The sequence below is a fragment of the Cervus elaphus genome, chromosome 20 (genome assembly GCF_910594005.1).
Source record: "Cervus elaphus chromosome 20, mCerEla1.1, whole genome shotgun sequence".
NCBI lineage: Eukaryota > Metazoa > Chordata > Mammalia > Artiodactyla > Cervidae > Cervus > Cervus elaphus.
In genome coordinates, this window is record NC_057834.1 from 27,094,689 (window position 1) to 27,383,046 (window position 288,358).

Below are 288,358 nucleotides of genomic sequence, written 5' to 3' on the forward strand. Positions count from 1 at the left end.
TGAGACACACAGCACATGGTTAGCTCTTAATTTCAGTTGCAGTTTCTATTATTACTGATCCAAATATTTTCTACAGGATTCCTGCTCCGAAAAGAAAGTCCTAGACTCCGTGGTAAAGGACCCTCCCCACTTCCCACACCATTGATCTTCAACCTGAAGGCTCCCCAGAGTAGCCTCTTCCTCTGTGTGTACACTTCATCAGTGAAACACAGTCCCCTACCTTCCACAGAAGATGGCCGTGGCGATGAATGAGATAATGTAACGACACTGCCTTGTACATGGTTAGGGCTGATTAAAAAGATGTCATCTGCACAGCAAGCGTATCTTGGCCTTGACCACTCCTGTTCTTAGCATCACCAATCAAGTGATTTTTGATGATAAATCACCAACAAAGTGATTTTTGATGATAATCATACCTTACTTCCTTGCTCAAAAACTTTCAACGATTCCCTTTTGTCTGTGAGGCAGGAGTTCTCACCAGGGGGCAATTTTGCCACTTCTTCCCCACCCCCACCCCCAGAGGATGGGAGGTTTAAATGTCTGAAGAGACTGTCACAACTGGAAGAGATGTGTTGGGTAGATGCCTGGGATGCTCCTAAGCATCTATAATGCATTGGACTGCGCCTGTGACAAAGAACCGTCAGGGCCAAAATGTCAATAGCGCTGATATTGAGACCCTGCCCTCAAGCATCACTAATGGAATAGAAAACTGAATGGAATTTTCCTACTGTTAAACATTTGGCTAAAGTCCCAATGTGTGGCGAGGAAGTTCCCTCATAGTCTAAAGAACAACTACAAATGCTTTCACACAGGACTTAAGATAGATGAGCTGGTGTACACTGTTGGTGGGAAACTGTATGGAAGTTCCTTAGAAAACTAAAAATAGAGCTACTAAATGATCTAGCAATTCCACTCCTGGGTATATACTCCCCTCAAAAAAAAAAAACCCCACAAATTCGAGATACATTTACCTCAATGTTATACCAGCATTATTTATAATTACTAAGATACAGAAGCAACCAGATCTCTTCAAGAAAATTAGAGATGCCAAGGGAAAATTTCATGCAAAGATGGGCACAATAAAGGACAGAAATTGTATGGACCTAACAGAAGCAGAAGATATTAAGTAGAGGTGGCAAGAATACACCAGAAAAATTATACAAAAAAGATCTTCATGATCCAAATAACCACAATGGTGTGATCACTCATCTAGAGCCAGGTATCCTTCAATGCAAAGTCAAGTGGGCCTTAGGAAACATCACTACAAGCAAAGCTAGTGGAGTGATGGAATTCCAGTTGAGCTATTTCAAATCCTGAAAGATGATGCTGTGAAAGTGCTGCACTCAATATGTCAGCAAATTTGGAAAGTTCAGCAGTGGCCACAGGACTGGAAAAGGTCAGCTTTTGTTCCAATCCCAAAGAAAGGCACTGCCAAAGAATGTTCAAACTACCACACAATTGTACTCATCTCACATGCTAGCGAAGTAATGCTCAAAATTCTCCAAGCCAGGCTTCAGCAATACGTGAACTGAGAACTTCCAGACGTTCAAGCTGGTTTTAGAAAAGCCAGAGGAACCAGAGACCAAATTGCCAATATCCGCTGGGTCATTGAAAAAGCAAGAGAGTTTCAGAAAAACATCTATTTCTGCTTTACTGATTATGCCAAAACCTTTGACCGTGTGGATCACAACAAACTGTGGAAAATTCTGAAAGAGATGGGAATACCAGACCACCTTATCTGCTTCCTGAGAAATCTCTATGCAGGTCAAGAAGCAATAGTTAGAACTGGACATGAAACAACAGACTGGTTCCAAATAGGAAAAGGAGTACGTCAAGGCTGTATATTGTCACCCTGCTTATTTAACTTATATGCAGAGTACATCATGAGAAATGCTGGGCTGGAAGAAGCACAAGCTGGAATCAAGATTGCCAGGAGAAATATCAATAACCTCAGATATGCAGATGACACCACCCTTATGGCAGAAAGTGAAGAGGAACTGAAGAGCCTCTTGATGAAAGTGAAAGAGTAGTGAAAAAGTTGGCTTAAAACTCAACATTCAGAAAACTAAGATCATGGCATCCAGTCCCATCACTTCATGGCAAATAGATGGGGAAACAAAGGAAACAGTGAGAGACTTTATTTTTCTGGGCTCAAAAATCACTGTAGACAGTGACTGCAGCCATGAAATTAAAAGACATTTGCTCCTTGGAAGAAAAGCTATGAGCAACCTAGACAGCATATTAAAAAGCAGAGACATTCCTTTGAAAACAAAGGTTCATCTAGTCAAAGCTATGGTTTTTCCAGTGGTCATGTATGGATGTGACAGTTGGCCTGTGAAGAAAGCTGAGTGCCAAAAAATTGATGCTTTTGAACTGTGATGTTGGAGAAGACTCTTGAGAGTCCCTTGGACTGCAAGGAGATCCAACCAGTCCATCCTAAAGGAGATCAGTCCTGGGTGTTCATTGGAAGGACTGATTTTGAAGCTGAAACTCCAATACTTTGGCCACCTGATGCAAACAACTGACTCACTTGAAAAGACCCTGATGCTGGGAAAATTGAAGGAAGGAGGAGAAGGGGATGACAGAGGATGAAATAGCTGGATGGCATCACCAATTCAATGGATATGAGCTTGAGCAAGCTCTGAGAGTTGGTGACAGGAAAGCCCTGGCACGTTGCAGTCCATGGGGTCATGAAGAGTCAGACACAGCTGAGCAACTGAACAGACTGACTGGAAGCAGCCTAAGTGTCCATAACAGAGGAATGGATAAAGAAGATGCGATGTGTCTGCAGAAGGGAATACTACTCAGCCATAAAAAAGAACAAAAGTTTGCCATTTTCAGCAACATGAATGAATTTGGAGGGCATTATGCTAAGTGAAGTATGCCAAGTCAGACAGAGAAAGAAAAGTACTGTATGATATCACTTATATGTGGAATCTAAAATAAACTGGTGAATATAACAAAAAAAGAAGCAGACATGGATAGAGGACAAATTAGTTGGGTAGAGGGGCAATATAGGGGTAGGGGATAAAGACGCACAAACTATTAGGTGTGAAATAAACTACAAGTATTTATTGTATAGCACAGGGGAAATAGCCAATGCTTTATAATAACAATCAATGGAGTAAAACCTTTAAAAATTGGGAATCACTGTATTTTACACATGTAATATAAACAGCAATTGTACTTTAATGAAAGAAAAAAGATGAGCTGATTCTGTGACTTTTACTTTATACTTCTTGAGCCTAAATTCATAGATTTAAATTTAAGAGGAGATTTCTTGAGAATAAAGGGTACTAGGGGATGGTCCTGAGGCTTTACCCCACCACTTCAGGGGGCCCAGGAGGGGGAAGGGACCCCTACATCCAAACCTAATGAAATAGACAGAAAAGAATGCCCTCACTGAGACTGGACATGGGTACCTACAAGAAGGGGAGCCTGGTGCTGGCTAAGTTGCAGAAACACAGAGCCAGCCTGATAGGAGTGAGGGAGTGCCTGGAAGGCCTGAGGAATTCCTGTAAACATACAGATGATGCCTTCCTGTTGACCCGAGCACTCTGAAGACAGGAGTCCATCTTCCTGTCTTCCTCCACCTTCCTCCCAACTCATGTCCCTGTGCTCCTGTCAGGCTGCAGTAAGGGGCTTGAATTCAATGTGAAATTGAAGTTCAGATTCCACCGGATGTTTCAATGACTGAAATGAGGTATTTCGAGCATTGTCTGGGGCACCATCAATGGGGAAAGAATGAAGATGCCACAGGGCAGTTTGGGGGCTGTCTGGAAGAAAAGAAAATCTTCCCCTGTCTATTTTTAGAGGTTTTAGAATACGATGTGCGTGTGTGCTAAGTCGCTTCAGTCGTGTCCCACTCTTTGTGACCCTAGGACTGTAGCCCGCCAGGCTCCTCTGTCCATGAGATTCTCCAGGCAAGAATACTGGAGTGAGTTGCTGTGCCCCCCCCCCCCCCCCAGGAGATCTTCCCAACCCAGGAATCGAACCCATGTATCTTACATCTCTTGGATTGGCAGGCAGGTTTTTCACCACTAGCGTCACCTTGGAAGCCCTTGAAATACCGCAGCACCAGTCAAAACCAGGACCCAGACATGCAGCACCTTGACTCTGCTTTTTTTTATTGCCTTGGCAACACCATGCCACTTCCCCCTTGGAATCCCCTTGGAATTGACCCAGATGGCCCATCTTGAGCCCTTTGACCAAGTACATTAGCTGTAATGATTTCATTTCGGATTTGAGATGAGCCCACGCCTTTTAGCAGGACAACAAATGTGCCCCAAGGCTAGGCCCCAAAGCAAAACTTGCTAGCTTTCTCTTTCTTACATGTACCCAGCACTCACCTCCTGCCAGCGTAACCTTTCTCTAACAGTCTGCTGGTGATGTCTTTGCTCAGATGGTTTTCTCCGCCTGGCATGACTACTGTATCAGATTCACTTATCAAGTCTATTCATCCTGTAAGGCCAGCTCAAATGCCACATCTCTAGGAAGCTTGTCCTGGTCACTCCATATTTGCAATTTTTCATTATTTTGTGCCTCCTTCTGAGTACATCTAACATGGTAGCTGGCATTATTAGCCATTTGTTTGTGCTATCAACTTTACCTGCAAACTCCTTGAGAGTGGAGATCATGTCTGATTCAACTGTGCATCCATACCATATCTGAGCAGACTGCAGGGTGCTGTTCAATACATGTTTAGTGGAATTGGTACCTTTGACTTCATTCCCAATAGATGGCAGCCCATTGCAAGTTGGAGCCCTGTAGCAAGCCCAGGAGCCCCATCATTGTAGCCGCAAGCCAGAAAACCAGCCTTGGGTAGACTGTTAACAGAAGGTATAAAGTCCCCACTGTCTTCTGAGTTACTCTTCATGGCACATGACCAAAGACGTTGAGGCATGTTCTTTGCCTTCAAGGAACTTGAAATTGAGAAAACAGTACAAGGACCACAGGATATGAAGAAATGAAATGCCTATAGCACTCTGGAGTTCACAAAACACATACGGATCTGTGATTGTAATCTGGCCTCAGAGTAATAGGCAGGGGAGCTCTTGCTAGCTCCCTTTTAAAGATGAAGAAGCAGACTCTGCAGACCCGTGCCTTGCCCCAGGACCCACAGGCAGAATGAGGGCCTCAACCACTCTCAATGATGATGCAAAGCAAGTGCCACTGAACTCCAAGACCTCTGGTCCTTTATCTTCAGCATTACCTTTATATTTGATAGCCAAGGCGTCTACATAGATTAACAGATTGATAAATACAGTGTGCATGCTCAGTGGCTCAGTCATGTCTGACTCTTTGTGACCCCATGGACTGTAGCCTGCCTGGCTCCCATGGAATTTTCCAGGCAAGAATACTGGAATGGTTTACAATTTCCTTCTCCAGAGGATCTTCTTGACCCAGGGATTGAACCCACATCTCTTGCATCTCCTGCATTGGCAGGTAGATTCTTTACCAACTGTGCACTAATAAATATAGTAAGCAAAGAAAATAATAAGGAAGGGTGTTTTTTTTTTTTTTTAATTACCAACTTTCTTTTTTTTTCATTTTATTCTTTTTTTTTTTTTTATTAGTTGGAGGCTAATTACTTCACAACATTTTAGTGGGTTTTGTCATACATTGATATGAGTCAGCCATGGATTTACACGTATTCCCCATCCCGATCCCCCCTCCCACCTCCCTCTCCACCCGATTCCTCTGGGTCTTCCCAGTGAGGAAGGGTGTTTTTAATAAATGTGGAACTTGGGCAAACAAATCACATTGAAATTGTCAAGATTTTTGCTGAAATGATATTTTGTTTGGATTGTTCTCTTTTACATTTGTCTTCAGAGCTGGTTTAGAGGCCACTAAAAAAAGTGGTCTTATGGTTCTATATATATCAAAAACTCATTGCAGCTCTACTTAAAATAGCCAGGACACAGAAGCAACCTAAATGTCCATTGACAGAGGAATGGATAAAGATGTGGTACATACACACAATGGAATATTACTCAGTCATAAAAAGGAATGAAATAATGCCATTTGCAGAGACATGGATGGACCCAGAGAGTGTCATACAGAGCAAAGTAAGTCAGAGACAGAGAGACAAATATCGTATAGTGCTGCTTATATGTGGAATCTAGGAAAATGGTGCACATAAACGTATTTGCAAAGCAGAAACAGAGTTACAGAGGTAGAAAACAAACTGGCTTCCAAGAGGGGAAGAGGAGAAGGGATGAATTGGGAGGTTAGGATTGACATATATATACTACAGGGTTAGTGGCTCAGTCATGTCCGACTCTTTGTGACCCCACGGACTGCAGCCCACCAGGCTCCTCTGTCCATGGAATTCTCCAGGCGAGAATACTGGAGCAAGTTGCCATTCCCTTCTCCAGGGGATCATCTTGATCCAGGGATTGAGCCCAGCTTTCCAACATTGCAAGTAGATTCTTTACCATCTGAGCCCCGGGGAAACTCATTAGTTATCTATTTTATACATGGTAGTGTGTATATGTGTAACACCTACTGGATAGCACAGGGAATTCGACTTCGTGCTTTGCGTGACCTAAGTGGGAAGTAAGAAATGGAGTAAACAAGGATGTAACAGTCATTAGCAATTGCAGCCCTCCAATATGAGCCCTAAGGGCACTCAGGAAGGAGAAGAAATCATAGATGGCTGTGATCTAACAGCCATCACGCTGCAGCCACTCCATATGGTGAGCCCCAACGAAGCCCAAGATGTGAGAAAACACAGGAGACTAGCCCCAGACAGCTGAGATTCATGTGAAAGGAATTATTTCAGTGAGCCCAGACTCTTGTATCATAGAAAAGTGCTAAATTCCTTAACTTGAGATATCTGGTTTCCTTTAATTAATAATAACTTTTTGATGTTCCCACTACCTGCATTTTGTTGTAGAACTTCTATATATCCTGGCTCCCCCCACCCGCGCACCTCCTCAGAGCAGTTTTCTCAGAGTTACTTGAGATACCATCACCCTTGCTTGAACTCCTAAAAATTCCCACAGAATAAAACATAACTGTCAACCTTTTAGGTTGTGACTATTTTTTTAGATCAACAGAAAGTCAAAAGATATGGGATAAATGTATTTGTATTTTGCTCTACAGCAGAAATTGACACCAAAGGGTAAGGCAACTATACTCCAATAAAAATCCTTTTAAAAACTCTCTAATGACAACTGCAATCACTGCCAGTGAATCCGGAGTCACAGGTCACCCTCATCTACCCAGAGCTCCTTACACACCAGGCCCTGTACTTTCATACCTCCAGGTTTATTTCATCCCTTATTAAATAGATTTGGGCCTGAATGACCTCTGAAAGTCTTTGGGCTGCTTCCAAAAAAAACAACAGAAAAAAAGTCAAGTAAACCCTCTGTGAATGTTAATTTGCCACCACTGATATAATTCAAAAGACTGGGACTCAGACCTTGGAGGATCTGTCCCCTAAACGATCTCAGGGCTCCAGGCAATAAACCAATAAATGCCTTCCTCCAGTAGAGAGATTGGGTCCCCAGATATGGCGTTAGCTTAGGGCGTTCCTAGGAGGGGCTGCGGAGCGAACAGAATAGAAAGCCCTTCCCTCCCCCTTTCCCCAAGGCAGACAGGAAAGCCGAATCTGGGAAAGAACCCTTTGCGAACTTGCGAAGAGGTCGAGCTCATTCCCAGCCTGGGAAGAGCAGCTTTCACCCCTCTCCATGGAAAACTCCATGAAAATCTCTCCCGTGACAGTTTCGGAGTGCACAGGCCACCTCCGACCACACTGAGTTGGCCCAGGTCCAGGCCCCCAGGGGAGGGTCTTCGCGGTCAGAGCGGCTGCTGAACGCTTTCAACCCGCCTGGCCCCAGCTGGGCGGTTGGTGCCAAGATTGTTTAGCCCTGGGCGCCCTCTGCTTGCGGCTCAGGGCATCACAGTCACTTTCCCTGGAAACCGGCAGCCAGGAAGGGGCGGGACTTTTAAAAGAGAAAACAGTTTGAAAAATGAACCTCACATGGACTCGGAAGGCCAAATAGACGTTCACTCAATGGAGGCTTAGCTTTGGAGAATTAGGCCCAGAAGAGAAATCTCAAAGGAGAAAGGCCGGAGAATCTCATGGAGATTGCTGAGAAACAGAGGAGTCCATCTAAGCTGGGAAGGAATCATCTTGGTAAAGGGGTCGCAGACCTGTAACTTGCTAAGCCACCAGTATTTCGTGTGAAGTCCACGGACAAGGCCACATCAGGGATGATTCAAAGCTGGTTACTACTCAGTTACTACTCAGAGCAACATCGGATGTTTCCAAGGCAACATTGACAGACTTCTTTCTCAGAGGTAGAACTGGAGATTTTGGAGGGTTTTCAATGTGAGTTTTCAATGGGACTGTGTTATAGGATGTGTTGTTTTTTTCTCTGCCACAAGCCAGTTGCAGTGTAGAGTGTAAAAGTGCTAGATCACTCCTTCCAAAATGTGCCAAGCCAGCTATGGGCATTCTGAGCAAGCTGAAGTCACAGCACACTTCGAGGTGGCAACGCTAATGTCAGGCTACCTTGTGAGAAAAGAAAAGGACAAGAGTTAAGAAGGCTGGGGTCCCCTCCTGGTCACAGGCAGCAGGCTCCTTTTCTGACCTTGGAGAGTCACTGGACCTCTTAGGACTTCAGATCCCTTCTCGGCAAAGTCAAAGATTTTGATGAGATGAACTCTAAGTTTCCTTCTACCTCATTGAATTAGTGTCTTAGAAATTAATTGATTTTCTATTCCATGACTTCATAAGGTAGTAGGAAATCACCCTGATTGCTCAGCACTGATTCTAGAGAAAATTCTGAAAGATCTTATATCTTAGAAAGTCCAGAATCTAAAGTATAAAACAAATAGACTAAAGATTGTTAAATTATTAATTGAGCCCCTGCCCCTGCTGTGGGTTTAGTGTTTGTCCGATGATAGAGCCGTATAGCTGGTTTCTAACCCCAGTGGACAGAATTTTGTTTGTCCTTCTCAGTCGATTGAAAAGCAAACCATTCCCGACACCTCTGTTGTTTCTTTTCCCCCTCATCTGCTATCTCAAGTAGAGGTGAAGTGAAGTCGCTCAGTCGTGTCCGACTCTTTGCGACCCCATGGACTGTAGCCCACCAGCCTCCTCCGTCCATGGGATTTTCCAGGCAAGAGTACTGAAGTGGGTTGCCACTTCCTTCTCCAGAGGATCTTCCTGACCCAGGGATCAAACCCAGGTCTCCCACATTGTAGGCAGACGCTTTACTGTCTGAGCTACCAGGGAACTTCAATCTCAAGTAGAAATCCTCCCAAAGTTACCCTCATCTTATGTATTTCTAGTAGGTCCCTGAAAATCCACTTTCTGTTTTCTTCTGTCTACATATGACATCTATGGAAATTATACAGTATTGTTTGTATGTTTTAAAAATGTACATGAATGACTTTTTTGCTGTCGATCTCCTTTTGATCCATCCTCCTTTGTTTTACTCAGCATTATGCTTTGGGATCCATCAGTGATGTTCTGTGTAACTCTAGCCAATCCCTTCTGACGGCTGCACATTATTCTGGTAGAGTCGTCATTGGCCTAGAATCCTTTCCCATGACAGGCACTCTTGTTCAAGGCTCCTTGTTTACCTGTATGGGAGTTTCTCTGGGGTGTGTACAAGGGGTAGGACTTGCCTAATTGCAGAGTAGTCACATGCTTATTTCACTCATACTTCTACCTCGCTCTCTACAAATTTCACCAATAAATGCTACCACTGGAGCTTGAGGGACCCATTTCTACACATCCTTCCTTTCATTTGGTCAAATTCTTGATTTTGTCAAATATGTTGCACATCAAGTGAGATCTTTCTCTGAATTTCCTTTCTTTTATTACTGGAAAAGCTGAGTTCCATTCAATGTTCTTATTAGCTATTCAGATTTCCTCTACCATGAATATCCTATTTACAGTGTTCTAAGGGATACAACCAAATTCTCGTTAGTGATTCAAAGGCCCCCAACATTCTGAAAATTGATTATTTTTTTCTTTCTCATAGGAAACCAGTGGGCTCAGCAAGTTGTTCCTGTTATCTTTTTACTTAGATAAATTACAGCAGGATTTATATGCAACTTCCTCCAAAAGATAAATTTCACATCTTGGCAACAAACAGAATATATCATGCATGCACAGATCCTATGAGAAAATTTTGGTTCAAAATTGGACCAGGTTGCTGTTCATTGCAGCTGCTGAAGAATAGAAAGGAGGCTGCTTGTTTAATGAGCCTCAGGTGCCCGATGGGATTTTGACTAATTGTTATCACTGCCAGTCATTGCTACCCTAAGAGGGTATAGAAGTAACCATCCTCACCTTCTGAAGGGGACACACAGGTACAGGTAAGGCCCCTAAAACTGTTTGGGGGAAGAGTGCAGGTTTGCTTGGGCACAGGAAGTAAATCACAAGAAAAGGACTGACATACAGATGATAAATCGATGGGCTGAATGACAGTGTGTTGGGTAGAGAATAAGGAGGAGACTGAATTAAAATTTGAAAGTATCCAAACGTTTCTGCTTTCTTCCTATCTTAATTAAAAATTAGGCCTGGCCTGAGTCACTCTTTTTGGGCAAGTGCCTAATACATATGTCCTTCATCCAACTTTCTTTTTTTTTTTTTCCAACTTTCTATTTTGTTTTTCAATGTTGCAAGGGTTCCTTAAATAATTTATATATTACATCTTTGAAAACTATAGATGTTACAAGTGCGTTCTCCCAGTCTAGTATCATTTATTATCTTCAATAGAATCTTTAATTTTGATGCAGTCAAATCTATTTCCCATTATATTGTGTACAAATCTGGAGTCTTGTTGGAGAAATGTCTTTCTTCCCAAAGTTAGTGAAACATGTTCTCATTCTGAAGAATGTAGGAAATTAACCTAACCACAGACTCCAGGAGCCAAGTGAGAGTCCAAGTATCTGCTTTGTAAGTGGTAGATTTGGACTAGGACTAGATTTGGACTGTTTCTTCCTGAATGAAAGATGTCCAGATCCGCAGTGCAGGCTGACCTGATTTACCCCGGCCCCTTCCCAGGTGGAGAAGCTGGCAAAGGGCACCCTGGGTGGTGAGTGTGGCCCTGCTCGAAGGCCCATCCCGTGGATCTGGGGAACACGTGGCTCATACACTTGAACACATGAGGCACCCGGCAGCCAGTCAGGGCTGCACTGGTCCACCTCGCCCAAGAGGTAACGAGGCTGAGCGAGTGTTTACTTGCTCCCTGACCACTGGTCAGACTAGTCACCTTCCCTCCCGTGAGGAGGAACTAGAGACAGGGCAGAGACGGAAGCTAAAAGGTTTTTCCAGTTTACATCTCTGGTCGAGAAGCAGAAGCCTTTCAGCCTCGGGCTGGGATGGAAATGTGAGATTAGGAAGAGAACAATTCCTTTCACTAGATGGACAGAATATCTTCATATTGCAGTTGAAGAGAATGAAACTCGGGGAGGTCAATAACTTGTCCATGGTCACGCAGCAAGTAGTACAAGCTCTTGATTTTGAAACCAGCTCTTAATTTCTCCTCTGTGACCCTAAGCAGAAGGATGGACTCTGATCCCCTCCACGCTGTATCTCCCTCAAATCACTGCCTCTCAAGATACTGGAGCCTCATCTTACTGCTGAGAACTCAGAGAGCAGAAGGACTTGTCTGAAGCTGCCAGCAAATCAGAGGTAGAGGATGAGTGTCTTCCAAACATATAATGAAGTTCCACCCATTGCTGGTTGCTCTTCGTCTTGAGTTTTTGTTCTGAAGAGAACCAGTGTAAACAACAGAGAGCCAACTCAAGCTGATTTAAGCAAAAAAATAAAAAGGGAACATACTGTCTCCACAAGCAGAAAAGTCTAAAGGCAGGTCCAGCTTCAGGCATAGCAGGACCAAGACACCTGGTTGGTGTCTTTTGAATCCCTCATGCCACCTCTTGGGTCTGTCTTTCTCTCTATGGAAACCATTCTTGGTAAGCTTGACCAAAGATGACTTACCAGGAGCTCTCACTGAGCATCCTGGCAGAGCAGCAACCCCGGGAAAAAGAGGTGTTTCTCTCTCCTCCTATTCCGGTATAAATCCTGAAGCAGGCATTCACAGCCTCTAATTGGTTGGACTCGAGTTCCAGATACACTTGTAGGGATGGTGGTAGAAACAGCAAGACTTGAATCACAGGGGCTGAGAGTGTGTAGGGGTAGCTTCTTAAACTGAAATGAAAAATGAGATAGGGTCACCAAAGAGGTTGGGAATGGATACTGAAAGGCTAGAAAGAAAGAAGATGACACCACTGGGAAATTCAAGCCGCCGTCACCTATGTGTGTTTGTCTGTGGTTACCTGGCTGTACTCCCAGGCGCCTACGTTGCACACATATGCTATGCTGGTGTTTTATATATAGGACCTCAGTCTATCCTCCAGGCACTTCTGTGAGGTGGGTACCACCATGAGCCTCATTTTAATGATGAGGCCAGCAAAGCTCAGGAAAGTTATATTACTAACTCAAGGTCACATAGTAAGGAATGGAACTCAAACTCAAGAACGCCTTCACTTAAATTACATACCATTCACCACTACGTAGCCTCCTTTGCAAATAAGACAGCTAATCCCAGGAAAAGAGGACTGCATGCATTCTGCCGATAATATGTCTCCCTGCCCCGTGTTGCCAAATTGTAGAACAGAAAGCACAAATCCGTACTTTCATTGCCTATGATTTCTGTCTTGAAATTCTGGATTTCTGCTCTACTCACAGACACTTCCTCCCTTGGAAAAAGCTGACCACCCATGTGGGAGAGCCGATGTTGTAAGGGGACAGCTGTTTGGGGGCTGTTCACAGCCATAGACACATTTTATTTATTTTAAAGCTGGAGAAAGATATTCTCCTCTCAAGATGCCTGGTTCCAAACTGGCTAAACCACTTTTTGTTCAAACTTTCCAAGCAGTTTCATCCCTGGGGTGGAAACGGAGCATGGAATGATTTGGAGCAAAAGGACAATTTGGGGACAATTATGAGTGAGTGAAAACAGAAGGTTATAATAGATGTTGTCTTTCGACCCTGAACTCCGGCATCTTGTAACCAAGAATTCTGTCCCTCAGGTTTTGGTGGTGGGAACGTAATGCTGAGCAGTTGTCTGGAACTGCTTCTAGATGTTCAGTAATTAGAAACAGGAGCACTGACTCAGGAGCACATCACTTTGGGTTACAGAGCACCAATTCACACATGAAAAAAAGTGCAAATGTGCAAAGATTAACGTTGAGCAAAAATGAATAAATATTTCCTATGGATTTGAAAAGTGACTTGCAGTTCTCCTTTCAAAATTGGATTGTCAACTATTTCATGTATGTTAGTCCTGTACGAGGAATGAGCTGGAAGCAAAGTTGAAAATTTTTCAGTAATGACGAGAAGGCAAAATCTCACGTGTAGGGGTATGTGGTCAATGCAGGGAGGCAGTGCGGTTAGGAGGAAGTCAGGTGACACCCTAGGAAGTTGTCTGCAAAAATGTATGTTGAAATTTGGTCCAGGATGGGATCAGACATATTTCCCATTTCCTTGATGAGATTTAAAAGCTGGAAAACACCCAGCTATTGTCCATGACCTAGACACAAGTCTTCCTGGAGGCAGAGAAATGCTTTTTGGGGAACTTAAGGATTCTTCAGAGCCTGTCCATCATATCGTGGGTGCCACAGCAAGGAGCGTGTGGAGACTCTGTATACATGTCCTCACACACACACAGAGGCACACACAGAGTGTGATCATTAGACAGCCAGGCTCCTGTGGGATGCAGCAGAGGAGCGAACAGAGGCTTAGATGGAAACAGGAAAACCTCCCACAGGGTGGAGCCAGGCTGTCTGGGGTTTCCCCCCCAGGTAGGAGTGCTGCTTTTGTAGCAGCTGCGGACGTCACAGCCACTGTTTTCTCTCTGGGAAACCAGGTAGATGAAACCACGTGGCAAGTAAGATGTTGACTCCTGGATCTTTATCTGTCTCATACACCACTCTGCTCTGTTCTTGGGAATATTTTGCAAGCAAACACGGCCAGAGCCTGGCACACTGCTAGTCTATACATACTCTACAAATGTCTACTGAGGGAATAAATGGTACTTCTCAGACGTGGGCAAGGGTTCTGATCTGGCAGTCTCCTGAGTCTTCAGCTCAGGGAGTGCTGAGGGCTGGAGCCTGGGACAGAAAGGACCGTCCACACGCTGAACGTCGGGCGCCTGTGGGAGACGCTGCCGACCCCCCAGGTGGCTGACTGCTGCCCAGTTCACGTCCCTTCTTGGTACTCAAAGAGCTGCCAGAGCTCAAATCCATTAACAGAGAGGCCCAAAGGACCTGGCCCTGATGTGCAGCATTAGGCGGGCCTTAGGAAAAGTTTAAGAAATTTAATACTCATCAAACACACGTTATGTGTAGAGCAGACATTTACTCTGTGTGAAATTCTATGCCAAGTAACAGGGTGATGCATAAAATGCTATTTTATTATTAAAAAAATAACTGAATCTGACACCACACTTATGGCAGAAAGCAAAGAACTAAAGAGTCTCTTGATGAAAGTGAAAGAGGAGAGCGAAAAAGTTGGCTGAAAACTCAATGTTCAAAAAAAAAAAACCCTCAACGTTCAGAAAACCAAGATCATGGCCATCTGGTCCAATCACTTCAAGGAAAATAGATGAGGAAACAGTGGAAACAGTGACAGATTTTATTTTGGGGGACTCCAAAATCACTGCAGATGGTGACTACAGCCATGAAATCAAAAGACGTTTGCTCCTTGGAAGAAAAGCTATGGCCAACCTAGACAGCATATTAAAAAGCAGAGATGTTACTTTGCCAGCAAAGGTCCATCTAGTCAAAGCTATGGTTTTCCAGTGGTCATGTATGGATGTGAGAGTTGGACTGCAAAGAAAGCTGAGCGCTGAAGAATTGATGCTTTTGAACTGTGCTGTTGGAAAAGACTCTGGAGAGTCCCTTGGACTGCAAGGAGATCCAACCAGTCCATCCTAAAGGAAATCAGTCCTGAATATTCATTGGAAAGACTGATGCTGAAGCTGAAGCTCCAATACTTTGGCCACCTGATGTGAAGAACTGACTCATTTGAAAAGACCCTGATGCTGGGAAAGATTGAAGGCAGGAGGAGAAGGGGATGACAGAGGATGAGAAGGTTGGATGGCATCACCAACTCAATGAACAAGTTTGAGTAAGCTCCGGGAGTTGGTGATGGACAGGGAGGCCTGGCGTGCTGCAGTCCATGGGGTCGCAGAGTCGGACACGACTGAGCGACTGAACTGACTGAACTGTATATGGGTTATATGGTATACATAAATGCATGGGGAAAAGACAGAAGGATGTACATTGTTAACAATTGTTACTACCAGCAGTAGAGTGGAATTAGAGATGGTACTAAGGTGTACCTTTCATCTTCTTTATTTCTTTTCACAATGAGCATGCATTTATATATCACTTCTTAAATTCTTCAAGACATTTGTCACTTTTTGTCATTAAATACTTACAAATGTATATGTATTTATTTTCTGTCTCCCTCATGAAAACAGGAAAATTATATGTGGTGTGTCAAGGACTTGGGAGCACCTAAATTGTTTACCTTTGTGTCCTCAGAACTCCAAACAGTTTCTGGCACAGAGTCTTTAATATATATTTGTTGATTAAATGAGTAAATTATTTATAAAATAAAGAATCAGAAAAGCATGTACTCCAAATGGTGGGCTTGATAATTTAAAGATGGTGGAGGAATAGGACAGGGAGACCACTTTCTCCCCTACAAATTCATCGAAAGAACATTTGAACACTGAGCAAACTCCACAAAACAACTTCTGATCACTAGCAGAGGACATCAGGCGCCCAGAAAAGCAGCCCATTGTCTTCGAAAGGAGAGAGAAGAAATCCGGCTCCACGCACCAGAACACCAACGCAAGCTTCCCTAACCAGGAAGCCTTGACAAGCCAATCATCCAACCAAATGGCAGGCTTAAGTCTCTAGAACAGAGCCTGGTCATGCGAAGTATCTAATGTGTGCATTTAAATTGAATACGTCAGAAAAAATAAATAAATTAAATACTTTGGTATAGAAGGCTTGGTGCCTGCTGTTAGGGATTTTAAAATCCAGACATCCGTATTTCTAACCATGTTACAAACAGATTATGACAAGCCTCATAAACTGGTACGAGCAAAGAGTGAAAGGGCTCAGGAAAGGGAGCTGTAGTTTCCAGTGGAGGTAATCAGGGCAGGCTTCGTGGAGAAGGTGAGGTCTGAGAAGGGCTTTGAAAGATGATATCATAGTGTCCTGGGCTTACCATACGAGTTACAGTGTGGAGGCTTAAAACAATAGAAATTTATTTTCTCACAGTTCTGGGGGCCAGAAGACCCAAATCAAGATGTCAACGGGGCTGTGCTTCCTCCCAAGGCTCCAAAGGAACCCGCTCCTCACTACTCTGGCTGCTCCTGGATGCCGGGCGGTTCTTGACGTTTCCTGGCTTGTGGCTGCATCGCTCTGAGCGCGGCCTCCTGTTCACATTGACTTAGCCTCTGTGTGTGTCTGTCTGACATCTCTCTCCATCTTACAAGGATACACGTAATTGCATTCATAAAGTGCTTCTCTCAAGATTATTACTTATCCCTTCTTTTGCCATATAAGGTAATATTCAGGATTCTGGGGTTTAGGACGAGACTATATCTTGCATTTTTCTACCTAACAGGGCTGGAGAGGACTTCAAGGTGTGGAGGAGAGGTCAGTATATACGGGGTGCTGGGAAGGGGAAATCACCAGTCCAGGACTGGCAGCTGATCTGCTCAGTGGAAACTGGGTGGGTGAAAGGGAAGAGTGGGCAGTTCCTTGTCTTCGGAGTCCACACTCCATATCTGTGGGTTCCTCATCCACAGACTCAACCAACCGTGCATTGAAAACATTGAAAAAAGTTCCAGAAAGTTTTAAAATACAAAACTTGAATTTGTCACATGCCAGCAACTATGCATAACATTTATAATAGATATTGTAAATAATCTAGTGATGATTTAAAGTACATGAGAGGATGTGCATTGGTTTTATGCAAATATGACACCATTTTATATAAGGGACTTGAGCATCTTATATTTGGATATCTACTAGGGGTCCTGAAACCAATCCTCCACAGATTATAAGGGACAACCGTGTATACCACCAAAGGATTTGAAAACAGAGACTCAAACACATATTTGTATGTTAGTGTACATTGCAACATTATTCTCAGTAGCCAAAAGGCAGAAGCAACCCAAGTGTCCATTAACAAATGAATGGATAAATTTAACATATGGTACATCCGTGCAATGGAATATTATCCAGCTATAAGAAGGAAAGCAGCTCTGATACCTGCTACAACATGATGAACCTTGAAAATATTGTGCTAAGTGAAAGAAACCAGGCCCGAAACGAAACATATATGAACTCTCTAAAGTAGGCAAATTCACTGAGACAGAAAGATTAGAGACTGCAGGAGCTGGGGTAATTGGGGAATGGGGAGTATTGCTTAAAGATGATAGAGTTTCTGTTTGGAGTAATGATAAAATTTTGGAAATAGATAGTGGTGATGGTTGCACTATAGTGTGAATATAGTTAATGCCACCGAATTGTACACTTAAAAGTGGTTACAATGCACACACATTTGTTAACACCAAAAGTGGGCCCTAAAGTAACTATGGAATCTGAGACACATAATCAGTATAAAATGCTGTGCTGGTGTAGGTTTTTCAATTGCAGCAAACATACATGTTTGCTGGAGGATGTTGATACTGACGGAGACTATGCATGTGTGGGGGTAGGGGACATATGGGATGTTGTATCTTCTGCTTAATTTTGTTATGAACCTAAAACTGCTCTAAAAAGTACGGTCTATTTTTAAAAAGGTTACAATGGCACATTTTATGTTATACAAGTTTTACTCCAATTAAAAACACAAGGAAAGAATAGATCTTATGGTTGAGAGGGAAGTGGGCATGAGTCAGTCTGAGGGAGAGGAGTGGATAAGAGGGTCCCTGCCTAGAGCCTTCTTTAGGGGTCACAGAGTCATCTCCCCACCTTCCCCCAGCTGCTGGGACTATCAGTCGTGATGTCTCGGAGCCGTGTCCTTTCTGCACTGGGGAGGGCTGCTTTGCCCAAACTGATGCCCCTTTCCTGATGGCAGACTGTGACCAGTAACTGGCTGATATCTGGACCTTTGCCTCAATTCTGGATCACTCTGCAAAGCCATCCCAGACCCAGAACTCCCCAGCAGATCTGCCGGGGCCTCTGTTACCTTTGTGTATGGCCAACTCCCGCCCCTGCCTCCATCCTGCCCTCACTTCCTTCCAGGTCTGTCTCCTCAGAGGACTCCCCAGTGAACCTTCTGCATGCAGCTCTCCTGTTCCAATGTTTCAAGAGGACCTAACCTACAACAGAGACAATTGGGAATTTTGTTTTGGTTTTTAACTTAGGGGTGGCAGCCTGAGAGCTGTGACTTGGGGAGATCATTTAACAGAACTGCATAGGATTAGTCGGAAGAGGAGAGAGCAGGGGCAGGAAAACTATTTGGGATCCCCTCAGAGGACACTAAGATCATAGCATCTGGCTCCATTACTTCATGGCAAATAGAGGGGGAAATGGTGGAAGTAGTGACAGATTTCTTCTTCTTGGGCTCTAAAATCACTGCAGATGGTGACTGCAGTCACGAAATCAGAAGATATTTGCTTCTTGGCAGGAATGCTATGAACAACCTAGACAGTGTGTTGAAAAGCAGAGACATTACTCTGCCGACAAAGGTCTGTATAGTCAAGGCTATGGTCTTCCCAGTGGTCACGTACGGGTGTGAGAGCTGAACCCTAGAGAAGGCGGAGTGCTGAAGAATTGATGCCTTGAACTGTGGTGTTGGAGAAGACTCCTGAGAGTTCCCTGGACAGCAAGGAGATCAAACCAGTCAACCTTAAGGGAAATCAACCCTGAATAGTCATTGGAATGACTGGTGCTGCAGCTGAAACTCCAGTATTTTGGCCACCTGATGTGAACGTCTGACTCATTTGAAAAGTCCCTGATGCTGGGAAAGATTAAGGGCAGAAGGAGAAGGGGGCGTTAGAGGATGAGGTGGCTGGATGGCACACTGATGCAATGAGCATGAACTTGGGCAAACTTCAGGAGATGGTGAGGGACAGGGAGGTCTGGTGTGCTGCAGTCCATGGGGTAGGAAAGAGTCGGACATGACTGGGCAACTAAACAACAGAGCGCCTAAGGACCTAAAGTAGGATGTTGGCAGGAAACGGGAGAGGATGGGAAAAAGAGTTTGAGACAGAATTGGTGGGTGAGGGCAGTTGACTGGATAGAGGATGGAGGTGAGGTTGAGAGGCTAAGCCTGAGGGATTTTGACAGTCACAGGGCATGCGAAGCAGGTCACGGATTGGAGTGAGGGCATGGGGAGTCTGAGATGCTGCTGAAGGTGCGTCCTACAAGGACACGGTGGTGAGAGGTCTCCCCCAGGATGAGAACAGGCTCGGGGAAGAAATTTGGAGAATATGCACCCTTGAGGAGATGTGACTAACCAGTGAAGGAGGAAAAGAAAGAGTGTATACAGCCAGGGAAGTCAAAGGGGAAGTTGAGCAAGAAGTGTCAGGTGCTACAGGGGGAGCCGATGACTGTGGGCTGGTTCTGCACGCACTTGTGTGCTGGCAGTTTTTTTTCCCGAGTAGAACAAAGGTGGCGTGTCCCCGGTTGGAGTGGAACCTGGCTCTTGAGCTCTCTGCCTCAGCCACCCTCAGCTGTTCTATACTTTACCCACTCGCACCTGCCTGCTTCTAAGGTTTGTGCAATTTGAAACCCACATTACAATCCTTGACTTGACCACCCTAGAAGCCATTTCAGGCCCCATAGATGCCATAAATATAGATCCACAATAGCAAATATACAACCCAAGCACTGCAGACTATAATCTTAATATATATTACTTTAGCTTGTTATAGAAATATCGCCGCAAAATGACAATTTATCATTATTCTGTCTTGACAGTGCTGTTTTGGTGAAACTACTTTGGTAGACACCATTTTATTGTTCAGTGATATGAATACAAAGAACTTGAAAATAGTATGTTCTCATCCTTTCAGAGCTAGGAAATGCTTGCCATTCCACACTATCTGATATACTGTCTCTCTTAGAAAACTACGGGCATTGTGATATATCCTTGTTCCTGTTTTTTCTGTTGGCCATTGGGATGCTTAAGGTCAACTTTTGCACCAGATTGTGGGAACTTCCATTTGGTCTTCTGGTACAATCACTCTTCTTATCTGTCTTCTTCACCCCAGTTCAGTTCAGTTCAGTTGCTCACTCATGTCTGACTCTTTGTGACTCCATGGACTGCAGCACGCCAGGCTTCCCTGTTCATCACCAATTCCCAGAGCTTGCTTAAACTCATTTCCATCGAGCTGGTGATGCCATCCAACCATCTCATCCTGTATCTGTCATCCCCTTCTCCTCCTGACTTCAATTTTCCCAGCATGAGGGTCTTTTCTAATGAGTTGGGTCTTCACATCAGGTGGCCAAAGTATTGGAGCTTCAGCTTCAGCATCAGTCTTTCCAGTGAATATTCAGGACTGATTTCCTTTAGGATTGACTGGTTTGATCTTCTTGCTGTCCAAGGGACTCTCAAGAGTCTTCTCCAACACCATAGTTCAAAAGCATCAGTTCTTCAGCACTCAGCTTTCTTTATGGTCCAACTCTCACATCCACACATGACCACTGGAAAAACTATAGCTTTGACTATATGGGCCTTTGTTGGTAAAGTCAAGTCTCTGCTTTTAAATATGCTGTCTAGGTTTGTTATGGGCTTCCCTGGTGGCTCAACTGGTAAAAAATCCACCTGCAATGTGGGAGACCTGGGTTTGACCCCTAGGTTGGGTAGATCCCATGGAGAAGGGAAAGGCTACTCACTCCAGTATTCTGGCCTGGAGAATTCCATGGACTGTATGGTCCATGGGGTCTCAAAGAGTCGGACACAACTGAGTGACTTTCACTTCACTTCACATCACTTCCAGGTTTGTCATAGATTTTCTCCCAAGGAGCAAGCGTCTTTTAACTTCCTCTTCACCCCAGCCTTTTTCAATACCTGTTCTTTGGCCTCCTTTCTTTCTCTTAATAGTTTGATGGGTAACAATTTCATTCATGGTGCATCTCTTCAAATCCTTTTTGAAGGTTGGCAAGATGTAGAAACTAAATGAGTGGGTGAGAAAGATAGGCTTCAGTACTGTGAAGAGCAGATAATTTGAGTTATTTGGTACTACTGGCTGGCTTCATCAACAAGTCCCAAGTCACATCACAGAGACAGTGGCCAAGATATAGGTGTGGCTTGTGTCACCAAGATTGTGTCCAAAACCTGAGCCTCCCTGGCATTGTGTAGTGTGGAGGAGATGGAGGTTGCATGATGTTGATATGCCAGGAGCAGCAAAGGCCGCTGAAGGATGCCCTAAGTACCTTCAGCCAAGAGACTGGCCTTGGAGAGAAAGCCCTGTTGCTGACACTGCCCTGGGTATGCCTGGTGTGGCTCAGAAAGCCACTGTGGGGGCCAGGTGTGGCTTTTCCTCTGTTATATTAAGTAGCTCTACCTGTGTTGATGATGAAGTGGGTGTGAGACTTTGGTTGCCTTAACTGAATGGCTAATTTGCAGTGTGATCCTACTAGACTCCTAGGAACTGGAATATGCTCACACACCGAAGCTCCCACATGGCCTGCCCTCTGCCATGGGGTGTGGCATGAGGGCTGGGCGAGTGCCCAGCAGCCTGGCTGCAGCATGCCAGCTGAGAGGCACCCTGAGCTCTGCCGAGAGGCCGCGGGGAAGCCGGAGGCCCCCTGGGCTTCTCTCTGGTGCTGCTGTGGTTTCTCCTCCAGCCAAGTCCACAGCTAATGCCCCTGGTTTCAGGAGGACAAATGGGATCCAAAGGAGGCTCTGGAGCAGGGCTCTATTGAGAGCCAGATCTGCAGAAGCTTGGAGATTGACTGCTAGTTCTGTGTGGGTCTGGAAAATACAGCCTGGTGGATGGGATTCGAGAAGACTTGTCCAGGGCTGGAACTCAAGGACCGTCTTCAGGATGAAACCTCTCTAGCCTAGAAGTGCACCTTCCATGCATGCCGAGGTGCTGTCCCCAGGAAGTCTTCGGCTTACTCACCTTCCCAGTCCTATCAGCTCTTTGTCCCAGAAAAGGAGGCCTTATTCACAGTGATCTCACTCAGGAAGTGGGTTTGGTGCCCTGAGGAATCCCACTGCCCCTCTGGAATCTCTGACTTTGAGTGGCCCCTAAAGTTCTGAGGAAGGTCTCAGACCCATTTCCCCCCAAGGTCTGAGGTAAACTCTGGAAATGCCTGAAACACTCTTGACCAAAAACAAATACCCACAGTGCTCGTCCAGTGGCCACTAAAATAATAGAAAGGTGTCCTGGAATGATCATGTCTGCCCATGCATCAAGACCTTTTTTTAAAAAAGCCTTTCTTGAAAACTATCTTTGTGAGACTGAGACAGTGTGACTCTTTGTGACCCTATGCGCTGTAGCCCGCCAGGCTCCTCTGTCCACGGAATTCTCCAGTCAAGAATACCAGAGTAGGTGGCCATTCCCTTCTCCAGGGGATCTTCCCAAACCAGGGATCGAACCTGGGTCTCCTGCATTGCAGGTGGATTCTTTACCTAGAAAACTATGGAGGCATGTATGCTGCCTGAGCCCCTGAATCATGATCTCTGAGGGTGGCTGGATATTTGTCTTTTTAAAGCTCCCCAGGTGACGCTTATGTGTAGGCAGCGTCCAGATCCAAGATGCTTCTCCCACGTCTGGGCGGTGAGCCCAGAAAGGTGACTCACCAAGACTGGCGGACCTGGGCCTGGAGCCCGAGTCTTCCAACACTCAGGCCAGTGTTACACGCCCCGTGACTGTCGGGCTGCCCTGGCTGAAGCCCGCACGCCCACCCGCATGGCACCTCCAGCCGCTACCCCCGCCCCTGCAGCCCCACTCAGCACGCAGCGCTGCATTCCGTGGGCTCATGCTGGGCCTGCTCTTTAACCTACTTTTTAGAGGAAAAGTGTTTACCTGTCCCTCTGATTCCCACATTAAAGCATGAAGTCCGTGAGGCCACAGACCACAAGAAATCAAACTCTTAGTCCTGGCTGCAGAGCAAGGGCTGCGGGCCTCACAGGGTCTGGAGAAACGTGAAAGCTGACTCCTCCAGTGCATGTGTGCTCAGGTGCTCAGTCATGTCCAACTCTTTGCGACCCCATGGGCTGTAGCCCACCTCTGTCCATGGAATTTTCCAGGCAAGAATACAGGAGTGAGTTGCCATTTCCTCCTCGAGAGGATATTCCTGGCCCAGGGATCAAACCTCTTGCATTGGCAGATGGATTCTTTACCACTAAGTCACCTGAGAAGCCCCACTTCCAGAGTATGAGATGTCAGTTTTCAAATCAGTTTTTGAATCTGAGCTTTGAATTCTGGCCTTGCAGAGCTTTCATTTCTTCAAGTGTAAAATGAGACTCAGAGGGTCAGAGTGCCATCACAGGAGTGAACATAGGTGGAAGCACCTGGCTTATTAGATACACGATATTGGTCAGGATAGGCTAGGTTTGCTGCTATAACAAACCTCAAAATCTTAATGCATAAGGCAAGGCTTCATTTCTCCCACACACTGCCTGCTCCAGGGAGGGGTGGTAGAACTTGGCACTCTGTTGATCGAAGGCACTCTGGGACCCAAGCTGTCAGGGTCTCCATAACCAGCTCGGCATCAGGCTTCGAAGTTCACAGAACACGAGAATCACAGCTCTCAAATGTTCTGCCCCAGAATTAACATACATCATTCCATTCACATTTCCCTGGCCATGGCCAGCTGCAAGAACACATCTAACTTAGAGGGACACGTGCTCAGAAGGAGACGAGAATCTGAAACCTTGATGAGTACTAGTAATCCCCACCCCTATATGCAAGGACTTATTACTGTCCAGGTGGCAGAAAGAGACCTGACCACACTGGGACCAGAGCCCGGCTTCCTGGACTCTGTTCGGAGACTGACTCTCATTCCTCGAGCCATACAGCGGCCCATGGACAGTTTCCTGTTTCACGAGCTCCTGTCCCTCCTGAGTCATTTGCTTCTCCTCTAGTCAAATGCCAAAGAGAAACATTTCCAGTGGGTTACCAAAATGTCTGAGCAAATAGAAAGAAATTCCACTGTCAAGCTTTCCAGTTCAAGGAGTGTTCCTTCTTGCAGGGTTCATAACTCCTGTCATATTTCTAAATGGCTTATGCTTGTCAGCAATAGTCCTTCCTCTGTAAACAATGGAATTTGCGGTATGACATACAGAAGATTTATCATTCTTCAATACATGCTTTTGACTTGGGGTGTAAGTTTACACTATGGGTCCCTGAGCAGTCCTTTGCAAAGACTTCCTCTTACAACCAGGCTCCTCCAGAAGAACCGTCACCATTCTCACGGGAGGGAGCCCTGGATTTGGGGGGAGTGCCTTCCCAGCCCTGCAGAAGCTGCTCTGACAGCAGGTCCGCTGAAACACTGATGAATTAAAATTAAATTTTAAAAAGCTCAAGGAGAAGAGGCGAGAGATTCAGCAACTGAGACCCTCCCAGGTTACACAAGTCTTTCCTAGGAATCAAAAACATAAGTGGAAATTCTCTTAGAGACTGATTATATATGTGTATTATATTCAGCTCTTGCTGTAAGTCACTTCTGATGTAGATTTCAGGATGTGCCAATGAATGAAACAATTCTCTGCTCTCTTGGAGCTTACATTCTGAGAAAAGAAGAGAAAAACAAACAAGGGAACCCACAGCTGAGAGTCCATGAGGAAGACAACAGTGCAAAGTGAGGGAGAAGAGGGTGACCTGTGTTGGGGGGGGCAGTGCTATTTAGACAGAGTGGCTAAGAAAGACCTCCTGACGGGGAGACAGCTGATGGGAGAGGTGAATGAGGAGAAGGCGCCAGGCATGCTACGATGTGGCAGAGTGTTCCATTCAGAGGATGTGCGTGACTGTATGAGTGTGCATGTAAGTACTGACATCCGAAGGCAGAGCAGACTATAAGCCTTCGTATTGTGTACAGGTTGGCGTGCACTTGGGGTGCTAAGATCCACATGCCATACATGCAGGGCTGGCAGCAAGTGCCAAGGCCCTGAGGCAGGAAGTAGCTTGGCTTTCTTGAAGAGCAACAAGAAAGTAACAGTGACCTAGTGAGTGAGAAGAGGAGAGGGAGGGGATGAAGGGCTGTATGAGGGTGGCCTGCTGTTCATGGTGAGACTTCAATTCTGATGCACCAAATTATGGCCCTTTTCAAAGCCCACGCTGGCCTCCATCATCCAACACCATTCTGCTGTGCAAAGCAGAACGGCTGCCATAAGTTACTGGGGCAATGCTGCTCATGGCAGGCAGGGGTCTAGGCAGGAGAGGCTGGAGCTGGGCGGTGACCCTCAGTGTCCCCTGGACACATTAGCATCGCTCTGTCGCTGGCTTGGGAAGAGGGCGTGTCCTCCTCCCTCCCTTCCTCATTGCTACCCACCCCACTGTTCACACAGCCTCACAGTTCTCAGTGCTTTTGAATCTACTTTCCTTCTGGGACGTTTCCAGGGCTCTCACTGAGCCCTGCTAAGAGATGAGGGTCTGAGGGAAAGACAGGCGCCTCTCTCTCTTTGGGTGGGTTGTGGGACCCTGGACCTCGGTAAGGAGGGAGCCCTGGGAGCTTCCAGCCAAAGGCCCTGCTGGTCAGCCCTGAAGTGGAACAGGAGTTTAGAAAGCCAGCCCAACCTTGTCCAGTGCATCCTCGTCCACCATCTGCTGACCGCCCTCCATCAGCCCAATAATTGTTTATCTTGGCATTCCGGGTAGTAGGTCAGGTTAGATTCTTTTCTTTCAAATAGTCTCTAGACATCAAAGAGGAAGGGATGTAAGGTAAAAAGAAATAAATCGGGGAGGATTCTGCATGCTTCACAACTGCTTTCATGTCTGGGATGTGCAGGAATGCCGGGGTGGGCACAGATTCTGTTATCTCCCCCAGGTCAAGGAAGGGTGGTGGGTGGGAGTGTGGTGTCCAAGAGCAGAAATGATCTGGACAGACAGCAGCAGGGCAGCGGGCTGCATGAAAGCAAGAGTCAAGGGCAAGATTTTTCAAATTGAGATAGTGTGCTGGATAACATGGGGCTCAGGATGAGCAATAAAGCATGTAAGCTGGTGGGAGGTGGCCCCACAGTAGGAGGAATGCAGAGTGACCGAGGATGTCAATAGAGGGGGCTCTATGGCTTACGTGTGACCTTTGGAAGGGCTCAGCCCCTGTGGCAGTCCCAATTTCCTCACCTGTAAAGTGGCATCTTTAAATATGGTGTTTTCGTATTTTCAGCTCTTCCTGAATAGTTTTGACCTGGGGATGATTTATTCTCTTCCAAAACAGCAAATGGTTACCTAAAGAGCTAAAATCGATTTCATTTTCCTAGCTTAGCTTTGAACTTCAGAAGTTGACAGTCTGATGGAGACAGTGAGAGCATGTGGCAGAGACGGCAAAAATCTCAAGCAACACACAGTAAAGAAGTAGCTAAATGTCAAGTAGAAAAGAGCCTTTTAAAAAACTCCTTTCTCTTTAATTGGAGGATAACTACAGTCTTGTGTTGGTCTCTGCCATAATCAACATGATCAGCCACAAGTGTACCATGGCCCGTCTCCCTGAATCTCCCTCCCACCTCCCAGCCCATCCCACCCCTCTAGGTTGTCACAGAGCATCGGATCTGAGCTCCGGGAGTCACATAGCAAATCCCTACTGGTTCTCTATTTTATGTTGGTAATGAATGTGTTTCCAGGCTACCTTCTCCATTCATCCCACCCTCTCCTTCCCCCACTGTGTTCACAAGTCTGTTCTTTGTCTGCATCTTATAGAAGGGTTCCCTGGGGGAAGACGGAGAGGATCCATTTAGGAAACTTTCAGGAGAGGTAGGGGCTGGAGCTGGTGGAAAGAAGGCTGGGGAGCAGCAGATGACCATCTGAAGAGCTGGGAGGGTTCATCCAAGTCCCTGTTCTGGAATGAACCCATGGCAGCACAGGCACGCAGGGCTCAAGGCAACTTCAAGTTTTAAAAGTTTCCCCCTGTCTCCTCCTTCTTTCAAATGAAATTTATACACTTTTTTCAACAGTGCAACTTGGTGGTATGCCTCAAAAAACTTAAAAATGGTCAAACCACTTCCCCTGAAAGTTCTACTTCTAGGAATGTATTCCAAGGAAATAATCAGAGTTAAGAAGTACCTAGGTGCAGACATGCCAAAGCGATGATTTTATTATAATTTATTATTTAAGTACAATAAATGTAAGTATTTAAGTAAGTAATATTATGTACTATAATTTTCTTATAAAAAAGCATTATTTTATTTTGCTTTCACTATAACCCTATATAGAAGATATATGCTTTGTGAGGAAAACAACACCTAGAAAGTTAATGTACCTAAAATTATTAATATATTGAACAAGTGGTTAAAGCCAGGATTTGAATCCCTGTCTGAGCCTATTTCCAAACTCCAAAAGATTCTCCCTCTTTAGGGACAAATATCATCATTTAGGTGTAAGAACTGATTAAACCAATTATGGTTCATACGTTATATATTATAAAGATGTGAAAAACTCACAATGTCCCAATGAAGTGGAACACTTCAATGCCATGGAAACTATGTACAACATGTTCAGTAAAAACTAGGTTGTCAAACATTGCGCATAATGTAAGGCTAATTTTAGGGAAAAAATATAATGGTTAGGTCCTAATAAAATAAAATGCTGATAATTGTTATGTGCTAATATTGGAACTGTGAATGCTTTTTATTTTCTTATTTATGTTTTCTGCAATTGCAAAACTTTCTTAAAAGAAATGACGTGGCCTTTTTGGTCACAAAAAGGTAATTTCTTACCTTTATTTTTTGATAACTGTTATCACAAAGCAGTTGCTTCTTATTATAAAATGAATATGTGACCAGAATTAAAGTTTGGGAATCTACCTAAAGGCAGAGGAAGCAGATAATGACCCTAATCCGGATACTTAACGGAACAGGGACGGCTGTCTGAGTGTACCTCCTTTCACGCCTTCATCGCTGCATGCCTGTTTATGGGCTTATTTTACACAGTTGTGCTCAGGTTTTTAAAAGTGTGCTATGGCCTTCCCGTAGCAATTGGGAGCAAGAACGTTTCATGTCTTCACTGTCTTGCTCACTTGCCTGTACAGTCTGTGAGGGAGGAGGCAGCTCTTTTTTATTTTTTTCTTGTTCTTTATTTGCAGCCCATAGTTCAGCGCCCTCACTTTGAAGACGCTCGATAAATACCGGCCAAATGACTAAGTGGCCGGGCAGGGAAGGGAGTGGCTATGAGGTTTCGCAGAACCGGAGCCGCTCGGCATTGGAAGGATTTGGGTAGGGCGAGCAAGATGGGGGGCTGTGGGGGAGGATCTGAATGCAGGGCTAGAAATTGAGACTTAACATATAAGGCCACAGGGGCTCACTCTGGTCTTCCAAGTGGGGATGTTCCATGATCAAAACCAGGCAGCGGAAACGCGATTCTGGCAGCTGCGCTGGGGACCGCGCGGCCCTGCGAGCAGCAGAGGGGAGGCCGGAGGCAGGGAGGCCGGGAGGCTGTCCTCGCTAGTTCTAGCTGAAGGCTCTCTAGCAGATCGCGGCCTGGGGAGGCTGGGCTGCGGCTGGGGCTGGGAGAGCGGAGGTGGAGATAACTCCGAGCTCTGCCTGCAGGGACCGCAGGGACTGAGCGGAAAGGAAGGAGGGAGGGCGTCAGGGAGGATGCAAGAAGGCGAGGCTGAGCGCAGGGGCGGCTCCGGGGCCAGCAGCAGAGGGAAAGCGCCGTTCAGGCAGCACCCCGAGTCCCCACCTCTTCTGGCTCCTCGGTTGCCTGGGTGTACAGAGGAACAAATTTGTGGTGTGGAAGGATTCCAGGCCAGTCATCCATCATCCGCAATGAATGCTCACTGAGCACTCATCAAACACTCGGCAGCCTCACCCTTTCCAAGAGAGAGTTCTGGAAGTGGTCCAGGGGTCTGCCAAGGTGACTCGCCAGATTCTCCCTTGAACTCTGGGCTCCCTCCCTTGCTCTGTTCCCCAGTTTTCTTTTAATTCAGAAAAAGCAACAAACAGTTCCCAGCCCTTTCCCTCCATCGGCCACGTCCCTCCCTGCGGTTTGGCAGGGAAAGCGCGCGGGCCGTCCCGGAGATTCTCTAACGCCGCGTGCCAGGGCCGAGCGGCCGAGCCGTCGGGGCGGGGGCCGGAGCGCCCCGGGGGGCCCCGAGTCCCGCCCGCGCCCGTCCTCCACCGAGGGCCCCTCTCGGGAGCGCTCCGGGCCTCGCGCGGCGGGAGAGGCCGGACCCCGACCTCCGCGCCCCAGCCGCCCGAGGCAGAGGGCAGGGGCCGGGGCTCAGCGCCAGAGGCCGGTCAGCAGTTCACCCCAGCCTCAGTTTCCGTGTCTGTAAACTGTGAGTGACAAAACCCGACCTACTTACAGGTCTGCTGTCAAACCCAGATGTGGGGCGGCTTCTTGCAGGCGCTGAGTACTGGGATTCGTATTGAACAAGTACTGGTCTTTAATATTATTGATTATTAGTCAGCGTGTGCTCAAGCCCTACCTTGAAAGGTGATATAAGGGATGCGATTGGGGGTTATCTTCTCAGCCACTCTTGGGATGCGGTACCGGCTTGTCCTGACGATGGGCGTGCACACTCCCATGTCAGGACGTTTTACCATTGTGTTTCCCACTGATTATTTATGAAGTATTATGGACCGATCAAATCATGTATTTCATGTTTGGAAAAACAACATTTTTTCAAAGCACAATAAAAACCCATTAAGTTTGAAAGCCTTGCTTAACAGGCTTATCAAATTTAACTCAATAGACATATAGGGCAGTTGAGACATGGAGATATAATACCGAGGGAAGGGGTTTAATGCAAAATGCTAGAAGGCAAAGCCATGTTTCAAGGATTCCATGACCAGTTTCTTTGCGGGCATCATTCCGTTCACTTAGGAATGACTGGAAAGCACCCCTGGCTGGGTCCTACTTGAAGGCCTCATTCCATGCTCCCAGCGCACCTGTGTGGATCTTGAAGCACCCGCTGCTCTGTTCTGAAACCTCTGCTTTCTTGGCTGTCTCCCCCAGCAGGCTGTGGGCTGTGTGGGGGCAGGCAGGGTCCAGCAGCCCATCGGGCAGCACAGGTCAGAGCCACAGAAAGTGCCCCAGGATCATCTGCTTACTGAATGTGTGCACAGGCTGGTGATCACCAGGAGGGTGGGGCACACTGGGAGGTGGGTGGGATGAGAGGATCTTTTACCCAAATGGTCCCCTCTCCTCTGCTTCCTTCTCTTGACCGGCAGGATGGCTGCAACATCCCAGCCTCGCCAGGTAAGTACAGCAAAGGTGAGATTTTTGCTACTGTGATCGACTCAAAAGGAAACAAGCTCTAATTGTTGCCAGGCTCATCTTGTGGTCCATTTGGGTAATTTCATTTTGGAAGGTGATTAACTTGTGAGGGTTCATGAAATATGTTTTCAGCCCCTCTCCTGTCAGCTGATAGAGTCCACCCACAACGACTCTAACGGGAGTTTGGGAAATCTATCAGATGCTCACAGCCCAGGGGGATCTGTCTTAAAAGATGGGAACACAAACCTGCTCCATGTAACTGGGAAATCCAAGGGGATTTCATGCCCAGTAGCTGGGTTTTCTCAACTGAAAAACTGAAATTACTATGACTGGTCTTTGTGCATCTCTCAGGAGGAGGGAAAATATGAACTTACAGAATTTCCCATGGAGAGCTTTACGGACAGAACACGGCAAGTCTGAGGCATGTGTGCTTTGCCCTACCGGTGACTGACAGCCAGCGAGGAAGGGGAGAGGTGGGACCACTCTTCCCTCTCAGGTGGATGGAGGGGAGCAAGTCTGATGACGGACATGCACAAAGCTGAATCATGGATCTTCCACGTAAAGGGTCAGCCTGTGAAATGGAAGTATCAACTCTCAAATAGCACAGACTTGAAATAAACCACTGAAAATCGCTTTAAAACACACAGGGAATCATTTCATAGCTAATTTAAACTCTGTATTTCTTTTGACCAAGGAAGGATGTTTTCTTTCTGAAGACAACATGTACACATGAAAAACTGGTATTCGAAGAAAAGTTACCAGCAGGAGAAAAAAAGCCATTCTAAGTCACACTAACTCAAACTGTAACCATCACTAACCTTGGCAACCTATGTCATATGCGAAAGTACTGATGATGCAACATATCACTAGTGTGATTTCTAAACCAAGCCTGGACACAGGACTTCCTCCAGCACTGCCTTCTGGAGGCCAGGATACTTTGGGGGTCCTAGTTGAGGCAGCAGTACCCTGGGGAGTGAGCCGGATTCTCTGCTCTCTGCTAGGCCTTCTGAAGAGGACCAGTGGGTTTGAGGGCAAAGGCCATCTGACTGGAAGGGATAGGGACACCGCGTGGGCACCACGCGGCAACTGAGACTTCGGATACTCATGACTTGATTTGGCTCCGCTGGGCTGGTGATTGTGGGAGGATCAATCCTGAGTCCTGGCCCATGACTGGAGAGGAGACTCCAGTGCCTGTGGAACTAATGAGGCCCAGCTGAGTCCCCGCAGCCGTGAGAGACTCCGTCCTACTACAGACTCGGTTTGTTCTAACCTGTGTCCTCCAAGAGCAAACAGATACATTCAGGCTCGGGGGCTGCTCTGGTGATGAAGTACTTGTGGCATATGTGGGTGAGAGACTTGGCTTACATAGGGTACTTTGGGGCCACAGTATAAATTAGGGGAACAACTGAGACTAATTTGTGAATTGAAATAATTACTGAGAGTTGCCTCACAAGTTACTCAAAGAAATCTGGAGGGGAAAAAAAGCAGTCCTGGGCAAGAAGTTTCAACATGCTGTGGACCAGATGTCAGGGTTTACAGGGCTTTATTTAGGGCTTGTTCAGGACACTTCCCAGGAATCATAGCCTGTGCATCCCATCAGCTCTGTATGGACAACTTGGAAAGAACACTGGCAACCTAGAAAATTTTACTTGTCCTGTTTATGATTCCAGGCTGAGTGTTGACAGGTTTTATGTAGGAGCGGCAAAAGTCCACTTGTCACACCCTAAACCTCTAAATTACCATCCACCGCTGCCCCTACTTTCTCCCAAGCAATGGGGAAATTCATTTCTGAGAGTGATCCCTGCTTCTAGGAGCTGATGCTGGCTTTTGTCAAATCCTGGACGGCCCTGGTTTGCAGGAGAACCACATACATGCACCCAGGGTCTCCCACACTCAGAACTGGCGATCACGCAGAAATGTTCTCACGTGAAACACACCATGACTCTGAAAGAGGAAAAGGAAGTGCCGGTGAATGGCAAGCATAAAATCATGGAGATTGCTTAAGCTACTTGGGAGCAAGTAACATTCAAGGCATTTTACAGATATTCTTTGCATAAAATTAATGTGCTGTTTACAACAATTCAACAGTTTAAAGCAGTTCCTCAATAACTTAAGTTGTCAACACATCTAGATGAAAAAGCGAGACAAGTAATGTTCTGGATAATTGGTTTATGAAAAGTCAAACAAATTAAGTACCCTTTTGTCTTCAGTCATCACCCTGGAGGTTTTATGGGAGAGGGCTAACTTGAGAGTCATTATTGGCCTGCCTGACAGAACAGTGATGTCCTCACGGTCACTGAAGGGTCCTAACTCTGAATGTCCTGCTCTGAGCTTTCTGAGGTTGATGTATTCAATTTCGCTTCCCTCTTGGTCATCTCTGCTCTCCATTCTCATCTTTTGTGTTGACAATGTATTTCTAACCTAAGTTGTCATTTCAGCCTCTATAATCATTACTATCTAAAATTTGATTCCTTGGCTTTCTGTTTTTTTTTTTTCCCTTTAATTGTTGTATTTTGTGCCTCAGTGTCTTCATCTTAAAATGGGGTTGATAATAAAACCTATCTGATTTGGTTGTTACATGAATGCAAACTATAACGCAGTTGTAGTATGGCCCATCATGTAGTAAGTTCTTAATAAATATTAGTTGTCAATGTTGTTTGATGTTATTATTATATCATTATTAGTATCTGTTTCTTCCTGCTCTTCTTGATTCGAATGCTAGCTGAATTTCACTTTATAGGCTTTGACACTCAATGAGTCTCACTTTCTTTTGGTTAGCAAAACAACTGAATCTCAGCAAATTTCCTGCTCTTGGCTATTTTGGGATATTTTCATTGCTGCTGATGCCTGAAGGACTCTTTGATTACTTCTGGGTTTGTGGGTTTTCTTGGCAGTTGAATTGAATTAAAATGAATTGAGAGATTAAGTGTCCGAGTGCTGAATAAGGAGAGTGTCCCTGAATTTGAAAATAATAATAAAAGTATATTTCACTAACAATTTTAATAGTCTAGACCTTCCAGTCATTCACTTTTGCCTTATTTCCAGGGTAAAAATGGGACAGGCATGAAGGGAAGCGAGTGCAAAGGCCCTGAGGTGAGATTATGTTTAAGAACATATGAAAGGAGCTCAGACACCCACATTTTAAAAAACAAGGGGAGGGATTTGAGAGATCTACAAGGCCATAGCTAAGCAGATTTGGAACTCATATTTGGACTAGTGAACTTTCCAGATGACAATAAATCATGAATTTGTCTACAAATATGTTTTCAAATAGCCCAAGATCAGGAAGAAGTTTTAGTCTCATTTGTCAAACCCAGCTGATTTGAAGTGGCCGTCTGGCACCTCCTGTGGCTGGGCAGCTCAATGCTGTGATCAGTTAGCTGTGTGTCTGAATGTGGCTTTATTGCCATCTGGGACATTCACTCAGTCTGCTAGGCATAGGTTGTGTTTACTCAGGCACACACCTCTTCAGAAGAGGTAACAGCGGTTGACCAGTTAGCTTCTCTGGTCCTAGGCTCCTGGAACCTGAGGTCAGCTGAAGAGTGGTGCTGGAATGATTTACCCACTGTAGTTTTAGTGCCCTAGTCCCTATGGTTGGTTTTCTTCTTACAGCTCTCTAAAACCTCCAATACATAACTATTCCCATCTATGACCCAAGAGCTACTCTCAGGAGTTTGAAGAGCCAAGTCTCGGCTGGGTACTCAGCCTTCAAACAAAAAAGGGACTTGAGGTGAGTCAAGCAAAGCAGTGGCCAAATGGAGAAAAGGCTGGATAAAAATAAGAGGGAGATGAGGATGCTAAAGTCCGCTTAACTCCATAGGAAAGTGGGGAAGGAACATAAAGATTTGGATAAAGGAACTTTCATCTTCAATGCTGCTCTTCAGGCCAGTGGACATGTGAGCTGGGCAGACGGCCCTCATGCTTTGCGGTGATCTGCCACCAGGGGGCGCGCGAGCTCACAGCCGTGTCCTGGTGTTGCTGGAATCCAGGTGGGAGGCATTCTGGGAAAGGAGGGGCAAAGACTTCATTAAAAGGAATCCCAGTAAAATCATTAGGTTGAGTTGGTGCTTCCTAGTGATGACAGCTGAAGAGGTTCTGTTTCTTACATGTCGTTGGAAGCTCTGTTTGTCATTTCAGCGGCTCTTGAAAAGAGGGTTTTGACTACACTGGTGGAATTGGTCTACAAAGAGCCCTGCTGGGTTTCAAGTGGAGACTCGCTGACCATGACCTCCCTTTCCTGCTCAGTCCCGGCCAGCCTCCTCTTTCCACGCTTCTCCCAGCACTTATCCAAATCTGCTGCTGGGTGTTGTTATTTTAAATTTTACTTTTCACTGATAATGATTTTCGATAATTTTTTATTGAGATCCCATCAGCTGTAAAATCTGCTCCAGGCACGAAGCTCCTCTTTCCTCTGCAGTTTTGTCTTTCTTGAGTGGTAACTAGCAGGCAGGTTCAGTCAGGTTTGAGCAGGTAGGGAGTTCTGTGCCCCCTTTTCTCCTGGCCACGGTGGCTTCTTTCTCTTTCCTCAGTTATAGGTACTGCCTGAAAGGAATCACGTCTGAGAATTAAGGCTGTCTGCCAGACCAGTGAAAGTTTACCTCTCACCAGACCAAGTGGGGCACTCACTGGGTACTTTTATTTTTCTGGGCTCCTTTGTGAGGATGGTGGGTTTGGGTGGGTTGGGTGAGAGTGGGCAAGAGGGACAAAGGCCAGCTAACCTGCATTTTTTTATCTCCCCCCATCCCACCTCCACCCCCAGGCACAGTCACAGAGCCTCCCTGCTGGATGAGGGCAGAGAGAGCTAGGGTCCCAGGCAGTGTGGCGGGTCCCAAGAGTATGAGACCTCCAAAAAGCTGGTGGTGCCCGTTTCTCAGCCTCAGGCCCCATGTCTTTCCCATGTAGGTATATATTGAGCATTTGTAGACTTAATTTTTCAGGTGGGCCTAAGGAGGGTCTGTGATCCAATAATCAGAGTTAAATGTCTAGTTAATTTTAGACTCGATAAGAGTTACGTATCAGTCATGGTCCGGTTAGGACACAGAAGCCACCCCAGTTACTTGAACAGTGAGGATTTCATATGTGTGTGCTCAGTCACCCAGTCGTGTATGACTCTTTATGACCCCTGGCACCCCAGGACTGTAGCCTGCCAGGCTCCTCTGTGGAATTTTCCAGGCAAGAATCCTGGAGTGGGTTGCCATTTTCTTCTCCAGGACCCAGGGATCAAACCTGAGTCTCTTGTGTCTCCTTAACTGGCAGGCAGATTCTTTACCACTAGCGCCACCTGGGAAACCAGAATTAACATAAGGAATAGTTAACTAGGCAGCACATTGTTAATTATGTCACTGAAGAGGCAGGAAGGGAACCCTAGGTTATCATAAATGTAGCAATTGTAGGAGGCCTACCACCCATTGGGCTTTGGGGACAAAGGGAAGAAATTTGAATTATAAAAATTAAGACCTTGGAGGAGAGGCTTGGTGGACGCAGGACCCTGACCTTTGAGGATGGGGCACAGCTGGTTGGAGTGTCCCCCTAAGTAGACACGGGGGAGCTGGCTCAGCAGTGTGAAGAAGATGCACACCAGATCCCGCTGCTCTCCGGGGGAGGCATCACTCTTATTACGGAGAGGAAGCCTTGCTGGGGTCCCTCAGAGCCACAGAGAGAAGGAAGGAAGCACAGAGAAGCAAACTTCCAGGACGAGGTGAATCCCTTCTTCTACCACCCTGACTTAGCAGAGCCTAGCATGGAATCATCTGGAAAACAGAAATGTGGTTCACAGAGTTCTGGCCCCAGCAACAAGGCTGAGTTTAGAGCTGGGAGAGAACAGCCTAAAAACTGGTACACTGTGCTTGACTGGTCTAGCAGAGGGGGATCAGGAGTGGGCAAGATGGGAGAAAGACTCAACCAGTATTTTTTTTTTGCCCCTTTCCTTTTTTTTTTTTGCTGACAGTTCAAGACTAACACGTGTGATGATCAACCACTAAAATGTCAGACTGGCTGCCTGGGACCAGCAGGCTTACGTGAGTTCCTGCACCGGAAGATAGCCTCATTCTTGACCATCAATCTAGGGAAGGTCCTGCGGGGGCTGGCAAGGCACTGAGGTCTCCGGGGCTGCTCTCCGAAGCCTGGAAGGACATCCGAGAAACTGCAGACGGGGGAGCGGCCTCCCTCTTGTGGAAAGCTGCGGTACTGCATGAAGGTGACGTGCCCTGCAGCTGGCTGGCCACTTAGCCCTAGGCACCTTGAACTCCAGGAAGCCCCAGCTGGGAAAGATGGGCTTGATCCCCTGAAGCAGATAGGAGGAGTGCTTCAGCACTGACTCGTGATGGCGCTGATCCCTTTCTCCAAAAGGAATAAGTCTCATCACGGAGGTCTGGATCCCCTGCTCAAAGAAACGAATGGGCTATTTATCAAGAAATAGGTACCCAAAGCGGAGACAGGCAAGCGCGTCTCACGTAGACATCTGCTTTGGGTCTTGGAGCGTCTTTTAAAACAGAGGTTAGCAAGTTTTTCTGTAATGGGCCAGACAGTAAATTCTTTAGGCTTGTGACTCTACTGTCTGTTTCAACCATTGAACTCCATCATTGTAGTGTGAGAGCAGCCACGGACAGTCATCAAATGAGACAATTGTGTTCCAATACAGTTTTATTAGGGACACCGAAATTTAAATTTCATTACACATCATGAAATATTATTCTCGTTTTGATCTTATGAAATTTTTAAAAATGTAAAAATCATTCTTAGTTTGCAAGCCTTACAAAAAGTGAGCTGAAGCGGGCCATGGCTAGAGCAGATGGGCCCTTGGCTTGCACTTCTCAGCAGTTCAGCCATTGAGGGGTGCCACTGGGCGCTAAACTCACTGGAGTGGTTTCTGTGCCGCCCTGCAGCAACTGGGTGCCAACAGGATCTGGCCCCTGGGGTCCCATGGGTCATGGGGCCATCTGAGTGCTTGACCCCTTGTTAAACTTTGAGGGGTTATCTGTGGGAGACACTCTAAATTTTACCCTTTTCCTAACTGAGCTGAGAACCTTGTTCTCACTGAAATGTATCTCTGGGTTCTAACAAATCGAGGTGTTAGCATGTCTGAACCTGACACAGTTCAGGAGTGCCATAGTATCCAGTTTCCTCATTGATAACAAGAATCTCACCTGGGTATCTTTAGACAATATCCCTGTTAATGCACCAAAAATATGATGGGTTTAAGGACAATGTGATTTGTATATGGGCTTCCCTGGTGGCTCAGATGGTAAAGAATCTGCCTGCAATGCAGGAGACCTAGGTTCGATCCTTTGATCGGGAAGGTCCCCTGGAGAAGGGAATGGCTACCCACTCCAGTATTCTTGCCTGGAGAATTCCATGGACAGAGGAGCCTGGTGGGCTACAGTCCATGGTGTTGCAAAGAGTGATTTTTATATGATTTTCCAGGAACTCAATCCTTTTTAAAAGCAAGCTGCACTGTACTGTAACTTACATTAAATGTGTGGTCTTATTTGTTTTGTGAGTATTGAAATCTACAAGTTGGACATTTAGAAGGAGATGGTATGAATATGAAAAACTTTGAAGGATTTAAAAGATTTTTTGGTAGAAGAAAAGTTTTGAGTGAGCAGTATTACCGTTGGGGTTACAAAGGGCGGAGTTAAGGATCTGTATTTTCTTTGCTGCACATAAATAAAGTCTGGAAGGATACAGAAGAACCAAATATCTGGTGGGTGTTAGGGAGAACTGTGGGAGGGGGTGCCAGGGGGCGAGTTTCCTGCATCCATGTTTATTCCCTGATGTTTGAACCCCATAAGCATCTGCCTTTCCCAGTCTCCCTCCTTACGGGTCAGCAGGGCCTGACTCGGTCACGCTCTGATACATGGAGCCCCGTAGGACACAGATGTGTGTGTTTTCAGTGAAGGAGGCAGACATCTAAGGAAAAGTTGGTCATGTTGTGTGATAAATGCTAATCAGCCTGTGAATTTACCCAGAGGAAGTGCTAATTACCTGTCTGAGAGCATCAGAGGTAGATACTCAACACACCAGAGAAGGAAGAGGAGGGGGTTTCTCCTGACTGAGGACACAGCCTGCACCCAAGCGCAGGGATGGACTAGGGTGATGTCTGGGTCACGTCTGAGGTGGCAGAGAGAGCTAGTTCATGGAGTTGAGTGGGAGAGGAGAGAAAAGAGCAGGGGAGATGGGGAGACAATGCTAGAGAAGTCAGTGGGGAACCGTCTGTGAGAAGAAAAAAAGTGAGACTTTTCTTGGGATGGAGGATCTATCAGAGGACCCCACGTGTTGGTCTAAACACCAGTGATGATGACAGACCAGAGGTGCCCCCATCGGGGAGGGGAGAGGTGAGCCCACTGAGCCTGGGGTGGGGGGTCCCTTCCTTCCAGGGCTGACTTGTCATGACGAGGTCAGTGTTTCTTCTCTGTGTACGATCACCAACCCTGTCCAGCTGAGGTTCCACCAGGTGCGTGTGGAACCCTCTCGTTAATGCCCTACCATCTCGGGAAAGAAGAAATGCTACCTGCCCTGCTGCTCGGGGGAGAAGACGCAGCCCCGAGGGCAGCCGCTTGCTTGTGCCTGGGAGTGAATCAGTGATGAAACCAGAGTCCTCTACCCAGTGGGAAGACAGATGAGACACTGAAGAAACTCCAAACTCTGATGGCTGTGCTCCGCCCTCCCCACCCTGCCCAGATGTTCTGGGAGACTCTGGCTGAACTCTGGGGCACACCCATCTGCGTTCCTGGCAAGCATGGCAGCCGGGAGTTTGCACTACCTGGCTCTGAGCTGCTCCTGGCCCAGAACCAGGATGGGGTAGCTTAGTCCTTGGGAAGGCTCCGGGTTGCTTGGGATGGGTGCAGTACCTTGGGGTGGGTGCCCTGCTGTTGCCGCAAGAATCCGAGGCAAAGGTTTGGTTCATGCAACTTGGCAGCTCCAAGGAGGGGCAGTGCATTTTTCAGGCTGACGTTTAGGGCGGGTCTCACTCTACTAGCATATGAAATCAATGAGATAATGAATGTGCAAACATCTTGAAAAGTCACCAAACTTCTTATTGCACCCCATCCAGCTGCTTTTTCTGCTGCATTTCCCACTTCTGTTTCAACATTACCCCACACTTCGATTACTTTTCTCCTTCCTTCCTCCTCACCTCACAACTAAACAGACGCTGAGCTTTTTGGACTTGGTTTCTGAGAAGTCTTTTTCACTCATCCCGCTTGATTTCATGTCTGCTGTCCCTGCCCTGGTCCAGACCCTGGACTTCTTATACCAGAGTAGTAAAGTTTATCTAGTCTACCTTCACTCTCTTCTGCTTTTTGTATTTAGCTACGCCACCCCGCACATGGAATGTGGGATATTAGTTCTCCAGCTACGGATCGAACCCACACCCACTGCGCTGGAAGCACCGAGTCTTAATCACTGCCCTGCGGGGGAAGCCCCTGTTTTGCCTTTGAATTATCAGCCACACTGCTACCAGATTTAGTCATCTTAGACCATATGCCTAAATATTTCACTCCTCCAGTCTCAGACTTTCAAAGGCTTTCTATTACCTCCAGAGTAATAAATTCTAATGTGCAGTATTCAGCCCTCCTGGCTTGCCTCACTTCCCTGGTTCACAGAGATCCTCCAACAACTCACCTTGGCTTTTTGCCCTTTGCTTGCTCACTCAGTCTGCCTGGAATGCCTTCACTTTCAGTAACCTCCTGACAAATACCGCCCCCCACCCCCCACCATCCTCCAAGTTTCAAAAAGGATTGCAGATAAATTATTTATGGAATAAGAAAAGTGGAACTGAATATATTTTAGATGCATCAAGGAATCTTTTGAATGATCTCATTAATGTATTCATGCAGCAAATATTCATTTTGTGCAAGAAATGGTGAAGATTAGGGTGGGATGGTTGACTATTTACCTACTTGGGCGCAGAGATCTAGAGCTATGAGGACTGCTTACATAAACAAACCCACCATCACAACTCTAATACTGGTGCAAAAATATCTGTAGAGTGGCTATTTCCCTTTTTGCTCTAGCTACCAGGAAACTCAAAGACAAATTTGACTTGCAATCACAGTATTCATTTGCTCATTCAAACATTCATACATAACAGTTGCCAAGAAAGTATTCAGAACAATGTTAGCTCAAACTAGGTGAGCAAGACAGAGACATAGCTCCTGCCCTCAGGAGGTGACTATTAACTCATATTTAGCATATCTGCATTATTTCTCTATTCCTGATCTTATAGTTCTATTTTATCATTATCCACCTTCAGTTTTATGTTAAATTCTTTTAGGAAGAAGAGAGATACAGTCAATATATAAAAGTAAAAATGTTCCAGCACTATTAGTGAGGTCACAAATTTGATTTCTATTGCCATGAGTTATATAGTTTGGTTCTTTTATCACAGACTTTCTTCTAAAGCCAACTAGACATGTAAATACAAATGATACACAGTTGGATGAGATCAGAGCAGTTTTGTAGGGCTTTACTTTCTGTTTCACCTTGTAAACTCAGAATGACATTTAACATCCTATTGTGATCAAAAGATTCAGTCAGTTCAGTTTAGTTGCTCAGTCGAATCTGACTCTTTGCGACCCCATGGACTGCAGCACGGAGGCTTCCCTGTCCATCACCAACTCCCGGAGTTTGCTCAAACTCATGTCCATTGAGTCGGTGATGCCATCCAACCATCTCATCCTCTGTTGTCCCCTTCTCCTCCTGCCTTCAATCTTTCCCAGCATCAGGGTCTTTTCCAATAAGTCATTTCTTCACATCGGGTGGCCAAAGTATTGGAGTTTCAGCTTCAGCATCAGTCTTTCCAATGAACACCCAGGACTGATCTCCTTTAGGATGGACTGGTTGGATCTCCTTGCAGTCCAAGGGACTCTCAAGAGTCTACTTCAACACCACAATTCAAAAGCATCAAGTCTTTGACACTCAGCTTTCTTTGCGGTCCAACTCTCACATCCATACATGACCACTAGAAAAACCATAACTTTGACTAGATGGGCCTTTGTTGGCAAAGTAATGTCTCTGCTTTTTAATATGCTGTCTATCAGGTCTGTCATAGCTTTTTTTCCCAAGGAGCAAGCGTCTTTTAATTTCATGGCTGCAATCACCACCTGCGGTGATTTTGGAGCCCAGAAAAATAAAGTCAGCCACTGTTTCCATTGTTTCCCCACCTATTTACCATGAAGTGATGGGACCGGATGCCATGATCTTAGTTTTCTGAATGTTGAGCTTTAAACCAACTTTTTCACTCTCCTCTTTCACTTTCATCAAGAGGCTCTTTAGTTCCTCTTTGCTTTCTGCCATAAGGGCAGTGTCATCTGCATATCTGAGGTTATTGATTAACCTCAAGATTAGAAGATTAGCCCTGCATCATTATTTTGGGGATGATTTGCTTTTCTGTTTCCTGTATATAATTGAAATTCCATTTCAATATTGATAGTATTCATATGCGACCTGAAAACTTTTTTGGAAATACATGGGATATGTTATGTAAATAAATTAACAATTGACAATATTAACAGTATTAAACAGGGTATATTTCTCAGAAGAAACGAGAAGGTGTGTAGGTTAAGGAGTAGGGGCCTCCTAAGTATTCTGGCAGCAGCCACTCTGGTTTCATATTCTTGAAGGGTGAAGATGCTGACGGGGGCCCTTCCTTCCTGAAAACCGCTGTAAGTAATGGCGGGCTTGCTCCTGGGCTGGCACAGGTGGTCTCGGCACCTGCTCAGCGCACAGCTGCCGCTGGGTACCACCTGTCCGGGGCGCTGCAGAGAGCTTAGCCAGCCCCCCAAATGTTCCCCTGGGCCCTGCGTTCAGGGCCCTCCTCCTAACCCACACAGGGGAGATGGGCAGAGGAACCCAGCCTGGGATGGTAACAGACTGTCTCTTCAGAGGTCCCTCTCTATTTAGATGCCTGGGGAGTTTGCCCCTTGTGCCCGCCGCTCCCACCCCCAACCCCACACCGCATCGCATCCAGGTTCCTGGTGCCTAGCGTGAAGTGCCATGTGTAGACGTCAAGAGGGGGCTTGTCAGAGCCCAGAAATGAGAGGCTTGCGCGGGAAGTCTGCAGTATGCGGACTTGTTTAGGAGCATGTGGGACTGTTCCAAAAGAAACTCCTTCTCAGATTGTACGTGGAACCTAGAGCCAGCCAGCCCTTGAACTTCACTCAGCGCCAAGACTGTCTTCAATTAGGTATTCTGTCCACTGTAATTCCAGTCACATTCTCTGGATACCACTGCCTGAGGCACTGGGGCCACAGGGGTAATAAAACAGCCCCCGAGGTGCTTATTGTCCGATGGTGATGACGACGATGATGGTGGTGGCCAGGGTGCTGGCAACTGAAATTCATCTTACTATGTGCCTATCACTGTGGTGTTTTGTACGTATTTTTCATTTAACACACAGAGAAACAACTCGATTATTTCACCAATTTATTAAATGCGGAAACTAAGGGTTGGAGAGATAAAGAAACTTGCCCAAGGTTCATCCTAAGTGGCAGAATTAAGCTCAACCTTAAGTCTATGTGACCCCAGGACCCACTCTGTAACTGTCTGGCATCCCCTCAGCCAGAGAGCACAACCTACCCCAAACACGGGAATCTGTCAATTAACCAGTGACAACTACGGTCATTAGACACAGGCACTCTGTCTAAACGCTGGTTCGGCTCGTGTTTGCTCATGTGACCAGGGCAAGGTGAAAGTAATTTTCCTTGAGAAACTATGTCTGCTCATTCATGGGGAGGTTAGATTGAGACAGAAACATCACGTGACCCAGATCCATCATCTCTATTAACTCCTGAGGAATATTTTATTCCTCTCCTTGTAGAGGTAAGGAAACTGGAAAATGGAGAGATTGGGTGATTTAAGATTAAACCATTTACAAATCTGAACTCGGGCCTCTCTGTTCCCAAAGCCCAGGTTTGTTCTTTCCAGTTCACCCAGTTAGGCCATGGAATTTACTAGAACTTTAGGGCATAAGCCTCATGCGGGCACAGGAGAAACACAGATGAATCTGACATGGATCCTCTTCTGAAGGAGCTCACAGTCCAAGACAGAGATAAAGTGGGCATGTAGATGGTTCTATTATAAGATGCAAAGAATGCAATGCTTTAAATGGTGCCTTGCCGGCCTGGATGAGCCTCCTCCGTGTCCAGGGCTGTCCTTGTTATGTTGGTGGAAGAACCTGGCTCGGACATCGCCTGATTTCCCTTCTTCTGGAGCTGCTCCCTCTCACCCCAGAAAGCCCCGAGGCACCTGGCTCCTTCGAGAGATGTTCGTGTCCATGCGGGGCCAGGAGGTTCCCGGGAAAAGAACCCGGAGGTCAGGGGAGCGTGCGTTTCCAATGTGTCCCCGCCGCACTTCTCTCTGGCTGCCCCATCAGCGTCAGCGCGTTGCCTTCCCTGTCTAGGCAGTAATGTGTCTGCTCTTTTTCCTCTCGCTTGAAATGCACTTTGACATTTTTTAACAAATAACACAATTTTCCCTTTGTGTTTCCCTTAATAAAACACAGAAATGAGAGCAAGAAAAGGAAAGTAAAAAAATATGTTCCTGTCACCTCCACTCTGTAGCCGGACTTCCTTCTCCCTCGCTTTCTGCCTCCCTCTCACCAAGCACTGGTCCACCCCCTCTCCCAATCTCAGCCACAAGGATTCAGGAGTATGGTGGTGCCAATCTCTTTTTTTGGCCATAGAAAGGCTGTAGCTCCACAACTGGTCTGAATGTCTCAACCCCACCTTCTGTAGACTACTGCTTGACTGGAGACAGATGATGGGAGAGGACTTGAACGGGATGTGGTCACCTCCCACTGAAAGATTACCCCCAGGTTACAAGGCTCCCGTGCACCCTCTTGGAGCCCCATGGAGACTCCTCATTCATTGGCTTTTGCCTGCCCTGGGTTTCCCTGAAAACTCAGTTGGTAAAGAATCTGCCTACAATGCAGGATACCCTGGTTTGATCCCTGGGTTGGGAAGATCCCCTGGAGAAGGGAAAGGCTCCCCGCTCCAGTATTTTGGCCTGGAGCATTCCGTGGACTGTATAGCCCATGGGGTTGCAAAGAGTCGGACACGAGTGAGTGACTTTCACTTCCACTTTCACCAATGATGGCAGCTGTGGACCGCCTGGCAAGGGCTCCACATTTTCTCCTTAAAGCAGACGACTAGGTTTACGACACAGTCTGGAAGTTGCAAAATTTCTGATGTTTGGGACAACTGCCTATCTCTTACCAGGGATAAGTGTAAGTTTCCACATTTGAGGCCAAACACCAACTGTATAATTGCAATCTGGGGAAGATGTGGCTGATCAGCAGCCCGTATGGAATAGGACTGAGCAGTTGAGTCAACAGTGACCAGCCCCTGAAAAGGCTAACAAAAAATCTGACTGTGCTAATGAGTGTTTTATGGCCAGAGAAAGGAGATGAGGCCCGGAACACAGGACCACTGGAAAGTTGCAACAGGTCTGGCTGTCATAATTTATAAGAGATAGAGAAAAACTGGAGCAGGTTCAGAGAAAAGTGAATTGGATGGAGAAGACTGCTCTGCCCACATATGACAGATTTTGGAACGAGGATTTGACATTGTGAGTGGCCAACTCTGAGCAATCAATGGACCAGAGGTGGCAGTTCTAGGGGAAGAAATTTGACCATATAAATGAAATGGTTGGACCAGATGAGCTTTAAGGTCACTTCCAATTCAAAAAGTCTGTAATCTGGGATGTCTCTTCTAATGCCTGTTTACCCCACTTGGACAAATTCTTGGAAAAAAACATTTCTTCCTGATAAAAGGGAGAACCTGGCTTATTTTTCATGAAGAGCTTCTGAATGGTGGCTCTGTGCTATCTTTCTTCATTAAAAAGGTAAAATAATAGTGTTTGGAAAACATAAGGAAAAAAAATGGAAAACACGAGACAAAAAAGGATGGTTCACAAATAGAAATATGCCTGTTCACTCATTCACGTCACTGAGCAGACTAAGGCCACAGGGAAACGATATGGTGTACGAGTGGGATTCACGATCTCTAAATCATTGGCAGAGGTAAGATAAAACATACAAGAGAAAATTCTGAATAAACAAGGTGTATCTTTATTGGTTTGGGTTTCACAGGTGGCTCAGTGATAAAAAAAAAAAAATCCACCTAACAGAACAGGAGACTTAGGAGATGTGGGTTCGATCCTTGAGTCGGAAAGACCCCCTGGAGAGATGGCAACCCACTCCAGTATGATCGCCTGGAGAATCCCATGGACAGAAGAGCCTGGTGGGCTATGGCCCGTGGGGTTGCAAAGCGTGGGACACAACTTGGCTACTAAGCACTGCTACTGCTATCTATATTGATTTAGACATGTCACTTAGACATATCAGCTAGTCTACCCTTAGACAGATTCTGCAAAGCACATGGTAAGAATACACTGGTTCTACTGCCCATCCTGTTGTCCAAAGGTAGTCTGATTACATGAACTTTAGACTGTGAGGGCTTTACAGACCATATTTAAAAAATACAGCCCTCTCATTTCAGAAGGGAAGCACTGTTGGCCAGAGAAATGAACTGATGCTGCAACCGGCCTAGTGACAGAGCTGGGAATCAAACTGAGGTCCTTTGATTCCTGACCCACTATATTTTCACCTTTACTGAGGTGTTCCCTCTGCCCACCAAAGGTTGAGTGCATCCCTCGTCCATCAGTTAATCACTTGTTGATCACATATATGTGCCTAGCTTTGCATCAAGGACCCTATGACTTACAATGTATTATCAGATACATCTGCATCCTGCAGACGCCCAAGAACCATCTGGGGAGAAACATTCCCACCAAATCCTTGGGTAATCTACACTAATCAGGCCACTTTCCAGATACAAGGCCCATTTGAAAAAGTTGGGCCACAGATCCAACTCTGTGGATCTACCCACTTTCAGGATATCCTCTCAAAGAAATATTCTCATCACTAGTTAACATATTTTACAAATTCAAGACCTTTAGTGAAACCAAAACTCTGCTGGGCATTTAAAAATATTCCTTATGCTTGTATTTGCCTAACTTTTTTTCTTCCCTAACTTCTATTTTATGTATTATCCTAAGAATCCTTGTAATTCATACACATTTTTTTCACCTCTTGCTCTACATGAGGTGACAAAAAGGACAAAGGACCGGTGTCAGGGGACATGCAGCTAGCCATCTGGGCAACATCAGAGAAATCTCCCAGCCCTGCTAAGCCCTGAAGATTCATCTGGAACAACGGAGAAAACTATTTGTTCTGCCTACCTCACAGGTTTGTTGTAAAGATCAAGCAAAATCATGTGTGTAAAAGGGCCTTGAACAGTGTAAAACAACGTTCAAATGTAAAGTATTAAATTCTTTGCCCTTTTCCCTGGTTTTTCTGAAGTGATACTCAGTGTTTGGCATGCCTTATTGGCCTAGTGTACTTAAAATGGGGTCACTGCCCTTAAACACACTGGAGCAAGGGCTGCTAGTACTTTTTCTTTAAAAATAAGAAAGCTGTCCTGTCCTTGGAGCAGGTAACAGGAAACGCTTGCTCAGTGGCATCTCCTCTGCTCAGGTTCGACTTGCCAAAATGCGTGGCAATTCCAATTCACTTCTGTTCGGTTCAGACCTGAGGGGCCCCCAGAGAACCCCACCGAATGGAACCTTCCCCTAGTGCTCAGATGCCCTCTGTGTTCTGTTTTCATCGCCTGTTAACACTGGGATAATGTCTCCGCCTCATAGGGTTGTTGTAAAGATTAAATGAGTCAACTCTGTGACCAAGACTGAAACAAAAGAAATATTCGGTTAAGTATTAGCGGTGTCATGATTTTTCTTTCTTAATTAGCATCCACTTGGGGCGCAGAACTGTGCTAACCTCCTGGAATACACAGGAGACACAGTTTCTGCTCCTGCAGGGGTTAAAGTTCTACCACCGGAGGCTAGGGTTAGGAGGTTTAGTGAGTTAACATTCCCCCCACCCCACCCCCAGATACTTTGCTCCGCTAAGAATGCCCCCTTAGCTGACTTCCTGCGCGCTGGTATTCGGAGCTCGTCGCCTTGGGGTCAGATCCCGTGTAGTCGCTCCCAGGAGCCTGATTCAAGTTCTGGCCTTGGATCCCACGGCATCCGCACACCCCAACCTTGAGCGGCTTTCGAACTGAAACGGTGAACGGCGTTTCCAGCCCAATGGAAGCTGGGAACGTGTGGGGGCCCCGGAGTGGCCAAGAAGGGGCTTGAAGAACTCTGAGCTTCAGGGTCCCGCAGCCACGCGCGGCAAATTGCTTCTTGGCCTTGTTCGCGACTCGTGAGGTTTGCGGTGCTCTCGAAGTGGCTGGAGAGCGGCCGCGGGAGCAGCGTGCGGGCGCCGCGGTCCAGGTGGCGGGGAGATCTCAGCGAAAACGTAGCAGGGGCGCGGAGCCGCGGGCGGCGGCGGCGTCAGCGCGTCCAGAGGTAGCGGTACACGTGGAGAGGAGGAAACTTTGCGTGCCCGGGAGGATCGCGTCGGCCGAGGAGCTCGCCCGGCGGGGGCCGCGAGGCTGAGCTGCGCCGCGGGGCTGGGAAGGGACGACCGCTGGCCCTCCGCGGGACGCGCTCCCAGCCCCCTCCCTGCGCACCCCACCCCCTTCCCTCCGCCGCGCACGCAGCGCCGCGGTCCCTGTCAGAAGCGGCCGGATCCGCCCCAGCCAAGCAGGGCCCGACTCGCACCCAGGACCCTGGGCCTTCGCCTTCGCTCTAGCCTGGGAGAAGCATCGGGCCCTCCTCTCCTCCCGAGGAGGACGCGGGCGGGCAGGACGTCCCAGCAAGGCCGGCCGCCGGCGGCCACGTCCCGGCCCGGCCCGGGCGCGCCGAGGAGCGGAGCCAGGGGCCGGCGCTCGCTCCGGCTCCCTCCCGGGCGCGCCGGAGCCGGGGGCGGCCGCTCCGGCTGCAGCCTCGAGGGCCTGCGCCTCCCCCGGCCGAAGCTTCCCGCAGCGCTCGGCAACTTCATTTGGCTCCTGCCGCGGGGAGCGAGTTCACCCATCAGGTAAGGAAGGCTGCCTGTTCCTAGGCTCCAGCTCGGGCGGGCGTGTTTCTGAAAGTTGATTTGAAATGCATCCAAGAGTGAGCAGGGCCAGCCGCGCTCCTCCCCGAGGCGACTTCTTCGCTTCTGCAGACATTCCCGGCACCGGCCGACCGGCGGGCGGACCTCCCTGCGCGCCCCGCGCCCCCCTGGCAGATCCCAGCGCCCCGAGTCTGGGAGCTGGCGGGACGCTCTCCGGATCGCTCGCTCTGCCCCTTCTCGGCCGGGGCAGGTGAGGGACGCAACGCTGCGGGTCCCGGCGCGGGCTGTAGACCTCATAGTTCCGCGTGCCTGGGCTCGGCCCCGCGAGGGAAAATACCCACTTCTTTTTTTCTCTTACACCAGTAGCTGGGTTCCCGCCGAGGCATCCCTAGGGCCCTGACTGGTATAGGTTGGGGCGGAGTCGAACTCGGGGTGGGGAAACCTGGGGCTGGGGACCTGGCGAGGGGGTGGGGGACAGGGGCAGGAGAAACGCAGTTGGGGGGCGGAGGCCTAAGTACTTAACGCGTTGGCTTCGAATGAAATCAGATCAGTCCGAGCAGTTCGCTGTGACTGCTTTCTCTCCTCCTAGCCCACATTTCTCTAGGCTGAATTCTACCCTCGCAGCTCGTTCTGGTCACCCTGGACACTCCCTCCGTCCTTTCCCAAGAGTGCGGCGGCTTGCGTGTGCCGCGTCCTAAAGGGCTCAGACGCCCAAAGCGTCGTTTCCTCTCCTCTACAGGTCCTCCCCGCGCGGCCCGAACATGCTGGACGGCCTGAAGATGGAGGAGAACTTCCAAAGCGCCATCGAAACGTCGGCCTCCTTCTCCTCGCTGCTGGGTGAGTGTTCAGGCCGTGCGCCTCGGGCGCACCGTCTTTCCGCCAGGCCCCAGCTCTGGCGTCCAGCTCGCTGGGACACAGCAATAGGGGAGCTAGCGCCCCGCTTGGCGCACTCAGTTGAGCTCACTCCCTATCTGTCAGAACCTGTGGGTCCTTCCCACCCTAAACCGACCAGCCGCCCCAGGCCTCTTGGGCCGGGCACCAAACTCCCTAGAGCCGAGAGGGGCGGGCGAGCTTGCTCGCGGGCGTTTGAATGGCAAGTGATTAAAAATACCCAAGGCTGAATTTTTAATCATAGAGCTGATCGACATCTCATAAATGCCGCCCTCTTTTCCGAGACTTAGCGATGAGCACACAAACCCGAGGTCCGGAACCGGAGCACCCAAGTTCGAGACGGCTTCTTGCCTCCAACTCCAGCCCCAGTCTCAGCCTCGAGCACCGCCAAGAGGCTTTTCCGGGCGGGTGGGCAGCGCTTCGCGGGGATTAGCCCGCGCGGCGGGGCCCTAGCCTCGGCTTTAATTAACTCGTGCCGGATCTCTCGTCTCGCGGGTCCCGCTCCCTCCTGGGTCTCCCCAGTCCCTTCGCAGTGACTGCCGAGGAGCGGCGAACCCAGGGCCTCAGCCCAGACGCAGGTCAGACCGAACCGGAGCCAGGGATTCTCACTCCCACCTCGCCGCCCTCGATGCTTTTCAAGTTTGGTGAAAGGGTGTTTTAATTTTTTTTTAGTGGGGGAGCGGGGTTTCGTTTTGTCATTTAAACCTCTTGCCTCTTTTCCTAACTCGGAACAGCTAGAGCGGGGTGTAGGCGGAGGATAAGACAGTTCGGCTGGAGAAACCGGACCGAGGGAGGAAATCCTCCCCCCACCCCGCCCCCCAACTCCCCAGATGAAACGAAATCGCGTGCACCGCGTTCCCCTCTTTGAACAGCCTTTTCGGAAACTTCCCGACTCCATACAGTCTTGGAAGAGCCAGAGGGTCAGAGCTGGCCCGGACCTAGCGCAGGGCGCGCTCGAACGTCTGGCGTTCAGCGGGCATCGCGGCGAGGCCGGTGCGCCCTGCCCGCCTCAGGTCCGCTCTCTGCGCCCGGGGTCGCGGCCCTAGACGCCGAGACAGAGCAGAAAACCCTAGGAAATATTTTAAAGAGTTCGCTACTTCTAGCACTGCCTGCTTGAATCCTAAGGTGACTGGCCCAGCTCCTGAGCTGATAGCCTTGTCTCCTAAGGGGAAAGGGGCCGAGTGTAGCAGGGAAACGGGAAGCGTCAGGCCCTTTGGGACATCTCTCGCAAAAGTATTGTTACCGGGGGACAAAGCCATCTCTAAATAGTTGTGAAACGTGCCGACAGTGACAGAGGTGGCCGAGCACCCCACAACCCTAAAAAAAAAAAAAAAAAAGCCCTCCCAACCCGCACCCGAAAACTAAAGGAACAAAACTGACGCAAGTGCAGAGGTTGGGATTGAAAAGAGTCCTTTTCCCTCTGAGTTGGTTTGGGTTCGGTTTAGCCCTCTTTCGTGGCTGCTGAGCTCGCCTGATTCCAGGAACACCGGCCGGACACTACAGTGTCTTGGAGTCCTGCTTCTTTCCTCCCCAACCCACCCTCCCGCCCCGCCCTTCTCTCCGTTTTGATGTTTCTTAATTATGAAAAAACCCATCTGCAATTTGCAGGCCATCCAGCAGTTTGGGGCTCATTGGTTTGAACAATACCGTTTGCCTAGGGCGGGAATGGTATTTTCTTGCAGGCACGGGACTTTTTAGGAAGCAAAGAAAATGTATAAAGTTTTCCTCCAAATAAATAGAACAACATTGCATTTTAGCAAAGGACAAAACCAAACCACAGAAAAATTATTTTTACACATTCATAGTTTTAATCATAGACAATGGAGACAAGCATAGTGAATTATTTGATGATTAGCTGGTTAACCTGGGAGCACAAATTTATTTGTAGGCTGGTTTTTACATGAGGTGTGCAGGATTGTGCATACCTGGATAGGTTTGATAATTAAAGGCAACGTATTGATTTCTGCCCCCTCCCCTGGTAGAATGTAAAACCTTCCCACATAGTCCCTGTTTATCAGAAACGCTGTTTGGTTTGATTTGTTGTGCTCTCCCAATCTCGGCTTGGATGTCTAGCAGGGGGCTTTCCGGGGTGGGGCCCGCGGGGGTAATCCGTGAGTGTGGAGTGATGGATCAGTGGCGGTGCGGGTTGGGTTTGGGGGGATGCCGGGCCAGCGCGGCTCATCGGTGGACGTCTGTTCCTGCTATAGGCAGAGCGGTGAGCCCGAAGTCTGTCTGCGAGGGCTGCCAACGGGTCATCTCGGACAGGTTTCTGCTGCGGCTCAACGACAGCTTCTGGCATGAGCAGTGCGTGCAGTGCGCCTCCTGCAAAGAGCCCTTGGAGACCACCTGCTTCTACCGGGACAAGAAGCTCTACTGCAAGTTTGACTACGAGAAGTAAGTGCCTGCGCCGCGGATCGCTCCCCACACCGCCTCAGCGGGCGCGGGAGACCCCGTCCTCCTTACCCCTCATCCGCTTCTGGAAGGTGCAGGACGCACCCGCCTGCCCAGATACGCAGGTGCCATCCTGTAAGCGTCCCGGGGCAGCGGAGGCCTGCGCCGACACGCGCAGCAGTGGCCGGGGCCCCACAGCAGCGCCAAGGGACGGCCTTCTCTACGGTCTGCTCGTCCAGTTTTCTGGACCTGGCGATCCCCCCAGGACACTCCACTGTGGACACTCCTATCCCATCCCACCGGCCTTGTTTCTCCCTCCCCCGCTTCACTGGGGTGCCCTGCGGGGGGTGGCGCGGAGCTGCCCTTGGCCCGCCTCTGCTCTCCCGCTCCCTCTCCTCTGTACCCACCTGTCTGTGCCTCCCAGACGCTTCTGCGCAGAACTGAGGCTGTCTGTACCCCACAGCTTGCATCCCCTGTGCGCCTGCCTTCCTTGACTTTGTCCACTGGGGTCCCCGACAGATTGCGCTTCAGGCACAATGCTGTTGCTCCTCTGAACTCCGCCGAGGCAACGCACACCCCGCTGGCTTTTTCGCTCCCTGAGTTCTCCCCACCCCTTACACCGTTTTCTCCAAAACCCTCGGGCCACACGGGCATCTAGACCACGTCGTCCATCCTCCGCCTCCTCCCTGTTTCCTGTCTGGGGGTGCGTTTCTGCCGCGCGGCAGGTTCGACATGAACCCGTCTTGCCCGGTCGACGTGAACGTTCTGGTGTGTAATGAGGAGAGTTAGGAACCAGGTATTTAGGGAAGTGGACTATTTCAGTTCTAGCTCTCCATAATGTCTAAAGCCTGGATGACACTGGGGAATGGGAATTTGAAGGATTTGCTGGCTCCGGCCAGGCCCGCCGGCTAAGCAGAGGGTGAGGTGGGGAGGCACTGCTTTTCCGGGTCAAAAATGACGAAATAATGGGGACACCGATTCACAGAGGCGTGGAGGGTATTGAAGCAAAGAAAAATGGCTGAAACGGAGGCCTCTGTTTTTGTACTCCGGACTGGTATAAGTGACGGAGTGCCCTGGGGGAACGCGCAGGAAAATTCTGCATTTGTCACTGGTGAATAAAAGGGACAGCAGTATATGAGGAAAATCAAGGGAGGTTTAGTGTTCATGAAAAACAGTTCCTGTGATCTTATTAAAAACACACCATGAAATGAGGTGTGTGGGGAAAATCTCAGTATAACACAAAAAGGCTCAGAGAGAGAACAGAAATATCTTCTTTTTTTGCCTGGACTCTAAGGTTTACTGCAAACTGACAAAGTCATCAGATCCAGTGACCACACACAAAAATTCTTTCTGCTACTCACACTCCTTTGATATAGTATTCCTGCATTTTACCCCCATGTGGATAGAGTACTGGACATTTTGCTTTGTTTTGAAAAAGATAACTACATTTTTCAGCACAGAAAAAATAGAGGTTTGATTTTGAATGAGTTGAGCAATACAGAAATAGGAGAGAAGTGCATCACCATTACCCAAAGTGGTAACTGTAGTTGTACATTTTTAAAAAAAGACGATGTGCATGTATCTGTTGTTGATTGTTCATTGCTCTAGTATCTGAGTGAAAAGTGCGATTTTTAGGTAATTAAGCAAATTTGGCACACACAACTTAAAGTACCACCTTTGGATAAAGCTTCTGTTCACTTTTCCACCCCCCTGTTGCCGTCTGAAAGTTAGGGGATTGCGTAGACCCAATCTTTATCTTTGTGCTTATAGATTACTGAAATGTCCACATCCTTCAGGCACAACACTAGCAAATTCAAAAGTATGGGAGCTTAGGAAAGGATTTAGGTGGTGAATTTCTATTCTGTTTGTGAAAAAAAAAATCACGAATCAAAGAAGGCTTACGGGTCAACACAGCTGTCTGGCCAGTCAAATCTTCTTTAAGGAAGTCAGGCTGTGTCAAGAGGAGAAGAAACAGTTGTTGTAAAGTACTTAATACAGCAATGTCCCCCACTGCAGCCTCCCAGGTTTGGCGCAGTTTGGGGCTGATTAGCCCACTAGGGTCAGTTCTCCCCGCACAGAGCTATTTCTGCAGAGGGAAAATTGCAGGGATCAACTTGCCAGCTGTTGGCCAGAACCAGGAAGATTTTACAGAGTAGTGTGAGCGACATTGTTCAGAGAGGTGTTGATGTTGCCATGAGGGTTTTTCATTTTGATTTTTAACACGGATGTCCAAAATGGAGTTGCTTATCTCTTTTGCTCACCACCAGCACTTGTGTGTGCCCAGCGCCCCCATTGTCTTTTAGACTAATTTTATTACAGTTTTTCTCTGCTGTCTCCCATCCACATCCCATTCTTCTTTCAACCAAACCGGGATGTAGTATATTTGGTAGTCTTAATGGCATTAGTCTTCATGGTAGTTGCTGTAAAACGGGAAGGGTGGGGTGTTGTTTGTTTGTTTGTTTTAAAATTAGGCTCAAGACATTTCCCTTTATTCAGCAAGCTCTTTGAGCTTCTACAGGCAAGGAACTAGACTTGGTGATGGGAAAATATTGAGAAAATGTCTCAAAGCCTGCCTTCAGGAGGCTTATAGCCTATATTATCCTAGCTATTGAGTATTTGTTGTAAACCTCTATTTAGACCATAGGACTAAGTATTGAATAGAAGTTGTCTGGAAGAAATTTATCCTCTGGGGAATGCAATTTAATGTTAAATAATAGTCATAAAACAGACAGCACATTTCCTCTTTAACAAATGCATTTATAGAGATAGTTTTTGCCTTTTTCCTTTGGATCTTTTTAAAAGTTTGAGGCCCAGCCAAGGCGAATGGAGAGGAAATTAAGATAGAAGTTAAAGCTATAGGACAACACTGGTGGTGAATTATGGAAGAATTCACAGAAATGAACATTCAGGCAGTGCCCTTGTCTCCAGAATAAATGGAGTTCAAATGCTATTTCTGCACATTAAAAAAAAACAAACCATATAGCTAATGTGCAGTCTTCGGTGGAGTTCATAAACATATTAACACAGTGGCCTTATCATATTTATGTTAGTCATTTGTATGTGCATTTCTGGCTGTTGGGCACTTCTGCATTTGAATTATGAACTGCCTGTTCATGGTGTCAGACAGCCAGTTAAAAAGTGAAAATTCTACTCTATCAACTAGTTGTTACATCTTCTTGATGTCAAACACCATATTTGTCTAATTTTAAAAAATTGAATTGACAGTGGCATTTTAGACGTACAACCATCCACTTGAGGACTTCAGGGCATTTTGTTAAATATTTGTCTCACACTTATGACACTCTGAGGAATAATTTATCTTCTCAGCATCCAAAACAAATAAGCATTTAAAGCTGGAGTGTAGAAAACTGATTTATGAATATCCAGAAATTAAGAACTGGAGGTGACCTTTATTGTTCATGACATGCCATCAATGAAAAATAGCTAGTTCGGTGGGATGATACATGCACAGAATTGCTGAAGGACCATCATGTCACATAAAACTCAGGATGCTATAGGTGTAGATGCTTAAACGTTGGACTCAACTGTCTTTGACGTTCTTGAAAGTTAGTAAATAACCAGTGTTTTTCAGCTTGGGAAAACTTCTACTTGCATAACTATTGTTCCCTATTTAACTGAGTTCTCTAGTATCTGGTTAGTTTGGAGTTTTCCCTGAATGTGTTCCAGACAAATACTGTAGCTGGACTTAAGTTGGAGACAGAAGAGGCTGCTGATTAACAGGAATGTGGTGATACAATAGATAATTAAGCCTTCTGGAAGAGATCCCACATTTAAATCAAGTTTATATTGTTTCTTTCATGTGCCTGGCGGCTGTGTGTGTCAGGCAGGGCCCTCTCCCCTCACATGTGAAGTTTATCATCATCCCTTAGATTGTTCTGGACATCCTAGGAGCAGTGTGGGATAGTATTGCTGTCATCAGGGCTCCTCTTATAACATCATAACTCCCCACATGTCAGCAAATCGCAGGTCTTGGGAAACCTTCTCTCGGAGGGCCAGTCCATGTTTTCCCCCCTTTCTTTTGGAGCAGACCAATTTTTCTGAAGAAAGGGACTCCAATGAAGCAAAGTGCACACCCTTCACCAGAACTTTCTCTGTATCTTTCTTTCAACTTGCTGATTGGCGGCCCCAAGGAGGAAATGGCTGAGGTAATGATCTCTATTAGGATCAGTAATGGACTAATACTGGATTTTATCAAGGTAGTGTAGGAGGTGTGTAGGGAGGAGAGTTAGTTTGGTTTTATTACTGTGACATTACTTGGAGATAAAAATTGGGCATCAGTTCCTCATAAAAGGAGCCCGCAGATGAAATTACAGAGGCAGTTGTTAGATTTTTACTTTATCTCCTGTTGGCCCCACGCCTGGCATGGTAAAATTTAGGAATATAAAAATCAAACACAGCTAGGTATTAAATTGATGTGCGCATTAAATTGCAGGGGGCTTGGGATAAGCGTGGTCCATGGGCTGTGACTGTGTTTGTGCAGGCTGACTTATCTCTTTTTTATTTAAAGGATGATTGGAAACAGTCTTTGTTCAGAGGTGTTTTCTCTTTATATATGAATTGGTCCCTAGGTAGGATTTTTCTGAATCTCAGACTTTAAATGTTGAAATAAAATTAGAGAGTAGGAGTAGATATTAATAGTATTCTGGGGATTAGATATGAACATTTCCTTTCAGAGTAGGCTTGTGGGATTCTTTTTATCCTTAACGTAAACTGAGCACGTTAAAAAAAAGTTATTTATTCAACCCAGTTTTGCATACTATAGAGTTCTGGGATTTTGTCATCCACCCAGCTAAGGAGTTGCTTTTGCTGTTCAGATTTCAGTGACAAGAGCTCTTCTGATAATTCACTGTTTGTGTTGCTTTTTAGTTTCATTTTTCTTATTTATAACTTTTGTATGACCCAAAATACTGTTACTACTTTTAGAGAGCCCTCTTCATTGTTGCTTTTATTTCTGGGAGGATCTTTTGAAGTTAAAGAGTAGCTACTGTTTCTCTAATGAGAACAGTTCCCTTCATTAAATTATCAGCTAATTATTTTTTATGGTCAAAGAAATTATTTGGGTTCTAATATTCAGAAGTGAGAAAATAGACAGGAATTTAAAATACTCATTATATTCCCAGGAATTTATTAAAACATCTTGGGATAAATTTGTATACAAGATGTCATTGTTGTGTTATATCAAGTTCACAATAACCCATATTAAGTTGATTGTTAAGTATATTGTACAATACTGGGAAATGGACTATGGGGGATAAAGTACAATCACAGCCACCGTAGAAAGACTTAAAAATAATTTGAGTTAACTATGAAATCTTAGCTGTACTTAAATGCTTTGAAATTTTTTTTTTAACATCTTTCTAACATGGAAAATTAAATGCCCACCTCTTCAGATGAGAGTTCTTGGTAAGCCACTTGCAGGGTGGGATAAGGAAGATTAGGGACTGTATGGGGTGATGAGTGCCTTCCCCGCCCCCCAAAGAGGCAGAAAGTTTCCCATATGGGATAGTCCTGTCCTATTTCCGGCATAACCTGAGGCTTCCCCCTAGGGAATGAATGCCCTATATATTTTTTCTGAAAGTTTCTTAGCAATTGTAGAACAGTATTGCTCGCAGTCTTTTCAGATTCCATTTGGGAAAGTTGGGAATTTTAGGAGCCAAATGTAGAAAGGTACTGGAGGAAAGAGGCCCTTTTCCCCTTGGTGCTTGTTTCTGAAACTGACAGAGAAGCTTGGTGTGCCTGACGATTTACACTTTTTCCCTTCATCTCCGCGCGTTGTGGGACAGTTTAGTCAATTCATCACAATTAGAATTAGTTGTGTTATCTTTAACCAATGTCAGCTGCAGCTTTGTGTCTCTTTGTCATATATTAAATGAAACCTAGCCAACTGTCTTGCTGAAATGAAGTGAACACCTTCCAAATGTCAAATTGTTATTTTAGTCAAGCACAATTATCTGTCTCTATATTTTTAACCAAGTTGAAATTAATAAAATTGCTGTGGCCCTGGCATTAATTAGCAGGAGGATTAGAGCTATATCAGCTAAAAAGGAGGTGTAAACACTGTAATCTTACTGCATGTTTGTTTTCACACTACTGAAAATAAATAAAATGAGACTTAGGATAGGGATTAAGTTTCTTTTGGCATTAGACAGCAGATGCAATCGGAATGCAGCAGAAACACTGAAGTATTAGTGAAGACGTTATCGGAAGAATAAAACTGTGGCTCAGCGCTGGTTACCTACCTTCTGGGTATACATACATGGTCCCATCGCAAATAGCCCCATCTGGGTAGTTAAAAGAGGATTTTAAAAAACTACTTCCATGCTATACTTTTCAGTGGTGAACAAGGCAACCAGATTATCTGTAGGGCTTGTCACCTGGCTGCCATGCTAGGATTAGCTAGAATTTAATGACGCCCTTGCCAGATTCCCCGTTATTGCACCATAAAGTCATAACAACTAAAAATACAAAGTGGACAGTGCTTTTCCTAGTCCTTAACTGAAGTCACATGGAAGAGTCTGGTCTCTTCCAGCCTTTCAAGATTCCAGTTGGGGGATCCTATTTTTGGATAACAGTAAATATGTCTGGCTTTTCTGACTCTTTCGGCCTCCCGTGGCCTTCTACCCTGTTAGATTTGTGTTTTATCATCATTACCCTATAATGGACAAGCCCTGGTTAGATATCTGGCCACTATGGGTTGGAAACATTTTGTGATGGGCCAGTTAAACTCTTCATATTAAAAAAAAAATACTTTTGATATTTAGCATTAGCACATGGAATAGCACGTGGAATGGACCTCATGCTATATCTGACTTCACATCTAGCTGCATCCCATTCTGCCTCCCCTTCCCTCCCCTATGTCCTGTGGAATTCTACTAACTTGACTCTTGAAGGCACATGATAAGACTTAAATATCATCTCATCATTGCCTCATTTTTCTGCCAGGCCAACCTTATCCTTATGGACTGTTGCATGCGTATGTGCTAAGTCGTTTCAGTCATGCCTGATTCTTTGTGACCCTGTGGACTGTAGCCTGCCAGGCTCCTCTGTCCATGGGATTCTCAAGACCACAGTACTGGAGTGGGTTGCCATGCCCTCCTCCAGGGGATCTTCCCGACCCAGGGATCAAACCCACACCTCCTATATCTCCTGCATTGGCAGGCACATTCTTTACCACTAGTGCCACCTGGGAATCCTCTTTTAATTTTTCTCACTTGGAGGAAACAACTTTGTTTTTTAGATGCATAAAATAACGGTCCATCCAGTTATGGAGCAGAATTCAGCTACAACAGCGGGTGAGGGACGTTATGCCCAGGTCTGCGTGATCTCATGACCGCGCTGTTTGGGTGACCAGTTAGGGGCCCCTGAACGTCCTCCTGAGTGTGCCTGGCACTTTCATGGATGCTGCGTTATGTTTTTCGGTGGGTCAGAGAAGTGCCTGAGCCTGATGTTGTCACCAGTAAACCAGGACAAGGAGTCATTTGGTGAGAAGCCTGGCTAGCATTCTGATAGCGTGTACTCACGCTCAACTTTTTTGGCTGCTTCTCGGGTTGTCACACTTCTCCACCTGGAAAGAATCATCTTGTATCTCCCGAGTACCAGGTTCTGCTGCTGCAGTGAGAAGGGGTCTTTAGAGCAGCCTGCTCTCTGAGTTCCATCATCCCTTTCAGTTATACCGTAGCCACTCCTTGACTCACAATGCTCTTGCCTCCTCCCTCTCCAGCCTCAGGAACCTTTAAAAGGATTTTTCAAAACAAAACAAAACAAAACACCCCCTCCTGAACTCCAGATTAGCCTCTTAAGCTCATTAAAGTTCCTTTAAATACCAAAATGTTGGGCTCCTGGGGACTATCCCCCCAAACCATATTTTCATTCTTAACATTGTTGTCATTCACTGTGCAGCAGATTAAGGCCAGCTCCCTCTGGGCTCAGAAGCGGTTCCCCGTCTCTGCAGGAGGGTCCAAATATGTCTTTGTTTGAGGACTGAACCTGAGTTGGAAGCTGATGCCAGCTTGGCTGGGGGCCCCCAGCTCCAGGGTGGAGAGGAGGTTGATAGGATGGGGCCCAGAAAAGGGAATTGGCAGGTGAGTGGACAAGGTGTGGCTCTTACAGTTTTGGGGAGTTTGGTAGTCATGGGGCCCTCTCCCAGTTGCTGGGGAGAACCAGGACTAGGCGCAATTTAGAGGCTTGTCCTTGCCCGAGAGAGGGCGGCTTTGGGATCTGTTTTGATCGGGACCCAACAGAGACATGAGAGCGCAGTTTCTGTTCACACCCAGGCACTGTGGGCTGCTACTGTCCAGAGGTGGACTTTTATAGCCACACCTGCCTTTTGCCTGCTGCTTGCTCTCTTCTTTATTTCAACCCCCTTTCCAAAGGGCCTCCCTAATAATTCTTCCCCTCTCTGTCATTTCAGGCTTCCTTCCCTAAAGCTGGCTCTTGGGGAGAGCTTTCTGGTTTTGACAGTGGAACAAATCCTTTTTAACATAACCATCGAGAGTTTCCTCCCCTGCTGCTGGCTGCCCTCACCCCTTCTCCTCCTGCCCCTCCTCACATTGTAGCAGGGATTCCTGTTGGGCACGTATTCCTGTGCTTGCCTGGTGACAGCCTGCTGTCTTCACAGGGATAATGTCGTGGTAGTGCCTCCTCGGTGGTCCCATGAAGTAGACTTTGGAAATCTAAAGGGGAAGAACATCCCAGGAGATCCTTCCCTGCATGTGTTTGGTTAGAGTGCACCTACCTTTCCCCTGGGGAATCTGTGTAACTGCAAGCCCCAAATTCAACCACAGCACTGGTTTTTCAACCCCATTTTCAGGATCTCAGCTTTCAGCTCAGCCTTGTATTCTTGCTTATCTTATACTCTGAACCCATCTTATGACCTTTTAATTTTCAAATTGTGCTGTATACAGGTTAGAGCCTACTCTCCACTAGCTGTCAAAATGGAGAGGATATTATGAAATATCACATTGGGATATACATGATAATGTGTACCTTTCAAAGGTACTTTTTAACTGGAAGGGTGTTCGCTCAAAGCAATAACTATCTTATGGTAGAATTTTAGGCCCCAGAATGGGATCATTCTGGGCAGATTGTTTTGGGCAGAATGCAAGTATCACTTTGTCAGATGCTCTCCTGTTTATATGTGAGGCCAGCCATGATTCCGCACCCACTCCTTTTCTTCTGGGTTTTGTTTTCTTTTTGTTCTGTTATTGGTTGGGATCTTCGATTTTAGAAGTCCATGTCCATAGATGGAAGAGGATTGGACAGGTGAATATGAATGGTTTGGGCACTCCACAGCTCTCTCCATTACTGGAAAAATAATTTGAAACACATGTCCTACTGTCAAGTGATATCCAAGCCACAATTTCCTCATCCATACAAAGGAATAGAATAATAACAACTTCATAGAGTTGTTGTGAGAATTAAAAAAGATAATGAACTTCAAAAACCTCTTGTTGAAATGTGGAGAACTATATATGCTTGGGTATTGTTATTGTTGGTTTTTTAATATGAGTAAAAGAATACATATTCTTAGGAACTGTGTATAATAACTCAACACAGTCTAGTGGTTAAGAGCATAAACTCTGGAGCCAGAGTGTCTGGGACCAAATTCTTGCTCTGCTGCTCACTAGCTGTGTTACCTTGGATGGAGGTCATGCTTTCTCTGTGCCTGTTTTCTCTCTTTAAAATGGGTGTAAGTACCAGCCTCACAAATTTACAGTTATAAGATAGATTAGCACTAGAGACATAAAGCATGATATAATAAATATGACAAACACTGCTATATGTTATACATGAACACTGTTAAGAGTAAATCTTAAGAGTTCTTGTCACAAGGAAAACTATTTTTCCTATTTTAAAGAATTTTGTATCCATATGAAATGATGAATATTCACTACATTTATTGTGGTAGTTGTTTTCTGATGCATTTAAGTCAGGTCATTATGTTGTACACCTTAAACTTATGCACTGCATGCCCGTGTGCCTGTTAAGTCACTTCAGTCGTGTCTGACTCTTTGCAGCCTTATGGACTGTGGCCCACCAGGCTTCTCTGTCCATGGGATTTTCCAGGCAAGAATACTGGAGTGGGTTTCCATGCCCTCCTCCAAGGGATCTTCCCCACCCGGGGATTAAATCTTTGTCTCTCATCTCCTGAAAGCAGTTTCTTTATAGCATATTCAGGGCTGTATGTCAATTAGAATTCAATAAAATGGAAATAAAAAATTGTACTGACCTCATAATGTCATTTTGGGTTAATGTTTATAAAGCAGTTTAATGATTGTCTCATAGAAAATGCCATAAAAGGATATGTTGGGAAAAATGTATCTTTTTCAATTTTCAGAGAACCTTCACAGATATTGCCTTTGTCAGACTTTACAGCAATTTAAAAAGGTAGATATGGAGAGGCTCCCTCCACCACCCTGCATTTTGTAGATGAGGAAATAGAGGTTCCGTGAGGTTAAGATCTTGCCAGGGTCATGCTGTTGGTAGAGAAGCTAGGATGCTCTCCACAGCCTCTGACTTCAGGTTCAGTGACCTTTCCACTAAATCACACCATCTGCTCCTTGAATTCTGGTGTTCACACCCCTGTGAGATCACAATTCTTGGTCTGTCCTATTGAACCAGCTCTTGGAAAACAAGTCCCCACCTGCTAGATACTTGAGCTTTCCAGCAGCTTTCCTACGGTCAGCTGTTTATACATTCTGTGGTTCTAAAGGAAGTCTTTTTGGATTTGGGGAATGCCTGTGTGTGTGTGTGTGTGTGTGTGTGTGTGTGTGTATGTGTGAAAGCTGCTAGTATACACTCGTCATTCCTATTTATCAAACTCTTCTGCCAAAGCAAAGCCATCCTGCCCACCCCTCCTCTCCCATCCCATCCCGTCTGCATAGGTCTCCACTGACCGGCTAGCATCACTGTTCTCCCACACGGGAAGAATGACGGAGGGAGACACATCCCTTATCCTGCTCTCTAGTTCACAGTTTGCTAGTGGTGACTTTTGTCCTGAGAGCCTGTCTGCACATTTGGCAGCAGAACTGTTAACCATCAGATCTGGAGCCTTCCAGACATACTTCCATTGGGACCAGCCAGCAGCTGTCCATCCATTCCTCGGATAACCCTTTCCAAGTTTTCTTCTGAACTGTGTTGTGTTTTCAAACAAGCCCCAGCCTCAGCTAGGAAAGAGCCCACTGTGCCCCCGTGTGAGGCTGATTTCCAGAACTGTTCACTCCCTCTTGTTTATCACTTGGCCTGGCTGGATAGAAGAAGGGATCATGGAACCTTGGGTTTTGAGGAAATTAAGTATTCCTGGACTGTATTATTTCTCTCGCCACTGTTGACACTTGGTTCTCTCAAAAATAGTTCTAGTCAATTTTATAGAGATAAAATGTATGTCTGAATTTAATCTCTGTAAACTGGCGGTTAATGAAACTAGAGATTTCGGGTAATATGCCACCAATTGGAATGCACTTTACCTAGTTGTATGTGGATTTCTCAAATTTAGAATTAAATGGAATCTTATAAACAGTTGGTTCATTAATTAAATTACTCATTCATCCCTTTAATCATCAGACAGACTTATTAAATTCTTTCATGTGCCAGATGTGTAAAAATGAATAAAACAAAGCACTGATGTATTAACAATCTAGCAGAGACTGCTCAGAGATATAAATTAACAGAGACTCGCAAGAAGAGTAAACTTGTTTTATGAGAGGCATGGCCAGTGAGACCGGGTACCAGCTTATGTAAATCCCTTGGTTCTATATTACTTTTCATTATCTTTATAGTACCTATCATAATTTGAAATACATATTTATTTGTTGGTTTACTGTTGTTTGTATTACTGAGCCATAAGCTCAGTAATGAGGGCAGGGACCTTCTTTTTTGTTTTGTTAACTCCTGTATCTCCAGCATCTTACATGGTTCTTGACAAACGTATATGTTAGACAAATATACAGAGAAGGCAATGGCACCCCACTCCAGTACTCTTGCCTGGAAAATCCCATGGATGGAGGAGCCTGGTGGGCTGCGGTCCATGGGGTCGCTAAGAGTCAGACACGACTGAGCGACTTCACTTTCACTTTTCACTTTCATGCATCGGAGAAGGAAATGGCAACCCACTCCAGTGTTCTTGCCTGGAGAATCCCAGGGACGGGGGAGCCTGGTGGGCTGCCGTCTATGGGGCTGCACAGAGTCAGACATAAGTGAGGTGACTTAGCAGCAGCAGCAGACAAATATATTTTGGTTAAGTGGATAAATGAATCAATGAATGGCTTGCTTGGGATTGTTGAAGAGGCTTCATGGAAGAGGTGATATGTTAACTCGCTTTTGAAGTGTGAATGGAAATGTGAACCATTTAGGTGGAGATGTCCAGGAGGCAGTTGCGAAAGAAGATCTAGAAATTAGCCTGGACGAACAGCTTTAGGATATGTTATCAAATAAATATGAGAAGTGCCCAAGGGGATACTACACAGAGTGAGAAGGGGCCCAGGGTATAACCTGGGGGGCTTCTGGCATTCTAGGAGCCCTGGAAGAGGCTGTGATGAAATGACATGGACACAGGAGAGAACGCCAGGGTGAGGGCTTTGGAGGACAGAGCGGAGGTGGGGATTTTAAAAGTAGGGCCACGTATTTGCTCTTGGAACTGGCATTAGTCATTGGTAAGCTTATCAAGAGTAGCTCTGTCAGAAGCTTGGCGGGAACAGGACAGCGTTTTAGTGGGTTTTACAATAAAAAGGAAGAAGTAGTAGAAGGAGTGATGGCCAACTCTTTTGGGAAGATGGGGTAATCTTGAGGCTACGTGATGGCTAAGGTGAGTTTCTCCAGGAAAAGGAGGAGCTTGAGGATCCAGGAGAGAGAGGGGCCCCCAGCTGATAGAAGAGAAGCATGGGGCAGGGGCAGGGATACACCCTGAGCACGTGTTGAACCCCTGCTTTGGTCTTTTCCAGCCATTCCTTTCCTCTGTCCTTTTCTGCATCTCTCCCTGGATTGGTCAGAGCTGACCACCACAGGACAGAGGCCAGCAGAAGGTGGCTCTGTTCCCCGTGGTGTCTCAGGATATCTCATCAGGTGGCGCTGCCACCTCCCCATGGCTTATTTTCCAGGTCACCCTGGTTCAGGGGCTGGCAGGTAGCCGCGGGGTGGTGGGGAGCGGGGCTCCAGCTCGAGTCCTGCTGCAGATCCCAGTTGTCCTAGTGTAAATCTCAGTCGTCCACCTTCTTCTTGTTTCTGCTTCTCATCCGTGCAGATCTCTGTTCGGCTACAGGTGTGCAGCGGGTGTCTGATTCCCCAGGAGAGGTGCGTATGTCCCCCTCAGGAAAGGAATTAGTCAGTTGTGCTTGGCGAATAGACCAGTCCACACCGCTGCCCGTGGAAGGGCTTTTGCTCAGGAGAGAGCAGGGAGTCTTGTATGGGGACATTGTCATCCTTATTGACCATGCCATGGGGGCCCGGCCCCCTAACCCACTATCATTCTGTTTTACAGTCTTATCCACACGGTTGATTCATGTTAGCTTTCCCAGATTGGAGGCTAGAGTGACCTAGGAGATAACAGTGGGTTTTTGGAATCCTGGAGCTGTAGTCCCTCCTTTGCCCCTTGTTTGTCTGGGTGGGCCTGGGCAAATCATTTCACCATTTTGAGATTTTCCCATTGACCTCAACACCTTTACCTCTCAAGCTCTCTGAGCTGTGGAGCATGATCACAAATTGCCTGATATGTGGCACAGGTGAGCGGTAATGTTTTTGACAAGAAGTTTTGAGACCAGTGTAGGGTTAAGTGGGAATCCTTCCTTAGGACTGTTTAAACCTATGTGACCCTAGAGGAGAAAAGGTGACAGGGTCATAAGGGGCCAGACCTCTTAACTTAGAAGGGAATTAAAGTAAAATTGGTGCTATCAAGGAGGCTGAGTATTTTCCAAGGGCTTTGCCTCTGTGGCTAGTAAATTCAGTGGAGAATATGATGGCTTATGTGATATCACAGACAGCCAAAAGATTCATGGGATGAATTTTTCTACTTGTCAACTGGTTGTAAGAGCTCAGTTTAAATCAAGCTCAGTAGTGCTAGGAAGGAGAATTGGGTGGAAAACTGTAATACAAATTGCAGTACTTCGTGATGTATTGTTTTTCAGTTTCCCTGTTGATAGTGAAAGGGCAAGTGCCAAATGGAATGTACTCTTTTAAATGGCAACATGGACACAATGGGATTGTTGGAAAGCCATTAGTAGCCAATCCTAGTTAATATCAGCTCAGGTAAACACTTTTCATCACCGGCCTCGTCCCCCCAACTCAATTATTAAAGGATTAAAAGACTTCCCCAACGAACTCCTTTAAAAATTTAATGATGTGCGGTATTGTAGAGGTTGAACTGTTTCAATGAAGTGATTTCAGCTTCACTCTGACATTGCTGGTTAATCAGAGAGGAAAGAAGGTTCTGGAGCTGGTATTACCTATAATGTGGTAAGACCAACCATCACTGAAGTCACATGCCATGGAAGCCAGGGAGCTCATATTCCTGACTTTTTCCCAGATTGAGTTAATTCTGGGGACAAGACGGAGGGAGAAGATGTCCTGCCTGTGACCCTCCAACCATTTGTGGCTTCCATCCAGATAGCACTTACTCTTTCTTAGAATTAAATAGTGATTTTAGGAGAAGCTGATGGAGAAATTTGCATCCAGGGCCTTGGTTTGATGCTGTAATTGTGCTGCAGGTGGTCAGTCGGTCCTCCATGGTCACCTGTGGCCTTCTTGAACATGAAGCATGTGTTTTGAGTAGCTCTTTCTTAGGGTTGTAACACAAACACAGACCGTATTCTGTCCCTTTGTGTAACTGAGGATGTACAAGGTCAGAGGTGTGACTTGTGGCCAGATAACTGAACCATGTCTCTTGATTTCCATGGAGACCTAACCTGTATCCTCAGGCTCACCATCACTGAGTGATAAATGGATGAACTGCTCAGCTTAAAACACAAGGGCATCAGTGCACCGTGATCTGCGCATGCAGGGCTGTAATGGGGAATGCAGCTGGGGGTGAGGTGCTGGCACAGTGGCTGGCACTTCCCAGCTTGGAGGCTTTTCTCTTACCTGCCATGTCTCCATGTACCTCAGCTACAGCCTAACTGATGGACCGACCATGCAGCATTTAGGAGTCCTGTATTCAAAGGTCATTTCTACTTTTAAAAGCCTTTTTGGTATTGGATATCCTGGAGTTTTTTAAAGCCCATTTCTTATTTGGCTTTTTAAAAGTAGGAGCTCAGATTATTATTGTTTTCATGTATAGTCAGTTTTCAGCTTTCCTTTCTAAAAGGTGACTCCAAATTGACTCAGTTTCTCTTCTCTTTGCTTTAAATTTATGGTTTAATTAAGAGTATTGATATTTTCAGGAAGCTTTAGAATTGTGGCCCTAAATCCTCAGTTTTGGCCAGCCCAAAGGTAAATTTAGCTCTTTCATTTGTTTCACTTATTTAGTGCATTGTCATAGACACTTGGGGTAGAGCAGAGAATACTCACAGAATCCCTGACTTTAGGGAGCCTACCATCTAGAGGGGAGGAAAGACAATAAACAAGAAATGAAATATGCATTCCCTAAATCTCCCCAAGTTTGATTCCTCCTTCGCGTGTTTAGTCAAATATCCTGCTATTTAACATTGCAACCCACGTTGACACTTCCCATGCTCCCATAACTTCTACATATTTCCTTTTTCCAGCTGCTGATCACCTTTTAGGATATGCTGTAGTTTACCTTATTATGCCAATATATTGTTCCCACCATTAGAATGTAGGCCCCATGACAACAAAGGTAAAGGTCATGCATCGTTTAATAAAATACTTTGCTTTATTGTGCTTTTTTTTTTTTTTTTTTTTACAAATTGAGGGTTTGTATCAGCGCTGTATCAAGTCTATAGTACCATTTTTCCAGTAGCATTTGCTTACTTTATGTTTCTGTGTAATATTTTGATTATTATCTCAGTATTTCAGACTTTTCCACTATTATTATACTTATTATGTGATCTGTAATCAGTGACCTTTGATGTTACTATTGCAGAAAGATTACAACTTACTGAAGGCTCAGATGGTTAGTTTTTTTTTTTTTAAGTAATAAAGTATCTATAAATTAAAGTATTCCATTTTTAAGACATTATGCTATTGCACACTTAGGCTACAGTATAGTGTATACATTATTTACATATGTACTGGGAAACCAAAAATTCATGCGGCTCACTATATTTGCTTTGTTGTGGTGGTCTGGAACTGAACCTGCAGTATCTCTGAGGTCTGCCTGTATTTATTTTGTTCACTAATGAGAGCCTGGGACATAGTTTTGTTTACTAGTCTGGTGCCTAAGACAAAATGGGTACCCAGTGATTGTTGTGGAAGGCTTGGAGTAATCAATTAATCAATAAAGCTGTCTTAGACCAGTGGTGAACAATAGTGAAGACAAGAGGATGATTCCAAGACATTCTGCCTGAGCTGAGTATTTACTGAGATGGCAAAGATGTAGGAGAGTTGGGGAGAGACAGCAGAGTGGGTGGCAAGACTTTTCTTGGATGTGGACATGTCTCCTTCTCAGCGCCATTATTTTATTCCTTAAAAAGTTACATGCTGCTGCTGCTGCTAAGTCGTGTCCAACTCTGTGTGACCCCATAGATGGCAGTCCACCAGGCTCCCCCATCCCTGGGATTCTCCAGGCAAGAATACTGGAGTGGCTTGCCATTTCCTTCTCCAATGCATGAAAGTGAAAAGTGAAAGTGAAGTCGCTCAGTCGTGTCCAACTCTTCACGACCCCATGGACTGCAGCCCACCAGGCTCCTCCATCCATGGGATTTTCCAGGCAAGAGTACTGGAGTGGGGTGCCATTGCCTTCTCTGAAAAAGTTACATAGACATCATGAAAGAGGGGGAAATGTAAAGGAGGTAAGTGAGTGAAAAACCCAGCAGTGTTGATATTTGGAAACTCTATTTGGGATAGAAGTTTTTAAACCTGGGTTTTGGGTCAGGATGTATACCTTATTCTCCCATAAATGTGTGTGTGTGTTTCTGGGGGAGGGGGTCCACAGATTTTTATCAGATCCTGGAATCTTCTTTGATCCCCAAATGATTATGAATTAGTGATCTGGAAGAAAGGGAAAGCATAAGGTTGGCCAAAAATTTCATTTGGGGTTTTTCATAAGGAAAAGAAATGCAAAAAGTCAAAATGGTTGCTTGAGGAGGCCTTACAAATAGCTGAGAAAGGAAGAGAAGCTAAAGATAAAGGAGAAAAGGAACGATATACCTATCCGAATGCAGAGTTCCAAAGAATAGCAGAGAGAGATAAGAAAGCCTTCCTCAGTGATCAGTGCAAAGAAATAGAGGAAAACAATAGAATGGGAAAGACTAGAGATCTCTTCAAAAAAGTTAGAGATTCCAAGGGAACATTTTACGCAAAGATGAACTCAATAAAGGAAAGAAATGGTATGGACCTAACAGAAGCAGGAGATATTAAGAAGAGGTGGCAAGAACACACAGAAGCTAAGTGAAGTGAAATCGCTCAGTCGTGTCCGACTCTTTGCGACCCCGTGGACTGTAGCCCACCAGGCTCCTCCCTCTATGGGATTCTCCAGGCAAGAATACTGGAGTGGGTTGCCATTTCCTTCTCCAAGAATACACAGAAGAACTGTACAAAAAAGATCTTCATGACCCAGATAACCATGATGGTGTGATTGCTCACCTAGAGCCAGACATCCTGGAATGTGAAGTCCAGTGGGCTTTAAGAAGCATCACTATGAATAAAGTTAGCGGAGATGATGGAATTCCAGTTGGGCTATTTCAGTTCCTAAAAGATGATGCTGTGAAAGTGTTGCACACAATATGCCAGCAAACTTGGAAAAGTCAGCAGTGGCCACAGGACTGGAAAAGGTCAGTTTTCATTCCAATCCCAAAGAAAGGCAATGCCAAAGAATGTTCAAACTACCACAAAATTGCACTCATCTCACACATGAGCAAAGGAATGCTCAAAATTCTCCAAGCCAGGCTTCAACAGTACAGGAATCTTGAACTTCCAGATTTTCAAGCTGGATTTAGAAAAGGCAGAGGAACCAGAGATCAAATTGCCAACATCCACTGGATCATCACAAAAGCAAGAGAGTTCCAGAAAAACATCTACTTCTACTTTATTGACTGTGCCAAAGCCTTTGACTGTGTGGATCACAACAAACTGTGGAAAATTCTTCAAGAGATGGGAATACCAGACCATCTGACCTGCCTCTTGAGAAATCTGTATGCAGGTCAAGAAGCAACAGTTAGAACTGGACATGGAACAATAGACTGGTTCCAAATCGGGAAAGGAGTACGCCAAGACTACATATTGTCACCCTGCTTATTTAACTTATATGCAGAGTACATCATGCGAAATGCTGGCTGGCTGAAGCACAAGCTGGAATCAAGATTGCTGGGAGAAATATCAATAACCTCAGATATGCAGATGACACCACCCTTATGGCAGAAAGCAAAGAAGAACTAGAGAGGTTCTTGATGAAAGTGAAAGAGGAGAGTGAAAAAGTTGGCTTAAAACTCAACATTCAGAAAACTAAGATCATGGCATCTGGTCCCATCGCTTCATGGCAAATAGACGGGGAAACAATGAAAACAGTGAGACATTTTATTTTCTTGGGCTCCAAAATCACTACAGATGATAACTGCAGCCATGAAATTAAAAGACACTTGCTCCTTGGAAGAAAAGCTGTGACCAACCTAGACAGCTTATTAAAAAGCAGAACGTTACTTTGCTGACAAAGATCCATCTAGTCAAAGCTATGCTTTTTCCAGTGGTCATATATGGATGTGAGAGTTGGACTATAAAGAAAACTGAGCACCAAAGAATTGATGCTTTTGAACTGTGGTGTTGGAGAAGACTCTTGAGAGTCCCTGGACTGCAAGGAGATCAAACCAGTCCGTCCTAAAGGAAATCAGTCCTGAATGTTCATTGGAAGGACTGATGCTGAAGCTGAAGCTCGAATACTTTGGCCACTTGATGTGAAGAACTGACTCATTGGATCCTGATGCTGGGAAAGATTAATGGCAGGAGGAGAAGGGGATGACAGAGGATGAGGTGGTCGGATGGCATCACTGACTCAATGGACATGAGTTTGAGCAAGCTGTGGGAGTTGGTGCTGGACAGGGAGGCCTGGTGTGCTGCAGCCCATGGGGCTGCAAAGAGTTGAACGTGACTGAGCAACTGAACTGAACTGATGAGAACTTATGCCCTTGAACGAACTTTTTGGCTATCCCAATTTTAGGCACACTCTCACATGGAAGATTGTAGCATAAGAATGGGTGGCAGGAAGACCCCCTGCTCCCCTCACTCCCTACCCCACATAGACAAGGGTTCAGATCCCAGTTCTGTTACTTGGCAAATTAACCTCTGAGGAATCTTCCTCCTGACTACTAAAAGGCAGAAACTATCTTCTTTACATATGTTATAGAGATTAAAACTTTTGCATGTTTATACAGCATCCAGCAAGGATCCTCACTAGATGGCAGTTAATTATACTAATGATTTACCCACTAATGTTAATCAATGCCATCCAATTGTAAATTATGCCCATATGGACCATTTGTTCTCATAGCAGTGGTTTGTTTCTTACATTACTTTTAAACCTCAACATTACTTTTCTAAGAATTCTCAAGGGATATATGTAATATTTTAAAAGGATATAAAGGCAGACAGATTGCCTTGTGAAGTAAAACACACATCAGATTTCAGAAATAAAGAATAAGGGCAACAAATACTTCATTTGAAAGCACGAGTGCTAAAACAGATAAAATCTACTTACCCTTGTTGGTTTATATGAACTGACTGATACACTTAAGTTGCAGGCATCCAGTATTTATTTGTTACATTAATCCTAAACTGAAAGATAATTAGCAAATTTGTTAAGTAAGCTTATGTTTACTCTCCTTTGCCAACAATTATGATCATTTGTTGGCAACTGAAGGTTGAACTGAGTTCTACTGACTTAATTACAGCTGTCAGGAGGAAATAATGCATTTGAATTTCACAAACCTGTGAATTTACCAGGTTTCGTGTGATATTTAACAGAGGCTCAGTTCAGTTCAGTTCAGTTGCTCAGTTGTGTCTTTGTGACCCATGGTCTGCAGCACACCAGGCCTCCCTGTCTATCACCAACTCCCAGAGTTTATTCAAACTCATGTTCATTGAGTTGGTGATACCATCCAACCATCTCATCCTCTGTTGTCCCCTTCTCCTCCTGCTTTCAATCTTTCCCAGCATCAGGGTCTTTTCAAATGAGTCAGCTCTTCACATCAGGTGGCCAAAATATTGGAGTTTCAGCTTCAGCATCAGTCTTTCCAATGAATATTAAGGATTGATTTCCTTTAGGATGGACTGGTTGGATCTCCTTGCAGTCAAAGATCCTCTCAAGAGTCTTCTCCATCACCACAGTTCAAAAGTATCAATTCTTCGGTGCTCAGCTTTCTTTATAGTCCAACTCTCACATCCATACATGACTACTGGGATAACCATAGTTTTGACTAGATGGACCTTTGTTGGCAAAGTAGTGTCTCTGCTTTTTAATATGCTGTGTAGGTTGGTCATAACTTTTCTTCCAAGGAGTAAGTGTCTTTTATTTTCATGGCTGCATTCACCATCTGCAGTGATTTTGGAGCCCACAAAAATAAAGTCTGTCACTGTTTCCACTGTTTCCCCAACCATTTGCCATGAAGTGATGGGACCAGATGCCATGGTTTTAGTTTTCTGAATGTTGTATTTTAAGCCAACTTTTTCTCTCTCCTCTTTTACTTTCATCAGAGGCTCTTTAGTTCTTCTTTGCTTTATGCAGGTGGTATAATCTACATATCTGAGGTTATTGATATTTCTCCCAGCAGTCTTGATTTCAGCTTGTGCTTCATCCAGTCCAGTGTTTCTCATGATGTACTCCACATATAAGTTAAATAAGCAGGGTGACAGTATACAGCCTTGACGTACTCCTTTTCCTATTTGGAACCAGTTCCATGTACAGTTCTAACTGTTGCTTCCTGACCTGCATACAGGTTTCTCAGGAAGCAGGTCAGATGGTCTGGTATTCCCACCTCTTGAAGAATTTTCCACAGTTTGTTGTGATCCACAAGTCAAAGGCTTTGGCGTAGTCAATAAAGCAGAAATAGATGTTTTTCTGTCACTCTCTTGCTTTTTCGATGATCCAACGAGAGGCTCCGTCTCTCTCAGAAGGTACCGTAATGACAAGATTTATCAAGTTATTGATCATCTTTCTAAAACAAGGCCACAAAATAAAGCCTAATTAATGTTATGCTAATACTAATTTTGTAGTATGCTCCAATTTTTAAATATATCTCTGATACTATTTATACATATATTGTGTGAATGTTTTAGCATTCATGAGAGTTCAGAATCTTTGAATTTGTATTGTGTTTTAAAAATCCCATATGGTTTCTTTCAGCTCTAATAATAATTTGGAATCTACCATGCAAAACTAGTGACCCTGGGCATTGAGAGCCTAAAAGATTAAAGGAAACCTAGAGAGTCTGTGCAGACAGATGCACATGTGATCATCACCACCGTCTTACCTGAGATGAGGCAGGTGAGGCTCAGAGCGGCTAGATGCCGGTCCTAAGCTTACGTGGGCTCTGAGCCGTGGAGGTGGGGTCAGGCCCAGGCTGTCCAGCAGCGGGCCCACGCTCGTTGTCCGAGTCACGGCTGCCTTGTCTGTGTGCAAAGCCCTGGAGACGCTGTCTGTCCACCCACCAGGCTGAGCGGAAAGGTCATGCCAGTTTCTCCCATGAAGGCTTAAATTCAAGCACTTCTGAAACAGCTATGTTGCTGAGCAGATACAGGTTTAAGTCGCTCTCTAGAATAAGTGAAGTGATTTTTCTGGACACACTAATATAAAACCTCTGTCTGGTTACCTGACAGAGTGGGCACTGACTGAGGATAAAATCAGTGCTGGTGGTGGTGCGGTGACTTGGAAAACTGTCTTTTTCTATCATTTCTTCTGGGTTTGGGTACACATGTAAATTTGACCATTATGTATCCTGAGTGTAGAAAAAATATGTATATATTATATATGTGCTTGTGTATATATGCATGTATATATACATGTGGAATCATTGGGTTTTAGAGCTGAAGGTACTTCATAGGTCATGGATAGTATAATAGTTAAAAGCAGGAGATTCCCAACAGATTTTTTTGATTTTTAATCTCTATTTTTAAAGTACCACTGCTGTGGGCAACATATAGCTGAATCTTGCTTTTTTATCCATTCTGATAATCTTTTTCTTTGATTGAAGTGTTTTGTCCATCAGAGTTTGGTGTAATTGATGTATTTGGAATTATAGTGTAATTATTGATGTAGTGCAGTTTACCATCTTTCTATTATTTGCTTTCTATTTACACTCTCTTCTCTGCACTCCATTTCTCCTTTCATACTTTCTTTCAGTTAATTAAATACTTGTTTTTTAGAATTTCATTTTAGTTTACTTATTGGCTTTTTAATTATACCTCCTGTTGCTCCCAGGATTATATTATGCATACATAACTATTCACAATGAACTTAGAGTTAATATTGTACCACTGCACATAACATGTAAGAACCTTGGAACTACTGTATGTATCCATTTACTCTTTCTCTCTGTTCTTTTTTGCTGTCATTGTCAGGCTTTTTTTTTTTCCCCCTCTGTCAGATTGAATGTCTGTTGACCTGTATTTAAGTTCCTTAACACTTTCTTTGTCATCTCTAATCTGCTGGTAGGCCAATCCAGTGAATTTTTGTTTCCAATTGTATACTTCTCAGTTCAAGAACATGTGGCTCAGTTCAGTTCAGTCGCTCAGTCAGGTCTGACTCTTTGTGACCCCATGGACTGCAGCACTCCAGGCCTCCCTGTCCATCACCAACTCCTGGAGTTTACTCACACTCTTGTTCATTGAGTTGGTGATGCCATCCAAGCGTCTCATCCTCTTGTCATCCCCTTCCCGTCCTGCCTTCAATCTTTCCTAGCATCGGGGTCTTTTCCAATAAGTCAGCTCTTTGCATCAGGTGGCTCAAGTATTGGAGTTTTAGCTTCATTTAGCTTCAATGAAAATTCAGGACTGATTTCCTCCAGGATGGACTGGTTGGATCTCCTTGCAATCCAAGGAACTCTCAAGAGTCTTCTCCATCACCACAGTTCAAAAGCATCAGTTCTTCCGCAGTCAGCTTTCTTTATGGTCCAACTCTCACATCCATACATGACTACTGGAAAAACCATAGCTTTAACTAGATGGACCTTTGCTGGCATGTGGTTATTTAAATCTAAATTCATTAAAATTAAATACAGTTTAAAATTTAGTTCTTCAGTTGCAGTAGCCACATTGTAAGCACTCAATGGCCATATGTAGCTACTGACACTGTTTTGGGCAGCACAGATATAAAACTTCTATCATTTCAGAAAGTTGTGTTGGACAATGCCATTATAGAATTTCCATTTGATTCTTTTTTACAGCTTGAATTTCTGTGATGTTAGTTCTTATTTTTCCATTCTCCTTGAGCATATTTTTATGTCCTTGAGCATAGTTATAATAGGTGCTTTAAAATCCCTGTGAGCTAATTTTAACATCTGGATCATTATGAGGGTAATCTCTGTTGATTTTCTTTTTCCTCAAGTATGGCTTCCCTGGTGGCTCAGCTGGTAAAGAATTGTCTGCACCTGGGTTTGATCCCTGAGTTGGGAAGATCCCCTAGAGAAGGGAACAGCTACCCACTCCAGTATTCTGGCCTGGAGAATTCCATGGACTGTGTAGTCCATGGGGTTGCAAGGAGTCAGACATGACTAAGCAACTTTCACTTTCATAGCTTATATTAATAATTTTATATTGTATTCTGTACATGATACATTATAGATAACCTGAATTCTTACGTTCCTTCAAAGAGTCTTTGTATTTTATTTTAAGAAATTTCTAGTAGGCAGTTAACTTGGATGAACTCAAACTGCAAACTCTGTCTTCCCTGTGGTGGGCTAGCCTGGAATCTCAGTTCAGTTCTTTGATCCTTAATTGGCAACTTGAAGTCTACCCACTACACATGGGGTTCTGGCACCAACTAGAGATTTGGGGCTGTCCCTCTCTGGGCAGGGTTCCCTGATGGTTCAGATGGTAAAGAATCTGCCTGCAATGCAGGAGACCTGGGTTTGATCCCTGGGTCAGGAAGGTTCCCTGGAGGAGGGCGTGGTGACCCACTCTAGCATTCTTGCCTGGAGAATTCCATGGACAGGGAAGCCTGGCGGGCTGCAGTCCATGGGGTCGAAAAGAGTCGGACACGACTGAGTGATTAACACACACACGCTCTCTGGGTACTTCCTGGTTTCTTTTCTCACTTTTAGCTGCTGCGGTTGCCGTAAATTCTGTCCTTTGGGGCTTTCAGTCAGTAAGACTGGCTTTTTCATCTGAGTCTCAGTTGTTCTGTGTGACTGAAGCTTTTGAAACAGGAAAATTACCCAGTTCTAGTCCATTCCTCCATGTGGATGCCTGCTTTGGGTCATCGTCTGGTATCTTCACATAGTTGCTTCCTTTATTTTGTCTCGAGTTTCTAGTTATCTGTGGGGAAGCTGGTCTGATGGGAGCTCCTCAGTCACTGCTGAAGAGCAACCTTGCTTTAGATCCTGACTCAGCCACATACCATATGACCTTGTTACTACCTTTTGTATCTCAGTTCTCCTGTTTGTAAAATGGGAATGCCAGTACCAACTTTGTAAGATGAAATACGTGCAATAAGGGCATTTAGAGTTATTTCTGGCATAGACACATTGCTGTGTGTTAGCTGCTTTGATATTACCGGTCCAGCCTTCTTGTTCAGCACTGGTGGGAGTCATAGAGCTAGTTGGTGACAGAGCCAGCCCTGGAACCCTCATCTCTAACTGGGCTGCACATACACTCCATGTATATACACAAGAAATGTAGCAGTCTTAGTGATCCATTTGCCCATCAATAACATTTTTAATTATTCAATGTGCTATAACTCTTTATACATTATTTTGTTTTCATAGGAATGATTTTTTTTTGAGAGGTGGATGAGAGGGCAGTCTGACAGACCCTACTAAAAGGTTTCTTTCCATTTTGTCCTCTTCATTCACCTACATCACTGTAAGGCTTTTGGGGAGGAGTTATTTTGGTATGTGGGCACTTACTGCCTTTGACCATGTTGCTGTCTTTTCTTTTCCAGTTTAATGAGACTGTTCAGTTTCACTCTCTGTAAAGAGAGTGCATGAATTAGCCTTTGCAGACCCATGTCATGCTCATGCTGGCCTTCACTGAATGGCCTTCGTGTTGCTGAATTGTTTTAGGGACAGAGAAACCTAGTCTTGCTTGGAAATCCAGCCAGGTCTTTGCACATCTGCAAAGGTGTGGGTGGAAGGCCTCTCCAGCCCTCAACTTGAGGCATTATTTTACCTTGGTGTGCGGTCGGCCCAGATGCGGGTCAATATAATCATTTTGTGTTTTGAAATTTCTGCCCCAGAGAAACATTGCTTTTCTCCGGACTATTGCATTGTGAGTCCACATTGTCCCCAGAAACCACATTCTTTTCACATGGGTTTGGAATAAAACAAGAGCTCCAAGAGAGTGGGGGGATATGGCAGGCCCTTCCTTTTGTCATTCAGCAGAACTCATTGGAAAGGTGGCATCTACCCTCACTCTCTCTGTGAGTGTGATTGAATTGCAGAAACTCAGGCACTTTGCTGAGGCTCGTTCTCACAGCTGAGCCTCCCGCGGGCTGCCTGCCATCATGGGCACAGATGCGCAAGCTCTGATGGTGTTCCCTCCAGGTGAATCTCTTGAGTGTCTTCACCAAGTTCCTGATCAGGTGCTGGGACAGGCTTGCAGCTGGATGCGGGCACCGCAGAGGTTTCATGAAACTGAAAGTGTTCATCGCTCGGTCGTGTCCGACTCTGTGTGACCCCGTGGACTGTAGCCCTCCAGACTCCTCTGTCCATGGGATTCTCCAGGCAAGGACACTGGCGTGGGTTGCCATTTTCTTCTCCAGGGGATCTTTCCCACCCAGGGACGGAAGCTGGGTTTCCCACATCACAGGCAGATTCTCTACTGTTTGAGCCGCCTGGGGGTATATAACGGGGCGCCTGCTTTCCGGCCTGTGGGACTTGTATGCTGGGCTCCCTGGTACCCACTTGTCCACGCGAGGGAGGCAGCCCCTGCCTGGTGACAGAATGGCAGCCACGCACACACCCGTGTGTCCTGCCTTAGTCTCACGCGAACAGGCTGTTGCTGGAGCTGGGAGTGCTGTTGAGCAGAGTGAACCTGCAGGCCCCACGCTGATCACAGGAGCAGATATTTGGCCCTGTGGGCACTGCGTCCCAGTGCAGATGCTTCCGTGGGAACTCGGGAGAAAGCGCTGAGTGGGGGCATGCCTTGGCATTGTGGTTAGTGGGGTTTCCTTTCTCCCGGTTTCTGTCTCATGCCTTTTCCTCACCTTCCTCTCTTCCTCTCCCCCAGTCTCTATCCCAGAGCCGGAAGGAATGAAACCATGCACTTTCCAGGTCTCCATGTTCAGTGGAAACATTTTTCCATTAAAGTTCCTGGTTAGACTTGCTCAGTAGAGGTGGTGGCTACAGCAGCTTTGGCCTGTCCCCACCTTTGAGAATTGCCCAGTCAAGGCCTCTTGGGGAGAAGGATTTACAATTGAGACAATGCCGCTTTCACAGTTTTTAATTACACTTGACTCCTTCCAAAGCCTCCTGCTGGCAGTAGCTACCTTGTTGAAAAGAGCCTGGGTTTGGACTGAGAGCAGTGTGGGAGGCCCTCCCTGGCTGGGCTGTGTGTCCAGACCATGAGTGGCCCCTACCATCCAGCCGAGCTTCTCTCCCTGGTGGCGGAGGGCTTTGGGGAGATACCCAAGGCTGTCCATGGGGAGGTGAGTCCTAAGTGTGCTTCAGAGCAGCCAAGGAAGGCTGCACTTGTGTCCCATGCCTTTGCTTTGGCTGTGCCACTAAGCCTGTGGGATCTCAGTTCCCTGACCAGGGATTAACCCATGCCCCGTGCAGTGGAAGCACACACTCTGAACCCCTGGACCACCAGGGAAGTCCCCCCGTGTCTTTTTGGAGTTCGGTGCTGGGCCCTGAGATTCAGCAGTACCGTGGTTGCCCTGCAGACCCAGAGGGCTGGTGTGGCAGTCCATGGCTGTCTCTCTGAAATCAGGTTTGTCTCTGTTGAGGTCAGGAAGGCTTCGGTCTTTTTCTGGGTGTCTGTATCTGCTGTCACAGCCTCTTGAACACGGCTGGGGCCTGCAGTTGCTTTGGATCGTGTGCAAAGGCTGAGTTAGCCCAGGGTTTAGGATGCACTGGGGCGCAGCCTCTTGGGGATGCTGCCTTTTTCCGTCCTCTTGGTCCTGTGTGTGGCCCTTTCCCATGCTCTTCTCTCTCACCCACCTTCTCCCAGCCAGGCAGCCACTCTCCTAGTTGCTGTTGGCATCCCTCAGAAAGTGACTTTTGAATCCCAAACCTAAAAGTTCATCTCTACTCTAGTTTCTGGACTCATGTTATCAATGTCCTAACAAGGAGATTGGAACCAAGTTGTTGAACCAGTGGCTTCCTTAGGGCTTCTCCGTCTCAGCCCTGCGGATGTTTTGGGCTGGAGAATTCTTTGCTGTGGGGCACTGCTCTGAGCGCTGTAGGGCACTCAACAGCTTCTCTGACCTCCCCCCTCTAAATGCCAGTCTCATTTGTGACAACCGGGAATCTCTCTAAACATTGCTGTGTCTCCCCTGGGGGGCACAGTCTCCAGGGAGACCCACTGGGGTGCAGGGATAGCAGTCACTGAGACAGGGACCACAGGGAACTGAGCAGATCTGGGGAAACAGATGAGCTTCGGTACCAAGGATGTTGGTGGCAGACAGGATGAGGGGGGCCTAGGAGGAGGTGGGGAAGAAAGATCTAAAGGCTAGGGGTCCAGTCTGGGCGCTCCTCTAGCCAGTCAGCCTAGTCATGTGACTTAGTTGAGTCTTAGTCTCTCTATCCATAAAATGAGGGGTCAGCCTAGACGGATGCTGCAGCTCTGCTGCCCTGTGAGCGCTTCTCCACTTGTTTCATCCCATTGACCAATTTGAAAAGGTCGCCTTCTTCATGGATGGAGGGATTCCTGCAGAGGGAAAGAGAACAGGTGAAGGGGGAACATACTTGCTGAGAGGCTGGAAGGTGCTCTGGTTCATATTGCCCTTATTTGCAGGTAGGTATTCCTAGCTGATCCTCAAAGAACCAACCACACATTGCCTAAAGGATGCAGAGAAATACTGAGCCTTAGAAGCCATCATATGAAAACTGAACTCATGACAGCTCACACATGTCCAAAACCCAAATACATTCCCTCCCATCTCATTTGCTGGCTTCCCCTTCTCCCTCCCTCCAGCTCCTTTAATCATCATTTCCATCCCAGCTCCTTCAGCCTATTGGAAAGATCTGGGAGGCCGGTGATGGATTTGACTGAACAGTGTGTAATATAAAAGGGCAGAGCTGAGCCTGAAGGGACTGGGGGCTGCATGAGCTCCAATATTGCTTCTTCCAACAGGGCAGTGCTGGGGAACCCCTCTGGGATTACTCACACAATATTACTGCCACCGGTGAGGGTGGAGGGGGGAAGGGGAGGCAGGCAGCATGGGGGAGGGGCTTAGGAGAGCTGCCGCTATGGCCTGGAATAACAACAACAATGGTAATCTCAATATTTGAATAATAGTAAGAAATAGTAATCATTGTGTTTTCCAGGTTTATTAACTTTGGGAAGTCTGGTTTATTAATTCTCCTGGCTTATTAACTTGGAGCCGCCTTTGCTGGTTGCCGCAGATGCCCGAGGCTTGTGGGTGTGTTTGAGTTCATCCGTCTCAGGCAATCCGAGAGGAAGAGGGGCACAGGAGAGCGGGGAGGAGGCAGGAGCAGTGATATTTGAAGTAATTAGACTTTATTGAAATCAAATGCAGAGGCAAGAAATGGTAATTAACTGAGGGAAGAGGATGCTCTGTTCTCTTTCATCCAAGGACTGTGGGGCTGTCATAGATAATCCTCATCTTGGGGGCACTGGATAGACAGTGAAAAAGCAGCACTGGAAGGAAGACTTCAAAAAGCAGAGATCTAAAGTGAGCGATGAAGGAAGGAAGCATCCCTTTCCTCCTCTAGTTACCATTGGTACAACATGTCAAGAAGTAAAGTAAAAAAGACAGACTTTATCTTCCTTATTTAAACCTTCCTTAATTGGAAATTCAAGTTCTGTCCCTGATGCTATTCACTAGTATGAATAATCCAAGACTCACTAAATAAGGGAGGAAATTGATTACACAGATCTGGGGAGGTCAGGTAGAAAACTTGATCAGAATTGCAGGGAGAAGCGGGGTCTTGTGGGGGTGGGATTTTAGTATTTGAATTTAGTATTTGAAGCTGAGGTCATGCTACTGGCACTAGGAATCCAGAAGGTTGAGTTTCCTTGGGATCCCTTTGGGTTTGTGCAGGTACCTTTGGAAGGTTTTGGAGGTGAAGGGGGGTGGCCATGGGGGTTAAGGAGTGGGATGAGCTCCTTGGAGAAATGTTCAGTCCAATGTAAGGAAGACTTTCTAACACTGCTTTTGAACTTAGAGTCAGCCCTTTATTATAGTGGTGGCACAGAGGGTATTAAATCTTATGTTGAATATATATTTATTTTCTACCATCTTTCAGTACAAAAAGGAAAACTGGCTTAACTAGATGACTTTGAGATCAAAAGAGCACTGGATTTGGAGACAGAAAAGCAGAGTTTAAGATACCCTTTGAACCTCAGTTTCTTCATGTGTAGAAATGGGCAAATTATATCTCTGGCAGGGTTGGTATAAGAATTGCAAGAGACAATGAAATCTGAGTAACACTTGGTAGACTGTAAAGAGCTGTGTACCTTTAGAAACAATGATTATTATTACTACTAGGTATTATTGTTTTATGAATACTAGCCTCCATGGTTCCAGTTGCAAATACTCTTTTTCTCCCAGCATCTCTGGTGGTTTTGCTTTATGTTAGCCCTTCTGGAGCTGGACGGGGAAGAGCTGCTCTGTCAACATTGACACAAGGATTGCTCTGGGTCTGGATGTATTCAATCAGTAATTTCGCTTGCAGCTTCCTTTGTTAGTGCTTTGAGACTCATGGCCAGAATGCACTGTGGACACACAAAGTCTCTCCTGTATTATTGGGATTGACTTCTAATTAGGAGAGTATCTAAGTTGAGAGCTAGACCCCTCATCAGTGTAGAACCACTCTTGGGTTGGTGGAAGGAGGCTTAAGCTGGAGCTGGGGTTTGAGCTGTGTGGTCCAGGCTCCCATCAGGTGCAGACACTCACTCACAGGTGGGCCTTCGTCTTCCCAGCATGACTAGTCCGTACTCACCCCTCTTATCTTCGCAGGTGGTCTGTCTGAGAAGGAATCATCCCACTTATGTAACACTTATTCCTCCAGATCTGCTGAATGCCTGCTATGTGCCACGCCTGGGTCTTATTTTAGCAAACCGTCCTTCTCACTGATTGGTATCTGAGTTAGGCTGTTGATGTGGCTGCACTGTAGCCTAGGAAATGAGGTGGGTGAGTTTTGCTCCATCTTTGAAAGAGAGATAATAAAAAGATTACTAGTATTTAGTGGGCACTTTTCATCCATTTAAACCTTTACCCACTCAGCAAATGTTTGCTGTACTGTTGTTGGGCCTACGGGAGGGAATAAAAGAAGCAAGATCCTTACATTTTGGTGCTTTATGATCTAGTGAAGGAGTTAAAAGCACAGATGAGAAAGTATTGGGAACAGTGAAATCAACAAGTGCAAAAGTAATGGAGTGTAAACTGAACATGCAAGGACTTATCATAAAGGAGCAAAAGAGTCACCGTGTGTGTGCATGTTCAGTCACTCAATCATTTCTGACTCTCTGCAACCCCATGGACCGTAGCCCACCAGGCTCCTCTGTCCGTGGAATTTTGTTGGCAAGAATACTGGAGTGGGTTGCCACTTCCGACTCCAGGAGATCTTCTTTACCCAGGGGTTGAACCTGCCTCTCCTGAATCTCCTGCATTGACAGGCAGGTTCTTTACCACTGCGCCACCTGGGAAACCCTACAGGAGTCATTAAAATGAGCTTAAAAATATGTCAGGGAGGGTTTTCTGGAGTAGGGAAGTTTTGATTCAGGTCTTTAAGAAGGCAGTTGGCAGAGACCAGTGCTTCCCAGATGTGCTGCTAGTCGTGGTGGTACAAACGGTGAGTTGACCTGGCACATAGGTACACGTTTTGTCTTGCAAATCTTTCCTTTTAACATGTATCTTTACTTTTAACATGTATCTTTTAACATGTATCTTTACTTTTAACATGTATAGACAAATAGCATCAGTCCAATGATGTCATTGTAGTGATATAAAGTTTCTGTCTTAAAATAAATCTGGGGATTCCCCTGGTGCTTCAGTGGTGAAGACTTCACCTTCCAATGCAGGGGGCGTGGGTTTGATCCCTGGCCAGGGAACTAAGAACCCGCATACCTCATGTCCAAAAAGCAAAACATAAATGGAAGCAATATTATAATGAATTCAATGCAGACTTTAAGTAAAATAAGTGAATTGATTACAAATGAAAGGTTATAGTGGTAGTGCAGGTAGTGAGATGCTTGGCCTAAACCGTGTCTGTGACGTGGAAATTCTTAGAGTTTGTGAAGTACTGGTAAAGATGATGTTGTCACCTTAAACACAGGTTTGGTGCTTTATAGCTCACGCTTTCATGTATTTTGGGTAATGTATCATCATAACTACCCCATAGTCCTGTCCTCTGACTGGGCAGGTAATGTTACCCTGGCACAAACTAGAATTTTAATATGTACGTTTATTAATTGAATTTTAACTACACATTTTGCATGTGAGGACATGACGCTTGGAGAAGTTGATTTACCCAAGGTGAGACATCTAGTAAGTAGTGGACTGGGATCAGATCCTGAGTCTTTTGGTTCTGAAACAACGATTCCATGGTAGAGGATTAGGGGAGGTAGTTCCAGGTAATAGGGATGGCATTTGAAGAAATGGTGTTAAAATGAGCAAACTGTGGTCTTATTTAGTGAGTACAGCAAGAAATTGTTGTAATAATTAGGACATGATTACACATGAATTGAAAAATCAGAAAGGATGCCATCCCTCTGGCCTGATCCCTGGACACACCCCTGCCCTCACCCCAGATAAGGAACAAGCTGTCCCCATCTTGGGAGTAAGCAAGCAAGGGAATGTGTGGTTTGTTCTTGCTCCCCACTGCTGCTGCAGGAGCCCCAATAAAGCCTTGCCTGAAAATAAAAAAGATGGGAGTAACTGGAGAAGAGTTTTCAAAGACGGTGTTAAGGAAACATGGTAGGTTATTAATTATCATCATCATCATTATTATTATGGTAAAAGTCACATAATGTGAAGTTTACCATTTTGAAGTATACAATTCAGTAGCTTTTAGTACATTCACAATGTCTAATTCCAGAACGTTTCCATCATCCCTGAAAGAAACCCTGTACCCATGAAGCAGACCCTTGTCTTTCTTTCATTCCCCAGCCCTTGCCAAGTACAGCTCTTCTTTCTGTTTCTGTGGATTTGCCTATCTGTATGTTTAACGTGGGGCTTCCCGGGTGGCTCAGATGGTAAAGCGTCTTCCTCCAATGCAGTAGACCCGGGTTCAATCCCTGGGTCGGGAAGATCTCCTGGAGAAGGAAATGGCAACCCACCACTCCAGTATTCTTGCCTGGAAAATCCCATGGATGGAGGAGCCTGGTAGGCTTCAGTCCACGAGGTTGCAAAGAGTTGGACACGACTGAGTGACTTTACTCACTCATTCATGTTTAACGTGAATTGAATCATACAATATGGCTTCTTTCACTTAACATATTTTTAAAGGTCATCCATGCCATAATATGTGTCAGTACATTATTTCTTTTTATGGATGAATAATATTTCATTGTGTGGCATACCACATTTTGTTTATCATTCATTCGTCAGCTGATGGACATTTGGGTTGTTTCAGTCTTTTGGCTAGTATGAAACATCCTGCTGTGAACATGCATGTACAAGTTTTGTTTCACTACCTCACCTGTTTTCAGTTCTCTTGGGAACATACCAGGGATGAAATTGTTGGGTCATGTGGTATTTCTATATTTAACGTTTCGAGGAATTGTCAAACTGGTTTCTACAGCAGCTACACTATTTTATGTTCCTACCAGCAGTGTATACCAGTTCCAGTTTTTCCACATTCTCACCAACACTTGTTATTTTCCTTCTTTAAAAAAAGTATAGTCATCCTAGTGGGTGTGAAGTTGTATCTTGTGATTTTGATTTGTATTTTCCTGATGGTAATATTTTTATACACAGTTGACCCTTGAACAACATGGGTTTGAACTGCACAGGTCCACTTTATACGTGAACAATTTTCAATAGTAAACGTTGTTTAGTTGCTAAGTCATGTCCGACTCTTTTGTGACTGTAGCTTGCCAGGCTTCTCTCTTCATGGGATTTCCCAGTCAAGACCACTGCAGTGGGTTGCCGTTTCCTTCTCCAGGGGATTTTCCTAGCCCAGGAATTGAACCCACGTCTCCTGTATTGGCAGGTGGACTCTTTACCACTGAGCCAGCAGCGAAATGCTCAATAGTAGATACTATAATGCTAAATGGCCCTCTGTTTCTTAAGTCTGAGGGTGTAGACAATAGATAGCTCAGATAGTAAAGAATCTGCCTGCAGTGCAGGAGACCTGGGTTTGATCCTTAGGTCAGGAAGATCCCCTGGAGGAGGAAATGGCAACCCACTCCATCTTGTCTGGAATTCCATGGACAGAGGACCGTGGTGAGCTACAGTCCATGGGGTCACAAGGAATCAGACATGACTGTGACTAACATACACAAGCAGATAATGGATCTGGAATAGCTGGAGGGAGGGCCAACTATAAGTGGATTTTTAACTGTTTAGCGGTTAGGTCCTCTGAATCCCACATTGTTCAAGGGGCAATGTACTTATTAGCCATTTCTTGTTTTCTTTGAAGAAATGCCTATTCAAGATGTTTTTAAATTATGTTTTTTTCATTGAATTTTTAAGAAGCTTTATATATTGTGGATCCTAGGCCCTTATAAGTGATAAGGCTTGTAAATGTTTTCTTGTATTCTGTGAGTTGCCTTTCCATGTTCTTGAACATGTCTTTTGGTGCACAGAAGTTTTTAACTTGATTAAGTCCAACTCCTTTTTTTTTTCTTTGTTTGCTTGTGCTATTGGTGTCATATTCAAGAATCCATTGCCAAATCCAAGGCTACTAAGATTTACTCATATGTTTTCTTGCAAAACCTTTATAGTTTTAGCTCTTTCGATTAGGTCTTTGGGTCTGTTTTGAGTGAACTTTTGTATATATGATGTGAAGTGAGGCATGTAAGTTCTTGACCACAAAAAGTTACTCAGTGGTAACATAGGGAAGATTATTCTGGCAATTATTTTTCTAGTGAAATGGAAAAACTGGTAGAAAAATGAGGAAGCTGTTGTAGAGGACAGAGGAATCAAAACATATGGTTTATTTTTAACATAGCAGTTTTATTGAGATACAATTTGCCTATCATAAGATACACTTTTTAAAGTATACAATTCAGTGGTTCTTAGTGTATTTATAGTGTTGGGCAATTATCACCCCCATTTTCATTTTGGAATGCTTGTATCATCCCCCAAATGAAACCCTGTACCCATTAGTAGTTCTAACTATCCACAACCCCCCAGACCATGGAAAGCACTAATCTCCTTTCTGTTCCTGTGGGTTTGCCTGTTGCAGACATTTCTGATAAAAGGAATAAAAAAATATGAGGTCTTTTGTGTTTGGCTTCTTTCACTGTTTTCAAGGTTTATCCATATTGTAGCAAGTATCAGTACTTTCTTCCTTTGTATGATGAATAATATTCAATTGTGTGGATAGACCACATTTTGTTTAGTTCAGTTGATGGACATTTGGGTTATTCCCACTGTTTGGCTATTATGAATAATGTTGCTATACCCATTCATGTAAAAGTTCTAGGGTAGATGTGATGTTTAGCTTCTGTGTAATACTCATATTACATACTCAATAGTATTTTTGTTGTCACTCTCTACCTTTATTTTTCCTTATGGTATCTTCGACTGAGCTCATGGAATTATTAATCAGGTACTCCAGTGAGAGTTCCTGTTGCTTCCTGCACTTGCCACCATTTGCTGTTTTCAGTGTTTGGATTCTGGCCATTCTAATAAATATGTAGTGGCATTGTTGTTTTTCATTGACCATTGTTTTATTAACAAATATTTGATGATTGATAGTGCTATATTGCATTTTTAGATTACATATATATTTGAAGAATTTTTCAAATGTTTAATGGCCATTTGTATTTTTCTGCTTTTCTTATTCCTTCTTTTATAACATACTTTTCAGTCTCTTTCATGTGATAAATTAACCCATTATCATATTTAATGGATATGTTTGCCCCAGTTTGTAATTTGCTTTGCAAGTTTTTTAATCATATACACACATTTTATCTTATAATGAAATATTCCTTTTCTTTTGTAATTTCTTTCATGGTATTAATCCCAAGTAGTGAACAAATGTGTATGGAAGCCCTTTTTTATGTCAGGAACTCTGCCAAACACTTGAGAAATTATAGTGCAAGTCAGATGTGGTCTCTGTCTTCATGAAGCTTAGAACTGTTGAGATCATTTATACTGTATTTTTGCCTTTAGGATTTCATATTTTTATATTTAACTCTTCCACCCATCTAGAATTATATATTGCCAAGTGAAGAAGTTACTTTTCTCTAATATCCAGTTTTCCTGACATCTTTTGTAAAGTAGCTTCTCTTTTATTTGTTTATGATGCTTTTGTTATCATCAGCTGAACTCATAGCCATGAGGGGATTTTCCAAGGTGACTTAAATAGATACTTATTTGTCTATCAATTCTAGGCCTGGCAGTGTCATACCATTTTAACTTATGTAGTTTTATAATACATGTTTTAATATCTTAATACAGCAAGACTGCCCTTATCACCATAGTTTAATTTTTTAATAAAGACTTTTTGATTCTCTTTGATTCATTCTTTATGCTGTATGTTTTATTTATTTTGTCAAATTAGAGAAAAAATGATTATGATCTTGACTGGGATTGTCTTAAACTTTGGAAAATTACTGCCTTCATAAACCAGTCTTATCATTAAGGAGCAGGACATGTCTCTATTAAAATCTTTTACATCTTTCAGTGATGTTGTATTTCATCATATTGAACCCACATATTACTTTTTAGGGTTATTCCTATATTTTGTATGTCTTCCTGCTGCTGTGAATAAAATGCCCCCTTCTATTATAAATTTTATTATTAACACTGTAGGAAAAATACTCATTTTTACATACTGTCTTGTGTCTCTATTTTACTAAATTTAATTTCACGAGTTATTCATTGCCCTTTTGGTTTTGCTCATTTTCAAATAGTGACTGTAATGTCTCATTATTTCCAGGTGTTGTATATCTCTTTTATCTACTTTTTATTTTTTTGACTGTGGCTCAGATCATGAATTATCTACTTTTTAGAAAGAACTTTTCCTTTTTTTAAAAGAAAGTTATTTACTTATGTATTTATTTTTGAGTGCATGGAGTCTGCATTGCCTCGCGTAGATTTTCTCCAGTTGCAGCAGGCGGGGGCTCCTCTCTGTTGTGATGTGGGGGCTTCTCATTGCAGTAGCTTCTCTTATTGCAGAGCATGGGCTCTAGGGGCATGGGCGAAGTAGTTGTGCACAGGCTCAGCTGTCCTGCAGCGAGTGACGTCTTCCCTGACCAGGGATCAAACCCATGTCCCCTGCATTGGCAGGCAGATTCTTATCCACTGGACCACCAGGGAAGTCCCTAGACAGAACTTTATATTTAAGTAGCAGTAGTAATAGGGAATATTCTTGTCTTTTCCCATGGATTTTAAGGGGAAATGACTGCTTTTTTATTTTTTAAATAGGATGTTGGCTATAGGTGTAAGGTTGATATTCTTTATCATGTTAAGTAATAGCTCTATTTTCTACGAAAAGGTTGGTGGGTACTGGTGTGTCTGTGTCTGTGAGAAGGAGAGAAAAAGAAAGAGGGGAAGGAAGTGTGGAGAAAGAATAAGAGAGGGAGAGGGAGAGAAAGAGAGAGGGATGGAAATTCAGTTGAATTATATTCTGCTTCAAATAACATTGGCACTAGTGGTAAAGAACCTGCCTGCCAATTCAGAAGACTCAAGAAATGCAAGTTCGATCCCTGGGTCAGGAAGATCCGTTGGAGAAGGGCATGGCAACCCACTCTAGTATTCTTGACTGAAGTATCCCGTGGACCGAGGAGCCTGGCAGGCTACAATCTATAGGGCTGCAAAGAGTTGGACACGACTGAAGTGACTTAGCATCAGGTAACAGAAACGCCATTAACCTGGCTTAAATGGAAATGGAGTTGCTGTTTTTTTTCCCCACTACCAGAAGTCTAGGGGGTAGGTAGTACTGAGACAGTGCCATGGCTCGTCAGCATTCAGGCTTTTCCTGTATTTCTTCTTTCCGTTCTCAGCTTATAGACCTTCATCGTCATGGCCAAGAGAGTCTGCACAGCTCAGCCTCGCAATCACATCCAAGGCAGGAAGAAGAGGAGGGAAAGGGCCAAAGAGACTCACCAGCTGAGTCTTTTCTCCTAGGAGCCACCCAAGGGCTCTTACGTACATCTCATTAAGTCAGATGGGTAACCTTTAACAGTACGAACTGGGAGAAGGGCCCTGAATATGTGGGTTGGGTCAGCCAAGCAACAGCAGTGCCCCAACTCAGAAGCAAATGGTTTGGAGCCCCTAGAGAAGAGGAGAAATATGCCTTAGGCAATGCTCTGAACAGGGAGCCAGTGGATTTTGTTTGATTTTGGACTTCTCATCTGGCCCTGTATGCCAGAATGGATAAGTTACTTAACCTCTCTGTTCATAGGGTGATGTCTGCCTTGGCTGCCTGGGTGCCCGTGAAGTACAGATGAAATCAAATCCTAAGAGTGCCCCTATTTTGATTCCTTTTTTTTGCATTAGGATAATTTTTTATGTTAATGAGTAAACTTCTCTTTCCCCATGATTTTCATGGTATTATTATTAAATTACTTCAGCCTGAACTGAGCTGGAAGGTGAACAGCATGTCAAAAAAGGTAGCATGGAGAGCTGTTAGCAACAGGGATGATGTCTCCAAAATGGAATAGAAATAAAGTGCTAAAAGCCAGAAATTCATTTCACCTTCTGCAGAATCAGGGGAGGGAGGCGGATAGAACACGTAACAAAATAATTCAGTACTTTGCCCCAATCTGCTTTGCCTCCCTTCTCTGACTCGGGGTAAGAGAAGTACTTTGCTTCACAGTTTTATGGGGGAAAGCACCCTCCATCATGTTGCTTTGTGGCAACTATTAATTGCTTCCTGAATTCATACAGCATAAATGAAGTAGTTTGCCAGGGAGTGAATTACCCAGCAGATAAATGGTGGGTCATTAATGCAGTGTTGACCCTGAACCTGGAGGATGACGTGAGATCTACGAAAGCTCTTAGGAAATTTACCAGAACCCACTTCAGCTGGAGGTGATGTGTTTTAAATCCCTCTGTAATGCCGTGAGGGGAATGAAATTAGATAATAGTTTGCAGAAATCTTCTGGGCCTGGAGCCCCACTCAGAAGGATTTTATCCTCTTGTGTTATCACGCTTCACTTTTTAGGGCTATCCCTATGTCTCAGTGATTCCCAGAATGGCTTGATTTTCTCCCACATGTTGAAACTCCAAATGGACACATCTGAAATGCCTTGTTCTGTAGGAGTTCTCTGTGCCCCTATTTTTTTTATGGTTATTTTGTATTAATAAGTAAATTCCAACTTTGCTGGGAAGGGGGAAGGGATTGCTGGGGTGTTAGGAATCCACGTGTACACATTGGTATATTTAAAATGTATAACCCACAAGGACCTACTGTATATCACAGAGAACTCTTCTTAGTGTTATATAACAGCCTCAATGGGAGGGAAGTTTGGGGGAGAATGGATATATGTATATGTACGGCTGAGTCCCCCACTTTTCACCTGAAACTGCCACAACATTGTTAATCGGCTATACCACAATGCAGAATAAAGTTTTTTTTTTTTTAAGCATTACTTTAGCTTGTATTAAAAAATTCCAACTTTGCCTTATTTTGAAGTCTAAGATTTTAACTAACACAAAGAGAAGGGTAAGTGTAATGTGTCAAGCTTACCCACCCTCCTGCCTTCTTTGTAGCTTTCTCCTGTAAGAATATTCAGGGTATTGTTCCCTGGATATCACACAGTCAGAATAGTTGGAGTGAGTGAATTAATTGTATTTGTGGATAGTTGTATTTCTGCAAGTCTTACAAACAAGACTTGTAACTGTTGAGGGGTTTCATCTCTTTCCTCGCTCTGCCTGGGTTCCACAAATTCAGGGCATCCTTGAAGAAGAGAATAATTCCCATTGGTTAAGGTACATTGTTAACATAATTAACATGGGTTAATTCCCATGTACCTGTGCACGCACTGGGTACATGGAGATGAGGTGGGGTCAGAAATGTGGGAGAGTTCAGTTTCTTCTTGGGCATTTGTGAATATCAATTTCGTAAATGATCCTTTCAGGGTAGTTTTTTTCTTGAGTTCATTTCTTCTTCTTCTTCTGCTTCTTCTGGTTTTTCTAAACTTGAACCAGATCCTGATCAAGAATGTAACTGTGTCAAAGGGGAAGGGACACCTCAGTCTGTTGAGGGTAGCAGGAGGGAAGGCGGAAACCTTGCCTGGGTCCTGGGGTACCTTGGGACCCAAACGCTGACTCTTGCCAGCTACTGAACCTTCTTCAGCCTCTTCCTTCTGCACGTCCATTTCCCTTGTGCTGTATGTAAAAGGGCCAACACATCTGCCTCCATCTTCGGCTTCGTATGTGCAACTCAGGTGTCCCTGGGAGCTGCACCTGCATGTGGATGCAGATGGGGACGTAGTAACATTGAGGATTCCTGGGACTTCCCTGGTGGTCTGGTGGCTAAGACTATGTGCTTCCAATAGAGGGGGCTGGGCTTTGATCCCTGGTGGGGGAGCTAGATCCTCCATGCATCAGCTAAGTGTTTGCATGCTGCAACTAAAGATCCCACATGCTATAATGAAGACTGAAAATCCCGTGTGCCACAACCAAGACCCACAGCCAAATAAATGAAAAGTAAAAAAATGAAAGATTCCTTCCTCTGGTTCCCCTGCTCATGTGGGACATTTAGGACCCTGAAGACCGCCCTCACCCCCGTCCAACACACATACTTCCCAGCTTGTTGCTGCCCAGTGTCCAGGCAGAATTCTGCTGACCTTTCGGTGTTGGCCCAGCCACTCCCCGCAGGGCTCTCCTGAAGCAGCTCGAGGAGAATCACGGCCCTGCAGTCAGGAGTGATGGCTGGGGGGAGGCGCTGGTGTGCGTCCTCGGGCCACGCCAGTCCTCGTGGGGACGCGAGGTGTTGGCTGCACATGGAAGTGGGTGTCGTGGTCTGTCCCTGGGCCCTGCGGCAGCAACACCGGTGCTCGCAGCCCTGACCGCTCTGCCCTCAGCCAGCTCCCCGTCAGTTCTCAGCACAGGTTCTCGGGGCTGGGAAGGCAACAGGCGCTGTGTGACTGCTTCTGTCGCCCGGAGTCTGTCTGTCTCTCCATCAGATGTGTGTGGTCTCTCGCTTTCTCTGTCACACACACACTTGTACATAGGTGAGACAAAAAAACCACCATAAGGGACTCGGGTCACACAACTGAAAAAGAAAAATCTTCCTTGTTTTTTGAATTGAGAAGTGAAGCTCTCCATGCCGCCACATCACGAAAACAGCCTGTGGGTGAGGAGCGTCCGGGCATAGCAGCCTCTCTGATCCGGGCCCTGCTTTGAGGACCGGACAGCGGTCCTCGCTTGAACAGCTCTCGTCCGCCTCCGTGACGGTACCTGAGGCTCTGCCGTGGAGAATAGCCCGTGAGACCTTCTGTGTTCCGAACTCTTGGTGTAAACCCACCACTGCTGAGAGGGGCACGCCTTGAATACTTCCTCGGCGATAACTTGGGTGAGGATACCTGACTCAGCTGCTGGACTCAGGCTTTCTAGGAGAGGGGCGGAGGTGTTGGGCGGTGGGGTGAGGGCCACGAGTGTCAAGAGGAGCGTTAGGATGGATGGGACCCTCTAGACCTTCCTGGGCCTACTTGGTGGTTTTGAGGTCCTACCCAGGGCCCTGCCAGTCAGAGGGGTCAGCACGACCCTGCTCTATGCCTCAGACTAACACCCAGTCAGGGTGACAGGGATTTAGTTTTACAGTGTTGGATTAAGGACCAAATACAAGTTGACATGGACAATTTTCTGTTTGCTGGCTTCTTAGCTACAAGTAATTTATTCTAACCTTCTTTCATAATGCCAATTACAGCTGTTAGCACATACTTCAAAGGCAGGGTTCAAAATGCAAAGCTATGGTTAGCATTTCCTGCACTGATATCCCAGGGGGCTTTAAGCCAAGGTTGGATTGGTGGAGATGAAAGGGAGTGGGACTTTTCCTGAGTGTTCTTTGGTCCGTATGGATGTTGGGAGAGCTTAGGGAGGGGGAGGGGAGCCAGTCCAGAGAGGGTGTGGCCAGAGAGAGGACCAATCAGGACTTGTGGATATGACCTGACATCACCTTTGTAAACATAGAGATTGTATTTTACTAGAACCCTGACTTTCCCTGAGTAGTTGGGGGTAGGTTATAGAATGAAAGATGGCGATGAAGAAAAAGAAGGGGGCCATTATGAGACGGGATTAAGTGATAGACGTGTCCTGTTGGACAGCTCATGAGGGGCACACAGTGGATCTCCTGGCTCTCATTTCTAGGGCCAGGCTTCTGATCAGTTGCTTAACCTTGTGGCTGAGGGGTGGACCTCGAAAGGGGCTGTGTGCCCGCCCACCAGGAGCTCTGGGCCGTTGGTCTCCAGGGTTTCTGTCTAGGGGGAGGGGATACCGCCTGTGGTCATTCTGCCCCTAGCTGGTGTGAACGGACACCATGGACTGTTATCTGCTGGCTGTGCCCTTAGTCCTGTGATGGCTCAAAATTATTGGGTGTTTACTGTGGGGAAAGGTAGGCTTGCCCACCGGAGAAAAGAGAAACTGCCAGTCTTGCATAAAGGAAGAAGGTACTGGAGGGCTTGTGGGTCTGGAGGCCATGAACATCAATGCTGTTTGCTCAGTCAGAGAGACTAAAGAAAAGAAAAAAGGGGATGAATCTCAAAATGAGAGGTAAAGCAGAAAAATAAAGATATCAGGAGAAAAAATATTTTTTTCAAGGGAGAGCAGAAACCGGAAATAAAACAAAAAGAGAGAGAAGTTGAGAGGCAAAGAAGGAAAACAAGACATAGGACCAGCTAGAAAGCGGACCAGCCTCTTCCCTGACCTTGAGGTTACTGTACTGTCTCTTGGTGGATCATCAAATTAGGAGAAAGTGACTTAGGAAAATGCTGCCACTGACCTAAAGGTTATTTTTCCTGTTCAGTCACTCAGCAGTGTCCGATTGTTTGCAACCCCATGGACTGAAGCACGCCAAGCTTCCCTGTCCCTCACCATCTCCCAGACTTTGCTCAAACTCATGTCCATTGAGTCTGTGATGCCATTCAACCAGCTCATCCTCTGTCATCCCCTTCTCCTCCTGCCCTCAATCTTTCCCAGCATCAGGATCTTCTACAGCGAGTTGACTGTTCACATCAGGTGGCTGAAGTATTGGAGCTTCAGCTTCAGCATCAGCATCAGTCCTTCCAATGAATATTCAGGGTTGATTTCCTTTAAGATTGACTGGTTTCATCTCCTTGCAGTCCAGGGACTCTCAGGAGTCTTCTCCAGCACCACAGTTTGAAGGCATCAGTTCTTTGGCGCTCAGCCTTTTTTATTGTCCAGCTCTCACATCCGTACATGACTACTGGAAAAACCATAGCTTTGACTATATGGACCTTTCTCAGCTAAGTAATGTCTCTGCTTTTCAATATACTGTCTAGGTCAGTCATAGCTTTTCTTCCAAGGAGAAATGCATCTTTTAATTTTATGGCTGCAGTCACCATCCACAGTGATTTTGGAGCCCAAGAAAATAAAGTCTTTCACTGTTTCCATTGTTTCCCCATCTATTTACCATGAAGTGATGGGACAGATGCCATGATCTTTGTTTTTTGACCCAGAGGTACCCAATGCTTAAGTGCAAGCATAGAAACAAGGTTGCTTGAGCCCATTTTGAAGCAGCCTTGGACGTTTGATTTTTAGAGGCTGAGTTAATGAAGCCCTGTACCCTTTTGGCCATGCTCACTGCTTTGGCCTCCAAGGGCCAAGCTGACAGTATGTTCTGAAGCTCAGAAAAAAGCATGTGGTGACTCCCCACTCCTCCCTACTCTGCCCACCCTGCCCCCACCCCTGACCCCGGCTCCAACATCTCCCATACAAACGGCTGAGACAGCATTTATTTCTCAAGGAGGTGTCAGCTTGTGGAGATGTTTGCTGCCTCTTTTAGGCCTGGCTTCATGGCCTCTCTCTGTTTGCTGTTAACTCTCCCTCTGTGGCTGTGGGCTGAGGGCTGGCCCCAGCCAGGTCCATCTTAACCCCTCGCTGCCCTCATTGCCCCACTGCTCAGTCCAGCCCTGGCTTGTGAGGGCAGCTGAGGAGATGGCAACCAAAAGATACTTCCAGTGACACCGGGCTTGTGTCTTAGATGAAAAAAATAAAAGGGCAAAATGTTGAGGTTTTCTAAAGAAGGCTTTCCCAGCTTCCTAACAAATAAGACTTGGCTCTCACATATGTCCCCATGAGACTGACTTGTGTGCTGTGCCTCTGTGGACTCAGCTGAACTCTGACGTCTCTTGGGTTTGACCAGGAAGAGATGATGCTAGGAGAGCTGGGGGCAGAAGAGGATGAGGCTGGCTATTTATTCCCCTGGCTCCGTTCCTGTGCAGTCCTGACATGCTGTCTTTGTCCTTTGACCAAAGCTTTAGCTGCTGTCAGACGTCCTTTCCACACAGCTTTCTTAGGTGCCTGTAACTGTTCCTCCTCACTCAATCCTTGAGCTTTGAGGTGGACCCTGAAGCTCCCCACCATGGGCTACTGTGCCATCCTTGGTTGCTTTCCTTAAATCCTTCCCACACTTTTGTAAATAGTCCTAAAAACTCTTCTCTATTACCTAGCCCAACAATAACAAAAAGGGGAGGATATGTGTGTTTGCCCAGGTATGAAGTTGGGTTACTCATTTCTAAAATGCTTTCTGACACTAGGCGACTTCTGCTTTTTGTTTTTGTCTGGATTTTTGCCTTTTGTTTTCGTCTGGATTCCAGTTTTGTCTGGATCTTTCTAAATGAAAGTATGAGCATAGGGCCCAGAGGAGGTGGCTTTCTAGAGTTTAGGATACATGTGCCTGTGGTATCAACCAAGAAGGCCACTCAACCGGGATGCAGGGCTGGCTTCATGGATGAGAAACCCCGGCAGTCACACAGGGCCCTGGTCTCAGAAGGGTCCCACATTTAGCTTAATTCTTTGCTGTCCTATTTTGAAATTCTTAATAATTTTCTATAATAACAATTTTCATATGGAGGGTCTTGCATTTTTGATCTATCACTGGATCCCATATGTTATGCAAGTCCTGTTGGTATAAACTTGCTATGGGTTTTATCCTGTCTCCAGCGGGCATAAGTTGAGCATGACTCATCCTCTGCCATTGATGGGGATACAAGGCTGTGACTAGAAGGTTACTTCTTCTGGAGACCTTTTATTTCCTGGTATGTAGCCTCTTTGAGATACAGAGCAGTCACTGAAAGATAATTCCTCTACGTTTTGTTCAGTCCCCTTTTCTCCACTTAGAAGTCTGATTATAAGTTCCCATTACTTATGGCTGCATAGCAGAGCACACCAAAAGTTAGTGGCTTGAAACAGCGGCCTTTTATTTTGCTAATGAACCTGCGATTTAGGAGGGCTCAGCAAGGATGGCTTGTTGCTATTGGAGGCAGTGTTGGCTGGAGTAGCTCAGCTGGAGACAGAGGACCTGTTTTTGAGGTGGCTTACACATGTGGCTGGCAGTTTGGTTCTGGCTTTTGCCTGGGAGCTCAGCTGGGGCTGTTGGCTAGGGGCCCTGGTTCCTCTCCATGTGGGCCTCTCTGCACAGGGTTCCTTGGGCTTCCTTACAGCATAGTGGCTGGTTTCCAAGGGTGAAGGATCCAAGAGACAGGAAGTAGAACCACCAGTCTTAAAATCTGGGCCCAGAAACTGGCACAGCGTGACTTCCATTGTCACTTTCGCTGTTACAGTGCCCATGCAGATCCACGGTGAAAAGATATAGTCCCAGCTCTTGATAGGAAGAGAGTCAAAGAATTTATAATCAGATATCCTTAATCTTCTACAATAAGCATACTTATTTTATATATGGAAAAATTCAAGGCAGCAATGCAATGAAATCTTTCTCTGAGCAGCCACAAATCTGGGACAAAGCTGGACTCAGTGCCCATGAGCTCGTGATTTCCCAGACTGTGCTCTATCTAGCGTATCATACTGCTGTTTTGCATAATCTAATAAATAGCAATAACTCTTCTCTATCCTCATGGCCCAAGTTTTCAACCTCAAAGCACATTAGAATATTAATAAGGGAGATATACCAGTACTTTTGTCTTGAACTACTGAAATAGAGTCAGGCATTTAGAAAACAAAGGAAAACATCAAAACCATAAAAATAGACAGTTCTCATGGTCTTGGTTGATTAGGTGATATGAGGGATGTACTATGCCTCAAGTTATAGTGGCAGAGTGGGTAGCCCAGAACCGCTTGCCTGAATGCCCATGATGGAGGCCTCTTTTGGGTCATTTTGAGGTTATGAGTTCATCCCCGCCCCCCCCCCCCCCCCCCCCCCCGCCCAGGCCTCATGAATGGCATGCCACACACCTTGCCCTCTGGAAATCTCCTGAAGCTTATGGTAACACTTGCCTCCATCTTCTTTGAAAGAGCTCGATTATCTTTGTGCAGATGGAGCCCCAAAATGAAGAACTCCCTTTCCCAGGAGCCTCTGGGTCAAGCATACCTTTATCCTTCTCCAATAGTGCAGGTCTATAGGTAAGAACTCTCCCAGCCCAAGGTAACATCCCTTAACCTTTGATGACAATGCTGGAAAAGAGGTTGATGATCTCTAAACTTTGCAGTGCATGGCCCTTCAGCGTGGCACAGGGATTCATTTTCTCTTGTCAGGCATGTCTGTGCAGTGACTTCAGGGACATGAAGTAGATGAGAGCCAGCCAGTGAACCTTCACATCTGTCAGTTATGGTACCTGGAGTTCAGAGGGATAGGCTACTCCTGTCCTGCTATCTCTTAGGTCGAAGCAGAATGGTCTTGGGAATCCATTGGTTTCAGAATCCAGTTGAGTGGAGATTTCTTGCCATAAAGGGCTTCCCTGATAGCTCAGTTGAATCCGCCTGCAATGCAGGAGACCCCGGTTTAATTCCTGGGTTGGGAAGATCCACTGGAGAAGGGATAGGTTACCCTCTCCAGCATTCTTGGGCTTCCCTTGTGGCTCAGCGGGTAAAGAATCCGCCTGCAGTGCAGGAGACCTGGGTTCGATCTCTGGGTTGGCAAGATTCCCTGAGAAGGGAAAGGCTACCCACTCTAGTATTCTGGCCTGGAGAATTCTATGGATTGTGTCCATGGGGTCGCAAAGAGTTGGGACATGACTGAGTGACTTTCACTCACTTTCTTGCCATACAAAGCCATAGGAAACTGGGAATGCAGTATAAGCATGACTGGACCTGAGACTCTTTTTACACATAGGAGATTCTTTTCATTGGTTTATGAACCTGATAAAGTCCTTATCACTTCAGGCCTATGTGTCTGTCATATTGAAGAACTCAGAACAATAGATGCAGTTTTAGTCTGTCCTCTCCTAGGGAAGAGTGAGGGACCCAGGGGAAGGAAAAACAAAATGTGAATCCTGTTGATTGAAATGCTTAGTTCCTGGGCTTCCACTTCATCCGTGGAGGCGATTTCAGGTAAGTTTTAAGCTCTTTGAATATTAGAGGACATGGGAAAGTCAGGATAGAAAGAGACTTCCAGATTTGGGGGACATTATAGCAAAACTGGGCTTCCCTGGTGGCTTAGATGGTAAAGAATCTACCTGCAATATGGGAGACCTGGATTCGATCCCTGGGTCAGAAAGATCCTCTAGAGAAGAGAATGGCTACCCTCTCCAGTATTTTTCCCTGGAGAATTCCATGGACAGAGGAGCCTGGCGGGCTACAGTCCATAGGGTCACAAAGAGTCAGACACGAGTGAGTGACTAACACTTTCACCTTCACATAGCAAATACTGTCATGATGGCGGATTTTGTATAGAAAGTTCTTTCCCTGTCCTGTGGGTGATCAGATTTACCCAAGATTATTCTAGGAGTCATAATCAAATATAATATCCTTTCGCAAGTCCTTACCCACATAGCATCCCCTCTGTATTGCCGAGTACCTAAGTCTGCACAAATGAAATGCTCTGAGCTCTCCCAACTCTAGGTTCTGCAGTGAGCTGTAATTACTTTCCAGTCGATCTCAGTGACCCGCGCTGACTGCATGACTCCCCAAATCATCTTCTAAGATAAGGAAAGACTGAAAATACAGGGACGAAGAGATGGAAAGGTGGGAGAGGGAAGGTGTGTGGGCCACATCTGCACCTCTCTCTTGTTGGGTGCAGGACCCCTCTGCTAATTGTTGCTTTTGCACAGTCGCTGATCTGCTTTATCTCCAGTTCCCTTAGGGGTGAGATGATGTCCAGGTACCCTCGATAACTCTCTTTGAATTACTGCTCCTTCTTGGGTATCCTGTGGATTTTGATGGTGGCAGTTTTGAGTTTGAAATGCTCCATCTTATGACTTTCTATTGAGTAAGAAGTAAAAGGAACAGGCAATTGAGGTGCTTCTTATCCCCTTGCCCTGCTCGTTTATTTTATACCTTGAAGCCTGCTAACTCTTCCCATCCAGGAAGAAAGCTTGGATGGCGGGGAACAGAAAATGAGGAGTAGCAAGAGATCAAGTCTAGGTAGGAAAGCAAATATCATTGTCACCTATCAGTGATGAAAATTCCAGTTTATACTGCATAAAGCTAGGACAAATTGCTGGGGTGTCAAGGTCCCTGCCATCCAGGAACTGTCAGACCACTGAAAGGGTCAGGAATCCAGAGAGCAACAGCCTTCAGTCACCAGACCTGGGTTCATCTGATAACAGCCACTTACTGGCAGCAGAGCTTTGGGCAGCGTTCTGTATTCCTGAGGCTTTTGCTCATCCGTGAAACAGAGAATATGCAGATGGAGCCCCATGAGATTGCTGTGAACATCTAATGACACCACTTTGAGAGATGACCACTTAGTGTAGGTAGACAAGTGCTTTTCTCACTTCTGTTTCTTTTTTTTTCTTGTTGAGGCAGCAAGATGGGCTATGTCTTCTCTCTGGGCCTTAATATATGGTGGCTTTTGCAGAGGTGAACGCTGTGATGTGGTTTGACAAGATCAGCTCAGCAGCAAGCTTGTAGCTCCAGATACGAAGAAGTGATGGTTTTCATGGGTCACAGGGAAGGTAGATGGTTCATGCGTCTCCTTGAGCCCCTGGTAGTGTCAGATCCCCAGCAGTTTTGATTCCTCCCTGGGGAAGCTTCTTAGAGCCATGCAGGGAGTGCAGATTACTCTGAGAGTTTGTAGCAGATGAACTTCCAGGGAGGACTGGGTGGAACTTGACTAGAGGTGGTGGGTTGGAGGGGAGGACTCCTCCAGGAAGAAGGGAAGAAGCCACCATATAGACCATTGTTGCTGTTGTTAGATCCAAGGCGGAGGGCCTGAGAGGAGGTCACAAGTGCCCTTGCATCTTGGGCTGAGAGGTAACAGATGAGCTGACAGTCTGCCCTCCAGCCCCCTACCAGGACTTCCTTGGTTTTGCCACTGGGAACTCTTGCTAGGCAGTGATGCCTTCCCTGCCAGGTTTTTGTTATTAAAGTTGATCCCATGTATCAGAGAGTGGAAAGCAAGCCTTGGAAATCGGCATCCAAGTGGGATTCGAGGCTCTCTGTAGCGGTGTGTGCCAAGGGCTGGGGGTGGGGACGTGCGGCGAGCTCTGCGCTCAGCATCCAGGAGCAAGCCCTCAGCATCATTCACTCTGTCAGGGTATCTCGGTGGTAATCACTTCCAAATGGCTATGGGGCGGGGAGGGGGCTCCCCTCCAGTCGCCCAAGGAATGCCTTGACTTAGGGCGGAAAGGGAGGTTTTTCCGTAAGCAGCTCCTCTTTCCAAAGGGGACCAAGGGGAGAATATGAGACACCCGTAAACCTCTCTTAGCATCGTCTTTAATAATATCCATGTCAAGAAAACAGAGGGGTAGGCAGCGATAATCCAGGGTAGCGTCAGGACCCATATTCTGACCTGGGAGGTGCTTTCAGGATGAGCAGCTCACCCCTCCAGAAATGACCATTACGGCTCGAGCATCTTCTATGATGGAGATTGTAAGTGTGTGCATAGACACAGACTCTGCTCTAAATGATAGGTGCTATAAAAGTCACCTGTCTCACATAGACAAGAGCTGCAGAACATAGTACAAGAGTCCAATCACAAGTCTGGGAGACTAAACCCACATTGTTCCTTATTAGCTATGTGATTTTAACTGAGTCACTTAACCTTTTTATGCCTCAATTTTTCTTACCTTAATAGAGAGTACACTCCCTACTTAGTGGAATTGTTGCTAGGATTAAGTATAAAACTTTTGAGAAAGGGTGAATTACTAAGTAGGTGCTCAGTACAGTTTTAAAAAATCATGTTAAAGAGACTGAGTGTCTCTCCTGTTGCTTTACCTTAGACACCATGCTGTCTTCAGTTGCTACTGAGCACTTTGCAGAGTCACACGGAAAGATCATATCCAAAATGTGTCTGGAGCTTCCTCGCATTAAAAAGGGTTTCGTCTATTTCATGCCGCAACTCACATCACTTGCCTTTGCAGTGAGGAGCCAGAGACTAGTGGGGCTGGAGTGATTTGGTCCTGTGACTCGGGTACAGGGTGTCCTGGGTGCTCTTGGCTCTCCTAGGGGTGGGTTCTCAGAGGGCTGGCCCAGGGCTCTCTGGAGTCCGCTGAGAATCCACCTGGCCACTGGCCTGGCCGCCTGCACTGCGGATGTGTTAGGTGCGTCTATTTCCCACTTGGACTAATCCTTCCTTTATTCATATGCTCACTGGTTCTCTCCTCAGAACTATTTCCTCCACAGTTGATTCCTTTCTTTCTTTTCCCCTCGCACTGGCCAACAGGTCCCAGAAGGCCTTCTCTGACCGCTTGGCCTCCAGTGATGGTTCTGTGTCTCAACCTCTATTAGGGAGGAAGGGGAAAGCAACATTCCTCACCGTGGTTAGTGGTCTTCACTGTCTTTCTCTGCAAGTTGAAGTTTTAAATGTGCTGTTGCTCAGAGACCATTTTCACATAAGATGTGAGTCCAAATGTTGATGGCAGAAGGAGGTGCCTGCTGTTAGCTCACTGTGTGTCCTCTAGATCTTTCCGTGCGTGGGGCAGGCTCCTCTGGGTGGAAATTCCCTGGAGGTGTGTGCAGAGTGCCAAGACCAGCTGACCTAGCACAGGGTGGCTGCTTAGGTGCAGACTCAGAAGGATCTGTCCTAAGGGTATTGCTGAGGTCTGGAGGTTGCACGTGAAGCACCAAGTAACTCACCAGCATCTTTATTAAGTATATACACACTGTATACATAGACACGAGAGCCTGGCGGGCTACAGTCCATGGATTACAAAGACTCAGACACGACCGATGCATGCACACTGCATTACACGTCACCTAGAATTCCTTCCGGGTGTAGCATGACCCTGGGGATGGAAGTCCTGCTAGTGGTTTTTTTTCTGTCTGTGGGACAAGTGTGTTTGTGGCTAATATCTGTCTTGAGTTGTACTATGGTCTTGGCCTTGTTCACACCAGCCCTTCCCCCACCCCTTTTACATTTCTGTCTGGCACCTGAGCTATCCAAAATTCTTGTGGAATGGCAGGCCGGCTTTCTGAACAGAAGATATCTGCCAGATTTAAGCCTTTTTGGAACTAGATTCGGTGAGGTTTGGATGGACAGAGTTATGAGAACCGATGAATTAATAGAGACTGATGTTCACAGAAGAGTTAGAGTTCCTCTCTCACTTTCTTTGTCTCTTGCTCCCTATTATCTTTCCTCTGGCTTTTCTCTCCACTTCCAGAGCTGTGCCCTGGCATTGCTTCCTGTGTTGGTCAGCAGAATGAATTTCCTGCCATTTGTTTCACTGTCATTTCTGGAACGGGAAGGGAAGCTTGGCCTGCCTTGCCTGCACCGCCTGATTCCCTTGCATGAAGCCACAGGGAGTTGTCATTACTACTGCCCATATGCACAGACACAGCATCTGTCTTCTGCCCGGGAGGACACAGTGAGCGTAGCTGCCAGCAGCTCAGGCCTGAGCCCCAGCTCCTGCTGACCACTTCACTCTATGTGCTGCCCGAGCAGGGGGACGAGAAGGAGGGTGGGCTTCCAATAAGGACTGGGGTGAAAATCCTGTGATGCTGGAGAGTCTGGTTAAAGCAGCCACCACCGGCCGCCGTATCTCTGGGCAGAATCAGGGGTTGTATCCTGGGTGTGCGATGGTGTGAGAGACCCGCAGGCTGGCAGTGAGTTTCAGAGACCATCTGCGCTGACTGCACTCGGGAAGGCGCTGTCACCATGTGATGTAGACAAATGGAGGAAGAACAGGCAGATGATCACATTTAGCTTTTTGAGAGTGTATTGGTTAGCTATTGCCACAGGAACGCAGCATAACAAAGCATCCTGAAGCTAGGGACTTAAAAAGCCAAGCATTTACTTTTCTCACTCATGGGGCTCTGGGTTGACAGGGGCAGTCTGTTTCAGGCTGTGGGCCACTTGGACTTGGCTCCAGGTGTCAGATTGGGCTCAGGTCTTGTCTGCATTCCCTTCGGATCAGCAGTCGTGAGCCATGTTCTCATGGAGGATAATAGCAGCCACACCACGGGTGCACATTTGCTCACATTCCATTGGCCAAACCAGTCCTGTGGTGAAGCCCAAAGTTAATGAGGGAGAGAAAGTTACTCAAGCTCAAGGTGAAGTGGCGGGAGTGGAGTGAATATTTATTGTGCGTAGCTGGGGTATAGGCTTCCCAGGTGGCTCAGCGGGTAAAGAATCCACCTGCAATGTAGGACACACGGGTTCAATCTCTGGGTTGGGAGGGTCCACTGGCAAAGGAAATGGCAACCCACTCCAGTATTCTTGTCTGGAAGATCCCATGGACAGAGGAGCCTGGTGGGCTACAGTCCGTGGCGTCTTGAAGAGTCGCACATGGCTGAAGCAGCTGAGCACGCGTGCCCAGAGCTGGGGTACAGGTCCAGGCAGGAGTTGGGCAGTGAGGACGTTAGAGGCAGTTAGCTTCTTTGAGTGCACATCTGGGCAAAAGGGCTGTCCTGACAATGTCCTGGCTCATCAGCCCTTGTCTTACACACTGTACCTTATCTATCTCACAGAACTTTACAGAGGAGGAAACGGAGGCATGGAAACGTTGAGTAAATTTCCCAGAGGGACCTGGTTAGGAAAGCGTGGAGCCTGGCTTTACCACCTCAGTTCTGACCATCTCCAGACCTGAGCTTCTAACCAGTATGTGACAGAGTGTCTGCCTGTGGCTCCCCCTCCTGGCCCAGAGTCTTTACACTTTGGATGGAGGGTGTGCATTTTAAGAAAACAGTATCTCATCTGGGCTAATCCCACAGAGATACTAGACAGGACATCCTGTGTAGAAGACATGGAAAGTTTTATGCTTTGTAGCTTCTGCCTTGAAAAATCCACCCTGAGCTCCAGAGCTTGAACCAAGGCTATTAGGCTGAGGGGTCTCAGACCTGGCAGGGCATTGAGTGTGAAGGAAGTGGCTTCCTTCTCAATCTTACCTTGCCTCCTTGCGTTGCCATCTGGTAGTTGTCTGCTTCCCATCATGCTTTCCCTCCTTGGGACCCGGAGGACTGGCGGTCAGAGGGAAGAATAAGGCGTGGGCGTAGGTGCTGTCTGGAGAAACGAGTCAGTGGGCTGCCGAAGCCAAGTCCGTGACCAGCAGGGTCCCAGGAGGGCCAGCAGTTTGTGGTTACTTGGCCACTCTTCCAGCTGAGGAATGTGTTTCCCCTTTCTCATCTGTCTTGTGTTTTTGTAAATTTTGACGAGGATCCATGAATAACCCAAAGCTCCAGAGTGGGTACAAGGTCAGCCAACCACAAAGTGTTCCCAGCCCCCAGCACATTTGGAGTAAGTCAGCTGCCACTGGTGAGCCATAAAGGAGATAAGCATGTGTGTAGATAAATGCCCATGTAAAGATGGGTGCACAGGGACCTGTCCTGGATTTACCTTCACATTTGGGAGCATGTTGGAGTTCTCTATCTGTCTGGTATTGTAGTCTTAGCACAAAAGAAATGTTCTCACCAGCTCTGTATTAATGGCTTTAGCCTAAGACGTATGAAAATTACACATTCTCTTTCTCCTCAAAACTTGAGAATTTCAGTATTATTATTTATAAGATACCCTTCCAAAGATGATTTGAGGCAATAATAATAATACTATTAAAATAATAATAGTAATTATTATAATAATAAATATAATAATAATAAAAATAATAACTATTATTAATCTGATAATAATATCAGATGCTATGGACTGAATGAATTTGAGAGGAAGGGACAGTCATATGTTTAACCCTAATCCCCCATGTGATAATATTTGGAGATAGAGACTTTGGGAGGTAATTCGTGTTAGATAAGGTCATGAGGGTGGGGACCCACATGGCGGGATTAGTGCCCTTGTAAGAAAACGAGGAGACCGGGGCTCTCTCTCTACCATGTGAGGACAAAGCAAAAGGCTCCCTCTGTAAATCAGGGAGCAAGCTCTCACCAGAAGTCAGATCTGCCAGCGCCTTGATCTTGGACGTCTCAGCCTCCAGAACTTAGGAAGTGAATGTTTATGCTTTAGGTCACTCAGTCTATGGTATTTGTTATAGAGTCTGAACTCAGATAACAAAGACACAATAAAATGATTGAAATAAGAATGAAAGAGGGAAAACAAGGGTGGTGCGGAGCAAGAGGTGCTCCGAAAGACACAGGCTCAGAGGAGTTCATTCAGGTGAACCCATGGAACTTAGTTCTGAACATCCTGGAAGCCAGGGAGAAAAGCAAGTGTGCTGAGTTACATGGGGCTCAGTTGCTAGCAACTGGCAGCCTCCCTGGGCATCTGGAGAGAGAAACTTCCCCCAGCACTTTTCTCTAAGGAGGAGACATCATAGAGGTGACTATCCTAGGATCGCTGGACCACTCAGAGGGCAGTGATTTTGTAAAAATGCCTTTGCCACAAATTCAGTAAGAATCACTGCCTCATCAATCTTCATGGCACCCAGGTAAGGTAAAAAGCAACTGGGTGCAGATATGTTTGTTGGGCAGCAGAGGACACTGAAGACAGGGATAAGCAGTACCACTGCCGAGGGTCGTCAGGGGGTGAGGAGGAAAGAAATCGGCCTTGTGGACATCTTTGAGCATCCTCTTCGTTCAGTGCTAAGGTGTGGCGGAACAGGAGGCAGGGAGTTGAGGGTTTCCCTTGCCTCCACCGTCAGACTGTCTGTCTGTGTAGCCTTGGAGAAGTCACTTAACTGTGGGCCAGCACCATGCGGGCCTCGCAGTTTCCTCTTCTCTAAAACAAGAAGACAATTCATGTCCTGAAGACCCCTTTGTGCCCCAGCCTTCTATGACTTGGTATTTTTCCCCCTCCCTGAGAGCCATAAACTTAAGTGGAACCCAGTGAAAGAAGTCATCCTACAAAGAAATACTTCACCTTAAAAAAGCAAGTGGCTTTCCAGAGATAAATAACTTGGCAACAGTTGAAAACAAAGGAGAAAGAAAAAGAACTGATTTAATCTGTGTTATTTCTTTTTTGGCCCTCTCTGGCTTCACGGTCCCACTGCTTTTCCTCCTAATTTTGTTTTCTTCTTCAAGTACCCCTTGGAACCTGGCTGTCAGTTTTGACACTAGAGGAGCATATTTAGCAAAGTGGTCTCACCTTTTTTTCTTTTGACGCGGAATTCCATCAGGTTGGAAGCTGCTTGTCTGTGTCAACTGGGAGGAGGGCAGTGCTTGGGTGCTAAGGAAGCAGAGAATGGTTACATGAAGAGATGTGGTGCATTTCCTGGCTCCTTTTAAAGAAAATAAATTTCAGAATTTTATTTTTAAAATTTTATTTATTTATATTAACATTTATTTATTTGGCTGTACCAGGTCGTAGTTGTGACATGCAGAATCTTTAGTTACAGCATGGGAACTCTTCCCCTGGAGAAGGGAATGGCAACCCACTTCAGTATTCTTACCTGGCAAATTCCATGGACAGAGGAGCCTCCTAGGCTACAGCCCGTGGGGTCTCAAAGTGTCAGTCATAACTGAGCGACTAATGCTTTCATTGGGAACTCTTACTTGTGGCGTGTGGGATCTAGTTTCCTGACCAGGGATAGAACCCAAGCCCCCTGTATTGGGCGCATGGAGTTTTAGCCACTGGACCACCAGGAAAGGCCCTGATAGCTCCTTCTCGTCCTCTGTGTGGGCTTGCTTTACATAAAATCCAGGTCTTACGGAAATCCTAGAGGGCTACAGTATTGCATGTGCAGAAGAGTGTATGTTTGCGGGGAGTGTGTCTTGGACTCAGGCTAGTTTGGGGGGGGTGTGTGTGTATGTATATATATGGGAGTCCCCTGGGATTGCTGTGTTCGGCTCCATAGGTGACAGGTGGGATGACAGGCAGGTGGGTGTAACACCCAGTAGAACTGGAGTCACAGAAATGTCACTTGTTAAAGGGAAGGGATATTAAGTGGCCCGTCGGGGGTTTCCACAGATGGCGCAAGGTGGCTGCCCCACGGCTTCTCACCAGGTTTGGGATTGTGTTAAGCTGGTCCTGAGAGTTGGCAGCTTGGAGTCAGCATCAGGCATATTTGCACAATGAGGAGAATTTGCCATGATTTCATGTGTAAGGAAAATACATAATGGGGCGCTTACTTTTCTGAGGGCCCAGAATCTACTGCCATCAAACTCCTGACCCTTAGGTTCCCTCTCCTTTAGATGCCACTCAGAAGTCTCTCTGATTTAGCTCTCTAAGATCAAGTCCCTCTGTAATTTGCCCGCGTCCACAGGCATCCTGGGATTCGTGGATGCAGAAAAGCAGGTGGGGTAGGTGGGGGAAGGGAGTGTTCTGGGCATTTCTACAATATTATATGCAAGTGCTGTGCAAATAAAATGCAAATTAAAACTGAGCGCTCTTGCACTGCGCAAAGGTGATGCAAATTTGCTTTTAATTTCTCTTCTGTGCATTGGCAGGCACCACAGAGGCACCGGGGAGCAGTTATGGGAGGGGAAAGAGGGGATAGCAGGGAGAAGCTGAGGCTGCTCTTGGTCAGTTGTGGGCTTGACTGTGGGCCTTCCTGTTTTAAGCGCGAGTAAAGGATAAAGTGCGGCTGAGCTTATGAGAACTGCTTCCACCCTGGCATTCTTCTCTGTATTTAGAGATGAGGGAGGCTGGGGGGAGAGGAGAAGAGGACTTAATTGGGGTCAGATCAAGTTTCTGATGGGGAAAGAGGTTGTGTTGGGCACTTTCTTGCATGTCTAGAGGAAAACCTGAAAGCAGTCTGAACATCAGTGATGAGAAAAATCCTTTCCAGAAGGTCAGTGAGAGAGTTAAGACAGTCCTGCATCAGGCCTAAGGTTGTGACTAAGTACATTTTAGTTGACAGCAGGTTCTGGTCAGTGTTGAGCTCCGAATGATTTGGTGGGAACTCAGGATGCCAGCTGAGAAAAGTATGGGTTTGGAAGGTTGGATTGATGAGGAGGCTGCCTTGTTCCCACCGGTTAGTATCAGGCTCAGCGGGCCTCTGTGAATCAGAATCGCTATGTGGCTGATTCTTCCCACAGAGCCCCAAGTGAAGAGGCTTTTGATCCAGTGGCCTTTGTCCCACAGAAGGTTCTTGGGCAGCCTATCCTTGATGCCTGAACCAGTGATCTGACAATCATGCTTGGTCAAGGTCAGGCCCCTTAAGCAGGATTTAAAATTGCCCTGCCTAGGAGGAAGTCTAAGGGAGAAAAGAAAGGATTTTGGAGATAAAGTCAGGAGTCAGGAAGAGCTAACTGCAACCTCTTGGAAACTACTAATAGTATAGTTCCAAAAAGAGTACTTTTTTTTTTTTTTTTCCGGTGTGTTTCTTGGTTGCCCTGTTATCAGTCATACGTGCAGGAGCTCCAAGAGAAATATGTTTTAACATCCTGAAACTGAATTATTAAATGGGGATTAACTTGGTGTTGATTTTTCTTCATGGCTGATTTGCAGTATAAACTGGGTTTAAGGCATCTTTTACTAAACCGTCTGGATTTTAGTAGATCGCCTTGGATGAGGCATTCATTAAAGATTTCATGCTGATGTTATTTGTTTAGGCTTTGATGCCCTTTTTCTGTTTTCCCTCCCCTTTTATTCAATAATGATATCTTTCAGGCAGAGAATACCTTCCATCCTGTGGTATTAAGGGCTTTCCATGGTGGAGAGCCGGGCCCCATGGCCAACAGCGAGGCAGGAAGTCAGAGGACTTTGGTGGACTCCTTGCCTCATCCCCAGATAGCCAGGCAGCTAGGACTTCAAGGATGGAGCAGGTACCAGACACCCTGTTTGGCAGATGCCTCCTCCAGCTGCTCTTTGAAGACTGGGATCCATTAACAAGGGAACTCACCTTTACCTTTCACTCTTAAATGCCCAGAGAGAAGTAATGGCTAAAACTCAAATGGATTTGTGAATGTCCATTACTGCATTCTGGTCGGAGAGCAGATCGCTGAAGGGAAGAGGAAGGGCAAGGTGTCTGCAGTTGAGATATACCAGGACACTGGCTTGTTAAAAATCTTGAGTCTGAAACATGCTACCCTCCAGCAGGTTCTTCAGCGTCTTTGAATCTTATTTATTTTTTCATCTAACAAATGCAAAAATTAAAATCTCTTGGAGTTGTCGGGATTAGTTATAATTATTCTTGTAATGAGCTCAGCAGAGAATAGATGCTCATTATCCCCTTCCCATGTGCAGACACAGTTTACATAGCTGAAATCAGAGTGTTGGCATCACTGTACTACATCAGTCTTACAAAACAGGTACCTTCTTCGATTTTGCAGTCCCTCTCTTCTTCGTTGTTAATGGCTGACCACTATTATGTATGGTAATTTGCTAGATTCATTATTGTTGATTAATTTGGTGTTTCCTGAAAGCTACAGTCTCTTCTGTGGAGCTTGGAGCCTGCCATTTCCAGAACAGCTTGACCTCATGGGGATTCGTAGCCCAGAGTGTTGCCAGGCTTTCTTCTGGAGCATGGTGAGGAAAGGTGATCTCAGCTGGCCTGGCAGCATTTCACCCAGACCAGCCGCCTCGCTCTGGCCAGCGGTCAGCCACCAAAGTGCAGAATGGCGCTTGGAATGTTATTCCCAGCCCTTTGGACCCCAGCTCTGCAGCCAAGCCTTCAGACTGTATGTGTTGGAGCCCCTGCCTGCAGCACCACAGATGCCCTGCTGTCTGTTTGGAGCCCTTTGGCCGACTGTGCAGAATTCCTCCCTTTGACCCCACTGACAGCAGCCTCAGCCCCTGGGTCACATGCCTTTCAGCTGAAAGTTGCACTTGAGCCTCCAGAGTCCCTTCAGTCTTCAAGTGATGGAGGTCCTCCCAGGCCATAAATCAGCTCTCATCTCCCCAGCTGGCTCTGTACAAAGCAGCCTTGCCGGGGAGGAGCCTGCATCCACCAAGGTGCATGCACAGTCCCAGGAAAGGAAAGGAGGTGGGCCTAGGGCTTCAGTACCTGAACTCAAGGATGTGCTTCTCTGGGACATTTTCAGTGTCAGCTCTTATCTCAAGTTTAACTCTCCCCAGTTCTGTAAAGTTACTTCTTCAAGGACCACTTCAGATTGTCTATATGTCATGTATTTTTGCTTTCCTGGCTTAAGAAACAGGAATCGGTTTGTACAACAGGATAGACACTTGCCTACCATTGTCACATGTGAAGCCTCCCCACGGCTCAGTGCAGTGGGTTGGGTTTTTATTATCCCTGTTTTACAGGTGGAAGAATTTCATAGATGAGGAATCAGGTTTTGAGAGGTTGAATGATATGCCTGAGTTTGCACAGCTATAAATATTTATGTTGTTAATGGGACTCAGAACCACTGATTCTTGGGGCAGAGCAGGCTGAACCTTCCCTCTGACTTCATGGGCTGCCCTGAGACTGGCTTTAGAAGATCTCAGAAAGGATCATTTGGGGCACAGGTTTGGAGGACAAAATAAGAGCCTGAAGTTGGGGCCTTGAGTCTCCTGGGAATCTATTTCTGTTTTGACCAGCATCTAGCTTCTAGCTCACCCAGACCCCCAGCTGTCTCTGTTCAGAAGGTAGAGGCCATTGCCTACCATTTTGCTTTTCCATGTTGAGTGTTCTGCTCTTTCTTTGCAAACTGAGGAGATCCAGAGACTTTAGACATTTTAGCATCACTTGAGTTGAGACTTTGGAGCTGCTTTCAGCTCTGTGTTTGTCTGCTATGATAAAAGACACAACATTCCGTCTTTGGGAAGCTTTAGATGCCCAGGACTTGTCCAGGCCCATTATACCAGGATCTCTGGGGGTGTGGCTTGAACATCTGAGTTTTCAAAGGTTCTTTGGGGATTCTGAGAGTGTGCAACTGGGATAGAGAAAAGACTTTTTTAAAAGTCTCCGAAGGAAAGAGATTTCTAATACATAGGCAGACCCAAGGGCAGAAGTGGGGAGGGTCTGAGTGAGTAGGGATGGATGTTCCAGACGCTGTACTGGATACTGGGGTGTAGAGATATCTAAGGTGCTCACTCTCTTCATGGTCTGAGGGGAAGATAGACACGCAGAGAAGTAACTGGGCACCTCTTAGGGGTTTGTGAATCTATGTACACCTAAATCACCCATGGAGCTTGTTGTGTGTGCAAAAACCCTTTGGTTAACACACACTAAATGTGGGCTTATCCTCCTACTAAATCACACAAAGTCAAACCCCATAGATTTTCTTGAAACCCACACCATAATGGAAAGGAAAGGCACATTCTTTAGAAACACCGCGCAACAAAATAAAGATGTGAAGATACATTGCCTGTGATACCAGCCAGTTCAGGGAGCCCTCTTCTTTGAGATGTCTGTCATTCATATAAGGAAGAGCATGTATCAGAAGGAAAAATATCCAAGGCCTGGACCCCACTGTACAATATCTGATTTAGTAATTTGTTGTGGGCAGCACGCATCTGCCACTTATCATGCCTTCCTTCAAGGCATGAAGAGAACGCTCTAAAGCACGTGGGGAAGAAGCAGTTAACTCTGAATGGAGGCGGTGAAGGCTTCACTGTCAAGGTGATGTCTGGAGCTGGTTGGCTAAGAACAGGCTTCTTCTCTCGGCCGACCCCCCTCCCCCCCATTATGGCGCTTGACAGGGCACAACATTTGCATTTTGCAGAGTGTGCTGGTGCCTCTCCTTTGAGATGGCAACCTCTAGCGTGCCCTACAGGGCCATCCCAGTTTCCTCTCCCACCTTTCCCTCCTGACTCTTGGTCCTCTGGTGTGCATCTCTGTGCCTTGCACTCTCTTCCCTGTCTGTGATGTCCTTCGCGCTTTTCCTCAACTGCTTGCCTCCTGTTTGTTGCCAGACCCCTTCTGCAGTCAAATACTCTACCACTGAGCTATGCCCCCTCTTCTTTCGCACCAGGATTCTGCTGTAGCTGAGGAGCATCCTATGCAAGTTTGATACTCTCTGTTTCTTGGTTATTTTTGTCCAGAGATGGAAAAAATTTGACAGGAGGAGGTTGGGACATAGCATTCAGCAAAGGGGAAGAGTGTAAGCAATAGAGGGCAGAGTTCTTGCGGACTGGCCAGCCCCCGGGGCATGGGTACAGGGCTTGGTCAGGGTGGTGTATGAGGCTGGGATGGAGGCTTTAACGGGCTAAACCTGAATCTGGGGCTCTGGTGTGGGATTTTCAGCAGTGCTGTGATGTGATCAAAGCTGTTTTAAAAGGGAAAAGATGAACTTTTGATGGCAACGTGGAGTATCTGATTGCTTCCTCAGATCTCAATAGAAAAGATATTTTGGAGCTAATTATAAATAAAGACAACAGGCTGTATTTTTCAAGTGTTTGTCCCATGTGTTTGTGTGTGTTTGTATTCAAGCAATTTGAAAGAACTCACAAGGAAGTTAGATTTTATCAGTTTCTGTTTATGTGTATAGTTTGAGTGGGGTTGCTAAACTGGATTTCAGTCAGTTCTCCCAAGGTTTCAACTATTTTTAATCAGCCTTTTTTGGCTAAAGAAATATATAGATGGTGAGAAAAATAAATGTACAATATTTTCTCCTGTTGTTCAGGATGGTGCCCAGACTTGGTGTACAGATTTCAGGATGGTCTGTTTGACTCGTTCCTGTCAGTAACGTGAACTTTCTGATCCCAGCTCTCCTCCCATCTACCTCTGGGGAGGGAGTCTTCTCCTGGGCTTGTATCTGAGAACTGTCACTAGGAGAGTCCTCGCCTTAAAGATTTTTTTCCCAACACAGCACAAGCTTTATTCAGTGGCCAAAGAATAGAGAAGCAGGAACTAAGTTCTCAGATTGACTTCTGATTTTGGTTCTGACATGGGTGCGCTTGTCCTTAGGAGGGCTGGGAGCTTTTTATCTGGCAATGGGGAAAAAATGAAACATGAAGCTTGTTTAGGTGATATCATTATTCTTTTTAGAAAATCATTATATCTTATTATAAAAGGGCTTTGTATTTATTATAAAGAATTTGGAACACATAAAACACCGTAAAGAAGAAACTAAAATCATCTACCATCTCACTATCTAGAAATTGCTATTAATGTTTGGATTCTAGCTTCCCATCTCCCATGGTTTCTTTTTCCTTCTGCCTATGTATTTTTGTAGGGATCATATTATTACATATTATTTTAGAGTCTGCTTTCACATTTGACAGTTTATTGTGAACACTTTCCCATGTCATTGAAAGTTCTTTCACATCTCCAACACTGTTTAAATGACTGCATATTAAGTTGAATTTATGTACCATAGTATCCAGGTGTGAGACATGATTGATTTCTTTTTTCTCTTCAGGGATTTGGAGCTGAAACTCACAGATAGGTTTCAGATTGACATCCATGCATCCTCTGTAATTGCATGCAAACATTCGTGGGCATTTGATTTTTGAGGAGAGAAGGACCATATCTTTTATTAGATAGTCAAGGGCTTAACTGCTGAAGGGTCGAAAGTGAAGCCATTTCTCAGGTTAGATCCCCAGAAGGGCAGTCGCTGGTCGAAGCGGTTAGTACACTGCCACCAGCAGGAGCTGAGGGTGCTCGTGTCCCTGCATGTGGTCAGCCCCGACTGCTGGGACCACGCCTGCGCATCACGCCTTTTGAGACTCATCAGTACGTCATCACGAATGTACTGGCTTTTTAAAGACCGGGATGTTGTTGCTTTACGATGTTGTGTTAGTCTCTGCTCCACGGCAAAGTGAATACTACGATACATCCCATGTTGTTCGGATGTCCTTCCTGCCGAGGTCACACAGAGCGCTGAGCAGAGTTCCCTGTGTTGCACGGTCAGTTCCCGTGAGTTATCTGTCTTACACACAGTAGTGTGTATCTGTCAACCCCAGTCTCCCAGTTCACCCCCGCCCCGCCTTCCCCCTTGGCGTCCATATGTTTGTTCTCTACGTCCGTGTGTCTATTGCTGCTTTGCAAATAAGCTCATCTGTACCATTTTCCTAGCTTCCACATATATGTGTAAATATACACTATTTTTCTCTTTCTGACTTCGTCACTCTGTATGACGGACTCTAAGTGTGCTGACTCTTGTAATTTACTCTCAAGCCTTATAGAGTTAGTGCTACAGTAGGTGTCATACCCACCCCCAAAACACTGAGAGGGTTGCCAAGTTCAGCTGAAAGAGCCTGGGTTTGTAACTAGAAGATCTAAGTTTATGTTCTGTGTCGTTATGACCACTATAGTGTAGTGTGTAGGAACTTGGTCACTGTGTTCAGACATGATTGTGTTTTCACTTGGGGCCTCTGCTTCTAGCTGTGTTCCCTTGCACTGGATACGTAAGCACTCCGTCAGTTTCCTCACTTATGGAATAGGAGTCTAACATTGGTGCCCATTTCACTTGCAAAACTGTGGTGAAGACCTGCAAGAAAACCCTTGTATGGCACTTAGGTTAGCGTCTAGCCCTAGCACATGCTCAGCCGTCATTAATGATCATTATTAGGTGTGTGCCATTCTTTAGGTCACTTCCTCTGAGTCTTAGTTGTAATGTTGAGAATCATAGCCTTTTAGAACTGGAAAAGGTTTTAGTGATCTTTAGCCCACATCTCTTATTTAACAGACGAGACAACTAGGGGAGAGACAGTGATGTGACTTGTCTAGGTAATCATGCCTCCGAGCAGAGGGTTGTTTTTGAGGACCAAATATTGAGTGTAAAGTTCTTTTAGACTCCTGCACACTAATCCAACATTAATTGTGCACTGTCTGTATGGCCCATGAAAAGTAAAACTCAATAGAAGTTGGCTAACTGGAACTCTGGTTAAACGGACTCTTCTTTAAGCCCTTGTTTCCCCAAGGGCTTCTGGGTCAATGTGTTGCATATAGCTTTAATTCAGTAAGTGCTTTTTGATACTAACAATGAGTGTGAAAAGGGTGTAAATCCCAAGACACCAGGCTGTGTAGAGGGTCATCTATATCCCTGGTTGTATTTACTTTTCTGAGTTCCCTGGGTCTTGTCCATCCCTGAAACCCAACACTTTGCACACATTTTGAGGGAATGAACAAATAAATAATTATATATCTAGAAGAAAGAAAGGGAGATAATTTTCCTCACTGTGTGTTTTAAAGTTCGGATCACTCAGACCTGTTATCTGGTAGGTGTGGATTGAGGCCACAGTCTGGGCGCTTCTGCTGCGCAGGTGACCTTCGAGGTGGGAGGCTGCTGGCTCTGCTCCGAACGGGCCTTAGAACCACCTTGCCTGTCTAACCTGTCTTCTTCTTCCTTCTCTGCTATTTGGTGTATAAAAATAAATCCTACCCCTGGGATGGGCTTCTAGCTTTTAACACAGACCTCTCAGTGTGGTTCTCAGAGCTTTTAAAATGAAAACAGTGTTTCCAGAATGGGCGAGTATGATGGAAAGCTGCTATGAAAGAGGTGTTCCCAGTCGCTGTGCTCATTTTGATTCACTTGTTTTAAAAAAAAAAAGAAACCCTCCAGAATCCTGCAGAAACATGAAGCCAAATCCTCCTTTTATAGTTGGTTTATGTTGGCTGTCTTTCAAAGCCAAAAGTAAGTGTTGACTGCCTTTGTGAGGACCATCTTAGTCTATGTGAGCAGCCAGATAGCAGAGTTGAGTACAGGTTCAACCCTAACCTATGGCTGATTCATGTGGAGGTTTGACCGAAAACAACAAAATTCTGTAAAGCAATTATGCTTCAATTTAAAAAACTTTTTTTGAAAAAGGGAAAGAAAAAGAGTATAGGTTCACATCCCAACTCTAGCTGTGTGATTTTGGGAAAATTATTTCTCCTCTCTAACCAGTTCTTCATGTATAAAAGAGATGATGATAGAACCAACCTCGTGGGGTTGAAATGAGGACCAAAATGTTTAAGACGGCACTTGCTGCAAGTTCCACTCAGGATTAGGCATCGTCATTATTTGTTAAAAATAATCAGGTAGTGAGGGGGGCACTCTTGGCCCCACTACAAGCCGTAGATGGTTAGACATGGTCCAGTTCCCTTGCTTCATTTTCTAGATGAGTGACAGGTCCAGATTCGGTCAGCTGGTAAATCACATATGTGGAAGGAGGCACACCCAGGCCTTGAACCCTCCTTTTCATCTCAGGGTGAAGTCCAGCAACTATGTTTTACCAAGCCTGCTTTAATCCTCTTCATCTCTAAGCTAGGGGCAGAAAGCTGCTGCCGCTTTGCTTGTATGCGAAGTGTACCTTTGATCAGTTTCTCCATTCTGATAGTCACATCCTTAAAGCCACCACGTCTGCATTATATCCCTTTTTGTCCTCTCCAGTGTCTTGGATAGCACTGTTGACCAGAGGTTGGCATTCAGCCTTAGCTGGCTGCTGAATTACTCAAGTTCTGGGCTGTGAGACTGGAGTTATTGCTAAGGTGGGGTGTATTGGCAGTATGTGGAGTGTGTAGGAAACAGTAATAACGATTCTTAGATCTTGTGTTAGTAACTTGAAACCGTTTCTCACTGTTTCAACTGTGAGCAATGAAATGGGCAGGTATGTAAAGTGGTGGTATGTAAGCAGAAGCTGGTTATAAACTTAGCAGAGATATTTGAAAAAGAAGTCTAGAATATAGGAACTCCATAGTCTCTAGCCCAGTGGTTCTCAGGCATTATTGTGCATCAGAATCACCAGATTAAAGCAGGCTTGGTAAAACACAGATTGCTGGATTTCACCCTGAGTTTCTGATTCAGAAGGGAAGAAAGAGCAAGAATGTGGCTTTTTAATAAGTTCCCAGGTGATGCTGGTGGGCTGGGGACCACACTTTGAGAATCACTGCTCTGAGTGTCTTTCAGATCTCAGAGTCTGTAATTCTTAACACTCCTTTAAAAGGCTCTTGTTATCTGCTGTGTTCTCAGTACTTAGCACAACATCTGACTATAGTAGGTGTGGTGGGCTGAAGGTGTCCCCACAAAGATATTAGGTCCTAACCCCTGCAGCTTGTCAGTGTGATCTTATTTGGGGAAAGCTTCATTTTCCCCACGTGACTAAGATAAGGATCTGAAATGAGGAGATTACCCTGGTTAAATGGGCTCTAAATGCCATGACTAGTGTCCTTATAAGAAAGAGACAGATCACTCACACTCACCCCCCGCCCCCCATACACACACAAAGTTGATGTGAAGACAGAGGCAAAGGTTGGAGTAGTGCAGTCATAAACCAAGGAACATCAGCAGAAGCTGGGAGAGTCCTTTTCCCTGCGTCTCTGGAGGGGGTTGGCTCTGTTGACGCCTTCATTTCAGCCTCATGAGCTTCCAGCCTCCAGAACTATGTGAGAATACATTTCTACTGTTTTAAACTGACATGTTTGTGTGACTTTGTTGCAGTGGCCATAGGAAATGAGTATGATAGGTATCCAGTAATCAATGAAACGAATAGGGGGGCTACATGCAGGTGTCAGGGTGCCCATCTAACTGACACATAAACTGAGGGTTTGACGTATCTGATCAGTGTGCTGTACGTATTTACGCAAGGGAGACCCACATCTGTCAACTCCTTCAGTTTCCATTCCACCAGCCTGGTGGCTTTCACCTCCAGTTGCACATTTGTTGTTGTTTGCTGAGTCACGTCTGAATCTTTTGAGACCCCAGGGACTATAACCCACCAGGTTCCCCTTCCATGGGATTTCCCAGGCAAGCATACTGGAGTCGGTTGCCATTTCCTTTTCTAGGGGATCTTCCTGACCCAGGGATCTAACCCATGTCTCCTGTATAGCCCCAGTTGCATATTAGAACAATTAAATTGGAATCTCTGGCCATGGGGCCTATGATTTGTTTCTTTTTTTTTCCCTAAAGAACTCTTCTTCAGGCAGAGCTTGTACTTTTTTTGTTTTTTTTTTTAAGTTTGTCTCTGTGCCAGGTCTTAGTTGTGGAATGTAGGATCTTCAATCTTTGTTGCAGCACGTGGGATCTTTAGTGTGGCATGCAACCTCTTAGAGGCAGCATGTGGGGTCTAGTTCTCTGACCAAGGATCCCTGACTCCCTGCATTGGGAGTGCAGAGCCTTAGCCATTGGATCAACCACCAGGGAAGTTCCTGGTTCAAAAAGCTCCTCGAGTGATTCTAATCTACGGCCAGGGTTGGAATGGCTGAGACCAGGCTCTTCATAGAAGCTGGCTGATCCTTGTGATGACTATTAAGAGAGGCTTTGAATCTGCAAAGTACCCCTATCAAACTGAATCCCTACCATAGCCCCACGAGGCAGGCAGGGTAGGTGCTGTCCTCTTTTTCCAGATGAATTACAGGGCTGAGGAGAACTTAGATGATGCAGAGTGATCGGTCCTCACCCAGGTTCAGTCCTCTGACCCGCACTCAGCACCGCTGGTACATGTGGCATGTCGCCCGCCTAAGCAGCAAGTTACGATTGTGTGTGCCTAATGATATTCGCATGGATTGTCGGCCCTGAAGTTCTGGAAACGGGACACTGGAAACAGGAACACTCTTGTATATTGAACCTCATAAAGTGAGCAATAGGAAAAGAGGTTGGTGAGCTTGGAGGCCAGGGAGACAGTGACAGTTATTCAGAAGGAATTTCAAGTCCATCCCAAGTCAGTTCCTGGGGCACTCTGCATCTGACTCTGCCCGGGGTTGGGTGACCGGTGGCCCCAAACATGGTTAGCGTGCTCACTGGCCTCAGGATCCCACTCCAGGGACAACTTGACGCACGGTGCCATTTTTCTTATGTGAGTATCAGGACTGCTGGCATCACCGATTCAAGGGCCATGAACTTGGGCAAACTCCGGGAGATGGTGAGGGACAGGGGAGCCTGGCATACCACAGTCCATGGGGTCTCGAAGAGTCAGGCGTGACTTGGTGAACAACAATAACTGCTTTATAATGCTGTGTTAGTTTCTGCTATACAACAGTGTGAATCAGCCGTATGTGTGCTTATGTCTCTCCCTCGTGAGCCTCCCTCTCCTGCCGTCCCACCCATCTAGGTCATCACAGAGCCCTGGGCTGAGCCCCCCGTCCTATGTATAGGACTTATGGATGTACATAGGACCTATGTATAGGACTATGTGTAGCAGCTTCCCGCTAGCTCCCTACTTCACACATTGTGGTGTATATGTCAGGGCTGCTCTCTCAGTTCATCTCACCTTCCCCTCCCCTCACCCTGTGTCCACAGGTCCATTCTCTGCCTCTCATCTCTGCTCCCTGCAAATAGCTTCACCAGTGTCATTCTTTCTAGATCCCGCATATATGAGTTAATATATGATATTTGTTTTTCTTTTCCTGAGTTGCTTCACTTGAGTCTATGGTGTTTAAGGTCGTGGTTCAGATGGTAAATAATCTGCCTGCAATGAGGGAAGACCCGGGTTCGATCCCTGGGTCAAGAAGATCCCCTGGAAAAGGGAATGACTACCAGTCCAGTATTCTTGCCTGAAGAATTCCATGGTCAGAGGGGCCTGGCAGGCTATGAGGTCCGTGAGGTCACAAAGAGTCCGACATGACTGAGTGACTAACAGCACACAACAATAGCCCTCCCCTGTCTCACTCCAGATGGATGCATAATCATAACTTCATAAATATTACCACAAAAGATTAGATGCGGGCACAGGCAAGGAGGCTGGAGTCTCTGGCATGGGTGTTCCCAAAGGCACCTCCCGTGGGGGGCCAGAAGTCTGTTTGCTCTGTCCACTCAGCCCAGCTGCCAGCTCCTATGATTTGCTCCGCCAATTGGATATTACCTAGTGATTTTTATGGAGTTTAAGCTAAAGGAAATTTGAGGAGGAGATCACTTCCTCTATTTTAATTAGAGTTCTGAGACTGCACCATTGCACATCTGTAGCAGACTGGCTGCCGGGCCAGTAATAAGGCCCCGTGAATTTTAAGTATCTGGAGAGGTTATTTGAAGAGCTGGGTCATGACTGCTGCTGCTGCCTGAGCGTGTATGAGTGCACACACACATGCACACATGGTGTACCGCGTACAGATGTTTGAACAGTCCCTGGAGAACACACATTTTCTGTTGTAATAAAGGAAAACACAGTCCTCAGCTGTAACCTAGGAGACACGGGGTCCCACCAGAGCTGGAATCTTGAACCGCATCGTGGCTGCTTGCAGGAGCGGCCCAGGAGGGCTTTTCCTCTTGCAGGCGTCCCGTTGCCTTGCAGTTCCCGGCGGCAGCTGTCTGCTGTTAGCTCGCACATAAATCCCTGGGGAGAAATAGGAGCTAAGTGGTTGTTACAGAGGGGCGAAAACGTCGACTCCCACGGCTAGTCACAGACACGTTTCTGGCTCTAACGCAGGACAGGCACTGCTGATCCCAAGACACCTTTCTGCCCTTCACCTCCGCACATATTTGGGAGTCACAGAGCTGGAAGAGCATTCGGGGGCCACCTACCCGTCTCCTCTGCTGCCTGTCAATTCTTCCTCTCTGCTGGTCCAGCCCAGGGGAGCTGTCCATCCAGGCCCCCCTGGGATGGGCATAAATATTGTTATCTCCACTTAATAACATGGTGCTAGAGCAAGGTAGAGCATGTTTGTTCCAGGGGAAATGACAGCGGTTTTAAGCCTAGTGACTTGGAGGTGATTTAAACCCCCTCATCTGGATTTGTTTAACACACTTCAGTTTTATTATTCAGTTTTCATACAGGGAGTTAATGAATAACTCAGTCTGGCTCTATGGCTATACAACCAAACAAGGGACCCTGGCTGGGAGTTCATTCTCGGGACAGGAGGACCTCGACTGACACAAGAATAGCATCCTTTGGAAATTGGCTGTACATCAGATATTTGAAATAAAAGAGTTTTTAAGGAATATAGTGGCCAGTTGGTTTGTTGTTATTGTTTTGTTATTGTTTAGCAAAACCAAGAACATGGATAACTTTTCCCTAATTGACTTTTTATAGGTTTGTTGGGAATAGAGTAATCCTCAACAAGACCCTTATATTCTTAAGACTTGTATTTTAAAAAATACTCTTGTATTTTTAAGGCAGGTGTGGCCCTTGTAGGAAATGTTGCCTGGGAGTTGAATGAAACAATATTGTTAGCCACTAGAAGTTTGGGATGGGTGATCTGGGCGGAAAGACTCAGCTTCACCCTTCTAGGACAAATAACTGGAGCCTCCCAGACCTCTAGAACAGAAAGAAACAAGAGTTCCCAGATGAAGCCCATGCCGAGGGCCCAGTTCCAACCTCATCTTGTCACTGGCCCCTTTTTGGCAAATTACTTTCTGAGTCTGGGCTTCCCTGTTTAAGGAGGGGTGTAGTCCATGCTCTCATTTACCTACTGGGTGTGGAGTGAGAAGGAGTTCAGTGCTTCAAGCCCCAGAGAGAGGTGGATTCTTTTGTTTGTGAAGAGGATTTCTTAAGTCACTGATCATATTCTGCCAGCAGAACCATCTCTAGGGTCTAATAAATCAGGCTGGATCAGATGGATTTTATGGAAGGCAGCCCAACCCACACTACCTGAGGCAGCTGGCTAGGCAGTGGATAGGAGATCATTTAGACAATATTAGTAGTTTGCATTTTTAAAGTTCCGATGCTTCCTATTATCAAGACAAATACAGTGGGACATTCTTGATTTATTTTTCCTATTAACCTAGTCTTACTGTTAATTCCCATTGTATTTATCTCCTGGATTTCAACCGAGGTGGGTAATAGGAGGGGATAGAGGATTTAAGGTAGATACACCTTGGATACTGCACTATTTAAGAATTGTTGGTTCACTTCCAGCATCAAACATTCTTTATAGTGTGATATTATCATTTACTTTCCCCTAATTATTTCTAGACACAATTTTGCAAATACTCAGAACACCTCTTGGAGGTATTTTAAAAATGCTAAAGGACTTGTCTTCAGAGCTGGATAGGTTGAATCTGAATCCTGCTGCCACACCTGATCTATGTGGTCTCAGGCAGTGTACTTTTCCAAAGCTGTTTCCTTATCTGTGAAATGTCTCAGTAATAATAAACTTGCACAGGATTCAAGGAGAGTATGAAAAGTGTTAGGTGTACTGCCTGGTACATGGTGGGTGCTCTCCCCTCTGCTCTGGATAGTCTTGTGCCATCTTTACCGAATCGGGAAACTGAGGCACAGAGAGGCTAAGGGAACTTGATCAAGACAAGCCAGCTGGGGAGCCCTCAGATTCTGGTTTTTGAAGCTGTGTGCTTTCATCGCCCAGGCGCACAGAGTTGGGGTAATTTAGACCTTTGGAGGGTCCATCATGAAATTAGGCAAAGGAACTGTCAGGCTGACCCTCTCTGGCTCTTCCTTGGCTTCTGTCTTCCTGCTGAGACCTCTGAGGTCAGTGGGGTCAGTCCCTGAACAGATCCAGAGCCTGCCAGGAGGAAAAAAGCCTGCCACTTACACATTTGCCGAGTGCCCATATAACAGACGCTCTTACATAAGTTATCTGATACAAGAGCCTTTCAAGGTGGGAATTGCTGATGATAACTTGAAATCAATTATGATAATGACTATTTATCAATGAGGGGATTAACGTTCAGGGGTTTTAGGTAGTTTGTCCACAGTCACAGAGATAGTGCAAATGGTGACGGATGCAGTCAACCTAGCCCTCTGGACTTGAACCTCAGCCCGTTGGACTTGAGACAACAGCCTTGCTGCCAACTTCACCTCCATCTGCACGGTGACTACTCAGGTGTCTTGCCCCTTCTTGGACTCAGCCTTTGAGTCTGGATAAGTCCTGGGTTGTTTTCTTTGTCTGTTTGTTCTTTCTTTCTTTTTTTTTTTACTGTCATTTTTCTAATTATTAACAAGTAGTCCACACCCTGTCCTACTCCAGGGAGGATCACATGGCTTGCAAAGGTGGGCTATCATATCGTAAAGCCCCTGCCCTTCCTCCTGCTTCCATTCCCAGGCAACTGAGCCACCTCAGACAGACAAGGGCGCATCATGCCAGAGAGGGAGTTTGGAAAAGAGGCTTATGATGCTTCTCTTAGTAACTGGTTGCTGTGTTTCACAACCTGTCATGGCTAGGAATGCTTCCCTACTTGTAGCCTAAGCCCAGCCCATCAGGCAGAGCCTGCTTCCTTTCATTTGGTTCTTGGTGGAGATGGCGAGCAGCCGGTTCTCGTGGGCTAATCCTTCACAGGGAAGCCTGTAAGCGTGCATTCACCTTGGAGATGTCAACCTTCTCTTGCCTGCTGGGTAAGAAGACTGTCCTTCCTAGCAGCCCTGAGACTCAGAGCAGCTCTTAACCAGAACAGGCTTGCAGCGTCTCAGAGCTGTCCCTGACTTCTTTTTCAGAATGGTCCCTGGTTTTGTGGATGTCATGGGAGGGGACAAGGAGAATTGTAGGCTTGTGGTGTTTAGACTGGAAGAGATGTAATGCCCCGTCTCCTCCACATCTCATTCTACAGAGGAAGCTCATCCCACAGGCGCGGATTCACCCATCCTGGGCAGTAAGTAGGGAATGGAGTTCCTGCAGAACTTCTCCCAGGGTTTCCTTCCAGGGGTGGGATGGGCTATAACTGTGAAGTGAGATGAGAATCCTTTCACTTTCCTCCCTGGATCCCTGCATCCTGGCCGGAGATCCTGCTGCGCATCCCATATGAACGTGTAAACCTGGGAAACACACTTATTCTTTTTAAGTAGAGTAGTCTGAGTGTGTGGCTAAGTTGTAAAGGACATTCTTATAAACATCAAACACTTCTTACCTTTCAGAGCTTGGCGAAGTCAACATCCATTTTTCCTGTCACCCATTGCACAGATGGAGACACTAAGAGCCTCTGGTTCTCCTCAATGCCACTGGTGTTTACCCCCATTGGTGGCTCCTAGTCCTGGGGGCCATTGCAGGCTGGCCGGAAGTCTGAATACTTCATGCGAGGCTCCCACACGCTCTTCTCTATGGGCAGGAAGATCACCCAGAGGGAGCTTGCTTTTCTTCACACCCAGGGCTCAGGCAGGCTCTGTGCAGCTGAGGCTTTGTGAAGGGAAGGACTTCCGTGTTGGCAGACCTGCTCACCCTCAGCAGAGGTGCCCATAAATCTTGCTGAAAACAAACGCTTTAGAAGAGGAGGAAAGTTTAAGAGGCCCTGTGGGCATATTCTAATCAGTGCTCACTAATATCAGCCAGCTCGGATTTACAATGTGGTGTTCCCAGTGGAGGAGGCCTGGGTAGGCACCATGTAAAACGCCGCCGGCTGTAATTAACTCTGACCTCCACTGCCTGCCGGCTCACTCGCTCTTAATATTAGCTTTGACTCCCAGAATGCGCTTTCGGTGTTTGTTGTCGGGATGCATTCTTTAAAATTCATTGTTAGCAGCCCTTCTTTAGCTCTTTTTCCGACCCAAAATACACATGCACACAAACATACTGAGCCAAGGTGATCAATGCTATCAAATGAAATCAATAATCAGGTAGATCTGCAGTCATTGAAAATTCCGTTTATCTCAATAATGGGCAACAGCCCCTACATTTGTAGCTTACACTTTACAATGTGCAGAGTGATTTTATATACTTCATTGTTCCTTATTACAAGCTGCTATTACGGTCATCCGCTCGACGAGAAACAAAGAAGGCCAGAGTGAGCCTGAGGTGTTTGGCATCCCCTGTGTAGTGAGTGGCTGAGGTTCAGATTCAGACTTAGGTCTTTGAATCTTAAAACTGCTTCTTAACTACTGGTGTTCAAATGGACAATAGAGCTAGTTTGTCATGATGGAGGTTGGGGTGAGGGGGAGTGAATTGCATCTTTTCCTTACTTCTCGCCAATCTAGGCAATGACTCTTCAGCAATTTCTTTCTTCTACCTCATGGCAATAAAAAGATATTAGATATAAAGTAAGCATAGGCTTGTCATGGGTAATATCTTGTGGACAAGGAGAATGATAAGAAAATTCTACCTAAGTACCTGTGACCATGAGGGTGTGTTTGCATGTGTTTTTTGGTTAGAAGAGCCCCACAAGTGAAAATGTTTTGAGAACCTGCAACATGCCAGGCTCTGTTCTAGCCACTCAGATGTGATGTCTCTGTTCACTGAATTACATCAGAGCTAGAGGAGACAAACCGGGAATAAAGATGCAAATAGGAAAACCAGTGCTATGTAGGATGATGTAGAAGCTGAGCAGGTGGGTTTTTCAGGCTGGGTGATTAGGGGGCCTGCTGGAGCTGAGATCCGACTGCCAGAAGTAGCCATCCATGTGTAGGAGGAGCAGGAGAAAAAGGGGGAAGAGGACACAGGGAAGGAGGGAGGGGAGGAGGAGGTAGAAGAAGAGCAGGAGGAGGAGGAACAGGCGGCAGAGGTGGCGGTCGTTCTGGACAGTGGAATGTGGCCAGTGAGAACACCCTGTGTAAGGAATAAGTTGGCCTATTTGAGCCCAGAAAGAAGGCAGTGAGGCTGGAGCTGAGTGAAGTGGGGGAGAGTGGAGGCTGGAGCTGGTGGCAAGGACTGGACTAGAAGTTCCGTCAGTCAGAGCAAGGATTTTGGATTTTATTCTAGATCCCTTGGGAGTCCTTGGAGGGTTTTCCACAGGGGAGTGAGATCTAATCTGCATGTTCAGAAAGTCCCCCGGCTGCTGTGCGGCAGAGTTCAGGAGGGCAAGGAGTGGCGCTAACAGCAGAGACAGGGAGAGAGGAATGAGCTCTCTCGTGACGTGGAGGCCTCACAGGACGGGCTGGCTTAGATCTTACGGTGTGGACGCCTCCTAGGTGGATGGAGATGCCCCCCCCCCCCACCCCTCACCCCACTCACTGCCACATGGACAGTTTCGGGAGTTGATGGGGGAAAAAGTTCTGCCCAGCCCTGTGAAGTTTGAGATGTGTTTTATATCCAGATGGCTGTGTCACATAGCAATTGGACATGAGTTTGGAGTTTGAGAAGTAGCCGGAGGCAGGGATTTGGGATTTATCAGCCTGTGGATACTGCTACCTGTGGGTTCATGAGCCTGAAAGGGAGGTCTTTGACACACAGTCCCTATGCACGCCTGAAGGCACCAATACACACGTGTAGCCATCATCTGTAAAAGGCCTGCTTTCTGCTCCATCTGGACTCAGCCTGAAAGTTTCCTGGTCCTCACCTCTAGCAATCCTGGAGTCTCTTCTGTGTCTTGGGGTTGGAGTTGGACTCTGTTGTTAAGCTCTGTGCTTGACGTATTTCCCGGCTTCCATTTTTGCCGTGATCACCTCTTCAATCTGCAGTCTGAGGCCATGGACGCTTAGGTCACCAGTCCAGGTGGCTTCAGCTCACAAACGTTCAGAGGCTCTGCTTCGTGTTTCCGGGTCGGGTATTGCTTCCCAGCTGCAGCGTTGCAGTGGAGATGGGGGTTCAGGGAAGCCACATGCAAGAATATTCAAGAACTAGAGAGTCTTGAAGATTTTTAAATAAAGTTTAATATCTTGCACTTGTGGATGAAAAAATGTCACCTGCCAAACCAGTAAACAAATGATATTATAGCCATCAAACCATCAGTCACTGCAGCCGTTCCTAACTGTGCACTCTGAGGGGATTCAGGATGGCCCTAGACAGTTAACCTGTGGGCTGCACCTTAAAGACCCTTCTTGCCACAACTGAAGATTAAAAGGTCCCATGTGCTGCAACAAAGAACCAAGATACTGGGTGCTGCAGCTGGGGCCCTGTGCAGCCAAATAAATAAATATTAAAAAGAAAAAAAATAGGAAGAGTGCTAAATTCATTAACTTGAGATATCTACTTTTACTTTAATTAACAGTAATCTTTTGATGTTCCAAATATCTGGTTTCGTTGCAAAAGCTCCTATGTATCCAGGCCCCTCCCTTACCTCTTTGGAGCCGTCCTTCAGGGCTATCTGAGAGACTGCTTTCTGGGCTTAAAGCCTCAGCAAGTCCACTGATAAAAAAACATAATTTTCAACTTCTGTGCATTTTTTTCCCAGGCAACACATCTTTCTCCGACGCACTAAAAGTATTGATATTTTCTGCTCCTTATCCCATTCACCCCTAAGCCTTGGAGTAAGAAGTGCTACTCTTGTCTTATGGAGGAGGCCCCTAACAAAGAATCCTGTCTGACGTCCCAGAGTTAGTTAGCAGGGGGTGCTGGTGGGGCTCTAGCCATCAGGACCAGCTCTTCATCTCTTGGAATGAAGAGGTACCTTTTCCTGCAGGAAAAGCTTTGATCTCATGAAATTTGCAGATAGTCCACATGTAAGAACCCCAGAGTCTAGTCTCTGGATCCTAAATTCTTGTTCTCTACCAAGTAATACTCAAGTCCTGGGGAATTTGGGTACAGGATAAATAGGATAACTGGAGGGGGACGAAGGGAGACGTGAAAGTTATGCTAAGTAACAGTAGAGTTAGATGATGTTCATGTTTGATTCCATATATAAGCCTGCTTCCCTACCTTTTGCCCTCTTTCCGTTGCCCCATACATTCTGCAACAGAAAACAGTTCTTTAGTTGCTAAGTTGTGTCCAACTCTTTTGTGACCCTATGGACTGTAACCCATGAGGCTTCTCTGTCCACAGGATTTCCCGAACAAGAATACTGGAGTGGGTTCCCATTTCTTTCTTGAGGGGATCTTCCCGACCCAGGGATCAAACCCATATCTCCCGTAGCTCCTGCATTGCCAGGCAGATTCTGTATCACTGAGCAATCAGGGGTTTCCCAGCTGGCTCTCTGGTAAAGAATCCACCAGCCAAGCAGGAGACATGGGTTCGATCTCTGGGTAAGGGAGATTCCTGGAGGAGGAAATGGTTACTCACTCCAGTATGCTTGCCTGAAGAATCCCATGGGCAGAGAAGCCTGGCAGGATATAGCCCATGGGCTTGCAGAGTTGGACAGGACTGAGAGACTGAGGATGCACACTCGCATTTAAGAAGCAACAAAAAGCAAGCTGGACTACCAAAAATTGCCTACTAGTTCATTAAGCTAGCTTTCCATGTGGGTACACAAATGCTAGTCATTGTACCTGTGGCTTTAAAAATAACACTGACGGTGGCATCACCAAAAATAAAGTAACCTCGAGTTTGAACTTTCACAATCCTGGTCAGAAACAGTCTGTTGGCAGCATTGAATAAATGTGAGAGATGTCATTCGAGGCGGGATGCTGAGACGTGGAGGTGAATCCAAGAACTCCACGGCCTTCATCTCTAAGTGATCATCCTGCAAACCACTGAGGGCACCGGCCTTGGATGATGGCTCATCGGAGTGGGGGGCTTTGGGATGGGGGCCAGTGGTTCTTCAGGGTTAGTATCAAATTTAAAAGCACCATCATTTACCTTGGTTGCTAAGCCCCCCTGAGCCTGAAGTGAGGAATTCTGATTGGCAGAATCTGTAGGAATTTAGACAAGGGGAACAGCACGGAAAAACGGGAAGCTTAGGATGGGGAGCCTGGCTGCAAAGCAACTCAGTGCTTCAATAAGCCCGAATCTGCTGAGAATACATTTTACGAACATGCAGCTAAGTTGGCCGCCTTTGTTTGGGGGTTTGTTAAGCATTATCTAAAGAATGCCATGGTTCAGCCTGCTCGGTGTGAAGTCTAATTCTTCCCCTTTCTGGAGCCACGGCCTGGTGTGTTCAATTTTTCTCTCTCCGTAGGGCTGCAGGCTCTCTGGTACTCCAGCCAAAAAAACACTCATATTTTAGCAAGCTTAGTCCCAGTCTGGTTGCCAGGCAGTAAAACGAGCACTTGCCCGCCCCGGGGAGAGGGGGACCACTAGACAGAAAGGGGTTATGTAAATGGCTCCTCACCAAGCCCTCCCCGCAAATCCCCATTTGAGAGTCTTTGGGGCAGTTGATATGTTTATTGGTGTGGAGAGATGTTGCTGCATAGGCTCGATCTATGGTCATTTGTCAGAACTAATACTGCGAATTATTTTTATTATTATAGAGATGCTAATTAGAAGATAAGTTTGCCCCGTCCTGCTTCTGGAGGGCTTAAATGCACTCAAGTGACTGATGTTGTCTGGAGAGGCGGTGCGGATCCCATTTAACTAGAGGAGGTCCTGAGGCATGAAGCAGCTGAGCTTCTTGTGTTGCGGGAACAGACGACTCGGCCATCAGCACCCCTTCCCCTCACAGGAGGGCAGCCTTGCGGGTGGAGTCCATGCCCGCGTCTCTCTGAGATCTCTGTAGTTCCCCCGCTGTGCAAGACTCTGCGAGAGAGAGAATAAGCCCTGGGAAGACTTCCTAGGGCTTATATTAAGAAGAGGGTGCAAAAATAAAAAATAAAAAAGAGGGCGATGAGCTGGACCCTCTGGTGCTTCTTCGAGGCTTTGCTGGAACAGCAAGCAGACTCGGGCCAGTGCCTGCTGACCCTGGCGCTAATTTTCAGGGGCGAGGCCTCTGCCCCCTGGATGGAGGCCACACTCGCTTATTTTTTCACAGACCGCAGAGGCCCTGTCAGGGTATCACTGATTTCAGCCATGACTGGACAGGCCTGGGGAGTTTGCAACCCACGGTGGAAAGGATCTGAGTTCTGGCCTGGAACCCAGTGGCATGGGAAAATGCGTTGAATGCTCACAGGATGTAGCTGGTGGTGGGCGTTTAACTTCTAAGCTCCTCAAGCCCAAACTCCAGAAGAAGCCCTCCCAGACAGAGGAGGCTGCGTCCTTTGTTGACTCACGCCTTGTCCGCAGGGCCCTCTGCACTGGTCTGGGTAACGCTGCAACGCCTTCCTCTTGGCCTGGCTGCGGTTGCCTGGCAGGCAGGCTTCCTCTGGGTGATGGCCTTTGTGTGTACTCTCCCTGGAGGGCCTGTGTGCTGAATTTCGTCGAATCCTACAACCTTCTCTGTAACCACCAGGAGGTAGTCCTGGATCGGGTGGTGGGGCTGGCCCCCGGGCTTATGAACCAGTGAGGTCCCGCGAGACTGTTCGGGTGAAGAGGGAGGACCAGAGAGAGGATGAAGCGGGTGGGCAGTGAGAGCACCCGGGGCAGGGCAGCTCCCAGGTGTGATGAAGGGCCGGGCATGGTGGAGGTGCCAGGATGAGGTGCGAGGATGTGAGAAGGAGACCGCTCTGAGAGGCAGGAGGAAGCTGCGGATGGAGAGCCTGCTTGCTCGTCCCTGTCCATCCTCCCCCAGAGTGGCCGCCGCGCGTCTCCTGGATGCTGGGTGAGGTTCTGGATTCTCGGCATGCAGAGCTCAACAGGGCATAGCCACATGCCAGACGTTGATGTGAAATGCCTCTAAGACGGTCAGGCGTGGTGAGGCCATGGGCCTCTCTGACAAGGTGACTTAAAGTGAGACAGTATGTCAAGGTAGTTTTATGAGCTCTGGAACTGGATGTCCTGGTTTGCATCCCGGCTCTACCATCGGCTGGTTCTGTGACTGTGGTACCGTAGCCTCTTGGTTCCTGTGTTTTCCCCATCTTTAAATGGAGGATAAATGCAGTTTGTATCTCCTCTGTAAGGAGATAAATTAGCTGCTATGGTTTAAGCTCTTGGAATAGTAACTAGGGCACAGTAACTGACATTATATCAGCTATGGTAGTTATTCCTAGAAATTCACATTAAGCACCTACACACAAAACCATGCAATTTCTGGGGTTTCATAGACCTCCTCATGCCCAACTGTACACCCTTGGATATTGGAAGAAGCTGGATTCTTGCCCTGAGAGATAACAGATGCCCTTCTTTCTCTGCCATCCTAGCAGAATGCATTTCAGGTGTGTGGGGTGCCATGGGGTGGAGGTGGGGTTCTTTCAGCGGAAAGGTGAGACCTGCCTGTGGCCACAGTGAATGGGGGCGGGGCAGATTCCAGGAATCTGAAGCTCACAAAGGGCTGATGGGGCAAAGGAGGTCTTGGGTTTTTCAGGTACTCACTCAGAGCAGTGACAACCCGAGTTAGATCTGCCTCTGAGCTGAACATACACTTGCCTGTGATGAGAGGAAACCTGATGAGTGATGTTATCCCAGGTCTGGTTACCCTGTTTGTGGGCCCTGAACAGTCTTCCAGATGCTGCCGTGGCCCTGGAATGCCCCTTCCTGGGTGGAAGATTTGGCAGAGATGCCCTCTCGAAGCTGGTACCCCTGGTCATGAGCCCTGGCAGCGAGTGGAGGGGTGGGCAGATGCCAAGACAACTTCATTGAGCGGACATGCCTCCCGCAGAGCCTCTCTGACCCCACCTCCTCCTGCCGGCCGTGTCTCGTCACTCCGCTCTGCCCTGCCTTCGGGATCCCAGCAGCCCTGGCACACTGGCCACACTGCCCGGACTTGCGGCACTCACCAGTGAGCCCTGCAGCTTCCTTCCCGGGCGTCCCCTGTTCCTGCCCTAAACAGTGGAATCTAGGTCCAGAGCTGTTCCCTGCGGCACCCTTCTTTCAGCTTCTGCTTATTCGCACTCTCTGCGTACATCTCCTCCTCCATCTTCAGTCACGAGCATATACTCTTTTGTAACCCCTCTCTTAAGAGCTGAAGAATGTATTTCAACCAGGGAAGCTTGTCACCAGTCACACTTAAAAATATGTGTGTGTGTGTTTCATTGCATATATGTAGAATATCCTTGTCTGAGGTGATTTTAGCAGCCTGAATCCAGAGAGTAACTATCACCTCAGGTTTTTGAGTCCTGTATTCACTCTGGGTTAGAGTTTAAGGTTGTGGGCCCCTGGCTGTTCATCCTCTTAGGTTATCCATCAGGTCACACATGCAGATTCTTTCCGGGACCTGAGACTGCGTACTTGGGTCTGGGCTTTGCCAAAGACTGCGAGGGTGAGGTTGGAGGGGCAGCTGCCTCTTGGGCAGGGCTGTCTGGTTGGAATCTTTTTATGTTTCAAGAGCTCTTCATCAGCAAGGGGCTGATTTTAAAATCCCAGCTGGCTCTTGTTATCAGAAAAAGAGGGGCTTGTCCTAGCATTAAGGACCTCTTGATGGGCAGGAAAAGGCTGAGAGGGTTTTCCAAGATAGGCTGTGACCAGGGAGTTTGAAGACTGGGGAGGAGAGTCAGCAGATGCATTCTCAGGACTGCAGTGTACTGACTTGACCTGAAGGAGTGCCGTTTAGATTTTTGCTCTCTCCTTAGGACACCTCTCATGACCCCACCCCACCCAATCCCCTGCCTCTCCCTCCCTCCTCCCAGCATCTCGGGGTGTCCATCCCATCACTCATGCTCTGGCTCCCCTTTGGAACACCTCTGTGATAGTCCTAACACAGTTGTGGCTGACTCCTGGCCTCACTGCAGTCTGCTCTTATTCTGAGTGGGCTAGTGTTCAAGCTCATGGGGAGGAACACACACACACACACAGAGGCACCGTGAATGTTCTAGAAACCAGTGGGACAGGGGCACAGCTGTCTGCCTTGGATGCTATCCGTTTTTCATTCTCTTTTCCCTCCCCTTCCATCTGCCTTCCTGCCCCCCTCTTAGAGCATCTGACTTCTCTGCCTCCAGAGCACCTCTTCTTTCCCTGGAGAAGGAAGACTGGGTGTTTGACGTCTGGATTTGTTACATTAAAAAAGAGGGGATTTTGCTGGGGAGGTGGACGTGAGTCAGAGGCGTGACGCTGAGTGAAGAGCAGAGGTTCTGGCCGGGGTATACGTGAGGGAAGGTATTGCAGTGTGGCTGGGCGTCTCCCGAGAGTGAGTGGGCCTCTTCACCTTAGTCAGGTTTAGTGTGATGTTCTTTGGAGCCTTTTACTGCTGTATTTCTCACAAATGCTAACAGGCAGTTGCACTGGGCCCTGTAGAGAGCTTAGACTGCTGCTGGCTGGGGGGTATTATTCACACTTGCTAATGAATAACTCCCGTTAGTGTATTTAGCAACCGAGTGGCTGTGGGGGACCCAGAAGCAGATTACATGCCTGGTGGAGGCCCAGCCTGGGACTGAGATTGGGAGGAGTTGAGTCCTGTAGCTCTTTGGTGGCAGTTTCAGATGTCAGTCTGGCTATGTTTGATCAATGAGGAGCTTCACTGATTGGAAACCATAGGGTTCCTTCCACCCTTAACCCCAGAGTCCTACAAACTCTGGTCTAGGGTGTGTAAATTAAAAACGGAAATAAGAGCCCCCCCCCCCCCAAAGCTCACTTTCACAAGATGGGATGACACTAGAACTCCTAAAAACAGGTAAGGGAATGGGAGTTGCTCTCGATGGTTGAGAGCCCACTATGCTGTGGCCATGGTGCTCTGTCTATTGATGAATTAAATCCTCCCGACGACCTTATGAGCTGTGTTATCATCTCCATGTTACAGGCAGGGAAACTGAGGCTCAGAGAGGTTAAGTAACTCACTCTTCCCTGTGAATGAGTTCCCATCAGCGTTGCACCTCTAGGGAAATTTCGTTTTTTTGCCTCCATGGCGTGTTACATCCGTGACCTCCATGGCAACACTGCCATAAAGTTCCAAGGGAGTTAGCAGCCCTGAGGCTGTGGCTGGAGACTGCGTCCCACAGCTCTTTGTGAGGGTGGTGGCCATCCATCAGTCCCGCTGCCGCCTCCGATTTCCGCAGTAAATACTCACCCCTGGAGTCCAGCGCTGGGAAGGTGGGTCAGCTGGGGCAGTGTGGTCATTCTTCAGTTCTGGGAGAGAACTAGCAATAAACCCTGACTTCTGTACCCTGAAGACCCAAACCCCAAATCAGTTACATTCAAGTTCATTTTAATTCAGTCTGACAAACAGTTGTTAAGTACCTACAATACTGTGCATAGCTGGTTCTCTATGTCCTGGGGAATAAAAAAATGAATGTTCTTCTTCTAGGGACAAAATACAATGAGGGGGACAGATATAAGCTGATGGGTGTAAGTTCAGTGACACGAACCAAAGCAGATGTATAAAGTGTTCTCAGATTATGAAGACGGAGTACAAATACATGTGTGTGCAGAGCTGCTGAGAATGGGCATGAGGCATGGCCAGGAGAGGACCAGTTTCAGGTCCACAATTGGACCCGAAAAGCAGAGAAGAGAGATGAAATAATTCCAGGGGCCCAGGCAGCTGTGCACTGCTCAGTACTCAGGGCGGATACATCACACTCAGGCTGAGGTTACACTCCTGTAATCTCTCTGTGGGAGTGTAATCTGTAAGATGGGCATGGTCGCCGTGTCTGACTCGGGGTAGTGACGAGGAATAAAGGGCCTCATCTGGTGCCTTGAAGGGTGTCCTGCGCATGCGAGGCTTCTGCGAGTATGACAGTACTCAGGCTTTTCTCTCTTGTCCTGGTGCCGTCTGCCGGCATTGCTCCGTGGTCCTGCGTGTTCTCCTAAAGCTGCCCGATTTGTGCTCGGCATGCCATTGAACGTTTCCTTGCACCCTTATCTTCTTAAACTCCTGTATTGTCAGCACGCTTTTCCTATGCTTATGTTCTGAACTAATTAGCTGTTAGACTTCCCTGTGCTTTGTAATAATCAGCATTTGTTGTTGTTCAGCCAGTCAGTCGTGTCCGACTCTTTGTGACCCCAAATACTCAGCATGGAGTGACTCAATCCAGTGGGTGCTTAATAAATGCATATGTATTACAAATAAGATAGTACATGTAAGATGCACTGTGTTTGGTGGGGGCAGCGTTCATATCAGAAGAGACTAAACAGGTGGTGCTCATTGTATGAACCCTTCTTCCCAGATGAGAAGGTGACGTTTGCCTCAGTGGACAAGCTCCAGAGGAACCCTAGTGGGTTGACCTGCCTCACTTGACAAATTCCTCCCCTTTGCGTCAATTACACATTTGTACCTGCTGGATGAATGGTCTCTGCATGGACGCAGAGGATCCCAGAGCTTGCTGTTAGCTAGGAGGGGCCGCTGGGTGGTGTTGGGCTGTGCCTCAGACCCCCTTATTAGACCACCCATGCTACTGACCCTTTGAAAGGCCTGGGATGGCTCTCTAGGCGTGACAGGTCCTTCCGTGATGGTGCTGGCTTCACAAATCCCTCCTCCAGGAGCTTGCTCGAAAACCGTTCTCCGTCAGCCAGACACAGCACTTTGGGACGAGCCTGGATGGTGAGTGCATGGAGTGCTCCCCACGCACGGCTGGGGTGCTCTTACCTGAGCCAGAGGGTCCGCGCTCTGTCCCCTCCCACGTCGTGTCTCCAGCTGGGCTGGTGCAAATCCAAACCGCGAGTGCTCCTCCCGGGACAGATGGGAGTGCGGGTGCAGTGCGGAGGCCTCCTGCTTCCTCTGCCTGCTGTCGGGGTGGACTCGTGAACGCCGCTCTGTGGCCCGTGGAAGAGCGTTCGTGGCAGATTTAGGTCCTGCCTTCTTCCCAGCTGTCGTGCCTTTTGGGGACTTCCCCAGGCTGCATGCTCAGCTGAGGGCCGTGTCAGCCCCAGGCTGACCCTCACTAGCCTCTTCCTGAATCACACCATCAATAACTATCTCTCATATCCCCAGGCAGACCCCTAACAAGCCAGCCTGACTGCTCTGGGCCTCCTGGGGGCTTCTGAGTTTCTCTGTGCCTCTCATTTCAACACTCACCAGACAGGGGAATACAGCCAGCTCACTTCTCAGGCCATCATCCTTCCGCCCCTTCCTGCCATCGTCTCTTCCTGCCCTCACGGTGGTTTTCCATCTGTGTTGATGGGGAAGGGGGGTTGCACACCCTTGGACCTGGGGCGTGCACTTGCTGAGCGCAGTGGAGGTGGGAACAGGCTGGGTGGGAGGGGAGAGGGGTGCGTGAGGGCTGTTTTCACACTTTGGTTGCCACCCGCACGTGGGCCCTGCCTCTTCCGATGAGCGAATGAGGCTGGTTGATGCTTCAGCCACTGGTGTAACCAGATCTCTGTGGGCTCTTGAAAAATGGAGTTCTCTTCAGCAGCAAATGTTTGCAATTAACTTTAACATATGGTGGAATTTGTTTTTGTGTCCGTAAAGCATGATAGGCAGTGAGGATCTGGCAGGGAATGCACCCAGCTCGTCACGCCCCGGGCCGAGCTGCTGGGCGGAATGTTTCCACTCGGTTTACAGCACTGAGACGTTCGGTGAGCTGAATGGTCATTGATGGGTCAGCCGGGGCCCTGGCGCATCCTCTTCCTTCCAGGTGTTTCTGCCTGGCCAGCAGCAGGGTAAAGTGTGGTTCTCTTCCTTTTTATGATGGGGTCAGCAGCCACTAGCTTTAGTGACCCTTGCTTCTCAGTTCTGGCCACTGTCCCCCTCCTATAATCTTGGAAGACTGTGCTTGCCACTGTCGGGCTATCCTGCAGGGTCCATGGACTTTGATCTGCATGTGATAGGAAACACAGGTCAGCTCTGGAGTAAATCCCAGGTGACATTAGAACTTAGTAGGTACTGAGCTTCAAATAACATGAAAATGAATGATCAGGGGTTTAAATCAACAGGAAAGTGATTTTTTTTTAATTAACCAGAAATTGGGGCGGGATGCATTTCTGCGTTGGTTGGGCCTTTTTACTGTGTTATCATGGCTCCGGTCTCTCCAGATTCCTACCCTCTGTCCTCTACGTGTTGACTTCATTGTCCTGCTTGCCACCTGGGCCTGCAAGATGGCTTCTTATCCTCATAAGACAGGACTGAGAGTGAGAAGGGAAGGGCTGAGACCAGAGCTTCCATCCTTGTTTGCTTCCTCAGGGCAAAATCTTTCTCTGAAGCCCCCAGCAGGCTTCCCTTTATACCTCTTTGGCTGTAACTGGGCCACAAGCCAATCCCCAGGTTAGTCACTGGCAAAGGGGCAGAGATTGGCCTGCCTGGTGTAGATCAGTTGTGACTCCTCCCTGGAAGGTGGCGCATTGCTGCCCAGCAGTGTCGGGGTGCCCTTTAGTGAGGGAGACGTGGCAGTTGGGAAGGCAATCACGCTGTCAGCTGTGGGGTCTGCCACTGCCAGCAAAGGCAGGACTCATCGGGCTCAAAACTGCTGGAAGTGGAGAAGTCACCCCAGGAAACAGAAGGGTGTGGGGTGTGTGATGGCTGTGGCCCCCACCTCCCCAGGATTCTTTTTCTGTCCTCTACGATGGCCTGTTGGTTTTCCTCCTAGAGTGGCCTCTGCTCAAAAGTGTGTCGACTCTCTCCATTTCCTAAGAAATAGAGGTCAAACTCTGCTTAGCATTCAAGGCCCCCTCCATCTGGCTCAAGACAGCCTCACATCTGGCATGAAACACACCTTTCCTATTTTATCTCTTAATGCTCCTCTGTGCCAAGCAGGGAGCAATCAAGCTACGTTCTTTAATTAATTTTTCAATTTCACGTTGGAGTATAGATCATTAACAATGTTGTGATAGTTTCAGGTGGAGAGCAAGGCGACTCAGCCATACATATAGGTGTATCCATTCTCCTCATTGAGCAGAGTTCCATGTGCTGTACATGAGGTCCCTGGTGGTTATCCATTTAAAATTTAGCATTGTGTACATGTCCTTCCCCAGATCCCTGACTATTCCTGCCCTCCATCCTTCCCCCTGGCAACCATAAGTCCATTCTCTACGTCTGTGAGGCTATTTCTGTTTTGTAAGTTCATTTGTATCATTTCTTTTTAGATCCCACATATAAAGAATGTCACGTGAAATTTCTCCTCTGTCTGACTTGCTTCACTCAGTATGACTCTCCCTAGGTCCATCCATGTTGCTGCAAATGGCATTATTTCATTCTTTTTTATGCCTGAGTAATAGTCCGTTGTATACATGTATCACATCTTCTTTATCCATTCCTCTGTCAATGGATATTTTGGTGGCTTCTGTTTTGGCTGTTGTAAACAGTGCTGCAATGAACATTGGGGTGCATCTATCCTTTTGGATCATGTTTTTCTCCAGATGGATGCCCAACAGTGGAATTGCAGGGTCATACGTTAAGCTAGGGAGAAGGCAATGGCAGCCCACTCCAGTGCTCTTGCCTGGAGAATCCCAGGGACGGGGGAGCCTGGTGGGCTGCCGTCTATGGGGTTGCACAGGGTCGGACACGACTGAAGCGACTTAGCAGCAGCAGCAGCGGCAGCATGGTAAGCTAGTCTGCTTTCTACCTGTTTACCTCACCTGGAGCTTTTCATCTCTGCATCTGCGCTCACTCTAGAGTCCCCACTTGATATGTCTGACTTTGAAACTCAGCATGTTCAGACTCATCATGTAAGGTTCTCTTGAAGTCACCGTGTCTTTGGAAGATGCCTCCTTGCCTGTCCCCAGCTGAGCTTTCCTGTGTCTTCTGTAGGTCTCATTCTCAGTGTGCCCACAGGAGTCACAGAGAGAGCCCAGTGGGCAAGGGTGATTTCATGGGGGCAGGTATGAAGTGAGGCTGGAGCTGACCCGTGACGGCGGGGGGACAGAAGCCATGCTATGCATTCGCAGGACAGAATGAGGCTGTGCATAAGAACACAATAGGGTCTTCACATTTCTGCTTTTGCCCCACCTTCAAGCTCCTTAATGCTCTTTCTTCAGGAGCATGTAAAATTGGCTCCTGACTACCATATTGGACAGACAGATGCAGGCATTTATATCATTGCAGAAAGGTCAGTGTTGATCTGAAGGGTTACCCAGGGAGGTGTCTAGTGGGGCTGAAATCCTAATGTCCTTTTGTACAGGGGCAGCTCCCACATTTCCTCTCTCAGTTTGCTAAGCCCTGACCTGGTGATCTCTAGTGTGGGGTGGAGATGCAGCGCTGTACACACAGGCCGCTGAGAAGCTAGTTCTCACCTGGCTACTCCCAGGCAGCCCTGCTCTCAGCGCTGGCATAGGTAACACCCTCGGGAGTCCATCTCCAAATTGAGAGTCCAGATTCAGCATCTCGCCCTCCTTTTCAGTATCTCAAACCCTTCAAAGGGGCTGAAATGTGCCTAAGGAGGTCATGGGAGTGGATGATGAAACAGGGCATCCGACTCTAGGTAGCTCTTGGTGAGCCTTTGGTGGCTCAGCCAGGGATGCGTTGCTGAGTCTAGATTGTTGAAGAGGTCAGACACCTGAGCTGTTGGGGACTTCTCACCATCCCGTCCTGGGCTTTGACTTTGGCTCCCCTTCTGGGGATTCTTGTTGCTTGTCATAGGGGCTTTATGGTAGCTTTCAAATTAAAAAAAAAAAGAATGAATTTGAGTCAATTCTATTGAGGTGGATGACCTAGAGCCTGTTATACAGAGTGAAGTAAGTCAAGAAAGAGGAAAACAAATATCGTATATTCACACATATATGTGGAATCTAGGAAAACAGTACTGATGAACTTATTTGCAGGGCAGAAATGGAGATGCAGGTGTAGAGAATGGACTTGTGGACACAGTGAGAGAAGTAGAGAGTGGGAAAAACGGAGAAAATATCTTCAACATATGTATACTACCATGTGCAAAACAGGGAGCTGGCGAGAGGCCCCTGCATAACACAGGGAGCCCAGCCTGGCCCTCTGTGCTGCCCTGGATGGGGGGAGGAGGGGAGAGGGGGAGACTTAGAGGAGAGGATATGTGTAGTTGTGGCTCATTCACACTGCTGTGTGACAGAAACCAGTACAACAGTGTAAAAATTAAAAAATAAAAAGTTTCACGAAAAGAAAAAAAAAAAAAAAAAACATCTGTGAAGCACAATTAGACAGCTGAAGCCAGGTTGTGTGGGTAACTACAGAATATTTTACAAACTGCTTTTAGTGATGTCCCCTCATTTGCTGCTGAAAACTGGTGATATGGGTATCATTGACCCCAGTTTTTGATTGAGAGCTTCAGGCTTGGAGAGCTTAATGCGCTTGACTAAAGTCATGCAGATAATGAGTGGTTGGAGTGGGGGGTCTCAAACTCACGCCTTCAGTGCTCTTTCCACTGCAGAATCATTGCCCCTTAAATGATGTTATAAAAAGATATTTTAGCATCCATTCCACCTTACTTCATATTTGTGCATATTGGCAGTAGATGTGGGAATTCTGGTGAGATTCTGCTGGAGATTCTGCTGAGATGGTAACAATATCTCTCAGAGCTATTCCTAAGCCTCGACATTTTGCATGTTGTGGGAGGTGCAGGGCTCATTTTATGCAGTCTCTCTGCCCCCTCCTGAGCCAGCTGCTCCACTATTTATGATTGTGGCTTTAATGTTAGCCCAGAAACATCACAAGAAGGGTAGATCTGAGGCAGAGGACAATTATTTGGCATATATGGTCAAATATTAGTGCTTTGATTTATGTGATGTTCTGACTTAAGCTTGGCTCCCCTTGTGATTAGATCAGACAATCCAGAGTGATCCAGACTTGGGCTTCTTTCAGTATGACTTTCTGAGAATTTTACCTCCAGCACCTGGCAGGCTTACCTTGCTCTAAGGTGAGGCCAGTGCTCACTCCACACGGGCTCTGGGTCCCGAGTCCTTTACTGTGGACGTTGCTCCGGCTCCAGCACTTCTCTGCCACGTCTCACATCCATCCTGAAGATCCCCCTCATGACACATCGTTCTTATTAGCAGACATTTCATAATTACTCTCCTTAAACCCATCCTTGACTCCTCACCCCCTCCAGCTATCATTCCCCTTTCCTGTGCCTTTGCAGAAGTCCTTGAAGGAGCTCTTTGCGCCTGTGGCTCCCTGTCCCCACCCCACGGAGGCCCCCAGCCGTCCCCCTCCCTCCATCTCCACACTGCCGAGCCCAGTGGTCGGCGCTCAGCTCTCATCTTCCTGGGCCCGTTAACGACACGAGATGGGTTTCATCACGCCTGTCTCATTGAAAGGCTCCTTCACGTGGTGGCCATGTCCCTTCCCTGCTTCTCTCCTCTCTCAGATCACATCTTCTCAGTGTCTGCATCGTCTTACCTGCAGTGTTTCAGAGCTTCCTACCGACTTTCCTCCCTTTGACCTCCCCCTCTCCACACAGCTCTCAACAAAGTGCTGGAGGCGATCCCAGTAAAACTTCATCCTTACACCCCAAAGAATGGAAAACAGGGACCCAGTCAAGCTCATGGATGCACGTTTGTTAGCAGCATCATTCCAAGTAGCCAAAAGGTGGAAACAGCCCATTATTCATCAATAATGAATAGATAAGTAAATGTGATGTATCTGTACAATGGAATATGACTCATTCCATATTGAGGAGGGCTTTCAATATTCCATTGTACTCAGCCTTCCTTTTTTTTTCCATTTGTTTTTATTAGTTGGAGGCTAATTACTTTACAATATTGTAGTGATTTTTGCCATACATTGACATGAATCAGCCATGGATTTACATGTGTTCCCCATCCCGATCCCCCCTCCCACCTCCCTCTCCACCCACTCCCTCTGGGTCTTCGCAGTGCACCAGCCCCGAGCACTTGTCTCATGCATCCAACCTGGGCTGGTGATCTGTTTCACCCTAGATAATATACATGTTTCGATGCTGTTCTCTCTAAACATCCCACCCTCGCCTTCTCCCACAGAGTCCAAAAGTCTGTTCTGTACATCTGAGTCTCTTTTTCTGCTTTGCATATAGGGTTATTGTTACCATCTTTCTAAATTACACATATATGCGTTAGTATACTGTATTGGTCTTTATCTTTCTGACTTACTTCACTCTGTATAATGGGCTCCAGCTTCATCCATCTCATTAGAACTGATTCAAATGAATTATTTTTAATGGCTGAGTAATATTCCATGGTGTATATGTACCACAGCTTCCTTATCCATTCGTCTGCTGATGGGCATCTAGGTTGCTTCCATGTCCTGGCTATTGTAAATAGTGCTGCGATGAACATTGGGGTGCACGTGTCTCTTTCAGGTCTGGTTTCCTCGGTGTGTATGCCCAGAAGTGGGATTGCTGGGTCATATTCAGCCTTCCTTTTTATGGAAAAACAGGAAAACAAAGTGGACACCAAGTGAAGGGAGTGTTTCAAGAAAATAGATCAGTTCAGTTCAGTTGCTCAGTCATGTTTGACTCTTTTTCGACCCCATGAATCGCAGCACGCCAGGCCTCCCTGTCCATCACCAACTCCTGGAGTCCACCCAAACCCATGTCCATTGAGTTGGTGATGCCATCCAATCATCTCATCCTCTGTCATCCCCTTCTCCTCCTGCCCCCAATCCCTCCCAGCATCAGGGTCTTTTCCAGTGAGTCAGCTCTTCGCATCAGGTGGCCAAAGTATTGGAGTTTCAGCTTCAGTATCAGTCCTTCCAATGAACACCCAGGACTGATCTCCTTTAGAAAACAGATAGAATGAAAAAATTGCTGGTATATGCTTCAAAGTGGATGAACCTTAGCATAGTAAATATGCAAACTGAAAGAAGCCATACAGAAAAGGATACCTACTATATGGCTCCATATATATGGAATATCAAGAATAGGTATGTTAATAGAGACAAAACAAAATAGGTGGTTATCCACATTTGGAAGCAGGGGAGAACAGAGGAAAAACTGATTAATGTGCAAAAACTTTTATTTGGTAGTCATGGAAATGTTTTGAAAAGAGAGGTGGTCCTTGTACAACACTGTGAAGTTACTGAATGCCCCTCCATTGTTGAAATATGTTAAGTGAATTTCATCTCACTAAATTAAAAAGAAGGAAAAAGAGCTTCACCCAGCACATCACTTCTCTGCAGAACGCCCTCCACTGTCTTCCGAAGGAAGAGTCCCCACTGTCACTTGCAGGGTCTTCTCTGACTGTCCAGCTTTGGCCCCATGACTTCTCCAATCTAGCTTTGTACAAATTTATTTTGGTCTGTTTTTAGTTTTACTGACATATAGTTGATATATGGTGGTGTGTTAATTTCTGCTGCACCGCTAAGTTATTCAGTTTTACATATACTCTCTTTCATGTTCTTGTTTCCATTGTGGTTTATCTTAGGATACTGGATATAGTTCCCTGTGCTATACAACACGACCTTTTTATTTATCCATCCTACATTTAATAGTTTGCATCTGTGAACTCCAAACTCAAAACATTCAATACTTCCCTTCCCCCGTTCTCCTCCTTGGCAACCCCAAGTCTGTCCCTACGTCTGTGAGCCTGTTTCTGTTTTGTTGATATTCTTTGTGTCATAGCTTAGATTCCATGCATGTGTTATCATATGATGTTTGTCCTTCCCTGTTTGACTTGCTTCACTTAGCATGATAATCTCTGGGTCCTTCCACGTTCCTGCAAATGGCATTATTTCATTCTTTTTAATGGCTGAGTCGTATTCCGTTGTAGACATATACCACATCTTGTTTATCTCTTCATGTGTAATGGACATTTAGGTTGCTTCCATGTCCTGGCTATTGTAAACAGCACTGCAATGAATATTAGGGTATGTGTGTCTTTTTGAATTCTAGTTTTCTTGTTGCAGCTCTTGCCGCTCTTCCTCTCAGAAGTGAACACAACACCATAAATGTCATAATGTCATCCAGTGATAAATGTCATCTGCAAGTGTCATCCAGTCACACTGAACTGGATGCTGTCTCCTCAGCATGCTGGTGGTGCTTCTGCCCCAGGACCTGTGCACTGAACTGTCCTCTCTGTCTCGAACGCGCCTCTCACAGAGAGTGTCCAAGCTTGCTGCTTACCAACTCCCTCAGACCCCTGCTTATACATCAGCTACCCAGAGAAAATTTTAACTCCCCACCCTGACATGCCCAATCCTCTTTTATGCCTTCCTTTTAATCTACTGCACTCATCTGACATTCTGTTTGATGTCAATAGAATGATTGGCATCAAATAGACGATTTGTTTTCAATCAAATGTAAACTCTAAGGACTGGGGTTTTACTTTGTTTGTTCACTGTTATATTTCAAACACTTAAAACAGTGCCTTGATATTAGCAGCTAGAATTGTAGACACTCAGCAATTATTTGTTATTTGTATGAATGATCTGTAATTTGGGCTTCCCAGCTTCCTTTTCAATATTTTCTGTTTGTAAAGACCTTGTGTGTCTTTATGAGGAATACCGCAAAATTCATAATTTCCACCCAAGTGTGCCCTTAAACTAGTTGGTCATGGCCTTCATGTTGTTTTCTGCGTGAAGGTGTTTTGTGGTATATGTCTACTCTCTTTTTCTCTGCCCCTCCCGTGGCTGCAGTTTGGGCAAAGTTTTTTTTTTTTTTTTCATGGAGCTACTGACCTGTTCTTGGAGGGATTCAGCCCACAGCAGTAGTCTAGGTAGCAGTATGTTTCAGTGACAATAACAATGACCAAATGTACTTCCTGTGTGTCTCTTCTGGCTGCAGTTGGGATAGAGATTGATGCTGGTCCATGAAGTGCCTTCTTCACAGTGGAGAAATGAGTAGAGCTCAGGAAACACTCATGTTTGGGTGCAAAATAGTTCCTGTCTTTCTTTCAGAAGTCCATTCTTCCTGGACAGTGTCTGCAGGCCTTTGAGAGGTGTCTTCATAAAGCTCCTCTGCCTGCTTCTCTGCCTAAGTGGAAAATAAATCCTGCCTCTGTGCCTAGTGGAAGTAATCTGCCTGGCACCCAGTGATGAAGGCAGGTACTTCTCCTGTAAGTGACAAGAGGACCTGCTAGCCTTAGATTTTTACTCAGAAGAACAAGTCTTCAACTTTTTAATTGTTCTTAAAATTCTAACTGGGATCCTGGAGAACCCCAGGAAGCGGAGAAGTGGTGGACTCTTTCATTATCATCCTCCTTCTTATCCTTCCCTATAGATTCTGAGCTCACTGCCCTGAGTGGAACAGAGACAACCCTAAAAGCTCATGTTCCCTTCAAGACTTCCCCTGGCTTGGGGACATCCTAGCTTGTCATTATTCCCATCATTGGGGGGATTTATGAATTACTTCTTTTAACTTTTGGCTATAGTATGCTTATATGGTAAGCATCCTTACATATGTGTATGTAAGGGAGTGTGTGTGTGTGTGCACTCACATCTGTAAGGGAATGTGTGTGTGCACTCACATCTGTAAGGGTGTGCATGTGCAGTCACATCTGTAATGGAGTGTGTGTGTGTGCACTCACATCTGTAAGGGAGTGTGTGTGTACACTAACATCTATAAGGATGTGCGTGTGCCTGCACTCACATCTGTAAGGGAGTGCGTGTGTGTGTGCACTCACATCTGTAAGGGAGTGTGTGTGTACACTAACATCTATAAGGATGTGCGTGTGCGTGCACTCACATCTGTAAGGGAGTGCGTGTGTGTGTGCACTCACATCTGTAAGGGAGTGCGTGTGTGAACTCACATCTGTAAGGGAGTGTGTGTGTGTGCACTCACATCTGTAAGGATGTGCGTGTGTGTGCCCTCACATCTGTAAGGATGTGCATGTGTGTGCACTGATATCTGTAAGGGAGTGCGTGTGTGTGTGCACTGACATCTGTAAGGGAGTGCGTGTGTGTGTGCACTGACATCTGTAAGGGAGTGTGTGTGTGCACTCACATCTGTAAGGATGTGCATGTGTGTGCACTGACATCTGTAAGGGAGTGCGTGTGTGTGTGCACTCACATCTGTAAGGGAGTGCGTGTGTGTGCACTCACATCTGTAAGGATGTGCGTGTGTGTGCACTGACATCTGTAAGGGAGTGCGTGTGTGTGTGCACTCACATCTGTAAGGGAGTGTGTGTGTGTGCACTCACATCTGTAAGGATGTGCGTGTGTGTGCACTCACATCTGTAAGGATGTGCATGTGTGTGCACTGATATCTGTAAGGGAGTGCGTGTGTGTGTGCACTGACATCTGTAAGGGAGTGCGTGTGTGTGTGCACTCACATCTGTAAGGATGTGCATGTGTGTGCACTGATATCTGTAAGGGAGTGCGTGTGTGTGTGCACTCACATCTGTAAGGGAGTGTGTGTGTGTGCACTCACATCTGTAAGGATGTGCATGTGTGTGCACTGACATCTGTAAGGGAGTGCGTGTATGTGTGCACTCACATCTGTAAGGATGTGTGTGTGTGTGCACTCACATCTGTAAGGGATTGTGTGTGCACTCACATCTGTAAGGATGTGTGTGTGTGTGCACTGATATCTGTAAGGGAGTGTGTGTGTGTGCACTCACATCTGTAAGGGAGTGCGTGTGTGTGTGCACTGACATCTGTAAGGGAGTGTGTGTGTGTGTGCACTCACATCTGTAAGGGATTGTGTGTGCGCCCTCACATCTGTAAGGATGTGCATGTGTGTGCACTGATATCTGTAAGGGAGTGCGTGGTGTGTGCACTGACATCTGTAAGGGAGTGCGTGTGTGTGTGCACTCACATCTGTAAGGATGTGGATGTGTGTGCACTGACATCTGTAAGGGAGTGCGTGTGTGTGTGCACTGACATCTGTAAGGGAGTGCGTGTGTGTGTGCACTCACATCTGTAAGGATGTGCGTGTGTGTGCACTGACATCTGTAAGGGAGTGCGTGTGTGTGTGCACTCACATCTGTAAGGATGTGCGTGTGTGTGCACTGACATCTGTAAGGGAGTGCGTGTGTGTGTGCACTCACATCTGTAAGGATGTGCATGTGTGTGTGCACTCACATCTGTAAGGGAGTGCGTGTGTGTGTGCACTCACATCTGTAAGGGATTGTGTGTGTGCCCTCACATCTGTAAGGATGTGCGTGTGTGTGCACTGACATCTGTAAGGGAGTGCGTGTGTGTGTGCACTCACATCTGTAAGGATGTGCATGTGTGTGCACTGACATCTGTAAGGGAGTGCGTGTGTGTGTGCACTGACATCTGTAAGGGAGTGCGTGTGTGTGTGCACTCACATCTGTAAGGATGTGCGTGTGTGTGCACTGACATCTGTAAGGGAGTGCGTGTGTGTGTGCACTGACATCTGTAAGGGAGTGTGTGTGTGTGTGCACTGATATCTGTAAGGGAGTGCATGTGTGTGTGCACTCACATCTGTAAGGATGTGCATGTGTGTGCACTGATATCTGTAAGGGAGTGCGTGTGTGTGTGCACTCACATCTGTAAGGGAGTGTGTGTGTGCACTTACATCTGTAAGGATGTGCATGTGTGTGCACTGACATCTGTAAGGGAGTGCGTGTGTGTGTGCACTCACATCTGTAAGGATGTGCGTGTGTGTGTGCACTAATATCTGTAAGGGAGTGTGTGTGTGTGCAATCACATCTGTAAGGGAGTGTGTGTGTGTGCACTCACATCTGTAAGGATGTGCGTGTGTGTGCACTGACATCTGTAAGGGAGTGCGTGTGTGTGTGCACTGACATCTGTAAGGGAGTGCGTGTGTGTGTGCACTCACATCTGTAAGGATGTGCATGTGTGTGCACTGACATCTGTAAGGGAGTGCGTGTGTGTGTGCACTGACATCTGTAAGGGAGTGCGTGTGTGTGTGCACTGACATCTGTAAGGGAGTGTGTGTGTGTGTGCACTGATATCTGTAAGGGAGTGCATGTGTGTGTGCACTCACATCTGTAAGGATGTGCATGTGTGTGCACTGATATCTGTAAGGGAGTGCGTGTGTGTGTGCACTCACATCTGTAAGGGAGTGTGTGTGTGCACTTACATCTGTAAGGATGTGCATGTGTGTGCACTGACATCTGTAAGGGAGTGCGTGTGTGTGTGCACTCACATCTGTAAGGATGTGCGTGTGTGTGTGCACTAATATCTGTAAGGGAGTGTGTGTGTGTGCAATCACATCTGTAAGGGAGTGTGTGTGTGTGCACTCACATCTGTAAGGATGTGCGTGTGTGTGCACTGACATCTGTAAGGGAGTCCGTGTGTGTGTGCACTGACATCTGTTAAGGGAGTGCGTGTGTGTGTGCACTCACATCTGTAAGGATGTGCATGTGTGTGTACTGACATCTGTAAGGGAGTGCGTGTGTGTGTGCACTGACATCTGTAAGGGAGTGCGTGTGTGTGTGCACTGACATCTGTAAGGATGTGCGTGTGTGTGCACTCACATCTGTAAGGGAGTGCGTGTGTGTGTGCACTCACATCTGTAAGGATGTGTGTGTGTGTGCACTCACATCTGTAAGGGAGTGTGTGTGTACCCTCACATCTGTAAGGATGTGTGTGTGTGCGTGTGCACTCACATCCGTAAGGATGTGCATGTGTGTGTGCACTCACCTCTATAAGAATGTGCGTGTGCACTCACATCTGTACACATAACTTGTGCACATAACTGGTCACTGTGAGTTTAAGCCAGGAATCTTGTTTCAAGAGATTTTTGTGGTTCTTTAGCTCCTCGTGTTTGTCCCTGTTCTCTAATCCTCTGAATGGAGCTGGCTCTGGGGAGTGAGCCATATGAAAGGCATCCAAGATGAAAATTATATCCCAGACTTGCACATGAATGTTGTGGTTGGGGGTGGGGGTTTGCTGGCTGGTGCTCCACACGCACTACTGCTCCTCCTGGCTTTTCTGTTTTTCTCCCCATTTTCCACTTGATTGTTTCTTATAGAAGTTCCAAGATTGATGCTCTTCTGGGTTAGTTAGACCTGGACCGGGTTGTTGATCTCAGAGCCTGAGCTCCCTCTCCAGGGGTGGTGGGCAACCTCTGGCCTTTCCTTTCTCTGTAAAATATTTCAGTAGAGTTGATTGATATTACAATGTAGATATAGATGAACCTCATTCATCTGGCTTTACCTCATCTGGATCTTTGGTTGATAATGGTGGTTGGTAATAAAGATGCTGGGTGGATATAATTTAGATTTAGGAGAGTGATCTGAGTGGAGATAGAAATGTCAAAGTAATTTGCAGATACATAATACTTAAAGTAGTGAGATTGGAGAAGATCTCCAAGGGCAGTGGTTTACGCGGAGAAGGGGATGAAATACTTACAGGTTAGGGAGATGAGGGGAACTAGCGAGAAGACCAAGGAGGAGTGACCAGTGAGATAGGAAGAAAACCAAAAAAGTCAGTGGTCCTGGAAGCCAAGTGATCCCAGTGTCAGATGCTGCTGATGGGCTCAGTATGATGATGACTGAGAAATATAGAGGCCACTGGTGACCTTTATAGGAAATGAGAAAGAGTGTGTAGAACAAGTGCCTCCTTGTGTTGGCCTTTAGAGAGACAAGAAGGAGAGGAACTGGAGATAGAAAGCAGAAGTAATTTCTTTTTGAATTTTTCTACAGAGATTATCAAATAAATGAGGACATACCTGGTGGATGAAGTAGTATCAAGAAAAGGGTAATTTTTCTTAGCATGGGAGAAATTTAAAAAAAAATTAAAATGTTTACACAGAAAGAAGATATATGACGTAGCTTTTGAGTAAGCCTGAAGTGATGAGGTCCACTGTTTAAGTGGAGTAGTTGGCCTAGATAGACATTGAATGGGATGGGGAAGTCCTTCATGTAACACTTGATTTCATAGAACTGAATCCTGACTACAGTAGGTTAAGTAAAAAGGGATTTTATTTTATTTTGTTGAAAGAGAATCAAGAAGTAGGAAGTCCAGGGATGGTACAACTGTTCACAAAAGTTTTCATAAACCCAGGTGTCACTCCTCTTGTATTGCATGTTTAGCAGGCAGCTTTCATCATTCTGGTACCATGATGGCTCTTTCATCTCCAGATCTTGTGTTTTAGTTCCAGACAAAAATAAGGGAAGGGATGAAGAGCAAAATGTCTGTATCAGCTGAGACTGTCTCATTGTATCAAGAGGACAATAGCTTTTCCAAAACTTCCTCCTTGCACCTCCACCCCAAATAGAACCCCATGTACTGCCTCACATGGCCACTTCTAGCTGCAAGGGAGCCTCAGCAGGGGAGATTTTCAACTAGAAACACAGTCACCTCAATTTTGGTTATAAGAGGTAGAGTATGAATGTGTCTTATAGTTTTTTAATTAATTAATTTTTAAAAATTGTGGTAAAAGACATATGAAATAAAATTTACCATCTCAACCATTTTTAAGTGTACATTTCAGTGGCATTAAGTACATTACATTGTTGTGCAACCATGACCACCATCCAACCACAGGTCTCCTTTCATCTTTGTACCCATTAAAACTGAAACTTTGTACCCATTAAATAATAACTTCCCATTCCCTCTTTCCTCCAGCCCCAGACAACCACTATTTTACTTTCTATCTTTCTGAATTTGATTACTCAGGTTATCTGAATGAAATAATAGAATATTTGTCCTTTTGTGACTGGCTAATTTCATTTGGCATAAAATGCTCATTATGTTGTAGTATGTGTCAGAATTTCCTTCCTTTTAAGACCAAATAATATTTCATAACATTTAAGGCTGACTAATATTCCAGTATATTCCAACTTATATACAATATTTTGCTTATCCATCTGTTGATGGACATGTGGGTTGCTTTCTCTTTGTGGACTTTAAAAATTCTGCTGCTATGAATATGAATGTACAAACATCTGAATCTCTGCTTTTAACTATTTTGGATATATACCTAGAAGTAGAAATGTTAGATCATATGGTAATTGTATTTTTAATTTTTAGGAACTACTATACTCTTTTCTGTAGCAGCTGAACCATTTTATTTCCCACAGTGCTCAAGGGTTCCAATTTATCCTTGCCAAATTTGTTATTTTTCCACTTTTTTCCATTTTTTCATGTGTGAGGAGGGTGATAAAGGATAAAAAGAGTAAAATGTTGAAGGGTAAAATAAAAACTGTTTCTCTTCCTAACACTTGCATTGGGTCAGACTTTGTTGAAACCTTCCTGGAGGTCTGAAGACAGGTGGAGTCTAACTTGAAAGGAAAGCAATGCAGTATTTTGGGAAAGAGGCTGCCTCAGAGGCTCAGAACACCTAGTTTTCTCACCCCGGACTCCAGCACTGCTGAGTTGTGGTATGGTGTATAACGTGCGACCCTCTGCTGTGATGCTAGTTTCTGTGTGGTAAAGGCAATAGAATCAGGTAATAAAACTTGACCTCCTCACATTTACTTCAGAGCTGAGATGTCACACAAGATTGTATGTGCTTTGAGGTCTTTGAACTAAAGGCATTCTGGAAATTCGAATTATCTGGAGATATTTTTCGCCTCTCACATGGGAAGGGAAAGTCCTCCACAATGCCCCCTTTGGCTTTTATGCCACAGTGGGAGATTTTTACTCAAAAGGTGAGGCAGTGTGTGTCTTTCCTTGTCTCTCCACAAAGAGTGGGTCACTCTTGAGGAGAGGCATTACAAATGAGGAGAAGCAGAGTAATAGCAACTGGAAATGTTTGAAACATTGTGGTGTGCTGGTCACTGTTCTAGATGATTTAGGAACATCGTCACTGATCTTCAGGATACATCTAGTTCCTAATACCCTGCAGTTGATTATGAGGTACTTTTGGATTGTTACAATGTAGTTTTTCCTTCTATTTTTTTCTTTTTTTTTTTTGGACATGGAGCACAGTGCTAACAAATGAAGAGCGGTAGTGACTGAAGCAAACAGGATTCATGAAGGGCTCAGTGTTGCCCCCTGCTGGGATCTCAGAATCTTTCCCATCAAAGCATCATCAATAATGTCCTGTCCTCCTTACTATTAACACACACACACACACACACACACACAGCCCAGGAAACATACATTCTTTGTAAGCGTATACATTGTGTTGGCCACGTGCCATCCAGTCAAGCCAAAACTTGTGGAACAATAGGAATCTGTGCCCAGAATATCAGCTAAAAATATCTCATTGCCTCTGCTCTGTTCTTTGCTGGTATGTTTATGAGTGTCCCAGGAGGCTAATGAGGATGAAGGGAAAGGAAAACTGACATTTTTCAAAGGAAACCAGACCTTTAATTCCCTAAACAGGGAACACGCATGTTCTGTGTGTGTGTTTGTGCTCCTTGCCATCTTTGCATGTCTGTGTGACAGTATGGGAAGTCTGTAATGCACGTCGTGCCCCCTTGGCTTGCATTATTGGAATCTGTGCTTCTGCCGCAGGCTTTTGCTCTATGGCCTGACTCGTGGACCACTTCCCAGGTTTAGGCACAGAAGAGGGGGAGGGGAAAGAAAGCCTGACACACATCGTCTGCTCATTCCGCTCACTAGGGTGCCACTTAGGAGCCTGTGCGTGTGCGCTTAGCTGCTCAGCTGTGTCCAACTCCTTGTGGCCCCATGGGCTGCAGCCCACCATGCTCCTCTGTCTGTGGCATTCTCCAGGCAAAAACACTAGAGTGGGTTGGCATTTCCTTCTCCAGGGGGTCTTCTGGACCCAGGGATGGCACCCAGGTCTCCTGCATCGCAGGTAGATCGTTTACCATCTGAGCCACCAGGGAAGCCCCCCCTGAAGAGCCTGGGGGACACATTCCCATCCCTAGCTGGGCCAGGCAATAACCTCCGTTATTTATTTATTTTTAAGCCTTTTATTCCATATTGGAGTGTAGCCACTTAACAATGTTGTGGTAGCTTCAGGTGGGCAGTGACGGGTCTCAGCCATACACATACATGAATCTGTTCTCCCACCAAATCCCTTCCTATCTAGTCTGCCACATAAAATTGAGCAGAGTTCCCTGTGTATTTCTTGATCACTAACTGAGCCTCCAGCTCTGGCTGGTCCTGTGAGTCATCTGAACTTTCTTTGTGGTGAGGGGTAGTTTCCTTCTCTGGCCTGAGTTTCTTTCCATTTATAAAATGAGGGGGCCAACGATCTGACCTCTGGGGGCAGGGTCTGTGAGTTAGGGGCACAAGGCAAGAATCTCGGCATCTCAGTGTAGTTCCATACATACAGTGGTCAGTAGCCTCAGTGAGGAGCAGTCACCCGAGAAGTGAAGTGATAAGGGGAAAGGATCTGTTCTAACTATTTGTCAGATAATGTCAGCATTAACCAAATAGCAACTGTTGGCTCTGGTCAGTCAAACATGGAGCTGCCGACTTCCTGAACATATGCTGGGTGTTGGGCAGTGAACACAGGTGTTGATCAACACTGGTGGGTTAATGTCAATATTGACCTTGTGTTAGGATTGACCATAGCCATAGTAGCCTGAATGAAATGTACCCTGTTTCCTCTTGAGCATTTGTACTTCCATATTTGTCTGTTAGTCTCTTCTCCAGGAACATATGAAAGGCTCATTAAAGTCTGATTTAGTTTATTATATAATGAAGAACAGAGACTTGGGATGCTCATGAAGTTCTATTTTTGGCTCACTTGGCTGTCTTGGAATAATGATCTTATACAAACACTTAACATGGGCAGATATGGTAAACTGATTTCAATAAAGGGAGTTAATAGCTGCCACTTACTGAGAGCAGCTAGTATGTATCAGATCCTTCAAATACATTATCTTATTGAAGCTCCAAAACCATCTTGTAAGAGTTATGATCTCATTTTATGGATAAAGAAACTGAGGCTCCAAAACAGTCTGTAGCTTGCTCAAGTTCTCAAAGATGGAATCCAGACTTGAATCCAGGTTCTATCAGACTTCAGACTCTTCCCACTAACCTTGCTGATTCTGGAACAGATTCACTGTGAGAACAACAACAAAATGTATTGGGTTGGCCAAAAAGTTCATTTGGATTTTTCCGTAAGATAGTATGGAAAAACCCAAACAAAGTTTTTGGCCAACCAACTACTCAGCCCACCGTTTTGAGGTCAGCGCTGCCCACTGCCAGCAGCATGCGTCCTCAGCGATGAGCCGTGCGTGTTACCCTGTTGTCTCAGTGAAGCCAGCACCTCACAGAGCCTCTGGGACTGCAGACACCACACTTAGCGGTTCTCATCCCATTGTATGATCCTGCTTCCAGCTCCCCAGGAGCCCCAGGGACACAGAGACTCTGATTGGCTCTGCCAGCCGCTCATTGTTTCCCATTTTCTCCCCACTGCAGAGTCTTGAGACTGTCTCCTATAGAAGATCTTGCCACTCCCATTGTCCCCGCAGACTTTCCCACCATCCCAGGACCACGGGCTCCGTTGCTTATTGTGGTCTGTTGGCTCAGCCTCAAGGACAGAGACCTTGAGCCAGCTGACAAGGCTGTTGGTGTCATTACTTCTAAGGCCACAAGCCATGCTTTTGGTTCCCGACACTTTTGAATACTCATCTCTCTCACCATCTCTCCTTCTTTTTAGCCACATGGTCTCCCAGACTCCCAGCAGCAGATTTTCCCGGACAGACAGTTTTGGCATGGAGCCAATCCCTGTCTCAGTGCCTGGATGACCTCAGTTACCAAGTCAACATGGCACGTAATGCATGCTGCTGTGCTGCCCCCTGGTGGCGAGGGTGGGGACAGTGCTGTGCTAATCTGCATAGCCTGCCTGTTAAAGAACTGTGCAAAGACCCACGTCTACTTTTCAGACCAGGGACTTCACAGGCTTGATTAAAACTAGTGTTGTCAGTGACTGTGGAAAGGCAGTGTGATCTGCAGTGATCTGCTGTCCGAGGCTAAAAACGGCTCTGATTTCTCATTTTGGCGAGAAAGAACAGCATGCAGTCAGTTGGCCTTAAGGGTTTTTCATGTACTTATTTGTTTTCCATCCTTCTACTTAATTATCTATGGTGTGGATGCTTTGAGAGTCTCCCTTTGAGGTCTGAAGTACTCTGGGTCAAGGTTAATGAAGATCTCCGTCTTTCCAAGCATAGGCTTGGTTCTGGAACCTTCTAACATATCATAATCGGGGCTCCCCTTATAGTCCTCCTCAGCCTTCATGGGTCTCAAAGCCTTTGTCCTGGGATAAATTTGGGTTTGCATGAGGCTGCCATGTGTTTTAATATTCCGGTGTATGGGAAGTTGTATCGTCAACCTGAAGACTAAACGTGGGAATAACACGGCATCTAGTGTCTGATTTCTAGAGGATAATGTGGCAGGAGGTGGGAGAGATTGGAGGGTGCCATGGGCATTCACGGGTGAAAAAGTGTTGATACCGAAAAGAAAACTAAGCCTGAGTTAACCTCTTTGTTTGATATTTTACGTTGATACGCAGAGCAAGAGGACATTTCATCCAGCCATGCCAGCACTGTTACTTGGGTGAATCCAGACAGATGCTGTGTGGATAGGTGGCATGCAAACCCTAGCCGGAGGCCATTAGAGCAGGTGGGAACTCAGACCCTGGTTCCGTGATGTTATCAAGACTGGCCTCCACGTCCACAACCAGTACCACTGAAAACCTGGCTGCTGACGCTCTTGCATTATCCACGGCCGCGTTCCTAAGTTATTTGCTTCAGACCTTCTCTCTGCATACTCCTTTGTCTCATCTTGATTCTCCCAGCCTCTGACATTATGGCTCATCATTTTTCCTGCTAATTTCCCTGTCATATTTCATATTCAGTTCTTTTTCTCCATCCTCTTCCTCCTCATCATAGTTACCATTTTATTGAAGATTTACCATGTGCCAGGCACTGTGCTAAGCGTTCTGATGTGTTAGTTCAATTAAATCTTACTGTGCCTCTCTGACAGAGGTCCCTTGATTATCTCCATTTTATAGGTGAGTACACTAATGCCGCCATGGTCTGATCGAGATCACATAGCTAGCTGATAAGTGGCGGAGCAGGGACTTGGTCTCAGTTTATCTGACTATACCGCACTGCCTGCCTGTCTCACTGCTTCTGTAACTCTAATCAGTGGTGGAGCGGGGACTTGGTCTCAGTTTATCTGATTATACCTCACTGCCTGCCTGTCTCACTGCTTCTGTAGCTCTAATCAGTGGTGGAGCAGGGACTTGGTCTCAGTTTATCTGACTATACCGCACTGCCTGCCTGTCTCACTGCTTCTGTAACTCGGTCTCTCTGCTTGGCCTTTCTTGGGTCTTCCTGGGTCCAGCCTCACTGACCTGCATTGCTGCCTATATCTTAGAAACAGTGACCCACCAAATGCCCCAGTGACTGGAGTTCCTGCGAGAATCATCTTGTTTCCCAGTCATCTTGGAATCAGAGTAGACTCTTGGGCATGGTGGTGTTAGGTCTAAGAACATCTCCTGGATACTCTTTGTTCTTAACACAACTCCGTAGAGGATAGGCCTCTTTCACAGATCCTTTCATGTACTTTGGGGCCCAAGAACCAAGTAACTTGAAAGGATCAGCTTGGTTCCTGACTCCTGCTTTTCACTTGCATGTGGGCAGCAGAGTCTCAGAACCTCCTGCGAAGCCAGGGGCGTGTCCAGGGGACCTGTCGGGAGCTCAGACCACCACGTTAGCTGCTTGATCTGTTTGTTTATCTCTCCTGTGAAAGGAGTGCTAGAGAGGATGTATGAGGAAGAACTGAAGCATCAGCCATCCCAGAGCCTCTCATTCTCATGGAAGAGAGGTTTCATGAGCCAAGTTGAGCTGGTGAGATTCTCTGTGAGTTTATAAAATAGCTCTATTTGCTATTACTACACAGATTTATTTAATGAGGGAATGAATATAAGAAATACTGCAGTTCCTGGCAGCAAGTAAGTATTCAGTGAAGACCAGTTTCCTCTTCTTCTATCTTCTGTAAGCTGCTTTTTCTTTGTAATAAAATAATTCGGGGATGAAAGATATTCTAATGATGAGGACCCCATATTTATCATGTGGAGTGATTGTCTTGAGCTCACATACCCGGCACCAAAGCCCAGGTGTGCACACAGGATCCGGGTGCAGCGTCGTCTCTCTGCCATAACTCCTGCTCGGCAAGGCGTGCTCTTGCTTCCCGGAGGTCTGGCCTCGTCTCCATCGCCTTAGCCGTGTCTCTAGGAGTTTCTCAGGTGGCAAGCCTTCATCTCTGCCTTGGAAACATTCTCCTTACCTGCAGAGTAGGACCTCCAACACTATATAAATGCATGAATCATAACAATGGGGGTGAGTTAAGAAATTATCCAGCCTAATGGGTTTCAAATGTACCCTAGGAGCATTTTGCTATCTTCAAATGAAATCTTTTCTAGAAATAGATATATTTGAAAATTTGTGTAATATATATATGTATATAATTTACATTATATTATATTAACTTACATTATATTAATGTAAATCCTTTCTGGAAGTACTTACATATTTATACTGTGCAGATAGGAAGAAAGAGAGAGACACGTGAGTGGGTTGTTGGTTTTAGCTGGTGTGTGCGTATGTATGTTTTGTGTGTTTGTGTGTTCATTCATACATGTCCTCTTCTTGCCTTACCTGTTATGTGTGTGTATGTGTGTGTATATTTGTGTATACATATACACAGATGTATGTATATTTGTGAATGAACCATAACATTCACAGATATACAAATATATATATTTGCACACTCACACACATATGTGTGTATGTATGTCTCTGAATGATATGTTTCTGGAAAATACCTTGTTTGGAGAATTACCATAGTAAGGCCCTGTCATGCTGGAGACCTGGACTTAGGTGTAGGCAGAGTTGGCTTCTCTGGTTAAAAGGAGACAAGCAGAATAGAGACTGACCCCTTCCACAACCTCTAAGAACTTGATGTAATGAGTAATATGCTACTGCTAAGTCAGTTCAGTCGTGTCCGACTCTGTGCGACCCCATCCCTGGGATTCTCCAGGTAAGAACACTGGAGTGGGTTGCCATTTCCTTCTCCAATGCATAAAAGTGAAAAGTGAAAGTGAAGTCACTCAGTCATTGACTGACTCTTCACAACCCCGTGGACTGCAGCCTACCAGGCTCCTCTGTCCATGGGATTTTCCAGGCAAGAGTACTGGAGTGGGGTGCCATTGCCTTCTCCGAATGACTGATATAGGACAGTACTTTTTCATTAAAGATAAGAAAACAGGCCCCAGGAAAGACAGGGGCTTTTCTGAGGCCTCTTGATAAAAGAAACCTTGAGCCTAGGTCTTCCTACATCAAGTCCTGGGTCCTTTGCCTGTATCAGGTCACCTTTTATTTTCTTCTTTGCTGCCCTCCATGGCACCTAATACTAGATACCTCATCTCCGTCGCATTACCTCGGTGCGTGTGGTGGGAGGACATGCCTTGTCTAAGGTGTGTGCTCTGCATGTCAGCGGTGCCAGCCATGCCTCCCCCGTTCTTCTTTTGGGTCAGTACTGCACGCTTTGAAGAGGAGGTCGTGCTAATGTCAGAGCCGGGAGGACTCCTGCTGTCAAGAAAGAAGCCATCTCTCAGGACACAGCTTGGAAACTCTTGAGCACAGACAGCTGCCTTTGTGGGGGAAAAAAAAGTCAAAGACAGAGGCAAGGCCTGTCATAAGAACTAAGAATTGTGCCCTTCCTTATGGGTCTCCAGGTCCTCAGACCTGCTGCCATTTCATTCCCAGTAATCCAGGAGTGCAGGCATCCTCATAGGAGCAAACCGAGGCTGCCAGAGGTTCCATGATGGGCCCCGACCCACATGGACTGCCTGGAAGTGGCCGAGCCAACAGACTCGACTCCAGCTCCCTCCCAGAACTGCGAGTTATGCATCTTAGCGCAGTGCTCTTCAGGGAGGGAGGTGGGCAAGGCCTGGGATGGAACTTCAGTCAGCCTTGGCTTCCCTGCCTGTGGTGGAGCAGGAAAGGGCCAGAGGGACGAAGAAGAGAGCTAAATGGAGAGGGTGGGAAGGAAGATGTGGTGACCTCTAGCCCGAGCCAGTCGGGTAGGGCTGTTTGGGGCCCTTCTGGCTGGGCCCCTCCTACATGCCCCAGACACAGCCTCCTGTGGTTATTGGTGCCAGCCTGTTGGGGAAGGTGAGCTCCCTGAGGACATGGCAACCTTGTTCAGGGCTGCAGCCCCAGGTCTGCCCCACGGAGGGCAAAGGACGTTCAGTAGAGGAAGGAGAGCTCTTAACAGAGGACTTGGGCCCTGGACGTGTCTCCACCAGCTAGATCCTGTTATTTCCATCTTACAAGTGAGGGAATTAGATGTAACAAAGAGGTAAAGAGTCATTTACGGAGCCTTCAGGAGTGGGTGAATGTCTAGTGGTGGGCAAAGTTGACAGTTGTTATATATGCCCAGCAGAGCTGGACTTTTCTGGAAATCAGGCATAGCTTTCCAGGGCACAGCCAGGCTGCCAGGCTCTGAACCCGGAGAGAAGTCTCATTAGCATTCAGAGGGTGAAGTCACCGTGGGGGCCGCCATCCAGGGCATTGGGAAGAGAGAGGCTGTGTTTTAATTACGCCCTGGACTTTTGAACAAATCCTTTTCTCTGCGTGTCTGAGCCCTAGAGACAACAACCTGCGGAAGTGTGCGGTCAGCAGCTGGGCCCACCGTAGCGCCCCTGCGGACTGTGTGCGCCTCTTTCCCTTGGGGTGCCCTCGGGGTAGTGAGAAGCAGTTAGGTGAGGTCAGCCTGGTCTTCACCCAGAATGGGGGAGCTGGGGAAGAGAACGGAGAGAAACAGGTCTGCCCGCCTCTGCCAGGCCTCTGTACCCCCCCACCCCTGCCCATCGCGACCATTACAGGATCTGAGCCCAGGCAACGCCCGCCGCTTCCTCCAGCCGTTCCTGAGTCAATATGGTGGGATCTCTTCGCTGAGCTCCCCACAACCCTCCCTTTTCCAGCTTGGGGGAAATTTGTGGAGTGGGGGTTGAAATTAAGAAGGGGAGGAGGAAGAGGAGGAGATTAACAGGGTAGAAGTTAGACAAGCACAGATGCCACCACCTGCGACTGGATTCTCAAGAGCTTGTTGACCCCCGGAGCATTTGCCTTGATTCTGTTTGACAGCTCCTTCCCGGGGAAGGGGAGGAGAAGGAGAGCCTGGGGACAAAGCGCGTTTGACCAGCTCCTGTTAAAGCCCTGATTCGTTTGCTTAGGTTGGCAAACAGTGTCTGGGGACTCGGGGCCGGGGATGAACTAGGTGGATTTTCTGTCTGATACACGACATCCAGCATTGGGGTGGGGGTTAAAGGCCATCGTTCCAGGGCCTCGTGTGTGCCCTGAAGTTCAGACTTGGAGAGCAGAACCACCCAGAGCAGGTGGGGGAAGGGAGAGGGCATGGGCAGAGCAGCGGGGACCTGGAGCTCTGTTTAGGGGGCTGTCACATACCTGCTTGGTGGTGAAGGAGCCACAGCAGCCCCCGAACTGTCCCCCCAGCCTCAGCCTCCTTTCTGAAATTGAGAGGCAGAAGGCAGGCATATCAGGATGGGTGTTTCTCATGAGCGTCCAGTGGTCAAGGCGAGGGGCAGGCTGGTGTCAGGGCCCGAGGTCTCGGTTAACAGTGAGGCTGCATATGTGCTTCTCATCCCGAGCGGTGCTGAGTCCCCTGCAGGCTGGCCTCTGTCCAGAGGCTGTTCCCTAGCAGACTCACAGGAGGCGGCTTCAGTCCCTTCTCCAGGCCTCGGCTTCCTTCACCTAGAGACTCTGGCCTTCCTCTCTCTGGTGCCAGTTCCTTTCTTGGTTACCTCGTTACCCACTTCTCCACTCTACCCTCAAAACTCTTCCCTTTGTCCAGGAAGTTGCCAAGATAAACACACTGTGCACGTGTACGGATGTAGCCCTTTACTAGTGTAGCTTCAGGGCTGAGAAGTGATTAACTGTTATAAACAGGCTAGGGCTTTATGCCCCCTATTGTGTGTTCATGAAGCACGGCTTCATATCATTCTTTTTTTTTTTGGGGGGGGTGCATGTATCTTTTTGTTTTTTTTTGTTGTTGTTGTTGTTTTTTATTAGTTGGAGGCTAATTACTTCACAACATTTCAGTGGGTTTTGTCATACACTGACATGAATCAGCCATGGATTTACATGTATTCCCCATCCCGATCCCCCCTCCCACCTCCCTCTCCACCCGATTCCTCTGGGTCTTCCCAGTGCACCAGGCCCGAGCCCTTGTCTCATGCATCCCACCTAGGCTGGTGATCTGTTTCACCATAGATAATATACATGCTGTTCTTTTGAAACATCCCACCCTCACCTTCTCCCACAGAGTTCTAAAGTCTGTTCTGTACTTCTGTGTCTCTTTTTCTGTTTTGCATATAGGGTTATCGTTATCACCTTTCTAAATTCCATATATATGTGTTAGTATGCTGTAATGTTCTTTATCTTTCTGGCTTACTTCACTCTGTATAATGGGCTCCAGTTTCATCCATCTCATTAGAACTGATTCAAATGAATTCTTTTTAACGGCTGAGTAATATTCCATGGTGTATATGTGCAACCTAGATGCCCATCAGCAGATGAATGGATAAGGAAGCTGTGGTACATATCATTCTTATATTCTGTTCCCTGAAGGTAAATCCCTCTGGGTAGACATTATCTGTTTGTTTCTTTGTTTGCTGTTTCTCTCACTGTTATGGGAGCTCTGTAACAGAGGATGGAGACTGAGGATGAGGACTTTGTTTTGTATTATTTGGGCCTGCAACAGACACTCCAGGAGACTCTTAGTAAGTGAATGCTGCTGGGGGTGGGGGGCTTCCTTCCCCAACCCCTCCGTTAAGACACAAAGTGTCTGGTGTAGTTTGTGGTGGATGCTTCTGAATCAATGAAAGAATGAATGGAAAGAAGACTAAATGAGTGAGTGAGTGTGTGAAAGGACTTGTGGGATGGGACTGGCCACACTTAGGCCATCACGGTGGAGAGCCCCTCTATAGAATAATGCTCTTGACCAAGATTTATTGAATGTGTCATAAAATGCAGATTCTCCTGCTGACTCCCTGACAGTCATCCCCTCTTCTGTGTTCTGGGACCCTCTGGTTATTTGGACATGTCTGTCTCTCTTATTAGCCTGAGCTCATTTCTGGAAGGGAATTATTTCACTAACCTTTATATCACTAGTATCTACTGCCTCCTCCTGGCATAGATGGACACCCTCTTCATGGCTGGTTGAAAGTAAGTGAAATGAGATAAAAGTCTTGAAAGCTGGGCTGAATCCACTGAATATCAGGCTCGGAAGCTGGGATGCAGTTTCTCTCTCAAAAACTAGGTGACATCTCAGAATGCCCTGGGGAGCTTGTTAAAAATTCACATTCTGGGGCCCATCCATTTGCCTGTGATTGGAGTGGGCCTAGGCCTTTTTGTTATTGGTATTTTGTTTTGAATAGTCAGCCCTTGGGGATCCTGGGCAGCCTGCCTGGCACCAGTCTGTAGAGCATCCTTTGGGAACACTTTGCCGTGGACCACACCAAATACACTGGGCTTCAACTCACATTTCCTCCAAGGCCTGCTCATCCTTCTTTTTCTTAAGCCTTTGAGAGAGTAACTCAACTGAATTCTTTGGTTCAACCTCCTCAGGGAATAAAATCACCTAGATTTAAAGCCTATTCCATTCCAAGTCTCCTTATCCCAGTTCTTGAAGTTCCTTTTGCGATTGACTTGAGGGAAGACTTGGGCCTCAGCCGTCTTTCTCACAGACCTTGCTTCGCTTTTTCCCTGCTGCTAGGCTGTTTGCTGTCAAATGTGGGGGCTGCTTTGAGGCCATCGCACCCAACGAGTTTGTTATGCGGGCCCAGAAGAGCGTGTACCACCTGAGCTGCTTCTGCTGCTGTGTCTGCGAACGGCAGCTCCAGAAGGGCGATGAGTTTGTCCTGAAGGAGGGGCAGCTGCTCTGCAAAGGGGACTATGAGAAGGAGCGGGAGCTGCTCAGCCTGGTGAGCCCAGCAGCGTCAGACTCAGGTGAGTGAGGTGTGGTGGGCGGGAAGCCGGGGGGTAGGAGAGTGGGTTGTAGTGGCAGTCTGGATTGCTTTCTCCCTTAGAAGGCCACCACCAAGGCACCCTGGTTCCATGACAGGGCAGGGCTGTGCATTCCAGCAAGTTTCTTTGTAAGTTCAGAATAAGTTCTTATCAGTCAGGTATTGCTCTGATGATACTGTGTAACAAAGGACCTCCAAATTCCTTGGCATACAACCAGAAACATTTATTCACACATTTGCGAGTCTCTGGGTAAACAGAAGTGACTCTGCTTCACACTGAAAATCATCAAGTCTCCTAGGATCTGTTGATCTCAGCTGACCTTGGCTCTAGGCTATAGACCAGATTCAAGTCTGCTCTGTGTGACTGGATTCAGGCTTGAGAAGCAGCAGCTATGAGGCATGATCTCCTGGAAGAGGTAAAAGTGCAGGAAGGCATGCTTAACCATTCAGTCATGTTTAAAACCTCTACTCATATAATGGCTGCAAGTACTATGCTGGTCAAATCAAATTAGATGAAACCTGAAGTCTGGGGAGGGGAAATACACTGCATGCACCTCAAGGCCCTGACAGGGTAGAGATACATAAAACTTTTAAGGAGAATGGTGAATTGGAACCAGTAATCCCATCGGCCACAGTCATGCTGAGCTGCGGTAGCCTTTGTTTCCTCACCTGTCAAGTGGGAGAGCTGGACTCTTAACTAAGGCTTGGTGGGTCACATAAAGAAAGGATCTAGAATATATTTGCTTCACTCACCTAAGACACACCCTCCCTGGAGAGGTTCAGAAACTTTTTGGATTGGGTTTCACAAGGCCAGAGAAATTTCAACTGCCCAAGTAAAGCATGGAATGCCTTCCCAGGGTGTCAGTCCCACGGGGCAACATTTGTGTTAACCTGGCCTCCCTTTTTGTGGAAGAATCTTATAATCGAATGAGGTCATGTCCCTGTGAACTTAGTAGTTTTTGCCATTGCCAATTCTAGTCGAGTTCCATACCACTTACCCTGGCTTACAGGGCCTCTGGAATCTCACTGCTCATCTCCTCAGCCTCATGGGGGCCTCTGACCCCTCCCTCTACATTCAGCTCATATCTGTGTCTCCCACTGGCTTCCGCATCTTAAGAGTTTATTCCCTGTCTATCTCTCTTACTCACTCTTTCGTCTTGCCAGCGTATCCTTAAGCTTCTTTCTAAGACTGACTTCACGGAGGAAGACTCTTATTCTCTTGTGCCTGGGGGGTTTACCCTTACCCTCTCCTGCCGTGACATGGATCCCACTTGATTGGGGTTGCTTGTTTGATTGTTGTTCTTGCCAGACTGCTAAGCGCCATCAGGAGCCATGTATATCTTTTTTTTTTTTTTTACCACTGTGTCCGCAGGGCTTAAATGCTGAGGGTGCTTGATAAAATCTGTTTTAAAGGGTAAATAAACACATGGGACAGAAGCCCTGTGGGGTGATGCTTGAGTTCAAGAGCTTTAGAGGTGGTCAGTTGGGGACCTCATCTTGGGTATGCCACTTAGATCTGTGAGACTTTGGGCAAGTTTTGGAACCTCTCCAAGCCCTAATCTTTATAGCTGTAAAGTGGTGATCATGGTGTCATGGTGATCATGGTGTTAATGCTGATCATGGTGCCTTATATTGGGGAATAAAGTATAAATGTATGTTAGCAGTCTGGTGTTTAGTACATGCCAGGCATGCTGGGGCTGGCATCTTCATCACAGTTGTGTTTTGTTTCCTTTGCCTCCTGAGGGTTGGTTCTTCTTGCCTGACTCTGACTGCAGCCTCAGGTAAGCTGATACCAGGACAATCCCAGCTTCTGTTGGATTCATTGGACTTAAGTTTTCCTATACGTTTTAATTTGGGGGAAGTTCCTCCTATTGAACATCTCGCTCTGGGGTAGCTGGGCCCATTCTAAACAGCTGCTTAATAGATCAGCTCGTCCTGTCTTTTCCTTAGGTGCCATCCCGTACCCAACCACTGGGCCTCCTCTGTGCTATATTGCAAAACCTTCAAATTCGCAAGGGGCTTAAGTGCTATGGGGATCAGAATACCAGCATGACCTTAGAAAGACATGCAGACCCAGAAGGACATACCATTCTTTCTCACACGGAAATAAATGCTGCGGTCTAGCCTTTCTTGGTACCCAATTGTGTGACTCTTGATGACTGTTTTCCAATTATAGGTTTTAATTGGGTACAAACAGTGCGTCAGTGTACTGCCTCCTCCCCACACACAAAGACAAAAAGAAGCTGGATCTAAGGACCATTAAAAGTGCAGTGTTCAAGACTAGTGGTTGCCCAGGGGGAGTTTGGAAGGAGGAGGGATGGATTGGAAGTTTGGGGTTAACAAAAGATGCTATTATATATAGAATGGATAAATAACAAGATCCTACTGTATAGCACAGGGAACTGTATTCAATATCCTGTGATAAATCATAATGAAAAAGAATTTTTAAAAGAATGTATATATATATATGTGTGTGTGTATATATATATATATGTTATATATGTGTGTGTATGTGTATATATATATATATATGTTATATATGTGTGTGTGTGTGTGTCTGTGTGTGTGTGCTTCCCTGATAGCTCAGTTGGTAAAGAATCTGCCTGCAATGCAGGAGACCCCGGTTTGATTCCTGAGTCAGGAAGATCCACTGGAGAAGGGATAGGCTATCCTTTCCAGTATTCTTGGCTTCCCTTGTGGCTTAGCTGGTAAAGAATCTGCCTGCAATCCCGGAGACCTGGGTTTGATCCCTGGGTTGGGAAGATCCCCTGGAGAAGGGAAAGGTTACCCACTCCAGTATTCTGGCCTGGAGAAGTCCATGGACTGTCTAGTCCAGAGGGTTGCAAAGAGTCAGACACGATTGAGCAACTTTCACTATATATGCATATATACGTAGGTGTGTATATATAGGGCTTTCCTGGTGGCTCAGTCAGTAAAGAATCTGCCTGCAGTGCAGGAGACCCTGGTTCAATCCCTGGGTCGGGAAGATCCGCTGGAGATGCTCAGGCAACCCACTCCAGCATTCTTGCCTAGAAAATCCTATGGACAGAGAGGTCTGGCGGGCTACAGTCCATGGGGTCACAAGAGTTGGACACAACCTAGCAACTACATCGCCACATATGTGTGCATAATTGAATCATTCTGCTGTAAGTGCAGCATAAATTGATACAACACTGTAAGACAACTATACGTCAATTAAAAAAATAGTCTAATGTTCAGAGTAGGCAAACTGCAATAGGTCCACAAGTCCACTTCTCTGGCCACATTTTTAGCAATATGTTTCCTGGCTCTAGGCATTTGTTTTTGAGGCTGATATTGACAAACTGGGGCTTTCCAGTTCACTTATTCATGCACTTGTTCAGTAGATGTCTCTTGGGTGTTTGCTTTATGCCAGGCATGGTGTCAGACTGTAAATGACAAGAATAGTCCTCAACCCATGTCAAATGAAGGAATAGTAGATATTTAGGCTAGAAAAGTAGAGAGTAAATGGAGACATAATTATTAACTTCAAATGGTTGGACCAGATCTGTTTTTTTTACCTAGCTTCAGAGAAAAAAATTAGAATCCATTCAATTCTTTAACAAAAACCATTGAGTGTTTATACTATACATGAAGAGACAAAGGGAAGCAATTTTGACTTGACATAGGAAATGTTATGATGTCATTCCAATTATTAGGTCTCACACAGTATAGATGGTTGCATGGCATCACCAACTCAAAGGACATGGGTTTGGGTAGATTCCGGCAGTTGGTGATAGATAGGGAGGCCTGGCGTGCTGCAGTTCATGGGGTCGCAGAGAGTGGGACACGACTGAGCGACTGAACTGAACTGAACTGAACACAGTATAACTACTTCCCCGGTGGCTCAGCAATAAAGAATCGCTTCCAAACAGGGGCTGTGGGTTCGATCCTTGGCTCAGGAAGATCCTCTGGAGAAGCAAATGGCAACCTACTCCAGTATTCTTGCCTGCCATGGGGTGGCAAAAGAGTTGGATAGGACTTAGCCACTGATCAACAACAACAACAGTGGAACTGCTCAAGAGACAGACCGCAGTTGTCGAAAGTTATATTGGCTAGGTGGGTGGGGAAGATGATGCCCTGTGGCCCGCTTCGGCTCTAATAATCTATCATTGTTTTTTGCAGCTTTAAATAAAATGACATTAAGGTTTTAATCAGAATCAAATATCTTGTCTACCACTCACTTTGTCAATTGTATAAATGTTGCCTATCTTGCGGCATAAAATGTTTTGTGCACCAAAGCCAGAATTACTAATGAAAGGACCAACTTCTCAAGAATAGGGTTGCAAATTTTAATTCTTTTGTTCCTTTAAGAAGGCTTAGCATGATGCCAAGAAAAAAGTGATCAATAAATACCTAAAGAGTTAAATTAAATCTTCAAGGAAAGAAGTCCACTTCATCTTAGGGGTTTAGAGAAAACAAACAGTTTCAGGATCTGTCCCAGTACAAATACGTTTTCTCCTCTCATTTCTGTCCTGAGCACTTTACATATTGTAGGTGCTTGATAAATATTTATTGAGTGATGATTGAATGACTGTCCTCTTTAACATTTATATCAATAACTTGAAGACTCTGAAGGCAGGTTTATTCAATTAGCAGATGACACAAACCTGACAGGGAACACTGGTGTGGCAGCTGGTATTTGCCATGTTCAAAAGGATTTTGACAAGCTACCAGAACAGCAGAGAGTCAGCAAAATGAGATCTAACCACTGCGTTCCAAAATTCAACAGTATGTATATGCTGCTGCTGCCACAGGGCCTCTTTCCATGGAATTTCACATGGGGTTTTAGTTGATCATAAAGTCAATAGGCACCAAAAAGGCTATAAGCTGCATTACTGGAACTAAATTGCTAGAACTAGAACAGTTACTGGAACTAGAACTATAGTATCCTGGACTTCATCCACTTCAGACGCCCAGCAGGAGCTCTCATTCAACCTCTGTTTGAGCCTGTCCAACCACAGGGAGTTCTTGACCTCACATTCTGAGTGTGGATTGTCAAATTGTTCCATTGAACCCAAGTATCTATTTCCATCTGTAACATTAGCTTTGGCGTTAGTTCCTCTTTCAGGAACTCAAAGGATACAGTAGTCTCCCTGACATGTGACAGCCCTTCGAGTTAGAGACAGAGTCCCTTAGGCTCCGTAAATCTTTTCTTTTTTTCCTTATTCTTTCACTATCCCTTAGAAAAGACTCTTCACTCTATCTATAAAGATATTGTATTCTCTTTAGAATGTACCACCCAGAAGGGGATAAAATCTTCCATATGTAGTCTGAACTAGCACTGTGTTATTATTACTGCTTGTCAGGGACATCATATTCTATTGATGTCATTAGCTTTTTTGACCCAGGGAAGAGGTGGGGACTTGGGGGCTCACTGTATGCAATCATGGTTCCTGGCTTGTCCATGTTGCATTTCCTAATTATCTAGCCCTCTTATCGTCACATTTCTTTCAACATCAGAGTTCATCTAAGAATGTCTTACATAGTGGTTTTTTAAAACTTTCAAAACTTTGAAATTAAATTTTAGATTTATAGAGCAATTGCAAAGTGGGACAGATATTCCCATACATTCTTCACCCAGTGTCACCTAATGTCAACATTTTACATTTAAATGTACATTTTGATAAATGTACCATGTAAACCAAGAAATTAACATTGGTTCAGAACTATTAACTCTAGCTTATTCAGTTTCAAGATATTTCCTACTAATGTCTTTATTCATTCCAGGATCCAATCCAGGATACCACATTGCATTTAGTTTTATGTTATATTTGTGTTAAATTGCCTTTTTCCTTCATTTTTGAGATCACCAGAAATGCCTAGTCAGAATTTCATTTTTGCCCCTCCCTCCAGCTGTATCTGTTATGTTTTATTTCCTTTTAGCATTTCTTACCATGGGACCAAGCTGTATTTTTGCTTAGTTGTTTTGGGGTCTGTTTGCTTACCATTTAAAAATTTTCTGAACTGAAGAAGAGACTGCATTTTAGATTGTGCTGAGGATTTCTTCCTTGTCTAAGGTTTCCTTCCAGGATTCAAACCATTACACCCTCTTGGTTTACCAGCTCTTCTTTGGTCAGACCAAAATCCAAGAATAGCTGGCCCTGCATTCCTTCTTAAAGTTAAAACTGTCAGCAGCCTAAGGCAGGATTCTTTTTGATGCTCTGCTTCTATAGAGGCCTTTTCCCAGAAGCAGCCTGGGTCATGAAGTCCCATCATGAGAAACCTTTCTTCAAAGGAAGCATTATGTTGTAGATGACTACAGCAATTCCCTCAACAGCCTCTGTTGATCCGCTGGTCTGGACCACACTGAAAGGCATCTGCTGCCTCTTTCCTTATGGTCTGCATTCACCTGGTCGAATGCAGTGCCTGGCATGCGGTAGATACCCAATAAATGTTTATCGATCATATGAATAAGTTACCTTTGTCCTGTCCGCGTTAGCCTCTGTGATCCTTATCAGAGAAACACCAGCCTCTGGTATGACTTTCTTCTTACTGGAGCAGGAGTGGATGTTCCTCACCCATACCAGAGTTTGTGAATCCTTCTTCCTTCTTAATTTTTCTTAGGATGTGGGATATTGCTGCTTGGCATGATTCAGATGACTCTTACTGTTCTCATTGTGGAATACATCTCTCCTCTTCTGAGTCAGGTTCATTCCCACCACCATTTAGATGCTGGTTTTCATTTCCTCCTACAACCTTGGAATTGATTTTTTTTTTAATTCATTACAGAAATATTCCAGCCTATCTTGGAAGTCTTCTTGTTCTTCAATAAATTAGAATAGAGAGTCAGTGGTTACCTCATGAATTCTGGAAAATGCCCCACTGTCCTGTGGGATTATCTTGTCAGTTCATGGTCATGAATTTTGAAATGCAAGGAAAAGTCAGCGGGGTGTATGAGTTAGACTCATGCTCCACGTTGTAGTACAAAGTTAGACAGGTCTGAATTTGAGTTGTGCCTATACTCACAAGCATGGTGACCTTGGGAAAAATTATAGGCTTGGCAAAAATTACAGCTTAGAGATTTACAAAATTATAGCAGGTTTGGTTCCAGACCACCTTAATAAACAGACTGTCTCAATAAAGTGCGTCACAAGAATTTTTAGGTTTCTCAGTGCATATCAAAGTTATGTTCACACTGTACTGTAGTCTGTTAAGTGTATAGTGGCATTATATCTAAAAACATGATGTATATGCCTTAATTAAAAAATACATTACTGCTTAAAAAATGCCCAGTTACAATAGCAACATCAAAGATCACTGATCACAAATCACCACAGCAAATAATAATGCAAAATTTTGAAACACTGTGAGAGTTACCAAACAGTGACAGAGACATGAAGTGGGCACATGCTGAGACAAATATGGCACCAACAGACTTGTTCAATGTGGGGCTGCCGCAAGCCTTCCATTTGTTAAAAAAAAAAAGCAATATCTGCAAAGTGCAGTAAAGTGATACACAATAAAATGAGGTTTGCTTGTACTTCTCCTCTATAGGGCTCTATTTCTTAATCAGTAAAAGTGGATTATAATACTTCTGTGAGTTGCTGTAAGAAGTCAGAGAGGTAACGCGTATCAACGGTTTGAAATTTGGTGCGTGCTAAGTCGCTTCAGTCGTGTCTGACTCTTTGCGACTCCATGGATCCTGCCAGGCTCCCCTGTCCATGGGATTCTCCAGGCAATAAGTCAGAGTGGGTTGCTTATACCCAGTAAATAGTATCAGTATTATCTGCTGGTGCAGAGGCTAGCATACTTCTGGATAGCTCACAGCTCATAAGCTTATTTCCCCAAAGATCTATCATTTTACAAACGTCTCATCTCCTGTCTTTGCACTTCTATTTTAGATGCTTCTGGATAGCTGACCTGAGGGCACCTCAGGGTAGGCCTGTCATTTGGGGTGGCTAGGCTGACGGACTGGAGAGGGATTAATTCACTCCTTGGGCCTTCGTGTCTCAGAGGCGCTCTCCAGTCTCTGAATGTTAGATCTAGCATTGCACCCTGGAAAGTCAGTTCAGAAGAGCAGGAGGAAATGGTCTTGCAGTCACTTCTGGGCCTCAGTAGGCATCTCAGGCAAGAATGGGAAGGGCATACTGAGCCTAGCCCCCATGCTTTCCGGTCCACTCATCTATGAGTCCGGGAAGGACACCGAGCCGGACAGTCACCCATTAGAGAATGCATGCATCCCTTCAGGGCCTCCTGGCATTGCTCTGTTACATGCCAGGATCTATTTCTGTCCTTCAGGTAGCCACCTAACCAACTTTAATCCAACAGATATTTCTCATGAACCCCTATGCTGTGTCTGGCTCTGTCCTAAATGTCGTGTTTTAGTTGCAGAAAAAGAAGGGCAGAGGAATTAGGGAATACTGAGCAACAGAATTCAGAAAAACATCTCAAAGCCAGTGCCTTAATACAGGGGGCCAATGAGGCCAACCTTGTTAATATACAAGGGTTGAGAGCTAGGAAAAAGGACATAGCCTAGAGATCAGCCTTGTCACCCTTTTCGTTAAGAAACAAGGGGGTGAGCCACTAAAAATAAAAGCAAAAACAAAAAATCTTGAGTAGATGTTAAAATACTCAGATGAACATTATTCTTGTTAAGAAATACATTTAAATTCTGTTTTATATTTTCTTGTAAAGCAGTGTGTTCAAGATTCCTCTACAAGAGCATTTTCTTGAAAAATTTAACTGTGGCTCAGTAAAAAATAATTTTTAAAAGTCTTGCCCTATCATATACATTCATGTGTGTATGTGAAATAAAAATTCAACCCCTAGATTGACTTACTGCTTAACCTACATGCTGATTTTACCCATTACATTTGTTTTTTAGCTCTAGTCTTAGGCTCCTCTATTAATTTCATAATCTATTTATGGATCATGGCCTGAAATTTGAAAAATACTGCTTCACAGGACAATTACTTTCAAACCTATTCCCAAGTTTTAGAACTATAAATTCTTTGAATCTCAAGCCAATAAATATGTTTTAATCTTCTGCATATACCCACACTGTGTCAGGTGCTAAGACTAAAACCAGAGACACAGAAAATATCGCCTGGCCCCCAAAGACTTGGCTCAGTGCCTTATAGAGTAAACACGTGATAACTGTTATCTGTTTTCATTTTTGTTGGTATTATTAAGGAGACATGAATAGCACACATATTTATATCATGACTAGCACAAAGGTCTTCATGGACATTTTTGATTTATTAATCTGGCATCTGTGGATAGCATGCAAGAGGCAGATATAATTGCCTGAGTCTCTCAGGTTTTTTTTCAAAATCAAGTTTTGTCTCTTCTTGGTATCACAGCCATGAAACTGACTACCAGAATTATTTGTTGCCCTCAGTCTGAGGCCCCATGCTTCTTTTCTCTTCTGAACCTTTGTCTTCTAGTGTATTTGTTTTGTCTTCATGTTATAAATGGAGAAATAAGGACACAGGATACTTGAGTCAGAGGTAAGCCAAAATAAGAACTTAATTCTACCAATTACCGAGTCAGGACACTTGATACTCAGCCTTTGCTGTAATTGTGAGTTGGGCAGAGTTTATCTTTGGTGCTTGAAAAGTTACAGGCAATACATAAATTGAGATGATGATGCATTATCTCTTTTCCACTGAACTGTAATTTAATTTCAGTTTTTGGTTAAAAACCATAATTTAAAATGAGCACAATGGCTGCAGATCATATTTCATCTGTAATAGTGTTCTGTGTGCATTCATTTCCTTTGCACAGTCCCTGTAAGAAAAACAGTTGGTCAAGTGGTCAGTTGATCATTGTGATCTTTGCTTGGTGACGATGTTATCAATTACGGACCCTCACTCTGCACATGGCATTACCTTACGCATTTTACATGAATGAACTGACCTAATTGTTATATCAAGCTGATGAGGAATGTTATGATTATTCCCATTCTATACAGTAGGAAGATAAGCATGGACAAATTATTAATTTTCTTAAGTTCTATAGCTAGTAATGAAAAGAGCCAGCATTCAAACTCAGGCAAACTAGCTCCAGAGCCAGATTCATTCAGCGTTAGGCTGTGTTGCCTGGTTGATAAAAATATGTACACGTATATTAAAATTTTGTTCTCATGTTTCACGGACAGTTCTCCCTGCTGGTTATGGCAGGGCTCCAGGTGTTCGGTCGGACTCACTACCTGAGAGACCCCAACTGCAGAATCTTTTCACACACGATAAAAGCAAGCGATAAAGCAAGGAGATAAAGCAATAAAAACAGGAGATTTTAACTGAGTCTCCCCTCTTTCAAATCTATCACAAGTTTGCCTCTGTCCTAACCTCTGGTTCTTCTTTAATAATTAACCCCTGTCACTGTACAGCACATGCACACCTTTTAGAAGGAAGTAGGAGGCTTGCAAGGATCCAAAGCAAACATGGTGTGTGAATGTGGAAGTACTTTAAAAGTTTGCTTAAGATACTATTTTTTTGTTTGTTTGTTTTTACAACTACTCAATAAATTTCTATTCTGTTCCCTATGGCTTATTTGATGACAGCAGGAAAAACCAGTTGCTCTTTTTGTGCAGATGAGAATTATCAGCCATGCAAACAGAGTCCTTGTGAACAGGCTTCTATAGGCTGACCTGGAATATCCTACCATCTGTTATAACCCCTTTTTCAGAAGAAATGCACTTAGATTTGTTTTTCCAGTAGCAGTGATGAAATTTGTGCTTCTGTCCACCTTTTTATTGGCTCCTTTTTGGGTACAAGGGCAGGGCTTTGCGGTGTGACTGGTGTATGCTAGGGGTGAAATCTCTGGCCATGCAGAGCCAACCCATGACTTTGACCTTTCATGACCTGAGCTAAATAATCAGATTCACTTTACTATCAAGTATCAGTAGTAAAGATGGGGGAGGAAGTGCAGAAAAGACACTGGTTTTCTTGCACTGGCATTCCAGCTAAGCCCATCAACTTTTAGATTTCCAACCAAGAATTTTCATGCTGAGTCTGAAGAAGCTTTACTGAGCAAAAGGAAGAATCACCTCCAGTATTTCCGTGTGCCCTGGGAGTGGTGACCTAGGAAAAACCCAATGTCCAGTTTAGTAAGGATTGATGGCAAACCAGGTGATGGCTTCCTTTGAGTACTTTTATATTTGATGCTGTGAAAGTATATGGAAGGCTGAGGATTTAAGAACCATTTGGACTCTTAGTTGTCTAAATCCAGGTTTGCACGCCAGGATCCAGAGCCATGCTTTTTTCCTCTTGGGGATGTGAGCAGGGTTTTGAGCAGCATGTACATGTGTGCAACTGGGTCGGATCAGTGGACCCAGCTGGTGTTCAAGGCAAGTGTCCAGGTATTCCTTCTTAGGAATCCTTAAGGATGGGAAAGCAGTGACTGAACCCGCCCAGCATCCATTTCATCCACAGAAATGTACTGAGTGCCTGCCTTGGGCAAGGACTGTGTTTGGGGCCTGGGGGAACATATAGAAGTGTGTAAGGTTTGACTAATGAGCAAATATTGTGGAGCGCCCAGTGTAGCAGCCTGTCTCAGGCGGTGCATTGAAAGCTCTGCAGTCATGTAACATTCTAACAGGCGGTGGGGTGGCCGGAGGAGGGAGACGGTCCATAGCCATAACCAAAGAGATAAATAAGACTGTATGTTCAAATGAGAGTTACTCTTCAAAGTAGTCACTCAGTATGACTTATTATACTTATGTATGTAAAAAAATACTTTGGATTCCTGTGGAGTGGGCCTTGAGGATTTAATAAGTCTGGGGTGAAAGCTCCCTGGTTCAATCTGATGTACAGACTCAAGGTTGAGAATCACAGGTCCAGCTGAAGGTGAAGTTCAGGGGGACAGAGCGGGGGCTTGTCAATCAACTGCGGAGCTTTGGTGCTGAACCAGAGAGATTCTAGAATTAAGACGGAAGGCAGCTTTTTCAGTAGAGTGAGAAGGGTGGTGAGGTTTAGCAAAAAAACAAAAACAAAAAAATCTAGTTAAACTTGAATTTCCCATAAATAGTGAATAATATTTTTGGTATGACTTGTGTCTTCTATCATATAAAATCACTGTTTCTCAGAAATTCAAATTCAACTCTGTGTCCTATATTTTACCTGGCACCTCGAGATGTAGCAAGAATCTAGTGGGGAGGGTGGTGACCAACGGGATGGTGATTGGTGCTGGAGACTGCACAGGTGTATAAATATATGGTCGATTGATTGACTGGTTGGTTGATAGGGAGAAATGTAGTTCTGTTCCCAAGACACCCGATTTCTCTTCCGTGTATGGCTTTGTGCGTATCTCCCTGCTGTGTGTGCCTTGGCCGCAATGAGGCTCGAGGAGGCTTCCTCTCTTGGGCCTCGGAGGAAGGCGGCGGCGGGGTGGGAATCTATGGTCACCTTGGCAACTCCCTCCTGCAGTCAGCTCACAACAGTTTGAGTGACGCCGCCTGCTAGACGCTGACCAGCCCCATTTCTTTTCTTTCACGGTCTCCTTTGGGTTCCCCCCCCCCCCCCCCCCCCCGCCTCCGAGCGCTCAGGCTGAGCCAGCGAGCCCGGGCGGGGCTCCCAGTGCCCTCCGGCCGGGAGGGAGCTCAAGGTGCCGGGCATCCCAGCCCATGCGGGCACCGTATTCACCCGCTCCTCCCAGACCCTTGAGAAACGTAGACGGGCGAGCGCAGAAACACACCGACGGCAGTTTTATGAGAAAATGCAGATAAAGAGCCCGGCGGTAGGGCCATATGTTCCCCATAATCTCCAAAGCCGTCACTTCAATTAGAGCCTCCCCTGAGTTCTAATGCCCAGTCCTGAGTAAACAAGCCGCTCTGAAAGCAGAACTCGGTTTCCAATTAAAAGTGTACTAACATTTCTCCCTTCCTTAATTCCCGCCGAGCAAAGCCCCGCGCGGGCGGAGGCGCGCCCGGGTCGCGGCGAGGTCGTCGCCGGTCCCGCCGCCCAGCGCCGCCGCGTTCCCAGGTGACGTCAGGCGGGCCTGGGATTAGGGCCCACCCCGCGCTCCCCGCACCCGCGGCAGACTTAATTAAAAGTAATGCCACGGTAAATCCGCCGCGCTCTTCTGGGGAAGCCGCCTTCGCCCCCGGCCAGCCTTGGAGGGAGGGCCTTCCGAAGCAGGTGCTGGGGATTTGCGTCTGTGAGAGTGTGTTTGTTTTAAGAGGGGCGGGCATATTGTTGCATTTTCGAGGCCGAGATGACCTTCCCCCTTCCCCCTCTGCCCGCACACGTGCGCTCAGGAGGAGACAGACCACAGACACCTGCCTCCCGAACTGGGCGTTCCCTGTGGTACCCGGGCGCCCTGTGCGTCCTGGATTGGATTTTGTTCCTGGGACACAGGACTCCTGCACACGGGGCTACAGATATCACTTACTGAATTGTCTCCCCCCGCCCCCGTCCTTCCGCGACCTTGAGAATTTCTAAGGGCGTGAATAAATGGTAGCCAGATTTGAGGTTATTAAAATAGCTGGAAAGCAACTTAACACCAACTGGCATTCTTTCGGAACTCTTTGGAGGGCTGAATTTGAACCTTGCAGACCCTCCAACCCCTACATTATGGCATTCTATAATATGTATATATATTACTGGTTTTATGGACACGTTCTGTTCAGCATAACTGGTTGAAAGTTGCCTGGTTTAAGAAGGGAGAGTGATTGCTAGATTAACTTTCTGGCCTACTCTCTATACTAAAGAAAGAATCAAAGAATTGAAGTCATTATCTGAAAAATTCCAGAAACATCAACAAGCAGAAAATCCTCCATAGAGCATTCAAATGCAAATGGTTTTCCTTCTTTCATGAATTATCTGCCCAAGTAATTACTTTAGTCTTCAGCTTGGCCTTGATGGTGAAGACCTCTGAGAATTAGTCTCACTAAGTCCAGGACTGTTTGTTTATTCCTTACTCTCTGATTGATGCTAACTAAATTAAATTGAGGCCAGTTCAGCAAACATTTTGAGGACCTATCTCTCTGTCAGACTCTGTATTACAGAGTCTGTGTATTACAAGCACTCAGATTCCTCTGTGGATAAGATACTGCTGTAACAAAATAATCTTGGTAAAATATAGTCTGTGTATATGTTACAGTGCAGATACAAAGGCTATGATTGTAGAGATTGGATCAGTAATTCCCCTTGGGAATTATGTGTACTGGGAATACATGTGTACTGGGGCAGAGGGATCAAAGGACTGTTTTTAAAAATGCTCACAGTGGATGTGACATGGTCACCTGGTCTTGACAGAGTATGTCATTTTCAGGTGATGCAAGGCAGATGAGTATGTGTTAGAAAGGTATAGCTTCGCATGTGCAGAGTTAGAGAAATAAGGTTGTGTCTGGCATGGGAGGAAGACTGGTATGTAGGGTTCATCTGGGGGACTGAGATCCTGGTGTTGGTGAACAGCAGGATTGATGCCAAAGTGTGAAGTGCTTTGTGTAGTATCTTATTTGTCTTGTGTAGCACCTTTTCCTGAGAGTTATGCAAAGTCTGATCAGAAGTTTGTAAACACATTTGTGATGTTGCTCAGTTTGTGCTTTCAACACAGAAGTACAGAGGGTTGGAGCTGACAGAACACTGCGGGCAGGGAAGCTGGGCAGGAGGTTATTGTCGTGGTACAGGTGAGGGATGAGGCTTGACCCACTGCACAGATTAGAGAGAAGTTTCGGGGAGGTCATTCCTTCAACACCTGTTGAATCCAGGCATCACTTAGAAGTGCTGGAGATATAATGGTAAACAAAACAGACCAAATATCTGCCGTTCAGTTCAGTTCAGTTCAGTCACTCAGTCGTGTCCGACTCTTTGCAACCCCATGAATCACAGCACACCAGGCCTCCCTGTCCATCACCAACTCCCGGAGTTTACTCAAACTCATGGCCATCGAGTCAGTGATGCCATCCAGCCATCTCATCCTCTGTCGTCCCCTTCTCCTCCTGCCCCGAATCCCTCCCAGCATCAGGGTCTTTTCCAGTGAGTCAACTCTTCGCATGAGGTGGCCAAACTACTGGAGTTTCAGCTCCAGCATCAGTCCTTCCAATGAACACCCAGGACTGATCTCCTTCAGGATGGACTGGTTGGATCTCCTTGCAGTCCAAGGGACTCTCAAGAGTCTTCTCCAACACCACAGTTCAAAAGCATCAATTTTTCGGCTCTCAGCTTTCCTCACAGTCCAACTCTCACATCCATACATGACCACTGGAAAAACCATAGCCCTGACCAGATGGACCTTTGTTGGCAAAGTAATGGCTCTGCTTTTTAATATGCTATCTAGGTTGGTCATAACTTTCCTTCCAAGGAGTAAGCGTCTTTTAATTTCATGGCTGCAGTCACCATCTGCAGAGATTTTGGAGCCCCCAAAAATAAAGTCTGACACTGTTTCCACTGTTTCCCCATCTATTTCCCATGAAGTGATTGGACGAGATGTCATGATCTTAGTTTTCTGAATGTTGAACTTTAAGCCAACTTTTTCACTCTCCTATTTCACTTTCATCAAGAGGCTTTTTAGTTCATCTTCACTTTCTGCCATAAGGGTGGTGTCATCTGCATATCTAAGGTTATTGATATTTCTCCCGGCGATCTTGATTCCAGCTTGTGCTTCTTCCAGCCCAGTGTTTCTCATGATGTACTCTGCATATAAGTTAAATAAGCAGGGTGACAATATACAGCCTTGACGTACTCCTTTTCCTATTTGGAACCAGTCTGTTGGTCCATGTCCAGTTCCAACTGTTGCTTTCTGACCTTATCTGCCATTGGGGAGCTTAAATTCTAGAATTAAATGACATTAAACATAAGAAGAAAAGCTGAAGTTGAAGATGACTTTGAGGTTTCTAAATTGAGTGAATGTTGATATCACAAGCAGAGGGAGAAAGTTCAGAAAAGAAGGAAAGATCTAGATAGTGAATTCAGGTGGAACATGTTGAGTGTGAAGGCTTTTGTGGGCCACATGGATGTGGATGTCTAGTGGGCAGTTGAACACAACTGTTTGGAATTCACAAGGGAGGTCAGGTGTGGATTTGAGGACCACAGAAAAGCTGAGGGTTTAAAACCAGGTAGGTTTTCACCAACATCTCCACTGTTGCAGTTGTTTGAGTTTGCATGGGGAAACAAACAATAGCAACAACGAAGATCAAGCGCAACAAAGATCAAGCATGTCCCAGGACCAGCAGTATCAGCATTTCCTGGGAGCTTGTTAAAAATGCAAATTCTTAGACTTTATTCAGGTCTCCTGAGTCAGATGCTCTAGGGGTGGGGCCAGAAATCTGTGAGTCTGTTGCCTGGTGAAGTTTGAGAATCAGTGAACTAGAGCAGCCCGTAGAGCAGAGCCCACCAGATACAAGCCATAGTGATGGTAGGCCATGCAGAAGCAGTACTGGTTAGGACCCTTGTCTATGGAAACTGATGTGTCTGCATCCAGGACACCTGTGGGCTGTTCTGACTCCCCCAGGGAACATGTGGACTCAGACAGTAATTCAAGCCTTAAAGGATTATGCTTTGATTCTCAACTTTTTTTCATTCTACTGTAATCTATGATACTATGAGACTTCTGCCCTGTCCCACTCACCTCAGATTCCGATTCATGCAGTCTTCTGTTTGTCCATGCTTTTGCTATATCCCCGATCATACTATGAATGAATGGATATGAAAGGACTTAAGCATCAGATAAGGCTTGACAAAACAGTTTCTAAAATTCCTTCTAACTCTGATTCTATGGTATGAATCATGCATGCACATGTACACACTCACACTCATTCTGCAGATCATCCCCAGTGTCATTCATTCAGGCAACACTTGAGTCCAGCCACTGTGACCAGCCTTGGACTGGTCACTCAGGGAATATTAAAGATGCAAAGACACTGTCTTTGTGATTCAGATGGACTCCAACACACTAGAATCATTCAGTGAGGAGTTAATTACTGTCTGTGATTAAATTGATGATTTGATGTATATTCTAGGTGTTTGAATAATTTTAGAGAAGAGAGAAATTGACATGGACAAGAGTAGTCAGTGATTCAGTTAATGTATTGATTTAAAACAAAAGCTTTAAGGTTATGCACACCTGGATTTAATTTCTCTTTCTCCCATTTGATAAGTAGTGACATTGGGTAAGAACTTAGAGCTCTCCTTCCCCCACTTGGAAAAAACGGGCTGTTATAAGGCTTGAATAAGATAATACTACATGTGTAATGTGTTTATTGTGGTGTCTGGCACAAAGTAAGTGCTCAATAAAGCAATTTTGTCATCATACATACATACTGGGGACTTTTGCTGGTCATTTCGACATCCTATCCATACACTGGCAAAAGAGAGTGAGTAAATCCAAGAAGTAATGACACTCCAAGGACATCTTCCTGACTCACAGTGTCCTTTTCAGATGGTTGAGAAGCTGTATGTTAGGCAGCCTGACAGTGATGCAAGGAGCCACAGCTGGCCTTACCTCATCTAACAGCTGGGGTGTGATGAGAGGGAATTCAGGCCCTCAAAGCAGGGACACAGGACACCAGACACAGTGCCTACAAAATGGAATGTGCCAAAGGGAATGTGACATTGGGTCTAGCACTTTCCCCAGAATTTGTTTAGACTCATGTGAAAGGGGTAGTATGCTTTAAGTTGTGTTTATTTTCTTCATAAACAAACTGTGACTTGAAAAGTTCCTTACCTTTGCAGAAGCATATGCCTCCTCCAAAGCAGATGAGGTGATGATATCAGATGTCTCCTACCCTGAAAAAAGTACAGGGAAGCATTCACCATCCATCACTCTGTCCTTTGCTAGTGTCTCCTGGTTCTCTGGGATGCCATAAGCCTGCTCCATATTATCTGTAAGAGAGAACTGTGGAGACTGGGTTTTTCCCTTCAAAAGACTGGTAGAACCACACACTGGCATCTTCTGGTGCTTTCCCTGGGTTGAGAAAGAGAATGAAAATGCCTCCCCCTCTTCAGTGAGCCCTGGGTCTTTGAGCCCAGACCCAGTAGCTGCCAAAGGGAAAGACTCACAGCAGGGCTGGACATCTCCCCAAGAATACCAAGGCTCCCACAGGCCTCTGCACACCTAATATTCAGCCTTTGCTGCCGTGGTATAGGGGCATAGCCCCAACTTCCGTGTACCATGGTCCATGGAGACAGGTTTTACAGAGCCCTCCTCACCCTGTTCATTTTTTTTTTTTTAACCTTGGATGCGCCCAAGGACCAGTGGGACAACAGAAGGAGGCTTTTCTTCTTGTCTGAGAGTTCCTCCTTTGCTTTGTCAGATGTGTATGATAGACTGGTTTCGTCACTGTAATGCTCTGTATGCATTTAGATGGTCTCTGTAGGCAAAGTCTCAGTAATCACAGATTTATAATCCTTAAAGTTTCCAGAAAGTTGGGAGAAACTTGAATTTCAATGGCTAGAATTCTCAAGTTATAAGCTATACAGTTTATGGTTTTCAGGACAGGTTAAAATGCCTATTATATCAGTGTTAAGTAGGGGAAAAGGATTATTCAGATATAACAACAGTTTTAATTTTGCATCAAACACAGCTGAATGGAACCCAACTGATTTGAACTCTCAGTGGAGCAGAATGTTATTTGAAGTTCTCCTTTAGTATAAAGAATGAATGAATCAGAAAATAAACAGATATTAAAGATTTATTTTAAGCAATAACCTTGAAATAATGTTTTTCCAGGGTTAGTCCCTACTCAGCCCTGTCTTCTATACTTTCTACCCTTGCAGTTGTACAAAGTAATTGTTTATGTTTAAAAACAATACCCCTTAGGACTTACTGAAAGACCAAGAACCATACAGAAAAGATCAATTAGGTCTATAAACTCTAGTTTGTGAACCAGAAAGATGGCATAATTTACTTTAGAAAAATTTTTATCAACAGATGTTAGGGATATCAGTGCTCAGCTCTTCAGTTTGAGTGCATAGAGTTAACAAGAACAGTACTTTTCTACATCAGTCCTGTGGTTCCTGCCCCAAAATACATGATTTAAAATGAATAATGAGGAAACATCAGACAAACTCAATTTGGAAGATGTTCTGTAGAATAACTGGCCTGTATTTTTCATGAGTGAATCCTCATGGAAGTAAAAATTTGAGGAACTGTCCTAGATTGGTGAAGGTTTTGGTGGCACAGCAGGTGATTTCCTTGTGGGTCCCTGGGTTGGACTGTGGACCAGAAGGAGGCCACTGAAAGACAATTAGCAAAATATGGATGAAGATTCAAAATAGTATTGATGTCGCAATTCTGGCAAGGTGGAGCAGTGGTAAAGAAACTGCTTGCAATGCAGGAGATGCAGCAGAAGCTGAGGGTCTGACCTCTGAACCGGGAAGATCTCCTGGAGTAGGAAATGGGAACTCACTCCAGTACTTTTTGCCTGGAAAATTCCATGGATAGAGGAGCCTGGTGGGCTGCAGTCCATATGGTCACAGAGTCAGACACGACTGCTTGAGCAAACATGCAGACAAGTATGCAAGGATGTAATTATTAGGAAATACTGAAGGTTTGGGTCAGCCAAAATGTTTGTTCAGGTTTTCTGTAAAACCTTACAGGAAAATCCAAATGGACTTTTTGGCCAATCCAATATTTGTTTGTTCATTGGGAGAAGAGTAGCCCATTCCCTGGGCAGTGAGTCAACAGAGTTCTATGCTGAAGTGTTCACCTATCTGCTGAGCAGAAGCCTGACTCAGAACTGTCGAGGACTTTCCTCCTCTCAACAACTATGATGGACACTTGGTGTGGGGAAGAGCTCTGGACTCTGAGTCAAGAGACGAAAAGCCTGTTTGCAGGCTGCTATAACTAGGTGTGTGACCTTGGACACACCCCTTCACCAAAGAGGGACTCAGTTTCTTTACCTGCAATGTGAGGGCATTGATCTACAAGTTCTCTAGGTTCCTTTATTCTTCTCAACGTGTTCCACCAAGGAGCAGCTAGAGTAAGTCATGATGCTATGTGTATGTACTGAATAATGAACAATATGATAAGGCAGTGGGAAACTTATTTCAACTCATGAAGGAAGTTATTGCCTTAAAGGTAGGGCTGGCTTCATCACCTTAAACGTAGAGCTCATTATACATGTAGGAAAATTGAAACTTGAAAAGTTCCTGGGAGAATATTAAGATTTAGATTGTCATCTTGAGAGAAAATGTGGGGGAGGTGGCCCTTAGGCATTGCGTGAGTGACAGTCTTGCTATCTCTCTTGTATAGGTATTGACATTAAATCATTACAATAAAATAAGAAAAAATCATAATGGAAACAGAACACAAGCACAGTGGTTTCTGTCCACCATCACAAACACCTTTGCAAAAGATCTCAGTGAGCATATTTCAGTTTGAGCACTGTTGGCATTTTGGGTGTGACAGTTTGGTGTTTTGTCTCTATGGCTTTTATGCCCTAAATGCCAGTGAAAGTGAAAGTTGCTCAGTTGTGTCCAGCTCTTTGCAACTGTAAAGTCCATGGAATTCTCCAAGCCAAAATACCATAGTAGGTAGCCTTTGACTTCTCCAGGGGATCTTCCCAACCTAGGGATCAAACCCAGGTCTCCCGCATTGCAGGTGGATTCTTTACCAGCTGAGCCACAGCCCAAGAATACTGGAGTGAGTAGCCTATCCCTTCTCCAGCAGGTCTTCCCAACCCAGGAATCAAATCAGGGTTTCCTGCATTGCAGGCGGATTCCTTACCAACTGAGCTACCAGGGAAGCCCAAATGCCGGGAAGGCCACCAGTTATTGCAACAAGCAGGAACAAGCCATACATTTGACCCTGTGGAACAGAACATTCCTGATTGAGTACCACTGGTCAGTTGAATGATCATAATCAGACAGTCGTTAGTATTTTCTCCTTTCATTTAAAAACAGAAGATTGAGTTGGAATGAATCTTAGGACATTATCACTTTATAGTTCAGGAAATTAAGATTAAGCACCTCATCCAAGTCCACATTGTAATTATTGGAGTAGGCACATTTAGTATTAGACTCTCACCCACTGCAAGACTCACTGATATGGTCAAAGAGATATTTGGGACTAATAAATTAAATGACTGGGGGGATATCTATAACTTCTATTAACTTCTATTAATGAATGCTTTCCCCAAAGCCCCAAGCCTGAGGGTTTTCTAGAACATCCAGTCCTTTAGCCAGTTTGCCTGGTTAAACAAACTTAGGTGCCTAAGCAGAGCCAATACTGTATTTCATATTCTAAGACATTTTTACTGGTTGTATTTTAATATATCCAAAATTGAGCCATAACTCACAGTTGGTATGATGAGAAAGCATTGTATCAAACTTTAATTGGTCACATTCTTTTTCCTTGGTGGCCCATAAAACAATAACATATTATATAATTAAAAGCATCTTATATTTGATTAAAATATGGTAGATTATTTTCAGGACAGGTTGTAGAAGTATAGAGGTCACTTCAATTTTAACTGTTCCTAGAGTTGTGACAGCATGTGGCCAAGTCTGCCCTTTCAGTTGTTTGGTTCCTGTGTGACACAGTAGTATAGGTATTGAAGAGAAATTGAAGGGAGGCTCTACAAGTAAAAATGATCAGCTGTCCAGTGTCTGTCTCTTGTCCCTGGAATAAAGTTCTGTTGAAGTCTTTCCTGGACTCCAGTCTGTCCCTGGCCTTTGGATCTGGCCATGGTGCTGACTGCACATAGAATTTTATTACTTGTTTCCAGTGACTTCTGTACCTAATATCTAAATGCTGGGGTAGATAATTGCCATGTCTCATTATCTAACTGGTACTCTGGAAGAAGCCTTCAAAACTAGTTCCAAGGAAAATAACAAAGGAAGTGAGAAGGTGATTTGAGCTAACTTAGGTTTCAATAGTGCTAGTGAAATGGGATGTTTGGAGATGCTCACCTGGCAGATGAAGGGACAGTTGCCAAACCTGTGAAATCACCTGTCAGTCTCAAGATCTGTATCGGCCAGGGACTAGACAGGAGGGCAGAACCAACTGTCAGCATTTAGAACAGTTTCGTACAGAGAATTGATTACACAGTAATGAGATTGTTGGCGATACAAACAGGTCAGGATGGTGAAACAGTCTACGGATTTGCAACAGAGAGAAGCCTCGGAGTGACAGGTGATGTGACTTCTGTGGACATCTAGTGGAAGCAAACACTACAGTGGGATTTTTAGGTGGGACTTGGAGCCATTCAGGAGATGCAGAGAAACCACCCAAGGCAGAAGGGGGTCAAGGAAATACCTTGGTTTCTCTCTTTCTTATTCCTTGTAAATGCCTCCCATTGGCTGGACCCAGGCAGACATAGCAGCCTGCAAGGGTCAGCACCCCAGGTGATACATAGGAGATAAAAGAGAAGCAAAGGAGGAATATGCGTTCCAAGGAAGTGCACTTAATCTGTGACACCTATAAAACAGATGAAGAAGAAATTTAGAGACATCTAAAATAGTGGAAAGAAAATTTAAAAATCAATGTTTGTTCACAGAAGTGGAGGCCTTTTGTGTTAGAGAAAAGGTAGGTCTCTTGGCTTCCTAGAGTGGATTAGACATGGAGGAACGTGTAGGAAAAAGCCCTGAAATAAGGAGATAGGGGATAGGGACTAGAACTGTGCTTCAGTCTCTGCCCTGACTTGCTATGGCTTCACATAGTGTTAAGAACAAACCCAGGTCATGGCCTGTGTGCCCTGACTCGGTCTGGCATCCGCTTCTTCACCTTGTTTCCCTCCTCTCTCCTGCTGGGCACTGTGGCCTGGCCCTGACCGCGGAGCCCACTCAGCCCACTCTGCTCCTCTGCTGGGACATCCTGCCCTGATGGTTTGCTCTTTCTTGTCACCTCCAAATGGTACTTTCTCTGCAGGGGCTCCACTGACCGCCCTATCTAAAACGTCATCCTTCACTGTGGATTTCTCCATCACAGTCACCATATTTTAAATCTCTCCTCATTACTTTTCACTATTTAAATTCTGGAATGATCTAGTTTGTTCTTATTTGATATGTTTTCCCCAAAGACAGGTAAGTTCCCCAAGAGGAAGGAGTCACATCTATTTTATTTCCCACTGTAGTCCCCAAATCTGGGACAACAGTGGCAACATTTTATGGGCTCAGTAAATGTTTGCCAAGATAGTGAACCAAAGAGTGCCTTTAAGTGGTATTTAATTGTCTGCTGCTTGGCTGTTTCCCTAGTTTGGCACTAAAGATATTCCCCCCTTCCTTCCCTTTTTTTGAAATAAAAAAAAATTGGCTATTTCTCATGTTAATAAGACCCTTGTGGATAGAGTATATGATATTACTTTATGAATATGTACTTGTAACTAAGAAAATTAACATTTTAAATTTCTTAAATGTTTACTCTGTGCCCAGTACAGGAAACTCAGATCTGGAGAAATTAATTTACTTTCAAATGAGCCAGCATGGAACCCAGGTCTCTTTGATTTCAAAGCCCCTACTCTTAATCCTTTCACCGTGGTGCTTCTGTATTTTATAAAATTGAAACACAAGGTCAGTTTTGATCAGTTCCACTTTGTCCTTCTTCACTGTCCGTACTCCGCTTTCTCTCCGTGTCTGGAATATCCTTGCCTCCTCCTCCTTTATTTTACATTTATTTTTGTTAAATCCAACCTATTCTTTCCATAGGTCTTCTTGAGTAATCCCACCCTGATCCCCAGTGACCACACTTGATGCCCCTTTACGGAATTCTGCCCAGCATCACTCTCTGATGGGGATTGTCCCTGTCAGAACACCTCTCTTGCTGCTTTGTAAGTGCTAACCTGCCATCTCCTCCACTAGACTGTGTAGTCCTGAGCCAGGACTCTGTCTTGTTCATGGATGTGTGCTAAATACTTTGCAAAAATAAATAATTTAAAAATAGAGAAGTGAATTCTGGTTACCAAAGACTGGGTGATGGGGGATTTGGGGAGATATTATTTCAGGTTACAAACTGGGAACTAGCAGATAAATAAGTCCTAAAGACGGAATGCACAGCAGAGTGAACATAGACAACAATACTGTATCATAAACTTCACGGTTGCTAAACATTTGTTGTTCAGTCACCAAGTCATGTCTGACTCTTCGCGACCCCATGACCTGCAGCACGCCAGGCTTCCCTGTCCCTCACTGTCTCCTGGAGTTTGTCCAAGTTCATGTCCATTGAATCAGTGATGCCATCCAACCATCTATATCGTCCTCTGTTACCCTCTTCTGCTTCTGCCTCAATCTTTCCCAGCATCAGAGTCTTTTCCTGTGAGATGGTTGTTTGCATCAGGTGGCCAAAGTATTGGAGCTTCAGCTAAACAGATGACATCTTAATTGTTCTCACCACAAAAGAGAGATGATAATTATGCAACATGATAAAGGTGTTAGCTAATGCTGTGGTGGTAATCATTTTGTTGTACATCTTAAAATTACACAATGTTTTATGTCAATTATTTCAATTAAAGATTTTTTAAATTAAAAAACCTTAAGAGGAATACTTGAATGATGGATGTATTATGACCCCTGCATACTGAAAAATATTTGTCTCTGAAAAGAAAGAATCTGTGAAACTAAGAATTCTTCTTCACTGGGAGAATAAAATTTAGTTTTACATAAAGAGCTTGATCCATGCATGCTTCTCAGGTACACATTCATTTTATAGAGCAAGATGTGTGATATAAAGAAAACCTATATTAACTTAGACCCTAATAGCAAGGTTAAGCTACAACTGCTGGTATAGTCTATCAGCCATCTATATTTTCCTGAAGCTCAGCTGTACCTGTAATGGCAGGGTATTTCCATGTTGTAAAACTAAAAACAGAACTACCATATGACCCAGCAACCCCACTACTGGGCATATACCCTGAGTAAAGCATAATTCAAAAAGACACATGTCCCTCTGTTCATGGCAGCACTGTTTACCACAGGCAGACTGGAAGCAGCCTTGGTGTCTGTCAACAGAGGGATGAATAAGGATATGGTACCTATATACAATGGAATAGTAGCTTTTAAAAAGAATGAAATTGGGTCTTTCCTGATAACCTCTTGTCCTACTGGCATCAGTAGAGATGAAACAGCTGACTGCAAGGGAGGATGCATTTAGACTTGGTCTAAGACATTAAGCTAAAGGACACATGATGATGTCCGTGTTTTGTGAGTGGTTCATAACTTTGAATCATTTGGGTGAGGCAAGCAGAAGGGCTACCCAGCCTTTTACCTCAATCCTGGAAGAGGTGGTCCTGAATAGAATGGAAAAGAGCAACTCCACACCAGGGTGAGGGAGAGCTGACCCCTTTTAGGGCTCTCTGCTCTCTCACCAGCTTAAGTATCTGTGGGTTTGGTATTTTGAGGTCATCACACTTGACAAAGAAGAGGCAAATCTGACTCACGTGCTTGGTAGGGTACTTCAAGATGATGGATAACAAAGGCTATCCCTGCTCATGTCAACCCGAAGTCATCGTATATTCAGCCCCAATTTTCCCATTATTCCCATGCACAACCATTATTATTTTTAAAATTCATTTCAGTGAGAACATTTAAGTGTTACTCTCTTAGCAGGTTTCAGTTATAAAATATAGTGTTATTAACTCTAGTCACCATGTTATATGTTAGAGCCTCAGACCTGATTCATCTTGAAGTTTCTATCCCTTTACCAGGCTCACCCGGTTTCCCCTATTCCCAAGCTCTTGGCACACTTTTCTTCTCCATGTTTCAAAATCTAGTCATTCTTAATGTTGCCAATTCATGTAACAGCTTAAAAGCAAAAATACTTTGAGGGTCAACACTGTCAAGGTCAAAGTAGCTAGTTTGCAACCTCTGGCTTATAGATGCACACCATTATTTTTTATCATAATTTTATTCTCCCCTAATTATCAAAACTGGCAGAAATTACTCTGAAGATTTGGGACTTGTTGCAAAGGTATGAAGGCCACTGTTGACTGAAAGGATGTGTTATGATTGCAGACCTCCCATCACTGCACATACACGTATCCCTGTGTACATCTAGGGATAAGGGTGGAGAAAGAGAGGAATGTTCTAGACCAGTGATTCTCCAAGTGTGGTTCCTGGACCAGCAGCATCAGCGTCACCCAGGAAACCATTAGCAGTGAAAAATCGCAGATTGCATCCTGGACCTACTGAGTCAGAGACTGGGGGTGTGCCCGGCAGTCTGGGTCTAAGCAGCCTTCCGGGTGATCCTGAGGCATGCTCAGACTGGAGATCCACTTCTCCAGAGTCTAGACTAGAACCCCAGTGGTCCTAGCTTCATAATAACAGTCTTCTTCCTCTCATCCTTATTTCAACAATAAACTCTGTGCTTTACAAGTAATGACAGGATGGCAAAGAAAAGTTTTTAGTATTAGAAATTCAAGGCTAAGAAGAAATTCAAGGCTAATAAGAAGGATTCGTGATGGTGCTATTAACTATGATTTCATCAAGCTCAAAATCATGTTGGGACACCCAATTTCACTTATGAGTAATAACCATAAATACTCCGTGAAGGGCTGTAAAGGAGTTCAGTGCACACAGTTATATTCTGAGTGATAGTTAAATTAGGGAGAGCTCTTCCTGTGATAAATATTTATTTTTCTCACCCAGTCTCGTGTTCTCACCCAATCTTGTGTCCTCACCTGTGAGGAACCATGGCTAGGGGACGGTCTGTTGAAGATCTCTCACTTGGGAAGGGCAGCGCAGCCAGATGGAGTTGAGGGCTTCCAGGTCAAGGGCCCCATCATTCCCCCAGCTGTCCTTGGAGACTTGCTTTCCAGTCCCCTAAGGGATGGCTGGAGAACAGATTGTACCATGGCACCTGCCCCATCTGGTTCCATCCCTTCAAGGCAAATAGAAGGGCAAAAAGTGGAAGCAGTGACCGATTTTATTTTCTTGGGCTCCAGAATCACTACAGGTGTCTCCAGCCATTAAATTAAAAGACATGCTCCTTGGAAGGAAAGCTATGACAAACCTGTCAGTGTATTAAAAAGCAGAGACAAAAAAAAAAAAAAATCAGAGACATCAGTTTTCTGACAAAGGCCCATATATCCAAAGCCATGTTTTTTCCTTTGCTTTTAGCTTCTCTTCTTTTCTCAGCTATTTGTAAGGCCTCCTCAGACAACCATTTTGCATTTTTGCATTTCTTCTTCTTGGGGATAGTCTAGATCACTGCCTCCTGTACAATGTCATGAACCACTGTCCATACTTCTTCAGACACTCTGTCTATCAGATCCAATTCCTTGAATCTATTTGTCACTTCCACTGTATAATTGTAAGGGATTGATTTAGGTCATACCTGAATATTCTAGTGGTTTTTCCTACTTTCTTCAATTTAAGTCTGAATTTGGCAATAAGAAGTTCATGATCTGAGCCACAGTCAGCTCCTGGTCTTGTTTTTGCTGACTGTATAGAGCTTCTCCATCTTTGGCTGCAAAGAAAATAATCAATCTGATTTCAGTACTGACCATCGGGTGATGTTCATGTGTAGAGTCATCTCTTGTGTTATTGGAAGAGAGTGTTTGCTATGACCAGTGCATTCTCTTGGCAAAACTATGTTAGCCTTTGCCCTGCTTCATTTTGTTCTCCAATGCCAAACTTGCCTGTTACTCCAGGTATCTCTTGACTTCCTACTTTTGCACTCCAGTCCCCTATGATGAAAAGGACATCTTTTTTGGTGTTAGTTCTAGAAGGTCTTGTAGGTCTTCATAGAACCATTCAACTTCAACTTCTTTGGCATTAGTGGTTGGGGTGTAGACTTGGATTACTGTGGTATTGAATGATTTGCCTTGGATACTAACATTGATAACTCTGTTATTTTTGAGATTGCACCCAAGTACTACATTTTGTACCCTTTTTTTGACTATAAGGGCCACTCCATTTCTTGTAAAGGATTCTTGCCCACAGTCGTAGATATAATGGTCATCTGAATTAAATTTGCCCATTCCCATCCATTTTAGTTCAGTGATTCCTAAAATGTCAATGTTCTTGCCATCTTCTGTTTGACCACTTTCAGCTTACTTTGACTCATGGACCTAACATTCCAGGTTCCTCTGGAATATTGTTCTTTACAGCATCGGACTTTACTTTCATCACCAGTCACATCTACAGCTGGGCTTGTTTTTGCTTTGGCTCCGCCTCTTCATTCTTTCTGGAGCTATTTCTCCACTCTTCTCCAGTAGCATATTGGGCACCTACCTACCTGGGTAGTTCATCTTTCAGTGTCATTTCTGTTTGCCTTTTCATACTGTTCATGGTACTCTCAAGGGAAGAATACTGAAATGGTTTGCTATTCCCTTGTCCAGTGGACCACATTCTGTCAGACCTCTCCCATGACCCAGATCTCTCCCATCTCATCCATGACCCATCTGTCTTGGGTGGTCCTACACGGCCATGGCTCATAGTTTTATTGAGTTAGACAAGGCTGTTATGCAAGTGATCAGTTTGGTTAGTTTTCTGTAATTGTGGTTTCCATTCTGTCTGCCCTCTGATGGGTAAGGATAAGAGTCTTATGGAAGCTTCCTGATGGGAGGGACTGGCTGTAGGAGAATCTGGGTTTTGCTCTGATTGGCAGGGCTATGCGCAGTTCAGTTCAGTTCAGTTGCTCGGTCGTGTCTGATTCTTTGTGACCCCATGGACTGCAGCATGCCAGGCCTCCCTGACCATCACCAACTCCCAGAGTTTACTCAAACTCATGTCCATTAAGTCATGGATGCCATCCAACCATCTCACACTATGTTGTCCCCTTCTCCTCCAGCCTTCAATCTTTCCCAGCATCAGGGTCTTTTCAGATGAGTTGGCTGTTCACATCAGATGGCCAAAATATTGGAGTTTTAGCTTCAGCATCAGTCCTTCCAATGAATATTCAGGGATGATTTCCTTTAGGATGGACTGGTTGGATCTCCCTGCTGTCCAAGGGACTCTCAAGAGTCTGCTCCACACCACATTTCAAAAGCATCAATTCTTTGGCACTCAGCTTTCTTTATAGTCCAACTCTCACATCCATACATGACTACTGGAAAAACCATAGCTTTGACTAGATGGACCTTTGTTGGCAAAGTAATGTCTCTGCTTTTTAATATGCTGTCTAGGTTGGTCATAACTTTTCTTGCAAGGAGCAAGCATCTTTTAATTTCATGGCTGCAGTCACCATCTGCAGTGATTTTGGAGCCTCCCAAAATTGTCTGTCACTGTGTCCACTGTTTCCCCATTTATTTGCAATGAAGTGATAGGACACTGAAAGATAAGCTCCCCAGGTCAGTAGGTGCCCAATATGCCACTGGAGATCAGTGGAGAAATAAGTCAGAAGGGATGAAGAGGCAGAGCCAAAGCAAAAACAACACCCAGTTGTGTGGTGGAAGTACAACTGGTGATGGAAGTAAAGTCCGATGCTGTAAAGAGAGTATTGCATAAGAACCTAGAATGTCAGGTCCATGAATCAAGGCAAATTCGAAGTGGTCAAACAGGAGATGGCAAGAGTGAACATCGACATTTTAGGCATCAGCGAACTAAAATGGACTGGAATGGGTGAATTTAACTCAGATGACCATTTTATTTACTACTGTGGGCAAGAATCCCTTATAAGAAATGGAATAGCCCTCAGAGTCAAAAAAAGACTCTGAAATGCAGTACTTGGGTACAATCTCAAAAATGACAGAATGATCTCTGTTCGTTTCCAAGGCAAAACATTCAGTATCACAGTAATCCAAGTCTATACCCCAACTGGTAATGCCGAAGAAACTGAAGTTGAATGGTTATATGAAGACCTACAAGACCTTCTAGAACTAACACCAAAAAAGATGTCCTTTTCATTATAGGGGACTGGAATGCAAAAGTAGGAAGTCAAGAGATACCTGGAGCAACAGGCAAATTTGGCCTTGGAGTACAGAATGAAGCAGGGCAAAAGCTAACAGAGTTTTGCCAAGAGAATGCACTGGTCATAGCAAACACCCTCTTCCAACAACATCAGAGAAGACTCTATACATGGACATTGACCAGATGGTCAATACCAAAATCAGATTGATTATATTCTTCGCAGCTGAAGGTGGAGAAGCTCTATATAGTCAGCCAAAACAAGACTGGGAGCTGACTGTGGCTCAGATCATGAACTCCTTATTGCCAAATTCAGACTTAAATTGAAGAAAGTAGGGAAAAATCACTCGACCATTTAGGTATGACCTAAATCAAATCTCTTATGATTATACAGTGGAAGTGACAAATAGATTCAAGGGATTAGATCTGATAGACAGAGTGTCTGAAGAACTATGGATGGAGGTTCGTGACACTGTACAGGAGACAGTGATCAAGACCGTCCCCATGGAAAAGAAATGCAAAAAGGCAAAATGGCTTTCTGAGGAGGCCTTACAAATACCTGAGAAAAGAGGAGAAGCAAAAAGCAAATGAGAAAAGGAAAGATATTCCCATTTGAATGCAGAGTTCCGAAGAATAGCCAGGAGAGACAAGAAAGCCTTCCTCAGCGATCAGTGCAAAGAAATAGAGGAAAACAACATAATGGGAAAGACTAGAGATCTGTCAAGAAAATTAGAGATACCAAGGGAACATTTCATGCAACATGGGCACAATAAAGGACAGAAATGGTATGGACCTAACAGAAGCAGAAGATATTCAGAAGAGGTGGCAAGAATACACAGAGCCATACAAAAAAGATCTTCACAACCCAGATAATCATGATGGTGTGCTCACCTAGAGGCAGACATCCTGGAATGTGAAGTCAAGTGAGCCTTAGGAAGCATCACTATGAACAAAGCTAGTGGAGGTGATGGAATTCCAGTTGAGCTATTTGAAATCCTAAAAGATGACTGTGAAAGGGCTCTGTCAGTAGATCTTTGATCCAGTTTTCTGTTGTTGGGTGGGGCTGTATTCCCTCCCTGAAGTTGGCCTGCGGCCACACTAGGGCAGAGGTTCTGGAGGCCTGCTTCCAAAGGCCTTCTGGCAGGATGGGTGGGTTCAGTGCCCCCAACCCCATGGCAGGCTGCTGTCGGCTTTGCCCCTCCTGCCACCTTGTCGGGGCTCTTCCTTTGCCCTTGGGTGTGGGGTATCTTTTTTGGTGGAATCCAACATCCTCCTATCCATAGTTGTTCAGTGGTTAGTTGCAATTTTAGTCTTGCCCAGCTTTGGGGTCTTTTCCAAGGAGTCGGCTCTTCACATCAGGTGGCCAAAGTACTGGAGTTTCCGCTTCAGCATCAGTCCTTCCAATGAACACCCAGGACTGATCTCCTTTAGGATGGACTGGTTTGATCTCCTTGCAGTCCAAGGGACTCTCAAGAGTCTTCTCCAACACCACAGTTCAAAAGCCTTAATTCTTTGGCACTCAGCTTTCTTTATTTCATCCTAGCTGAGCCCAAGTATGGAAGTAGTTAGTAATTCTATAATAATTGCTATAGCTACTGGATTGGTTGACACTGGTGAACTAATCTCTGAAAAATGGAAAGACAGGACTCCTCAGCATGGCTGTTAATGCAGTGCATCACTTTGTTCTGTATACTTTAGATACAAACTACTCAAAAGTAATTATTAGTCTTCTGAGTGTTCAGTGAGGCGGCGTATATGTAGGATACAAAGATGATTTAGATATGGTCTCTACAGAAGGGATGCAATATTATAATGATGGTAATTAGCCAGCATTTATGAAGTTCTTTTCATGAGTTTAGTACTATAAATACAGTATATAAATTATCCATATAATTATTATAACTATCCTATTAGGTAGGTGCTATTAACCCTATTTGAGAAACCAAAACAACGTAGAGGCATCTTGGCTCAGACTACTAGCTAGTAAGTGATGGAGCAAAATATTGAGGCCAAAGCACTGGTCTTAACCACTATGTTCTAGTGCCCATAATGAAATTTCATTTATGTATTTATTTTGCTATTCTGCAAGGCATGTGGGATCCCCAACCAGGGATCAAACCCACGCCCCCTGCAGTGGAAGCATGGAGCCTTAACCACTGGATCACCAGGGACGTCCCCCATAATGAAATTTTCATATTAGTCCAGTACAATTTTTTAAAAAAAAATCTGAGCTAATTTTGTTTTTGTTTAAACCATTGGAGAATAATGTTGAGCAACATATACAATTGTCTTCTAACTTGAGTATACTTGAGTAACTAAAACATTGGAGGTAGACAAGCAGGTGCTCTGGGTATTTGGAAAGGGATGAAACTGACTTGGGAAGGAGCTGAGGGAGGCTTCAGGACAAGATAAATTTGGATCTTTTTAGTGGAGAATTATGGAAACACAAGAAGGTTTCGCCCTGCCCCCAGTCATTCCTTGGCTAATTACTCCGTTTTATTTTATTCTTAGCATTTTAACATTGTTAGCAGCTACATTATGTTTTTCTTTACTCTTTACCTCTCTTCTCCCCCTAGGGATAGGAGAACAGTGACTTTCTGGACCTTGTCCATCCCTCCTTATCCTGGGTCTAGTACCTGTGCATAGTACGCACACATGTGTGGTTAGTGAATCACAGGAATTTCATGTGAGAACTGTGAGTTTCTTAATCAGTGGAAACATATAATAAGGTCATGAACACCCAAGAGGAATAATAAAGCAAAATACTTAAAATATCTCACATTTTTATGCTATTTTACAAATTTTTTTCAAAGTACTTTAACCTATTCTGGGTTTCCCTGGTGGCTCAGAGGTTAAAGCATCTGCCCGCAATGTGGGAGACCCAGGTTCAATCCCTGGGTTGGGAAGATCCCCTGGAGAAGGAAATGGCAACCCACTCCAGTATTCTTGCCTGGAGAATCCCATGAACAGAGGAGCCTGGTGGGTTACAGTCCACGGGGTCACAAAGAGTTGGACACGACCGAGCGACTTCACTGCTGAATTCATAATACCATCAGGGTAGCTTATCAGGTTTTTATTTCCCTGATTTTACAAATTTGGAAGGCGGGGCTCAGAGAAGTTAGGTCATTTGCCTTAGGTCACAGAGCAGATGAGTGGTGGATGTAATATCAGAGGCTAGGTGTCTGACTTCACTTGACCCTTTTCTGTTGTGTCTATCAGTGGTTTATGGAATGGTCTAGAGTCTGAAGGCGCAGGCCTGACTGGGTATTAGCCTTGGTTTGTCTTTCCAAACCAGCAGAGGGCCTGGCAGAACCAGGACATCTAGACTAAGGGGATAGGCAGTCAGATCAGCTGTGGTTCTCTAGGCAAATTCTCTCTGTGATTAAGCCTGCAGTGAATTTGCCCTAATATTTAAAATGTTTTAGCCAATTCACCCCAGCTCCCCAGTCACCTAGAGGATTGTTGGTCTGGGTCTTTTTAACTTAGACAATTAACCCTTTGTCTTCCATTCCAGATAATTTTATCCTCCTGAAGACTGGTGATTAATGCAGCAAAATGGACTATTCCAAAGAGATATGGTGCTCAATCCACTTAAGTCAGTTCCTAAGTTTGGAGCAAACACACTCAAACTTTAATAATATAACCAAATACAGTGTCATGCATATCATACCCCATGCCTAGTGAGCCATCAGGCTTGCAGATTAATGAGCTTTTATTAAGACTGAGAGACTTCCCAGGTGTCTCAGTGATGGGTAAAGAATCTGCCTACCAACAGGAGATGTGGGTTTGAACCCTGATTTAGGAAGATCTCCTGCAGAAGAAAATGACAACCCACTCCAGCATTCTTGCCTGGGAAATTCCATGGACAGAGGAGCCTGGCGGGCTACAGTCCATGGGGTCACAGAGTCAGACATGACTTAGTGATTAAACAGCAGTTGAGACTGAGAGCAGAACCCCAAACATCTGATTTGACTTGTTATGAGCTTCCTGACCTTCTCTAAGGCCGGCTGAATCAAAAAGAACAAGTTATGGTTTATGTATCCATGCTTGATTGGAATACAGTGATGGTGGTAGAGAGGTATTTTCTGATGTCCTGATTATCAAGATTTCCAGTAATGACAAAGCTATGCATAGTTCCATGGAACATTTACCTCTGCTTATCAGTTTGGGTTGCATGTGGCCATCTCTTCATTAAAAAGGGGAGGACAAAGAGATGGGAAAACTCAGAGAGGAAAAGATACAGAGCGTGTGTATCTGTGTAGAAGGGAGAGGGAGTGAGGCAGGGTAAATGTCAGCAGAAAGCCTACTGAAATGTGAAAAGACCCCAAACTGATGCAGATCCACAGAAATTCCACCGGTCAGTATCAGTACTGTCTATGCTCCCGACAAACCTCCCAGGCTCAAGGGGAACTTCAGGAACACCAGGCAGCCAAGGAAAGCAGAAGGAGAGGGTGCTAGGCTGCGGGGGGCGCCTGCATTCTCAGAGTGGAGACTGAGCTCCCCTTGCGGGACTACCTGGACGTCTGAGCTGGACGCCCCTCTCCCTCTGCTTGGCACAGGAGCCTCCATCCACAGTGGACATCGCTGAACAGAGGGGTTCTTGGGACCCCTTACCCGTGGCCTGCTCAGGAGTGTAGCTCTGCTCCTGGCTGCCCTGATCTTGAAATGCTAGGTGCCCCGTGACTGAGGATCCTCCCAGAGTGAGGGTTGGAGTGGCAGGGTGTGCCTGGGGAGAGTGGGGTGGAGTGAGGGAACCAGGATTTAAAATAAGGCCTGTCCTTTTTGCACTGAAAAGAATGGCATTTCCAGTAGGAGCTCAGAGTGGAAGATCCATCACCCCAGAAACCCTTCCCTTTCCTCACTCTTTAATAACAGTGATGCTGCCTTACCTGGAGCTACAAGACCCAGGTATCCTTGGGTCGTCCCAACAATCCTGGGAGGCAGCGTAGGCAGGGGAGGGAAAATGGAAGACAGAGCATCCCAGCTGTGTGCCCTTTGGCAAAATATCACTCACCTCCCCAGGGCCTGGTTTACTCATGTGTAGTTTAAAAACAAGGGGGACAGATAATAACACCATTTCTGCCTCCTAGTGTTCCAACAGAAACAATGAAATAATGCAATTGTAAAGTGAAGCTGTCAACTGTTAGTTAAGGGAGAGGGCTGTTTTTTCATTTTATAGATAAAGAAATTGAGTCTCAGCAATGTGAGGAATCTATCCAAGGATACACAGCTGAGTAGCAAAATTAGAACTAGAATCCAGGTCTCCTGTTTCGTGGCCAGAGTTACCTTCCACCATTCCATCTGCTCTTTTGATATAAAGAGTGGTCTTTCAGTGGTTATGGGAGACCTAGCACCTAAACTGCCTCCACTCCTGGGCCAGGGCACACACAGGTGACTCTCATTTGTTTATGCCTTATTTTCTGGTTAAAAAGTCTGAATCTCTGCTCCCTGCAGGAGTGTTTCGGACCTGGGCTTGGAAGTAGACAAGCTTGGCGTGAAACCTGGCCCCACCACCTGGACCCTGTGTGTTGGGGGAGGTTCCTGAAGCTTTCTGAAGCTGTGACTATTCCTTAGGTAGGAGAGGAGTTCCTCCAGGACCTGCCATGCTGTGTTGCCATGGAGATGAGGTGAACTGTTTACCCTGGACACAGAGAGTGACGCCTAACTGGTGCTTGGGATGTGGGCCTTTTCTTCTTTTCTCGGGTCCCTTGTCTAGTGCTGAGACCTGAGACCTCCTCAGCCCAGGCTGCAAGGTGGGCCTGGTGGCCGGTGGTGTCCTCACATGTAGACACTGGTATCTACTTTCCTGGACCACGGGGCCCTGTATCCTGGGTCCACACTTTTCCTGTGTAGCTCCAGCCACAGGACTCCCCCATGTCTCATCATTGCTAATGGCATTGGCTCAGGAACGTCTGGGCCCCTGGAGAAAGCTCCACGTGGCCTCTCCACCCTGCTGTTCCTCTTCCCTAGACGTGCACACCCTCTGAGGCCCTGAGGCCCCCCTACTGGCCTGCATGCACATTCTCTCCCCTCTTCTCCAGTCTCAGGCTGAGCCCTTTTCCCCACCCCTGCCTTCTCCCCTTGGCCTATTTGGACCCACTCCTCCTTCCTACCTTGCATTTAGGCCCCTGCCTTCTCTAGCTCCTCCAGCTCATTGACACCCTTCTTTCTTCAATGCCTTTATTTTTTAAACTTGAAGTATAGTTGGTTTATAATATTGTGTCAGTCTCGGGCGTACAGCAACGTGATTTAGCTATGCATACATATATATTCTTTTTCAGGTTCATTTCCGTTATAGTTTATTACAAGATATTGAGTTCAGTTCCCCGTGCAATATAGTAGGACCTTGTTTATTTTATATATGGTATAAGTGTAGTGCTATATAGTATAAACATAATACTATATAATACTATATATATAATAGTATTATCAATATATAGTGTATCTGCTAATCCCAAACTCCTAATTTATCCCTTCCTTCTTTCCCCTTCTATATGCCTCCATTTTTATTGATAGTCTTTTTTACCATGCCTAAAACTCATAACCAAATACTATATTTATTGTTTCACACATGCTAACTCTCACATGCTCCCTGTCTGTTCCTTGAGAGCAGGGGGGTCACGATCTCTGTCATCCCCGGTGCTGAGTACCTGGTGATGTGCAAGTAGACTGTATATTCAGTGAGCCTCACTTGCCAGGTCCAGGTCTTGCTCCCCTGCTATTTGAAGTTCTCTCTTGACACAAGACACCCTCTCTGCCCTTCCCTGCCTGGCAGCGTCTGTGCATTGCCTGTCATTCACTTGCACCTCCAGTGACACCTGCATTCTGTCGCGTTCCTAGCCCCCTCCTCCAGCTCCTGTAAACAGAGTTATTATTTTGGCACTTGATCGTTGTCTGTTAATCTGGGATCTGTAAGAGCAGAGGCCAAATCTCCATCATCTCTGTAGCCCAGAATTGTCCTTCTGCAGTGCCCAGCTCGGGAGCCCACAATAAATGTTGAGTGGATGCTGTTGCAAAGTCCAAGGCAAATCTACAGAAACTTGATGTGGGTCTGAGTTGAGACCTCCTTGAAGGACTCTGTATAAGGCAGTTTCAAACTGTAGCTGCAGAGACATCATTATTCTAGAGAGCTTTACCTCCTGCCTCTTGAATGTGAAATGCCGCCTTGCATCTATGCTCAGGGAGTGTTGTGATCCTCTAGCACAAGGCAGCGGCTGAAATAGTTTCCTATATATTCTGTCCTCATAAATTCCTCCCTTGCTTCTTTCCCTCCCCCTCCACACACCACAAGTCCCAGAGCCTTCCTCTTCTCCCCTGCCTGAAGGACATTTATGAGGACCATCACGGGGGGAGCATCTGAGCCCTGTTCCTGCCTCCCCCTTCCCTCACTTGAGGGTCTGTGGTCCCCCTCCCTCACCTTTGCCTCCTGGGCCAAGCTCTGACATCTCTTGCCCAGTTTATGGGCCGTTGGGACTTTTCCAACAACCTGAAATGAATCTGGGAGGCCCCACAGGTGGTACAGCCTGTCTCAGAGCCATAAACCACGGCTGGTCTTTCATCTGCCATTGCTTATGTCACGAACGAGTGGGAGGGCCAGGCAAAGGGGAGCTATAGCCCCTGAGCCATTCCAGATTTCCTTTTTTACAAGAAAGCGGGAAGAAAGGCCCTGAGAAACATGCTCCGACTTCGTGCCAAGCAAATTCATTTCAGCCTGGTAGGCTGTGCGTGGAGACTTAATCTCTGGACCTTCCCTCTAGGAGTCAGATTTATGCTGCGTTTGTGTCTAAATGGCCTCCAGGGATGCTGACATTTGTTGTTGGAGACAGCAAGTGGTGTTCCTTTCATCTCCGCTGAGGGGTGTCAGCTTAAATTATGAGGGATCGCTCTGGCCTGCATCTGGGTGTGGGAGCCTCTGGCGAGGCAGAGGGGCCAGCCCTCACCCTGCTCCCGCGACGTCTCTGCTGTTAGAAGGTTTCTCTTCATCTTCTGCTCTGTGGTACTCCTGCTGGCCCAGTAAGAAATCTCCTGGCTCGTTTAGAACTTTCCTTTCTCTTGGACAAATCACTAAGTATATATTTTAGGCACTGCGTACTTGCATGGAGAAGTTGGCGTCAGAGTCAGGCAGCCCTCCGCTGCTGAAGGAGGAGGCAGGAGCCTGTGTTAACATCCCAGGAGTGGCCTGGAAATTCCCCGAAAGAGTCAGAGGGCACTGCTGTGCTCATGTTCACCACCTGGCAGGCTGAAGCCAGCGATGGTCTGCACTCCCCTTGGCAGCTGGGTCGCGACATCTGTCTGCATTTTGGGAGATGCCCAGAGGCGCTCCGTTCCTCCGTCTTCAGACTCTCTCTTGCTCCGATCTGCCAAGACACCTGAAATTTCACAGTGGTGAATGTTGGGTTGGAGGCGTTTCCTGTTCCATGTCTGTACATTGCTGACGGTGCCAGAGGACAGATCAGACTATGGCAGTCACTAACTCCTCAGTGTGGAGCAGTGCTTCCTGCTCCAGACGCAGAGTCTGAAAGCCTGGAGCACAGGATATGTACGTTTTGATGGAGAACAGGTCAGGAGCGGTCCAGGGCAGGGGTCGGCACACCGTGGTATGCAGGCCAGGTCTGGCCCGGTGCCTGTTTGGGAAATGGTTTTATTGGAACCCAGCCATGCCTCTTCATCCTGTCTCTGCGGCATTCACGCTACAATGGCCGAGTTGAGTGATTGCAATAGAGACCGTACGACCTGCAAAGAATAAAATACTTTACTCCCTGGCCTTCTACAAAAAAAGTTTGCAGATGCCTACTCTAGAGCATCTAGTGTTTCTTGGAAGGCAAAATGGGACCCCTTAGGAGACAGAAGAGAAAGACTGAACAGCAATAGGAGGGATCAAAGGGAGAAAATGCAACACAAAAATGATAGAAACACTCTAGGGTCAGATCTTAATCTCATCCTCCCTCTCCTCCCACGTCTGCCCATCTTCCTTCTCCTCCTCTTCTGAAAACAAATGTTTTCATCTGTCCTCTCAGGGCTGTAGAGAAAATGAGTGAGCAGCTCCTTGTGATGCTCTTTACGTCCACCAAAAATGGGCACCAAAGGCTGCCCTAGGAGACGGTTCTTTTTGCCCTGCCCCTGGCTGTTCCATGATGGGGTCTTGGGAAATGTGCACGTGCCTTAGCAGGGGTGAGTCCAGAGTACACAGATGTCAGGGGCCCCAGCCAACCACTCCTGGGGCTGTGAACAAACCTCACCCATCACATCTTCCTTCTGGGACCAGCCTTGGTCCCCTGTCCCTCTCTCTTTCTCCTCATAAGCACTCACACACTCACTTTCTATAAAACCAGCTCACAGGGCAAGCTAGGGTCATGTCTGCAAAGAGAGAGGAATGAATGCTCGCACTTAAAACCATAACTCAGGCTCCCATCAATGTGCACCTGTTACTAAGAGAAAACACGGATCTCAGATTAAAAACACGTCCTTTGAAATGATGATGGTGATGATTTACTACGTACGTATCATACTTAGACAGTGCTAAACCCTTTACATATATCATCTCATTTAATTCCAACAACAACAGTGTCACTTTCTCCAATAAGAAAATTGAGTCTTGGGAATTTCTTGAGAATCACACATCATCACCGGCAAGGCCAGAATTGAAACCCAAGTTCCTATGGCTCCAGAGACCATGCTTGTGGGCACTGTGCCATCATGCTTTTCTGAATGGTGTCAGCATATATGAGCCATTATCATGGAATCTAGCATTATTTTAGATTTTTCGTTTTCAATAATTGAATCATCCTAGTCATCAATACGCATTTGCATCAAGTTATGTGACTATAGAAGAACCAGACTGACTCTGTAAGACGTTTGCAAATACCATTGTATGGACAAAACAGGTATAAGACATGTAGTTTCTGAAGGTGATAAAATTGCATTTTAAAATCAGTTCTGTGCTTTGGATTGCTCGCTCATTTGTTCCAGACTCAGTAACCTAGTAGTCATCTGCCTTGCAGGAGATCTGCACAATGCTTGGCATGGGGTGTCACCCACGTTGCCTCAGAAATAGTACCCAAAGCATCAGCAGTATCAGAGGAGCATCATTTGATCCCAAAGAATCCACTCAGAATTATTGGCTTCACAAAAGGCTGAGTTTTGGGAGTCTCCAAGCAGCAGGATGCAGGGCCCAGCGAGGATGAATCTGCACCATCAATGGCCTCCTTTTTTCTACCTTTTCTCTCCTTGTGGGATCTTAGTTCCCCAAGGCTTTTAGTTCTTACATGCTTGTTTTTTTCTTGGAAAAAAAAAAAAAAACCCTTCTAGAAAGATCCTAAAACCCCTTACATCTGACTTAGATCAGCTTACTGAATTCTCCCCTGGGAAAAGAAGCCTAAGAGTTGAAAAGGCCAGAGTGGCCAATCCCTGTCATGAGGAGTCTTCTTTCATCTCACCTTCATCCATCTTTTAGGTTTTATCATTTGTACTCTCATAGGGAGTGAGGCAGAGAGGAAAAGATGTCCTTCCCATAACACCTAATAAAAGCCTCCTCTGTGCCTCTGTGTTAGTTGCTTTGGGTATTCTTGTCTCCAGGGCAGGCTCAGTGTAGGGCATCCCTTACGCAGGATTGAACTTAAAACAAGAGGACAGAGCTGGATGGAGACCCAGGTCTGCCTATGTCAGACTCTTTTCAGTTACATTGCAAGGGTCATGCCATCAAGGAACTCAGAGGTTCATCTTCCTTCACATTCAGACTGTATGTCTAAAAGTTCATAGAGGAAAGCATCTTAGCCATTCTCTTTCAGATGAAAATAAGGTTTTTTGGCTCTAGCAGAGCCAAAAAGTAGGATTAAACTAAGTCTAAACTCAAACATGGTATGCAAAAAACCATCTTTCCAGAGGACGTTACCATGAAGAACTAGGATGTGGAGCTTACACCCAGTGGGTCCCCTCATCCTGGATTTTTTTAAGTGGCCAGAAGGGGACCAGAATGAGGGGACTGGAGCCAAGGAAGCTCTTGGGACAAAGGTTTCTCCTGGATGAAAGAGGGCAGCTGAGCTGGGTAAGGACCCAGAGATAAATGAGGGTCTTGTTAGGGTAATGTGAGCACACACTGCCTGTGGCTTTTAATGCCAAAAGTAGGAAGGAATCTCTCTCACAGGGGTATTTTCTAGATCCTGGAAGCATCTTCTCAGAAGTGTGAAGTCTATGGGATGCAAAAGGTAGCCTGGGAATGAATGTCATATGTACTAGAGGCTTTATTTCCTTCAAGTTACTCCTTGTATTGATCACTGCTGATAAAGTTGAAATAAACACATAAATAGTTACTTTACTAGAGAATTATTTCTTCTATAGACACGCAGTTTTGACTAATTGCCTATTATCTGTCTCTGTACATAGTTTTATGTTGGTCTTCTGCGGCCTTTTAAACAGTATTGTTTTTTAACCTCCTGGCAGTGGCTAGTATTTCAGACATAGTATCTAGAAGTTATATATAAATTATCCAGGTCAAGAAAACTACACAAACTATTAGTATACTAATAACCAATGCTTACTGGGCATTTACTATATGCCCATTACTATACTTCTGAATGCCTTCTTGGTAACCTCATTGAATCCTCAAATAACCTCAGTGAAGTGTTCTCCTCTATCCCGATTTTACAGAGAAGGAAATTGATCCACAGAGAGTTAAGTCACTTGCTCAAGGCCATACAGCTGGTAAATGTGGAGCTAGGAGAATATCCTGGGAGGAAGTCCTGAGCTGTGATGGTGGACTTCCTGGTTCCTATCTCCAAGTTTCAGAAGTTTTTCCTTAGCCCCTTCCTGGGGGCTTTGGGATCAATACCACACGGGTTGTTGCATTCATATCTTAAGTCATCCTCATAACGTGGACCTGAGTGTCTTATTATGGAATAACATACAACTCCAGGTAGCAGCCCTGAGGGACTCAACACATTACTTCTGCTTCTTTCAGGGAAAAGTGATGATGAGGAAAGTCTCTGCAAGTCAGCCCATGGGGCAGGGAAAGGAGCCTCTGAGGACAGCAAGGACCATAAGCGCCCCAAACGTCCCAGAACTATCCTGACAACCCAACAGAGGAGAGCATTCAAGGCCTCGTTTGAAGTATCCTCCAAGCCGTGCAGGAAGGTACAGAGGGGAAGAAGGGAAGAAGGGGGATAAGGCCCCTCTTCTCTGCGTGTGCCCTGGACTCCTTTGGGGTGTCGATGGGCACCAGGGTGGGGAGTGCTGTTCAGACAGTCTGGGCGGGTGGCCCTGAGCCCCATTGGAGGCTCCAGGGATCACTGTAGCTGTGGCTGGGGCAGTGGTAGAATCTCCTTTTGCTTTTCGGCATGCACCGTTCCAACTGGCTACTTCCTCTTACCTTTCATTTCATGGAGAGCAATGAGGAGAATAATAAGGAGTTCCAGTTGGGGTATAGGTCAAAATGTTACAATAGAGGAAAAATACAGTGGGTTGTAGCACATGTTCTTTTTTTGGCCCAGTTTGTTCTGCTTAAGGTGGTGATTTTGGCATTCATCCATGTTGCAGTTCACCCATTTTTGTTGTTGCATGGTATTCCGTGGGTATACCATGGGTTGCTTGTCCATTTATCTATTGATGGGCATGTGGATTGTTTCCAGTTTGGGGCTGTTACAGACAAGGCTGCTGGGAACAGATATGTAAAAAAAAATACAGTGACTTAATGAGACAAGAGTTCATGTTGCTCTCACATCATAGTCCAGAGGTGAGCAACACAAGATTGGCCGAGAAACTCTGTCTCATCACATGGGTCTAAGGGACTGCTCCAGATGTCACCATTTTTTGCAGCTACCATGGTGGAAAAAGAGGGAGTAGGGTGGGGGGCGGGGACAAGCAGTTGCTTTTTACAGGACATACACACCCTGGGATTTTTTGCATCACTCTCACGTGTTGGCTAGAATTTAATCCTGTGATTACAAAGGGACCTTGGAAATGAGTCCATCTGGGTATCCATATAAATTCCTAAAACTTAGGAATTCAGTTGCTAAGAGGAAGAAAGAGAGAATTCATTTTGGAGACAATTAGTAGTCTCTGTCACAAATAGCTGCCTTTACTTGTTAAGTACCCACCATTTATTGACTCTGCCATACTAGGTACTGTCTTTTATGCAACAAAAATAAGAAAACAAGGGTTCCTGAAATTGAATTGAAATTCATAGAAGAAAGACATTTAAAAATTTTTAGCATTGTTTTTCCTCTCTCCCTCTGTGTAGGAATCAGTTTTTGCTACGGTAACAAATAAAATCTTAGCAGCTCCAACAAACATTTATTTCCTCCTGCTAGGCTGTGGGTTGGCTGGGGCCCAGCTGGGTTCAGGTTCAGGTCTGCCCCCCATGTCTGTCATTAAAGGGTCCAGGCCAAAGAAGCAGCAGCCACCTGGGGCACATGGGTCTCCTGATGATGGCAGAAGGCAAGAGTCTGAGTTCCACTGGGCATGCCCAGTGGATCTCCATGGAGATCACTCACTTTACATCCGGTAACAGTCCATGGGCCACAGCAAGTCACGTGGGTAAGCCCACTGTGAGTGCAGGGGAGGCGCATAGCCATCCAGGAGTGGGGAGGATGGTTATTTGCTGAACCACAATACATCCTCCCACCACTTCTGACTTTTGAAGTTTCAACTGCAGAATGCTTTCCTTGCCTGACCTCACTGCCCCATAAGTTCCAGCTGAAAGAGCTGGTAGAAAGTGAGCCCCAAAGTAGGCCTGCACAAGGGCCAATTCCCACTTCCCTCAGCAGTTTACTTGTTCTGCATGTACTAGACCCCCGGCCTCTGTGTGGCCTGTGCCCACGGCCTGTCCCTGGGCCACCAGCAGGGAGGAGATGTGCGCTGGGACACTGGGGAGAAATCTCTGAGGGCCAAGACAGAGGGGCAGCCTGGAGCCAAGAGAAGGGACAGGTCACTCGTGTCTGGGAAATCAGGCGAGGCTTTGTGGAGCAGGTGGCCTCTGAGCCGGGCCTCTGAAGGATGGATAGGGTTTCTGCAGGTGGCCGTGGGCCCCTGGGTACACTGGTGTTTAAGTTGGCTTAGCAGAAGGATGTGCTTTAAAGATCTGCTCTAATCATCCCATTTCTCCTAAGCTTGAGTCTGAGTGGCGTGACAAAGGTAGACGCTTCCCAAGGCCTCCCAGCGCTTCCAGCTTGCCCTATTTATACGTTTACTGAAGGTGCTCCTAAGTCTGATCTCCTCAGAATCTAACCGTGAGGAGCCAGTGTGTCTCAAGGCCACTCTTGGGAGATCTGTGCCTCTTCCCCCTTCCCTTCTGGCCCGTCCCTCGCCACATGCCTGTGTGGAGGGCAGACGTTTAAACCCCTCTCTTCACGAGAGGGACCTCGATTGTCCTGTCCCTTCGTAGCCCCAGGCCACGTGCCCACCTCAGCGTGGTCTGCCTTGCTCTGTCAGATCCAAGATGGCTCTTGTCTTATCTTTTCTGAGGGCTCGCTGTAAATATGAATATTCCCGAGACACCCAAAGTGATCTAGAGCTATAAGGGACAAAACCAAACATTTAAGTCAGTGAATTAGGTAGAAGAGAGCAAGAGAGAACCATTTGTTTTTGCAAAGTGGTTTTTCACCCTCAGTTCTCCTTAAGTAGGTTATGGCATATACCTGGCATACAGCTAAAACACAAAAATAGATTTTGCTAGTATCTAAGAACCACTTGAAGGCCCAGGTTCCAGAAGATGAGAAACCCAGGAACACTTCTTAAAATACCAACCTAGATGAATGCTGCTGCTTCTCCTCACTTCCCTGGAGAAGCACTGTCTCTCCAGCTGAAGGGAAGCAATGCTCTGTTTGGGGTTTTGCTCAACGTTGAATATGCACCAGCTCCTGTGAGGTGTGGCCTGCTGGGCTCACTGTGCACTGCACAGCGAGCGTTCTGCCTTCTACTCTGACATGCCAGTATTTCTGTATTTCTAATGTTACATGTTTTTAAGGTGAGGGAGACCCTGGCTGCAGAGACAGGGCTGAGCGTCCGTGTGGTTCAGGTGTGGTTCCAGAACCAGAGAGCTAAGGTAATCTGCTTCTTACTTCTGTCTCTGTGTGGCCGGTTTCCTGAAATAATAGTAGAATGTTGTCCTTGCCCACAAATTTTCTAACTTCAATTCATTGGATAGACTAGTTCTCTCAATTCAGAAAGTCTATGATGAGCAGTCATTTCAGCCACAGCATACTTGCAGAAGGGCATTTGTTCTAGTGGGATGCTGTTATTTTCCTCGTGATTGTGACTGTCAGTCATTTTCATGAAGAAATACCTTTCTGTGTCTTTTGATAAAAGCAGGTTCTTTGATTCCTATTCATTTAACCCAGATGCCAGAGTACCTTTGAAATTTCAGAGGGAAGCCAACATAGCACCCATATGATTGGTCTAAGACAACATCATGGCGCATGGAATGGATGGCCTAACTCACCTTTCCTCGGGCCCCACCTGTCCCTGTTATATAGTCATATTGTCTAATGCATCCTACCAAAGTGTGCAAGCCCCTGCCACGGTCTCTCGTTGACCTTAGACCTTTACCTGTTTATCTTCCTACCTGTACACGTGCATGTGTTGGGCTTCCCAGGTGGCTCAGTGGTAAAGAATCTGCCTGCCAATGTAGGAGACGCAGGAGATGTGGATTTGATCCCTGGATTGGGAAGATTCCCTGAAGGAGGAAATGGTGGCCCACTCCAGTATTCTTGCCTGGAAAACTCCATGGACAGAGGAGCCTGGTGGGCTATCGCCCAAGGTGTTGCAAGGGTTGGATATGACTGAGCACACACACACACACACACACACACACACGTGTTAGTGGCCCATTTCTCTAGACCTCTAATCTTTAGTGGGCGATGGATTCGTATCTCATTAGCTCATCATGATGGGTTAAGATACCATTTCCGTAACTGAATTCCTCAGACTGGGCTTCTGGTGTGTAGTCCGTGGTCTTTTCTATGAAAGAATTTCATAGTTCAATAGGTTTGAGAGAACCTATAGCCTATGTATTCATAAGCAGGGAACATATTCGAAGTTCTGAGAAATCTTGCAGTAAAGAAGTTTTTAAAAAATCTAATGTTCCCTACACACACACACACACACGCACACACACACCAAGGACCTCATGGTACCCTAATGTTCCACAGAAGACACTTTGAGAAAGATTGAGTTGATGTGTTCCTTCTGGGAAGTTAGTGTGCTAACAGGGTGCTCTGGGAGACAAGCTCCTTACCTAAAGGCATGCATCTGCTGGTAGGAGTCTCTGCCCCAGGGGCCAGGGGTTGGAACGACCTCTTGGCTCATGCCAGATCACAGCTTTCAGCAGGCCCTTACTGCACAGCTAAGCTGGGCTGCAGACTGAACGTGCCTCTCTTATACCTCACAGTAAACTGTGACGCCATCAGCAGCAGGTTTTATGTGCTGAGAGGGCATCCCTGTTCCTGCTAAGAGCAGCTTCCCTGTGGCTTCCTAGCCAGCTGTCTTTCCACGGCTGCGGTGTAGAAATCCCTCAGCCGCCACGCATCAGGCTCAAGGCACCGTTCCTGAAATGTGGATTCTCTCCTGAGTAAAAGCTAGGGAAGGGGTTCCTCTGCTTTTGCCCTGAGCCAACTCCCCCTGACCTAGCTGTGAGAACCTGCTGCAGGCCCCCTGACTTCTAATCCTGAGTTCTCTCCTCCCCAGATGAAGAAGCTGGCCCGGCGGCAGCAGCAGCAGCAGCAAGATCAGCAGAACACCCAGAGGCTGAGTTCCGGTAAGCTGGCACCTCCTCCTGGCCAGGCCTCTCCTGCCCGGGGCTGCCAACTGCCCTGCCCTTGGATGACATCTCTGGGCTCCCTGAAGCCCAGCCCACACTCACTTGGGAGAAGGGGCCTTCCAGGGAGGACCAAACCGTGGGAACTGTGAGTGCAGAGGGCGCCAGCTGAAGGCCCAGAGCTGTGGCTCAGAGGTGGCACTAACTGAGTCCAAAGCCCGCTTGGCAGATCCTGCTGTGGTACCCGGGCCTGTGTCGGGGCCTACCTGCAGAGTCAAGGACACGCCCAGCTTCTCATCCAGCCAGGCCCTGCTTCTCGGCAAATCAGTTTCATAGAAGACACCACAGTGATGTACAATCTTTTCCAAAATACTATGAAATAGTAAAAATAATGATAGTGGGAAAAAAAACACTCCTGGGTTGAGCACTCTTGCTCTCATGCTGACCTGACTCACAGCCACCAACCCCCAAGGTGAGCAGAGGAGTTATTAATGTTTCCATCTTACAGATGAACAGAGGCTCTGCAAGGTGGACCACAGTCCTAGATCAGTGAAGGATGGAGTTGGGCTGGAACCAGTCTCTCTAAGGCCCACTTGGTCACGCTGCCTTAACTCGCCCTTACCTCCATGTACCTTCATTTGTTTTTAATAGGGGCAATGTGAGGATTGGGGAGCGTGTGAAACAGGACAAGCTGTGGGACCCTTTAAGGAAGTTAAGAGAAAAAAAGCAAGAATGACTATATTAAAACAATATCATTCTTAACGGGATATGCCCCCGGCCTCAGCTGTCCAGCAGAATTTCCTGAGTGGTCTGTTTGTGCCCTGGAGCAGGGATTCTCACCCTTTTCGGTGTACCGAAACCACCTGGTGTTTGGTATAGATTCTGATTCTTGAGACTATGGTGGGCCTGAAGAGTCTGCACTTGTAATAAATGCTCATTCGTGCCGGCCTGGGGGCCACACTTGGAAGGCTGTGGAAAGTGACATTAGTTGTCTGGCCCCTAAACAGAGCTCCTTACCTTCATGGACCTTGCCTTATGCTTGATGCCAGGGCTAGGCTCCATCAACAATTTGATTTTCCCAGTCAAGAGTTCTTTCTATACCTTTGAGGCCAAATTGTATCTTAATGACAAGAGAGATGCTCTGGTAGAAAATCAAGCAAGAACATGGGCAGCTGGGCAGGGTTGAGCCAAGCTGGTCAGGAGACCTGAATTTGCCCTGGCTCTACGCGCGGTGCTGTTTGGAGATCTGACACCTGCTGTTCTGTCTCTTTGCACCTCGGGCTTGCATCCCTAGGGTAGGCTAGTGCTGTCTGATAGTCCAGTCACACAGCCCTGTGGGCCTCAGAGAGGGTCACAGATCAGACAGGGCCTCAGGAGGAGCCATGCAAGCTGAGTCATACAGGCCAGCACGCTCAAAGGGAGGAGAAGGCATCATGGCGTTATGAGAACACAGACTCCTAGTGCTGGGACTTTGAAGAATTCTATGGCAGTTCCTAGGGTAGACTTAAGAAGGTGGAACTAGAGCCTCTGAGAGTTAATGCAACCACGTTCAGAGAACCACAGCAGGATGTGGAAGGAGGAACTGAGTCCTCCTTTTCTGATAAAATTGTGTACACAGCAGAGCACGTTGCAGACCCAAAGCACATACCCACCATCTCATGGAGTCTTCATATCAGCTCCACAAGGTCCCCTGGATCCATACGATGAACCCCACTTGACTGATAGGATCCTAGTGGGGTGACACTGGAAGCATCTTTAGACGTCTCTACTTAGCATCAAATGCCTTTGTCTTAATGATATGGTTCAAGGAAGCTCTCCAAGTACAACCCTCATCCTGCAGCTCTATCCTTCGGCATAATCACTGGTGGCCCATGCTAGGGCACAAGCTGGGAACCACTGATGTCACCTCATCCCTTCCCTTCTGTAAATGACGAAAGTAAAACGATGTCGCCATGTCCACACAATGTGTGTGGTCCCCAGCCAGTGGGGCACGTGAAGTTCAGAGCTTGTTCAGAGGCCCTGCCCCACCTTCAGCATGAGATACTGGGCTGCACGTGGAGAACTGTTTATCTTCTTCTTTGTCCCACAGCTCAGACAAACGGTGGCGGGAGCGCGGGCATGGAAGGGATCATGAACCCCTACACGGCTCTGCCCACCCCACAGCAGCTCCTGGCCATCGAGCAGAGTGTCTACAGCTCAGACCCCTTCCGACAGGGGCTCACCCCACCCCAGATGCCTGGAGACCACATGCACCCCTATGGTAAGAGGGACTCAAGCCCCGCAGGGACCTCGCACAGCTTGCTTGCGTGAGTTTTTCATCCCCTCCCAGTCCCCCTCTCTATGCAGTTCCTAGTTGCCCATTAAAGTTCCAAAGCAGAATAAGTGTCCCACAAAATACTGCTAGAATCACATAACCTATGGCTCCAGAAGTAACACCAGAACGCATATCCATGAGTCATGTTTCCATTTATTCTCCTTTTTCAAAGTTTTTTCTTTGTTTGAAAAGGAGGTTGTGTTTTCCTTTTTTGTGTAGACATTTTTGTTGGGATTTAACTTCCCAAGTCTTCCATTTCATGCCAGATACCACACTTGCGGGAGTAGGAAATGGCAACCTACTCCAGTATTCTTGTCTGGAGAATCCCATGAACAGGGGAGCCTGGCAGGCGACAGTCTCTGAGGTCGCAGAGTCCGTCATGACTGATCAGTTAAGCACATACATATACACTTCCCTCACTGTGGCACATTTTCATGCCAGGCGCCACACTCGTGCAGTGAGTGGGACCCACGTGTGATCCCTGGGTCAAGGAGAGCCCCAGAGAAGGGAATGGCTTCCCACTCCAGTATTCTTGCCTGGAGTATTTCCTGAGCAGAGGAGCCTCGTGAGTTTCAGTCCCTGGCGTCGCAAAGAGTCGGACAGGACTGAGTGACTAACACTGTCATCTTCACCACACTTACAAGTTCATAAGCATTATCAGCAGTGATATATACTCAGGGGCCTTAATTATGCAAACTCTTACATAGGAAAGAATACATAGAAAAGCACAGAAAAAAAAAAGGTTCTAATTGGACTCTCCTATTATGGACACTAGTAGGTATTCTCATGTAATTCCTAGAACATAAGCTGACTTGTGAAGTAATGTCCCAGTCCCACTGCAGCCAAAATGGGGTTGCTTTAAAGGGAGGGTGTGAGGGCAGCTGAAATTCCCCTACTTTCCAGGCTTGCTTCTGAAGCCAGTGGACAGCAGCTGGGGCCTGGATGCCCTGATGGAGTGGGCAGGCTTTAGAGTTGAAGGCTGAAGTTCAATCTTAGGGTCAAATATAGGCCACTGGGTTTTTATACAGAGAAGGTATATGGCCTATGTAATGCATTTGCCTGTACTGTGAAATCTGTAGTCAGTAAACCTGATAGCTAAAAATAAAGTTTTATACAGTAAGCCTTCAAAATGTTAGTATCAGAGATACATGCCTCAGTGTACAGATTTTGTCAACTTCTTTTTTGCCTTCATTATAAAATTAGCTATATTGTTGAAATCAGCCCTATCTTTCCCTGTGATGCATTCAGCAAATATTTATTAAGATCCAGTCACTTGCAGGGCCATCATTGCCTTACCTTATTCATTCATACACACATAGATATATATGCATGTGCTCAGTGACAGCCATCCCCTTTGCTTCCTGAGAAGACACATCTATGCCTATCTTCACTCCACTGCTATGTAAAAACAGGACAAATAGCTTTGGTTTTTTTGCCAATTCATACATTTTCAGAGTCCTAGGGGTCTTGTTACGTAAATTGCTCCTGTGATGAATCCTTTAGTAAAATGAATAATTAAAGCCACATGACGAGTTTTATAAACAGCAGTGTTCTCTCTCCCATTTACTTGAAGCGGAGGTGAAATGTCCACGCCTCAAGCTTCTGGTCACAGGTCCCCCAGCTCCTCCTCAATTTGCCCTCCCAGTTTCATTATCAAAGGTTTCACTAGTTGAGTGTGGACACCTAACCTTCCTCTCCTTTGCAGCACAAATCTGGGGAAAGGGCTGGCATTCAGTATGCTTGTGCTGTTTGAAAGGACAAGTGTTATCGCCAGTGGTTTCGTGAGCATCCTTCACAGAGTCGCTGTTCGTTTTCTTACCCTCCCTCCTGCAAGAACCTTCTCTGTGGCCGGAGTCCTCTAGAAGCCCTGCGCCCGTCTCTGCAGCCTGCGGCGCTGGGTCCCGCCCACTCCGCACCTCCAGTGTCTAAACACCCGGACGTTTGCTTATGCTGCGCTCCGTTTAGCCCTCCTTGGTCAGATCCTAGTTTACATTATTTTCAGTTGTCCCACGTTAGACATAACCCTCTGAGGAGGTCTTTATGGGCAGGGATTATGCCCCCTCCTACTCTTCTGTGTCACCCCCAGCGCTCCCCTTCCCCATCACCCAGTAGAAGGCTTACCACCGTGGGGACGGGGTGATGCGCCTAGACCGCGCAGGCCGAATTCAGCCGAATGCCCCAGCTTCGAGTGAGTCCCTCCTCTGGACCTTCATGCAGTGTTTCGTCTCCGTTTCAGGTGCTGAGCCCCTCTTCCACGAGCTGGATAGTGAGGACACCTCCCTCAGTAACCTGGGTGACTGTTTCCTAGCAACCTCAGAAGCCGGGCCCCTGCAGTCCAGAGTGGGAAACCCCATCGATCATCTGTACTCCATGCAGAATTCTTACTTCACCTCTTGAGTCCTCCCCCTGAATTCTGTGGCTCAGCTCCCATTCTGGAACAACTGTATTACGTGAGGGGTCGACTGGCTTTAGTATGGGGAGGCAGGGAAGAGGTGGGGTGGGTGGGAGTTCTGTTGGGGATGCTTTGTATAATGATATGGTGTAGCTTGGCATTTCCAAAGACTGAATACATTACGGATTGCATAGTTTAATGTTTCTAATAAGAGTCTTAGTGTTAGGTACGAAAATGTGTTTATCATTAAGGACAGGGACTTTTAATATAGGCATTTTCATGCAAACTAGATACTAGAGACCCCTAGCAACTTCCCACCATTTTGGGGGGAATCTCTTGTCGAGAGGTGCATATGTCTACCCATCCACACACCCATAGACAGACAGACGGATAGATAGATGTGTGCGTGAGTGTGTAACCTTTCATACTTTATCATCAAAGTTTATTCCTAATTATAACAGACACCAACTGTACAGCAAAAAGTAACTTTATTTTCAGTGTGAACTATATTTAAGGAAATGCTTGATGCACTTAAGTTATAAAATGAGATAATTTACTTTTATAAACTTTATTTTGAGTTTGAAGAGACTTGTGGGCAGGGCAGAGAGCGCCGCTCCACTGAGGCCCGTAGCTTTGAGTGCTTGAGTTAATTCTGTTTTCAGAGAGTGTTGTTGAGGTCTGGAAAGCAATTACCCTGTGTGGCTGACAGTATTTACTGGTGGATTCTTGCTCTGTTTGAGGTGGAATCAATCACTGGGCTTGTGGGGGGGACAGAACAATTCCTGATCATTAGGAAATTTAAAGCCTAGACTCTTTGGCTTTCTTTGAAATTCAGACATGTGACTGTTGGGAAGTCACACGACTAGGACGTTGACTAGGAAAGTCAATTCTGCTCTTGAACTTCACCATCTGCAAGTGTGGGATGAGGCTGATAGTATTTACCTACCTCACTGGGGACACTGAGGCTTAATTCAACCCCAGGACACATGAGCAGGGCTGAGACTAATATCTATACTTGCTTAAAATCCAACCAACCAGCCACTTGGCAAAGAAGGGTACCTGGGCCTATATGGCAGGAGCCCGAGGGCAACTCTGCCTGCCATAATACCCCCTGTAAGCCTGGGCTGCACATACTACATCAGGGAAGCCCAGGGACTAGAGGCTTTCGATGGGGAGGAGGCTGTGACGAATGGGTTGGACAGGTTATTATCATGTTTTAGACCAGAGGTTGCAGCCTGTAGGCCTGTATTTTATGGCCTGCCTCCTAAGAAGAGTTTTTATATTTTTAAAGGGTTGTAAAAAAAGGGGGGGGGGAGAATATGCAACAGAATATATGTCAGCTGGAAAGCCTGAAATAGTTACTATCTGTAATATCTGGCTCTTTTCGTGAAAAGTTGGCTGACCCATGGTCCAGATGCTCTTGGAGCTCATAGCTCACAGCCTCTTGGAGCTCATAGAGGCAGAGGAGGTCCTGGTGGAAACCCAGGACTCCTCCTCCTGGCTCTCTTTCTTGTTGCTGAGCACAGAGGACCCAGCTGCCATTGTACACAGGGACAGTTCCACACCCTGTCCACCACTGTGGTGCTAAGATGGGATCCTTCTGTGTTAGGAGGCCTCCTGAGAAACTAGAACAAGTTGATGGGGAAGACGGAGGACTCCTCCGAGAGGGGCCCGGACAGGCTTGGCTTCACTCCTAGGGATGTCCCCCGTCATCAGAGCTTTGGTCACCGCTACTTGTCCCCATCACTGTCTGCAAGGCCAGAGGGAACACAGCTCCCTATGATAGAGTCACTGTTGTATGATTTTTGTGCTCTTTTTTATAATTTATGCAAACCACCGAGAAACCTAAACCAGTCTGCTGAGTGGAAATCATGCAGACACGCTATGACTACACAGGCAACTATGGTGAAGGTCAGTTAGAGAAAAGTAGTAGATACTGTGTGAGTGAAGATGAATAGAGATCCTTATTCCACTCCTTAATGGCATACCAAGATCAAATTAAAGACCTCTTAACAAATGAGCTGGTGTTTATTTAGGGGCAGGGGCGGTTGGCAGGGGACTGGGGGGCCTGGATGTTTTGTCAGCAGTAGCTGAAGCTGCCCATGAAGGGAAAACCTGACCGAGGGATGACAGCGAAACAGAAGGGGAAGGCAGCTTTCACCTTCCTGCCAAGGACTCAGAGACCTCAGTCCTTGCAGACGCCTCTCCAGGAGGAGGAACTGGGAACATTCCATCCTCCCAGCAAGTTCCCTCAAGGCAGGGCAGTCTGTGATATGCATTTGCTTGGAAATCAGAGCAGAGTCATGGGCAGGAGAAAGATTTCTCATGCAGGACTTCAGGCAGGTGCCTTGCCAGGATCAGGGTCAGAACAACAGACCGTGTGTCTCCCCTGATAGATTCTTCCCAAACCCTCAACAATTTTAAATATGATGTACGAATGGGCAAAGATTATGCTTATGGAGTAAAGAAGTCAGGAAGCAGTATGGCTGGAAGACATAAGACATGCTCAGAGGAGAGGTGGCATTGTTTTGAATAATCTTTCTACCCATTGCAGTATTCTTGGGCTTCCCATGTGGCTCAGCTGGTAAAGAATCCACCTGCAGTGCAGGAGACCTGGGTTTGATCCCTGGGTTGGGAAGATCCCCTGGAGAAGGGAAAGTCTACCCACTCCAGTATTCTGGCCTGGAGAATTCCATGGACTGTGTAGTCCATGGGGTCACGAAGAGTCGGACATGACTGAGAGACTTTCACTTTCACCCCTTCAGTTTTTCAGCCCCTTCCGACCCCCACCCTGGCTCATGTGCCTACCGTTAGATGCTGGCTCTGGTTCTCACTGAGGGTCTAGAAGGAGAGATTGGTGGGCACGTGGTACCCACCCAGGAAACGTCTATATCAGACTGGCCTTGACTGGGCTGCCCTTGGTTTCGTCTCCAGTTTCCAGACAGAGCTTAGGCATGAGACCTTCACCCCTCATGTTTGCCTACTTGGCATCCACTCATCCTTCAGCATCAGCCTAGACTTGGCTTCCTCAGAGAAGTCTGCAGGGCTGGGTTGCATGCCTGCCTGTGTGGAGGAACTGGAATAATGCTACCAGCTGTGAGCACCCCTCCCAATTTTAGAATAGCTGTAACACAAGAGAAATTTCTAGTTTTGCTCACATGAAAGCCTGGGAGGGGGTTTGTGTGAGAAGGGCACCTCTTTTCCATCCAAGATTCCATGGGGGATTGTTGTTTCCTGTCTTCTTTTCTCCCCACTTCCAGCTGAAAGTGGATATGTCTAGATGCAAATCCAGCTTCTCCCCTTCCTAACTGCATGGCTTTGGGCAAGTTACTTCCCCCTGCTTAGCCTCTGAGCCCTCATCCTCAGGACAGGCCCGGTGCCTTTCCTCTACTGCAGGGGGGGTGATGAGGACCAGTGAGAAAGCTCACGCCAAGAGCTGTCCTGGGCATGCGTATTAGCTGCTGTGCCAGGGGCCAGACCCTGCTCTCACGGTCTGGTTGCTGATGAGAGGCTCCCGGGAGTCTCAGACCATATCCGAAGAAGGAAAACGCACACTGGTTCCCCGGAGAGGGAGGCCCCTGATCACACCTCAGTGGAACTGCTTTTAATCTCAGCGAGGGTCTTCTCTAGCCTGCCTCAGCAATTGTTGGGGGGTGGTTTGTTTTGATCGTGTTTAAGACTCACGCAGATAAAATTCCAATTCCAAAGAAACATCAAGAACTCTGGCCCCCAAGGAGAAGCAGCCAGGTCATAGGTGACTTCTCCAGTCATCTTCCACTTGGGGCTGAGACGTTAGGGCTGAGATGAGAGTGAGAGCCAGACCCACAGGCTGAGTAGGAGAGTTCTGAGCTGACCCGACATGAGTGAAACATGGGGACAAGGTGGAATGAATTTGTCAATTCCAAATTCAAAGACAAAATAAATTTGTAATTGAACCTCAAGTAAAATCAAGGTGTTTCTCTCTTTCTCTCCCCTCTTCCATCTCCTTACATACAAATACAAATGCAATACAATCCAAGTTGACCTGCAAACTGATATGATTTCACTAGAATAAAAACCAAATGAATACCTTGCTTTCCTTAATCCTTTTGTTTATTATGTTGCAACATTTCAATAACAAAAATGAGTGAGCTATCTTTAGGGCTCAAAAAAAAGACCTTGTGATGTTTATGCTAAAACTGTAGTCCCTCTACACAAGGATGATTTGGAGATTCCCTAACCTTGAGGTTTGTGCAATATTTAAAGTTACCTAAAAGACCCTGATGCAAGGAAAGATTGAGGGCAGGAGGAGAAGGGGACAACAGAGGATGAGATGGTTGGATGGCATCACCGACTCAATGAACATGGGTTTGGGTGGACTCCGGGAGTCGGTGATGGGCAGGGAGGCCTGGCGTGCTGCGGTTCATGGGGTCGCAAAGAGTTGGACACGACTGAGCGACTGAACTGAACTGAACTGAAATAACCTTAAACAAGGCTCTGAGCCTTTATTTCTTCATCTGTGAAAATGGATGGAGCCTGTCTTACAGGTTGGTCATGGAGAGCATCAAAGGAGATAATTAGGAAAGCTTTTTGTAGACCACGGGCTTTCCTGATAGCTCAGTTAGTAAAGGATCTGCCTGCAATGCAGGAGATCTCAGTTTGATTCCTGGGTCGGGAAGACCCATTGGAGAAGGGATAGGCTACCCACTCCAGTGTTCTTGGGCTTCCCTTGTGGCTCAACTGGAAAAGAATCCGCCTGCAATGAGGGAGACCTGGGTTTGATCCCTGGGTTGGGAAGATCCCCTGGAGAAGGGAAAGGCTACCGACTCTAGTATTCTGGCCTGGAGAATGCTATGGACTGTATAGTCCAAGGGGTCTCAAAGAATTGGCTACGACTGAGCAATTTTCCCTTTGTAGACTGCAAATGCTGTACAAACAGGACGGCTTCTTAGAATCTTGTCTCAGGAAGCAACCACAGAGGGACCACTCGGGGGTCATGGTATCCACAGGAGCAGTGCTCCTCCGTGGGTGGATGCTCCCGGCAGGGGTGGTCCTGAAGGAAAGCAGTGAATGGAGGATCAGACTATCTCATTTCCTCTCCCAGAAGCTGTGGATTACTTCTCCCACTGCCTGATGGGCGTTCTCCCATCTAGCAGCAGATTTTGGCAAAAAAAAAAAGGTGGCCCAACCCCTAGTGGATGGTGAGTTAGCTAATCTCCCAAATCTGCTCCATCACCCTGTGTGCCTAGAGAGGAAAAGGTGAAACCTGCCCCTGATTTGTGATGGGAATGACCCTCCCTAGATAGTTGTGCAACTGACTGCTCTGGCCCTTTGAGCACCTTATTTATTCATGTATTTAATTCACTCAGTAAATATTTACTGAGCATCTAGAATGTGGATGGGTCATAGAAATAGAGAGGAGCAGAGACATTGGCCCTGCCCTCATGGAGGTTACAACTTACTGGAGGAAATAACCAATAGTCATAAATGGTACTAATTTAACTTACCCAGTATCAAGAGCCACCATGAAGACCAGGAGCCATAGGAGAGTAGAAAGCACGGAGGCATGACCTAGTCAGGAAGGTCAGGAAGGTTCTGTGACCCAGTGATGATGGAGCTGTGACTTTATTCGTCTGTCCTTGTGCTTTCCTCCATCAAGTAAGTAGTTCTGCATCTCCTTCCTATAAGGGCATTAGTATTTTAACTGCCATGGATGGAAAGAATCCGATGAACTCATGCCCTCCAAGGTGTTTGCTGATAAGGTCTAAAGAAGCTGCTTATGTTATCTTTAATGCAAAATGTCTTCAGAGTCAAAGGAGTGGACACTGTCAATCAACACTGTTTATTAAGCCTATTGTGGACATTTGCGCTTTCTGGCCATCCAGCCTTCTTTCACTCTACTGATAACATCACTTTGATTTCCTTCAGGGCTTTGACCTTTCTGCATGGAGTAGACTCTGTGAGACTATAAATCAGGGTGACTCCAGGCTGCTATAACCAAGAAGCAGGGACATACAGAGTTGGAAGCTTGTTCAGAGTTAGCTCACTTCTGAAGGTGCTCCCAATGAGATGGCCAAACAGTTCCTGCTGAGTGGACCCTGGAGTTGCCCTGCTGTCCATCTGTTGCCAAGACTGGGTCCAGACACCTTATGATTCTGCGAGCAATCTTCTCTGATCTTCCACTAAAGACCCTTTTTGCTCAAGTTAGCCTGAGTTGGTTTCAGTTGCTTGCAGTCAAAAAGTCCTGACAAAAACTTTGTTGTTATTGTTTAGTTGCAAAGTCATGTCCAACACTTTTGTGACCCCAAAGACTATAGCCTCCCTGGTTTCTCTGTCCAAGGGATTTCCCAGGCAAGAATATTGGAGTGGTTTCCATTTCTTTCTCCAGGGGATCTTCCTGACCCAGGGATCAAACCTGCATCTCCTGCATTGGCAGGCAGGTTCTTTACCATTGAGCCACTGGGGAATCCCTTCTTACCTACAATTTGTGTAATCTTTGACATTATATAAAGGGTGTCTGCTGTCTTGCCACAGCCTCTGGGTTAGCCTGGGCTGGTATTCTTTCCTTCCTTTTATTGATAAGAAACCTATAGCTCAGAGAAATTAAGCCCAAGGCTGTAGAGTTAGTTAGGATCAGAGTGCAGTTTCTAATTCATTCCTTCTGGCTTTTAGTTTTTTGCTGTTTCCCCAACCCTGACTTCTAAGTGTCAAAATACACAAATTTAGAAGTACACACATGCCAGGGACAGTGAGAAGTATAGAGAATTATGATCTTTCCTCCTACAAGGAGACTAGCTGTACACAAATTCAACATTGTTGTTGTTTAGTCGCTAAAGTCATGTCTGACCCTTAGCCACCCCATGGACTGCAGCACGCCAGCCTTCCCTGTCCTTCACTATCTCTAGGAGTTTACTCAGACTCATGTCCATTGAGTCAGTGATGCCATCCAACTATCTCATTCTCTGTCGCTCCCTTTCTCCTCCTGCCCTCAATCTTTCCCAACATCAGGGCCTTTTCCAATAAGTTGGCTCTTTGCATCAGGTAGATTCGACATAAATGCCTATATATGCAAGGGGTCAGGTCACTGACATAGGTAATATGTGCTTTGGGCATTCTGAAGAGAGTGAGGTTACTGGGAAATGGGGAGGCGAGAAGAGGCTTTACCAGGAATATGGGACTTCCACTGAGCCTTCAAAGATGGGTAGAATTTAGAAAAGTAGCAAGAGAGAGGACATTCTAAAAAGGACCAGAGTAGGTACAGAGGAAAGGATGCAAGGCGTGTACAAGTACAGATGCACAAAGGCCATTCTGCTTGGGGTGGAGGATTGGCTAAGGCACTGAATGAGGTTGATGGTGAAGCTGTTGGCAACAGTAGCTTGTTGCTAGTGATTTCCTAACACAGATCAAAGACATCCTATTTCAAGGTGTAGGCTGCTAGTCGTTCCCCTTAATCTATTCTTTCCTAAAGCAACACCTTCCATTTTTATCTGGTACAAGTTAACTTGGAATAAAGTCTACATTTCTCAAACTCCAGTGTAGCTAAGTGTGTTCATTTGACTAAATCCTGACCAGTGAGATAAGCAGAAGTATCACAAGACACCTTTGAGGTGATTTCCTTAAAAGGCAGCTGGCATGTGCCCTTTCCCTCTTCTTTTGTGTCCCTTTCTTCTTCCTGGCCAGGGATGTAGTGTGACGGCTGGAACCGAAGCAACCATCTTGAGGTCGTGAGGTGAATTTGTGACTGGAGGCCACACATGGTAACACAATGAGGTAGAAGGAACGTGAATTCCTGAGGACATCTGAGAGCCATGCTGCATTTTAACCCTGAACTGTCTATGCCCTAATGCATATACGAGAGAAAAATAAACTTCTTTCTTTAAGTTACTGTTGTTCTGTATTTCCTTGACTCATAGTTCAATCTAGTCCTAACCCAGTTAGGAAGCAATCTAGGCCTGTTGGATCCACTGTTTTAATCCACTCCTGTGGATAAAATGTGAAATGTTCAGACTCCTCAGGTAATGAGAGTCAACTGAGGCAAGGCAGACAGAGGGTAGAAGGATCATTTTGTGATTTTAGAAGATACAGATGACCTAAAAAGCACCAACTTTGGAGCTTGGTCCTCTTGTGGACATCAGTGTGGTTTATCTATTTAATCACTTTTATCACAAATTTCTCTATCTCATTAAATACAATTACCTGGACATCTACAACCAATGTGGAACTTGTGCAGATTACTTGGCCTCCTGAAGGAGAATGAACAGGCAGTTTTATACACTGTTTCCTACATACCCCAATTTTGGCCACCAGTGCAACTATAAAAATCATTTATATATATATTATATATATGAAATATTATATATTCATATTCATTTTCAATTTTTTCACATATATATTATTCACATACACATATGTAACATGATTTATATACACATATATATGTACATTGTATATATACACACATACATATTGTTGTTCAGTCACTAAGTCATATCTGACTGAGACCCCGTGGACTTTAGCACACCAGACTCCTCTGTCCTCTACTATCTCCCAGAGTTTGCTAAAGTTCATGTTCATTGAGTTGGTGATGCTATCTAATCATCTCATCCTCTGCCACCCCCTTCTCCTTTTGCATTAAATTTTCCCCAGCATCAGGGGCTTTTCCAATGAGTTGGATCTTCCCATCAGATGGCCAAATTACTGGAGCTTCAGCTTCAGCATTGTCCTTCCAATGAACATTCAGGGTTGATTTTCATTAGGAGTGACTGATTTGATCTCCTTGCAGTCCAACAGACTCTCAAAAGTCTTCTCCAGCACCACAATTCAAAAGCATCAATTCTTTGGTGCTCAGCTTGCTTTATGATCCAACTCTCACATCCATACATGGCTACTGGAGAAACCATAACTGACTATATGGACCTTTGTCTGCAAAGTGATGTTTCTGCTTTTTAATCCACTGTCTAGGTTTGTCACAGCTTTCCTTCTAAGAAGCAGTGAATTTTAGTCACTCAGTCGTGCCTAACTCTTTGAGACCCCATAGACTGCAGCCCACAAGGCTCCTCTGTCCATGGGATTTTCCTGGCAAGGATTCTGGAGTGGTTTGCCATTTCTCCAGGGGATCTTCTTGACCCAGGGATCAAACCCAGGTCTCCTGCACTGCAGGCAGATTCTTAGCTGACTGAGCTGCCAGGAAAGTCTAATTTCAAGGCTGTAGTCGCCATTGGCAGTGATTTTGGAGCCCAAGAAAAGAAAATCTGTCACAGCTTCCACTTTTTGCATATACATACATATTTATGAGGAGGTTTGACCAGAAGTCACATTCCCAGCTAATCAGATATTTTCTCAATCCTAGCCCTAAGCTATAATTTGGGCAAATACTGAGAATGGTTTTATGTCTGTGTTGGGGACCTAGAAGACATGCGAGCTGAAGAAAACCAAAATGCTCTTTTCATTTCCTATACTACACAGAATGCTTCTTCCAACCATTTTCTGTAATCTCAAGGAGAAAGCAGAAAACAGCAGGCCAAGCTACTACTCTAAGGAAGACTGCTCCTACTCTGAAGTAGGAAAAAGGACATGAAGACACCGAAGGCATCAGGTCTGTCCCATTAGATCCTTGAACAGATAGGCCTGGGTGGAGGCCTCCTAGTAGGATTAGCAGAGGATTAAGGCCTTTGGGAGGCCAAGTGGAGCTGAGTGATCACATATCATGCATCATGCCAGTAACACACTATGTATTGATTTAGAGAGGAAACGTCATTCCCCTTGTCTCATGTTTCTATGAAGAGAAACATGTTTCCCCTAGAGAAACACCGCTGGCCTCTTTTGTCCCCTCTCATTTGCTTACCCTGAAGGAGTCGGATAAGGTATCTGGCTGATGGCTTGGGGAAAGGGGCTGAGCTTGTGTGTGCCAGTCTTGCTGAGTCTGCGGGTCTTTGGTGCCTCGGGGGCTGGTACTCAGCATTAGGTTCTTTGTTCATCCATGTGGGAGGTCCTGGAACGGAAATGCAGTTTAGGGAACAGTTCCATTCCAAGGGATCGTGTCAGGGATCCTGAATGTGGCTACAGATCTAAGCTTTACCCTTTAATTAGATTGACCAATAAAGCTGATTTTTTTTTTTTAAAAAAGCCTCCATATGGCTGATTCCTTTGTAATATTTGTAAGTTAGTTACAAACTTGGGAAACGAAACCAATGATGTTATTTATCATTCCCCCAAACTCCAACAATTAAATACCCATTAAATCTACCATAAAAAGTTCAGCAATTGCATGGCAAATCTAAATATTGATAAATTTATTCATTCATCCATTCAACATTTAAGTTAAGACAAACTTTTTCAGAACCATTGCTGTGTCAGTCACTAGTCTGAAATAGTCAGCATAAATTTTAGTTTGAAATCTCAGCTTTATAAGAAGCATATATGTCTTATTTTCTGTATGCAACCTGTGTCTAGTTTCAGTCCCCTTTCCTTAGGCTGGATTTCTCTGTCTAACCCCATGGCCGTATTATAGTCTTGGGTCTTGGACAAGGTCGGTGTAGCTGAAGACGTAGGGTTAAGGACCCATCTGGTGTTGGACATTATTCTGACGTGCCCATCACCATGGTCCATGCAGTCTTTCGCTTTTCACAGCTGTCCCGGTCCTCACCCATCTTGCAGTGTTTCTCTTGGGTCTTCTGTTAACATTACAAGGACGCCTATGTATTCTCCCACCCTTTTCCTTCTCATAATCAAGCCAGGGATCCCTTTTTATTGAATAACACTAGAAGAAGCTTTTCTTAATTATGTTTTCAGTCAAGACATCCCCCACCCCCCGCCACCATGTCCCGAATCCTCACTCTTTTTCCTTTGCTTAATCCTCCTGCAATAAAATAAAATACTATTTTAGAGTAACATATTTTCCTGCCTCACTAGGTTCTGGAAGTAATTAATCTTTCCCCACAGAGCATAACTCTAGCTGGTGAGGAAAGATCTGTAAATAGATCATTATGATATAATTGGACTTTTAACAAGGGTATGTGCAGAGTTCCATAGAGGCAAAGTGAGAAGAGGATTAGGAATGACATCATGGTGGAGGTGATATTTAATTGGGGCCTTGAAAGATGCAGAGAATGCCAGGAATACAGGGAAGGACAATCCAGAAAGAGGAAATAATTAGTGTAGAACAGAGTGCAGGAGGAAGATGCCTATTGTGGCTGAACACTGGAGGCAGGGGAAGGGGTCGGGGAGTGGCTGAGCCAAGGCTGTGAAATTAAATTATGGCTGTGTGGACTGGGAAGGACTTCACCTGCCTCCTTAACAGATAGGACTTTATCCACCAGCCATCAGAAAGTATTCAATTCAACAAACCTTTCCTGAACATCGCCAGGAAAGAGGCCCTGCTAGGGGATGCCATAAAGATAAGGATACAACTTCCATCCTTATAAAGCTTAAAGGTTAGTAAGGAGGCAAAGCATATTGGTAAATATCTTTAGCATGTTTATTTAAGAAAATATTTGACTATTTAATGACGCATATGAGACATACACAAAGCAAAACACAGTGAGCAATATAAAACATAGACCTAAGTATAGATCCCAACAAGTCAAGACTCCAACACATCAGCCAGCTGGGTCCTACAACCTGCAACAGCCAGATGTTTGGAACGCCTAGGTGATGGATTAAACTTTTCACTTTTCATTCACACATTGACTTATGGAGAAACTGAAACAACTTAGACAGATAGGACCTCAGTTCTTCCTTTCTCATTTCACAGAGATAGGGAAACCAGTGTAGAAGGCTCATAAGAGCACTGTGAACTCAGACATGCTTTCTTTGTCATTCTGCCACTGCTAGCCACACATTTACTCCCCCTCCCCGAAATCTCTGTTATCACTAAAGGGGGATGAAGATTCCTGATTGCCAGATTGGTGTTAGGAGTAGACGTGTGAGATCAGTAGCCACATGGAACCTGGGGGCCATTATTGTAGTGACTCTGGGCAAAGTAATGGCCTGGTGTAGGGGGATGGAAAGGGGGAGTGAAAGTGAAATTGCTCAATCATGTCCGACTCTTTGTGACCCCATGGACTGTAGCCTACCAGGCTCCTCTGTCCATGGGATTCTCCAGGCAAGAGTACTGTAGTGGGTTGTCATTTCCTTCTCCAGTGATCTTTCTGACCCAGGGATTGAACCCGGGTCTCCCACGCTGCAGGCAGACGCTTTAGTGTCTGAGCTGCTAGGGAAGCCAGGAGGATGGAAAGGTGAAGAAAGGATCCTAACAGGGGAATGATCTAGTGGCAAAGGTCACAGGACTTGTTCACTGACCAGACAAGGGAAGAAGATTAAAGACCTTTCGGGCCTGAGTGACCGGAAGCATGGTGATGCCTTTTGAAACGAGGAATATCAAGTAAGTCTTACCACATCCTGTCTTCCCTTGTAGTAGAAGATTGCCTTTGACGAATACAAACCCAGAACACGGAACTGGGTTCTAACTCGCCTTGTGGTATGTCAGGCCAGTGTCTGGGAGCCAGCCTGGCCAGGGGAGCAGCTCAGAGGGAGTTTTTCTAGGGAGGCTTCCATGCCTGCCACGAAACCAGGGCTGCTGCTGAGAACTCTGGCAGAGTAGGAAGGCAGGGAGGCTCAGAGATAGGGGTCTTTGAGGGGAGCTTCTAAGGGGAATGAAGGTTTCCTCAGGTGCAAGAGGACGTGGAAAGGAGAAAGGATGAATTTGGGATTGACCTTCCTCTAAGGATTGGAACGCTTCATCAACAACCCTTTCTTTGTCCTCAGATCTTGCCTGATGGCCAGCCTGAGATTTGCTGGGAGATGACCTTTCAGGTGGGGGGTTCCACGTGATGTTATCAGGAGACAGGCAAGAGCCTATTCTGAGTGATCTTAGGTTAATTACCTTGCTTTGCAAAGGCAGGCAGGGACCATGGCTTGGAGTTAAAAGCAGAGCTTTCTAGCCAAGTGAGCAGTCATATGGGACAGAGAAATGACTTGAACCAAGGCCTCTGCTAACCGGAATATCAGATGGTAAAGTGAGGCTGCAGTATCCACTCAGAACACAATATGAGCCACTTGTGAAATTTAAGGTTTTCCATTAGCCATGTTTAAAAATGGTAAGAAGCAATGGATGATATTAATTTTAATTATATATTTTTAATAAGTCCCATATATTCCAAATATTACTTTTTAACATGTCCCACTAGCCACATTTCAACTGCTCAATAGTCACATGTGGATAGTGTCTACTGTATTGAATAGCACACATCTAGACCATTTGGGCCAAAAAATTTTCATATACCAAGTGAGTGGCAAAAAGGACGCTGCTGTGATTCTAGCCTGAAATATCTGAAAAAGCAGTGTATTGGCATTTACCCGCATGTGACTGGCAAAGAGCACCACAAGTTGAATTATCTTTTTTGCATCATCTCTTTCTATTGTCTTCTTTGTACCTCCTTTTATCTCATGCCGGCCAGAAAGCAAATGCTAAAATATTGAGGGAGCAAGGACTTGGTCATGTTCGCATATCATTTTCAAGAGGAATCATACTTTTGAATCTGGATCAATCTGACCACTAGCCAGCATAAGATCTTTTTCACATTCCATTACTGAGGCTAGCTGCCTACAGTTTTTTAATTCACTGGATAATTGCTTGTTCCTGGCCTATTTATGTTCTGAGATTACATTTGGGTGCAGCTGACTATTCTATGTCCACTGGCCCTGAATGCAATGACCAGTTATTTCCTGCTAGACAACTTCCAAGATGTAAATTTCACTTAATTCACATGAAAAGATGGAGTTTCCCTGGTGGCTCAGACTGTAAAGAATCTGCCTGCAGTATCGGAGACCCAAGTTCAAACCCTGGGTCGGGAAGATCTGCTGGAGAAAGGAATAGCTACCCACTCCAGTATTCTTGCCTGGAGAATTCCATGGACAGAGGAGTCTGGTGGGCCCATGGGGTTGCAAAGAACTGGACAGGACTGTGAGACTAACACTTTGACTTTCCAAGATGTAAGCACTTGGTTTTTGCCCTAGGTAAATGGAGAAAAACAGATTTCATTCAGGTTTAAAGCCAGCAGAGGTGCCTGATCAGTCACTTGGAAGAGACGGTTTCCCCTGGGTTAGCTGTTCAACAAGCATATCTGAACGCCAAATATATGCCTGGCATTACATTCTGACCATGGTAGAGTAACGAATCACAGAAGCCCCTATGCTTGTGCAAGAGAGAAACAGGTACATGTAATCCTATTAAACCCAAACTTGACAAGTTGTAGCTCCCTAAAGGTTATTTGCATCTGAAACCAAGTTCTCTGTTATGTTAAAATCCATGAGTACTTAGCACCTAGATCTTGATTTCTAATACCATTCTCTAATACAAGAAACCGGAGGTCCTGGGAAAAATGACTGATTCTAGTAGGGCTGAGACAGGATGAGGCAAGATGAGCCTCAACGCTTTCACGTACATACACACACACACATACACACACAATGATGGGGACACATCAAAGGGACATGGGAGTCAATTGCAAGAGTTGATGGTGCCCAAAACTAAAAAAAATTAAGGAACAGAATTAATAAAGAAGTATACTGGATTATAACCCAAAATATAAAATAAATATGAATCCATATTGATGTACAAGAATGACTGATAAAACAAATAAATGGAGGAGAAATGATAAATTTTCTATGTGGACAACTTCAAATATGTGTATACTCTGCCTTCAAGGAAGGGGGTGTTTAACTTCCCACTCCTCAAGTGTGGGCTGCAGTTAGCAATTTCCTTCCAATAATGACAGTTATGAAAGGAAAGAGTAACTTAATGGTGGAGTAACTACAAACACTACCTCAGCCATGTGACTGAAGTGAACATAACAGTCACACATCAGCTTGATAGTATGTACTTCTGATATGATGTGGTGAGAACACCACTTTACTTCCATGGTCTTTATCCCCCAAGCCATAACCCCAGTCCAGTCATGAGAAAACTATCAGACAGATTCATAAGAGGAACATTCTGCAAAGTACATAACCAAATCCTTCAAAACTATTAAGGTGATCATCACAAACAAGGAAAGTCTGAGAAATTGTCAGAGCAAGAGAAGACATGGTGACTAAATGTAATATGATACCCTGCATGGGGTTCTGGAACAGAAAAAGTTAATTAGGTAAGAACTCTGGAAATCTAAATAAATAATGGACTTTTAGTTGATAATCACGCTTCCATATCGGATCATTAATCACAGCAAAGGTATTATGTTAATACAAGATGTTAATAATAGGGCAAACTGTGCACTGGTTAAGTGGGAACTCACCAAGCTAGCTTCATAATTTGTCATTAAATCAAGAACTGCTTTAAAACAAAGTTTATTTTTAGACTTAGAGAACAGACTTGTGGTTGCCAAGGGGAAGAAGGAGGTAGGATGGATTGAGGGGGATGGATTGAGGATTTGGGATTAGCAAATGCAAGTTATTAACTATAGAATGGATAAACAACAAAGTCCTACTGTAGACTAGCACAAGGAACTATTTTCAATATCCTATAATAAACCATAACAAAAAAGAATATGAAAAGTAATATATATTTGTATAACTGAAGCACTTTGTTGTACAGAGAAACATAACATTGTAAATCAACTATCACTCAATAAAATGCATTTTAAAAATTAAGTTTATTTTAAAAAAATTCACTGGTCAGTCTTGCACTTTGAGTGATTATTTTAATCTATGGTTGATTTTGTAATCATGGCTCCGTTTATTGTTCATTGGTCTTTTGAAATCTAGTGATTCTATGAGGTAGACAACTCTTCCCAATGTTGACACATTTCAGTACACCATATTCAACATCACATTTGTCAATATCACTACTGGTCTCATGAGAAAATCTTTCAGGATTGGGGAGGTATCAATCTCTAAGGCACTGGTGAGTGTTCAAGAGTCTAATTTTCTTTCAAATTCTCAAATTCTGTCATCGGCAACAAAAACTGTCAGATGTTTCCCCCTGAATTGACAAATTCACTTTGCTTATTTTTGAGAAAATGTCTAACAGATCACAACCGTGGTTTATCCAGTCACTTTTTCCACGAAGAGCAGCTAGTTCAGCTCACAGCTTGAGCAATAAAATAAGAGCTTTGTGTGGACAAAACATCATCCTTCAGTAAGCAGCCGAAGTGTTTGCATGTGCGCCCCACAGCCTCACATCAAATCTGAAAACTGTGTGTACTCAGAGGGTGACATTTAAGACAATTAACCGTTTTCACTGCCTTCTCTATTACACTCTTAAATTTCAGTGACTTTTTCAAAATTGGGAGCGTGTGGAAGTGAAGAAGGTGATGACTACTTGTACAGTGTGGGGCGGCTGCCTTCCTCCAGTTTAAGGCTTCTGCGGGGTTAACAGCTTGAATGGCACTGAGCAGCTCTGAGCAGACGGATGATATGAGAGGCTATTTCATACCAGATCCCTCTGGCGGCAGTGGGGAGGACGGATCGGAAGGGAAGAGAAAGGAGATCTGGTTGCCCCCGACAGCGGCTCTGGGTTCCCCGAAGCTCTGACGGAGTTGGACCCCCAGCCCCATGGTGGTGCCTGCTAGTCGATGCTCCTGCCAAGGGCACATGGGTCCATACAGGCAGGTTGTGGGTTCTTGCCCCCCGAGTTTCTGGCCCTCTTTCCCCCAGGGGAGCACTCCATGGCCTTGGTGCGTCCTCTAGTGCAGCAGGGGGCTCTGCCAACCTTCTCTGGACCCTTCCCCAGACCCAGCTTAGAAGCTCCACCCCTGCACCCATGGTAACAGTGGTGTTTATCCCATTGTGGTCCCAGTGGTAAAGAACCCGCCTGCCAATGCAGGAGACATCAGAGATGCGGGTTCCATCCTTGGGTCGGGAACATCCCCTGGAGGAGGGATGATCCCCTGGAGGAGGGCATGGCAACCCACTCCAGTATTCTTGCCTGGAGAATCCCGCAGACAGAGCAGCCTGGTTCATGGGGTTGCAGAGAGTTGGACTGGACTCAGCAGCTAACACTTCCGCTTTTTTCCTGGGGGCCTAGGGCTCTTACAGAGCTGAGTCTGACTGTGACTGACTTGCATGCCATGCAAGCAGGGAAGGCTGCTCTTTCCCTGTGTGCCCCGAAGCCAGAGTGATCTTTCTAGAGGCAAACCGAACCTCATGGCTGTGCCTTTGAACAGCCATGGCCCTGTTTTCTCTCCCTTCATGGTGCCCTCCAAGTTCTAGTCCCCAGACCTCCACTTCTGCCAGGCTCTGTACTCTCTCCTACTGCCAGGTCTTCACATGGGTTGTTTGCCTTATAATCTCCCAATGCCTTCACCAGCACCACACACCTGGCTGACTTAGTCATGCCTCAGGTTTCAAATCAGACATCAGCTCCCCAGGAGGTCCGCTGACCCCCTCCTTCCATGGTCAGGCCCCTGCCCTTCTTCAGGCTCCCAGAGCTCCCACTGGACTATGTCAGGAGCAGCAGAGAATGGGACCTGCCCTGCCCTGCCCTTTTACGTGTCTGGCCTCGTTGGTGTCCGGACTCACAGGCATTGTTTATGCTGCGCTCAGTTCTCTCAGCCCTACTCTGCGACCCCACGGACTGTTGCCCGCCAGGCTCCTTCCTCTGCCCATGGGATTCTCCAGGCGAGAACACTGGAGTGGGTTGCCATGCCCTCCTCCAGGTCGGGGATCTTTCCAACCCAGGGATCAAACCCACATCTCCCACATTGGCAGGCAGATTCTCTACTGCTGAGCTGCTGGGGGAGCTCTTACAGTGGTCGATATTTGCCAAAAGGAGAGGGTTTGGCCTGTTTCTGGTCTGGTTCTGCCTTGGCTTCATAAGATCAGAGCCTGGTACCCTGTGGTCACAGATCAGAAAACCGACCATAGAGACAGATTTCTGTTCTCTGTGGGCTTAAGACCAGAGGGGAGTGGGTGATGGAGTCAGAGACCCTGCGCTCACAAGATTAGCTCTGGACCTGACTATCCTGTGACCTTGTGAGTCTCCCATGTCTCAGTTGAATTGGGCTAATGCTGGTTTCTGCACCTAAGGTGGTTGCCAGAATGAAAGGACAGCAAACATGTAAAACGCTGGGCATACAATGATCAGGTAAGAAAATGTGGCTCTTACTATCTGATTCTTTTTCTATTATTATCCCTCACTGCTGTCTGCTTTTGACCCTTCAGTTTGGTCAGGGCTGACTCCACCCTCTAAGTGGCTCCACATCCCACCTTCCTGGGGACTATATCTGATTTGAGTTCCATGGATCCTGGAAGCCTCTGAGCCCGGCCCCAGCTTCAGGCCCTTTGGGTCTGAAGTACATGTGTTGACCCAGCACGGGTGCTTCCTGGTAGCGGGGAGGGGTGGCAGGGCTGGCGTTCCTGCCGGCAGTGTCTCTGCCTAGGAGCTGGCCTCAGGCAGCCCTCCGGAGGGCACGTGGACGCCTCCCGCTGCTGCGGCCCTGGGAGAGCTGCCCCAATTCTTCTGGCATAGCCTCTGCTGTCCGGATGGAAGGGCTGTCTTCCTGCCCCTGTGTGTCGAGTGGCCCACCTGCTACTGTGGCTGAGCTCAGGTGGGATGACGTTCCTAAACCTCCAACCTTTCAGACTGGGGAGTGGGAGTGTTCCTGGGGAGGGTCAGTGAGTGGCACAGGGGAAGGCCTTTCTCCAAAGGTGAACAATGGGTTTGGATTACAGTCCTCCCCCAGCCCCCAGGGCCGTCTCAATTTCTTGACCTGAGCCCAAGCATGACCTGACTCTGCCCCTGGGGAAGCGGGTATCTTTGCTCCATCGCAGTCTTCATTCATGCTCATTCAGTGATACAGGACGTGCCTGCTCCCATGAGGCAGGTGAAGCTTATTGTCAACACTCTTTCTGAATCCTTATCTTTGATTGCAGGAGAAAGATTCTGTCTGCCATTCAAGGGGTGCAGAGAGCAGTCAGTAGGAGGGGAGGGGTTTATAGTCCTAGAGGCCTCTGGCGGCAAGTGATCCAGAAACATGTTTACAGGGAGGTCTAAGACCTTGGGGCCAAAGCATTTGGGGGACCAAGGGATATTTGCATAAAGCTTTAGGAGGTGATCAGCCACTTTCTAAGCACTTTCTAAGCTACCCTTGATGGGGCCTGGGGAAAAAGAATATCCACTGCTTAATTGATTTGCCTAAGGTTCTAATGTTTAGAGCCTGGACTTAGTCTCAGGCTTTCATCTCCACAGACTAGATTTGAGATTTAAGGCTCTAAATATGCAAACACCTGGAATATAATCTGTACTCTGTCTTTCCTCTCTTCCTTGCTTTTCTCCTTTCCATCAGGTATTTAATGAGTATATGCTAATTGCCAGGCACTATAGGTGCTGGAATATAATGAGGAAAAAAAAAACCCACCATCCTTTTCATGGAGTTTACTTTGATAGACGTTCTCAGTGGCCTGGAGAATGCCATGGACAGAGGAGCCTGGCAGGCCACAGTCCATGGGATCCCAAGAGTCAGACACGACTTAGCACTGTCTTTCTTTGTTTCTTCTCAGTGGAGGGAGGAACCCCTGAGAATTCCATTTGGAAAAGTAAAAGTACTTTCCAACAAAATTTTACATTTGCATTTCATAATTTACCTTATTCAGAATGCTAAATTACTTTTTAAATTGTCTAATGGTGAAAAGTTTTTTTGTTGTCATTTTCATTTGCATTTCTCTGATTATTAATGTGCTAAAGCATAGTTTTCACAGGTGTGCCAGCCATGCCTGTCTCATCTGTGAAGTGCCTAGGTGAGTTTTTGATCCTTTCTTAAAATTGTTTTGCACTGATATGTAGAGTGCTGTTAGCAATCTGGATAAAGTCCTTTGTTTCTATATGTTGCAAAATATTCTTCCAGTTTTGTGGTTTTCTTCTCACTCTCAATTCTATAGATGAAAAGAAAGTCTTAATTATTTTACAACTTTATGGAGTTATAACTGAAGACCAAAAACCACACATATTTGATGTATACAATTTTCATACACCACCATAGCATCATGAGAATCAAAGTAATAAACATATCTATCGCCTCCAAAAGTCTCTTTATGCACCTGTGTGTTTGTGTGTGTATTATAAGAACAGTCAACATGAGACTTATCATCTTAAAATGTTTTTTGGTGTACCACATTGTATCGTTAACTAGAGGTAGGATATTGTTGACCTTGTTCATCTTGTTTAACTTTAGCTTTATTTCCACTGAACAACTCCTTCATCTCCACAGCCCCTCCCCTGGTAGCCGCCTTTCTGTTTCCCACTCCTATACTTCTGACTGCTTTAGATAAACTCATACATAAGTGGGATCATTAGTATTTGTCCTTCTGTGACTGGCTTATTTTACTGAGCATAATGTCCTCCTCCAGATTTATCCATGTTGTTGCAAACTGTAGCATTTCCTCAGTTTTTAAGGCTGAATGATATTTTACATATTTACTTGGCTGCGTCAGATCTCACCTGTGACACGCAGGATCTTTCGTTGCAGCGAAGCGACTCTCTCACTGTGGCAGGCGCGCTTAGTCACTCCGAGGAACGTGGGATCTCTGTTCCCTGGCCAGGGGTTGAGCCTGAGTCACCTGCACTGAAGGCTGGATTCTTAACCGCTGGACCACCAGGGAAGTCCCAAGACTGAACAGAATTCCACTGCATATGTATATCACATTTCCTTTATCGATTTGCTGGTGGACATTTGCCTTGTTTCCATATTTTGGCAGTTGTGAATAATGCTTCAGTGAACATGGAGTGCAGGGATTCCTTGAAGATCCCAATTTGAATTCTTTTGGATATTTACTCAGAAGTGGGTCTGCTGAGTCATATGGGTAATTCTATTTTTAAGTTTTTGAGGAATTTCAAAATTGTTCTCCATAGTGACTGTGCCATTCTACATTTCCCCCTAGAGTCCGGGAGAAACTGAGTCAGAACTCAAGATGGCTCTCCTGAGGTTTCCCTTGAGCTCTCAGTTAACATAATTTCTATTAGTAAATGTGTTCGTTCCCAGGCTTCCTGTTGGCTCAGCAGTAAAGAATCCACCTGTAATACAGGAACCACAGGAGATGTGGGTTTGATCCTTCAGTCAGGAAGATCCTTTGGAGGAGGGTATGGCAATCCACTCCGATATTCTTGCCTGGAGAATCCTATGGACAGAGGAGCCTGGCAGGCTGCAGTCCATAGGGTCGCAAAGAGTCGGACACTATTAAAATGACTTTAGCATGTATGCATGCATGTTCATTCCCACCTTCCAGACACTATCCCTTGTCAAAGTGCTGGCGTTGTCTCACTTTTCAGAGTATAGCCATCCTTATAAAATACCAACCACATTTTAGTTTTTCAGACTTCCAGTGGTGAACAAGTCTCTCACATTGCTTTTGTTCATAAAGGCACAAAATGGAAAATGTTGATGTGCTTTTAAAAACTCGAGACATTGTTGACATATAACATTAAATGAGTTTCAAGGGTATAGCATGATGATTCAGTATTTGTAGATAATGCAGAATGATCACCACAGTAAGTCTAGCTAACCTCCATCACCATATATAGTTACAATTTTTTTTCTTGAGATGAAGACTTTTAATATCTACTCTCTTAGCATTTTTCAAATATGCAATATAGTATTATTAACTATAGTCAACATGCTGTACATCACATCCTCTACCTTAATGATTTTGTAACTAGAAGTCTATACCTTTGGATAGCCTTCACCCATTTCTCCCACCTCTACTCCCCACTTTTGACAACCACCAATATGTTCTCTATCTATGAGCTTGGTTTGTGGTTGTGTTTGTTACTTAATTCCACATATTAGTGAGATCATATGTTTTTCTCCATCTGACTTATTTCACTTAGCATAATGTCCTCCAGGTCTGTCCATGTTGTCTCACATGTCATGCAAGTTTTTATGGGATGTGACAAAGGGAGAATTAATTCCGAGTGAGAGGATGGTATTTCAACTGCATCTTCACTGATGACTCTCAATAATCAAAGATTAGCCAGTGCGTTTTAAATACAGGGAACAAACTCCTTGAGCAAAGGCAGGGAGAAGTATGAATTTAAGGTGAGAAGAAGCTTGAAGGCAGAGTATGGTTCTGGGTTGTGATGCAGTGAGAGGAGCGTGGGGTCTACAGTCAGACTGATATTGACATTGTCAGTTGCAGTGAACTTAGGCCTTGGGTCTTTGCACTGAAACGGAAATAGCAGTACTTCATTTATAGTGTTGTTGTGGGCATTTAGGGACGTTCACATAGCAAGCAAGGCACTTAAAAAGCACAAACACCGTCTACAGTGTAAACTCTACTCTTAAAAAAGGAGGAAATAAAGATCCAGAGAGGTTGTAACTTGCTAAAACCCCATAATTGGTTAGAGGCAAGACTTCTTTTCACTATATTTACACTGTTAATTCACAACCACTCACACTGTTTCCTCCTTCAGAAAAGTTGTGCTCTCTTTTATTAACTAGCATGGTGACCATCTACATGTAGAACTGCTCAAAGAGTTGTTGACAAATGGATGGTTAACTGGCTGGATGTTTGGTCCAGCCATCTGTATTACAGGCAGCACTTTGGGGTTTTTCTTAACTGTCTCCTCTTTACACCTGTTGTAAATTCCTTTTAACTGAGAGAAACTGTACTGGATTCTTGTATGCAATGTTAGCATTAAATGGAATAATGACTTTTCCTAGAGAAACTATGGAATATCCAGAAAAGTGTGCTTGGAAGCATGACATGAACTCCGTGTTTGGAAGGTTCCTGAGAGTAGGGTATCTCATTTTGGCAGGAAAGCAGCAGTAGGAACTGGAACCAGATTGCAAGCACTTGTATCCGTTTCCTGTTGCTTCTGTAACACTTGATCACTGGGACTTCCCTGGGGGTCCAGTGATTAAGAATTGCCTTGCAATGCAGGAGACACGGGTTCAATCCCTGGTCAGGGAACTAAGATCCCACAAGCTGCAGAGCCAATGAACCCACGTGCCACAACTAGAGAACCTGTGTGCCACAGTGAAAGAGCCCACATGACATGCTGAGGATCCTGAGAGCCACAAGTAAGACCTGATGCAGCCAAATAAATAAATTTATATATTAAAAAAACCCAAACAACTGATTACAAACTTAGTGGCTTAAAACTATGCAAGCTTATTCTCTAGCAGTTCTGGCAGTCTGAAGTCTGCACTGAGTCTTCTCGGACTAAAATTAAGGTGTCAGCAGGGATGGTTTCTCCCAGGCGGCTCCAGGAGAGAATGCCTCATTCCACTTTTTAGAGGCTGCAATCATTCCTTGGCACTCCTTGGCTCCTCACATCACTCCAGTCCATGACTTCCATTGTCACATCTCTTACTTAGATAGTCAAGTTTCCGTTTGCTCCCTTATAAGTAAAGACCTTGTGATAACATTTAGGATCCACCTGATTACACAGGATAATCTCCCCATCTCAAGATTATGAACTTAAACAAAGGCTCTTTTTTGCCATATATGGTAACATTTTTAGGTTCCAGGTATTTAGGATATGGCTATATTTGGGGCCACTATTCAGCCTTCCATACCCTCTAAAGTGTCTCTTATCTGGGTGCATCGTCCTCTCCTGGACACAAGAGGATATCACCAAGTCTCGCCCTTGCAGGTACATAGCCCTTGACAGTGTTCACATGGATCATCTCATTCCATCCCTTCGACAGCCTTGTGTCACTTCATACATGAGAAGAGATGCTCAGGGAAGTTACATTGTTTGCTCACTGTCACGTCATGAAGTCAGAAATCTTATAACTGAGTCCAGGGCCCTTTCTTTTATATTTTATTGAGCAAATAGGTTTACAGTGGGGGACCCCTCCCCTCATCAGATCTGTGACATGACAGGCCCAATGTTCAAATGTTCGGTGTTCTCAGAACTAAGGAAAGTCACACATTCTTGGATCTCAGCTCTTTAGGAAGATTAAGAGAAAGGGATTATTATATTCCTCCATTCTCCTACTTTTACAAATAGGAGAGAGATTAGTTTTCTCTAACATTCTCAAGATCTAATCTGTGAGCTTCGTATGTGTACATGATCTTAAGCAGAGGGAGTTCAGTTGCAGAATTAGAACACAAATTGCTTAGGAACTTAATTTTCTAAACGGAAAAAAAAAATATTTCTAAAAGTAAGAATACTCAGGCAGAGCAGAGCATGGGAGGAGGGAGCTGGTCACCAACCCAGGTGACTGCTTGCTTGATCCCACCAGGCAGTCTGTGAAGCCCTGGGAAGTGCATCTCAAGACCAGCCGCATGGGGAATAAAGGGGGACATTTACCCACTGGCTCCTGTCTATCATCGGTCCAAGTTTTGCCCTTGGAATATTAACTCTCCCGCACTTCTGGGTTATGTGGCCTGGAGCTCCAGAGAGGCGTCCAGCATCAACAGAGAAGGAGGTAGTGGGTGAGGGGAGAGGGTTTGAGGTAAGGGCTGTCCAGTCAGACCTACAGGAAGCTGGTTGCAGCGGTCAGGGGAGAGGGTTTGAAAACAGACTAAAGGAGATGTCCAACAGAGGGCATTAAACACACATCCTAGTAAATGCTTTTATTGCACCCAAGACACTATTGTTGCTGTTTAGTTGCTAAGTGATGTCCAAGTCTTTTGTGACTCCATGGACTATAGCCCACCAGGCTCCTCTGTTCATGGGATTTCCCAGGCAAAAGTACTGGAGTGGGTTGCCTTTTCCTTCTCCCCAGGACACAATACACCTGGATTAAAAGGCTGGAATGTTTTCTTTTCAACCAGTTCTTTTAACACTGCATAGCAGGGCTCTGAGAAAGGGTACACAACTAAATGTTGCTATTTTTGTCTTTTTCTTCCCACTAGTGGTTGCTGTAACTAAATCAAACTCCTTAAGGAAGTCCTTCCCTCTATTGTCCAGTGAATATGTCTGTTCTACTAAGTGGCTACACCCGGTGCAGTGGCAGCTGATTTGGGTTGGTTTCAAGCTGGGTTCATATTAGCGCTCTTCTTTCTTGATGAGGCCCTGATCCCCACCTTCCCATTCCAGTATACCATGCCCTGGGCCTCTGGGTCATGGCTGATGGACAGTTGTGAGCACCCCACCCCCACCCCATCTGGTAGGTTGCTGGGATCCATCCAGACCCGTCCCTCTCAGAGCACACTCTGCTCTCAGGACACTCTCCTGTGCCAGCCTCTCGTGATGGAGAATGATGTGCCCAGCATGGCCCTCTTCTCCAGGTGCACACACACATGACATTCCTTGCCGCCTCTGTGCCACTTTACAAATGTGCTGCCCCTCAGTCTGAAATGCTCTTCCCACACTCTCAGCCTCATTTCATGATCCACCTGCAGACTCGTACTTGTCATGATGCTGCCCTGCTTGAACCTCATCGTGCACCCTTTCTCCCTTTTCTCTGAATACCAGCCGTATTTGATAGATGCTCAGTCTCCATTTATACTGTGTCTGGGCTGTGCTTAGTCATTCAGTTGTGTCTGACTCTTTGTGACCCCATGGACTGTAGCCTGCCAGGCTCCTCTGTCCATGGGGATTCTCCAAGAATACTGGAGTGGGTTTCCATGCCCTCCTCCAGGGGATCTTCCCAACCCAGGGATCGAACCCAGGTCTCCCGCATTACAGGCAGATTCTTTACCATCTGGGCCACCAGGGAAGCCCGAGGAACCATTGATTCAGTTTGTGTGCTCATTAACCTGCTGCCCCTTTTAAAAGACAAAAACCTGATTTGTAGTGTTTTCCAGTTTCCACAAGGTGAATACTTCCATCATAGCCTATTTCAGGCTGCCAACAGCTTAGCAACCGGCTAGCAAAGTCCTGAGTATCTACCGTGGGTTTGTGGCAGAGGACATCGCTGATTCGGTTCTCTGATGGTGCTGACCACCCTAATTCTAGTTGTTGTACTTAGTAAAGTGTACTGTAGGTTTTGATTACTGATCTAGTTTCTCTCTGCACAGCAGAGCACAAAGCAATAAAACAGGTTCTGGAATTAGGTGAGATGAGTTCACAATCCTTGTTCTGGCACTTGCTCGCTGTATGATATTACTCAATTTACTTATCTCTCTCTGTCTCAGTTTTCCAATCTATAAAATGGTTATACTAGTTTTCTATTGCTATACAGCAAATCTCCACAAATTTAGCAGCTTAAAACAGCACTAATTTATTAGTTCAAAGTTCTGTCCATCAGAACTTTGTCTGAACACAGCATGATTGATTTCTCTGCTCAGAGTCTCACCAGGATGAAATCAGGGAAGGGGTGGGCTGGGCTGTGTTCTCATCTAGAAGCTCGACTAAGGAAGAATCTGATTCCAGACTTACTCACATTTTTGGCAGAATCCTGTTCATCAGGCTGAGGTTCTTGCCTTCCTGCTATTGACAAGAAGTTGCTCTCAGCTCCTAAACACTGCTCACATTCCCTCACCCAGTGACCTCTTCTGTCTTCAAAGCCAGCAGTGAAGAATTGCCTTTACATCAAATCTCTTACTCTTTGAATCTCCTCAGGAACTGCTCAGTCTCTTTTTAAGGTCTCACCTGCCAACGTCTGGCACATCCATAATAATCCCCCCTTCTTAAAGTCACCTGATCAGAGACCTTGATTTTGTTTTAGTTTGTCATGGTTTTTTAATGCTTGGTATAAGTTTATTTGAGTCTGAGAGCAAATTTGGGTTTACAAACTTTCACTACAGGCAATTTGACTATGCAGAATAAAATGGTTTCATTCTGTGGTTTCAGATGCCTGTTTGGTTCTGCAAAAATGAAACAACAGCTAAGTTTTAAATGGTGGGAAATTGCTGGCACTGAGTTTTTGCTGTCGGCACCATTAAACACTGATGTTGGAAAATAGTCTATTTTACATTTTCCAGGACAATTTTTTGAATTGAACATATTTTAAAATAAAAATTTTATATGGTTAAGGTTAACAACATGAAGATAGTTATCCTTATATAGGTATCATTTTTTGTGTGTGTGATGAGAGAATGTGAAATCTACCCTCTTGGCATATTTCCAGTATTCAATATGGTATTAGTAACTATAGTGATTATACCTGCACATAGACCTCTGGACTTATGCACATATGCACCTTTGGTTCTTGTGAAAGTATTTATGTGCATGGTTAGTTGTTCAAATTAATGTTTTTGTGAGAAGATAAGTTGTGGAAACTTCTATATTTCCAACTTGTTGACATCACTCTTTCTCCTGATTCGGGACTTTGACTCCATCTACAAATTCCTTTTGTCATATAATACAGCTTAATCGCAGAAGTGATGTCTCATCAACTTCACAGGTTCCACCACCATTCAACAGGAGGACATTCTCTAAGGACTGGAGCCATTGGGGTTCTCTTAGAATTCTGCCTCCTGCAATGGGGTCAATAATAGCATCTTCTTTAAAGAGTTGTGAATTACATACGAAAAGCATTCAGAATAGTAATTGCTCAAAAAATGTTAGTCTAAAATGCATTAATAAATGTGAGGTTTTTTCAAAGAAAGTTTCTTGGATTATTTATCTTGCCTTCAGAGCCAAGTATTAATATTGTTGGGAACTCAATAGATGTTTATTAAGTGAATGCATAAACCTGTATCATACAAAAGTAAAAAAATAATATTTCACTAATGTAAACAACTTGAAGGTCATCTGGTCCAACACCTGCATTTTAAATGTAACAAAATTGTGCCTAGGTTGGTGAAGTCATGGTACAACACCACTAGGGGCAGAATGTCCACTAGGTAACAAATCTCATGATTCTCTAATATCTTTCCCTGTTTTCTATTGCACTGCAGACTTTGACCTAGAATTATTCTCTTAGCTATTTTATCCAGTAAGACTCTCAAGTGCCTTAGGCAAGGGCAGTGGTTTCTTTCTTTTTTTTTTTTTTTTTTCTGTGTCTCTTTTTATGTTTTGCATATAGGGTTATCATTACCATCTTTCTAAATTCCATATATATGCATTAGTATACTGTATTGGTGCTTATCTTTCTGGCTCATTTCACTCTGTATAATGAACTCCAGTTTCATCCATCTCATTAGAACTGATTCAAATGTATTCTTTTTTATTTTTTTTAATGGTTTCTACTTTAGTATATCCTAATAGTACCCAGAGTAGTGTTAGGCAAACAAGGGGTAGGTGGACTGAATTATCCTCTCGGTGACATCATGAGAGGAAGCTGATGATGTAATCGGTTATGACACCAAAGATCAACTCTACCTTTTGCTACTTACCTGCCTGATTCTCAGTATGATCATTCATAGTGAAACAGATGACTTTAAGAGCAGATAAGCCCTTAGACACTTTTCAGGAGAGGGATGCCCAGGTTATGTTTTTGCACAACATCAAGTCCAGAGATATTAATAATTATTCTTAAAGAATACTGGTCACTCACACCTCCTTTTTACCAAGTCTCTTCCTTGGTTTATTTTATTTCATAATACTTTTTATCACTTTTTATATACTATATACTTTACAATTTTTTATTTTGCTTTCAGTGTCTCCCCCATTAAAACGTAAGTTCCTTATGGGAAGGCATATCAATGGGTTTTGTTTCCTGCTTAATCCCTAGCTCCTGGAACACTGCCTTAAAGTAGATGCACAAAAAATAATTATTGAATGGATAATGAAATGGGCTTGGGAAAAGTTGGCTTGAGAATAGCTAGACTAGAATCTTTCCTTCAGAATCTTTCATAGTCTTTGTTACAAGAAATCTGTCAAGATTCTTTGAGACAGGATCTGGTGTATGGCAGCATTTCCCATGAATGAACACTAACATACCAAGACGGAACATAGTGCATGAAGCACTCTAATTTTCTATGTTATTTTTCTAATGAGGAAACTGAGACACAGGAGGATGAGTGACTAACCCAGTGTTCCAGACTCATTCTTTGGACTGGAACCTCAAACCTGCTGACATGCAGATCACTGCCTTCTCAACTTCTCTCTTCCTGCGGGTTCATTACATTAATTTATCTGACAGATAATAGCTAATGTTTTAAAAGATTACCTTGGTCCAAAAATCTTTTATCAGGTGGAAGCATGAAACTTGATAGAACAGTTCTCAACTAAAAGGAAGCACAAAAGATACTTAAATGGGCATATAGATCAAATCTCAGTATTAAGAAAAAGATGCTATTAGTCATCTAAATTCCTTTCCCCATAATGATATTTAATTATGATTATATTCACCTGAAATGGAATTTTCAGAAATTTAAAGAGAACATATCAAGCATGTAAACTTCACGATGAATTTGAAAATAAGAGAAAATGTACTGAGCACAGGAAGTACAAAAAAAGGGAGAGCTCTCCCTCTCTGCTTCTCTCTCTTTCTCTGTCTCTGTCTGTCTGTATCTGCGTCTGTCTGTCTCTGTTTCTGTATCTCTCTGCCTCTGTCACACACACTTATTTCACTCTTTTTGTGTGAAGGTTCTGGAACTCTTGTTCAGTGGTGAGAACTCTTTGGAAGGAAGGAGTGATGGTGATTGAAGGATCACACAGCGCGATGCAGTAGAAACAGACCTGAGCCTGCAAGCGGGAAGCTTGGGTTTCCTTCTGTCTCTGTCATTAACCAGATGTGAGCTTCCTGGCAAGTCATTTCCTTGGATCTCAATGGACAGTGGGAAAAAGTTATCTTAGCACTATGAATAGTCAGCAAGAGCTGATGAATGCTTTTCTATCCTTTGTTGCAATAGTCATTTTAGGTACTAAACTTAGCCTCTAAGGCTAAGCTTAACCTATAAGACAATAGCTATTATGAGAATCACTTGGAGTGCTTGGCTTCCAGGCCACACTTCCAGAAATCTCTATTTAAGAGCCCTGGGATAGGCCCCAAGAATCTGCAGTTTTAGCAAACATTCCTAGAGATTCTGATGAAGCTAGACTGAATACCATGCTTTTGGAGGTGTTATTTTAAAGCTGTGGAATTTCTGTTCAAATTGATCAGAAAAAGTACCTGTATTTTCAAGATCAGGCCACCCTGTTACTTATTTATTGCAACCTCATTAGGAACACTATTATAGGGGGAAGATTAAAGCCAGGGAAAATGAAAAGATAATTGTAAAAGTGGCTAACAAGAGAGGTTAATGTCCCCATAATGTCCTCCAGTCCCCATAGCTGAGCAGGGCCCATGGGTTCACTGAGGGTTCTGGTTAGGCTCAGATAGAGATAGAGGGGAAAGGAGAAATGGTTTGGTGTGACCCAATGATATCAACCAGGCTACATTGAGTCTTGACAGCTCTCTGCTAACAGTGGTATAACTTATTATTCTCACTTTTCAAAGGAGAAAAATAAGACTAATGATTTGTCCAAAGTCACATAGCCACTAAACAATAGAAGCTAGGTAAACAAAACCTTTGTACTGTTCATCATATACCACTTGGCCCTTATGTTAAAGAATGCCCATGAAATATGTATGGATGTTTCTGCAGCCTTGGGATAGATGAAGTAGAGAGAAAAACAGAGAAGAAATTGATTGAAAGGAGAGAAATAATGGAAGGAGAGAGGTACAAAATGCACAGAAAGAAAAGTTGTATCCGTAGTGAAGAGTGTCATAAGATTACAATATTTCTAGTTGGGCTGGGACAAAGGCACTTGGAATATTTGAAAAGGAGGTGACAGTGACTCTGGGAATTGAAATCCTCTTTAGAGTACTCCCAGCTATCCTGACTCAGGTAGCAAATCCTGAGGTCCTGAGTGGATTATTCCAAGTAATATAAAGGGTAAATGATGGATACAGTTCAAAGCACAGACTGCCAGGGATGTTTGCATTTTAACAGGGAAGGAAATACTAAGCCAAAGGAATGCATGTCTAATTGTGGAATTTCAGATCATCATGGACAATTAGGAGTAAGTAAAGTGGCCTCCCTACTGCATCTAAAAGAAAAAAATCCCATGACAGAGGCTTCCTGCTCCACTTCTGCCTACCAGAGAGGAGAATGAGGCTTTATCTAAGCATAGGTTAGACACTTTTCTGAAGAAAAGTTGATTTGTGGGCAACATCCTAAACCTTAGAGATGAATGAATTGTCGGGTTGAAAGAAGGTTGACCTCCGGCCATTGTCTTCTGATTAATGACCCATTTCTTTCCCCCACTTCTATTCCTGTGTTCCCACAGCAGGCAGAGTCCTTCTTCCTGTTCAGAGTAGCCCCAGGCTGGCCACCGAGTGAGCATCTCACCTTATACAGCCACCTGCAACTCCTTTAGGTGGCTGCTCACCTGGCAATCAGAGAGGCCTCTGTTATCAGGGTGCCTGGCCCTGACCTATACAAGGTTCCTTCACTTAGTCCAACCACTCTGCAAACCCTTTGAGGTCTGGGGTCAATGACTCCAGCGAATGGTATCCATGCTCCTTGAAGAGATGCCTCTAGGGAGTGAGGCTTTCACCCTCTGTCATCCGATAGGAGAAAGTTTACTTTGCTCCAGCCAGTCACCTGCCCAGAGATCAATCCCAGAGGATGCTGCCTGACGCTGCCTCTTCCAGATGCCACTAAGGGACTGCAGGGTCAGCTTTTTTTTCCCCTCCTATTTTCACTTATATATTCATTGACAAATGGTTATTGAACACCTAGTGTTTGCCAGCCACTGCACTGTGCACTGAGTCTTCAAAGAGCCCATAGGCTAGTGGGGGATGATAGATAAATGAGCAGGCAATTATAATCAGTGCGCCAAGAGCAGAGACAGAAGAAAAGCAGGATGCTGTGGGGACCCCTGGGGGTAGGGGTGTTAGACTAGGGAACACATGGGTCACAGACCAGGGCTTCGGAGACAACATCCAGGAGGAAGTGTCAGCTAAACTGCGTCCTGCAGGACCATCAGAAAGTAGTGAAACAGAGGGAGGAAGTGTGGGGATAAGAGTCTTCTAGACAGAGGGACCAGCATGAGGAAAGGTCCGAAGGCCAGAGAAAGGCTGCACGGTGAAGAACTCTATAGTGGTTCAGCAGCAAGAATGGAGTACGGGGTGTTGGAGAGAGAAGTTTTAGAGATGAGGTAGGGTAGCAGAGATAAGTAGGGCTAGCCCATGAAGGACCTTATAAGCTTTATTCAAAGACTGACTGTTACTCTGAGGGCAATCCAAGGTTGTTGCAAAGACTCGCTTGCTTCTTTGTCCCCATGTCATAACCAGTGCGTGTGAAGGACACCTCCATGGCCACTGCCATCACCAGATCCACTATGGGCAAGGCAACTGTTTGGTGGCTTCTAAGAACTTCCTGGCCATCACCTCACACCATTCTCCCAAGAGCCCCAGGGACATTCTCTATTTTAGCCCCATTTCATATGTTTTCCTACTGAAACTCAACCAAGTTTGATAGACTTGATCAAGTTACATAGGTAGTAAATGGTAAAGACAGGGCATAAATGCAGGATGATAGTGAACAACAATATAATAGGTTAATGAAGAAAGGTAATATAAAGGGGCAGAGTGCCATAAAGCTAATGAATCTTCAGTCTGAGGACAGCTCACTCCCATGGTGCCTTCAAAGAGCCTGGAGAAGTTCTAGGAATGTGTTCAAGCGGTCATAGACTTTTGTAAAATTTGCATGATTAAGACACTTAAATCAATTAAGACCTTCCCTTCTACTCTGCCTTTCTTTCCATCCCATCTCCTGGGGCTGGGTGATGCTACAAGAGCAGCTTTGAGATTGGGTTAAGGGGCAGGAGAGTTGCCATAATAGTTGTTTTGAGATCAGTGCTTTCACAGTGAAGTTGGTACAGAAATGGCCCCCACAAATACGCCCACCACCTACATTCCAATTCATTGATGAAACGAAGATGCAGGGTCAGAGGTCACATCACACCCGGCACCAGAGGTGTGTAGACTGTGGGAGAGAAAGAAGACTTGAAATATACGGACCAAGAAACCAGCCTGAAAAATTCTTTCAAACATCAAATTGGGAGTGGAGGGTTTGACTTTTGTCAAAGACTAGTCAAAATGGAACTTTTCCCAGGTCAGGAACATACTTAAGGATGGAATACACACAATTATAAATATATCCACACCCACTCTACTTACATAGGTGGAATGTATGGGTGTGTAGTGAGAATTGCATAATATAGAATTTATCAGAATTCCTGATTCTTGTGCTTGCAGGAACAAACTGTTAGCTGCAGTACAATGTTGAGTAAATCTCTGTATGTTTATATGTTTTATGCATCCTACCTATTAATAGTAACAAATTTTGATTAACCATGCCCAAAGAAAGATGAAATAATCTTTCTATTCTCTTTAGTAGAAGACGCTACAAGAAATACATATGCATACAAAATAGTATATAGCTAAAAAGGTAGGGAAAATATAAAAATGTATCAGGCAGTTAATTCATGAAACTGAGTTTATTTCTGGATTTTTGCAATGTCTGTTGTACTGACCAGGTTTTAAGCTTTTATAGTTCATTATTTCTTTTTTCATTCTATATAAATATTTATCTTCCTATCAAGTTTGAATTATAATTTTGTGTTCCTTCTTTTAAAAAGTCCTTCCCTTCCTTCTACCTCTCCTAAATTGTATAAACTTACTCTTAGACAACCCAATCTGCACTGGACTATGATGGACCTGGGAAGTTGAAGCTTTTGCTGAGGAGGTGGTGTTTGAGCTGGGCTTTGATGAAGGATGAGATTTTCTGTTAAGTGTTCTAAACAGTTATGTACTCATGAGTTTTAGCTATGAGCACATTACGTAGAATCAGAAGAGGATCCTACCGCAGGAAGAGGATTCTAAACAGGGTCCACTACAGCCATAGGGAGACAGTGAGTCTTTTGTCTGTGAGCCATGTGAATGTCGAGGCTTTCCTCATACACAGAATTGAAGCCAATGCCTGTAATCTTTGTCAGTAGGAGGTTCAGTTCTGCCTTAAGTGGGAAAGGCAGTCTGAGGCTCAATAACCCAAGCTTATATGGTTCCAAACCTTGTAAAAGACACTATTTCCCTCTATGATGACCAAATCTTTTCTGGTCTAACCCTCCTCTATCAAACTTTCAGTCCTGTGGTCCGGCCACAAAGTTTGCTCTCAGGGGCCCACAAATACAGATGCCAAATAGAGCCACACCACCTCTTCCGTCCAATGTCACCTCCAGGGGTGATCTGCATCCCACAGAAGCCTGTCAGGGTTTTGGCGCTGGAAGTCAGGAAAGAAAATGCTCTGACGACTGCAATGTTAATAAGGAACCCACCTAAATGCGATTTGTTGCTCACAAAGGCCACTCTGTCCTTGATCGGCCGCGTGGGAATCCTGTTTCAGCTCTGGGTCTGGCCACCCCGGCTTGGCCTCTGTCTCAGTGTGTGGAGCAGGCCAGGCCCGCCTGATAACATCGCCCTGGCACAGGGGCGCTTTGTCTACTCTGGTTACCTGGGGCAGGCATGACGCAGGCTCGGTGCCGGAGGCCACGGGGAGGCAATGACTAAGTAAAAACAAGCATGAAAGGGGAGTGTTTTGGAAACCCTAAAGGAAGCTTTCTTCCCCCCGGTATCCTCAAGGTGCTTCCCAAGGAGGCTGCTTGTTCACTGCCATCAAATTCAACCCAGGAAAGGAATTTGGGCAAGATGTTTCAACCCTCAGCTGCTGTGGTGTGTGTGTTCCTGCCCACGGCGGGATGTGTGCCAGCTTGTTTGAATCATCAGACACTTCTCCTTAGTTCCTGGAGCCTTCTTGGTGTGACAAATTACAGACGAACTGCCTTCCAAACTAGGGTTGGGTTGCCTGCGACTTCTTCACCTGAAGCCAGCAGCCCTGTGTTTCCCTTCGAGCACAAGTCAGACAGTTCTTCAGGATGCTACTTCAGAGAAATGCAGCCTGAGAACACTTTCCATAAATCTTTTCGCCCAGCCCAGGGTTTATTCCAACGAGACTGAATTGCTTCAACAGCTTGTTTGGGGAGAGCCAAAGTCCTTCCTGGGAATGAGGTCCATTCTGTTAACCTTGTGTGAGAAGCTGCAGAGACACAAAACTGTGGGAACATCAAGCGCAGGCTGTGGGGGCTCAGAAAACAAACTTATGGTTACCAGAGGGGAAGGGCGGGGACAAACCAGAAGTCTGGGGTTCACAAACACACACTACTATATTTAGAATGGGGCTTCCCTGATGGCTCAGCTGGTAAAGAATCCGCCTGCAACACGGGAGACCTGGGTTCGATCCCTGGGTTGGGGAGATCCCCTGGAGAAGGGAAAGGCTACCCACTCCAGTATTCTGGCCTGGAGAATTCCATGCACTGTATAGTTCATGCGGTTGCAAAGAGCCGGACATGACTGAGCCACTTTCACTCACTCACTCATATTTAGAATAGATAACCAAAAGGTTTCCCAGGTGGCACTAGTGGTAAAGAACACGCCTGCCATGGCAGGAGACCTAAGAGAAGCAGCTTTGATCCATGGATCGGGCCCTGGAGGAAGGTACAGCAACCCCCTCCAGTATCCTTGCTTAGAAAATCCCATGGACAGAGGATCCTGTTGGTCTATGGTCCATAGGGTTGCAAAGAGTTGGACACCACTGAACCAACTTAACACGGTGCAACCAAAAATCTACTCTTTACGTCTATGTCTCCTTTTCTGCCCTACACATAGGCTCAGTGGTACCATCTTTCTAGATTCCATTTATATGCATTAATATATGATATTTGTCTTTTTATTTCTGACATTTCATTCTGCGTAATAGGCTCTAGGTTTATCCACCTCATTAGAACGGACTCAAATGCTTTTCTTTTTATAGCTGAGTAATATTCCACTGTGTATATGTACCACAACGTCCGTATCCAGTCATCTGCCAATGGACTCAGTGGGAGAGAGGGCAGGATGATAGGAGATAACAGTATTGGAACATATACATTTTCATGTGTAAAATAGATAACCAGTGTGAGTCTGACATAAGACACAGGGCGCCCAAACCTGGACGGCTGGGTGGGGAGGGAGCTGGAAGGGGTTTCATGATGGAGGGGACACTTGTGTGATTCCTATTAATGTATGACAAAAACCATCATAATATTGCAAAGGAATTATCCTTCAAGTACAATAAATTTTAAAATTAAAAATAGATTAAAAATTAAAAAAATAGAATAGATAACCAAAAAGGACCTACTGTATAGCATAGGGAACTCCACTCAATATTCTGTAATAACACAAATGGAAAAAGAATTTGAAAAAGAGTAGATATATGTAAAAATAAAAATAACAACTTTATAGAACACATGTGAAGTCAGAATAAAGAGCACTGGTAGATTCATGCAATATGCTTTGCAAACTAACAAAATTTATCATGCTCTCTTGGAATGCAAAAACTAAAGAAGTAAAAAATTTAAAAAGTAGAAAATAAAAGACTGTCATTACCCCATTTAAAACAACATGTTGCAGGCTGCACTGTCAGCTCTCGTTTCCCTCGGAGACCAGGCCCTGGCCCCTTCCTGGCACCACTTCCCCTGGTGCCCATGTCCTCCCGTTCCCCAGAGCGTTCCATGATCCCTCTGCCCCCCTCTGGGCCTCACCTGGGTCTGCTTGTCACAGTCCCCTTCACCAACAGTTTTAATGCATTTCCCTTCCCTATGAGACACATAAATGTCCCACGTCCCAGACTTTTGAGGTCCAGAAGAGAAGAAGAAGCAAATATAACAAATGTAATGCTAAATATAAAAATATAATGCAAGGTGTTATTTGAGTTTCCTGGGATTGCTGAAACAAATTACCACAAACTTCGTGAAAAAGTGAAAGTGAAAGTCGCTCAGTCATGTCCGACACTTTGTGACCTTATGAACTATACAGACCATGGAATTCTCCAGGCCAGAATGCTGGAGTGGGTAGCCTTTCCCTTCTCCAGGAGATCTTCCCAACTCAGGGATCGAACCCAGGTCTCCCACATTGCAGGCAGATTCTTTACCAGCTAAGCCATCAGGGAAGCTGCTACAAACTTGGTAGCTTACAACAAAACACTATTCTCTCCCAATTCTCTCACAATTTTCTCATAGTTCTGGAGGGCAAAAGTCCAAAGTCAAGGCGCTGACCAGGGCTCACATTTGGAAAGCTCCAGGGGAGGGTCCCTCTTTGCTTCTTCCAGCATGCTGTGGCATTCCTTGGCGTGTGCCCATGCCACTCCCTCTCTGCCTGTTTTCACCCGGCCTTCTTTTCTGTGTGTGCGTGTTTTATCCCCTTATCTCTCTCACAGGGACACTGGTTCTGTTCACAGGTTCTGGGGTTCAGTTCAGTACAGTCGCTCAGTCGTGTCCGACTCTTTGCGACCCCAATGAATCGCAGGACGCAGGCCTCCCTGTCCATCACAAACTCCCGGAGTGTACTCAAACTCAGTTATGTCCACGAATCAAGGCAAATTGGAAGTGGTTCTGGGGTTAGGACGTGAAAATACATTTGGGGGGGCCAGAATTCAACTCACTCAGGTTCCACTCTAATGGTTTATCAACACTGTGCCATATTTGTATTTTTTAAAAGGAACTTCTCTGTTTTAATTCAAAAGAATCCCAAATGCATGGTAGATATTTCAGGCATCCTCATGGGCAGGCCTGTTCAGAATTTTTGGAGTAGAAGTTTTTGCTTGGTTAATTATTTCCTTCTGATCACGCCAGGGCTTTGCCTTACAAAAGGCTCTAGGGGAGGTGAACTTCAAGGTTGCCTGAGAGTAAGAGAATGTGGCTCCTGAACCAAGAGGGGCATAGCCAGTGGGAGCCTTGCCTCCCTGAGTTGCTTTGGAAAAAGCATCGTCATCTTCCAAGGAGCTGGAAGAGGCCAGTGGGGCTATTCCAGGGCTCTGAACAAGAGAGCCACTGGAACGAAGAGGGCCCCTTTGCAGCCGAGCTCTTGGAAAATCACTGCCCACACAAACAGATGGCTATATTCCAGCTGGTCCTGGAAGGAGTCAGGAAGAAAAGTAAAGATTCTTTTTTTTCCTAACTCTCAATGCTTGGTCTTTCCAAGACGGGGCTGGCCTAGCCTTCACACTTCTACAATTTCTAAAGGAACCAGGCTTTGGGAGGCTCTCTTGCCCCTTTGGAAATGTGTACAGAATGCAGTTCAAGGATTCAGAGAATGTACTGTTCTTCCTGCTTCCTGGATTGTCTTTCCCCCAGGTATCCGAGTGGTTCTTGAGTGACCACCCTACCAAGAACAGCATCCTCTCACCACTCTTCCTCTTTCCTGTTCATTTTTTCCTTCTAGCACTCACTGTCATCTGAGGATAAGACTTTGTCTGGAGCTATAGACATTTGGGAAATACCTTTGACTCTATAAACAAACTATGTCCTGACAATAATGAGTACATTCTGTGTGATTCTATTCTGTAAAGTTCTAGGAAAGGAAAAAAAATGTATGCTGATGGGAGGAAGAGATTACAAAGTAGTGTGAAGAGGAAATTTTGAGGGTGTTGGATGTGATCATTGTCTTAATGGTGGTGCTTGTTTCATGGCTGTATGTACTTGTCAAACCTAGCAAATTGTTTTCTTTAAATATTTACAATTTATTGCATGCCAATCATATCTCAGTGAGACTGTTTAAAAAAGAATGAAAATTAGATATAGAAAAAATGAACTGTGGAACTGGAAGGGATTCATAAAGCCATTTATTTGACATGGCCACCTGCCACCAGGTAGGCAAAGTTTCAACGTCATCTTTATTTTCTTGTAGAGGCTTGAGATTACAGTAGTTTAGGATATGAGGAAATAAAGTTTGACTCTTGTGACTGATTTCCAGTTCAAGGATCTTTCTACTAAGCAGTGAATCATTGCATCACTTTCTCTTTGGTTTAATTCAACCTAACTTTCCATCTTTATTATCAAGTGGTTTTCCACTGGGGGTGATATAAAGAAGACTGGAGGGGTAGTGGGAAAGGTGTGTAGACATGTTCTTCAGACAGGAATGGATGCTCAGCTAAACTCAGGTTGCTGAGTACAGAGTGCTGGGAGCAGTTCTCAAGTACTTTGAAATGAAACGTGTTGTTTTTGTTGTTCAGTCACTAAGTTCTGTCCAACTCTTCACGACCCCATGGACTGCAGCACGCCAGGCTCCCCTGTCTTTCACTATCTCCCAGAGTTCGTTCAAGTTCTTGTCTATTGAGCCAGTGATGCTATTTAACCCTCTGGTCCTCTGCCACCCCCTTCTCCTTCTGCCTTCAATCTTCCCCAGCATCAGGGGAATGAGTCGGCTCTTCGCATCAGTTGGCCAAAGTGTTGGAGCTTCAGCTTCAGCACCAGTCCTTCCAATGAATATTCAGGGTTGATTTCCTTTAGGATCAACTGTTTTAACCTCCCTGTAGTCCAAGGGACCCGCGAGAGTCTTCTCTGTAATGTGTTGTTACTATGATAATAATACCATTTCCTGATGTGTGTGTAGGGGTGGAGTAGGGTAAGGAGGCTCTATAGCGAACAGAGTAGTCAAATGTTTTCACGGTAAGCTAGTAATTTTATTGACTCTTCTCTCCCTGTCTTATCTTTGAAAGAATCAAAATTTTCTCCCAGCAGGCTTATTCCCCAAGCTCTTTGGAAATTCAGATTTCATTTCTTCTCCCACTCCCCCTGTGGCCAGTCCTCATGCCCACTGATCCTTACCAGGAGGGATGACCTTGGGGGGAGGCAGCTAGTGTTTCCCTCTTCCCCCACCAGAGCCGCCCATGATCAAGTGCATGTTTATTTCTCTCCTAATTCAAGAATGACTCTTTATATGAAACTGCTCCTTAGTTGGGCCTCAGAAACTAAAGATTAAAAAAAAAAGACCCAGAGAGGCCTGTGTCAATGATGAAAGGCTTGGACAAGTGCCCTAGAGAAAAAAAGAAAAACAAAGAATTGATGCTCTTTGCCCTATAGAGAGGGGATCCTAGTGGAGGTGATCAATAGGGCTGGGCAGATGCATGACAAGGTACTGGACGTGGCCTTGACTTAATGGGTGGGGTGGAAATGGACTGGACGGGCAGCCAGGTCTAGTTGCGGGCACCATACTTTAGCAACTTCCATGGACATTCTTGGATCTTGATTTCCTTATTTTTAAAGTCTCTAAACACTTGCAGCTCTGTCTTCCTGTGATTCTAGACATCCCCTTCATCAATCTTAAAAATAAAAGCAGAGAAGTAATACTCTAATTTTTGTTGTTTCTTTTGCGCTCAGTAAAGAAGTAGTGACCTTTACAGTGCAGATTTGAGTTAAAGTGTGGTGTATTGTCAAGAGTGTGGACTCACTTATCAGACAAACTCAGTTGAAAATCTTGGATTGACCTCTAACTGGGGTCAAGTGCTTAACTCTTTTTAGACTTGGCTTCCACACCCTTTCCACAAGGGCTTCCTTTGTGACTCAACTGGTAAAGAATCCGCCTGCAATGCAGGAGACCTGGGTTGGATCCCTGGGTTGGGAAGATCCCCTGGAGAAGGGAAAGGCTACCCACGCCAGTATTCTGGCTTGGAGAATTCCATGGACTGTGTAGTCCATGGGGTAACAAAGAGTTGGACATGACTGAGCGATTTTCACTTCTACATCTAGGAAATGGGAATAGTGATGCTTCTTTATTAGCTTGTTGAGAGGATTAAATGACGTAAGTGATAATTCAGTTCAGTTCAGTTCAGTCGCTCAGTTGTGTCCGACTCTTTGTGACACCATGAATCACAGCACGCCAGCCTCCGTCCATCACAAACTCCCAGAGTTTACTCAAACTCATGCCCATCAAATCAGTGATGCCATCCAGCCATCTCATCCTCTGTTGTCCCCTTCTCCTCCTGCCCCCAATCCCTCCCAGCATCAGGATCTTTTCCAATGAGTCAACTCTTCACATGAGGTGGCCAAAGTATTGGAGTTTCAGCTTCAGCATCAGTCCTTCCAATGAACACCCAGGACTGATCTCCTTTAGGATGGACTGGTTGGATCTCCTTGCAGTCCAAGGGACTCCCAAGAGTCTTCTCCAACACCACAGTTCAAAAGCATCAATTTTTCGGTGCTCAGCTTTCTTCACAGTTCGACTCTCACATCCATACATGACCACTGGAAAAACCATAGCCTTGACCAGATGGACCTTTGTTGGCAAAGTAATGGCTCTGCTTTTTAATATGTTATCTAGTTTGGTCATAACTTTCCTTCCAAGGAGTAAGTGTCTTTTAATTTCATGGCTGCAGTCACCATCTGCAGTGATTTTGGAGCCCCTCAAAATAAAGTCTGACACTGTTTCCACTGTCTCCCCATCTATTTCCCATGAGGTGATGGGACCAGATGCCATGATCTTAGTTTCCTGAATGTTGAGCTTTAAGCCAACTTTTTCACTCTCCTCTTTCACTTTCATCAAGAGGCTTTTTAGTTCCTCTTCACTTTCTGCCATAAGGGTGGTGTCGTCTGCATATCTGAGGTTATTGATATTTCTCCTGGTAATCTTAATTCCAGCTTGTGCTTCTTCCAGCCCAGCGTTTCTCATGATGTACTCTGCATATAAGTTAAATAAGCAGGGTGACAATATACAGCCTTGACGTACTCCTTTTCCTATTTGGAACCAGTCTGTTGTTCCATGTCCAGTTCTAACTGTTGCTTCCTGACCTGCATATAGGTTTCTCAAGAGGCAGGTCAGGTGGTCTGGTATTCCCATCTCCTTCAGAATTTTCCACTGTTTATTGTGATCCACACAGTCAAAGGCTTTGGCGTAGTCAATAAAGCAGATAGATGTTTTTCTGGAACTCTCTTGCTTTTTTGATGATCCAGAGGATATTGGCAATTTGATATCTGGTTCCTCTGCCTTTTCTAAAACCAGCTTGAACATCTGGAAGTTCTCGGTTCATGTATTGCTGAAGCCTGGCTTGGATAATAGCTAGTATTTATTGTACTAATTTAGGTACTTGGTTGAATGCTTTTCATGGGTTTTTCATTTAAACTTGTGAATTAAAGTTTTATGGATGAGGGAGGAAGATCAGAATAATGCCTAGGTTTATATGGACTCAAACCCCCAATTTACAACCATGATGCAACATCATCCTCACTAACTTCCCTCTCGCTGGAAATTTGCCATAAACGTACATTAGGTTTCTTTTTAGTCTCTGTAGGTTTCTGAGTGACGTTTTATTTTTACAACTCTTTCCATAAAAGGAAAATAAAGTGTTTTCTTTGACTACAAAAATAACACATGCATAATATTTGTGCTTTTTTAAAAATCACAAATCTAAAAGGCCAAAAGAATAAAATGGTATTATTTAAGATCTACTGAAGAAAACCATTGTAAACATTTTGTTATATGCTCTTCCATACTATTATGTATATTTTATTATTATGTACATGAAGATACACATCTAAATGAAGATGCACTATTTTTCCCAAAATAGCATCACTTTGCTTTCCTGGTTTTGTGATTGGCTTCCCCTGCCCCAACAATGATATATTATGAATAACTTTGAATGTCAATTTTTCATTCAACAAATTTTATTGAATATTATGTGTTGTAATAAATCATAAAACTAAACAAATTAAAATAATACTTTTTGTGGAATGTACACTGTGTTGTGCCAGACAACTAACAGCATAATGAAAAGCAAATCATATAATATCTAAAAAGATGATATGTGTGATCAAAGAAAGAAAATACAGCAGCATTAGGGTTACATATTTAACCAAAGACCTTATTGAGAAGATGGCATTTGAGCCCAGACTTGAAGGCGGTGAGAGATTTAGACAGTGGTTGTCTGAGCATGCTAGTCAGAGAAATGAACCAGCAGCAGCAGAAAGAAAAGGAAGAATGTGACTGATGTCTATACAGGTTTGAAAGCATAACCAGTAAGGTTTTCTCACATATTGAAAATGGGGAGACATGAGAGAAAAAGAGGAGGCATGGAAGACTCCAGGGTTTTGGTGTGAGCAAATGGAAGTTTGGAGAAACATCAGCTGAAAGGAGGGAAGGCTGAGGGTGGAATGGGTTTGGGGGAAATATTTCAGGGTTTGGGGTTTGGGTTTTGGGGTCAGTTTCAGACAGAGTGAATCTGTGATGTCTACTGGGTGTCCACATGAAGATGTTGTATATACACTCTGTAATCCAGGAGTGAGAGTGAGGCTAGGGGGAGAGATAGATATTTGGAAGTTATCACCATATACATGGTACTCAAAGTGAGGCATCTGCCTGGAATCACCAGAGGAGAGCAAGCAAGAAGAGAAGAGGATGAAAGGTTGAATCCTCGGGGGACTCCAATGTTGAGAGGTGGAGGAGAGAAGGAAGAACCAGTAAAGGAGCCCAAGAAGGAGGAAGCAATGAAGTAGAAAGAAAGCCAGGAGACTGTTGTGTTCTGGAAGGTCAGAAAGTTTTTTAAGTGTTTAAAGGAAGAAGGAGGAAATCAACTGTGTTGTATGATGCTGGTGAATCAAGTAATGTGAAGACTGAGAACTGACCACGTGCCTACAACTGCAATGAGTGCTGAGGGTGACGGAACCTCCAAGAGTATCTCTGGTTCTTATTTTATTCAACAGATTATAGCCCATTACTATTATTTGATGTATTTATTTATGGCTTTGCTGGGTGTTCACTGCAGTGAGCAGGCTGCTCTTTGGGGATGGCTTCTCTTGTTAAGGAGCACGGGTTCTGGAGTGAGGGCTTCAGTAGTTGTGACACATGGGCTTGGTTGCCCCGCGGCAAGGGGAATCTTCCCAGACCAGGAAGCGAACCTGTGTCCCCTGCTTTGGCAGGTGAATTGTTAGCCACTGGACTGCCAGGGAAATCCCCACTACTATTACTATTAATTTTAATGTTCAGTGTCCTAGATTTGGTCACTGGGAACCCCTTCCTCCTGTCCCTGTGTCCTTTTCACAAATCCATACTATTCTTGGAACTCATATTTATTTTCTAATGGACATTTCAAATTGTCCACTATCACTGGTGCTCTTATGGAATATCCTTGTATCTTAGGCCACTTGTTAAACTTGCTCTTATTTCAGAACATATACTGACTATTTTCTTTTAATTTTCTCCCATGCATGCTTTTTGCTAATATTGTCTATTTCATTCCCTTATAGTGAGCATCTGTGTTTTTTTTTTCAAAATGAAAGTTGCTTTATTGTTTCTGATTATCATGCTTACTGAAAATATGTCAAATGAAATAAGAAAATAAAATTTGAAAAGTCATGTGAAAGCTCACCAGACTGAAATAACTTACTAATAACTTCTAGTGGAACACATTTATTCCTCTTTGTATAGCATATAACTACATCTGGTGTGGTGCATACATCCATAACTTTGCTTAAATGAGATCATAATCACACCAAACAGATGTTCTGTAATCTACTGGTCCTCTACTCATTAGCATAGAGCGTGTATTTTAATATATGTTGCAACAGAATAGAACTAGCTTTGCAAGTAGAAAGATAATGATAGTGGTTTCCTCACACAGGTGCTACATGTTCTCATTTTATTTATCCAATAAATAATTATTGAGCACGTAGTTTGTGGCAGCCTCTCTGATACCCTCTCCCTGGTTTTATATTAGATGTGAGGGAGTGTTTGGATAATCATTAATGCTATTCATTAATGTTTCAGTTCTGCTGTCCTTCTAGACATGTAGCAGGATCACATGACCCTCTAGAGTCTGGGCGTGGTCATTGGAAGTGATCAGATGTCATTTCCAGGCCAAAGCCTTGCGACCAGTGCAAGACTTGTCACCTCTTCTCCCTGGTGTGGGTCCCTGGAAGCACATGTTAACATAAAACTTTTACCAGCCTGGTTCCACAAATGAACCAAGTCCCCTGCCAAGTCCATTGAGGAAGAAGTACACTTTTGTAACATCAAGTCGCTAGGATATTGTGGTTAATTGTTACTGCAGCCTACACTCTCCTATGCTGATTGATAATGTCTAACCAGCTATTAATTTACCTAATTGTGCTAATGAGAGATTTTGACACTTGCCTTGTTGAATACCAGGTATATGATGTTTGCAATTTGTGACTGATCTACCAAGCTAATAATTTTCTAGATGTGAAATGGCAAATTACCCTGTACGCTGAGCATAATGGGAAAGAAGGTTGCAGGTTAGTCACTGTTCATCAAAGTGTATTATGAGAAACATTAACATCAGAATCACCTGGATGCTTATCTACAAATGCAAATATCTACACCCTACCCATAAAAGAGTCAACAGCTCTGTGATCTGCATTTCTAACAAACTCTCTGGCTTATTCAAAGGCACTGGTGTGAGTGAGTAAGGTCACACAATGACTCAGTGTTGGGGGTTGTTGCAAAAGCAGTTCGTTAGCACCAACTGAATACTTCGTACAAGTCAGAGGTTATGCTGGATCCTGGAAACACAAATACTGACAAAGTTCCTGCTCACAAGAAGTTCAGAGCAAAATAGTTTAATTTTGATGATGTCCAATGTATCAAATTATTGTTTTCTGACTCATGCTTTTGGTATTGTATCCAGGAATTCTTTGCTTAACCTAAGCTAGCAATGACTTCCTTCTATTTTCTTTTATAAGTTGTATAGTTTTAGTTTTTATATTTATGTTTATGATCCATTTTGAGCTAATTTTTGTATGTGGTGTAAAGGCTGAAATTCATCTTATTGCATGTGGATAGCCAACTGTTCAGTGCCATTTGTTGAAAATATTACTTATCTTGTCAAAAATCAGTCACCCATATATGTGGTACATAAATACAACATTTCATTTTGGCAGCTTTATAAAAACTCTTGAAATATGCTATGTTAATCCTCCAACTTTTTCATCACTTTCAAATTTATTTTGGCTATTTAGAGTATTTGCATTTTCAAATAGAATTTAAGATAAATTTGCCAATTTCTGGGAAAAAAATAGAAGCTCAGAGACTTTTACCATGGGAGACATTTGTGTAAATAAGTATCTTTAATCATGTGTTAGGATGGAAGCCTTTTCAAATATGCAGAGCAAGCCCCAAGGTAGAAGTGGTCTTTCATATATAGAAGGCACAGAGGTGACTTAAACTGAGGGGAATAGGTCTCTTTTGAAAGCTAATATCAATAACAAGAGCCTGATAGGATGTGTGGTGAGGAAGGAATCCTGGGGTAGTTTCTGAAAAGAAAGATACATGATTAAGAGTGACTAGAGAGTATGTTTGAAGAAAGTTACTAAAATCAAATAGAACATCTTCAGAGGTTCGTCTTAGCAGATGGTGAGGAAGGGAAGCAGTTGGTTTTATGGTGCATTTTGGTGGAAGTGAAGAGGCGAGGGCTGGATACAGGTAGGACTAAAAATAGATGCTGACTGACCTATCCATTGGCCTATGCAATCACAGAAAACTAATCAAACTGATCACATGGACCACAGCTATGTCTAACGCAATGAAACTATGAGCCATGCTGCGTAGGGCCACCCAAGACAGATGGGTCATGGTGGAGAGTTCTGACCAAATGTGGTCCAGTGGAGAAGGGAATGGCAAACCACTTCAGTATTCTTGCCTTGAGAACCCCATGAACAGTATGAAAAGGCAAAAAGATATGACAATGAAAGATGAACTCCCCAGGTCGGTAGGTGCCCAATATGCTACTGGAGAAGAGTGGAGAAACAACTCCAGAAAGAATGAAGAGATGGAGCCAAAGTGAAAACAATGCCCAATTGTAAATGCAACTGGTGATGAAAGTCAAGTCCGATGCTATAAAGAACAATATTGCACAGGAACATGGAATGTTAGATCCATGAGTCAAGGTAAATTGGAAGTGGTCAAACAGGAGATGGCAAGAGTGAACATCGACATTTTAAGAATCAGTGAACTAAAATGGACTGGAATCAGTGAATTTAACTCAGATGACTGTTGTAGCCACGCGTTCCAGGAAACAAACTCACTCAGAAGGACAATGTAGATAGTGGAGTGCAGTTTATTACACCGGCGGGCCCAAGGCAGAGTCTTAGCCAAGGACCCCAAACAGCATTTGTGAAAATCCTTTATACCCCATGTGTACGTGTCCGAACCCACCACCCCAAATTCCTTGAGACTTACATAAACTAAGGAAGGATAAATACAATCCCAATAACCCCATCACTCATGTGCCATGTGCTCAGACAGTTAAACAATTAGCCAATAATCAATAAGCACGAGGTTTCACTCCGACAGGTACAGAAAAATTTATGGCCTGTCTGGAGGAAGGGGTGATTAGTGTATGTGTTCTCTTAGGTGAGGAGTAACCTGGATAAGATCTTCAAGATTCTCCTGTCCAGAGGGGGTCTTATCCTTCTGTTGTCGTTTCCATAGACACTAAACACAGAGTTCAGAGTCCATTGGAGAGGTGGCCGAGCATGATCATTATGGACAGGCCTAAGATGGAGTCCAGGCCCTATGAATTCCTTCTTCATGACCATTATATCTAATACTGTGGGCAAGAATCCCTTTGAAAAAGTGGAGTAGCCCTCAGAGTCAACAAACGAGTCTGAAATGCAGTACTGGGTGCAATCTCAAAAATGACAGAATGATCTCTGTTTGCTTCCAAGGCAAACCATTCAATATCACAATAATTCAAGTCTATGCCCCAACCACTAATCCCAAAGAAGTTAAAGCTGAATGGTTCTATGAGGACCTACAATACCTTCTTGAACTAACACCGAAAAAAGATGGCCTTTTCATCATAGGGGACTGGAATGCAAAAGTAGGAAGTCAAGAGATACCTGGAGTAACAGGCAGATTTGGCCTTGGAGTACAAAATGAAGCAGGGAAAAAGCTAACAGAGTTTTGTCAAGAGACCGCACTGGTCATAGCAAACATCCTCTTCCAACAACACAAGAGATAACTCTACACATGGACATCACTAAGTGGTCAATAGTGAAATCAGACTGACTATATTCTTTGCAGCCGAAGATGGAGAAGCTCTATACAGTCAGTAAAAACAAGACTGGGAGCGCACTGTGGCTCAAATCATGAACTCCTTATGGCAAAATTCAGACTTACATTGAAGAAAATAGGAAAACCACTAGACCATTCAGGTATGACCTAAATCAAATCCCTTATGATTATATGGTGGAAGTGACAAATAGACTCAAGGTATTAGATCTAATAGACAGAGAGTCTGAAGAACTATGGATAGAGGTTCATGACACTGTACAGGAGGCAGTGATCAAGACCATCCCCAAGAAAAAGAAATGCAAATAGTCAAAGTGGTTGTCTGAAGAGGCCTTATAAGTAGCTGAGAAAAGAAGAGAAGCTAAAGGCAAAGGAGAAAAGGAAAGATTTACCCATCTGAATGCAGAATTCCAAAGAATAGCAAGGAGAGCTAAGAAAGCCTTCCTCAGCGATATATTCAAAGAAATAGAGGAAAGCAATAGACTGGGAAAGACTAGAGATCTCTTCAAGAAAATTAGAGATACCAAGGGAACATTTCATACAAAGATGGGCACAATGAAGGAAAGAAACGGTATGGACCTAACAGAAGCAGAAGATATTAAGAGGTGGCAAGAATACACAGAAGAACTACACGAAAAATATCTTAGTGACCCAGATAACCATGATGGTGTGATCACTCACCTAGAGCCAGACATCTGGAGTGCAATCAAGTGAACCTTTCAAGTGAACCTTAGGAAGCATCACTATGAACAAAGGTAGGGGAAATGATCGAATTCCAGTTGAGCTATTTCAAATCCTAAAAGATGATGCTGTGAAAGTTCTGTATTCAATATGCCAGCAAATTTGGAAAACTCAGCAGTGGCCACAAGACTGGAAAAGGTCAGTTTTCACTCTAATCCCAAGGAAAGGCAATGCCAAGGAATGTTCAAACAACCGCACAATTGCACTTATCTCACATTCTAACAAAGTAATGCTCAAAATTCTCCAGGCGAGGCTTCAACAGTACGTGAATTGAGAATTTTAAGATGTTCAAGTTGGATTTGGAAAAGGCAAAGGAACCAGAGATCAAGTTGCCAACATCTGTTGGATCATAGAAAAAGCAAGAGAATTCCAGAAAAATATCTACTTCTGCTTCATTGTCTACACTGAAGCCTTTGACTGTGTGGATCACAACAAACTATGGGAAATTCTTCAAGAGATGGGAATACCAGACCACTTTACCTGCCTCATGAGAAATCTGTATGCAGGTCAAGAAGCAACAGTTAGAACTGGACATGGAACAACGGACTGGTTCCAAATTGGGAAAGGAGTACGTCAAGGTTGTATATTATCACCCTGCTTATTTAACTTATATGCAGAGTACATCATGAGAAATGCCAGGCTGGATGAAGCACAAGCTGGAATCAAGATCGACGGGAGAAATAGCAATAATCTCAGCTATGCAGATGATGTCACCCTTATGGCAGAAAGCAAGGAAAAGCTAAAGAGCCTCTTTATGAAATTGAAAGAGGAGAGTGAAAAAGTTGGCTTAAAGCTCAACATTCAGAAAACTAAGATCATGGCATCTGGTCCCATCACTTCATGGCAAACAGATGGAGAAACAGTGGAAACAGTGGAAACAGTGACAGACTTTATTTCTGGGGGCTCCAAAATCACTGCAGATGGTGATTGCAGCCATGAAATTAAAAGATGCTTGCTCCTTGCAAGAAAGTCTATGACCAACCTAGACAGCTTATTAAAAAGCAGAGACATTACTTAGCTGACAAAGGTCCATCTAGTCAAAGCTATGGTTTTTCCAGTAGTCATGTATGGATATGAGATTTGGACCATAAAGAAAGCTGAATGCCGAAGAATTGATGCTTTTGAACTGTGGTGTTGGAGAAGACTCTTGAGAGACTCTTGGATTACAAGGAGATCAAATCAGTCAATTTTAAAGGAAATGAGTCCTGAATAGTCATTGGAAGGACTGATGCTGAAACTGAGGCTTTCACCACCTGATGTGAAGAACTGACTCATTGGAATAGACCCTAATCCTGGGAAAGTTTGAAGGCGGGAGAAGGGGATGCCAGAGGATGAAATGGTTGGATGGCATCACCAACTCAATGGGCATGAGTTTGAGCAAGCTCCAGGTGTTGGTGATGGACAGGGAAACCTGGTGTGCTGCAATCATGGGGTCGCAAGAGTCAGAGACAACTGAGCAACTGAACTAAAGTGACCTATGGATAGAAACCTGGACCTGAGGATTCAACACTGATGACAGTAATCTGAGTGCAGGTTGTATGGCTCTTTGGTCTCAGGTCTAATATTTCATTAGTTGGGGCATAACAGAATCTTCCCTTGAGATAGGCTTGAAGGAAAATTAGATATCCTACTGAAGTACTGTGCTTGATACTTAGGAAAGTGTTGATCTCTTTTCCTAAGCCTTTTTATCTGTCCTCTGTAAGACTAGAGGCTTCCCTTGTGGCTGAGTGTTAAAGAAACTGCCTGCAATGCAGGAGACTACCTGCAATGCAGGAGACACAGGTTTGATCCTTGGGTTGGGAAGATCCCCTGGAGAAGGAAATGGCAACTCATACCAATATTCTTGCCTGGGAAATCCCATGGACAGAGAAACCTCATGGGCTACAGCCCATGGGGTCACAAGAGTCAGACATGACTTAGTGACTAAACCACCACCATCTGAAAGACTGAGCAGCTGTCCCATGTTATCTGGCGAGCCATTTTATTCCAAGGGCAGATAATGGACCTCACCACATGGTTCTGAGTTTCCTTTAGCTTCTCCAAGGTAAACCCATGCAGAACTGAAGAATGGAGAGCTGAGGTCCCAAAGCCACATCTGCCGAGGAAGTATTGCTCAGGCTTAGCCTGAGCAGGAGAGGATCACAGGAATCATGAGGACTGCAAGTATCAGAAGGACGATAAATGAAAGACCAGATTAAGTTTATGTAAAGCTGTCCAGAGGAGTGTCTAGCAAAGGGTGGAAATTTGATAAGCTCTAGATTCTTGTTATCCCTTTGCCCACTGTGTGGAAAATGCAGGAAAGAAGACATGGGCTCAACATAAGGATGGGTATTTAAATAATTATTGCTGTTTAAATATGGTATAAGCTATCTTAGGAGAATACACTCATCTTCATAGTCAATGATGATTATTGGAACAGCTAAGTGTCAGGTGTTGTATTAAGAGTTGAGGATACAATTATGAATAATATGGAGAGCTCTCAGGAAAAGCTCAGAGGCCATGGGAGAGACAGGCATGTATATAAATAGACAAATTCCAATGCAATAGGCTCTTATAGACTAAAGGAAAAGTGCTGAGGGCTCACAAGTTATACAGTAACTGATCTGCCTAGGGGAATTGGGAAAAGATTTACCAAGCAGATGACATTTGATCAAGGTCTTGAAGGATGAGTAGGAGTCTGCTATTGAGTGGTACAGAGTTCCTTATCACTGGAAGGGTTCAGACAGAGGCTGAATGGCCACCTGTCAAAGGCGCTGCAGACAGATTGCTGAGTAGGTGGGAAACTGTCCTGGTTGACCTCAAGGTCCTTCCAAACCCAAGATCCTATGAAAGAGCCCCTGGAGTAGAACACTGTTGTACTAACATATATATTACCATCCATCAACACAGTATTCCCAATACTCTGCCTTATGGGGCTAGAGGAGAGTTGCTGTCAACCCAAGAGGGTTTATGCTGGGATCAAGGGGAAGAATTTATCTTTCCTGTGCCCTAAGGGTATGTATCTCTTTAGACTTCTCAACTGAGTGTACTGACATGGGATGGTAAGATGGACTAAATGAGAAAACAAGGAGAGTTGGGGATGGAGAGGAGAGCCTTGCTCCTCTGCACAGTTGGCAGAGTTTGGGGGTGTCCCCTTAGCCCAAGTGGGCTCAGGTTGTACAGAACAGAAGCTGCCTCCTTTGCTGTCGCTCTGCCTGCCTGAGCCAAGGCAGCCGCCTGAGCCTCTCTGTCTGCCGTCCAGCAGAGACTGTGCCCTTCAGTCAAGAAAAGCAATGGAGACAAAGGAGAAATTCCCAAAGAGAAAAGCGCATCCAGAGTCTCTCAGCCTCGCAGCTGAGTTTCTCTGCTGGAGAATACTTGAATTGTTCACATTCTTGACTCTATTCAGGTGAACACAGGTGCAGTCAGGCGGAGCCATCATCCTTTTTCTTCACCTGTGGGGCTGAAAGGCCCCACTGACAGGTGGGCAGACAGACCTGCCATTGTCGCTTGCATATGGTGGTATATCAAATGCATCTTAAGAAGGGCTTGGGGCTTGAGACTCTTGGGTCTCCTAAGTAGAGCCTTCTGGGGAAACTTAAATGTGTAGGCTCTTTTTTTTTTTTTTTTTAATTGAAGGATAATGTGTAGTTTCTTTTTCTTGGGGTGAAGTGGAGGAAGAGCTCTGAAGCTACTGAGTCTATCTACTTTATGAGTGACTTCTTCTGCTCAGTCAAATGTTGAAATAAATCACTTTACTTCCAGCCTCTCAAGCACAAACCTTGACTTTCACACTCATTAAACTCTGGAATTAGTTAACACATCAAGTTTCTTCTGGGATGTCTGTCAAGAAGGATTAGCAGCCAGTTGATGGATGTGGGTTCAGACTACAGTGAACTTGTAATATCCACTCAGCTCATGAGAGCTGGCTCTGTGCCCCCTGCTGACTCCTGCAGGCTCCTCTGAGTCAGTAGGAAATGCAGCCTGATCAGACAGACTATAAGGTGTGTGTACAGACTGTGTCTTTCCTGTAAGCCAGTAATAATCCTGATATTAATTTTTCTAAGGAAATATACATGCATCTGCTTATTATTTTTGCCAAAAGAAACACAGAAAGAATAAACCCCAAACTAGCGAGATTAGTTATTTGCAAGGAGTGGTGGGAATAGAGTGCAAAGAATTGGGGGAGTGATACTTTAAAAATACATTTCTGTAAGATTTTAATTTTGGAGCCAGGTCAATGTTTTACTACACAAAAAAAGTTAATCAGGAAGAATGGGGAAGAAACATAAAATGGAACACAGAAACAAACAGATCTATTTACATTTTATATGAAAAACATAATCACAGCAAAGGAGGAAATAAAACTAATCTAAGTAACATTTGACCACAGTATTTTCACTATATAACCTCAATCTGAAGTCAAAAGCAACCATTGATAAACCCTGCCTAGTAGGTTTGTTTTTCATAGTGGTGTGGGTTAGCATTTTTTTTCCTTTTTTAAAATTGAAGAGTTGATTTCCAATGTTGTGTTAGTTTCAGGTATACAGCAAACAATATATATGTGTGTGTGTATTCTTTTTCAGATTTTCCCTTATAGGTTATTATAGTATACTGAGTATAGCTCTGTGTGTTATACAGTAGGTCCTTTCTGATTGTCTATTATATATAGTAGTGCATTTGTTACTCCCAACTTCCTGATTTGTCCTTCCTCCTCTTTCCTCTTTGATAAGTTTGTTTTCTATGTCTGTGGGTCTATTTCTGTTTTATTAATAAGCTTATTTGTATCATTATTTTAGATTCCAGATACAAGTGATATCATATGATATTTATCATGCTAAGTGAAGTAAGCCAGACAGGATTAGAAATTTTGAAACTACTGTGTGAGTGTTCCAAGACTGGGTAAATAAGTATTTTCTGAAAGGGAGCCAAGTTACTTTCAGGGAAGGAAGTTAAAAATACGGGAAGGGGAAGGACTAGAACGCATTGGTGGTATTGATTTGAATGGAAGTGCCAGTGTAAACTCATGTTTTCTTTATATGTATATTACGCTTAGTATATACATGGCTGACCCTTGGACAAAAGAGGTTTGAACTATACAGGTCCACTTATACACATTTTTTTTTCCCAGTAAACACATACTATAGAACTACACAATCTGCAGTTGGTTGAATCTGCTGATTTTGGTAATTGTACTGGGGTGATATAAGAGAATGAAATATATAATGTATTTAGGGGTAAATGGACATGATATCTGCAAAGAGAGAGAGAGAAACAGAAAGAAAAAAACAAATGGGGCAACTTATTACTAATTGATACATCTGGATATAGGACATACAGCTTCCTTCATATTTTCTTATAACTTTTCTATAACTTGAAATTATAGAAAATAAAAAGTTAAAACATACATACAAGAGAAAATTTTTAACTATTAGGATGATTATTCTTGCCCCATCTTGCACTGGCTTGGGGGGAATTAAATACCGAGGACATTAAAAGAAACTCCATTTGTATACAATTTCAGTCTGTCCAAAATGCTATCACATGTATTAACCTTATCTGATTCTCACAAAAATCTTTCGAAGTAAGCAAGGCAGGTATTTTACAGGAACTCCATGTAGATTTCTTTCTCTTGTTTTAATTTACTTTTTTATTGAAGGATAATTGCTTTACAGAATTGTGTTGTTTTCTGTCAAACATCAACCTGAATCAGCAATAGGTATACATATGTCCCTTCCCTCTTGAAACTCCCTCCCATCTCCCTCCTCATCCCATCTATCTAGGTTGATACAGAGGCCCTGAGACATACAGCAAATTCCCCTTGGCTATCTATTTTACATATGGTAATGTAAGTTTCCATGTTACTCTTTCCATACATCTCGCCCTCTCCTTCCCTCTCACCATGTCCATGTGTCTGTTCTCTATGTCTATCTCTCCATTGCTGTCCTGTAAATAAATTTTGGTACACATCTTTCTAGATTCCATATACATGCATTAGTATATGATACTTATCTTTCACTTTATGACTTACTTCACTCTGTAAAATGGGCTCTAGGTTCATTCATCTCATTAGAACTGATTCAAAGATGTTCCTTTTTATGGCTGAGCAATATTCCATTGTGTATATGTACAACAACTTCTTTATCCATTCATTTGTCAATGGAAATCTAGGTTGCTTCCATGTTCTGGCTATTGTAAATAGTGCCGCAATAAACATTGGGGTACATGTGTCTTTTTCAATTTTGGTTTCCTCAGGGTATATGCCTAGGATTGGGATTGCTGGGTCATATGGTGGTTTTATTCCTAGTTTTTAAAGGAATCTCCATACCATCTTCCATAGTGGTTGTCTCAATTTGCATTCCCACCAACAGTGCTAGAGGGTTCCCTTTTCTCCACACCCTCTCCAGCATTTATTGTTTGTAGACTTTTTGATGATGGCCATTCTGACTGATGTGAGATGATGTCTCATTATAGTTTTGATTTGTATTTCTCTGATAATGAGTGATGTTGAGCATCTTTTCACGTGTTTGTTAGCCATCTGTACGTCTTCTTCGGAGAAATGTCTGTTTAGGTCTTTTTCCACTTTTTGATTGGGTTGTTTGTTTTTTCTGGTATTGAGTTGTATGAGCTGCTTGCATATTTTGAAAATTAATCCTTTGTCAGTCGTTTCATTTGTTATTATTTTCTCCCATTCTAAGGGTTGTTTTTTTCACCTTGTTTATAGTTTCCTTTGTTGTACAAAAGCTTTTAGGTTTACCCAGGTCCTACTTCTTTACTTTTGTTTTTATTTCCATTACTTTAGAAGGTGGGTCACAGAGGATCTTGCTTTGATTTATGTCATCAAGTGTTCTGCCTATGTTTTCCTCTAAGTGTTTTATAGTTTCTGGTCTTACATTTAGGTCTTTAATCTATTTTGAGTTTATCTTTGTGTATGGTATTAGGAAGTGTTCTAATTTCATTCTTTTATGTGGAGCTGTCCAGTTTTCCCAGCACCATTTATTGAAGACGCAGTCTTTGCCCATTGTATATTCTTGCCTCCTTTGTCAAAAATAAGGTGCCCATAGGTGCAGGGGGTTATTTCTGGGCTTTCTATTTTGTTCCATTGGCCTATCTTTCAGTTTTTGTGCCAGTACACACTATTTTGATGACTGCAGGTTGTAGTACAATCTGAAGTCAGGAAGATTAATTCTTCCAGCTCCATTCTTTCACAAAACTCCTTTGGCTATTCAGGGTCTTTTGTGTTTCCATATGAATTGTGAAATTTTTTGTTCTAGTTCTGTGAAGAATGCCATTGGTAATTTGATAGGGATTGCATTCAATCTGTAGATTGCATTTGGTAGTATAGTCATTTTCACATTATTGATTCTTTCTACCCAGGAACATGGGGAACATCTCTCCATCTGTTTTATGTGTCTTTGATTTCTTTCATCAGTGTCTTATAATTTTCTGTATATAGTTTTTTTTTTACTCCTTAGGTAGGTTTATTCCTAGATATTTTATTCTTTTTGTTGCAATGGTGAAAGGGAGTGATTCCTTAGTTTCTTTTTCTGATTTTTCATTGTTAATATTCAGGGATGCAAGTGATTTCTGTGTATTGATTTTGTGTGGTCCAACTTTGCTAAATTCACTGATTAGCTCTAGTAATTTTCTGATAGTATCTTTAGGGTTTTTTTATGTATGGTATCATGTCATCTGCAAACAGTGAGAGCTTTACCTCTTCTTCTCTGATCTGGATTAGTTTTATTTCTTTTTCTTCTCTGATTACTGTAGCTAGGACTTCCAAAACTATGTTGATACTAGTGGTGAGAGTGGACACCTGTGTCTTGTTCCTGATCTTAGGGGGAATGCTTTTAGGTTTTCACCATTGAGAATAATGTTAGCTGTGAGCTAATCATACATGGCCTTTACTATGTTTAGGTAGACTTTAGGTAGACTCCTTCTATGCCCATTTTTCGAAGAGTTTTAATCATAAATAGGTGCTGAATTTTGTCAAATGCTTTTTCTGCATCTATTGAGATTATCATATGCTTTTAATCTTTCAATTTGTTAACATGGTGTATCACATTTATTGATATTGAAGAATCCTTGCATCCCTGGAATAAACCCAACTTGAGCATGGTGTATGAGCTTTTTAATAGGTTGTTGAATTGTCTTTGCTAGAATTTTGTTGAGGATTTTTAATCCATGTTCATCTGTGGTATTGGCCTGAAATTTTCTTTTTTTGTGTTGTCTTTGTCTGGTTTTGTCAGGGTGATGGTGACCTTGTAGAATGAGCTTGGAAGTGTTCCTTCCTCTGCAATTTTTCTGAAAGAGTTTTAGAAGGATAGGCATTAGCTCTTCTCTAAATGTTTGCTAGAATTCACTGGCGAAGCCATTTGGTCCTGGGCTTTTGTTTTTGGGGAGATTTTTTATCACAGTTTTGATTTCAGAGCTTGTAATTGGGTTGTTCATAATTTCTATTTCTTCCTGCTTCCGTTTTGGAAGAATGAACTTTTCTAAGAATCTCCATTTCTTCCAGTTTACCTATTTTATTGCCATATGGTTGTTCATAACAAGCTCTTATAATCCTTTGTGTTTCTGCGTTGTCTGTTGTAAACTCTGCTTTTTCATTTCTAATTTTGTTGATTTGATTCTTCTCTCTTTTTTTCTTGATGAATCTCGCTAGTTCAGTTCAGTTCAGCTACTCAGTCGTGTCTGCCTCTTTGCAACCCCATGGACTGCAGCATGCTAGGCCTCCCTGTCCATCACCAACTCCCAGAGCTTGCTCAAACGCATGTCCATCGTGTCGGTGATGCCATCCAACCACCTCATCCTCTGTCATCCCCTTTTCCTTCTGCCCCCAATCCCTCCCAGCATCGGGGTCTTTCAAATGAGTCAGTTCTTCACATCAGGTGGCCAAAGTATTGGAGTTTCAGCTTCAGCATCAGTCCTTCCAATGAATATTCAGGACTGATTTCCTCTAGGATGGACTGGTTGGATTTCCTTGCAGTCCAAGAGACTCTCAAGAGTCTTCCCCAACACCACAGTTCAAAAGCATCAATTTTTTGGCTCTCAGCTTTCCTCACAGTCCAACTCTCACATCCATACATGACTACTGGAAAAACCATAGCTTTGACCAGATGGACCTTTGTTGGCAAAGTAATGTCTCTGCTTTTTAATATGTTGTCTAGGTTGGTCATAGCTTTTCTTGCAAGGAGCAAGCCTCTTTTAATTTCATGGCTGCAATCACCATCTGCAGTGATTTTGGAGCCCCCAGAAATAAAGTCTGTCACTGTTTCCACTGTTTCCCCATCTGTTTGCCATGAAGTGATGGGACCTGATGCCATGATCTTAGTTTTCTGAATGTTGAGTTTTTAGCCAACTTTTTACTCTCCTCTTTCACTTTCATCAAGAGGTTCTTTACTTCTTCTTTATTTTCTGCCATAAGGGTGGTATCATCTGCATATCTGAGATTATTGATATTTCTCCTGGCAATCTTGATTTCAGCTTGTGCTTCCTCCAGCCCAGCATTTCTCATGATGTACTCTGCATATAAGTTAAATAAGCAGGGTGATAATATACAACCTTGATATACTCCTTTCCCGATGTGGAACCAGTCTGTTGTTCCGTGTCTAGTTCTAACTGTTGCTTCTTGACCTGTTACAGGTTTCTCATGAGGCAGGTAAAGTGGTCTGGTATTCCCATCTCTTGAAGAATTTTCCACAGTTTGTTGTGATCCACACAGTCAAAGGCTTCAGTGTAGTCAATAAAGCAGAAGTAGATGTTTTTCTGGAACTCTTTTGCTTTTTTGGTGATCCAATGGTTGTTGGCAATTTGATCTCTGGTTCCTCTGCCTTTTCTAAATCCAGCTTGAACATCTGAAAGTTCATGGTTCATGTACTGTTGAAGCCTGGCTTGGAGAATTTTGAGCAATATTTTGCTAGTGTGTGAGATGAGTGAAATTGTGCAGTAGTTGAGCATTCTTTGGCATTGCCTTTCTTTGGGATTGGAGTGAACACTGACCTTTTCCAGCCCTGTAGCAACTGCTGAGTTTTCTAAGTTTTCTGGCATATTGAATACAGCACTTTCACAGCATCATCTTTTAGGATTTGAAATAGCTCAATTGGAATTTCATCACCTCCACTAGCTTTGTTCATAGTGATGCTTCCCAAGTCCCTCTTGACTTCACCTTCTAGGATATCTGGCTCTAGGTGAGTGATCACACCATCATGATTATCTGGGTCATGAAAATCTTTTTTTTTTATAGTTCTTCTGTGTATTCTTGCCACCTTTTCTTAATATCTTCTGCTTCTGTTAGGTCCATACCATTTCTATCCTTTATTTTGCTCATCTTTGCATGAAAATTTCCCTGGTATTTCTAATTTTCTTGAAGAGATTTCTAGTCTTTCCTATTTTATTGTTTTCCTCTATTTCTTTGCACTGATCACTGAGGAAGGCTTTCTTTTCTCTCCTTGCTATTCTTTGGAATTCTGCATTCTAATGGGTATATCTTTTCTTTTCTCCCTTGCCTTTTGCTTCTCTTCTTTTCATAGCTATTTGTAAGGCCTCCTCAGACAACCATTTTGCCTTTTTGCATTTCTTTTTCTTGGGGATGGTCGTGATCACTGCCTCCTGTACAGTGTCACGAACTTCTGTCCATAGTTCTTCAGGCACTCTGTCAGATCTAATCCCTTGAATCTATTTGTCACTTCCACCATATAATTGTAAGGAATTTGATTTAGGTCATACCTGAATGGTCTAGTGCGTTTCCCTACTTTCTTCAATTTAAGTCTGAATTTTGCAATAAGGAGTTCATGATCTGAGCCACAGTCAGCTCCCGGTCTTGTTTTTGCTGACTGTATAGAGCTTCTCCATCTCTGACTGCAAAGAATATAATCAATCTGATTTCAATGTTGACCATCTGGTGATGTCCATGTGTAGAGTCATCTCTTGTGCTGTTGGAAGAGGGTGTTTGCTATGACCAGTGTGTTCTCTTGGCAGAACTCTATTAGCCTTTGCCCTGCTTCATTCCGTACTCCAAGGCCAAATTTGCCTGTTACTCCAGATATCTCTTGACGTTCTACTTTTGCATTGCAGTCCCCTATAATGAAAAGGGCATATTTTGGGGGTGTTAGGCCATTGGTGTATGTGGGATGTTAAAGTCTCCTATTATTATTGTGTTACTGTCAATTTCTCCTTCTTTGTCTGTTAGTTTTTGTCTTATGTATTGAGGTTCTCCTATGTTGGGTGCATAGATATTTACAATTGTTGTGTCTTCCTCTTGGATTGATCCCTTGATCATTATGTAGTTAGTATTCTTCCTTATCTCTTGTAATATTCTTTATTTTAAGGCCTACTTTGTCTGATATGAGAATTGCTACCCCAGCTTTCTTTTGCTTCCCATTTATATGGAGTATATTTTTCCATCCTCTCACTTTCAGTCTATATGTGTCTTTAGGTCTGAAGGGCATTTCTTGTAGATAGCATATATATAGGTTTTGGTTTTTTATCCATTCAGCCAGTCTGTGTCTTTTGGTTGGAGCACTTAATCCATTTACATTTAAAGTAATTATTGATATAAATGTTCTTATCGCCATTTTCTTAATTGTTTGTGGCTTGTTTTTGTAGATCTTTTTCTTCTCTTGTTTTTCCTGACTATATAAGTCCCTTTAGCACTTGTTGTAAAGCTGGTTTTGTGGTACTGAATTATTTTAACTTTTGCTTGTCTGAAAAGCTTTTTACTTCTCCATCAATTTTGAATGAGATCCTTGCCAGGTAGAGTAATCTTGGTTGTAGATTTTTCCCTTCCAGTACTTTAAATATATCATGTCATTCCCTTCTGGCCTGCAGAGTTTCTGCTAAAAGATCAGCTGTTAAACGTATGGGCTTCCCCTTGTATGTTACTTGCTGCTTTTACCTTGCTACTTTTAATACTCTTTCTTTATGTTTAATCTTTGTTAGTTTGATTAGTATGTGTCTTGGTGTGTTTATCTTTAGGTTTATCCTGTATGGGACTCTTTGCACCTCTTGGAAGTGACTGGCTATTCCCTTTTCCATGTTGGGGAAACTTTCAACTATAATCTCTTCGAAAAATTTCTCATACCCTTTCTTTTTCTCTTTCTCTGCGACCCCTATAATTTGAATGTTGGTGTGTTTAATATTGTCCCAGAAGTCTCTGAGGCTATCCTCATTTCTTTTCATTCTTTTTACTTTATTCTACTCTTCAGCAGTCATTTCCACCATTTTATCTTCCAGATCTCTGATCTGTTCTTTTGCTTCAGATATTCTGCTATTGATTCCTTCTAGAGTATTTTTAATTTCAATAATTGTGCTGTTTTTCTCTGTATGTTTATTCTTTAATTCTTTTCGGTCTTCGTTAATATTCTTGCATTTTCTCCATTGTGTTTTCAAGGTTTTAGGTCATCTTTACTATCATTATTTGGAATTCTTTTTCAGGTAGTTTGCCTATTTCCTCTTCATTTATTTGGACTTGTGTGTTTCTAGTTTATTACTTCATTTATGCAGTATTTCTCTGCCTTTTCATTATTTTTTTTAACTTATTTTTAAACTTACTGTGAGGTCTGCTTTTCCCAGGCTTCAAGATTGAATCCTTTCTTCCTTTTGGTTTCTGCTCTCATAATTGGTCAAGTGGTTTGTGTAAGCTTCATGAAGGGTGAGATTTGTGCTTGTGTTCTGATGGGAGGAGGTGAGTTCTGTTAATTTTTTCCTCTGATGGGCAGGGCTGAGTGAGGCAGTAATCCTGTCTGCTGATGACTGGGTTTGTATTTTTGTCTTGTTGGTTGTTTGGATGACGTGCCCTGCACAGGGTGCTATTGGCAGTTGGGAGATGCTGAGTCTCGCACACAAGTGGTCGCCTTTGTGGGAGGTCTCACTATCTGATACTCCCTAGGGTGAGTTCTCTGGCAGTCTAGGACCTTGGAGTCAGTGTGCTCCCACTCCAAAGGCTCAAGGCTTGATCTCTGGCCAGGAATGGAGATTCCACACGTGGTTTGTTATGGCATTAAATGGCATTAAAACAAATACCCAAATATAAGAAACCAAAGATGAACCCCAGACAAATGGGAATTACAATATCAGGCAAATAATAATTAAAATAATGGAATATACACATATGCAAATCACCCATAAGCAAACTCAAAACAGTCCAGCAAAAATAAAGTACAATAGATTGACCTGGCAAACAAAAGAAAGCAATGATATCCACCAGTTAAGAACAAACTAACTAAAGCACAGACTGGAAAACAAACCTAAGGCAAGGTGGCAACTGGGGAATAAAGCAATGAAAACAAAACTAACAAATATGGTGAGAAAAATAATGGAAAAAAAGAATAGAAATGCAAACTTAAATAGAGGTATATAAAGAAGATTCCCTGGTGGCTCAGCTGGTAAAGAATCTGCCTGCAATGTGGGAGACCTGGGTTCAATCCCTGGGTTGGGAAGATCCCCTGGAGATGGGAAAGGCTACCCACTCCAGTATTCTGGCCTAGAGAATTCCATGGACTGTATAGCCCATGAGGTCACAAAGAGTCAGATACGACTGAGCAAATTTCACTTTCACTTTCAAAGAAGATTTACATATATTAAAGATTAACTGCAAGGGGAAGAGAACAGTAGGGAAAACAGACAAAGGAACAAATGTAGAAAAAATAATATGTTAAAAATTTTTTTTAATTAAAATTTTAAAAAGAGGGGAAAAAAATAGAAAAGGAAAACTCCACATAACTCCAAAAGGCCAATGTAGAGGCAGAGGTTTATAGCAGCAATAAAAAGTGTGATTGAAAAGAAAAAAAATCTCAAAAGCTTTAGATTTATTTCATAGTGCTAATAAAATCAGCAACTACAGCAGAGGTGGGGGAAAAAGGAAAAGAAAAAAAAAAGAAACTACAGAACAAGTCAAAATATAGGAATAATAAATGTTTTTCTTGAGTCTCTGTCAAAGAGACTTGCTGGGAGTCACAGTCCACCTCGCCTCCCTAGGAGGCCCTCCAACAATGTGCTGGTCTCTGGACCTGCTGTGGGGGCAGCTCAGACTCTAATCTGGTCCTACTCCTGTGTGTTCTTGCCTCCAATGTCCACACTGTCAGAACTAGTGTTGTTTTTGTGTGTGTGTGGGAGCACTCAATGTCCTTTTATATATTCCATAGACTCAGAGTCTGCCTGGTTGACCACGTGGATTTAATCTGCTGCTAGTATAACCAGTGGGAAGGTTTGCAGTCTTCTTCCTTAGCCACACTGCCCCCAGGTTTCAACTGTGGTTTTATTTCCACCTCTGCATGTGGGTCGTCCACTGGGGTTTGCTCCTGAGGCTGCCCTGGAGGACTTGGGTCTGCCCCAGTGAGGGCCAGGTATGGAGGTGGTGCAGCTGCTTGGGTCACAGGGGCCCTGGCAGCACCAGGTACTCAGGGGAGTTGGTGGCTAGGGCAGCAGGAAATACAGAACTCTAGAAGAGTATGGAAACCCACGCCACTATTCTTGCCTGGAGAACCCCACTGACAGAGAAGCCTGAAGGCCACGGTTCATGCGGTAGCAAAGAGTTGGACACGACCTAAGCAACCCCGCATGCATAGACGCAAGGCAATTTTCGCCTGTGGCAGCTCTGCCCCATTGAGGGTTGATCAAGAAGGTGGCGCAGCTGCTTGGGTCACAGGGACCACGGCAGTGCCAAGTGTGCAGAGACTACTCAGCTGCAGGAGTTGCGGCCATATCAGTCTTTTTTCAAGCTTCCGGCAGCTGGTGATCAGAAGGCCTCTATGGTTAGTCTTTCTCTGTAGCTCCACCCATTCCGGCACTTTGAGGGCTCCCTTGCCTGGGGTCCTTGTCTGTTTTTCAGCACATCAGGCACAGAGGGTTCCCCTCTGGCTGGGGTCCCACTCTTGCTCTGCACATCAGGTGCGTGATGGGCCAGCCTCTCTATTGCTCAGCTGCTGGTGCTGGTGTGAAGGGAGAGGCGACGGTGACGGCTCCACCCCCATGCGTGACTCAGCAGCATCGACTTGCTTCCACAGCTGCCTGGCTTTCCTCCACAGGTTTTTCCCACCACAGTCTCCTCCCTCATGTCCCCTTGGTCTGTCTCTCCACAGTCAACAGCAGCCCTTGCCCTGGGATTGCTCCACAATCCCTATGTGCCAGCTCCCAGCTGTTGTGACTTCTAGGGGACCTGCGTCCCTGTCCAGGGTACGTATGGCTGTGGGAAGGACTGTCTGATTCTCATTCCATTTAGGCTGCTACAGATCAGCTGCTTCATTCTCAGCCTCAAATGTTTCTCCTCTGATTCAGACAATTACCCTACTGTGGGGATCAGACCTCTGCTTTGAAGACAGGTCATACTAATACTCCTGTTTATCCCTCTAGTTCCTTCATCATACCGAGTTTTGTGTGGGTCTATATATTCGTTTCCAGTGGTCAGGTACTCCTGCCAGCTCTCAGCTGATGTTCTGCAAGCACTTCTGTGTCTGAAGGTGTATTCCTAATGTATCCATAGGGAGAGATGAGATCATGTCCATCTACTCCTCCACCATCTTGTTCCTCCCCACATAGATTTCTTAAGTGCATTTCTCAACGTCAAAGAACTAGAAAGTACTGAGGTCAGGACTTGGACCTGGGCACTCCAACTTTTAGTTCCAAACTTGCCTGTTGCATGGAGGTCACGCTTTGGCCTCAGGGGCAGGCTTGCCCCCTTCCCATCGGGCATCGAGGGCACTGATTAGACTGTGAGCATCTTGGGCACTCCACCTGCGTCGCTGCACCCATTTTTGATGAAACCCTCCGGCAGTGCAGTACAGTGTCAAATGCATTGTGCTCTTCAATAACTGTCTTGTTGTAAGTTGTCATACCAGTGTCAGAGCCTGAACTTGACTGTCCACACAGATTCAGGCCCCTTCCCTCACACACGTGCCCACACCTTCTGGCTGTTTATTAAGTAAAAGACTAGCAGCCTGGGATACATGGAGCTTCTTCAATTCTATGGCTCCTTTCTTTCAACTTGTTTCATCCCAAGTAATAAAACTATGCCTCAGAGGAAGGGTCCTAGGCAAGTGGACAGGTATTATAGGATGGATAAACCAATAGAGATAGATAGAGATAGATATAGGATAAACCAATGAGAAAGTCAACAACAGACTTTGGTGGTTGGTTTAAGGTGTAGGTCTTGAAAATATTCACTCTACAGTCCTAGACTCTTCTGCTCAGAAGACTCAAGATTAGAATTTCAGAGAGCTTTCTCTCAAGGCTAAAGGAGGCAGGGAATGTCCTGGGATAAGACTGTTTAAACTTGTAACCAAACTTCCCAGATTTAATTCCATTAAGGCCTATTACAAGGCTTGATTTTTCTGTATAGCCTTTCATGGTCCTGTTCATACCACAGTGTCTTCCTGCTCAGAATCTTTGATTTTCTGATCATCTGTGCCCCTCTTTTAATTTGGTCACATATTACCTGTCCCCAGTCTTTTTCCTCCACCATTTATCTCACAGGCCTTCCTAACCTTTGATGATGGACCAGGATCTGTATATGCACATGCACCACTTTACCTATAATTTAAATCACCTCCTTCTTCATAATTCTTTCCATTAAGAGTATTAGAGACAGGTGGTGGGCTTTTGGTTTGCTGGTTTTTTTTTTTTAACCATCTTACCTGATAAAGAATCCCAATATTTTGCTTCAGGCCACAGCACTGGGTACTGCAGACATTGTGTCCACCCTAGAAGCAGCCAGAAGTCCTCCCCCTTCTGCTTGTCCCTGGCCAAGTTTGGTTCTCAATGGACCAGGTTTAGCACTATCCCATCACAAAGAGTCAGACACGGCTGAGTGACTGAACTGAACTGAATCTCACTGGATTTCTAGGAAGTGTTGAATTCTCTTCTCCCTTGAGAAAGCTGGGTAGAGAAAAGGTGGAGACAGAAAGCATGTCTCCCAACTCAATTTTCACCTCCAGATTCTTTTCTACCAGTCAATCCAGCATCAAAACACCTGGATTATTTTCCTCTGTGAAGCCAAATATCAACATTGAATGCTGGGTTCTATGAATTGATTAAATGTTTCATACTGGGCAGACATAGCTTTAAAAATTGCACAGTGACCTTCTGAAGTACTTCCTGTTTCCTAGGTTTGTTGTTTGTTTGGAGATAGAGTACACACCATCTGGGAATGAAATTGGAGCTTCTTAGGAGAAATTATTATTCAACACTCTTTTGAAAATCTTGTCCAGGATTGCCAGTTAGCCAAAATTTTATTCATTCTACAAAACTGACATTAACCTCCCCCTCCCATATTTACCCATGTCACATTTTAATCACCAGGCTGTCTCTTCCTATTTCTCCTCACTTCAAAAAGATGAATGAGAACTCAGTGCTTCTACCTCTGTGTCCAGAGTAACTTCAGGGCATAATGAAGTATGAACAATAACGTGGTTACAAAGAAATACACCCTACAGTTCTGCCTTGAGGAATATATGATGTAGTTTGAGAAGGAGATTCCTGTGTGCCAAATCTAATTCTGTATGTCATTGTTTTCTAAAGTTTTCTAAAGGCATTCTCATTTCCCAGATATCTGATAGATTTTGCATCAGAGAGAAACCTCGCCTATATATACTTGGTGGAACAAACCAGCCAATCATTAGCCGCTCACCTTCAGGATATGTTGGCACATAATAAAAACTCAGTAAAAGATTGTCGAATGAAGGCATAAACAAAATCCTGAGTGAAGCAAGTTGAATAGCGTGGTGAGTCAGGTTCCCCAGAAGCAGACCCTGAGGTGAGCACATGTGGGCAGGAGTTCATGAAGGAAGTGCTCCCTGGAGAAAGCAGTAAGGGAGGAAGGACCTAGGACACAGGGGAAGTTGCGGCAGGGCATATTTTCAGGTGAGGTCTCAGCCTCAGTCTCAACCCCAGAAAACTCCAGGGCTTATGTTACTTGGCAGAATTTATCCCGCTCCAAGGCAAGGAGCTAGGTTTCCAAACTCCAGTCCCGGTCAGCACTGGCCTCAGGCTTCCCAGGGGAATGTCAACTTGGACTCCTGGTTCTCAGCACCTCCCACCCTGCCCTCTGCAGCTCTCTGAAGAAAGCTGTGGGGGACAGAGGCTGGATCTTGGAGGTCTGGACAGAGAATTGACAATGCAATTCCTCAAAGTCTTTACTGTATTGATACGTTGTGAAGGGCCAGGAGAAAAATCAAAAACTCAATATTTTTCAACTTTATTTGGACATGAAGTCCATTTTTTCCCCTCAATATTTCTCTTACTGGTTTTCTGTGAAACATTCTATGAGAAATGCTGCTTACATTTTGCTTTCTCTTGCAAATTTCAAGGGTTTAAGGAGACCTACGGTTAAGATTGTGTAAATGGTTTGGGGTTGGCCAATAATTCCCTGATTTACAGTTCTTTTCAAGTGATTAGCCTGAATGTAGTTGATTGATGTAATACTTTTGAGAGTGGAAGATATTTAAGGTTATCTGAAGAAAGTGAGGGAGTGATGGTCCTTCGGATTTAGATATTGGACTTTGTTCTTGGATTTTAAAGTCCTAAAGAACAAATATACCAATGAAATAGGTAAATACAAACTTTTTATACATATAAAAAATTAAAAATGAAAAACCACTACATAAAAGGACATTTTAAACACCTCTCATTTCTAAATATTCTGCTGAAGACGGTCTAGTAATTTTTTCTCTTTATGATACCACTGCCTACCGTTAACACAAGGCTGAAGTCTGGCTTTGTCCACTTTTTCCTGGATAGCTGAGAATTAGTAGAGACTGTTCCAATTTTGAGCAATCAATATCAGATTGAAAGAGGAAGAGTAGGAAGAGAAGGATGGGAGGACGGAGGAAGGAAAACCCACATTGACATCAACAAGACAAAACAACCAACTACTCTCAGAGCAGGTTCTACTTACACCCCTGTCCTGAGGGGGCGCAGAAGGCTGTTGAGTTTATATTTCTAACCCCAAACATTTCCACATTCAGGAGTGCAGCAAATTTATCTTGTCCCTCCACATACCAAATGGTAGAGGCAATAAATGTGATCTGGACAATGTTATTCCACAAATGTAAAGTTGACAGATGCATTTTTCACACTGAGATTTGCAAAATGACAGTAACGTCTGTGCCCAGCTACAATAATGGTCAACTTTCTGATTACAACGGCTCTTCATGTGAGATGATTCACAGGAAAACTCAAACAGTGAAACATAAATACTCACACTGACTAATGTCCCAGAAGGGATGGTGATTTTCAAATGTTTTTGATATAGTTCCTATCCTGGAGGTGGACGATTTGTTTACTAGGAGTCTGCTGCTTTAATGAGAGGGTTATCTCTCTGAAACGCTTGTGAAGCAGTGTTTGATTTACCATATTTACTGATGGAAGGCAGGGTAATTTCTATGCCATGAGACTTCAGCTTTTACATTTGGGTGATATCTGTGTATGTATACATTAATCTGCTTTAAGTGTGTGCTTGTGTATATCCACACATAAATGTGCAGTATGCATCTATTTTCTCTCACTGATGTAAAACATACTACACTACTTTAGCTTAAGCTTTCTACATACTCACCAAATTCATGTTGGGCTGAGATCCAAGATGACCAAGAAGGGAAATTTCCCCCAATTATGAACAGTTTCACAAGTGGGAATGGGAGAGTTCACACGGAATCTGTCATATAAATCTTTGCTTTCCATGCATTTGTTCCCCCTGGTTCGGCACTGGATGCTAACGTATCTTGATTCTGGAGCAGTGTTTTCTGGGGTATGTGAGTGCCCTCTGGTGGGCATTTGGCTGGAAATGTTGAACTGAGTCTGCTTCTTGCTTTGGGATGCAGGATAGACAGATAATGGTGTAGGTGGATCCCAGTTTCTGCGAAGAGCAGGGGCCAGAGGGGGTGGGATCCAGCTCTCCCCGCTTTTCTCCACTCTTGCAATCTCCCCACAATGGTCTCAGAAGCCGCGCATGTCTAAATCAGCTCCGTGCAGTAGGACTTTCTGCAGTGATGGGAATGCACTGCTTAGCTCTGCTGCTCACACGGCAGGGACTGGCTACTGAGCCCCTGAATGCGGCTGGTGAGACTGGGGAACTGATTTACTTTGCATTGAAGTGAAATTCATAACACATAAAATTAACGATTTTACATTGTTCAATTCCAGAGCTTTTATTTAGTTCTGAAACATTTTCATCACCTCAAAAGACTATTCAGTGTTTATTAAGCAGTAACTTTCCTTTTCCACCACCCCCTTCAGTCCTTGGCAACCACCAGTCTGCTTTCTCTATGGATTATCTAACCTGTATATCCCGTATAAAAAGAATCATATAATAAATGATCTTGTGTGACCGGTTTCTTTCAGTTAGTATAATGGTTTTTTTAATTAAAAATTTTATGGGACGTAGTTGCTTTACAATGTTTTGCTGGTTTCTGCTGTACAGTGAACTACGTGTAAAATAGATAGTCAGTGGGCACCTGCTCTGCCGCTCAGGGAGGTCAGCTCAGTGCTCTGAGGTGGCCTGATCGGGGGAGATGCGGGGTGGGGGTGGGGGAGTGGGAGGAAGGCACTAGAAGGAGGGGACGTGTGTACACACACAGCTGATTCATTTCTTTTTACGAACAATGTCTTTAAAGCTCATCCATGTTGTAGCCTTTGTCAGTATCTCAAAACCTTTGATGGCTGGGTAATTTTCCTTTAAATGTACATACTACATTTTGTGTATCTTTTTATCTATTGGTGGAGATTCGGGGTTGTTGCAACTTTTACCTATTGGAAGTAGTGCTTCTATGAATATATGTGTAAGGGATCTCTTCAAATAGCTGTTTTCAACTTCTTTGGCTATATACTTAAGAGTGGAATTGCTGGGTCATATGGTAATCTTGTGTTTAACTCTTTGAGAACTCACCAAACTGTTTTCTGAGGAGGTGAATTTTTAATTTTATGTAATTTTAATTAACACCCCGTGGACTGTGGCCTACCAGGATCCTCAGTCCATAGGATTTTCCAGGCAAGAATACTGGAGCGGGTTGCCATTTCCTTCTCCGGGGGATCTTCCCCACCCAGGGATAGAACCCAGGTCTCCCGCATGGTAGGCAGACACGTTACCGTCTGAGTTACCAGGGAAGCCCAATTAACAATATAATAATTATTAAATCATTTAAATCTTGATTTTGCAAAAGTCCTAATGATTCTACAGCACCTTGATTCATTCTAAGCAATAGAGCAGGATCCTCAAGAACTATCCAGGCAATATTTAAAAATATACTCCTGCAGGAAAAAGCATTCCATGGATTTCCATAACCTTAGCTTTTTTATTTTCTACATTATAGCAAAGTAGATCACAGATCACAGAAAATAAGGATTGGAAGTGATCTTAGAGGACAATTATCCCAGCCCTGACATGTTATAGATGGAGAAACTGAGACCACTTCTTCATAAACATTTGATGTGCACCCCGCTCAGGGCAAGCTGGGGAGACTCTGAGGCAGTGTGTGAATGCTGGGTGGCAGCTGAAAGAAGGGGGAGGAAAAGGGGGGATGGAAGGGCTGATGCAATAAGACCAGCCTATGGTATTGGCCAAGGGATGGGTGTGGGGACATGGCTCACCTGCCTAGGTATAGAGCTAGACTTCATTGTGTCCAAAAGCCAATCCCATTGATCCTACATTCAGATATAACCTGAATCCAGTCAGTTCTCACTGCTTCTATCAATACCATGGCTAGTATACTGTTTACCAGTTGAATCATCACCACATCCCCCATCCCTTTCTACTACTGTCCTTTTGCAGCCAATTCTGCCCCAGCAACCTGATATGTTTTCATTGCACTCTAGTTCCAGGTTCTTCCCACGGCTTCTAGGGCCCTGTATGTGTGTGTTGTGGTTACTCTCCAGCCTCATTCTCATCACTGTCCCTCCTGTTCTCTGCTCTTAAAACAGTGACCTTCTCAGTCTTCCTCAGACCCAAAAGCATGTGTGCACTTGCTGTTCTCTTTGTCTAGGATACTCTTTTCAGAGATATTCTTAAAGATTTTTTAATTGAAGTATAGTTTACTTGCAATGCTGTGTTAGTCTGAGGTATATAGCAAAGTGATTCAGTTATACTTATCTATCTGTATAAATACATATATACTTTAAATATATATATATGCATGTGTGTGTATATATATATATAGTTATATATATATATATATATATAACTATATTCGGCTTCCCAGATGGCTTAGTGGTAAAGAATCTGCTTGTCAATGCAGGAGACACAGGAGACATGGGTTCATGCTCTGGGTGGGGAAGATTCCCTGGAGAAGGAAATGGCAACTGTATTCTTGCCTGGAGAATCCCATGGACAGAGGAGCCTGGTGGGCTACAATCCATAGGATCACAAAGAGTCAGACACGACCGAGCAACTGAGTATGCACTCACGCATAACTATATACGTAAATGTTTTCAGATTCTTTTCCTTCCTAGGTTGTTATAAGATATGCAGTAGGTCTTTGCTGGCTATCTATTCTATATTTAGCAGTGTGTAGAGGTTCATAGTTCCCTCCAGCCCTTCATCAGGTTGATGCTCAAATGTCACCTTATCAGAGAGCCCTTCCCGGAGCATCTGCATTAGCGGAAGCCCGTTCACTGCCATCCTCAGTCTGCCTCCCTCTCTCGGTCATCATGGGGCTGCGCAGCTCTCCCTATATGGAAGCATGCTGTACGTACTATATACTGTACAAAGTTAGTTTACCACACTAGAGTGTGAACTCTACACGGACCAGGATTCTTTTCACTTTCTGCTCTGCCTAGAACAGTGACTGACACACAGAAATTAAAGAAAACGAGGACACTGTGAAGGAAGAAGACAAGGAGGAAGGAGAGAAGAGGAAAGGAAATCTGGCAAATGAACGCGCTCAAATCTCAGCTGTCTCCTCTGAAAAATGAGATTAAGAATCATACCTCATAGGGGTGTTGGATGTTGGAATGGCTCTCCATGTGTTTAATCCAGTGCTGAGCACTTAAAAAGTGCTCGATAAATACAACTTTTTGTTAGAACTTTTCCTCTGGACGTCGTGTCCTCATCACCTGTGCTCTGTCTGCAACAGCCGGGAAAATGCTCCTACTTCTTCCTCTTCCTTCTTACCCAGTTTAACCCATCCAACCTGCCATCTCTGCCTCTAGACGGTGCTCTTGACTCCTCTGTTACACCCCATCCCTTCACCTCTGCTCAGGATTTATGGTTCCTTCAGGTTCCCCACTAATTTATCACGTGATACATTAATGCATTTCGTATTTAGGATACTCACACACTTCTCAACTTTTCAACTTGACTCAACACTCTTTTAGAATCTTGGCGGGAATTCCCTGGTAGTCCAGTGGTTAGGACTCCACGCTTCTATCCCGGGTCAGGGAACTAGGATCCCACAAGCTGAACGGCATAGAAAACAAACAAACAAAAATTAACTCTGTGATTCATATAATGAGATAACAAATTAATATCACTTTCTGACAACTGCCTCTCCCAACAGTAAGAATGAGGCAAGATGCTCTGTCCTCATTAGACAGTGACTGGGGCCCAAATGTCTAAAATTAGTTTCCTGGGCTGGTCTCTTTCCTTGCAGAAGAATGGGGCTGGTGCCCTGTCTTCTGGCCAAGACACTGCATACTTTGTCCTTGGTTCTCAAGCTGGAGGACCAATCCACTGGGGTATACAAGGTTAACTCCAGAACAAACATTCCAAACACCCCTGGAGCATCAATTTTAGGGGAATAAGTAATTTATGTCATTGTTAGAAGTGGAGCACAGATATATTAGGAAGTAGACTGTAATAGCCTCATAAATGTTCGAGATCAAATATTAATCTCCACGAAAATGTCTTACTTACTTGCTCAACCTACATTTCCAGGCTCCTGGAGTCCTCCTCATTTCCCAGAGGTACATATTGTCATTCTCTTCTGCTCTTTGAATATTTCAATTAAACAATCTGGGGTGTATTATTGGGATAATATGTCCTTCTGTAGAAATATGCATGCTTTTTCACAATCACATAGCGAAAAAGAGCAGGCCATAGTCAATGGTTTATCTAATTAGTGACTGAGGCTCACATGAAATAGGGTCTAGTGATCCTTAAACTAACATCTATTCCCATCTCCCAAGAGTATTATCAGATGACCAAGCCTGGAGCTGATACACCTTTTTTTTTTTTTAGGGGCAGAGAGAAACTTCAATTATTTTTCAATAATTACTATTGGGAAAGAATGTTGCATTAAACACATCTTTAGTGTTTTTAAGTGGGGCCTGGGCATGCTTAGCTTTTAAGATTCTAACAATGGATGTCTTATATTCTTTAGTATCCTATCAAGGTCTTTGGGCATTTGGAGCCACCTTGACCCAGCTATCACCCTGGAATTCATAACCTGCCAATTGGTAAGATGACTGTGCTTGAAAAAGTATAGCTCACCTTAGTGGTACCTACAGCAAACACTTGGGTCCTCTGTAGGGGCCCCAGAGCTCGTGCCTGGGGCCGGTAATTACACTTAATAATAAGGTTGGTTCCGGGATTGTATAGTCAGAAATGCAGTCTGGAGAGTTCAAAAATTCATCCCGTGGCTGCCTCCCTGTTCTTCATTCCTGGACCAGCTTTCTCAAATTACTCTCCTTTTGACCAAAGAAAATCATAATCACAGGGAAGGAACTTCAACCAAACATCTGCTGGGGAAACAAGTGGAGCTATTCACCTGCACAATCAAAGAGGCTCTAAATTACACGGGGCACAGAGGGACCTGGAATCCAACCACAGGGGCAGCCATACTGGGGGTCCTTCTTGCTAATAGCAGAAATTGACTGACGGGGAAAATTGCTTATGGAGTGTGCTTAGGCCACATAACCCCCAAGTTACCTAAGTTCAGAGTCCCAGGCCAGCATAGCTCCTCCTTTCGGTGAAATTACACTTAGGGATGGGGGAGGAGTGGGTGGTAATAGATTGAAGAATGATGCTTAATGGAATACACACCAATGACAAAAGAAATTTGAAATCTACTTCTGAACTGGAATCAGTCCTTTGATCTTCTAGCTGTTGAAATTGTGCTTTTCACAGAAATGGTCTGCTCAGATAGATTGTTTGCTAGGCTCTGAGACATTCATTGCTTTGAAAAAAAATTAGTCTCCCCATTACTCACTGGCTGGGTGGTCCTCGGTTAACTTTCATAGCAAGATAGTTTTCCTTATGGGGTTCCCCTTTTAAAGCTCCTTTCTTTCAACTTATAGAAGCTAGCTCATCAGCTTGGGGGAAGGGGTGATGGAGCTTCTGACTAGCATGTACCCCTCGTAAATATGGCTCTCTGGAAACAAGGAGTCCTGATCCTTCCCTAACCCACTTGTGAAGCCTGTGGAGTTGTGAAGTCACACCCCAACCTCTGGACTGGGGGCAGAACAGATGGGGGGACTTTGGGTACCTCTCAAGTCAGAGCAAAGGCCAATCAACTATCCTCTCTCCCAACCAGGGGACATTTGTTCCTGAGTAGAAAGAGAATCAGGCAGATGGTCAGCCACAAACGGGGTGCTTGGGAGGAATATGGGACTTTTCTCTCCTCTGAAAGAGTGTCTTTTTTGCTGTCACCTGATAGTTGCACCGCTGGGCACCCCTTATGAGCTCTGAAGCTCATGGGCACACCATGATGTCCGGCTGACATCTCTGTCACTCCTCCTAATTGTTCTTCTGGCATCCTCCCCTCCTGTAGCCTATGCCATCCTCTCCTCTCCTCCCTCCCTCCCTTTTTCCTTCCCCCACTTTCTTCACTCCTTCAGTGACTCCTTCATTCACTCATGACACAGGATTGGTGGAGGAGAAAAGTGAGAAGCAGCCTCGGATGACCACACTGAGCAGCAATGATTGCTTTTGCTGCCTGTCTTCAGGCTGTCTGCCATTTCCAAGTCCCAGTTCAAGGAGTTCGGTCTCACGAACCTTCTCCTAAGTGCCCCGAGGGACAGCCACCTGCTGCCTCCTGTGGTCTCCGCTGTCCTTGTGCAAACTCCCCTCATTGTGTTTACTATTTTGTATTATTATCTTATTCCATGGGGTCTCCCTACTGGACAGTGAGCACTTACAGGCCAAGGATTAGTCTTAAGCGATTTCTAAGCCTGCAAGTGAACCCTGTTCTTGCCCCATAGAATGGGCTCCATAAGGGATTAGACAGATGAATGAATGAAATGCATGCTTGATCTCCTATTATCTGGAAAATAATGTCAGAATTCCTTAGGACAGCCTTCAGTGGTTTGCTCAGTCTCTTCTCAATCTGATATATATAGTTCAAACCCTTTGATTCCGCCAAGATAAACTGTGTATTGCTCTTCAATGTACTACATACGGTCTTCCCTAGTGGCTCAGATGATAAAGAATCTGCCTGCAATCCAGGAGACC

The 288,358-nt window shown here is 45.0% G+C and overlaps 1 protein-coding gene across 2 annotated transcripts; it reads left to right on the plus strand.

The window, feature by feature from the left end:
* The first annotated feature begins 47,196 nt into the window (after window positions 1–47,196).
* On the plus strand, window positions 47,197–215,645 carry LMX1A (LIM homeobox transcription factor 1 alpha). 2 transcript variants are annotated; one of them, XM_043876739.1, is made up of 9 exons: window positions 47,197–48,372; window positions 49,130–49,227; window positions 51,489–51,675; window positions 162,239–162,471; window positions 204,129–204,301; window positions 207,132–207,209; window positions 208,850–208,919; window positions 211,009–211,179; window positions 213,470–215,645. In XM_043876739.1, the coding sequence occupies exons 2-9, from the start codon at window positions 49,152–49,154 to the stop codon at window positions 213,628–213,630; spliced, it is 1,149 nt and encodes a 382-aa protein (XP_043732674.1). In that variant the 5' UTR covers window positions 47,197–48,372; window positions 49,130–49,151; the 3' UTR covers window positions 213,631–215,645. The 2 variants fall into 2 exon arrangements, with proteins under 2 accessions (XP_043732674.1, XP_043732672.1); XM_043876737.1 differs by lacking the exon at window positions 47,197–48,372 and adding an exon at window positions 48,620–48,640.
* The last annotated feature ends 72,713 nt before the right edge of the window (window positions 215,646–288,358 follow it).

Bases quoted from the DNA above. Each gene is read 5' to 3' on its own strand.
- LMX1A (XM_043876739.1), top strand. From the start codon at position 49,152: ATGCTGGACGGCCTGAAGATGGAGGAGAACTTCCAAAGCGCCATCGAA. The intron at 49,228-51,488 runs GTGAGTGTTCAG...TTCCTGCTATAG, and splicing joins CTCCTTCTCCTCGCTGCTGG to GCAGAGCGGTGAGCCCGAAG. The intron at 162,472-204,128 runs GTGAGTGAGGTG...TGCTTCTTTCAG, and splicing joins CCCAGCAGCGTCAGACTCAG to GGAAAAGTGATGATGAGGAA.